Genomic DNA, 287,086 nt, shown 5'->3' with positions numbered 1-287,086 from the left:
TACCTTCTCTTTCCCTCTGAACTTGCTGATATTACATCCATCTCACTATTTCCAGCAGAAACAAATTCCCTGCTGTGTCAAAAAAGCACTTTCTAGTATCCTTTTTAAATAGATCCCTCTGGTTTTCATGTACCTTCCCTCATTCCAGAACGGTGAGAATTTTCAAACCTCAAAGCCACTCAAAGAATCATAGAACAGTTAAAGCTGGAAAAGACCTCTAAGCTGAAGTCCAACTCAACCCAAGCACCATCTTGTTCACCACTAAATTAAGTCCCCAAGTGCCACTTTTTTTTCAGCACTTCCAGGGATGGTGACTCCACCACTTCCTTGGGATGCTTGTTCCAGTGCCTGAACATCCTTTCAGTGTTTTCTCCTAATATCTAATCCAAACTTCCCCTGGTGCAACTTGAGGCCATTTCCTCATGTCCTATTGCATGTTAATTGGGAGATCAACCCCACCTGGCTCTACCCTGTTTTCAGGAAGTTGTAGAGGGTGATAAGATCTCCCCTAAGCCTCCTTTTCTCCAGGCTGAGGCTCCCAGCCCCCTCAACCACTTCTCTCAAGACTTCTGCTCTAGACCAGTCTTTTCATCCATTCCATTGCCCTTCTCTGGATATGCTCCAGCATCAATTGTTTCTCACCACAGTTCTCCATCTGTAATGTTAAACTGAGAAAGGTTCAGTTTTCTGTATTAGCAGCTCAGTCATATTTATTTTTGTTGGCTACTCCAAAGGTACATACTCTGAAGTTAGCTATTAAAAATGTATTTAGCTGTTTCTGCTTCCTCAAAAATGTCCTTGTTCCCTCTTGTAAGAAGAACCATGTGCCCAGTGTGGTGAGTCGCCTGCCAAGTGGCCACCACTGCTCATCAAAGCCTTTGCTGCCCTTTGTGTCAGGAAGGGGTGCAGGTCCCCCAGGGATGGCTTTGTTGGCTGCCACCTGAGGAGTGCCTGACCTTCCTCTGAGCCAACAAACAGATCTGCGATTACTGAAGGCAGAGGACTGTTGTGGAAAATCTGTTTTCAGTGCTTATCCAGCATGAACCCCAGGCCATGAGAAAAGTACAACACTTGGGAGGGATGGACAGATTCCTGCTGAAGCTCCAGGACCAGGAAAGCTACAGAGGGCTGGGACCTAGAGGCTCTCTGCAAGCAGGGGCTGTGTTGTGGAAGGCCAAACCCAGACCTGGGGAATGGAAGCTCATCTCTTGTCCCCAGTTCCTACAGGACTTGGTCAGATGGTTTTTCTGGAAGAAATGAGACAGAGTCCCTGGGAGGACTCCACTTAGTCCAGTCTAACTTACTGAGCGAGGTGTTAGGTTGAAACACCTCCTCTTCCCACCTCTTCCAGAAATGCAGATGAACCAGGATCAGACCACTCTATTGACGGGACTCTCCACTCCTCCTTTCCCTCAAAGCCAGCTGTCTGAGCCCTTGCTCCACAGACACATTGGATTTCTCACGGCAAGCAGGAGGTCCACAGCAGGGGCCCCACGCAGTTGGGACGTCTGGGCACCAGGCCAGAGCCTCTCCCTGACCCCACACACACCAGACACAGCTTGGTTCTTTATTTGCTGACCCACAGCTGGTGGCTGGGGTGAGGGAACAGAGGATAGACCCAGAAAGCCTGCTGGAAGGCAGACAGCCCTGTGACACACTCATCCCCTCAGAGTGTGGTGCTGATTCCCTCAGTGGGAGTGATGGTATTCCAGAGGTGTGCAGAAACACTGCATTATCTGAACCACAAGGAATCCAGCTCCAAGGACTCTGCTCATGTTCCTTTATGCTCCTGTACTTTCCTGCACATAAGGAATGTAGGGATACCTAATCCCAAAACTCCCCTCTACCACCTACCCCCACCTTGAAACAGCTCCCAGTGCAATGAAATGTTCCTGCTTCAGGCTTCCAAAAACAACCATAAACACTGGGGATAATTAAAAAGTGAACATCATGAAAAATACACTGGCAAGCTCTGAAGCTGGAAAGCCAGGTAGCTTAAAGAAGTGCCAGATATTCAACTGGTCTCCAAGACCAGCAGATGTTTTTCAACCTAATGTTGCAAAAACTTACTAACTCAGATGTGTTTCCTAAATCAGAACCAGAGATGAGAATGTGTGTTGTGTATTGGGACCATATCAAGTACTTTTCCAGCACTGTTAAGATCTGTTATTAAAAAAAAAAGAAAAAAAAAAAAGGAAAAATGAGGGGGTTGGGTGTTGATAGAAAAAACTAGGCCTGGATAAAGGATTCTGGATGCTTACCTAAATCACGTAAAAAAAGGAAAATTCCTTCCCCAAACTGAAAAGACCCAGCTGCAATTAAGAGGGAGATACCATCAGTCCATTTCCAAGTCTGGTATTAAGCTATTCAACAAGAGAACTGCAGAATACAGTGGCTGCAGCTGATACAGCCTCAATGTTATTCAGGCAGTTATTTTATTTTCTTTTTTTACGCAATTATCTGAAAAGAAACCATTCAGCAGCTCACTTTTGAAAGGCAGCCTCCCTCACTCAGTACAAGGCAATCTGCTATAGCACTGCAATTAAAAACTCATCATCCCAATGCCACTTGGTGTTGGTTTGTTTTTCCACCAGCAGCTCCTTTACAGCCAGAGAGTGCACAGCTGAGGATCCTCTCTGCTCCTCTTCCACACCTTTGAGGAGATTTACAGGGATTTGCTCATGTTTTTCTCGCTCAAAGAGAGATTATATAGCATGATTAAGAGCTATTCTAGGAAAAAAACTACCAGCTTCCATAAGACATTCCCTTTGTTTGATATAACACCCATCAGTTATTAATGGGATGGCTTTAAGCTGTTGCTTAGCCTTAGTACTGCCATATTTTACAACAAACATTAGTTCTCTCCCCTCTCTGTAGTGGCAGCCTTTGTCCAGCAATTTCTGGATGAATTCTTCTAAACCAATATATAATATTTTTTATACATACATACACACACACACACACACACACACACACACACATATATATATATATATACAGGCTGCCTTTCCATGTATAAGGTAATAGGAGAGTTATGAGCAGATAAGGGGAGTTACAGCTTTTGCTGTTTCACGGGAGGTGGAAGTGCAAGAACTTTCTGGGTCACTGAATCCACAGCCTGGTGATGTACTGCAAAACCCTTACAGAAACTGATTTTCTACTCCTTATAAAAACAAACAAACAAAAAAACAAACAAACCACAAATAGGAAAATAATAATATGCAACATTATAAATAGTGATTTACTACACTGCAGATTAAAAAATAAAATGTGCCTCTCAGGAAAAGTGTTCTCACTGTCTCAGAAGCTGCTCCCTGAGATGTTTAATTCTGAGTGGATCCTTCCTTCCCACATTTGTGATGCAGAAAAACCTGGGAAAAAAACCTGTTCTGCCTTTCAGGTGGGTGACAGCAGGAAGGACACAGAGGAACCACAAAGGAAAGCTCTGCTCAGACCTTGCTATGGAATGGACAGGCTGCACACATATCCCTGAAATCCACACCAGCCACAGCACCCACTCCAGTTGTTTGTCTATTTGTGGATGCCAAAGCAGAAGCTGAACCTGCAGCAACCAGCTCAACCTGCCCAAAACCTCCAACCTTCCCACCAGGCAGCTCCAAAGGTTTTGTTGTGAATAGAAGCAGTGCTGCCTATGCAGGGCTCCTTTCTCCTTTGCTGACAGACTCCCCTCCAGTCCCATGGGAAGAACCTGAGACAGAGACCAGTGGGTGACCCAGTTGTCACCTTCCATGACCCTGCTAGGGCTGTAACAGAGCCAACAGCCAAAGTTACAGAGGGCACCATGGACAGGCAGCCTGTGCTCTCCTCCACCCAGCCCAGCTCCCAGAGCACACAGCTCTTGGGGATTCACTTACTGGACATTCCATGGGGACACCTGTTGTGTCCCACAGATCGATTTGGTTACAGAAACCAACCATCTGCCCCTGTGTTGTACCAACCAAAGTCTGCAAGCACCCAGACAGACAGCAGGATTAATGTTATACTTCCATCTGCTCTGAAACATGAGCTGCCCATCAGCAACAACCTGAAGATGCCTCTGAGCTCCTAAATCCCACCTTGCCCTTGGAAAAATGCAAGCTATGAGAAGAACAAGAGAAGCCATGACAAGCCAATTCCCTCAAAGCACAAGTCACATCCACAGCAGCATTTTAAACTTGCCCCTTTTCCCGCACGGCTAAATGCAAGGAACATTATCAGGTCACATAAGGAGACATCTAAGAGGTGACAACACCAATATAAAAGCACTGACTGGGTCTGCACCAACGTAACAAACTTTAAAAAGTATTAAAACAGACTGTTTATTACAGCATATGATGTGTTATATTAATTTACACAATGATATATATATATATATAAAAACAGCCATTGATGATGTACAGCAAATTGGACATCAACAGGAATATTAAAACTACTGATACTCATGCACGTGACATGCATATGGTTTTTTTTTTTCTTTTTCAAAAGCAGTTTTACACAATATAATGAAGTTACTAAGCCTTGGTCAGCTGCTCCAGCTGCAGTTTACTCTGGACACCACTGGCATCCGCAGTGGGACTCCCAGGAGATCAGAGTAGAGTGCACTCCAGGGAAGGCGACTTAACCTTGGAGACAGATTGAACAGGAGCCCTTTCCTGGTGGGGGATGGCTGGGGGAGGACAGGAGTGAGTTGCAAGAAGAGAATCAACAAGAAAAGAAAAAAAAAACAGACCAGAGTACCAGAAGGAAAAAGTTCAAGATGTGGCAACAGCAGCAGCAGAAAGGGAAAAGCAAAAACATTAAGAAACACCCTCACTCCCTCCCCTTTATTCCCTAAAAACTTATGACCTTAAGCTGTCGATATCCTGTATAAGACCCAGAACTGGAAAAACTAGGCAAGGAAGATCCATTCCCAGAAACATTTTAGCCTTTTCTCAAAGCCTTCTGACACACCATGCGCTGGAGGCTGTTCACCACTGAAATGGCAGTGTTGTGTTGTTGGGTTTTTTTAAACAAGTGTAACGGTCTTTTATTTCCACATAAAAGGCACTAGTATCCACCCAAGTTCTGAAGACAAGTGACATAATTTACCTTAAGTTTTAAATATTTGTATTTAAAAAAAAAAAAAAATCTGTGGAAATATGTACAAAAAAAAGCACCTTGCTTCCAAAAGCAGAAGCAGATACATTCCACCAAGTCACCTCACTAGACGGTCGTCATGAGCTTCAGGGAGCCTGACCGAAAGCGGAGGATCTTCTTCTTGAGGTTATGGGAGGCTTTGATTTTGACAAAGGCCTTGGCTGCATTTTCATGCAGCTCCGGCGCCGTGACTGTTTGGATGGGGAGCGTCTGGACAAACTGGGACCAAATCAGGCCCCCGCTCTCATCAGAGTCGCTGGTGGTCGTGCTCTCCCCTACAAACTCCACCTCACTCAGGCTTGACTCGCTGTCTCCAAAGCAGTTCGTGGTGTAGTTGCTCTGCTCGTCCTCGCTCGTGTCCACCACGGTGGAGTGGAACAAGGACTCGCACTCGGCTGAGTACTCCGAGTCGCTGGCCACGTAGGCGTAGGGGCTGACATAGGGCAGGGGCACCTGTGAGTAGACCCCCACGCCCTCCCGCCGGTTCCTCCTCGCCCTCCGCAGGGCCTCCTCGTAGGAGATCTCCGCCGAGGACTTCCAGCGGCGGTAGTCGGCACGCTTGTGTTTGGGCTTGGCCACCACGACCTCCCGGCCATGCCCATGGGAGCGGAGGGCGGATCTGTGCAGGCCGGCCTGCCGGCCCGGGAGGCTCGGCTCCAGCGGCAGGCCGCTGCCTCTCTTCCCCCGCGACGAGGGCTTTTTCAGTTTCTTATTTGTATCCAACTCCTCAGGAAAGCGGCACTTCTTGCCGACCAGTTTGGCTTTCTCCCTCAAGGTCTGTGAGCTGTTTTCCACCCCGTTGGCAAGGTGGGACCTGTGTTTCAACGCAGAGCTTTTCAAAATCTTGACATTCCGGGTGCCTTTGTGGAGCTTCATGCTTTGCTGCTGGGCCGGGATGTACTGGGCGTTCACCAGCAGCCCATCATCCAGGCTCTGCGAGGAAGAGCCCTCGCTTTTGAAATCCAGCGCGGGCCTCTCCTCGACAGCCGGTGATGAGGAGCGAGCAGCCTGCAAGCTGCTCTTCAACAGGATCTTTTTGGGAGGCTGGCTGACCCTGTTCTCTGGCTGCAGCACCACTGGCTTCCCTGGGGTCTCTTTGGGAGACGCAGCAAAGAGCTGGCCGTTCTCCTTGGGGACGTCCCCGGCTGTGGCCGCGGTGTTGCGGCCCAGCTCCGACGGTGCTGGTTTGACTCCCCGTGGCAGGTGCTTGCTCTGGAGTTCTGTTGTTGTGCCGGGTGGGAAAGCTGCTGGCAAAGGGGCCTTCCTACTCTCCAGCTGCTCCCCAGCCGGCTCCCTTGGCCTCTGCTTTAACGGGGAGGGAGCCGTGTGGTCCGGAGCGGGAGCCCCACCGGGAGGCAAACACACCGGCTTGGAGCTCTTCAGGTTCACTACGTTGCCGTGGGCCACCATTGCTGCCGGCTGCCGGACGCACATGCTCCCATGCCTCAAGATCCCTTTGGTGGCATCGGCGTTGAGACTCGTCCGGGGTTTGTTAGTCCTTACTGCGTGAGTCTTTTTCTGAACCAGGCTTAAGATGTAGCTGTCTATCCTCTTGCTGGTGGAAGGGCACGGAGCCGGCCAGGAGCTCTGTGGGGGGAAGGCGTTGGCGGATTGTCCCGAGTCCGTTTCGGATGGGGTGCAAACGTCGCTGATATCGCAAGCGAGCCTCTCCTCTTCTCGCTGGAGGTTCTCAGTCACGGGGAGGAGGAACATGGGGCTCTGCACAGCCACGGCGTGGAGCGGGCTGGGGTAGCGGTAGATGTCGTTCCCGTTTTTAGACACCAGATCGCACTGGTACTTGGGATGTACATCTGCAACGACATCGAGGGAATTTGAGTGCGGTGTGGATAAAGAGCGACAGACAGAGCCTGCGGTCTGGTCCTCATGCTGGCCTTCCTTATTATAGTCCATCCAGCCTATGAGATCTGAAAGGCATTTTAGGAGAGTTTAGAGAGCCTGCCAGGGACAGCTGTGCTACGTTTTTAATCTGCTGCCAAGGACGCCGGTCCATCTAGGCACACAATGCAAAGCTCTAACTACAGCAGCAGCAATTTTGCAACCAGTGGTGCTGTTCAAGCAATACAAAAAGCAGCACTATCCTTCCGTGGGTCTCCCTGTCACTGCATCTATGCTGGATTTACCCCACTAGGACCACATGGTTAAAACAATAAAAATCACAGCCCTAATGAGAACATGTGCATTGGTTTCAAACCTGTGCCCAGGTTGTTAAGATCTTCCTATCTTCCTTTCAAGCCACCCAGAAGTCTGCAAGGGTCTCTTATTTGTTACACAGTCACCTGTGAAACTCTCTGCAGGCCTCAGCACACATGAATTTTAAATCCAAAGAGAAACATAAAAAATACAGACAAGAGAACAATTAATTCTTGTAGCTTACTGACAAATTCTACTTCTGGATTCTTTCAAGCATGTCTCAGGTTAGGAAAAAAAATCCAGACTTAATTTATGGTTATTTTTATTATTGTTACTACTATTATTATGATAATATTTATAGCAATGTTAATAGTAATAACAGGTGCTCCTTTTGAGTGATAAGGGGTTATGGAATGGGAAACAGGCTCATGTTTTCACACAAGTACAAGAAGTGCAGGTCAATCCAGCTGACATCCTAGCCTTGGCTCTGCAAAGAGAGTTCTGCCAGAGAAATCCAGTGCATTTCACGATGCATGAGTCAGATTTAATGGCTAAGGTTACTAGAAAGGTATGCAACCTTAAGAGCTGGGCTTCCACCCAAGCACCTAAGATTACTATTATTTTTTAAGCTTAAGTTGCCCTTGTCTTCTTGGGTAGGGGTACAATCTAAATGATCCTCTGCCAGTCCTGTTTTCTGCCCTTGGGCTGGAAACTTCAGCCAGGGTACTCTGATTGGAATGCTCAGTGCTCATCACTTATCTAAGGCTTATTTCAAAGAGGTCTCATGGGCATTGATGAAATTTGCTGATAGAGATGATGTTTCTGTGTAAGCAGGAAAGGAAGAACAGGGAAGTTAAGACCATAAACTTCCTCCAGATCACTTCTCAGTTTTCCTACATTTCCTAAATTCTATGTTGGCTTCAAGGAATGTTGACAAAAAGATATTTTTGAAATTTGTCAGTTTGTGAAATTTCATCCGTGAAAGTGAGACTGTATGAATCATGAAAGGTATAGGTTTTTGTGGTGTATACAGAAAAAACCAGCAATGCAATCAGCTGGAATTCCTTGTGTGTGTGGTTTTTTTTTTCTTGTTTTAATGTATGGCCCATGAAGATCACATATACCTTACAACAGGGAGCATTAAATTACCTCGAGCTGCTCACAGGAAAACTTAGAGGACTTGTCAGCATCTCAGAATGAATGTATTCCAGGCTGCACTTTCCCAGTTCAGAAACAGAAGAGCATGAATTATTCTGTCCTTGATTCACAACAAATCACTATAAGCTAAACTTAAAGAGCAGAATGCAAAGTGGAAATACTGTGGTTGGAATCATCCTCCCCAACCAAGAACGAGCTAAAGCTTTTGAAAATGTCTGCAGTCAGTAACACTGGATCACAACAGCCCTACTGAAGAGTCTCTTCTGGAGAGCAGAGGAGGCCTTCCTATTGAACCATCCCAAAAATCTAGGCTTGCATCTTCAGACTGGTGTCCAAGGAAAGTTCACAGCTCTCTGCCAAAGAGGCAAAATGTACCTGGCATGTTCATGATGTCTACCTGTCTATACCATATAAATGCAGGACACACTTCACCATGCTCACTCGGGGTCAAGGCAAGCAATCAGAATTGACAAAATTACTCTAAAAACATGTGCCCTGACCCCCTAAAACCTGTAGCCAGCTCCTTACTCTGTGACTGTAATGCTGACATGGCTAAGAGCTATCATTAATTATTGCTATTCACTAAAAATGCTTTTCTAAAGAAAGAGAAATCAGCTGACTGATGTGTTTCTGTGTACAGGTACCACTGCCCTCTGCTGGGTAGAGCAGCTGCCAGATCTTCACAAGCCATTTTTGTGTGTTTAGAGTGACATATTCATGTGCAAAGCTGGACCAGTGGAGGGCAAACAACCCTGCCTCATGACCCATGTACGTGAGAGGCACTGGGATCTTTTCAGAGCATAATATGGCACATGAAAGGAAGAAGGGTTAATCCAACCCAGGTACTCCTGAGGCAGTATTTCCAAAGCCAAAGCCACCTCCTGGAGTATGATGTATTCGACCTGCTTTTACTATACCTGCAGATTTAGGGCGTCCATCTGAGATATTCAGTGTTGCCTCCAAAGGGCTGCAAAAGCAAGTGCTAGAATGGCAACTGGATAAACACTCACTGAAGACAGAGTTAGATGAATTGGAAAGCGATCCAGAAGCTCCATCACTCAGCTCATAAAACCCTATAAAAATAAGAGTTTGGATTTATATTAGTTATGTCTACACAAAGTTACTATTTGTGTCCCTAGAAAGGCAGTCAAGCTGGTGTTTGAGTTGGCTTACTCTAACACAAGCAGTTATGGGACTTCATTCAGTCACCCCAAAACCAGCCAACAATTTAGTAATATCCTTATTGCCATGAATTTACTTTGTTTAAAAGTAAAGCACTTAAAACAGCAGAACTTATCTTAGCATGTGGATTTTTTTTTTAACTTTACAAGGGTTGGGGTTCTAACCCTTTCAGGGATTTTCAGATTTTAGCAACAAGGATCCAGGCTATGTTTGGCAGCTCACCCATTTAATAGAGTGTTATACTTCCAAGACAGACTCTCCAACTATTACTTAACTATAAAAGTGTTGGGCCCAATGCTATCCATTACTTTCCTCAAAGTTCTGGAGATAAACACTATATTTGTGGATTACAAAAAGAAGAAAAATGGTAAATAATGTGCAGATGCAGCAAATTTAATTTCCTGGTAAACTGGGACTACTCAAGGAAAAATTACATACCACAACCAAAATTTAAATAGTTTATTTAGGAGTAAGGAATGCAGAGCATGCCTACAGAATGGGGATGCATCCTGGAAAACAATAATCCTGGAAAGGGCTTAGTCAGCGTGGAAAAGCAGCTCAATCAAGCTTAATGATATGGCAAAAAAAAAAAAAAAGAAAAAAAAGCTAATGAGATTGTTGGATGTACAAAGAGGCTAATGAATAGCAGCAGGGAAATGACTTCAGCAGTCTACACAGCCCTGGTAAGAAACACTGGAATGGTGAGCCCAGTCCTTGAATCCAGCATGCTTAAAAGAAAGCTAAAAAATTGGAAAGAGGCCACCAAGCTATTTAGGAGCTTGGAAAAATGCCTTAAAATGAATGACTTCAAGAACTTGACCTGTTTAGCTCATCAAATAAAAGCCAGGAATTATAATGTATAGCACCTTCAAGAGGAGGAAACGCTGGGTATTAGAAAAGACCTTTCTTTAGGGGAGAAAAGGATATAAAAATATCAGTGCTGGAACAAGTCAGATTCAGACTAGAAATTAGCAATTAGCTTTAACAATTGCTAGTTGGAGGATTCACCATTTTGTAGTGTGTTCAGCACAAGTCTAGGGGCCTCTAGGAAAGGTTCCCCATAGTTAAATACCACTTACTGGCTTCAACACAGTTAGAATGAGATGAAATTCAATATATGGAGGATTGAATTGTTTGATTCCATCCTCCTTTCTGGCTGTATGACCACTTTTGATATCTTCCTCCAGACAGTGGTGCTTCTTTTCACCATTTTTCCTTCAACCTCCTCCCTAATACACAGGACAATTAGAACTTCTCGAACTAATGTGAGGGTGGCCTTGAAAAAACAAATGCCCCAAACACTGAAAATCTAATTAAGCTTGAAATGCTCCTCTGAAAGAAGCAAATAGCAGCCTTTCCAGTGGTCAGTGAACTCTGATAGTAGGGATTAATTATCAGAGTGTGAGCGAGATGTAGACATTTACTGCTGCAGTACTGAAAACTGCAGCACTAAAATCTACAGGCAGTTTAATTCCAGGTGCCAAGGGAGGCTGGATTTTGCTGAGCACTGCCCTTACCTGAACTTGGACGACTGTCTGTCTCCAGGTGTTCATCTGTCGTTTTCTCCACGTCCAGGCGGAGATCACTTATTTGCTTATCCAGCTCTTGCAGCTGATTTAATAACCCAGCATCCCTCCTCCTCAAGCAGTTCTGCAAAAGAAGAGGACAAAGAACATAAGCTCCTTCAGCAGGGCAGATGTGAAGGGGTCCCAAGGACCAACAAATTTCTCCATCTAAGCCTTGTGAAACACCTCGTCTATATTCTTTTACATAAAAACCAAACAAAGCCCTGACATTTTAGATGGATGCTCTGGATAAATACTTCAGTGAAAAATTCCGCAGGCATTTCATCCCAGCCTATTCCAGCCAGTTCTGCATGAGAGCATGCTCCACAATTCAGGAAGACCAGCGGGCTGTGCTGACCACAGCTGGAAGAACAAAGCTGGATTGTGTGATATGGCCCAACCAGACCTGTGCACATGGAACGGGCAAGGACGGCCGTGCCAGCCTAGCAGGGCACGTTCCCCACCACACTGGTGTTACTCAAAGATCACATCTGCTCACACAATGGCACCAAACAGCTCTGCCAACAAGTGCCTGTGGTGTGGGAACCGCCTTGTTCTGCTGCACATTGTGAGCTTAGAGTCCACCATCCAGAGAGCAAGATTCCCAGGGCTGGGATCACAACCCTTTTATTAGTTTTGCAGTGCAGCAGGAAGGAAGAGTAATTCTTCCTCTTCTCCCTTTATAATTGTATGAAATTGCTGCGAGATGAATTTTAAGGCTATTTATGAAGGTAATTTGATGGCATAAAATAAGCAATATGAAATTATTTTGCAAGGCACTCATTAACCCACGGTCAACACAATCAGTTTCCCCCTGTGTATTATAATGTTGCTTATCCATCATCTGTTCAGCTTCATACCCTTTAATTGCTCTAGCTTTGGGGAGAGGGGAGGAGGCAGGAGAAAGGTTCATCTACTTTTGTTTCTTCAAGTGCATCATTTGACTGGCACCCAGGGGTGCTCTGACACATTCATTGCAATGAGTTTTGATGCTCATAGCCGGACTAAATCTGAACCCATTAAATCCAGGATAATCTTTCCCATGGAGTGGACCAGTCATAGAATCATAGATTCATAGAAGGGTTTGGGTTGGAAGGAACCCTAAAGATCACCTCGTTCCAGCCTCCTTGCCATGGGCAGGGACACCCTCCACTAAACCAGTTGCTCAGATCCCTGTCCAGCCTGGCCTTGGGCAAAGGGAGAATAAATGCTAAAAGCACTGGCAAGCACTAGTTGAAGATGTGCTGGCGTTTAAGGCCATCCTTTGGAGAACCAAAGGGGTGATCCCAAGCCTTCTCCCCGATTCCTGGGGGAGCCAGGGCTGGCTGGCAGCCAGGCTGGAGGAGGTGATGGGTTCAAGGGATGACTTCGCTGCGCCACCTACTGCCACCAGCGCCCCCTCCCCCAGTCAGCACCGCATCTGGTTCCAATCTGCAATGTCAAGTGCACAAATTAAAGTGCTACCACAAATCCCCGACTTTTTTTTTTTTTTTTTTTTTTTTTGAGTAATGATTCCGTGGTCCTTCACTACGGCTCTCGGCCGCCAGCCAGCCCCTTCTCAGCAGAAAAAAAATAATTTATTTTGATATTTTTAAAAGGCAAATAACCCTAACCTAACTAAATCAAAAGGGCAATAAGAAAAAAAAAAAAAAAAAAAAAAAAAAAAAAAAAAAAGGAGGAAAAACGGGGGGTGAGGAAAGGAAAAAAATCAGGAAATAAGGAAATAAATCACGCAATCTAACTTCTCCTTGGGTGAAAGCAAATGCTGAGCGGCGCACAAAGAGCGCCAGGCACAGCTGTACGCTATTTTCACTGAAAAATGATCTGCCGCTTCATGCCGCCCTCCATCTCTTCCCACACCAGCTCCAAAGCGCGTCCTCCAACAAAAGCATCCCTTCTTCCCGGGCCCGATCCTGCCGGTGCCCGAGCGCCCGCTGCCTCCTCTCGGGGCTGGACCCGGGAGCTGGCTCCCAACTTCCATTCATGGCAACGGCGGCGCCTCTCTTGCCATGAATGGAAGTGGGACCGCCGGCCTGGCTCCGGGACCCGAAGGGAACCGTGCGGCCACCGGCACAACGCGGGCACGACCCGTCCACCTCCGAGCTGTCACCGGCCCGCCGCCTCACCTGCGCGCCGTGCCGGGTGACAGCGGGGCGGGGGTGCCGCCGGCGGGGGTTCCCAGCTCCCTTCTCGCCTCTCCGCGGGCAGGACCCGCGGGTCACACCGACACGGGGGCACCGAGCGGGCGCGCATCCCCTGCGCTCCCCGCCCGCATCCCCGGCGCTCCCCGCCCGCATCCCGCGGCGCTCGCCACTCGCATCCCGCGGCGCCCCCCGCCCCCGCTCACCAGCTGCCTCCGCAGGAGGAGGATGTTCTCCTCCAGGAACTTCTCCTCCAGGCTGCGCGGCGGCGGTCCCTCTCCCGGCGGCTCCCCGCGGCCGCCCTGCGCCCCGGGCCCCGCTCCCGCCGGCCGCCGCAGCAGGAGGCTCTTCACCAGCAGCTCCTGCCGCTGCCGCAGGTACTCCAGCTCGCCCAGCCCGGCCAGCGTGGCCTCCAGCCGCTCCCGGGTGCGCTGCCGCTCCGCCTCCGCTTCGCCCTTCTCCCGCCAGCGCGCATCGGGCTCCCGCGGCGCCCCCGCGGGTCCCCCCGCCGCCTGCCCCGGCCCCGCCGCCGCCGCGGCCCCGCCTCCATCCCTCCTCCATCCCTCCTCCATCCCTCCTTCATCCCTCCTTCCCGCCCGCCTTCCTCCCCGCCCGGCCGCGGATCCACGCCCGTGGTCGCTTCGCTCCTCATCATCTTCCTCCCTCCCCTCCTCCTCTCACCTCCGTCGTCCGCTCGCCGCGGGGTGCGGGAAGGTGGGAGATGCGGGAGTGCAAACCGCTGACCTTCCCAAAAACTCCATCCGTGACCTCTGGAGCCCTGCACGGTGTAGTCGCGGACCATCACAGAGTGATGACAGAATTATTATTATTATAGAATCGCAGAACGGTTTGAGTTGGGATATTAAAAACCACCTCGTTCCAACGCACGGACGCCTCCACTAGACCTGGCTGCTCCAAACTCTGTCCAGTCTGGCCTGGAGCACTGCCAGGGATGGAGCATCCACAGCTTCTCTGGGCAAGCTGTGCCTCACACCCTCACAGGGAAGAATTTCTTCCTAATTCCTAATCTAAACCTGCCCTCTATCAGTTTAAAGCCAAACGCTGCTTATACAGACCGGCACATCCAAACCAGGAACAAAAATTATGCATCTGGGGGAAAAAAAATAAAAATCTAGGCATGAAGAGGTGAGGGTGTAAGGAGAGGGAAAAGTGGAAAGCAGAGGAGAACATGGAAGTCCTTGCATTGGGGTGCTGACCAGGGCATGGGCAGTGGGATCAAAGCACTGGTGAGCAGCAGTTGCTGCAAAGCCTGTGTGAGTAAACCAGTCCAAAAAAGCCATAATGAAGTGAACTTTGCAGCAGCACGCAGACTAATTGCAGCAAAGGATCTGCAATTAGGTTTTCAATGGGCATGTGGTGGAAAGAGGCGGAGAGTGGAATGCAGATGCTGAAGGGAAGAAAAAGAAAATGTTAGTTTCAAAATAGAGCAAAAATTGAGCTGCAGGCATGTACTAAGGGGAGAAAATGGAAGAGGAAGAAACAGGCATTGAGGGAGTCCTCCACAATATGGGGTTTGTTTGGGAAGATGTGAGCCCACTGTACAGCAGCTCTCATGGACATTATTAACATAATGAAATGCTCTTTCTCACTATCCCTCAAAAGATTATGAGTGTTTGTGGTAGTGGTAGGTTTCAGATGGAATTTGTCTTCTCATTCCCATTCTGTTTGCAGAACACAACACATAGTGGTGTGCCATACCCCTGCTTTACCTCGTGGATCCTTGTCCTGAGAGCCCACAGCTGGCAAAATCCTTACTTCACAGTCTTCTTAAACCACTGTAAAGTGGTTTCAAAATAGGACATCCACTTCCTCTTGCAGCTTAAAACCAGCCCTCCCAAATCCTGGCCCAGATGCAGGTGAGGGCACATGTTCAGAGGATGGTTGAAGCCAAATCCAACTCGGTTTCTTTTTGCAGCTTCAGCCCACGGCTGTGGCAGTGCAGGGCATCTTTTAGTTTGAATTGGGAGTGACTTTTCAAAGGCTCCCTCCATATCATCCCAGCTCACCTGAGATTGCTAAGAAAAACTGGAAATAAAAAGAAGCCACATGCTGGACCACTGTCTCTACTCCTTTTGTGTACCTGGCCCATAAAAGGCCCAGAAGTAGGTTCAACCCCTGCCCCACAGCATTTAGACCACCCCTGCTGACTTAAAAATCCTCTCCATGGCTTTCCTTCTTGCGTGGATCTTGGCTCACAGCATCCCTGAGCATGTTGATGATGAAACTTGTATTGTAATGCAGATTTACTTTTCCAAGGGCACCAGAAGCTCTCCAGGTATGGAAGCAAAAGCTTCCACATTTTCCTTCACCCTTTGTAGCCAGGTTTTGCATATAGCTCTGTGCCTCATATGTGTTTGCACACAAAGCTTCATGCAATATTTATGCAAAGCTATTTCAGCTCCTTCTGAGCTGTTGTGCACTGTACAATGTGTACATTGCTTCCAAAATAAAATACAGCTGAATAAAATCTGTCTTAATGATTTTTTTTTATTTTGCCACTTATCACCTTGTAGATTTCAGCCCGATTCCTCCCTCCCAAGTCACCTCTTCCACTCTGAGGAGCATAAGGTGCTGTCTCCAGGACTCTACTGACATTTCTGTGTTCATCCTTCACAGTGCATTAGTTCCAGGAAGGAAAAGAAACAGAGGAACTGCCAGAACAGTGAACTCCCTACATCACACAGAGAGGAGAATGGAGCTTTGAGTGAACCAGACTGGCTATAGGATCAGCAAAGAGGAAGGGAAGGAGAGAATGAATGGAGAGAAACTGAGCTTTTTCCCCAAAGAGGAAGGAATGTGATGCCTGGGAAGCAGTGGGACTGGGGAGGCTGGACAGCATGGGAGGAGGAGATGTGCAATTGAGCAGCCAGCAAGAAATGACAATTTATGTGAATAAAGAAGGAAAACAAGGCATCACTTAAGACAAAACAAGGGAGGGGAAGGCCACAGAGACAATTTGAGAGCTAGGATGCAGCTCAGCAGAGTGCAGGTCTTGGAGACAAGGGAGGAGAGAGCCTGGAAAGGCAGGGTATGAAGGCAGCATGAAGAGTAAAGAGAATGAGCATAAAATACAGGCCTTTTAATTTACTGAGGAAGCCACTCAGAAAACAGCAAAATGAAGGGCCCATAAGCAGCAAGAAGGGACAATAAGGTGAGAAGATGGAGAAAGGGGTAGGTGTCACTCTTTAGTAAAATGGGGATTTTAAGCACATGAGGAACAAGAGAGTGAGATTGGTTTCTCCCCTCTCAGTTACACTGCAGTTGATCATCCCAATGAAAAACCAATCTGAGAGAAGAGAGAGACCCCAGTTCCCATATTAGCTCTGCCTAGACCTTTGGAGGCCTCTGTCTCAGCAAACCAAACATCTCATAACTTAGCAAGGGCTGAATCATAGGATTCTCATATGAAAAAAAAATTGAGTCCAAAATTGTCCACCATTCATCTCCTGGCTTATGGCAACAGCTGAAAGACTTGCTCTTACACTCTTTTGGAAAGTTGCTGTCCCTTCACTGGCGTATTCAGATTAAATTCTCCACAAATAATCCCAGATTCGCCACTGAACGTGGAAACAGCAAAGAGTGAGGCAGTGAGATGTCTGCAGGTAAGGAGAAGAGCTGATGATTGAGGAGCTCTGTTGCTAGGATGTTATGAGAGATGTAACTCTGTCTGCTACAGAGGCGGTTATGAAATGGCTCATCCCATGATTATCCTGCCTCAACTCCTGTGCTTGTATTATTAAGTGGCAGAAATGCTGTGTTCCTTCAGCATTCATAGATGGGGAATGAAGAGATGATCTCTGCCCCACAGAACTTCCAAGACAAGAAAGAGCTGCCTCTGGTAATCTAAAAGGAGTCCTGGGAAAGTAGTGGTTGGCACAGTGAATTCCCAACACGCAGGCAAGGGGCGAGAGATTCTGACCCCCATCTCCCGGTCATTTCCTTCCCACTGGGAGCAAACCCCTACATCCCAAACCACACATTCGTCTTTCACCCTGCTGATCATCAAATTCAATTTAGATTGAATGAGGCCAATTAACACTTGTTGCTTTTCCTAGGTTCATTTCTGACCTGTCACACTAAAATGAGTGTAGGGAATTGGAAAAAATGAGGAACATGACAATTCCCTGTTGGTGACATGAAAGCAAATGCTTTCCTTGCTCATTGAAACACAGCAGGGTGACACAAACACTTGGAGACTATGCCTGAGACCCACAGCTGTCTGATCCTTTATTTTAAACTATTCTAATGTTAATTGTCCGTGTATTTCTTAATTGCATTGGATAATATAATAGGGCATAAATCTTATCAGCAAATCAGCCTGGCATCAGCCTGTGTTATCATATTACCATGGTTACATTATTATTACAAGTGAACCTTGTGCTCATTACTAACCACAAACAATTCTAGCAAACAAGCTAAACTGGAGCAAAATATCCTGGCGGTGTTTCCATTTTTTGTCAAACAAAACTAATTTCTCTGGGTGCTAGGTAACGACAGCATACCTAGGATGCATTTTCAACCTTCTGCATTTATTTACTTGCATTTGTACAGCAATGAAACATTTCCCTGCTGTCAACGAGGTGCAGAGGCCACATTCTTGGAAAGTGGAATAGAATCTTTAACACAAACTCATGGTATTCAGATGACAAGCACTGCCCCAGCCTGTCAAAACACTGCCACGTTTGTCCTGTTGTGACAAAAACTGCTGCATTGGGAACCCCTGCCAGCTTGATTAGATCCCTCAAGGGCCCAGTTGCTCAAGGGCTGGCTCTCATCTGCTGTGGCTGTGGTCCCCCAACAAAAGACTTTTCCCAGGGGGTCCCTGTGAGGGTCCAATTCCCCTCAGCTGATGCAGGAGAGGAGGAGATGTGATAGATCCAGAGAGGGCAGCCCTTCCCTGCTCCAGACTGTTCATTTGGGCATTTTCTGCTGTTTCTCTGCTGCAGAGCATTATTCCACCAGCTGTGCTGGGACTGTGGCTGGAAAACAGATCTCTATTCTGGTCTGGGTTAAAAAAACCAAAATAACTTCCTTCGTTTTTTGCTGATATTTCAGTGATCCACTTTTAAGGGTGAGCAGTTGCACTGGCATGACTGAGAAAGCAGAGCTGTGCAGGAATGGGGAGACAAGAGCAGGAAACCCTCCAGCAAAAACCTCCATCCAGACGGAATGTGGAAGGAAGGATGGACTGTTTTCAAAATAAGAAGTCACCCAGGAGGCCATGGAAGAGGATGCAGACAACAGCTGCTTGTGGGGAAGCAACATTAGAGCTTCTCCAGACATTCCTGTCAGACTACAAGCCATGCAATGACATTCATTTCCTTTTCACAGCAGCAGCCCATCTGTTGTGTCAGGAAAAGGGCTGATTTTGGATCACCCACTGCTGCCTCTGGCACTGTCGTGCTCCCCAAGGCCATGAGAGACCCACTTCGTGCAGAACTTGTGGAAGAGTGGTGAGCCCCTGTGGAAACCCAGGGACCAGGAATATTTCTCTGTCTGCTCTGTCCTGGCCCCCAGGGGAGAGCTGACTTTGACCCTCATTCATGGAGAAAGTTTCCTAGACTTCAAGATAGACTGGAATCCACAAAAGTGTGAAACAGGTTATAGAGAGTAGTGTAGGTGTATCACTTGGTGAGAAATTGAGGTTTTGGGATTTTTAGTATGTTGTGGATGGAAGCAAGATGGAGGGCACAGGGTGTCATCCTGGGTCTCTTCTTCATGCTTCTTCTTCCTTCTTCTTCCTGGGTTTGGGTAGCATTTTGTAATTGGGCAGAAAAGTCTGCATGGGGGCTCTGTGGGATCAGTTATTGGGTTAAAAGGGAAAATAATCCAGGTGTCAGTTCTTAATTGGATAGTTTAGTCTTAAAAGACCTTGTGACAAGAGATTGTTAGCCGTTTTGTGCCTTCTAATGAAAAGCTGCAGAACTCGTGGTTGTGAGACTGTTTTACTGATAAGAAATAATAAACACCTGAGTCTGAACATGAATTACTGTCTGGAGTGCCTTCAGCCCAGACCCAGAGAAACCAACAACTGGGACTGCCACCAGCCCCAAGCCCAGCGAGGTGTCACTGCTGCTCAGCAATGCCCAGTGCCTGTCAGGTGTCACACTGGCAAAGGTGATGCAAAACTTGCTTCTAATCCCTTGATTACGGAAGATCTGTGAGGAAATTTGATGGAAAGGTGGAAAAGACTCAAGGGGGACCTTCTCATTCTCTACAACCACCTTAAAGGAGGCTGTAGCGAGGCAGGACCACAGGAAATGGCCTCAGGTTGCATCAGGGTAGGTTTAGATTGGATATTAGGAAAGATTTCTTCACTGACAGGGTGGCCAGGCATTGGAACAGGGTGCCCAGAGCAGCATGGGGTGCTGGAAGTGTTCAAAAGGCATTGTGGACGTGGCACTTGGGGACATGGATTGGTGGTGAACACAGTGGTGCTGTGTACGTGGTTGGACTCAAAGATTTTACAGATCTTTTCCAACCTTAACTATTCTGTGATTCTATGAAAGCCAGGCAAGATCAGCTCTATTTTAACCTGTTTTCTAAGCATAAGAGAAGGTCTGATAAGGACAGCACAGGGAGGGAGAAATTTGAGTTCAACAAACCAGTGTCACCTATGATGTTCACAGCTGACAAGAACCAGAGCTTGAAGCTACCACCCTCATAGTTCACCATAAAGAAACTTCACAGCATTTCAGCAAATCACCTAATTCATCATGCCCTGATGCTAACTGATGGACTGCATTCCCTCCTCAGGCTCATGGACACTTTAAATAAGTCAGAGCTGGACTATTCCAAGTGACACTTCCTTTCTCACTTTTTTCCCCCCCCTCATCACCAAGCAGACGATGTCAGTTGAGTTCTGCTCCAGTTACTTTCAATTCATCCTTACAATATCATGTCTGATGTTCCTGTGTTCTGACTCCTTTTCTTGTCCTGGACTGGGTTTCATATGTATGTTTTAAAGTGCCTAAATTCAGATGCATGGACTTCTGCTTAGTTTAATGCCTTCTTACACCCATGCTGCCAGTGTTCATTGAGCACATTGGGCTGGGGACAGCCCTCAGCAGCATGGACTTTGTGAAAGAATACCTATTAAACTGTGAACAATCAGCCACTGGGACTTAAATTACAGCTTGAGATTTAGACAGCCTGGGAGAAATTCCCAACAGAAGGAACTTTTCCAGGGAAAAAAGGATGGAACCTGCAGTACAATTTGCATTCAAACTGCCCTTGATGAAGGCAGAGGTGGCTGCAGTTGTGCTCTTTGGATGGCCTTGGGACCCCTCATCTGAAACTGGCACATGATGGGAGCCTGGAGCTGGGCAAAATACTGAGAGGAGTTAACAGCAGGTCAAGGAACCACTAAAAAACCCAAAACCATAAATAATTTTGCCTGAAAAAGTTCCTTTTCCACTGCTCTGAGGAGAACAAACACAGAGCTCTTGCCTGGGGAAGGAAGGTGTCACTGGCCCCAGGCTTTGCATCAGTGAGTCCCATAAAGCTGGGCAGGTCAGGTGTGCAGCCACAGAGCCCAGGGCACAAAACCAGCAGGGTCTGAAAGGGCTCTGGAGGTTCTTGCTGCCAGACTCTGAGCCTTACCTTAAAATCTGAGCTGAAGAGCTGCAGGTTTTACAGAATGACCCACAAGTCAGCTCCATTCTCCTTTGGGAAACCTGTGCAACTCTTTTTCCACCTTGCAGGATGGGAGCAGCTCTGGTCCCTGCCATGGGAACAGTTATTCCTGCAGTTCTTCCCTGTATGTTGTATCACTCCATCCTCAGGTTTGCCTGACTCTTTAAAAGTCTTTTCCAACCTAAATAATTCTGTGGTTCTGTGAAAGGCTGGGTTTCAAGTCAGGTGCAAACTGACACACAGAGGTACCTGAATTTCTGCTGGTTTATGGGTTTTTTTCACTATTGACCCTCTTATCAATCTTGGCATAAGAGGGAATAACACTTTTAAATCTATTCTAATGAAAGCTTTTGTCCTGGAAGAATGCATTTTCTATCAACCCAGGCACCTGCAAACCTGCAAGAGGCAAGAATGGCATTTCAATTTCCAGAAATTAGTGGCCCAAAAACTTTGATCGGATTCTCACAGCTGAACTGTTCATTCAGGGCACGCTGCATCTCTACATTACCATTTGCTCCACTGCCATCAGATGTGCAGACAGGACTGTTTCTTCGTAGAAAAATAGCCTGGAACACAGCAAGGCAGCACCGGGGGTGTTGCTCCATTTCAAAATTGCCAATCAAAGCCTCTCTCATATGGCACTGCTTGTCACGGGACAGCACTGCCTGCCCTGTCCTGGACTGAGCCAGGAGCCCCCCAGAGCTGGGAGAGGACATGGGGGAAGGAGGGTCTGGTTTGTCCAAAGACCACTCCACCCCTGCAATTTCAGCTCCTTCCAAAGGCAAATTCTGGGAACCTTTTGGGTGCCCCTGCAATAGGTTGGTATTGTTGCCCAGAACTGTTCCCACTTTTCAGATGATTACCTCCCAGTGCTTCTCAGATTCCAACTGTTAGTCTCATGCATAATGGATTTCATTTCAAGCCTTTCATCTGTGCATAAGTTTTCCATCTATTTCCATCCTGGTCTCAGATACTCTTCTACCTGTAAAGCAGGAAAAGTTCTATTTTTTCCCACTTATTTTCTGGAGTCTCATTCCTCTCAAGCACAGCTCCAGCTTTATTGCCACCAAAAGGCTGTTTCAGGGGATGAGGTTCACATCCTCTTGCTGCAGATTTTTGGGGACACTTTCTTTCCAGCAGCATCTCTGCTGGCTGCAAAGCCCACTGCCTGCAGCTACTCTCAGTTCCCTGCTGTCGGTGGGGGATCAATTGCATTCCTGGGATCATTCCCTCAGCCACAGCAAGCCAGCTTAGCTCATGTCACCCACTCCTTGTAGCCACCCTGCCTTCAGGGGCTCTCACAGCAAGGGGAAGCTGGTTACAAGCACCAAAAGAGGCCATCAGGAGGCCTGCAGTGTCTCTTCAGCTGGGCCAGCACAGCAGCATCACAGAATCACAGCATCACAGAATGGCTTGGGTTGGAAGGGACCTTAAAAATCATCTAGTTCCAAACCCTCAGCCATGAGCAGGGACACCTTTCACTAAACCAGGAGACACTACAGAGTTGTTTTGATTTTAGTTTTGCTTTTTTTTTTTTTTTTTTTTAAACATTTTTATTTACAAATTTAAGCCTTCATCTTCAGGCAGATGCCTTAAAAACAGACACGGCTCACACAGCAAGTAGATGTTTGATGAAGGAATCCTAGGTGAGTTTTTTCTTGGTCTGAGCTACAGGGAAAGTTAAAGTGAATCCTAACAGTCCCTGCTGGGATTGAAGAGGGTCCTGGAGACAAGCAAACCCCTCAGGCAGCAACCCTGGTGTTACCAGGCTGCCTTGGGATCACTGATGGAAACTGCAGGACATCCAAACTTCTCCAGGAGCTGTGCCAGGGCCTGTGTTAAATGTCCATAACCCTCCGTGCTCTCTCTTTAGGCACCTGATGGCAAGGACAAGCCGTGGAGATGGTTTGGAATAGCAATGAGAGCAGATTCACAGGAACCAGCCTTCAAAGCAGGAATGCAGAGCTCAGCAGTCAAACACCCAGCAGTATCTGGATGCCACTTCTTTTCCAAATCCTTTCAGATGCAGCCTAAGGGTTTAGAATTGACTTTAAAAGCTGGGGAGGGGGGCTCTGATTCAACAGAAACAGTTAAGCACTTAATAACATTAAGCACGTGCTCAAGTCTCTTCCTATTCAACAAAGCACTTAAACACATACTTCACCTCTCTTAGATGGCCCAGAACCAAAACACTGAGTTCTCAGAATTTCTTCAGTCTTTAATTTTAGAGGGACAGGAATTCAAACCTTGATCCATGTTTTAGAGGGTCCCTATTTGCAAATGAGTCAGACTCCAGCTCCAGAACTGCACACCCAAGTGCTGGCACATTCATATTTTGGGCTGGGACCTGAATTTTTCAGCTTGTGCCTCACTCTGATCGATGCTTGTGCTGATGATAAAGTTTGAAGTGCAGGCAGGGAGCTGTTAAACCCTGTTTCTATGCAAGGTTGGAGTTGATGATGCTTCCCCCAGCTCCACCTCAAAGCTGAGGCACCACCTCAGCGTTCAGTGGGTGGATGCTCAGCCCAGGGAGCTTGCAAAGCTCCTCCAGTTTGGCTGCTCCTCCAAAAATGTCAAACCTCTGCAGCACAGCTCCCAGAACTGAGTGAAATCCTCAGGTTTGGTTATTATCCAGCACCCACTTAGTGGCTGCAGGGGGAAAGAGCAAAGGGAGTGAGCTCAGCCCACCGGGGGATGCAGCAGAGGAAAGGGATGGCAGCCAAGAGGGAGATCCTCCATCTTCCTCCAAGCTGTTGTCTCAAGCTTTCAGCAGACTGAAGCAAACATCACCACGTTGCCTTGTGTACATTTCCAAATGTCACTGCTTCCTCCAACACTTTCTGTTCTTCTTTTTTTCCCCACTGTTGTTTTGTTTTTCTTTTATTATTCATTTTAATTTGCTTCTAACAAAAGCTGAGATCCTCCAGAGCAGAGCAGCAGGCATCAAGAAAAGCAACAAACAAATAAATCAAACCCAAAACATCTGGGCCACATGGCCAAATCCAGGCCTGCTTCCCATCTCACACCAGTGCCAGCCACATCTCAGTGTGTGGAGCAAAACTCTTCTCTCTTTCTTTGACAAGGGAGCTTCAGGGCTGCTGGCAGGGCAGAAGAGAGCAAGGGAATAAAAGACCAGGCTTGTTCCAGGGGGACTGAAAACAAATGGACTGCCAGTTGTCTGGGTGAGCAGGGCAAGCGGCAGTCAGAAGTCTGAGGCAGCAGGAGGAGTCAGGAGCCCCTCCAAGGGAATTACCAATGGCCTGGAGGGGAAGAAAATGAACCTGGTTAAAAACAAAAGGCAGAATTCCAATGGCTGCATCTTGGGCCTGCCAGTAAGAGATCACTGAAGGATTTGCTGATGAAGTGGTTGCCAGAAGATGAGAGCAGGAAGGAGCATCCAAGGGCTACAGGGCCCAGGAGGAGCCATCACTTGGAACAAAAAGAGGCCCAGGGAACCCGAAGGCCTTTCCTTGCTGGTCATGAAATTGGCTAGAAACCAAACTTTCTAATACAATTTGAAGACTTAGAAAGCAGGCTTTCTCTATTTTCAGCATGCTGGACATCCAGGGGATATTTCCTCTAATCAGGTGTGTCATGAAATTTACAACAGGGTGTTTATTCCCTCATGATCCCACATACTCATTACAGCACACTCCCTAGCTAATCTATAATAGCACTTTCCTAGAACTTATTTGCATGCTCTGTGCCTTACTGGAAGCCCTTTTATGGTCTTGGAGGGTTATTTAAAGGGGCTTCTGGTGCTGGTACTCACTGAGTGTCCCTGATGTGACAGATGACTCTGCCTTGAACATCCCTTAGGGCATGTGCTGTTGCTGTTACATGGCTTTGCCACAAAAGCCACAATATTCCTCATCTATCCATGCTCTGTCCTTCCCAGGCAGCCAGAGGCAAAGGGAGTCTGGGACAGGGACTGACCAGGAGTCCAGTGACGAGGAGAGGCAGGAATGACAACTGCCTTGGGCAACACCTGCCTCAAACTTGCCCTGTGAATGTGCTTTCCACTGTATCTGCTCTGCACCAAAGCATGTGGGCTGGAGACACCAAGAATCCTTCATTCCAGAGGCAGATGAAGAGTGAATGTCCCATCTAACCAAGTGGGAAACAGGGATGGGGAGACCTGCCTGAGCTGAGGCACAGAGATGAGAGCAGAGCTGGCATCTGTGCACAAATCTGACCAGCCACCATCTGGCACTACTGACACAAAATCAGCCTCCTTCACACCCCTGGATGTGGAACAAGGATTACTCCTGGGAAGGAGCAGGTAATAAATAATTAAAATAAGTCAAACAGCAGCTCCTGGCAGCCCAGCAGAGCTGTGAGAGCTGTCAGGCTGGGCTGGGCACTGTGGGGCTCTCAGACTCTGCCTCTCTGCCTTTGAGGTGGTGACGCTGTGGCCTGCTGGTCCCACAGATGTTTTCCCAGCTTTGCAAATGTGCGACATCCTGGAGCAAGAAGCTCTCAAAATAACCTGACTGCACTGCAAGAGACAGCAGGCACTGCTGTGATGAGCCAAGAGCTTCGCCTTGCATGGACAGGCCCATGGAGGCACCAACCCCAGAGGGCTGCAGTGCTGGGAAGGACTGGGTGGCAAGTGTTGGTACAATAACAAGGGTTTGGCTCCTGGGTGTCACTCTGTGCCCTACAGGCTGTTCCCTGTCCTCTCTCAGCCTCCCTGAAGCTGGAGCAAGATAAAAGGAACAGGCTCCCCAGGAAAGTGGTCAGAGCAGCAAGCCTGCCAGAGTTCAAGGAGTGTTTGGACAACACTCTCAGGCACAGGGTGGATTCTTGGGGGTGTCCTGTGCAAGGCCAGGGCTTGATGGTGCTTATGGGTCCCTTTCAAATTAGGATGTTCTATGAAAAGATGAGGAGAGGCTGGAGCCAGCCCAAGAGCAACATCCAGGCTGCAGGGTGCTGGCTGGATCGTGCTGATCCCTCGGACCCTCCCCAGCTGTCCCCAGACCCAAGGTCATGTCCAAGGGAGTGTCCCAAGCCCCGGTGTGGGTGTAACCCTGGGTTTACCACAGCAGGGGTTTTGCCAGCACTTCCAGCTTAATGCACAAAGCCCTGGTGACCCAGGCTGGATTAACCAAGAAGGAGGGGAAAGCTCCAAAGGCTGCTACCCTCTGCTGCCCTTCCCAGCAGCTTATCCAGGCAACCTTTTAACTAAAGTGACCAAAACCATCTTTCCTTCTTTTCCTTAGTGCATACAGTGGCTTATTTTCTATCCACAGCTACACTGGGAACCTACAGCTCTCAGAGAGAACTGCAGCAGCCACCCTGGCAGATTTATTGGGGCAGCCAGCTCTTGGTTTCCCTGGTCACCCTCCAAGGATTTACAGCCCCTGTGCACTGAGAGCGAACAAAGCCCTGCTGTTCCTCATCAGAGACCTTATGATTGTGTCCATGGGGAGGAGGCTCCAAACCTAGATAACCTTTGGGAGGAGAAATGGCCATTCCTGGATGTAACAGGAGAGACAGGCAGGAAGAAAAGAATCCGCAGTGCTCTGGGAAATCTCAGAAAATGAAGCTGGGAGTTTGCAATATTTGTAAGGGTGGAGAGGAAAGGTTAGTCATGGGGCAGCAGGAGCAGGTTGGTAGCAGTTTTTTTATGTAAATTTGGCTTCTGGGCTGATTTTCTCTTGGTTGTGACACAATTAAAAATGCTTCTGCACAGGATCCAAGCTCCAGCTCCTTCTATCTACAGAGCCTGGGGTGCCTGAGACCTCCACCAGCAGCTCCAGTTTTGAGTGGGCTGCACTCTGTGACACACAGCTATGAGGCACCTACAGGCATCTTTTGGAGCAGAAGCGCTGATAAACTTTCAAAGGATTCTCTGGAGCCTGTGCACTTTGCCCTTCCATCTGTGCTGGGGCTCTGATCTCCCTGTAACCAAGAGCTCTACCAGCAACACTTCTAACAGACTCTGTCATCTCTGTGGTTTTCCTCTCAGCTTGCCCTGAACGACTGGCATGAGACTTGCACTCTGCAACTGCTGCATCCTGCTAATGGGTCTGGCCATGAATGCCACACAGCTGTTTACTGTACCCTTGGTGTTGGAGTCATCAGCCATGGAGAAAGGAGGGTAAACACTCATTACTATGCAGATTTCAAAGAGAGCTGCATCTGTGCCTGGCTTTCTGCTTTGTTTGGTGACATCTTCACAGGACAAAGTGGAGTTTTTTTCCTTAACTCTTACATTAGCAGGGGACGTATGAATTTGTTGTGATGGTAGCTCTCATGTGCACAAACAACAACAACAAAATAAAAATAAAAAGAAACAAAAAGCTCCCAAACAAACAGTAACACAATTTCCTGGGACTGAAGATTCTGCATCTCAGCAAGTGGCTTCCTGGAGGAATATATCCACAAAGGATTAAACTCCCATCCTAATTAGAAGGGAATCTCTGAGACAACCTTTTCCACAAAGGAAACAAAAAGTCAGTGCTGACACGTCTAATGCATATATTAACACTAAAGACATGGAAATTAATTGGATTTATTACTCTCACAGCTGCGAAGATGGCTCATTTCTAAGTTTATTTTACAGAAAGTGGCGGGAGGAGTGGGATTTAATAGTCAGCTCAGTTAAGCTAATGAGCCAAAACTAATGGTCTCTTCTTGTTTAGAGAGGCCCCAGCTCAGTGGAGCACCTGAGGTTGTGTGTGGCTCTGAGCATGGTGAGAGTCCAAGGGATGCTTGGCATCTGCTGGAATGTTTGCTGATGAGTAGGACATGCACAGATGCTTAAAGTCTGGGAGGAAGAGGCAGCATCTTTCTCAATGGCAGCCAAAATCAATGGGATGATCTGTGGGGATCAATCTATGCTATCACTTCTGTCCTGAAGAAATGGAAGAGGCAGCATCTTTCTCAATGGCAGCCAAAATCAATGGGATGACCGTGGGGATCAATCCATGCTATCACTTCTGCCCTGAAGAAACGCTCCAGCGACAAAAAGACAATGAGAAACTCTGTCCATTTCCAAACAGGTTAGTTTTCTGCTAATTTACCAAGCACAACCATCTTTCCAAGAGGTTGCATCCATTCCAAAAGAAAGCCACAGCTCCCTTGTGCTGGCTCCAGCAGGTAAGGACACTGAGACAGGGAGGCAGGAGCTCAGCTGCAGCTCAGTACTGGCACCAGCATCCCTAAATCTCAGCCTCTCTCATGTTTTCTAGGCTGCATCACTTAAAAGAATGTTAAAAAGTTTCTAAAGGAGCTCTTTCTCAGCCTCTCTCATGTTTTCTAGGCTGCATCACTTGAAAGGATGTTAAAAAGGTTTCTAAAGGAGCTCTCAGAGATCTGTCCTCTCCTGTAGATGAAGAAAAACAAAAGGTTTTTGATGGGAAAACTGAGCATGGAAATGGGAAGATGAGTTGTTTACAGAGCACTTACCTCAACCCTCCATGAGAGGATTTGGAGGATTTTGGTTGCTTCCTTCCCGAATTAGAGACCAATTTTCTGAGGCAAAGGCAGGCTGCCTTGGGCAGGGAGGTGTTAAACTAACAACAAAAGGGAAAGGTGCAAAGAGGGAACAAATGGAAACTCATTTAACACATAATGAAGGTGCTGAGAACAAAATTAATCAAAGCAAAGAAGGAAGTGGAGAAAACCGCTTTCATCACCTATTCACCAAAGGTAGGTCCTGGCTAATAAACAGGAATCTCTGTTGTACAGCAAAAATTTGGCCTAGCTGGAAAGATGAAAACCTGGTGGGAAGCTCATTGGAGTGTTAAAACCATGGCTTTTAGGGAGGCTGAAGTGAGGATAAGATAGGGACCTGTTAGAAACGGGATCATGAGCATCCAGGTCAGTGGACTCAGTAGTAAATGAATCTGAAAATTGATGGCTCAATCATCTAAAATAGAAAGTACAAAATAGACCAGCCAGTGTCTGCAGTGGAGCACAAAATCAAGCCTGTGAACCATCTGAACATCCCCCCGAGCAGCTGCCAAAGGCAAGGAGGGGAAAACGGCCAGATTGTCACAGGGAAACTTCAAATGGAGCAAATCTGCAGGAAAGCTGCCTCCAGCACCGAGACAGGCGCCGTGCTTGTGAGGGATGATGGTGATTATTTGCTATCTCAAAAGAACTCACACATCCAACAGGGAGAACTGTGGATCAGACCTTTTTTCTTGGCAGATACAGAGAATTTGATCACAGCACTGAAAACACACAGTAGCTTAGGTGGGAAGTGATTGCCACTCAAAAACATTTGTTATGTGCAGATGGAATAAAATCAAACCCAGTCAGACATTGCCTTGCTGCTCTCTCAGGCTGCTGTTACCAACCTGAAAACAATCATGGGCTAACTGAGTTCAGAGTAAGAATTTAAACAGAAAAAAAAAAGCCCAAAACAGCAACAAAACAAAACAAAACAAAACAAACAAACAAACAAACAAAAAAAAAAAACCAAACAAAAAAAATCCCAATAATGATAATAGGGAATATTAAAGAACATTTCTTTATTCTGACAAAAGCCACAATCTGACAAGTGAGGGACTGTTCTAGTGGTTAAAACAATACCTCTTCATCAAGAGGAGAACAGAGATATCCTTTATAAAAAATGGGGAACAGAGATGCTGAAGGCAGTGAGTACAAATCCAAAGGTAGGATCTACAGATCATCCATATGGGAAACAAAAGGGGAGGAGACAGCCAAGAGAATTAGGGCAATTGCAGCAAATTTTTTTTAAAGTACAGGGAAACTTCTTGTTTTCCATGTGGGGGGCAATAGCCCTGCAGAAAAGGCAGCAGCAGAAAAGCACCAATTTTTGTGTGTGCCCTTTGAGAACAGCCAGAGGATGAAGTGACATCACCCAGGGCTGATGACAGAGCTTTCCCCCCAGTGGACAGCAGGGTGATCATTAGGCAGAGATCAGGTATTTTTAAATAAAGGGGTTTGTCCAACCTGCAGCAAGGCAGAACTGTCTGTGCTGGGCTTTTGCCTCCCAATTTCCCGTTGATGCTTTGCTAACAGAAGCAGCTCTGGGAATTCCCATGCAGAGGAGAGGCCAGAACGTGTGTGAGGTAACACTGGGTAACAACAACATGGGTGCAACACCTAAAACACTGGGAGTAGCCTTCCAGTAAATCTCTCCCCCATCTCCACTGGGAGTTATGAGCCAGTTGTGCCATTGGCAAACAGATCTTTCCTGTCCTCCTAACGAGCAGCAGGATTGGCCTCCAGGATCCTGGAGATTAAATCTCAGGAGGAGCCTGTGCTGTTGTTGCTGGATACTGCCCTTGGAGCAGCAAGAAGGACCAGGGCATTGGGTGGGACAGGATCTTGCAGACACTCCCCTACAGCTCCTGGGCTTGAGACTCACTGTGGGATCAAGAGTTTGCCTTTCCAGCTGGACACTCCCAAACCCACCTCATCTGGGTTTGTTAACAGATTGTTTATTGCCAATCCGGTTTAGAAACTCCATAGAAATCCTGCTCAGCCCCTTCCCTGCTCTTTAGCAGAGCTGCAGCCCTTCAGGGAGCTCCCAAAGCATCCTCAGAGTTACCAGAAAGGCAGAGTTAGTCATGAAACCTTTTACTGATGGAGACAGATGCAGAGCACGGGTGAGCCCAGGGCAGCTCAGTGAGCACATGGCCAGGCTCACTCCCAGGACAAGGCACCACTGTGGTCCCTGCCTGGAGCCACCTTGCCAAGAGGGAATGGCAGATCCTCTTTTCACAGTGGGGGATTGATGTCTCATGTCACCTTTGTGGAGGATAGTGGCCATCCTGCTATTGACTCACGAAGCTGTTCCCATTTCCACTGCAGCTGCATGGAAATCAGCTCATCTAAACACATCCCATGGGCAGTGTTGGCTCAGCTGTCAGTAGCTGAGCTGCCCCACTCGTGGCAGATGTGGAGAGGCATCACCAGTTGGTATCTTCACCTTCCAGTGCCTTAAAAAAAATGGAAATCTACAGAGAGAGGCACAGTTCTGCTGTATTTGTGGTGAGACAAGGCCCTAAGCAGTGTCCACACACACCCACCTCCGCTTTCCCAGAAAATGCCTGTTACACCACTACAAAAAACCTCATTTATTGACTATTAATGAAAGCATTCTTCCAAGAGGTGGGAAGGAGCAGGGAAGCTGAGGAGCCCAGCCCAGCTCACCAGAGCCAGGGACATGGGATGTGCAGTGCCAAGCAGAGATTGTTGCAACGTGAGCAGCTCTGAGCCAGCGCACTCAGGGGATGGGGAAAGAGGAGTGTAAATCCCTGCAGTGCATAGCCAGGGCCTGGGGAAAAAAAAAAGGACAAAAAGCGAAGGGCAAAGCTTGAGTTACAGAATTTACAGAATCACAGAATCACTGGGTACCAGCCTTAAGTCCACCCTGAACCCACATAAAGAGTCCACCCTGAAGCCACCACACCCCTAATGCTGCTGGCCCTGGTGTATCAGCCCTTTTTACCCCAGACTGTCATCTAGCAAGGAAACAAGTCAATGGAATAACCTACTCCCGATTCATTACTGTCAGCTCGCTCAGAATTATGTGTATTAATGACCAAATTATATCTGTTTATATAATACAAATTACCATAGAGTGACTGCAGGCATTGAAACGCTCCTTGTGTGTTTGACACACATAAATAATGGAGGAGCTCACGCTGCATTTGGTACACATGACTAACCTTTTATCCCTGGCACCCCAGTGCAGGCTGCAGAGACGACTCGGGTTTCAAATTCCTCGCTCCAGCTGTCATTAGCCTCTCTGAGTGTTGGCGAATTGGCAGCTAATTGATGTCCTTGTTGGACATTATTTTATTAGTCAGGCCTGGTGAGCATCAAGTGGCATTTTAATGCCCTTCTATCCTTGGCTCCACGTGGCCCTAAGTGTAAAGGCTTGTAAATAATTAACTGCACTCCAAGAGTTTTAGGAAAGGGTGAATAAGTTGTGCTGGGGGTTCAGGCTGCTCCAACCCTCGCTGATGTTGTGACCAGTGTGGGTTCCTGGGAGGACCATGGGCTATGAGGAACCACCCAGACCTCAGTCCCTCAGTGATGGCTCACACCATCCTTGGGTGTGGATGGACCTTTGGGAATTGCCATGGGGAAAAGGGAGAACAGGAGTTTGCAGACAGCCTTGGGGGAAGGTTCAAAGGAGGGTTCAGCCATAAAGCTGTGCCAGGCTGCACCAAAAATCCATCACTGCATCGAGCTGTCCCCGACATGTGGTGAGGAATAAAGGATTTCCACAACCTGCTGTGAGCTTCTGGCTTGTCTGAAACCCCACGTGCCGGGTCACCCAGGGGTTGGGGCTCAGTGGCACGTCACTGCTGGGCCAGGGCACTGAGCAGCATCCCCAGCTGGGGACCCAGGGCACAGTCAGGCCCCTCTGGGACTGTGGGCAGGGAGGTTCTGCTGTTGCATGTTGTCTCAAAAATACTGGCCTTTTTTCTTCTGCTTTTTGCTTTAAAACTGGCTAAATAACCTGACATTTGAGACTTGCAAATCAAGGGCAAAAATAAATATTTTAAGTGAAACATTGGGAATTACTTACTTTTAAAAATTTCATCAATTTTTTTTTTCTTTATGATTTTTAGCAGCACTGGGAAGTCCACCCTAAGCTCAGACCTCCTGAGCTCACTGCTGGCAGACCATTCCCTGTTGATCTCTTGGGATTTCTCCCCTTCTTTTCCCTCCTCTACCCATCACTCTGTAACCCCTCTGGGACAGGAATTGTCTGTTCATACATGAGTACTCTGCATTTGTCCTCAGAGCCCTTGGGGCAACAGCATGATGCAAAAAATAAATAATTTAAAATCAAACCTTGATCAATCTCATGAGATCCCTTCTCCAGCCCTGCTTAGGTACTGCCTGGGCTTTTCCAGGAGCTGAGTAAAAATGAACAGGCAACTTGAGCACACCAGGCTATTCATACATTAGGCAATAATTATAATGTATATTAACTGCCTGGGTGTTGAAAGAGTCCCAGCATGAGATTGCTTCCCTAATAGGAGACAGGAGTGATAAAAGACAGTAATAGATTGCCTTTCAGATGTGGAATTAAAAGCAGCAGCTCATTAGATTATTTTTTTTTCACAGCCTCTAATCGCAAGTAGTTTCTTTTCAAGTCAGATTTCCATTTCCAAGGCTAAGCTCAGCAGCACAAACAGAAATTAAAGAGGATGGGGGGTCCTATTCTGACCTCTCCAGGATCACAGGAAGGGAGAGTAACTGAGCTCAGCTCGGCAGTGCTGCCCAGCCCACCTAGGCAGCCTTCTGAAGAGACTGTCATCAAAAGATCAGGATTTGGCAGCTTTTTTTTTTTTTATTTTTTCTCCTTTTGAAAGGTAGGTGCAGCCCCTAAATTTCCTTTTTTTTTTTTTTTTTTTTTTGAGATAGCCTAGAAGATAAAGCTTTTGAATTAGAACAATCAAACAAAAAAATTAAGTTACTTCAAAGCAGTGGTGGAGATTCTTAAAAAACTGACATTTCCACTTACTGATCCAGTTTGTCTCTAGCAAGGAATGGTTTTCCAGACAACTTTGGCTGCTGTTTTTAAAAGTAAAGTATAGAAAGCAAGAGAAGAAAGAGCTGGATTTGTGCTGAGCTGGGAAGCACAGTAAATAACATTCATTAGGTTCTCCCAGACAGTTTTAATGACTCAGAGTTTTAAACTGTTCATTCAACATCTTTACAGGACAAAATACAGTAAGGTTTCAAACTCAAATCCTTTGGCAGGAGCTGCATAATCCATAAAACATTTTAAGGGCAGGAATATAGGGGAGAGTCAAAAAGGTATAAAATTAGGCTGGGAATGGTGTTGCTGGTCAAATTTCATCTAAATCAGCAGCGAAATCTGATTTTATCTGTACTGATGGCACCTAAAAATAAAGTCTGGAGCACCTCTGTCTTCCCACCCCCAGGGCCAGGACAGGCACAGCCACATGCAGATTTTGGCAGCCAGGCATGGGTTAACCAGGTTTCCCCATCCCTGGTTTTAGTAGCCAAGCTCTTAAACACAGATAGAGACTTGGATCCAGCAGCACAAAAGCTGCATTTTTTTTTCCACTCTTCTGTCCACTTCAGCCTGGATGGGAAATGAGCTCTTCAGCAGAGGAGGGTTTACACAAGATTCATGCAGGAATAATCCAGGCCTGGGGTTTAGGGCTGGCTTAAGGCTCCAAAAGTGGCACGATCCACGTCCCTTGGGAGCAGTCCTGCTGTGTCCTTCCAAGTGGGGTGCCAGTGCTGCTGGTCCTGGCAAGCAGGGGAGCCTGGGCAGCTGAAATTGGTCTGTGGAAAGTGAAGGCAAAACCCTTGAGCCTGGTCACAGCTCTCCTTGAGGAGCATGAGGATGCAGGGAATGCCTGGGAGCTTCTCTGGATCCAAGGGCTGGCTCTGGGGGCATCCCTATGGGGTATGGTCACTGCAAGTCCATCCCCCTTGCCCAGCTCACCAGCTTGAGGTTGGTTATGGTGTTTTTTCCTGCCTCAGCACACTGTGGTGCCAGTTAAAGAGAGTTTTCAGGGTGGTTTAGCACCTGAACGGGGAGAAAAGTGAAGCCCAGAGCCCAGCAGGGCCATCACCCACAGGAGCCCCTGTGGGAGACGTGAGCTCAGACCCTGCAGCAGCAGCAAGAGGTGCCATGGACCAGGTGACACCAGCTCTGCCACAAGCCACAGTGCCCCGGGGTGTCCCACCAAGCTGCAGCCATGCCTGATCCCAGCTGTGCCACTGCTGGGGGACACAGAGACCAGCTGGGCTGAGCTGGGCTGCTCCCAGAGGAGGATTTGCTCCCCCAAACCCCACTGCAGCACCCGGCAGGGAGGGAGCAGGGTCTGGCCTCGGAGGGATGGAGCAATGGTGCCGGGGCATTAAAGGCTGGCCCAGGAGCTGCTGACAGGGACACACACACTGAGCAGGGCCCCTGGGGAAAAGCAGCCTGTGCGGGGGGATTTTAAGGAAAGCTTTCAGCATTTTGGGGACTGGAGAGGCCAGGGGTGCTGCAGAGCACCAGCTCATCTGGGGATGGCTGAAGCTGAGCTGACTTTTGTCATTTTGGTGTGAAATTGCTTGGGGCGAGCACGGTGAGGGCCCAGGCCTCACCTCCAGGGGTGTAAATCAGGAGTGCACTCAGAGCCTCCATCTGCAGGGCAGGGCTTGCCCAGAGGGGATGGGAAGCAGGGAAGGTGCTTTTCTGTGTGCTGGTTTGACAAACACGGTGTTGTGGTTGAGGAGACATCCAGGAGGGGAAGGAAGGGAACCCGCAGGATTTCCCGTTTATCAGCCACAACCACCTCCTCCATCTCTGCTGTCAGACAAGAAAGGGTTAGCAGGAAGGCCCTGTGGTCTGGGCAGGAAGGGGATTTCGTCCCTATCACCCCACACCACGGCACATGTGATGGTTTCCCAGGATCAGAGGTGCTCTCCCCAGATCAGGTTTGCAGCTGTGTGCATTTATCCAGTGCTCACCAGCTGCAGATCAAAGCTGGGGTCAAAACCAAAAGCCCACAAACCCAGAGCCACACTCCAGCCTGGCTCTGCTTCCCAGCTCTCTTTGCTCCTCCAGAGGCAAAGGGCTCAAGCCCTTTGCCCATTTACTTCCCAGAAATAGGATCAGGACCTAAAAGTAGCTATTAACCCCCCTCCAAAATGTCCCCATGGATTACTTTTTGATGCTAAATATCCTCTCCCTGCTCCCCCTTCCTCCTGGTATCCTGTTGCATGGAGAGTTTGAGCACAAAAAAATGCACAGCTGAAAATGAAGCAAACCCCTGAGAAAACCAGGAAACCAACCCAGGAGTGAGCCCTTCCCTTCACTGCTCCCTGTGCTAAATCCATTGGAGGTGAGCAGCTCAGACCCAGAAACCCCAGGACTTCCCATTCCCTCTCTCATTTATGATTACCCAACCCCACTACAAGCAGGCAATAAAATCCTGCAGCCACATCAACAAAATTAGATCAATTCCATGGTTTCACTTCCTCTTTAAACCTTATCAAATTACTCCTCATCCTAAGGATCCTGGGGAATAGCTCTTTACAGGGAGAGCACAAAAATCAAATTAAAGATTCATTCAAATTAAAAGGTTCAATTTTGAAAGAGGCAGGGCCAGGCCAGAAGGAGCTGAGGAAAGTATTTTTTAATGAGCTCAGTGGCAGGAGTATCTTTAATAATAGATCTGATGGGGGGACCCTGGAACCTGGCAGCACATGAGGCCTTTCCCTCCACACTGGGATAAATCAAAGACACAGGTGTCCCCACACACTGGTGTTAATGGTTCCTCTGAGCTCCAGATTAAATTTTGGTGACCTGAAGAAAAATGTGGCATCGGTCTTATGGACTGGCTGAGCCAACAGCACAAGGGAGAAAGCATCTAAGAGAAAAAAGGCAAAGTAAGAGTTATGAAAGAAAATTAATTCTCTGGCGGGATGAGACCTCTGGTAACTTGGCTGTGATCCTTCCTGGTTCTGGTTTGAAAACAAATTCAGCAAGAGAATCAGAGAATCACAGGATGGTTGGGGTTGGAAGGGACCCTAAAGCCCATCTAGTTTCAACCCCCCTGCCACGGGCGGGGACACCTTCCACCATCCCAGGTTGTTCCAAGCCCTGTCCAGCCTGGCCTGGAACACTTCCAGGGATCCAGGGGCAGCCCCAGCTTCTCTGGGCACCCTGTGCCAGGGCCTGCCCACCCTCACAGTCAAGAATTTCTTTCTAATATCCAATCTAAACCTAGACTCTGTGAGTTTAAAGTAATTTCTACTTGTCCAGGCACTCCATGCCCTTGTCCAAAGTCCCTCTCCAGCTCTCCTGGAGCCCCTTTAAGCACTGCAAGAGGCTCTGAGGTCTCCCCAGAGCCTTCTCCAGGCTGAACAACCCCAACCCTCAGCCTGTCTCCAAAGCAGAGGCTCCCCAGCCCTCTGGCCACATCTTTGCTCCATCAGGTCCATGTGCTTCTGATGTTGGGGACCCCAGAGTTGCAGCACTCAAAGCATTTTCTTATCTCAAATCACCCATCCACATCCATGGCAGAGCTTTCCCATTCCCAGGACAGAGATGGGCTTCAATTTTCCTGCTGTTCAAAAGGTAATGTTGAAACTCCACTGCTGCAGGTCAGGGCTCTTCCCAAATCCTGCCTGTCCATCCATGGGCTGTATATTTTTCACTGTAATTCTTGTACCAGGATCTGGGTCAGGCTGAGCAGAGCTTGTGAATGCCAGGACTGCAGTGCTGGAATATCAATGGAGATAATAATCAATGGAGATGCTGATTCCAGCAGCAGGGAAGTTTTCCAAGGCAGTGCAGAAATTAAAGACCTTCAACCTGGCTTTGAAACACTTTCCAGTTTGGGGTAAGGGAGGGAGAAGTTTGGGGGGGGTTGTTGATGTGTGACTGTGCCCTTGGATAGTCTCAGAGAGTGTCAGGGCAGCACCTATATATAGATGTGCATATAAATACACCTATACATATGCATGTGTGACACACTGCAATCAGACTGTCTGCAGCTGCTGGCAGGGGCAGTCCAATCCTCCTCCAGGAGGGAAAAAATCAGCTGGACTCTGCTGAGAAAAGGGAGGAGGATGCAGAAGTCATCTCAGAAAATTAAAGTGAAAAAAAAAAAGGACTGATCTGCAGCCTGAGGTTTTGAGGCACGGTTTGCTTTTCTCTTTTTTTTTTTTTTTTTCCTCTTTCCCCACTTGCTCTGTGCCTGGCTGAGCTCTTGCCCCTTCCTGCTGCCAGTTTGCTTTCCTGCAGCCCTTTGCAATTGGCAGAGGCTCCTGGAAAGCCTCTGCATGGCTGGGGCAGGAGGTGATGAGTTTGATGGTGCTGCCCACAAAGCAGCACCACCAGAGAGGGAGCCAGGGATGGAAGAAAAACCATTTGCAGATTTTTCTTAAGCCTCAAAGCCCTCCCTCTCTTCCCTCCCACAAGAGTTCCTGGCTCACAGAGAGTGCCTGTCTCCTCTGGCTGCCCCCTCCTCACTCCCCCACCAGCCCAGGAAGATGGGATGAAGCTTTCCCTCTGCCAGGATGGAATACTGGATGGTAAATTTTGATGCAATTGACTGAAAACAGCCTGTAGAGCTGGGAATCATTTTCTGGGCAGGCTTGAGGCCACAGAGAAAAGCTCCAAAGTGCTTCAAAACCCTGCTCCCTGCATGGGTTAGAAACAGGTGGTTTGATCATTTTCTTTTCCTCAGGGGCTGTTTCCTTGCCTTGCCTTGCAAGGGGTGAGGAGTGGCTGCTCTCAGGGCTGGGCAAGGAGGGGTTTGAGGGGTGTGGGGGCTCCCAGCTGGCAGAGGGGCTGTGAGGCTGCTGGGCTGTTCACTCCTGACATGGGGCAGGGAGAGGAGTCACTTCCCAGCCCTGGCTGTCAGCTCAGAGCCCCCTCAGCAGGAATTTAAATTAAATTCTTTATTCAAAACTTGTGTCTTGCTTTCTGTAGAAGCATTTCTGCTTTAAAGAGAGAAAAGAAAAAAAAAAGGATAGAAGGGCATGTAGTGATGGGACAAGGGGCAATGGCTCTAAACTAATCCAGAACCCCTTGGGATGGCTGAGTCTCAGAAGTGCCAACATCTGACCAGAGCATCAAGGGAACAACTTTCCCTGCTGATGCTTCAGTTTTCCAGCATGGCCATCCACTAAATCCTTGAGCTAAAGGGGATTTTTGTACTTGCTTAAGACATTTTTGTCCTCAGCAAAGCACTGCTCAGGGCCCCCAAATGGGGAATAGTCAAATCCCCTGAGCTGGAATAGCCTGTTCCCTTGTGCTGAAATTGCTGCACTCTAAAAACACATTCTTAAATGTTTCTGCTGGTGCATGGCAAATGCCCTCAATCCCCACTTGGAGTAGGTCCCTTGGAAAGCAATTTATGATGAGTTTTGTTTCTTAATTAGAATGTGGCTGCATGAGAAGTTATAAAGAGGCCACTGAGGTTTTTTGTTTTTTTTTTTTTACTTTTTACAGCAGCTCCTTGGGGGAAAAGGCTTACTTTAAACCATGAGAAGGAATCCAGAGGGCTCTGGCACTCTCCTGATGAACTCAGGGAAGCTGATCCTGGGGGAATTGGCCAAACAGGTAGCTCAGGTCCATCACTCTTGCCTTCACCCACCCCAAAATCCTCACCATCCCCCCTGCAAAGGACCTGCTGCAGGCTGTCTTCCACTCGAGGATGGTTTCAAAAGGTTCAATTTAGCAACAGATGCAGGAACACCATCAGTGGTGGCATCACCTCCAGTCACACTCCCAGCACTTCCCCTCTCTCTTTCCAGCTGCGTTGGCCAAGAGTAAATTGAAGAATTGCAATGAAAAAAAAGAAAAAAAAATGTTTCCATTTTGCATGGCATCTGGAGGGGCTCAGGGACTTCCATGATGGTGCAACACTGCCATTGAGACCAGGCTGATTGAAGACAGACTTTGCTAGGAGTCAAAAAAAGCTCCAGGAGAGCAGCCCAGGTGCATCTTTCCATTGCTGCTCACAGAAGTGTCATTGAAGGGTCTGCAAAATTTCTCCCAGCATTTTGATTTTCTCTTTTTATAGCCTCATAACCACTTAAAAGCACTTCTTCTGGAGGAGCAGGGGGCCTCCAAAACAGGGAAGATAATAGTTATGAAAGGAAATAATTCTACAGTAGGATGAGACCCCCAGTACTCGGCTGTGCTCCTGCCTAGTCTGGATCTGAAAACAATCTCAGAAGGAGATTCATGGAATCACAGAATGGTTTGGATTGGAAGGGACCTTCAAGGACATCCAGTTCCACCCCCTGCCATCGGCAGGGACAGCTTCCACTATCCCAGGCTATCCCAGGCTGCTCCAAGGTCCATCCAACCTGGCCTGGAACACTGCCAGGGATGGGGCAGCCACAGCTTCTCTGGGCACCCTGTGCCAGGGCCTCTCTACCCTCAGGTAGGGAAGGATTTCTTCCTTAATCTAATCTGATTCTCCCCTGTTCCATCTTAAGGCCATTCCCCCTTGTGAAAATGCCTGGCTCTGCAGATGATGGAGGCAGAAGTCTTTCCTTGCTGGCTCCCTTTGCAGAAATACACACAGCAAATATGATCTACACAGCAGCTCCCATGCTAAACAAAAGGCAGGCAACAAGTTCAGCAGCTTCCCTGCTCCTGAAGGTGGAAAATCTGTTTGGCTACACTCACCCACTCCTCGAGTTGTTGGCATATCCCAAAGAGAGCGTGATATTCCCGTGTTTCGTAGGAGCAGCACAACAAACCAGACAGAGCGAGAAATCCAGGAGCAGCACAAAAGCCATAAATACCAACCACAGTGCTGAGCCAATTAGTGAAACAAGAGAAATCCAATTCAGCCTTGGGTTTTCACTCAGAGGCAGGAATGTCTCTGCTGCAGCCTGGGAAGTTCGCCGGCGCTGGCAGCTCTGAGAATTCACCTCGTGTAAACTCAGCAGAGATGAAAAATACTCTCCTGCTCCAGGCAAAGCTGCTGAGGAGCTGCAAAGTGGCTGAAAGAAAGTGGAAAGATTAAATTGGGGATCAGTGGAGTAGGCAGAACAGCCAAAGGAGCACAGCTCAGTGAGTGGGTCAGTGGGGCTGTCAGTGAGAGCCATGGGCTGCCTGGGTCACAACCAGCACCTGGGAAATGAGGCTGGAATAAAGGCTGATCTCATCTCCTCGCTGGGTGAGGAGTAACCCCACACAAAATTTACAGCAACCACACTGCTGAGGTAGTTGGAAGGTCCTTGAATGGCAGAAAGCACAGGGAGCACCAAAATATCCTGGAAAAGACACACACAAAAGCAGGGACAGAGTGATTTGTGGCAGTAGCTCTCACCCCTGATGGAGAGATGTCTTCCAAGCTGGGATTTAAATTCAGTTCCTGAGCTCCTACTGGTTTAAAGTCAATGACTGAAGCCCCAAGCAACAGAGCTTTTTTGCCTTTATTAACCTGTAACAAAATAAAAGGTTCAAATCAGCTCTTCCACAAAGTTCCTGCATCACTGTCACTGCTTTTTGGCTGCAGGAACCATGGCTTTCTGAAATTCTCGTTACAAACAGAAGGCACCAGGAACAGGCCTTCTGTTGAAGGCCTTCTATGAACTATTTTAGTTCATACAGACATTTTGGCATTGCAGCCAGTCCTCATCAGCAAGAGCAAGTGTAACACTGGTGACTTCAACGCTGAAGAGCAAGCTTTGAAACTCCTCACAGTGCTGCTGTTTGAACACTCATCACCCTCAAAAATGGGGATATTTGGGATTGAAAGGAGGTGATGCTGCACCAGTGAACTGCAGTGCCAGTCCACAGAGGACAGAGCAGCCCAGCTGAGCTCAGCCCAGCCCAGCCCAGCTCAGCTGACGGGATGCAGGAGCACAAAGCTGAGGCAGGGTGAGGTCTGAGCACCCCACCATGGCAGGGGCCTTTTACATCCCTCCAGGGATGGTGATTCCCCCACATTCCTGGGCAGGCTGTTGCAGTGCTTGACAAGCCATTCCATGAAGCAATTTCCAATCTAAATTTCCCCAGATACAACTTGAGGTTGTTTCCTCTGGTCCTTCACCTGTTACCTGGGAGAGGAGACCGATCCCACATCACTCCAGCCTCCTTTCAGGGAGCTGTAGATGGATGGTTTGCTCCCTCCTCTAGCACAAATCCATGGATTTTCAGTCATTTCCTGCTACCTGTGGTGATGCCTGAAGGATGCAGGGAAGGGTTAGGTGATGTTGGCAAGGAGACAGGAGCAGGAGATCCTTCTGCAGCCCCATCTCAGCTCATCTGGAGCAGAGGGTGGTGGGGTTTGGCACGTTCATCCTTTGGACATCAGAGCCTGTTCAGTGCCCAATCACCCTCTGAGTGAGAAACTTTTTCCTCATATTCAAGTCCATACCTTTTCCTAATATCCAAAATCCTTTATCCTAATATCCAGATGTTTCATTTGCCATGTGAAAATTAATTATCACAGTTCAATTCCCCTTACATCAAACACCTTTTGGAAAAAAACCATAATCTAGGATGGTCTTTTTCTTAACAAAGACACCTGGCAGGATGCAGAAATAACTGTAAAAATAACAGAAGCAGCACAACAACTGTCCTGCATCCATCCAAGTTCCTGCCATGTTTATGGTGATGGCCACAGCACAGGGAAAATCCAACCTGTGACAACTGTCTTGCATTGCTTGAAAACCACATGAATTCCTAGCTAATTTCTTCATGTGAGCACGCCTTTCCAAGCCATCTCAGAGCTTCCAAAATGCTGTCACAAAGAGGAACGTGCAAGGAACTTTTTGAAGGCTTTGCAAGAGGACCAGCCCTGGAAACCCAGGTCGGTTCTTCTCTGCTTCTGTTTAGGAGCAGCATTCCCAGGCTGCATTTCCAAGAGGTTTTTGGTTTTACAGCTGTCATGACAGCAATTTTCTCAGCTTTGCAAGGTTCCCTCATATCCTGTTTGAGCTGGCTTATCTCTGTTTAGAAGCCATGTTCCTACATGGCGTTTTTCAGGAACAGATGTTCCAGCTGATCCCGCATTGCAGCACTCAACGTATTTCACAGCCCCATTTTGAAACAATTAGCCTGTCACTGCTGAAAGAAACCTAATGCTTGGCTACTTATTCACTTTGGAAATTAAAAAAAAAAATAAAAGAAAAAAAAAAAGAAATCAGGAGTAACCTATGATTTATGCTTTTCCCAAATATGCCAAGATGCTCTAAATTTACAGCTCGTTAAAATGGCAGCATGTCGTGGTTCAGCTGCTGGTCCCAAGATTTGTTATCTGGAGAAAAAGATCTGTGGGCAGAGCAGCTGGCAAAGAGCTCTCCCAGCCTCAAAAGTGACAAAAAATAAAAAAGAAAAAGAAAAAAGAAGTAAGGAGAATCTGTATTTACACAAATTAAAAGCTAATGGGTTAGTGAGGAATGTTCAGAGCAGTGGCATCTGTAGCTTTTGGACCACGGGCTGCTGTCAACACACCCAATCTACTGTGCAATACAAGGCAGCCTAATTAATAAGTCCTTAATGGAATAATAGAATCCTAGCATGACTGGGTTGGAAGAGACCTTAAAGCTCATCCAGTTCCACCCCTCTGCCATGGCAGGGACACCTTCCACTATCCCAGGGTGCTCCAAGCCTGGCCACCCTGGCCTTGGACACTTCCAGGGATCCAAGGGCAGCCACACTTCCCTGGGCAGATGCTCTGGATTGCAAACACCCAGCAGAGCACCTTGGACCCATGGCTGGGATTCCAGTCATCTGCAGGCTTGGGAACCACCCAGGCACAGACCCAGTGAATAACAAGGTGCAGAAAATGGCTTTGGCGCCATAAAAGCCAAAGGAGCCACAGGCAGATTTATATCAGGGAAGAATTTGATCCCCAACATTAAGCAGAAGTAATACCCACAAAAAAGGAACTTGCAGCCTGCTGTAATAAAATTATTTCTTTTCATCTCGTCGAGATACCTCCAGCCTATTTCTACTTGGAGGAAGAGATCTCATGGTCATAGAGACCCAGACCCAAAGGAGTGAGCACCCAGCACAGAGCCCATCTGCCACCAACACACACCCCCTGCTTGTCCCTACCTGCTTGGCACCTTCCAGTGCCATTTGTAACCTTGTGTACCTTTGTGACCTGCTCCTGGTCAACTTCTTTTTTTCCCTTGGAGCAACCTGGTCTAGTGGAATGTGTCCCTGCCCCTGGCAGGGGGTTGGAATGAGATGATCTTTAAGGTTCCTTCCAACCCAACCCATTCCATGATTCCCTATGTCTCCCTTTCCCTTCAGAGGGATGAGGGGGATGAGCCAAGCCCGAGCTGGCAGCCCATGGCTGACATTTCCTGGACAGCACAGGGTGCAGTAACAAGGAAAACGACAGCAACCGAGCTTCCAGCATGGAGCAGCTGCCAGGCCACGTGTCCCTGCTGACACACAGCCTGGCAAGGACAGGTCCAGTCTGCCAGGACCAGGCTGAGCAGGAAGAGCATCTCCAGGAGCAGGCTGAGAGCCCAGGCAGGAAGAGCATCTCCGGTGACAGCTCACTAGCGGCAGGCAGAGATAGGAGACCAGACAAGGGTCAGGAGAGGCACTGCTACAACCACGAGCTTCAATTAACTGAAAACAGCAGAGGCTGCCTGAAATAAAGCTCTTTCTCATATCAGCTGACACTCAAGGCAACTGCATTTTTGATCATCAAAGCAAAACCAAACAGCTTTTGCTCTCTGCGATTGCTCACAGACCTTCTCTGGGAAGGCATCCTGTCACTCACAAGTTTAGGGAGAGAAATGCTTTCTCAGGCTCCTGCAAGGATCACACAGCCCAAACATGCCAGAGCCATTCCCTGGTATTATTTATGTGTATCAGATGCAAAACTCATTTCATAAGTGTATTTTACTCTCAAGCAAGGAGTAGCTGAACTAAGGACTAGAGTGGAGCAGTAATTCTTGCATGGAGCCCTCTGGGCCACTGCTAATTTCAAATACAGATTTGGCAGCCAACACTCCTCAAAGAAAGGTTGGAAGATGAGGTTTGCTCACGTAGAGGCTCTCAGAACAATGGTCCTAGTGGAAAATGACCATTGGGGTGGGCTTATCTCTACCAACCCTGATCTCAACCATCCAGGGATGTGGGGAATGAACAGAAAAATCCACCTTACCCCAAAGGAGGAGTCTCCAAGAGCAGAGGTGGCTCACATCCTGGACTGCCTGTTCCAAAATCCATTAGGAGGTGCAGAGGGGTAGCAGAGGTGTGGACACCTTCACTGCCCACCAAACAGAATCCCACTCTCAGCAGAGTCACAGCAGCAGGACCCCTGTCTGGACTTACCTGTTACACGCAGAAAAACAGTGGTTCTGCACTGAAAGGCACAGCATGGATCCAGCACTTATTCCCCAAGGAATATTTCTACAACATTCATCACTGATTAAAGTGAATTTGGGTGCCACCACCCCCCCAGACTGGCCTTTCTGCCTCTGGGTTCTTGCACATGGCTGGGGGTGCAGCAGGCAGGAACTGAATTACCAGGGTTATAATTCTTGGCTGGGTACTTCTGACTCTGGTGAGGCACTGGCAGAGCTCAGCTCACTAATTCACCTCCATGTAAACATGATTATTTTAAATGAACTCCAGACGAGGCTTAACTGTAAAAACATCTCCAGTTTTTGTAGCATTTTTAAGTGTTCAGCTCCGAGTTGTTTTCGTTACGGCAAGAACTTACCCTTTCTTCATCTTACAAAGAATATTTTCAGAATTAATGATGCCCAACACCCCCCAACTATAACACCAAAAGTCACAAGTCTGCAAATTAAGCTGCAGCGGGATTTCACGGTCAGGATTTTCCCTTTCTTAGCCAACCATTCCTTTCCTCACAAACAGGAATGCTTTCAGCTTTCAGAGCCAAGCTGAAGAGAAGTGAAAACAGTAAGAGGTATTCACTTGGCTGCATTTCTTTGAGTGTTTCTGGTGCAGGGTTCCCATTACAGCTTGTGAGGAGAAGTGGCAGAAAAACACTGTGTGTACATGGGAAGGGTTGTACTTTCTCTGAACAGACACGTTTCCAGGAGGCGGCAGATGAAAGAGCTGGTGGTACTTCAGACAGGGGAAAATAACATCTTGCCAGTTGTGTTTATTTGTAGGGCCCTGTGATTTATGCCTTCCCATTTGTAGAGGGCTTGAGAGAGACGGATCACGTGGGCTCTGTTTAGATAATCCCCCAGGAAATTCGGAGTACATCAAGCGGGGAGAGATGGGGTTTGTTCTCCTAGATGAGAGGGGCTGGGAAATGGCAGGGAGAGGTGAGATTTCCTCAAGATCCTGGAATGAAGTTCAAGGCTCTGATTTTCTGAGAAGATTGAGTGTGGGTTGTGAGAACGAAGCAATTAAGATAAGAACACAAGTAGTTCAGGGTAGGCAGGGATGAACAGTTCTTTGCTGTTATTTACTGGCCCAGTGCAGAGAAAAACAAGGATTTACTCTCTCAAAGAGCTTTACCTGTCAAACAGTACAAGGAGAAGATGCAGAACAGTTGCTACAAGCATGAAAGCAGAACCTGTCACCCTCTGACTCACACTCCTGCTCTTTTTATTTTCCATAAGAATGCCTCTTCGTGGTATGCTCCCCATCTCAACCCTTTGGAGCCTCCTGGATTTAGCAGGACTTGCAGAAATCAGCCACTATTGTCCATATAAAGAACCTACACTGGCATTTCACAGCCTGGAAAACATCCTTACCACAGTCTGAGGAGACAAGAATGCAACTGCTTTTAAAAGAAAACACTTATGGCAAAGATGAGTTTAGTTAATTGTTCTGGGGAAACAAAACAAAGCCAAAGGCCAGGCTGGATGGGGCTGGCAGCAACCTGGGCTAGTGGAAGGTGTCCCTAGATTGGAAATGGATGGTCTTTAAGGTCCCTTTGAATTCTTTAACTCAAAATCAAGAGGCAACATCTCAGCAGCCCAGCACAGGAAATCCCCCTCAGCCTTGAGCTGCAGAGCTTAAGGGCCAGAGGAATCCCTGAGTGTCCAGCAGCTGGCACGGTGCTGCTGGAAAGCTGCTTTAAACACCAGGCATGAGCAGCCCTGGGTGCTCCTGAAGCAGTTCCTGGGTGTCACAGTGTGCCTGCTGCTGTGCCAGAGGTGCTGATGAAGAGGGAGGATGTGATTCTGGTGTTTGTGTGACATGCAGGATGCTGAATGCCCTTGGCCAAGGGCACTTTGCACTGGAGCAGAGATTTCCCAGACTGTCAGGAATAAAGGAAGGGAGGGAAAAAAAATGACAGGATGCCACTCACCCAGCCAAATCCCCCATCACTGCAAGAAGCAGCTCCCAGAACCCATTAAAAATAAGCTCTAAGTCCTCATTTCAGTGGCAAGACTTTTCCATGGTGATCAAACACTCAGCTCTCTGGGTGATAACAGGCTGCAGGGAAGCACAACTGCACCTGCTTCAAGGAACAGGCACCGACCAGGGGGGACTTTTCATCTGCCAGTAACAAATTGGAGTGCTGAGACCACTAGAAGACCCCACTGCATCCCTGCCTGCAGCCAGGTCAAGGCAATAGGAAGTGTTAGCAACCTTAATTTGCAGGGCTGGGCACCCCTGCCAGGAGAGAACAGAGCTGAGAGTGTCTGAAGAGTCCAAGCTGCCCAGGGCAGGCAGGATGAAGACTGGCACTGCTGGGAGTTCACTGCCTTCCTCCCAAACCTCCCTCCTGGAAGCTGGTTGGGCTTCCAGCTCATCAGCAGAGTAGCAGGATTGCTGCTTCCCAGCTGGTTTCAGGTTTTTTTGGGTTTTAGTAAAGTTCTTTGCCCAGCACCTGCTGAGCTCTTCATGTGAGTGTTTTTTGTATCTCTTCTTCTCAACTGTTTTTTTGGGAGCTGCCCTAGATCTGCAGAAGCCTTTCCAGGGGCAAGAGCCCCACTGGCTTTTAGGTCAAGAAATTTCAGGGGCTTCACATCCCCCTTCAAGGTCCTCAACAACTTTGGTGCAGGATCTGCCAGCCTGGCAGCCTGGGGCCTTTGGGATGAAGTCTGACCAGAAGGACAATAATTCTCTGCCCCAAGTAAACCCTGCAGAGGGGGTGAAAAAGCACCTCTTCCCAAAATGGCCCTTTTTTGCACAGGAAATATATGAGAATTACCTCCCCCATGATCAAGGCACCTCACAGGCTTCTGATTCCACTTCTTGACTTTTCTCTCCTTTCTCTATTTTAATCTAAATATGAAGTAATGTATAAAGAACAAAATAACCCCTGAACTATAAGAATCCCCTTTCTGTACTCATCTCTCAAGGCAGAGAACGAGAGCAAAAGACAAAACCAGGCCTCCCCTTCTACCCAAAATACAACAAAAGCTGCAGACATGGATAGCGGACTGTGGGTTTGTGTTGTTGCCATCACAGGAACAAAGCCCAGGCCTTATTCTGGCCTCTGCTCAGCTGGCCACACCACCACACTGAGATTTCCATAATTTTATTTGGGATTTCTGGAAAAATCTTTTGTTGCAGCTCCCTGACCGGGCTCAAGGAAGCCACAACATTGAGATTTGGATAAGGGATCCGGCCACACTCACAAGAGCAAAAAACCAAAATCCCATCCAAGTCCTGGAGGGCTGGGGGAGGCATCAACACACAATCAAAAAATGAATATTTTGAGGTAACTTATGAAAGATATGCGTCTAAATCAGGAGTGCAGCAGAAAAAGGGGAATAAAAAAGAGATCTCCATAGGAACAGTCCTGCCAGGCAGGCAAATCTCTCAGTGCTTATACAGAAGCTTTCAGTTCCACACACAAAACACCACTGGGACACCTCTGGGAAGGATGGATTTCCCATGTTGTAACAATCCCAAAGGATGCAATCCTGCCCCCAGTGCTCGTGCCAGGTGTTCACAGTGAGCTGTTAAACAGTTGCAGGGTTCCAGCTCTTCTGTGGCTGCATTTCAGACTGGAATCCAACAGAATTTTTGCAAATGTGTCATTTTACACATCTGAGTGCTTAATCCACTGGGAGGAGGTTGGCACACACATCTTTCCTCCATCAGGACAGAAATCTTATCCTGCAGCAAATCAGAAAGCACCTGGGAAGGTCAGCTCATGTTTTTAGCAGCTAATTTTGACAACTTCCATCTCTGAGCCATGAACAGGAGTAACAAAAACTTCACTTTTATCCAGTTTCCCACAATTCAGATAAGATGGAAGTGTGCTCATGACATTTTCTGCTTCTGATATTGAAAACCCAGATGAGCTGAGCAGGGAAGGGTGACACCAGCTGGAGTCCTGCCCCAGAGCCAGGGCTGGCCTGGGAGCTGGGATCTCCCCCTATGCCAGGGAATCTCATGTCCTACCACTCTCACTATACAGCAGCTCTCATTTATCTTCAGGAAGGGGAGAAAAAGGGGAAAAAAGCCATGGATTCTCGAGCACCTCACTTCCAAAATGCCAGATTTTCCTCATCAAAGTCAGAAAAAGATTCTCTGCAAATATAAAAGCTTCTGACATTTCAGTTTCGTGCTTTCCTAGCACTGCCAGTCCAATCCATGAACAAACAGCCTCGTTCCAGAGCTTTCCCAATTTAAGACACGAGCAAACTTCACCAGGAATTAATTCAAACCAAAATATAAAGCCAGGGGTTTGGTTTCCACGCTACAACCCTGAAATCCAATAACACCCTTCCTACCCCCTCACCTCTCTGCTGCTGAGATTTAACTGAAAAATAGAGCTGTACAGAGGTGGTTTTTTAATACTTTTCCTGGATGGAATTCTATTTGATGCTGTTAAAGCTTTGATGACATACCCCAATGACTGGCTTGGAAGAAATCCATTTAGCAAGCTTGCAAATCACGCTGTTTCAGTTCCGTGAGTGCCCATGAGAAATGTGCATTTTCAATCATAAAAGCTGTAGAAACAAAATGGAACTTGGAGATGCAGACAGAAAAATTCCTTATCAAGGCTTGGCTGTGCTCACAGAACATGTGCTTACCATTTCCAACTCCGGAAAACTACTTACAGGAACCTGAAATACAAGACTGAATCCAAAAGTAAGAAACAGATAAATTTCTAGAAGATATGTTTATGGTTTTGGTTTTTTTTCCCCATTTCAAAGTCAAAATGGAGACACCCCAATGACTGGCTTGGAAGAAATCCATTTAGCAAGCTTGCAAATCACGCTGTTTCAGTTCCGTGAGTGCCCATGAGAAATGTGCATTTTCAATCATAAAAGCTGTAGAAACAAAATGGAACTTGGAGATGCAGACAGAAAAATTCCTTATCAAGGCTTGGCTGTGCTCACAGAACATGTGCTTACCATTTCCAACTCCGGAAAACTACTTACAGGAACCTGAAATACAAGACTGAATCCAAAAGTAAGAAACAGATAAATTTCTAGAAGATATGTTTATGGTTTTGGTTTTTTTTTTTTTTTCCCATTTCAAAGTCAAAATGGAGACTCAGATAAAAACTAAAGCAGCCCTCCCTTCTCCCCCTGGCTTCTCCTAGGAATACAAAGAATTGTAATATGATCCATGCATGGAGTGCCAGATTTACAGAGGTTCCCTTATGTTTATGTGGCAGGACATGTTGTTTTGGGGAAGCCTGGAGGAAGGAAAAGCCAAGAGTTTGCACTTTTTTCACCTCTCCCAAATGCTCTTTGAATAGGAACAGCAGAGGTTGCAGTGGGGATGAAGGATTAGCAGATCCCACTGCCATCCATGGTGTAATCCCCACCAGCAGCACATCTTTGAAGCTCAGTGCCAGGAACCCAGAAGCTTCCAAAAAGATCAGTCAGTCATGACAAGCTGGGAGAGAACACAGCCCTGTGGGGAATTTTAAAAAACTGACTGAAAGTGGTATTCACTGGGCATTTCCTGACATATTTTCCTCAAAATTTTTCCACAATTCTGTCAATGACAATGACAACACCTTTGATTAATTGCAAGAGAAGATAATTGGAACAAAATGTGAGATGCTCAGCATTGCTGACAATAAAACCCCATGCAGTAATTTTCCTGGGATTATGAGTTGATGGCCTCTCCCACTGGTTGGGCTGCCTCATCCTTTCCTAAACAGTCTCCTTGCCTGTGTATCCATCTGCTGCCTCCCATCCCATCCCCATCCCTCATCTGTCAGCTCTCTGCATGTTCTCAATTCAATTACTGCACTTTGTTTGGCAAAGCACAGTCCTGACCCAGCCTTGCAGCCCTGGGCACAGGAACAGCTCAACTGCTCTTTACACTGCAACAAAGGGGACCTAAATTATACATCAGCACCCTCAGCCCTACAGGAGACTGACAGAGCCCTTGGAACACAGCTCCAGGAAGGATTGCTCTTGTAGGAAAGCTTTAAGTTTAAGAAGCTCTTGCCCTCTCCACTGCATTTCCTTATCCTCTCACTTGTTTTAGTGCAATCACTTGTCGTAGCAACTTTTACTGCAGAGTAGAAGAACGTCTCCATCCTCCCCAGAGAAGCTGTTGTTTACAGAAAGCATTGATTGGGTCAATAGTGGGATTTAAAGTGCAGTTCCACAGAGAGCAGCAATGAGCAGCACTGTGCAGATCCTCATCACAGCACCAGGACGTTGAGAAGCAGCTCCCTGCTGCTGCCAGGGGTTGTGGCATCACGTGCTGGAAGCCAGCTCCCAGAGATGCCATCCCATAGACTGCATCTTAGGAACAAATTCTGGATTGTGAGAGTGGTGAGGACCTGGCACAGGGTGCTCAGAGAATCTGTGCCTTCCCCTGGATCCCTGGGAAGTGTCCAAAGCCAGGTTGGATGGGCTTGGAGCACCCTGGGAGAGTGGAAGGTGTCCCTGCCATGGCAGGGGTTGGAACTGGATGGTCTTTAAGGTTCCTTCCAACCTAAACCATTCCATGGTTCTGTAATTCTCACTTGTGCTTTTCCTTTTTAAGTGCTGATGCATTTTGCACAAAGCCTGACACTCTTTTACCCCCACCCAAATCTGCTATTTATGTGTCTGTCACAACAGACAGGCACAACTCTGCAAGGTGCTTAAGGGACACCCTTGAAAGCTGAATCCTGGGGATATCACTCACCTTGGAGGCTGAAGCTCTCTCTCTTTTTCCATTTACCCTTGCAGATGCTGCAGCAAATTAACTGAACCTTGTGGTCAATGAGATCAACATAAAGCCAAAAGGAACTTCTAATATTTCTCTGTTAAGGAGAGACGAAATCAGTGCAGCCTCCAGAAAATAAGAGTAATGGGAACTGCTCATAGTTATGAGTATCTGCAATAAACAAATGCCTCTCATAAGTGATGAGGAACAGAGCAAAAGCTTTGTTTGCCTTGCTTAGGAACCAGCTTCTTTCCCAGTTTTTCTACTGGAACATATCTGAATTCCTGTTTTTCATTTTGCTTGGATGCTGTTTGGGACAGGTGGTCCCACCTTCCTGCTGGATTAACCACCTTGTCCTGGCAGAGGCTCCACAAAGGTGGAGCAGGCTCTGGGAGAGTGGCACTGTGTCCATACACTCTTGCTGTTAACCATTACTGTGGCATTCCCAGCTGAGATTGTCAGGATTCTGAAGGGCTGAGACTGAAGGAATTAATTCTATCTCATGAGAAAGGAAAAAAAGTTACATTAGAAGTGTAAAGAAATAGCCTTACTTACACAGTCTCTCATTCACATGCTTCAAGATGTGGAAAAAATCTTTAAGGAAACAAACATGAAATGCTGAGAAATTCTTTTAAGTCTAAAGAAATTAATTCTTCATAATAACAATACAAATTCTAGAGGTCTTTTTCACACACAGTTTTGAATTACTGGCTTGTTCATAGTGATCTTCTAAGGATGAACAACCTCTGATGATACCTAGAAAGAGAAATTTCTCTTGCAGACTTTGACTCCAAATGCATTTCCCTTTGGCTCAAGATTTTCACAGTACTGATGTGATACTGAGCCAAGAGGTTTTTCATAAGTGAGACACACTTCTGCAGTGGATTTTAATACCAACCACTTCCACATTCTCTTATAATAATAAATATTTAAAAGGTCTTTATTGATTTCAACTCACGACAATTCTGGAAAAAAAAATTTTATTTGCTCAAAAATAATTGATATATTCACAGACAAAATCATTTAAAATAATAACAAAATTGTAAGAAAAAATAGTAGAAAATAAACAGTACTGAAAGACTGTTATTTTGATGGAACAGCCAGACTATCACACTAGACAGACAAACGTACCAGTGACAACATCTTCAGACAGAGACTGCCATAAACAGCCCTAAGCTTTAAAATGTGTCTGTCCCTGAAGAATCTGACTCTCCACGTGCACTGCTCAGACTCTGTGTTTCATTATCTGTGCTCGTGGCAGGCAGCTGCACTGACACCCCTGCTGCAGAAAGATGTGGATTCAGATGAGGGGCACCATCCTCTCCTAAAAAAAAAAAAAAAAAGAAAGAAAGAAAAAGAGAAAAAGTAATAAGGAAAACTGAAGTAATTATTTGCTGTCTGTGACAAATGACTGAACTCTGAAATCATCTCCATTTTTCCATTTTCCATGGAAATGCAGGTACAGACACCCCTGCTGCCCACAGTTCTGAGGCACTTCAGAGGGTGCTGCTTTAGCCAGCAGAACTCTCCTTACCCGGCAACAAAGGGATGAATTTCTGCACATACAGAATCACAGAAGGGTTTGGGTTGGAAGGGACCTTCAACACCATCTCATTCCAAGCCCTTGCCATGGCAGGGACACCTTCCACTATCCCAGGTTGCTCCAAGCCCCATCCAGCCTGGCTGGAAACACTTCCAGGGATGGGGCAGCCCCAGTTTCACTGTGCCAGGGCCTCACTATCCTCATAGGGAAGAATTTCTTCCTAATCTCCAATTTAACCTTACTCTCTGTTAGTTTCAAGCCATTCCCCTTTGTCCTGTCAGTCCCTGCCCTTGTATAAAGTCCCTTTCCAGGTTTTTGGATGCCCTTTAAGTACTGGAAGGACTTGAGTTCTATAGATACACTGGGCTGTATTTACATACAGCTACACCACACCCACACATGGATCTATAATCTTCAGCAGGCCCAGAATAATTTCAAATACATGTACTGGTGTTTCTGGTGTTTTCCACAGCATTGGAATGGGATCCATAGAAAAGCCATGGGCAAAAATTAATGTATTTAGCCAAAGGAAGGAGACCAGATGAATCAATTCATGGAGCAAGGAGAGGAAGTCACGGATCAGGGTATAGACAATGAAGGAACTCAGGAGAAATGGCACTGGCACTCAACTACAAAAAGCATTTTGAGATTTCAGTTGTCCTGGGGGCATTTAAGTGCAGCAGCTACAAGCAAAAGAAACATATCTGAGTCCATGTACAACAGCAAAGTCTTAGAGCTTGTTCTTATTCCAATAAGCTGTAACAATTCTCCCTTCCTCTGTGATAGACTAGGTAATTAAAACACTATTTTCCCAATAAAACAAAAAAGTCAGGCTTTCTTTCAGCCCAGTTAATTATCTACTATGTCACTGAAGCAGTCATCTGCATTCATCTGACTGGCAGCAAAGCACGCTTCGAATGGCTAATTAAAACAAAACCCCACTGCTAAAATAAAATTCCATTGGTGATTTTCCTGCTAGAACAGCAGCCAACAGCCTGGGAAATCAAACAGGAGTGAGACCCAAGACAGTAAAGGCAGGACAGGCAGTGACCTGTGCCAGCACAGCCTCTTGCTGTTCAGGAAGGCAGCAGGAGCTCAAGAGCATTTTTTGTGTCCCAAGGGAATCAGCACATCACCCGGAGAGGAAAAAGATATGGGGAGATCTTAGAGCAGCCTTCCAGTAGCTAAGTGGAAGAGAGCTGGAAAGGGATTTTCCACAAGGGCATGGAGTGATGGAACAAGGGGGAGTGGCTTTAAACTAACAAAAGAGCAGAGTTAGATGGGATATTGGGAAGAAGGGTGGTGAGGTGATGAGGGTGTGAGGCCCTGGCACAGGGTGCCCAGAGAAGCTGTGGCTGCCCCTGGATCCCTGGAAGTGTCCAAGGCCAGCTTGGATAGGGCTTGGGGTACCCTGGGACAGTGGAAGGTGCCCTGCCCATGGCAGGGGGGTTGGAATGAGATGAGCTTTAAAGTCCCTTCCAACCCAAAACATTCTGGGATTTTGGGATTCCAGTCTGTAGGTGTGTTTGTGTGATACAAAAAGGCTGCTGAGAAGAAAAGCCAAGGGTTTGTTTGGTCAGACATGGAAATGACACAGTGAGGATGTGACTGTGCAATGCCCAAGGAAACCTGGCAAATCATCCTCCACTAAACCCCTCTCCAACCCTAGATGTAGTTTGATGCTTTCAAAGCTTGACTTTCTTAATAATTTCCACAGTCATATCACATTCCATGATGTCATTGTTTCAACAGCTGTTTTCAGGTTTGTTAAAAAAAGGAAAAAAAAGAAAAAAAGAAAAAATGAAAGGAAAAAAGAAAGTAATATTCCCTTATCCCAAGGCTCTGTCGGAACTTCTCAAGTCTTTGATTCTGGGAGTGCTAAAAGAAAGTATCATATTAGTCTGCATTCCTCTAACACACACTCTAATATATTTTACAGATATACTACAGACCAATTTTACAATACTTATAAAGTGCTAAAAGACAGAAAAAATAAAAATAGTAATTCCATCTACTTGCTCAACAGAAGATTTCCTGAGCTATCAAAATATCTTTAACTTAAAAATACCCAAAGTCAACACTACTGCCCTTTTTTAAAGGCAGAAATCTGAAGTCTCTGACTTTGTTAAATTCACACAGAAAATACAGAACATGGATTTTCAGCATTTTAACTGTGAAAAAACTGTGGATATCATATTTCAGCTAAATGGGAGATTCTGCTCCGTGACTGTAACTTCCCAGGATAGAAAGCTGCTAGTCCTGAAACTCTGCATTGGCCCCAAAAATACAACTACCAAGTTACTCTCACATGTGTTGTACCATTATTACCTTTTGCTGAGTGTAACCTCGTGCACACCCAGTGCATAAAACACTTTATATACACATCCAGGGAGGGGTTTGGGAATAAAGACAAAAATAGAGGCAGACTGGTTTAAATCCTTGTATAGCCCCTGGTCTGCTCCTTCTTTAATAATGTGATATTCCATTTTATGTCTTCCCCTCATCAGAGAGCAGCTCATAACCAATATTAAGATGGTTTCCTCTTCAACACTGAGTTCCTTACCAGAATGGTTAAAATCTTTTGATACACCATAAAAATGGAAATTATTTTTTTTTTCCTTTAGAAAGCACAAAAGGGCAAGCAGGCAGGTAATCTTCATGGCTTTCCCCCCCTTTTTTTTAGAGGCTCTGGGAGTACTCAGTACAATTTTGTAATCATGTAGTTAGGTGTATTTATAAAAATTTTTCTTGTTAAAATCCAATAAATGGAGCATGTGACCTTAGGTGACCTCCAGTTTTCCAAATTCATGGTCACCATCTAATAGAATAAATTCCTATGAACTGTGAAAACTGACACTCTTGGTAAGAGAGTCCTTGGCTGGAAGAAACTCATCAGTGACTGAAAACATCTTGGTGACCTGCTGATGGAAAAGGTCACATTTCAGATCAGAGATTTTTCCTGTTCTTGGCACTCTGTAACAAATTCATGTACAGTCCTTAATTTCCAGACCTTTGTTTAACAGAAGCATAAAAATTAATGGTGTGTCAACCATCCAGTGACCTGTGAAGGGAGTTTTTCTCTAAGAGGTACTGTCACACTCAGAATATGCCATATACAAAGGGTGTCATGAATGTGTGCCAAAGGAAAAAGGAATTAACCACACTAAAGGGAGGTTTGGTTACTTACACCATATAGCAACAGAAAGAACAAAGAAAAATGTTTAAAATCTTTCTTTTTGAATTTTTCTATTTGGCAAAATAAAAAGACTAAACAAGTCTGACTTTTAAGCCAAATGAAAACCATGTGCTTTAACTCCTCTGACTGGGTGTCCATATATGAAATAAAACTATTTTAAATCTATCTGGGGATGAAAGAGAGCCATATCTTGTAAGTGAAATTGTGATCATGGAATCACAAAATGGTTTGGGTTGGAAGGGACCTTAAAGATCACCCAGTTCCAAACCCTGCCAAGGGCAGGGACACCTTCCACTACCCCAGCTTCTTCCAAGCCCAATCCAACCTGGCCTGGAACACTGCCAGGGATGGAGCAGCCACAGCTCCTCTGGGCACTCTGTGCCAATGTCCCACCACCCTCACAGTCCAGAATTTTTTTCCAGTATCTAATCTAAACCTACTCTCTTGCATTTTGAAGCCATTCCCCCTTGCCCTGTCAGTCCATGCCCTTGTAAATCATCTCTCTCCATCAAGACAATAAATAGGTAGGGTGTGAAGGATCAGGACCCAGGTTATTTTTCAGTATAAAACCAGAACCATAATTACTGTAATTACCTACCTGTTGCTTCCTAAAATTTCAAAACAATCCTCCCTCTCTTCCCCAACTGAAGCAGCTCTCTTCAAGAGCAAGAATAAACTCCCAAGATTGTAAAAACAACTCCAGTGCAATGGTCTCATTCCTTTAATACCAGAGGCTGATAGGAATGGCTTGTTTCTTCTTCTGCCAGATTCCAGCTGCTTTTTCTTTGTTTATTCCTGACTTCAAAGTTTCAAACACTGTCCTGTCCCAACAAATAACTTCCTCCAGATGGCATTAGCTCAAGTGCTCTGAGCACTGGGATAGCACAGCACCTGCAGATCTAACTCAGCATCTTAAAATCTTCATTCAAGTTGCCTTTTTTTTCTGTCATTCCCCCATCTTGCTTTTTCCCTACATAAAAAGGTTTACATCTGGCATACAGTTACAAAGACCATTAGAAGGGAAAGAGAGTTGTCAGAAATTCTTTACACTAATGGCTAAAGCACAGTAGAAGAATTAATGTCTACAGGCTCAAAGGTAACAGAACCACTGGCAGTAGGAACATTTTACTGATCACAGAATGGTTTGGGTTGGAAGGGACCTTCAAGACCATCTCATTCCAAGCCCCTGCCATGGGGAGGGAACTTTCCACCATCCCAGGTTGCTCCAAGCTCCATTCAGCTGTCCTGGAACATTTGCATGGATGGGGCAGCCACAGCTTCTCTGGGTACCCTGTGCCAGGGCCTCACCACCCTCACAGGGAAGAATATTTTTCTAAGATCTCACCTAACCCTGCCCTCTGTCAGTTTGAAGCCATTGTCCCCTGTCCTGTCACTCCATCCCTTGTCCAAAGTCCCTCTCTAGCTCTCCTGGAGCCCCTTCAGACACTGGCTGAACCTTTAAGGTCTCTCTGGAATCTTTTCCAGGCTGAACATCCCCAGCCCTCAGCCTGTCAGCCTCTCTTATCTGTTCCTCTCTTTTCTCCTCCCAGCCTCTCCTCCTTTTACCTTCAAGCAAACCTGTGAGGTCCATTTTGGGCCAAAATGTGTCCTGGCCATGTCCCCATGGGTTTGTGTGGTACCACACTGAAATTCACTCACTTTCATGTGTGGTGAGTTACCAAGCACAGCAACCCAACAAAGTGGCATTTTTGGCAAAATCAAAATTATTCCAGGCTTGCTGGGATAACACATACTGATAAGAAACATCCATATTTTGATGTAACTAATTCTGAAGGCTGAGCTGAAAAAAGAAATTACACTGCAATGTCAATCATGCTACTAATTATAATGATATTTAGCTGTATTGTGCATACTGGCTATTGAATGTTTCTGGATTCAATGGCTTATAAAGTTGAAAGTGGGCAGGTTATAGAACTAAATGAATACAATCTTTTCAGGAATAAGCAGGAGCATCAACAGGTACTAAAATAATTCAAATTTTGGGGCAAATTATTCTCCATTTATCAGAAATGAGAGTTCCTCCTCCAGAGCTTTTCTTGCTCTTGTCACCTTGAATCCATGGGCTTGTTTAGGTTATTGTGGAGAAGCTGGCCTTTCTCAGCTCTGCCAAAATGTGCTTTTTGGGCAGGGGCTCCCTTGTTGTTGTGTGAATGCTTTGCCAAATATTTACCTGGCTGCAGGTGAGAGCTCTGCCCTCACTGGGACAGAAGCACAGAAAACAAGAACAAGATGTCCTGCAAATGTTGCAGTTCTCTTTTTTAACCCCAACCCAGACTGCCCCAGCTTAGCTGTTTCATGACAAACAGAAAAGACTCCAGGCAAAACAAGGCCAAATTTCTAGGGCTGAGTTACATGAAACGGGTACATTTACAATTAAAACACTTGAGCTGCTTTACAGAAATGGACAGACATCTGGGGGACTTGAGCCAAAAATGTCTGGATTTAAAAGCACGAGTCTACTGCTGGAGCTGAAAAAACATGGTTTCATTCTCAAAGGCTGCAGCCAACTCATAAACTTCCATAAGTGGGCCACAGACACCAGTGGAGACAGAAAACTATATAATATGAGTTCAGTTCAAGTTCTGACCTAAACTTGGCAAATTCCACCTTCCCCTTGGTGTCATGTACTTACAAAAACCCTGCACACAAGCACACAGAAAATAAACACGTGTATACACACACTGTGCCTTTGCTGTTTGTTTGTGTAACCCCAATGTATAGCCCAGCTGTAAATATTTCCAAAAAGAAAATAAATGCAGATTCCCCAGCCAGTAAAGGAGGGTGGGGCCAGGCTCAGCAGCTAACAAATATTTCAAAGCAGAATATTTGAAAATGGTTTTCTCCTCCTCTCAAGCTGGAGTTCAAGGTTCAGTGGTTTTTCCAAAACACTCTATACTCCCACCAACAGCAACACCAAACAGAACAAAAACTAGAAATACATTAAATAAACTAGAACCAGATTTTTCAAAATCCTAACACAGAGACCAGCAAGGAAGGGCAGACAGAAAGCAGCTCCAAAAACATCTAGAAATGAGATTGCAGAGTTTACTAAATAAATATTTCCTTTTGGTGCCTAAAATCTACTCTGCTCCTTTAGATCTGGCATCGTTTGCTCTGCAGAACCTCTCACTGCTTAACAAATTCACTCCCTGGCCACATCTCTTGCTGCTGTTTCCCACCAAATCCCTTCCAAAACACATGTAATGATATTTCCAAATAACTACAGTAATTATTAATACTAAGAAGAAGTGAATTTGATTTTTCCATACAGATGGCTGTGATTTTTGGATGTGCAATTGGCTCAGAACAAATAGTTTAACATTTAAGCACTGCTTTCTCTAGGCTGCAACCACTTTCCTGAGGAAAACTCATATGAGGCTCTGTGGCATGCAGCTTTTATTTCAAAATAAAAAAATGAGAAAGAGTTGGTTCCTTACTGGTCCAGAGTCTTTGAAAAACCACCAGGAAAAGGTGTATAATGTGCAAGGACCAGGGGGAGGGGTAATCCCTAAATCCACAAGAGATAACCTAGGTAAACAACTGGTGGAATCAGGAGAATCTGAGAAGTGATAATTAAAAATCTGCAGATCTAATGGTGTAATTAATATTTACTCAGTTAAAGAAAATATCAACATACCTTTTTTTTTTTTCTAATTTTATTCAAAATCTAACCAGCAAGTGGACAGGAAGGTAATTTCAAAAGCATATTTCTATAATATATTTGGCTCTGTTATTCACACCTTCATGTTTGGGGCTCCAAAAGACATTTTAATGCCTGTATCTGAAACAAAATAAAGAAGTTAAAAAAAAAAAAAGGAGCTTGAATGATCAATCGTGGGAATTCACACTTAATTCTAAGATAAAGTTCTGCTGAATTCCCTTAGGATGCAGAGTCAGTCAGGGCAAAGCCAGCAGTAGGACTGGCTCCACTGAGACCTCGTATCTTAATGATATTAATTGCAGCAATACTGCCTGCAGCTTATCTGCATCGTGCCACAGTGCCAGACATAACAGCATTCACAGCCTTCTTGGGGAGTGGCAAGGAAAAGAAATAAAAATCAAAGCATCTTTTTAATTCTTAGAAGTTACATGGCCTCCTTTTATTGAAAAACAATTTAAAAATATTTTTACATTCATAATTAAAGTTGAGCGACCAAAGTCAAGTGATGTTTCACCATCAATTATGATCTGAAAATTAACATCTTCCCAGTTCCCAGCTAAAATTAGCTGTGGGGTATCCCTGTGAAGCTGTGGATGCTCCATCCTTTGAAGTGCCCAAGGCCAGGCTGGATGGTGGAAGGTGTCCCTGCCCATGACAGGGGGATGGAATTGGACAATTCCAAACTGTCCAGCCCTGCCAGATCCCCAGATACCAAATATCCAGAAAAATCCCGAGGAATCTCAGAGGACAAGCTTCAGTGAACCCCTGTAAGAAGTCACAAGGTACTTTTAGCCACTAATAAATTCAGTGAGAGACCTCGATGAGCTCTCCCTCAAACAGACAAGAGGTTTTATCCCATGGCTGCAATCTGCACCCAGATTTGACTGAAAGTCAGGGAATGGGTATCAGAAAGAAAAGAGAAAGCTTTCTGCCTGAAGAGCAGTGCTGCAGGGCAGAATTTTCTCATTGCAAGTCCCTCCTCACATATAATGCAGTCACTTAATTTCATTATTATAATAAAAAATTAAATAAGGTATACTCGGTATAAAGAACTTCAAATAAAAAGTGTTTTTCTAGATGACCACAAGCAAAATGGCTTTATTTCTCTACTCTGAATACTTTATTTCTCTGCTCTGAATACTCAAATATTCACATGATCCTGTGATTTGTTTTGATGATTTTCACTAACAAAGTCATGGGATTCCCCATCTGGAAACAGTTTGCCAAGACTCCCTTTACTGCACTACCATTACCATGATCTGGCATATTAAAAATGCTTGTACCTACAGCACAATTACCCAAAATTTTTGTAATTACACCTTTTCAAAAGAAAATTATGAACATTTTCCCCAGGAACAAAACAAAACAAGACAGAACAAAAGCCAGCCCTACAGTTTGCATTTTCCAATGGTCAGTCTAATAAATTCCAGAACATCTCCATGCACATTTCTAGTACATGGACAAGTAAACTTATTAAAAATACATCTTTTCCAGCCTTTTGTTTAGCTGCAGAGGGTGGCCACTACAGATCTTACCATTTGTGGGTACCAATGACCTTTGAAAATGGGTAGGAATAAGCATTTCTAGGAAGCTTAGAGAGGCAAAAAACTTTTCTGTTAGCTCAGAAAGAGGACTGAATAAGTAAGCACATGTTCAAACAAGGAAAACATTAAGTGTCTTTACTGGAAGATCTGGGAGCTCACTGTTATAGAAGCATAAAATCATTTAGGTTAGAAAACTCTTCTAATATCATCAAGTCCAACCATTAACCCACCATGTTCATCCCTAAACCATGTTCCCAAGTACCACATCCAACACGTATTTTCAACTTTTTCAGGGATGGTGATTCCAACCTTCCCCTGGGCAGCCTGCTCCAATGTCTGACCATCCTTTCAGTGCAGAAATTTTTCTTAATATCCTATCTGAACCTCCCTTGGCGCAACCTGAGACCATTTCCTCTGGTCCTGTCTGTGTCCAGACCCTGTTTGACCTGCTCTTGAAGTGAGCACACAGTGTGATGACAAGTCACTCTGCCTTCACAATCTAATGCCTGAGACCAGAAACTTGGAAAGGTCTGGGAGTAAATATATGATTTTATCTTGTGCTATTTTAAAGTTTGTTAAAATCTAAAATGACTATATTTTGTGCAATAGAGATAAGCATTCCTCCTTATAAAAAAATGAAACAAAACAAAACCAAAACAAAATAAAACCCCAAAAAACCCACCAAAATTCAGCCCAGACCCAGAGAAACCAACAGGCCATGAGCAGGATTAACAGAGCTTGCTGGCATCTGAGGGAAAATCATTTATCAGTTCTCTGGGTTTAAATATCCCTGGCCAAAATACAGGGAGATCTGCACTGCAGAGGAGCATGCATGGAAATCCAGCCTGTGTCTGTGGGAGCAGAGTGTGGGCTCTGCCTGGTGATGGACACAACTTGGAATTTCCAACCACTGAGGCTGGAAAAGTCCTCTAAAGGACACAGACACCTGGCTGTGTGCATCATTAGAGAGCACACACCTGACTTCAGGAATTGCTGTTATAGGAACAGCAATTACACAAAGCTCTTCAGGAAAGTGGTTTTTGCAAACCCTCCACGCACCTGACAATGGCACAGACTCAATTACTCAGCACAATCCTGATGTGACATGATGACACCCAGCGTGTGCCAGCAGGAAAAGCACAATGGCAAAGGAAGTCTTATCTCGTGTGCCTCATGGAATTTAATGGCTCCCAATATGTTACCTGAAGCAAATTCATTCACATTATACACACACAACACACTCCCAAGTTCAGGAACACTTCCTCTGCAAGTATCAGATAAAGCAATCTGTTTTCTGGCAATTTCCCTCACATGCTACAATAAGACCAGAATTTTAAGAAACATTATCCATTATTTTCTTTCTTTCTGCCTCTTAAATATCAGGGAAGAACTCAATCTAGAATATACTTAAAATTCAATACATCTCCAAGTTGGGGAATATGTTTTCCCTCATCATTACTCTGTCACTGAGCATTATGCTGCCTACACAAGAGCAGGAGAGAACAAAGGCTTAAAGATCATCTTTCTTTAAACACAACATTTAAGTGTCACTGTTATTTAATGCAATATTGGGGTTTTTTTAAACCTTGGAGGCAGAGAAGACACGTGTTGCAAAATCTCTTGCAACAGGACTGTCTCCTACATTGCTGGAAGCCTGGAAAGGGTCTGGATCATGCCTGGGGCCTCTCTCACTAATTCTGCAATGCAAACTGCAATGTAGTTTTAACTCTACCTTTACAGAGTTCTCCAATCATTCCCTAGTCCTTCAGATGAGAAGTAAACAGGTTAATGCAGACTCACTGTGCATTGCTCTGCATTTTTAGAGAGCTACTTGGAAAGGGAGTAGTGGAGTATCCAAGGTGTAGCTTTATTCACACAACCTACATTTATCATGCACAGAAAGTTTCCTGGAAACCTATTCTAAATCTGATAAGAAAAATCCTCATTAAGAATCATTTGCTTGTTTAATTTTCCCTTATTGAGCTTTAATGTACCATAAAAGTAATAACAACAGTGCCTTAACTAAATACTGTTTGTCTTGTGTTCATTAATTTCAGAATTACACAAAACTGCCTGTAGATACAGGAAGCTGCTGGAAAATGAAAAGGAGCCAATTGCATAAACTCAAACGAGAAATTTTTCTTTTTTTTCTAGAACACAGAGTTCAACAAAAATGTATTCTGTTCACTGTACACACGACACCAATGGGAATAAGAGCCAGTTCAAGTTCTAAGTTACCATTACTTGGGTAATGGCTTCAAGCTGCAAGGCACAGCTGTATGGGCCAGCCAGACAGGCTATCACAGCAATGCTTTGATAGCATGGGGCCCTTAAGTGTCAGGATATAGAAAAGGCAGCAGTTGTTGGCTGTGAAAACAGTCTGATACAAACCAGATGGGGACTCACTTCATGGGCAACACAAAGGAAAACAATTGGCTCATTCAACAAAGTCAGGCCACTGCCCCAGAGAATTAACAGAAGACAATAACAGTCAACCAGAGTTGATGCAAACAAGAAACAGCCATGTGGTTAGGGTTTAAGGAATTGTTTCTCCTCAGACTAAACATAAAGTTTTGATTTCTAATTCTCATATTCATTAATTTCAGTCTCGTTTACAAGCCCCTTCTTCCTCCAAAGTCTTCCGTGTAATTCATTTATGTAGCACCAGCCTTCACACACCTACTTAAACAAGAAAAAAAAATCTATGACAAAGGCAGCTATATTAATCTAATGTTTCCTGAGGAATGCCAAGACCACAGACAACTTTCTGAACCGTGGCAGAACAACATTACAGATACACAGAGGGTTATTAGACATATTTGCATGCATATGGCAATATATTTACTGATTCTTTTGATTTGAAATGCATAAAGCCCAAGAGGTCACATGCTGGGTTACTAGAGTACAGATGTCCTCCAGTTTTGTGAAGAGTACTTCTGGTTTCTTACTTAGGTTTTTTTTTAAGCAAACTTCAGATCAATTATGTTGCCACATAAGAGTTCTGTCAGGCTACAGTTAAAAAATCTATTAAAATAGCTATTACCAAACCTTTTTTGAAGCAATCAAAAATTTAAAAACTGCCTATTTCAGCCATAACTCAAAAAATCCCCAGCCCACTCGTTTTTAGAAGCTTGTAGAAGATTATGGTCCAAAATCTTAATTGCTCTTGCTGTTTTATTACAGGAAATATGAAAGTGACATGTGCAAAGGTATTTTGATTACAAATTACTTACAGAGATTGCACAATAACTCAGACCTCTAAGGGCCTTCTGCAATTTCACTCTCAGACTGAAAACATCTGAACTTTCTTTTCATATACTTCAGACTATTCTCTCTGGCAGACCCTGTACTCTGGAGCTCCACACGAGTGTGAGAGCTTGGATGGCACCAAGGAAGCCACACCTGGAAACCCAAGCAAGGACCTGGACATGGAGATGTCTTGGACATGGAGATGTCCTGGATACCTTGTGAAATCAGTGTCCCACACATCATGAAACCACAGAATGGTTTGGGGTGGAAGAAACCTAAAAAAACCATCTTGTTCCAACCTCCTGCCATGGGCAGGGACACCTTCCACCATCCCAGGTTGCTCCAAGCCCCAGTGTCCAACCTGGCCTGGGATACTGCCAGGGATGGGGCAGCCACAGCTTCTCTGAGCACCCTGGGCCAGGGTCTCAGCACCCTTACAGGGAAGACTTTTTTCCCTAATATGTGATCTAAACCCACTCTGAATGTATGGCTCTCATTTAACAGGCTGACTCTGGAATGACAGAGGGAATTTGTCCTTTAAGAAAGTGAAAAAAACCCTCTCTGAATTAATGAATCAGAGATTCAGAGGCCCTAATCATCCCCTTAAGTGGTTCTAGCCTTTGGCTGCTGTGGCTCTCCAGCCTTTGAGCATGGCTTCACTTCAAAAAAAGGCCAAAAAAACCAAACCACCACGTACTGCAGGTAGAAAAAACAGGTTTTACTTCAGTGTCCTGCCATAAGCACTGAGCCAACAAAGCCATTGTGTGCTGTGTGCTCTCTCTGAGCTAAAACATCTCCCCAGCAGAACCACAGGGCTGATTTCCAAAAGTGCAGCCAAATTCTTGAACCCTCCGCTGCAGGGCTGGGCTGTCACATTATAGCAAGAGAAGACTTTGCCTGCAGTGCTGCTGTTATTCATTTTTCACATCATATATATCGAGGTCAGACCACATTTTCTACGTGCAGCTGAAATTTTGGGTCGAGTCCCTCTGTTAGGTCGTTACCAGAAAATGATGAACCTCAGGAACAGAACAGCCTTTATTTATCAAGCCTTAAAACCTCAGAGATACTGGCACTCGTAGTCCTGCATTAAAAGCAGATGAGAGAGGAGCAAAAACCTCTTTAAACCCCAGGTCTGCCTGCAGAGACAAACCCCAATTGCTGCCATAAAAAGGGTTTTGGACATGGTCTGTCAGAGAGCTCCTGCACACAAAGGGCAGCTGGAGCAGGGGGAGGCACGGCTGCCCAGGTTCCCTCAAAGTGAGGATTCCAACAGGAAACTGCTCCCCCCTTTCTCTTTTTTTTTTTTTTTGCTTTTTAATCAGGAAGGAAGCTTCATCTTCAGCAACAAGCATTCCCTGTGTAATCTCCCTGCCTGGCTGGGTCTAGGAGTGGGTCCAATTACTGAAATAAGCAACAAGCGCTTCTGAGAAGTCACTCGTGCATTTCCACTGAACTCAAACTAGTAAATATTCCCCATTTATAACTCTGATTTATGTAACAGAGCACAGTGGCGACCGTTAAGTAAATTAAACAATTTTCTCAAGATCTGTAATTAATGGTTTCAGGATAATAAAAACACACTAAAAAAAAAATAAAGTCAGAAATTAAGCAATTTGCAACAAATTTCGTGTTTTTTATTTATCCTGAAGATACAACAGCCTGACAAGGACAGACACTGCAGCTGTTTTAATGTCTTTAAACAAACACAGCTCTGACTAACTCCTGCAATATGCACAGTGCCTAAAACAAGGTCGTGATATGCAACCCTGACATTATTACTTTACTTTAACTACTTGAGTTATGGATGGAGAGCAGCAGATAACCCCATAAGTCTAAGCCACCTTGACTGGCTAATTTTGAGCCAAAATATAAACATAATTCTACCACATCCAGAAAAGGTGAAATACATTTTCATTGTTCACATCTGGTTGATGATTTATTAATTTGTATGAAAAATACATGCCTATATGAAATTAAAAAAGAAAGAGTTAACTGGAAGGTAAAGTCATGCTGTACACAAAGAGAAACAGTTACTTCCCTATAGCCAAAGCACTGGGGGAAAAAAATGCATTTCACAGACCTGCTCCGTATTTTGTGTCACACTCAACAACTTTCCCTTAGGTTGTTTAGAACTGTGCTTAAAACCAGCTCTTCCTTCTTTAAAAGCAAAACATAAGTTTTAGATTAGAGCAGAATGAAAGGACATACAAAGGTTCTAAATTTAAATTAAGTTTTTCTAGGTGTAGGGGTTTTTTTTCTCTCCTGAATGACAGCACTATGATAAAAACCAGAGCACAGTAGTCCACAGACAAAGTTTAACCCATCTCCATCATTTACTACTGTTCCTTGCAAAGGCAGTCACCAAAAGCACATTTGCAAGTGGTATTTCAGAGATGAGGATTTGCTGTACTTCACTTACAGAATCAGTTCCAATCACGGAAGATGAAGAGGGTTTTACTCCAGCTTTATGTTAGGAAATGTTATTCCACAGAGTTACAAAACACAGCCCCATGTGCAGCCTCAGCACTGAGCAACAGGTCATGCATGACAACTTTAATCTTCACTCACCAGTCCTTACCCCATTTTTTAACAAGAATGCTACTTTGGCAGCCTGCATTTCTCAAAATCAGCATGTTATCAAAGAGGAGCATTACCAGTATTTACATAGTGTTCTTCATTTGGAAGACATCCTAGATAACATTTACTCCATGCTGTTGCATTATTTGAAAATTTCATGGGCTCCTATTCTTAAGAAATTAATCCTGTGGGCTTGGGAACCCTATATTTATATTTAATTTTAAGCAGCCTTTGTATCACTGTGAGAAGGTGGAGCTGGACAAATCTGGCTTCTCTTTGGTGCATGAAGTCGAGGGTCTGTTTACTCCCAAGCATGTAGAAAAACAAGAAATAAAGTACCTAGTAACAACACTGGTCACCAGCATGAAAACTGCCTGTAAGTCAAGCCCTTTCACAATCTAATAAGCAATAGAATTTTTAAAATACAAGTTGACTGTGGACACAAATTGTCTAAATACCCATCTTTATTGGCCACTTTGGTTCTCATCATAACTTTACAGCTGCGCCTTGCCTCTCATTAGCAGTGCCAAAAATTTACACAGCATTAAAAAAAGAAAAAGAAGTTTATTGTCTGAGAATGACAGCTTCTGTCTGCTTTGTAGAAAGGTCTGGGGGCAGACAGTCAGAATCTGTGAGTTATTCATCACTCACCTCATACACACTCATGTCCCAGGGATTTCTCTCCTACCCACCCCCCACACTAACAGCTGGCTCCTTCCAGCTTTTATGTAGTGCTTAAAAAAGCTGAATTGAGAGCAGTTTAAGAACAGGTAAAGCTGAAGGGAGTCCAGCTGCCTCTGCCCAGGGCTCAGCAAAGCCAGCACAGTGGGGAGAGCAGAAGCTGCTCCTTCTGTTGTGCTGCTCTCAGACTTGCACGAGCCACTGAATTATAAAAGACAACATCTGCCTTCCCTACCAAGCAGAAAAATGTAACCAACTCAGCACATGCTGAAGACATAAAGCCTGCATTTCTCCTATCACAGTGCTATATATGTTTCTCCAAGTTGAAATATGTGTTTGTAATACTCCTTGTCTTCACCTGTCACCAAACAGTATCCAGGCAATGTGTTGCCAGCACCCAAAAGCATCAAGACTTCCTGCTCTGATACTGATGCCTTTTATAAAAAAAATAAAAAGAAAAAAAGGGAGATAAGAGACCTACTTAAATAACTGTTAATTCAAGTAGGGATGGTCATCCTAGGAGATCCTGTGGGGTGTGTGCCAACTGAACTAAGCCAGCCAGCAGCAGGTCTGCCTGGGACCTGGAATGGTTCCTGACTCAGCTCAGCTGGTATGGATGCATCAGGCTGCACACAGAGACTGACTGAGAAGTGGAAATGTATCTTATTCAGAAAACTGCTTTTGTAGGCTGGAATCTGTGTGAGAAGCTGCAGCATAATTCTGGACACAGGAACCAAATGCCCTGCTGGAAAGGGAATGCTGTTTCTCTGAATCGTGGAATCACAAAATGGTTTGGGTTGGAAGGGACCTTTAAAGATCATCCAATTCCAAACCCCTGCCATGGGCAGGGACACCTTCCACTACCCCAGGTTGGTCCAAGGCCCATCCAGCCTGGTCTGGAGCAGTTCCAGGGATCCAGGGGCAGCCACAGCTGCTCTGGGCACCCTGTGCCAGGGCCTCACCACCCTCACAGCAAAAAATTTATTCTTCATGTCGAATCTAAACCTGACCTTTTTCAGTTTTAAACCACTGCCCCATGTCCTGTCACTCTCTATCTATAAAAAGTCCATCTCCCTCTTCTTTATGACCCCTTTAAGGGACTGGAAGGCCACAGTGAGGTGTCCCTGGAGCCTCCTCTTCTCCAGGCTGAGCAATGCCAGCTCTCCCAGCCTGTCTCCACAGCAGAGGTGCTGCAGCCCTCTGGTCACATCTTGTTGCAGTGACACACTGAGGCTCATCCTTTAGAGCAACCAGGAATCCCAATTTACATTCTTTTGCCATCACTGCTAACAAATAGGCATGTGAATTGAACTAGTACAAGACCACAAAAATCAAATGCCTCTTCACAACACTATGACAGCAGATGATGTGCAGAGGGACTTCAAACTCAACTATTTGTCTACAAATGAGCAACAGGTTCAGGAGAGACTGTTCTTATTCTCTTCCACGACCCACCACAACACACAGGCCACAGAACAGCTAAACATGCTTACTTTCTAGTTGCACATCACTTATTTCTTGTTAAACCATGGGCTCAGAGCTGTGGAACCACTAATTTGTGAGAAACTTCTCCCTCCAGAGAAGAACTAGCTGGAAACAGCCTGGGGCTGATGTAAGCATTAAGTACATGGGGAGTCTCTGTCCTTAGGTGGCTTGCCCAAGCCCATTAATTTTTTTGTGTGTGTCCCCCATTTATATAAGCAATGTTTGCATGAAAGGGGAAAGCAGGTCAGCCTAGCCAGCCTGCCACCATCTGCTTTTATTCAGAGTTGCTCAAGATCAGTGCCAGTGGGATCAGTGCCCATTAAAGGGGTTTATTGTGTGTGTTTATTTTTTGCTCTTTACAATGAAGGCAACAGCAATTACTGTAAGTTTGTAAAAGTGCATACAAATCATAATCCTCAATACAAAGCTGCTTCAGTCAGATCCCAGCATGTTTACAAACCCCAGACAGGCTGTGAGAAAAGCTGTCCTGGCACAACCATTTCCACAGACTGGGGAGGAGTGTGGTAGTGTCCAGGAGATCAGAGACTTGTATTTAATAGTTGTTATCAATTCCATCCCCTGTCTGCAATCCACAGCAACTCCAGTTGATTCACCACCACATGAGAATCTTCAACAAAAGGAAAAGCCTCACATTGGAGCTTCACCCCCAGACAGGCTGACAATAGATGGATTTATACAACTAAAACTGGAACTGGTGAGAGATCAAAGGTAGGCTGCCAAAGTGGAAATAGCAATTTAGAGCTTTCAGCCAGTACATTCCTGAGAGTGGATATGCAGCAGCAAGAGGTACACTTTCTTTAAGGAGAATTCTACCTAGGATATGCCTGGTCACTAGAGACACAAGCTACCAAAACCTCTGAAATTAAACAAAATATCAAAATCCCCCAAACAATTAAACAATTGTAAAAAAAAAACCCCACCCTGACTGGCAAAAAGATGGGGAAAAAAAGGGAAAATACAGAGACTTGCAGTGGTAGAACTGTGCTGCTTTGGCTCCAGGTCATCACAAGTGTTTGAAAAGTAAATGCAATTATTAATTTTTTTTTTAAATACATTCCAATTAATTTGGACGTGAAATCCTTTACATTTTTATTATATACTTCAAAACAGAAAATCCTCTGAACCTTCTGGTGTCTGGCTGATGTGATGTAGGAAGCCCAGCAGGCACCTGGACCAGGCACCACATAACATTTTGAGGTAAAAAGGGTATAAAAAACTGATAGGAAAAGGGGGAATGGCCTTAAGTTGAAGGAGGGTAGATTTAACTTAGATATTGGGATGAAACTCTTTTTATTATATGGCTGTAAGGCCCTGGCACAGATTTCCCAGAGGAGCTGTAGCTGCTCCTGGATCCCTGGAAGCGTCCAAGGCCAGGTTGGACAGGGCTTGGAGCAGCCTGGGATAGTGGAAGGTGACCCTGCCATGGCAGGGGTGGCACTGGATGATCTTTAAGGTCCTTTCCAACCCAGACCTGTCTGTGATTCTGTGATTCTATGAAAAAGTTGAAACCCCAAATGTACATTGGGTGCTTTGTGCAGCTGTGCCACAGGTTTTCAGCTTATCTGCATGAAAAAGGGACTGGTCCCTCAATATTTTCACATTACAGCCCCCATTTATGACTGAAATACCAGTTTAACTGAAGTTTAACTTGTGATCTATAAAACACACTTAGAGGGATGCCACAGGTCACTGGATAAGATCACCTGGAATCCTTTAAAATCTAGGCTTGAAGAGGGAATCAGATGAGATTTTGCCATATTTACTTTTGAACCCCAGGAAATCTGAATAAAGACAAGCAAAAAATCTAAACATTTGACAGTCTCCATTGGAAATAATGCTTTCAGTAGTGATCACATAACTTTGAAGACGTTTTTCTTTCCCTTTCTGCACAAAAAACCCATCTGCTGCTGGAATTTCACTGAAAATCCCTGCTGCTGTGTCCAGACCAAAGGAGGGGCTTGATACAGGAACACACCCTGAAATTCAGCAAAATAAATGTATTTAAACACAAAGATCTTCTCAAAAGGAAGGCTTTATTCTTTTTACTGTGTGAGAAGTCCAAAAATGGTTCTGTCCAGAGATCACCCAAACACACACCCAGCAGGGTGGGATGGATGAGGGAGGTGTGAGGATACAGAAAACAGTGCAGATTTTGTGATGGGTGTAAAGCACCATCACACAGGCGCCAAGGGAAGGTAAAAAGGGAAATTTTCTGCCTTTGCACATGGCAAAAGCCTCAGCACAAGGTCACAGCAATGTCACTGCAGCAGGGAGAGCTGTGACACTGAAGGAGGGCTGCAGGAAGAGAAGAAACTCTCAGCTTCTTAGAAGTAGAAGGAAATTGCAAGTAGGGAAAGATTGGCAATACATGGTGTGGACCTGGCCTCCAGAGGAGAATCCCTTCTCCCTGAGCACAGCCCTCAGCAGCAAACCCTCAGACTGCAGGGCAGTGTGACACTGCTTGGTACAGTTTGCTTCAGGTATAAACTGTTTTTTTAAAACTGAATTTTTAAATTCTCCATCTGATTACTTGTATTTCAATTCAGTTAGGCACCTCAAAAAATCAAATTACATTCTAAGAATCCAAAAAACAAACTAGAGCTGTGCTTCAGCTGCGTGTAGTTACTATTCTGCACACCTTTATGGCAAGTAAGTGAAGAGAAAAAATGACAACTGTATGAGAGCAGAGGAGCATTTCCCTGGAAGAGATTTTTTGGGAATGGCTACAAAGATGTGCACAGTCCCATGAAATTCCAGCAATTCCTACTGTTTGGTTCCTCATGACTCAAACCTGAAGCAGCAGAACACACCCACAGCAGCACATCATCATCCACAGTGACAAATTCACACAAGATTTTGCCTTAAGCTATGGAAAGTCCAACTTCTGCTTTAACATTTTGTCTGAAAAATAACTGAAGTAACTCAGTGGGAAAAGAAGCAGCCGCAGATATAAATGACACTTGTTAATAGATAAATAGTATTTACAAAAGCCAAGAAATTAAAAGCTCCTGTTCCAAATGTACTGTAACACAGCTAAATATTTACTTAGAGGAATTCACAGTAGAAACTCTCAAGTGTGGCTACTGAGGATTTTATGTGGGATATTATTCAGAATGCACACTTTATCACTAACATGTTTTCTACTGCATGGGCTATTGTGTAGCTCCTATGGACACATGCAGAATAAACAAAATAAACAAAACCTCCCTGAGATGGCATTCTAAACAACTTGGAGCACCTAAAAGCTAATGACTACTTAGAGAAAAACCAGAGCCTCTGTGGGAAATGCAGTCTTGCCTTTCCTGACTTGCCCAAATGTAAAATACATTAACTGAGTGATGTCAGTGAGCCACCTGATAGCACAGAGAGGTAACTGGATGGGAAAACCAGAGGAAAAATAGATCAGAAACATCCCTGGAAGAGTTCAAGGCCAGGCTGGAGCAAGTTGGTCTAGTGGAAGTGTCCCTGCCCATGGCAGGGGATGGAACTAAATGATCCTGGAGGTCCTTTACAACCCACACCATCCTGTGAGTCTGTGACAAGAATTCTGAAGAAGGCCTGAAAAAAAACTTACATGAAACAGTTGCCTGAAAAATGCCTTAATTACAGCCAAGTGCCTTCATTCCTCTAGTTTCCAAGATCTTCTCTCAGAAATTAGGCAAATTCAAGGAGCAATACAGGCTACACAAACTATTTCAGTTGTGGTGGTTCTCCCTACTCTGTGGAGGAAGAGCTCTGCTTTGCTTCACTGGCTGCTATATCCAGGGTGCCGTGGAGAGTCTTTAAAAAAACCTTCAGTGAAATTCAGGCCAAAAAAAGAAACAGCAGGATATTAAAGGAAAAGTAAGTTTTCAGTAGAATATTGACTGAGTTTGACCAAAACAGTTCCAGTTCTAAGAAAAAAAGAAAGACCTTTAGCCTTATCCTAATCTTCTTCCTTCCTTGAAGCATCTGTTACAGATTTGCCTCACTCCACAATAGTTTTAAGAAAAAATAACCCAAAACCTAACTCAGAGCAATTCCTGGCTGAAGAAGAAAGACAAAGAAGTATTTAGTTATAGCCATATTTTCAGCATTACAGCTTTCAATACAGCCTAATGTCAATGTTAACACAGAAGCAGCCCATTTTCAATACTGAATAAGGACTATGGAATTTTTGTTTTTATACAGATTGTTTTAAGGGCTTCTTGTCATCTTATTCATTTATTGCACAGATCATCTCCTCCCACAAGCAGTTGTGCAATCTCTCCGTGGCAACAAAGCCAATTGCTTAGTGTCCCAATATTCCTTTCCCATGTATTTACACTGCCTGAACATAATTCACTAGCTGGAGATAAAAAGGAATTACTATCATCAAGTTGTGCTCTCTAGGTCACATTTTGAGAGTCTGTGCTGTAGGAAAATAATTAAGTGAAGATACATCTACCTCTGAGCTGCTCATATTAAAGTTTAAAATTGCTCTGCACTCAAGCATTGCCACCTGTTCTTGCATTTTAATTTTAAAAATTCTGAATCCCTTTAATGTAAGCCTGAAAATGCTTAAATCCTGGAAATATGAGCATTCACCCACCACAACAATTACTCTCCTATTAAATTCATGAAGATATATGAAAGAATGGTACAAAGATTAAAGGGTATTATAAAGCCAAAAATATATATGCATGTATATTATGTACTACAACTCTGTGTTTTCAAACCACTGTCTCCACTGTGTCTAGAGAAGGCACACATTTCAATTAATAATACATCCAGGCTTGATTTTCAGTTGTAACTTTTCAGGAGACTTTACCCTTTCAGGCATGATATTGTAACAGTCCTGAACTTCACTTTTCATTAGAAGACATCAATCAACTTTCTTTCAGTAAAAACACATGTTCACTGCAGACCACAGAAATTTTTAAACAACAAGAGAAAGCTCTAATGTGTATATAGGTTTATGGCCACCAAAAGATGAATCAAATCTTGTCATGTACTTATCAATTATACAAAAATGGCTTTTCAACATCCAGCTTGAAGTCCAAAACAATTTTCCTTTTCTCCCAACACTGTGAATTCACACTTCATCTCAGGGCTTTGGATTTCCTAAGCTCTAATACCAACCCAACCACTTACCCTTTAAACTCTGAAAAAGTACCTAAATGGTCCTGCCTCCAGAATGCTTCTCCATTTCCAGGCAAGCATTCCTTGTCCCCTGCTCTCCCAGGGAAGGAACCATCTGACATGAAGCTTTTATAAACAAGGTGCTTTGAACTTACAGTAACAGATGTGCTTAATTTTAAAATGTTGTATTTACTTAAACCCACGTACACTTATCATGTTGCAAGCTTTCCTTTTTCTTTCAAATGCTTCTTATTAATTTTTACCCTCAACTTTTGGCCTGATTAAGGTCTCTGTAGTGAAGCTTAGAGAGAGGAGACATTCTGGTTAAAAGTGACAGACAGTTGTTTCCATTCTCTAATCCCTGAGATTTTTATTGGCTTATTAAATATGTATACTTCGAATGAGATTTCAATTATCCTGGTATATAAATTATCCTTTTTTTCTTTTTTCTTTTTTTTTTCTCTCAAAGAAAATTGACTAGTGCCATCTCCTGGTCACATGTTTTCAGCTCACAGACACAGCTGGACCATGCCCAAATTCCTTGTCTTACAGTACAGATAAATGCAGAGGTAAAAACAGGTAAACACAGACCTGCTCTAAGTTGTGCCACTTCAGCTCTGGAAGCTTTTCCACTAATTATCTGTAGATAATTTTTACATTATTCATAACTTTCTTCATATGCAAACCACGGTTTTGAAATCAGGTTCCAAGTCCCACGACCAATAACATTGGCCTGGGGCTTTTCTTTCCACTTATAAATATTTGAAGCAGAATAATTCCCTCAGAATTCGATGAGATGTTTTTAAAAAATTAAATGGAAGAAGTTCAAAGAATTATTTTTAAAAGGGCTTGAAGGAAGAATTTCTCAGTGCTAGGGTGGAGCAATTATAATTGCATATATTGTAGACAGGCAGGTTTTTAGATTCTTTTTCTTAGAATGTAAGATTAAAACTGCTACACATCTCACTGAAGCACCTCCACAAACTTCTTATCTGCTAAAACAATTACCTATGGCAGTCATGTGCACAGTCTATGCTATTCCCACACTGACTTGAACTACAATAAACAAAAGATATTCTCCCTCTCTTTCATCATCCTGAACACCTTTACAAACACTGTTAAGCAACCTCCAAAAATAGCAGAGATAATACTTAGTGTCCTTCAGAACAGAAAATCTTCATCTGTTACACACCAGCTTGAAGCCCATCTCAAACCAGGTCATTTTAACATTGAAAATATCTTTTTTTTCCACATTTGCATGATCTTAACTTCACATTATCCTTCAGTTCTCCTGCAGCACTCCTGTGTTTTATCAAGCATATGAGCCACTCCCTTCATCACAACATTATGAACATCTCCTTTGCTGAACAGCACTCTATAAAGCAATTAAGATTCAGTTGACTACAGAAAATGAACATTGCAATGCTCTTGGCAAATCCAAATTTAAATAAATACTTAATTCCCAAGATTCTCATGACTTCCATACAGATACATTTCATAGAATCACAGAATGCATTGGGTTGGAAGGGAACTTAAAGCTCATCCAGTTCCACCCCTTGCCATGGGCAGGAGGGACACTTTCAACCATCCCAGGTTGCTCCAAGCCCCATCCAACCTGGCCTTGGACCCTTCCAGGGATGGGGAAACCACAGCTTCTCTGGGCATCCTGTGCCAGGGCCCCAGCAGCCTCACAGGGGAGAATTTCTTCCCAATATTTCATCTAACTCTGCCCTCTGTCAGTGTGAAGGCACTGCCCACTGCTCTGCCACTCCATCCCTTGCCCAAAGTCCCTCTCCAGATCTCCTGGAGCCCATTTAAGCACTGGAAGGGACTCTAAGGTCTCCCTGGAGCCTTCTCTTCTCCAGGATGTATTTTCAATCCTTTCAGTGCACCCCAACAGTAACATAACTGTGTACACACAGAGCCATAACTCCGTGCATGTGTATGAACTCTGCATACAGAAATGTCTGGAAATGTTGTAGCGCAATGAAAACCAAATTTTAAAAAGATCAGCACTGTTATGTCAGTATACAACAATATTCAGAGGTGATGTGCTTTACTGAGAGAACTCTGTATATTGACATTGATTTACCTTCTCCTTGCATGTCCTCAGATTTCCTCCTCACAAAGATAACTCGGGGTCTCACAGCCTGAACGTGTGCAGCTCCTTGGCTTTCCTCCTAGGTATCATGCATTAAAATCACATTACAAATCTCACTTTTGATGTCAAAGCACAGCAAGATTACATTCAGCTTCAAGAACCATCCAAAGAAGTTTTTAAAGATTCATTAAACATGTGCACTTGTTCTCCCTACATCTGACTTCAAGAGAATTCAGCTCTGAATTAGCCTATTACAGCTATTCCCTCTGGACAAACATCCTGGGAGGAGCAGGAATGGATGGAAAAGTGCCACTTTAGACCTGAAGACACAGGAGACTTTCAATTTTTACTCAAAGCATGTAGTGGAAAGAACATAAAATTTCCCTGGCTTTCTTCAATACCCAGGCTATCTCCCTAGGTATCACCCTCCTGACTAGTAAGGGAAAGATGAAAGAGAAAAGAAATATAAAAATTTCAACACACAGGTTGGAAAACCCAAGCCAAATATAAAATTTATTTCCTTGGCCATGTTTTTAGAACTGGTTGCTCCAAGCCCCATCCAGTCCAAGGCTGGTCTTGGACTCTTCCAGAGATGGGGCAGCCACAGCTTCTGTGGGCACCATGTGCCAGGGCCTCACACCCTCACAGGGAAGAATTCCTTCACTATCTCTAATCTAACCCTGCCCTCTGGCAGTTTAAGATCACTGCCCCTTGTCCTGTCACTATGTGCCTATCTGGAAGACTTAAGCTTTCTCTTAAGACAGACAAATTTAAAGCAGACAAGATGAGAAAGAGTTGAGATTAGTTTCTGAGAGCATGAAGTTCTCATGGACACATGACTGAAGGACATCAATATATGATATGAATATTAAAAGTCAGCATAAGAGTTTTCATGGATCCATCTGAAGTGATTTTTTTTCTACTGGATTTGTAATATAGCAAAACTCAGTTTAAACTGAACCAAGCTACAAACAGAAGTTTAGAGATAACACAGATTCATAACCTACAATTCTGCATTCCTGAAGATTAAAAACCATGTTCTTTGAAATACTAAAAATGAAAGCTAATGAGAATACCAAAGTGACAATCCCACTTGAAAAATGCAGGTTGTATAAAAACACCCATACTTACAAAGGAATATTATGAAAATATTTTGCAACCAAGTGATTTTCTAAGATTTTAACAATGCATTTGGGACTTCAAATTATTTAGATTTACCATCTCTGGAATGTGTAGCCATGCAAATATGACCTCAATGTTCCTGTCCCTCCCATGATCAAAATGATTTATTTAGAATAGGAAGAGCTCAGCTTCCTCCAAGTCATTCTCTTGCTTCTTAGAGCTAAGACCATGGGGGCAAAATGGCCACAAATAACAGTCAATTCCTGTATTGTTGCACAAGAATGGACAGGAGGGGTCAAAGTAAAGATGTATTTAGTCTGGCTTTCTGTCTAACAGTGGCTAAAAGCATATATAAATCTCAAAAAAAAAAAAAAATCTAATGCCAGAAATGGAGGAGCAGCCAAGGAATTTGGATAGATAAGAAAATTCCTGTATTACTTAAGCCATTTGTTTTGGACTGAGTGACCACACAGGCTTCACTCTTCATGACTAAAAGGCATTTGCTCATGCCCAGGGTGAAAACTCAGTGCTCTTTCTGCTGGTGAAAACCTGACCTACACACCAGTGCCAAGGACAAACAAATCTGGCAGCTCCACATCCCTGCCAAACCTCCCTGGCACGAGGATCCTGCTCACTCAGGCTGCAGGAACCACCCAGGCTGTGCCATCACCTCCCAAGGCCAAGGCCCAGCAGGACAGCATCTGAAATCCTGCATTTGTCAGGTCTCTGAGCAAACTTTGCTCCTGAATAGATTTGTCTTCTGCCTTTGTGCGTAGGTGATACAGTTTGATTTCAGTCAAGGCAAACACTGTCTGCAGATGAAGAACAAGATGTGAGAGTCAGTGACTAACTTGTGAGGAAATCCTTCAAGAAGTCTGAAGTGATTGCTGCCTTAAACATTGCATAGAATGAATGAATCACCCTGAAAGCCTCAGTAACTCCTGCTCTCTTAGCTGGTGTAATGTTACCAGAAAATCTGTTCCTGCAGGCAGGTGACAAGGCAGATCCAATGGCAGAGCTGAACACAGATGCCATCCTTAATTAAAGCAGGGGAAAGCTCATCCTTGTCACAGGGTAGATAACTGCTGTCACAACAAGCTTTCAAATCACCTGGTACAGGGAAGGATGTAAAGATCTAGTAGAGGATCTTACAGAATATGGCTTAACCACAGTGATCATCTCTCCTGGATGGGGCAATCACTTAAAAGTATGATCACTTCAGAAAAAGTTATCCTGTGAGAAAGTGATGTAGAGTTAAATCAGGAATAACCACATTCAGGAAAAAACCAAACCCAACCAAAACACATGAAGTTCTGGGGTTTGGTTGTGTGGTTTGAAGGGAGGTTGAGTTTTACATGTCAGCAGAAAAAAAAGAAGCCACACTAAGGGTTCAGATGCAAGAAGAAGTTTCTAAAGATAAGATAATGTATAACTACCTACAGATAAAAGATAAGATAATATATAATTATCTGTATATCTTCTGTGAAAGGCACATGTGTTACCCTCTCTGTCCTTATTACTTTTGGCTAGAATCCACTTTTGCCTGTGAACAGTAATTCCAAGAAAGTCTGTTGTGGTGAGCTCAAAGTAAAAGAGGTATAACATTAAAAATCTTCTCTGAAGATGCAACACATCACTTCAGGTGACAAATTTAAGAACTGCTCAGACACCAATGGCACAATACACATCAAGTCTCAAAAACATAGACCCAAAGGCAGTTTACTGCAAGATACTTTAGATTATTTTTAATACAAATAAAACATCAAATACAAAAAAACTTCAGGGAAGGACAGAATTTATCCATGAATACAGCAACCATGGTAAGTATCTAATGCTTTCAAACACACTGTGAAGCCTCACATATTAGAGAGCAGTCTGCCACCTCGTTTTTAGCTTTTGCTACTTGTTATTTGAATTAGTTAGCAAGTAAACCATCATCTCTAGGTAACAGCACATACTAATAAAGTAGCAAAAAATGAACTGTCTAGGCTTGAAGCAGAGATCAATAGGATGTTTCTCTACCTTTAAGTGCTCTGAGGTTCATCATCCTCACTGCCTTTCCAGCCCTGCCCCTACTAGGACAAAGGAAGCTCCTGGAATGCTGAGTGGGTTACAGCTCATGAGGCCAAATTTCTGTATTTCTATTTTCACCTCCTCAGCCATATATCCAGGATGTCATCCCGCATTTGAAGGACTGTGCCCCTAAAACATGGGAATGCCCCAATGAATGTTGTATAGGACTGGAGTCTGTGAGACCACTGAAGCTGTGTGGAAGAGCAGAAAAGCTAAAAAAGAAGGTCAGAGCTTTAAAGAAGGGATTTTGTAAGGATTTGTCACAGGAAACACAGTCACCTTTACTGCACACATGCACTTTGACCCTTCTCAGCTGAATGCACTTTAATGCACCAGTTCTGTGATGTCAGGCATGACAGTGAAACAGGAAAGTTTATTTTCCCAGGTTTCAGTTTGCTCTCTCTGACTAGGCACAGGAAAGATCCTTTCAGCTCACCTGGGACAGATCCTCTGGGAGTGGTGTCATTCTGCAGCCTGGCTGGGCTGCTGGCAGAGCAGGATTTGAACCTGGCTGTGACTCCAGTTCAGCCAAAAGCATTGGACTAGGACTTGTATCTGCATCTCCAAAAATTTCTGCTGAGAGAAAAAAATTCCTTCATGAGCTGGAGCCATAATCTCCTGGTCAGCTCACATGGCAGAATGTGCAGCCTTTCAAACTTCCAACAAGGGGACATGCAATGTTAAAGAGAATGATTTCCTCCTTACATGGCTCATTGTATACCCCTTAAATTGTTCTTGTGGGGATAAAAATGAAATAAGAAATACATGTCTGTGGAAATTGAAAGAATAAATCAGCTTTATAATCTGTAGATTTGTAATGTGGCAGCATCTGAGAAAGCTTCAGAGCTGTACAGTTCATCATACCATTATATGCTTAATGAGCTTTATCACACTTACTGCAAAGAAATTGGAAAAGCTTCTTCATTAAATGTTTCACTCCTATATGAACTAAAAGAAACCTGTATATAGTCTCTTTTAAAGGGATAATTTGCTCTCTAATCCAACATTTATCATGGTTTTGCAGCCTGCAAGTGTGTAAAACATCTTTATGAAAAATGAACTGACAGCTCATGAACTAACTTTAGCCTTCTGCTATCATACAGAGCCAAAGAATGAATTTTAAGCCTAATTAACTATAATCATTGCTTAATTAACTGTAATTATTGTTCACTTTAAGACTGCATGTGCCACATTTCATTTGCATGTTGGTTTTTATACCCCTGACTTTTAGCATTGAAAACAAGGATTTATAAATGACTGATCATCAAGATGCTGTTATGTACCCACATGAGCAACACCTGCTCCATCCTACAAATGGACACCGTGTTCCCATAATACCAATAAAAACTGGTCACAAAACTGAAAACAACCCACAGACACACAATCCCCAAAATTCCCACAGACACCTCTGTGGGTGACTCATTCTGCCAGAGGAACTGAGTATCCACTGCAAGGTTTCATGTGCAGAGATGCACACCCTGAAATATGTGAGCTCCACCACCCATGGTATTATTATTATTTAGTATTAGCCCTGAAAATAATTTCCAAATAAAATGATGGCCCTGCATTGTAGCTGTTGTGGCTGTCAGGAAATAGTTGACTTGCACTGAAGGACAGGCAATCACATCCCAGTGCAGAGAGAAAAAAGGTTTGGAAGGAAAGTGGAAACAATCACAGATCATCCCTTCCACCCTTCACCCGACCCTCCCTGCAAAACCAGATTGTTTTCTTTCAGTGTTGACTTCAGTAACAAAAGGACTTAGAAACAAGGATTTCTGTTCCTTCTTGGTATGAAAACAACTCCTGTCTGGAAAGCAGATCCAAGCTTTTATACAATGTTGTTTCCTTAGCAATGCAACAAATTACTGTGCTGTGTTCAGAGGTGGGGAGGGAGGGAAGCTAAATTAAAAATCATCAGAATGCAACAGAAATCAGTCTGGGATTATAAAAATTATGTAAAAGAACAGGGCATTGCCCTGTGGTAGTTAGTCTATGTCCTCTCAAAAATATGCTGCAATAAAGACTAAAAACAGCACTACAAGATTTAGAGATGACCTTAAAAATCAGTAGAGAAACACACTGCTGGTGGATTATCATCACATGCAGGAGGTGCTTTGAAAAGTGTTAAGATATTTACAGGACAGTTAAAGGGCATAGTGAATTGAATTAAATAATTTTTCAAAATTATTTTTAAAGATACAAGGAGATACAACCCTGTTGTGCCAGGTACAGCCATGGACAGTGTGGATAAGGAGGGCAGAAGGACAGACAGACATAGGGACAGGTTCTGCCACTAACAGGCATCTTCCAACTCCATGCTCCTGAGCACCATTACAGACTTACAGAACCAGAGAAATCCCAGAATCCCAGAATGGTTTGTGCTGGAAGGGACCTTAAACCTCATCCTGTTCACCCCCCTGCCATGGGCAGGGACACCTTCCACCATCCCAGGCTGCTCCAAGCCCTGTCCATCCTGGCCTGGAGCACTTCCAGGGATCCAGGGGCAGCCCCAGCTTCTCTGTGCCAGGGCCTCCCCACCCTCACAGGGAAGAATTTCTTCACCACATTTAATCTAAATGTCTCCTCTTTAGTTAAAACCATTCCCCCTTGTCCTGCACTATCTGCAGATGATCTGATCACTGATTTATTGCTCCATCAGTGTCCTTAGTGCTGACTGACCTCTACCAACACAGTCAGACAAGTGACTCACAGAAATCCCTTATCTCAGGAAATCTCATGCAACCTATTTTCAAACAACCTTCAACAAACTACTTTAAAGGAAAAGTTTGATAATGTATAAAGTACCAGAATATATTTTCAAGGCTGACACTGGTGTAGTTGTCCAAAATGTTAGGTCACAGCTGGTTTAAAAGGTTACTCTCTGTGTGACCAGTTCAAATGTTAATCACTTTAAAACCAAGCAAATATTTTATTTTCTCCAAGATTGTTTTTGCCATGTGTTAAACACATTTAATTTCAATGCACTTCCTACTGGTCAAGGGTTAATAATGTGAGATAAGCGTCTCTTGTCAAATTCATAAATGTGAAAATTAAAAGGACAGAAAAGCAGCTGTTTGATCACTTTAATTTACACAACTTTTGATGAATCAGTGCAACCACGTTTGTGTTGCAACAGCTCAGTAATTATTTCAGTTTAGTTTAAACATATTTAAAACCACAGTCAACAAAATAAAGACTTTTAACATGCTTGCAGCAGCTACATTAAACAATTATAGAATCACATTTTCAGATAACAACAGAGAACCAGGGATAAAAAATAAGGAGGAGAAAGGATGGACCACTGCTTTCAGCACTACTTTCAACTGAAATAAAATAAATTTCCCTGCTTTACCAACAGTAACTCCCTGCTTTGTACAAGATGTGTGTGCTATCCATCTGTGAAAAAAATCAATTTCAATATCATTAGAGGAATATATAAAGCTAAAATATACTGCCATTTATGAGGCACTGCAGAATCACCACGATGGAGTGATAACAGCAAAGAGGAGCAGTGCTGAGCAAGGGGACACAGAGAAGCAGCTTGAAGTGCTGGTGCTAACACCTGTGCAATGGAAACTGCCTCCATCTGTTACTCAGAACTGAATTTGACTTAAAAGAATAAGATACACACTTTACAAGTTAACTTTTGTATAGGCAAATGGTATTTGCCATGATTTTTATTCCAATTGTAGGAAATTGCTAAGAGGAGTGAAGACAAGGCTTGAATTAAATCCAGTTCTTGAAACAGGAACACTAATAATTTCTTTGTAGGAATTGCCTGTAAATATTGGATTTTGAATGTATGGACTGAAATTATTTCAGATTCTGTTATGGAAAATCCTCAGAATGCACATGAATATCATAGAGAAGAAATAAGAATCTAACTGTACCTCCAATTTGGGCAAGCTGCCCTGGAGATGCAGAACGGAGCCCCTGGCGTGGTCTGTTCCCAAAGCTCTGAGCAGCTGGATGCTCCATAAAAATGGAATTTCCCATCAGGATTCTCTCCTGTACTCTGGACAGCCTTGGCCTCTGACCTTCACTGAGCTCCCCAATGCTGCCATCAGAATCCTGCAGAGAACACCAAAACCACAGCACATATAAAAACCCAGTGTAAGTCTTCCAAACCCAGATATTTTTTTCTAATTACATTAACCCTGAAAGCTTTTCTAAACTTAAGTTTATTCTATTTGCATTGGATGAAGAAAACAAGCCATGGAGATATCATCTGGGTTTGAAATGAAGATCTACATTTATCAGAAGGACAGAAAAGAAACACTTGCAGCCAAACATCATTTATTCTGTTAGTGGTATCTCTACATGATCAGAACTCAAGCTACATTTTTAGCACATGAAGCCTTTGATATTATAGATTTGGCCACTGTTGACTGCCTGACCTTGAAACATTGGCAGCATCTAAAAGCTATTGACTCTCTGCACCGCATGTCAGATAAAAGCTTCAGTTTTCAAGTGGGTTTGGAGGGCACTAAAAATAGGGATGGTCCCCTGGATCCTGACTTTTAAAGCTGTAAGTTAAACCCAGCTTGCTTCCATGTCAGAAAACAGGTGGAATACACACAAACACACACACACACATACATGTGTGCACAGTATCACTCTAAGGCCATACAGGGAACATCCAGGAGAATGTTGATTCTCCTCTGAAGGAGAAGGGGAGTTTATGAATGCCCTGGATGGACAGACTGAGTGGTCTGTCACTGTGAGAAAAGGAAAAAGCAAAGCAGAGCTGCATTTGTAACTGGCAGTGCTGATGAGAAAATGGCACTGCAATTACAGGCAGACTTGGGAGTTAACACTGGAGAAAGCTTTTCACCAAGTCCAGCCACCAGAGCTCATTAGCAAAATAAAGAAAGACAAAGGAACAGCCAAGGAGGTGACTCAAGTTGGTAATTATTTAGACTAAACTGACCAAGACAGAAGGAAGAAACTGCATATGCATCAGTAGCATCACAAAAAAGCAAGATCTGCTGTAAATAAATGTGTTCATGAACCATTGCTGCAGCATTCAAAGTTCATTTCCCTCAAGCATTCCTCCAGCTATGTCAGTTAGAATGAACACCCAGGCCAAACTGCTATTTTCCAACACAGAAATAACTCAGATGTGTGACAAAAAAAACTGTGATGCAGATAATTTCATTTTTCTCTGAGTCTCTTTTTTTTCTGCCAACTGAATAGGAATTTTTGAGGTTTTGTTCCAAGATCAGTATCAACAGCATGTGCAAAGTACATGTAAACACTTGCTGAGTTGCTCTTCATAGCTCCCTAAAACTCCTGTGGCTGTTAAATGCAGTGTATTTGTATTGTTGAGCATTCCACCTGTATTGCTGAAATGACAGAAAATTCCCTGGTACTCCCAGTGACAGGACAAACCTGGGACATGGGGACAGTCACACACCTGGAAAACGAGGTACATATGATATACTGTTTGTTTATTAACACTGAGACTTCAGTGTTTCTTGAGAGTTTTACACAAGAATGAAACCAACAGAAGTGGGATCACTTGCAGCAGGGAATGAAGTGTATGAAGCTGTACTACAGCCAACAGGAAGGATAAATTTGGGATATTTTATGAGCAGGAAAGAATTACTTCAAAACTACTGTACTGGAAAGCTAAGGACTGTGAGTTACCTCCAAGTGCTCTATTCTTTCTTGTACAAAAACAGGTGCTTGATTTAATTTGGTTAAAAGAGCCAGGACAGGATCCCTGTGACAGCCTTTACCCATTCTCCTCACCACCTGCCCTTCACTTGGAGGATCATAATCCTAGAACAAAGAAACAAACACAAAAATCCACATATTACATGCTCCAAAACTGGTTTTTGGTATGAATTTGAATCATTCTTGCTTTAGTTCACAACTAAGCTTTTTTTAACAGTAAGTTTCCACACTGAAAAATTATGTAATGAAAATTCAAGCATTTAAAAATAAGCAAACAGATGACACACTGTTTTCTTTTACCCACAGACATGCACATTCCTTATTTGATACAAAAGACTGCAATACTTAAAGAGGAACAAGGCCCTTCAGGCCTCCAAAGATCAGGCAAACAGTTAAATCCTCACACATCCTTTGCTAGCAACAATCTGGCTGCAGAGCTGCTCTCACCAGCAAGGAATTGCCTTCCTCAACCAAACAGCCTGGATTGAGGATGGAGAAATACTAGAAGGAGGAGAAATACTAGAAAGAGTTCCAATCCAGCTGACAAAGAGAGGGAAGAACATCTCAGCAGGCAAGTGTTCCTTTGATGAAGAGAACTTTAATTTAGGTTCATCTGTTATCAGAGTTTTAAGCCCAGAGTTTAGGGGAGAAGTGTGGCTGACAGAGGAGGCACCTGAAGTTCTGAGTCCAGGGCAGTCTCACAACTGTGGGGGATGCTTTGCTTTGGGGGGGTTCTGTGCAGAGCCAGGAGCTGGAACTTGGTCATTCCTGTGGGTCCCTTCCAGCTGAGGATGTTCTCTGATGCTATGACTGGAATGGAATCATGGATGCTCATGGGCAGCTCTGGGTAGGAAGGACAGGCCAGGAGAAGGGGACTCCTGCTCCAGAACATTAAACTTGCCTTGTGGAGCTTGGAAGTGACCTCTGGAGGATGTCTAGCCCAGCCCAGCTGCCCAAGGCAGCCCTTGGGCCACTCCACAGTAAAAACATCTTTAATGTTTAAACCAAATTTCCTGAATTCAATCCTGTGTCCACTGCCTCTTGTTTCTCACTGGCTCATTCCTCATTACTTCTTTTCACCACGTATTTATACATTGGTAAGGTCCCTTCAGAGCTTTCTCTTCTCCATCATGTCTCCTATAATTTATGTCACAGCTACATCTTACCAAGAGGTTTTACACAAAGTCAGAGAGGGAAAGTCCAGGCATTTGAGGAATAGCAAAAGAGAAAGGGAATGGAGAATATCTTGACTTGGGAGGCTTCCAGAACCATGGACTACAGCAGACATTGGATAAGAAACTATTCTGATTTTTTAAGCAGCTTTAACTAACTCCAGCCTCAGCTAACCCACTTTAATAATTTAATCATGCAAGCAATTAAAAGATGGCTCAAAGCTGCAACAGCTCAGAGCACAGCAATGTTCTATTCTGTTTAAAATGCCTTAAAACTAGAAACAATAAAGAAATGAAAGTGCATAATATCTATCTTTCACCTACAGAAGTGTATAAATTATCCAACTTTTAAAAATCATGAATTAGTTTGTACACGGTGGGTTTTTTTTTTCCTTTGGTGTTCTGAAATTCTAACACTCCTTGTGAGTATGCATTTTAAAAGTGTGAATTAAAAAAGCTGATGAGTGAAAATGTTTAAAGCAGATCCAATTCAGCAGGATGCCCAAGGTGGAACCCACATTATCTGTGATTCTTTATGAAAGAGCTCCTTACCATTTCATTGGCATCTCGGAGAGTACTGGATAAGCTCTCAGCAAGGTTTGGAAAAGATAATCCTCCTTCTGCTAAGGCTGAAAAATATTTTATGTTACAACTATTAAAAACATTCAAGTTACATGACAGGAAACCCAAGCCACATTCTTTAAGTGCAACAACATTCTTTAAGTGCAACACTGTGCTTTAGTAGATTTGGAAATTCCTACTGCTGGATGTCTATTATGAAGACATATTTTCATATTTCTTTTCCTATTTCTTACACTTTCACAATAAATAAAACATGTAGTAGTACCACATGGTACTTAAGCAAGAACAAGTCCCAATTATTTTCCAAGTTGATCTCATGACAAAAGAGCAGATTGAATCTTTTTTCTTTAATAAACAGCAGCATTTTGTTCAGCGACGGGAAAAAGAACAACAAGGCCTTGTTAATCTTCACAAACCACAAGTTAATGCTTGCAGCTTTATAAGAATAAGAAGTAATTCAAATTCTGATTTCCACAGTTGGTTACCTGCTGCAGGCAGTGGCTGTCCATAGGGGAAGAGCACCTCTCCTTCTGAGAGGGGTCTGTCCGTGGTCTCAGTGCCTGTGGGGGTGAGGCTGCTCTCCTGGGTGGACACCCCCGAGCTCACCGTGGGCACAGGTGATGGCACCTGGGCAGGGCAGGGCAGGGGCTCACAGAGCCTCCCTGGCAGCTGCTGAGATGGGAAAACCAAGGCCTCTGGCTCCTCATCGTTGGCCACTGACATCTCCCTGCAATGACAGAACGCGCACTGTGAATACAACAAGACACACTCAGTGCAGACCAACACCTGAATTCTATACTGAAAAGAATTAATTCTAGTTCTTTACTGAAAAGAACTAATTCTGAAAAGAAACTGATTTTGAACTATTTTTTCTAACGTGAGAGCAAAGCATTTTACAGGATAGTTCAACAGTTAACATGGTTAAATAATGTTATCTGTGAGTTTCTGGTTGTAACTAAAAATTACCATGTGTATTCCCAAGGAGGTAACACAAAAATTTAAATGCTAATAACACAATATTTCATTTTCACTCTATGTGTTACTGGCAGGTGTAGCAATACGAGTTTACTAAGTACAGTGTTCAGCAGGGTAATGAATAAGGGCTGATAAATCCTGAGAAAGGCCCTGATTTCGTATTTTTCTCTAAACTGCCCTTCAAGCAATGAAAAAAATGAAAACCCAATCCTGCCTTATCTCAAATGCCTCCTGACGTATACATTAAGCATTTCTTTCTGACTTTTTGAGCATATCTGTAGAAAGAATATACATATTTCAGTTTTTAAGAAACAAGAAAATTGTGCAGCCTGTTGAACTCACACAGTCTTAGGACAGAATGGTTCTTCAGGGACAGGACTGGGGTTCTCTTCTTCCAGAGGAAGTTCTGCACCATCCCACGGGTTTGGAAGCTTTGGACTTTCCCTTTTTTCAGCCTGGGAATCCCATTCTGAGACAGGAGGGCTCGGTGTGGCTACTGGGGGAGGTGTGGTGACAGGGGTGACCACAGGGGTGACCACAGGGGTGACAACACGGCCCAGGACAGCTGCAATCTCAACTCCTGCACGTGGGAAGCCAAATTTCAGATCAGAAAGGAAAGCAGGAAGTGTATCTCAGACAGAGAGAGTCAGTTCTACCAAGCACTTGCAGTTTTTGTGATACCTTTTGATAGTTATAAAGACTAGATTAAGAATTGCTTCTTTTAAGTACAGTGCTGGCACCTGAAGAAGACAGAATAAAACCTCAATTTCTTCCTCAAGGGAGACTGCTCTGCATTTTAAAAAATCAAGTTGCTTTACTTGAAGAGTGTACATTTGATTAAATTAACATTACAAGCACAGGAAGGAGCAAAAGACAGCTATTTTTCTGATGTGAGAAATTGTGGAGGGGTTGGGAGGGGTGGAAATCACACAGACCATAGAAATGTGCATTAATTTTGAAAATAGAACTGTTACCAAATAAAAGATGTTTGCTTTCTATATAAATTAGCCCATAAATTTTTGTAGAACATGAGTTGCCACTTGAATTATAGCCTCAAGAATATTTATCTTGAGAGATAACATTTCTTTGAAGAAGAAAATTAAAGGCAGTAGATTAAAGCATATTTGCTACTTCTAAACTTCAATTATTATTTTCAATACCTGTTTCTTTAATTTTTTCATGTCCATGAACATCCTCACTCATCTCTGGAGGAGATGGAGATGAATCTGGAGTTTTCACCTGAGGCAGTTCTTTTTCTGAAGGTGGTGTTGGTGGTGGTGTGGCCTGGGGTGTTGGCACTGGAGTAGGCACAGGAGCCTCCTGAGGGGAAGAAAAATCATAACCACAGTTATAATCTCTGTGCAGAATTCCTGCCTTCCCAGGAGCCCCAGAGAGAGCTGAGGAAGAGAGGGAAAGGCAGCTCATCACACAACAGCAACAGCTGCTGCTTCCATGGATCGAACTCCTCTAGGAAGCTGCACCAGGACAAAATTAATTAAAAGCAGTGAATTAAGCATTAAAATTATTAAATTGGGAAATCATTATGTATAGAACAGAACAGACTATTTCAGCTGGAAGGGAACTACAGTCATCATCCAGTCCAACTGCCTGACCAATTCAGGGCTGATCAAAAACTGGAATTTGTTGTTAAAGGCATTGTCCAAATGCCCCTGAAATACTGACAGGTTTGGGATACCAACTGTTAGAACCCTGGATGCTGAGAATTTTAAACTTCCTGTGCTAAAAGGCACAGACCCACAAGAGAATACTGTATTTGACCTGAAGCCATGGAGAAAGCTTCCAAAATTGATTGATAGCACTGGGATTATGGGTGTGTAGTTTGAATAAAAGTGTGTAATATCACAAGGTAGAAAACTTAAAGTTTTAGAATATAGCAATACATAAAAAGCAAGATAGAAGTTTTAAGACAGTGGCTAGTTGTTCTTCTCCACCTTCTTCATGGGTTTGGGTACTATTTTGTAATTAGTTAGAAAAGCCTGCATTGCAGACTCCAGGTGGTAAGTTATTGAGTTAAAGGTGAAAATAATTTAGGTGTCATTTCTTAATTAGATAGTTTAGCCTTAAAAGACCTTATAAAAAAAGATAGTTAGCCATTTTGTAGCTTGTTAGTAGAATGCTGTAGAACTCACAACTTGTAAGACTGATATAGATAAGAAATAATAAATACTTGAGTCTGAGCACAAAATATCATCTTGAGCGCTTTCAATCCCAACCTTAACAGAGGTAAAAAAACCCCAAAAACCAACATTTAATGGTACCAACCACCTCTCCAGGAAGGCTATCCCATGTTTAACCACTCTCTTGGTAAATAAATGCTTCCTAATCTCCAGTCTAAATATGAATTCCATTATTATATGTATTTTAATAAAGCATTTGAGATAATGTTAAGGAAGAAAATATTTCATTACATGGATAAAACTGAGTCAGTATGATGATTTTATGGTAAGATGAATCAGCTGAAAGAAAATCACAAACAAAGCAATAATCAAGACAGCAAAGCACTAAAAGAAGCACGAACAGAATTAGGGTGTTCCTTAAAAAGATGACAGCAATGGACATAAATCTGACAAGCAAATATGATGGCTGTTGTTTGGCCTGCTGTGGGGGAATATGCTGGACCTTTGTAGGTTTTTCCCAGACATGTTTTATGACATTTCATGAAGAAAGCAAGGCAGTGAGGCTATAGGAAGACTTCCAGGCTAGTTTCTGAAGAGTATGTCCTCAGGCTGATGATTTTTATTAAAATTTCTCATGGGAGGTGGAACCTAGAGGAACATCTGGCAGCTCACACCCAACTGTGTGACATCCTGAACACCAAAGAACTCAGTAACAGCTGAAATTCAGTTCTAGATAGGAAAATTCACAGTGGGAAGGGAGAAATCAAGAATGGATAAACTAATCAAGAATGCACAAACTACATATTCAAGAACTTCTGCCATAAGCTGAGTACAAATAGAAAAAGAAGAATTCAAAAATTTTTCTAGCTATCCTTTAACTTGTGCTATCATGCTAAAAAATGTGGAAAGACTTTAAAAAACATAATTAGCTACCTAGGATTCCAATAAAGGCAGGAGAGAATCACTACTACAGCTCAGGGCATTGAGGAAACCCCATCTTGGAGACCACATTATTATTAAAAATGTTTATTAGCATTTTAGTATTAGCTGTGCTTGAAACCAATCTAAACTGGAAAACATCAAAGTGCTGCCCAACAGCAAGAGTAAAAAAATTGATGCTTTCTTTAGGCTAATCAAAAAAGGCCAAAGAGGAGAGAACTCATCTCTTCAAGTGCACAAACATATATAGCAAGGAAAACCCAACCACTTCAGCTAAAGGATATTTCAGTTTAAGCTGACAGAGAAACAAAAGGGAGATCAGGAAATGTAGAATGGACAACAGAAGAGGTTTCTGAGCATCAGAAGAACAAGCTGAGATGAACATCAGGCCCTTCTCAAGCTCTAATGGAGTGGAAAAGATGCTGGGGGCTGAGCTTGAGCCCTCAGCAGCGAAACCTTTACTTTTGCCTATAGAATCACCTCTGTCCCTTGCAGCAGGCAGGAGGAGATGTTTCAGGCTAACTGCACTGCAGCAGAACAGAATGACTGATCCCACTTTCAACAAAGCCTTCCATAGCTGGATTTCCAAGCACAGCAATTTCCAAAAGCATCCCAAAGACATTACACAGCACCAGATTGCAGCACAGTCATGTTGTTATCAAAGTAAGAGCCAGCTGTCATTTGATTATCAAAGGGAACACAGGAAATTATCCTGTATTACAGGAAGCTCTACTCATCAATTAAGCATTTATTCAAAACTACTGAAGTCAAAACTTAGAAAGAATTAACAGTCATTTTAACAGATCTTAAAGAATGGCTGCAAGCTCATAAGACCAAAAATAATATTGCTCTCAGCTTCCATTCCTTATTAGATGAGGAAATTAATTTTTTCATCTCACATTTGTTTGCAAGAAAGCAGAATAACTATTTTTGGTTGAAAATAACACTATCTTTCAACAATATGAAATTAGGCAGCAAGTCCAGCAGAACTTCAGCAGAAAAACTTGAATAAAACAGACTTACCATCACTGAGGTGGTGCTGGGAGGAGGAGGAGGATCAGGAACTGCTCTCTGAGCCTGGCTGTTACCCAGCATGGTTGCAATGGTTTCACTGAGAGCTTCCTTCACAAAATGATTTATCATTTCTGAGTCCACAGGGACACCAGCATTGACAAAGAGCTGGAATCCTCCACCACCTGCAACTTCAACTGAAAATGAAGGGATGTGAAGCACACAGCCAGGTCTCACTTCCTAAAATCCTTGTACTGTACTGCAGCCACTCTCTATGGAATTTTACACATTCCTTTGCAAAAAGTCTTTTTTTTTTAACCTTCCAGATAAACAACAGCAGAGAAACAAATCAGGAGCATAAAAGAAGGCAATAGCAAAGGGCAGTGACATCACAGGAGAAATGCTTTTCTCTCCATTGCCACACATTCATTCACACATTCAAAGAGAAGTAACTTTTGACACATCTATTAAAAAAAGGCAAACAAACATTACAGGCTCAGCAAATTGCCAAATGTGATTTAGGTGGCCAGTAACAGAAGGTGATTTGTACAGTGCTGTTATTCTGAGTCTGCTTTTTATTTTAGATAATTTCTTTCAATGGCCTTGTTACACTGGCTCTGCCTCCACATAAATTCAAGTGTGCACTGCAGCTTTTCAGTTTCACTGGTTCAGGATTATCCACCTTTAGGCTGAGGCAACAGCTACCTGCACAGCTTGTTAAAATTAGTCAAAAATTGAGATAATCCATCTGCAGAGAACAATAATTCCTACTTACCAATGCCAGGGGTTCCAACCTCACTGTCTTCACTCTTCATGGAGCTGCTAGTGCTGGGCACTGTTTCTGTCTGAGCTGGGCACATCTCACTGATAATTTTTGCCATTATTTCTTGTTCCACCCTGGCAGAATAAAACCCATTTAAGTATCAGCAAACACCAAGACACCTAAAAGCTCACAAAAGAGCACTCTTGACATAAAATGCAAGGCAGCTCAAAGGAAAATGGATAAGGGAATGGAGGTGAGAAAAAGGGGAAGGTTAATTAGGGAATCATTCCTTCTTCCATATGTATTCTTTGCCACTTTGTTAAACTGCAACTCACCAATTTACCAACTTGTCTTCTATAGTTTCTCTCTTTTGAATCAGTTCATCCAAAATATCAGCAGGCTGCTGAGGAGCAGAAGCCACTGGAGGAAACAAAGGACCATTGTGCTGTGGTGAGGCAACTTTAAACTGGCCATTAAGTTCCAGAACAGGCTCAAGGAATTCTGGAATTTCATCCTTCTCCTCTTCCTGATCCTAATAAATAAGCAGTAAATTAAGTTATGGTACATTTCTGGAAGGCAATGTCATTGAGGTAGCTGTCAGGTTTTTTTCTTTAAGAAACATTTGTGGATGTGGGACAGCACACAAACCACATTCTCCTTCCTCAGTGTGTTGTAGTTAATTGATACAACTCTAAGCTTAGCAAATCATAAATCTGTAGAGGTATAAAGCCATAGGAACTGCTCAGTAAAACATGATTTGGCTCATATTTCCTGCCTGTGCTGCACAGGGCAGGGAGCCAGTGGCAATGCTAATACTTGAAAAATTTACTTGTGACCTACGTCAGGTTTCTTTAATGTCACCCCAGAAACGTTCCTCCTCTAAACAAAAATCTTTAGGAAACATTCTGCAGATACGTGTTAGGTTAGGGGTTTGTTTGTTTGGGTTGGGTTTTGGTGTTTTGGTTGTTTTTCTTAAAATAAATCAAACTTGTTCTTTAAAGTCTCCAGTCTGAAAAGACAAATTCACAAAAGTTAACGAGCATGCAGTCAATCAAAACTCTAATGAACTTGCCAGCACTGAAAACCAGACATTAATAGTTTACACATATGTCACACGTGTGTTTACACTCCCATTAACTTCAGCTGCTGAAAGCTGGAAGGTATTTCTGGGCAGTACAGACAACCCTCACAGATGTCTTGATTTTAATGTTAAAGTTCCATTCCCAAAAAGTTAGAGAAGTGACTTGGTGAGTTAAAATATTTGGATTTTCCCAAAGATGCCTCCCTCCTTTTCCCCTGGAGTACAAACACAAGCCCCAAAAAGCAGCCACTAAGCCATCATACTGTAATGCCTCCTGATGAATGAGAACCTGCAACCTCCACTTCTAATATTAAAAACAAATGTCTCTAATAGTAATATGACTCTCTAAGAAGAAAATTTGGCATGCCAAATGAAAGAGATGAGGAGCTGAGCCCTGATTTACCAGTGACAAATATGTGATGGTGCATAAAAGCTCACTGTAAATCCATATTTACTAAGATTAATCTCAACACAGTGAAAGGAGGAAAAAAGTCTCCTTTTCCCTTATATAAATTACACTTACTTTCAACCCATAAAATAAGAAGATCCCATGCAATATATTATTTATGAAAAAAAAGTGAAAAATGAAAAGAAAAAAGTGAAAAGAGAAAGAACAGAGAAAGGGGGGGGGGAAAGTAATTCTCCTGTCTCCTTCCTCACCTCAGCATTAACACTTCTCCTGCCTTAACACATTTTAAAACTGCAGAGTCAGAGAGGTCCCTGATGGGTATTACACAAAGAACTACTGGGTCTTCCTGGATCTTTAAATAGTGATAATCTTCAAAGCAGGGAGAAAACCAGAATATGTGTATTTGGGTGATAAACCAAGATTTTTAAAGCATTCTAGGCATAGAAATGAGCAGAGAAGTTGAAGTCAGAAGGCCCTGGGTGCCTTGCAAGCTGCTCAGCAGTTCATGCTGTTGGGATATGTGTATTGAGAACAGTAATTCATTCTGACAGCAAATGTAAAGATGTCTTTGTCCAGCATTTCATTATGTATTTCCCTCTGCCTGCATACTCCATAAATTTTCTTTGATGTTGCCTATTTAATACCTCTGAAAGTATGCAAAATACAAACATCTGGATTAAATAAAGCAAGTACATACAATACATCTTACATCTATTTAGTTACTCTGACAAACTTTTGCAGCTCTCCTGCATTTCTAAAATATTTTATATTTTATAGCACACAAATCCATAATAATGCACAAAATCATATTCATTTGGGGGTTATATATTATCTCTGCTGAAACAAAAAAATAATGTATTAGTCAGTATTTAATTATACAGATTGAACTTGAACATATATCAATTTGTAGACCAATCTTGAATACTCTGCACTCAATTCTGCATTTTGCTTCCCTGGGGACTGCTGAAAATATCTATCACAACCCCCAATCAAAATATGGCATAAATTAGAAAGTCTTTCAGATATGATTGGAATATTAATCACTGTATTTTATTATAAAGTATCACGCCAAAATTCTATTTCCCAAATTACATTCAGATAATTAAAAAAAAAGTTTGAAATTATTAGATGTTACAGATTAGTTTTGTTCCATTACCAAACATGTACATTCAGAGTCTTGTTAAAGACTCCTGAAACTTAAGCCATGGATTTTTTCTTGAAGGATTTCTAAAGCAATTCTCAGGAGCAAGGTCAGGCTGCATTGCAGGTGTCACCTGTGAGCTTTTGTCTGAAGAGTGAAATGTAAAAATATCAATGCCCTGCCCAAGAGCATCAATGGGAAATGAGAGTTGAAGAAAATACATTTACATTTATAATACCTGAGCTCTGCAGGTTCCATATTTTGCTGTGGCATTCAAAGTGGAAGCAAAAATTCTAACAAAAAATCCCCTACCTTGCAATTAGAGCATATTCAGAGAGAGCAGAAAGTGCATTTACTCTGAAATCCCAGGGAGTTTGCTGAAGGAACTGCAGGATGTGGCTGCTTGTAAGAATTTGAGAGCAGACTCAATAAATCTGAGAGTCAGTCGTGTGAGCTGAGCAAGTTTCTCACTCTGAAATAATCCCAGAATGGTTTGGGTGGGAAAGGACCTTTTGGGACAAGACCATTTTGTCCCAAACCCCTGCCATGGGCAGGGACACTTCCACCAGACCAGGCTGCCCCAAGCCCTGTCCAACCTGGCCTGGAGCACTGCCAGGGAAAACAAACACAGAAAAAGGAAACAGAAACAAACAAAAAAGGAAGATATTTCACACAAATACTTATCCTACTCAGTCCTAACAGAATTAAGCTTTCATAATAAAAAGGGAGTGGGGGGAAGACAATAAAAGCTATTTTTTTGTATAGCATTTTATGCACATACTTTCATGAATCTGAAGACTTTTATAACAATAACTTTGCTTTCTTTTGATGTCTTAAATACCCCTGCCACTCCAGAGACTGATTTTATGCTCCCCCATTGTGTTTGCCTTGCACATTTTTAAGAACATTGTCTGTGTGGTCATAGGCCAAACATATGTTTCACTTGGAACATTTTTGGTATTGTGGTTAAAATATAGCCCATTGCCAAAACTAAAAGATAAAAGCAATCCAGGGAAAAAAAAAAAAAAAAGAAAAAGAAAAAATAGAAGATGAGTAACTATTATTCACATAATAAAAATTTAACATTGCAGCATTTTTTGATAGTTCCTAAAATGATTTTTTAAAGTTTTTTTCTGGTGCTAACAAAAGAACAATGTCCACAGAGATTTAACTCCTCCCCTCCAGTAACATAAGGTATTTTTGAAACTATAAATGAATAAAGGATTTACACACTTTTGATAGACAAACCATCAAATTAGGGCTGTTTTAATGAACTGATAATGTTAAATGATTAACTCATTCTAAAAATACATCTATCTGTAAGCACTTGGGCTAATATTTGATTTACACTCTAATCCTGGGATCAGGAGCACATAGAAGTAAAAAGAATAAATTTTGGGGTAAATTTTGATTACACACAGGGAGTTTTGTTCAGTAAAGTGAAATACAGGCTGGTTTACCAACCTTGTGTTTCTCAGGACCCCCCAGACAAGAGGTCAACTAATCAGAGAAAGGATTTGCTACTTAAAAAAACCTGTGAAAGAGGATCTCAAATAAACTTGTGTTACCATAAACCAGAAACAACAACATTGTCAGGAATTTCTTCTTAAGATCTAATTCTAACCCTGCTCTCTGTGAGTTTGAAGCCATTCCCCCTTGTCCTCTTACTCCAGGCCCTTGTCCCAAGTCCCTCTCCAGCTCTCCTGGAGCCCCTTTGGGTGCTCCAAGGTCTCTCCAGAACCTTCTCTTCTCCAGGATGAAGAACCCCAGCTCTCTCAGCCTGTCACTATATTTATCACATGCAGAGTTTTAAATTGTAAAGGCTAAGTGCTATAATCACTGCTGATTTTGGAGAAATACTTGTATTTCTAGTGGATTCTAACATATCCAAATAAAAGCTAATTTTAGCTTTTTACTCTAATTTTTCAAAAGCTTGTCTACTCACCAACACACAGTAATTTCTAATTTCCTCTATAACACTTTAAACAGTTCAGTATTGGTCACAAAGTGCATTTTTAAAGCTGCTAGGAAAGCAAACTAGTTTCTTTACACTGTGTTTCCAGTTTTGACAGAATAATATAAAACAAATATAAAAATTATTGAAAGGAAAAGACACCTTTGCAATGGGATTACCTGTGTGACATCAGTAACATCAATGAAGTTAGCTCCTGGAAGCTTTGTGTCTTCCTCTTCACTGTGTATTTCTTCTGGATTCTTAAAACACAGATTGCAGTTGTTAGCTATTTCATCTTGGGGGGTGGAAATACATTACCAGGAAACCTTCATGACAAGAATCAACTAAATCACACCTTCCACTATGCCAGGGTGCTCCAAGCCCTGTCCAACCCGGCCTGGAATACTTCCAGGGATGGGGCAGCCACAGCTTCTCTGGGCACCCTGTGCCAGGGCCTCACCACCCTCACAACCAAAGATTTCTTCCCAATATCCCATTTAAACCTACTCTCTGTCAGTCTGATACCATTCCTCCTTGTCCTTACTCCTGTAAATAGTCTCTCTCTTTCTTGTAGGGTCCCTTCAGGGGAATCCCAATTCTCTCAGCCTTTTCTCACAGAAGAGGAGCTCCATCTCTCTCATCAACTTGCTGGGATGGAGTGATAGAATTTTAAATACAAATCACTATTTTTGTCCACAATCTCTGTCTGATTCAGTGAATACCTGGATCACACGACTCTGGAGGACCTAACTCTTGGAGTCAGGAAAATGGAATGCACAATAACCACACAAAAATCATAATTGCCTCACCAAGCCTTCACACACTCTGTCCTTAGCACTCAGCACACAGCAGTTACCCCTAGGGCTGCACAAAACCTTCCTTGCTGCTCAGATCGAGATTAAAAACACTTCTGAAAAGTTGCAGGGAAAGAGAATAGAGTGGCCACTGCAAGACCACAGGCTCCTGGCTCAGTGCCCACACCATGGACCACTCCAGAAGAGCCAAGCAGCAGAGGGAGGGATGAGGAACATCCTCAGAGCACTGAAGCCAGTGAAAACAAGCCAGGCATGGGCCAGCAGGGATTATAATTCTTTACAGGACACAGGAACACTGTTTTTCTTAGAGTTTTACCACGGTGATCATTTAATCTTGGCAGAAGAGCTTCTTTCTACAATTTTTCATTTTCTTAAACAAATACCTTGTACTAGAAATTCTTTAGAGTAATTACTCCATTTTTCCTAGAACTGTCTCATTTCTCTAACTAAAGAAAGACAATGAGAACTTTGCAGCAATTTAACATATTTTCCTTTTGAGTAATTTTGAATTCCCAGACAATCAGTACCTGTATTACAGCATTGACAGGAGAGAACAGAGGCTCAGAGCTTGGAGGAACAGGACTTACAGTCCCACTGGCACTTGAAACACTGTCAATATCAACACTTGGTAACACCTAGGGCAGAAAAAAAAGCATCAATATAAAAATCTATATATTAGCTTGGCAATTATCATTGAACTTTTTAGATTTTTTTTCTTCCACCTGCTTCTGAGCCACTAAAATTCAATGATCTCCTTTTCTCATGCCTGTATCTGATATCAGCTTGGTTCTGAAAATCAAATTATTGTAATACAAACTAACACCAAAAATAGTCACCTCTTCTCTTGCAGTACCTGATTTCTCCTGTTCTCTAATTCCCTGACACTTTGTCTTGCATGGAACAGAAGGGGAGTGTATGTGCACTAATTACCTAAAACAGTCAGAGCAGAGGTGTGTTGGACCTGCAAGTAGTTTAGAAGATTAAAATATAGTTTCTAATCAAGGCATGTTAATTACAGCATTAAAATCTGTTGTATTTCTGTTAAGAACAAAGATTTCAATGCTTCATTCCTTTGGGAAAAGAAAAATCACCTTAAATATTTAAGAACTGGGTGAAATAACAGCAAAATGCAGGTGGGTGGGATGAAGTGACACAGCAAGGGAACAAAGCACAGAACACCCTCCCTGTGTTTAACTCTGAGTTCCATGAATCATTTGTCTGAAAGGTGTGGGGGGGAGTGGGTGCAGTCTCAACAATTGGAATCCAAAACAATGAACATGTAAGAAACATTTTCTTCCTTGACAGCAGACTCATGTGAAAAATGAAAACAACAAACCCCAACCCACAAGGTAAGGACTGCAAGGGTTGATTAATCAGGAGTGAAACCCTTGGGTTGACAATCATGCTTGAAACAGAAATCTTAAAGGCCAAAGCAATCATCCAAGAAAACTGACATTTATATTTATACTTCTTTTATTCCAAGTTTGTTCTGGCTCAAAAATGTCACTAAAAAAATAAAATGTGACACAAATTTTACAAACACCCTGCACAGGTGACTTAGGAAAGAAACAGTTTTCTATTTTGGCCAAATAATAAAGATAATTGTTAAAATATGAATAAATATATTACTATAGCATGAGAACTGCTTGGTCCCTCCATTCCATATTTTTCTAATTCTTATTGGAAACCATCTACTGATGTCCAAGTGTGTTCCTGATGGATCAGGCTGCCTGTGGTTAGCACTCATTAAAACAAACAAACAAATCATCATCACTCTTGACATGTACCTGCACAGAGAGCTGAGGTGGCTCCTTTTTCTCTGATCTCATCTCTATCACAGCTATATTTGGTTTTTTAACCTCGACTGGAGATTTTGGGGGCACTTGAGGAAGAGAGGTTGTAACTGTGACAGGGTGTGGTTTGTCTATGATTACTCCAGCAGGCTGCAATGATGTGTTGCTGCTTTGGGTTTGACCTAAAGACAGTTGAAAAACAATTAAAACTTCATATATCCATCTCCAAAGGCAGTAAATTAATAAATTAATCAAAATTAAATTCTGCGTGTTTCAAGATTCTGTGTGCAATTACAGACCAATTAAAAAGCCCCTTATTAACATTAGCTAAACTACAGTAATTCACCAGCTAATCTTAAGCTTTCCCAGCAGAAATTGTCAACTCAACACTACCTGTTTTTTAAATTATTCACTTTTCTGGACTCTGGTGACACCTACTGCTGAAAACAAGAATTGTGTTTGCCATTCAAAAACTATAGACCATCACACCCAAAGTATTATTACACTTGGTATAACAACCCACAAATTTTTGACTGAGACAGGCTTTTTAAAAAATAATTACCTTATTTCAATGCCTATATAATACTAACCTTCTCAAAACAAGCCCTATATAAAGGTTCTATTGAAAGTCCAAAAATCCTGAAGTCATGACAAGGAATTTACTGTGCTTGGCACAGTCCTACTGAAATTGTTGGGCTGAAGTCATTGCAAAAGTTGAATCCAAGGGTGAGTGATTCAGTTCCTGCTTTGGATACAAGACTGAAAGCAAAAACATGAAGCCTAAAACCAAAATGAACCAAATCAGGTACAGCTAAGCAGGTAATTGCTCTGTCAGGGTGTCACCAGACATCCAGCATGAAGGGTGAGGAAAACCAGAACATTTTCAACTGATCCCCCAGATTTCCTATGAGAAGGGCAGGTGCAAATCTCATGGAATGGTTTGGGTTGGAAGAGACCTTAGAGATCATCTAACCCCAACCCCCAAACCACTTCTTTTATCAAGAAGATAAAAGTTATATTTCCATATAACAGTGGATTAACCTGCTATTTCCATATAGCAGTGATTAACCTGCACACCATCTGCTCCAGGTTATTTGCTCCTACCTAGTGGAATAGCCATGGGCATGAGGTGGCCTTCCAGAGGACCAGAGGCAGCAGGGACATCCTGGCTGGGGCTGAAGAGGTACTGGCTCTGCTGGGCAGGGGCACACACAGGATTATTCTTCTTCTTCTTGGGGCTGCTGATGACCTTCTGCATGTGAGAGCAGGTCTGGGTCCTTGCTGACTTCACCTTTGTGCCTGAAACAAGAGCACACAAACTGTCAGGGTCACAAAGCATGCACAAACCCAGTGACAACACTCTACTGAGCCAAGCCTTCCTACTGAACTCACTGCACATTTTTGCTGTGGGATTGAGGGAAAGAGGGAGGGAGTCCCAAAGGGCAAAACCTGAAAGATGTCTCGTAATTGGCAGCAAGGAAGGAGTTAAAATTGCAATTTTTAAGTTGAATCCAGCAGATAAGGGCACAGAAACATGAAAAGGACCAAAGAACAGCAGTAAGTTGGAATGAAATGTGTGACTTAGCAGCTAAGAAGAAATCCATGACTTAGGTTTGAAATTTGGAACTGAATGTGTGATTTAGCAGCTAAAAAGAAATCCAGAATTTAGGTTTGAAATGCAGCCACAAAACTGACAGGTACTCAGAGGAACAGGTATAATCTGTAAATTCCTGCTTTAACTACTCAGTGCTACTGCAAAATCAAACCATAGCTAAAACTCAAAAGTCCTGACTTCTGTCATCAAGGAAATGCTGATTTTTTGGCCCAGCTTTTCAAGTGTACTGTAAATAGTCAGCCAGAAGTGTTTGGTATGTAAAAATGTCTTAAGCAAAGAGCAGAGGAGAGCATTTATTGCAATGTGCATTTCTTACCATACAGTCATGCAAGGTCTTACTCAACTTACAGCAAACAATGGATATTATTATAATAACTTTAATATAAATGGATAAAACTGCCTGAAAATTCTCCCCAAAAAGGTGTCAACAACTGTCGATCAGGCAGAAGTGCTTCTACTGTTATTTTGTAGGTGTAAGGGTAATGAATTTGGAAAGAAACATGCTGATAACCAACTCCATGCCTTTATTACAGCCAAAAAAATGTCATTTTACTCCTCTGTTGTTTCTAATAACCACCTCCCTGTACCTGCAGCCAGTTAACACGTGGCAACAAGCACTTTTAACTCTGTTCACATTTAAGAGCCTCCTAATTAATTGAAAAATGAAAGTCAATGATTATAAAATATAGGGATAATAAAGATTGATAACGTGACTTTTGTTAGATGCAGACAAGCAGATAAGGCAGTTCACTTATAAAGTGCTATTTTTGTACAGACAAATTATTGGTTGTAAGCCTGGAAACAAGAAGAAATCATAACTCCTCAGTGAGAAAACACAGGCCAGAGAGAAGCACCTCTAGAAAAGGGTTTGTGGTCATGCTGGGTAAGCAGTGGAATGAGAAATCACAACACAATGCTCTGGTCAACAGGATAAATGTAACCCACAGATGCCTCAGCAGAATGTCTGGGATGGAGCAGGAGAAGACTTCCAGAGATGATAACACTGCATTCAGCACTAATTCTGTATCTCTGCAAATACTAAAATAGATTAGACATTAATAGGCACTCTTCACTTTTCAAGGAAAAATCACCTGGAGAGTGAAGTAGCTGCAAACCAAAGCCAAACCTCACTACAAGTCAGATAATAAATCTCAAGTGTTCTATTTGCTTTTGAAGCACAAGGTATTTTGCTATGGGAAGAAGCAGAATTTCTTCCGTCTTTAAGTGATGAGCTTATGCCTTGCTGCAAAGCACAGGTTAGCCAAAAAAACTGCTCTGCAGTCAGACAAATGACTGGACTCTGTAACACAAATAGATACAGTTCAGAGGCTTGTGATTTAGAAGAGGTCATACTACATGATCTAACAGTCCCCCTTGGCCTTGAACTTTTGAGTAAAAGCAGAAATTGGCAGCATATCTGTAATGCTGCCAACTTGTAAAAACAAGGTTTTCTCGGTGAGAATGATTAAGTACTGTATACACACAGCACCTCATTTTAATTGCTTGCAACTTTTCATTTTTCCCTGCAAAGTTTATTTGCACTGGGCAGAAACTAGACATTTAATTAAACTTAGCTTTAAAAAAACAGTGTTTTACATGTATTTATCAGTTCATATTATGCAAGAAAATAATTCCAGTTTTTTTTTTAGAAATGATCTCTTACTCATAAAAGTGCTAGATGAATTTTTTTCCTAACTTCCCATAAGAAACTAAGCATTAGTCACCATAGTTTATTTGCAAAGAAAATGGTTGAGAGCTATAAAATGACTGAAAAGAGACTCTCCAGATGGCCATTTCAGTCTTAAATAAACATCCTTATTCTAACACTAATTTAAAACAAGCTCAGTGGACTGCTCTAACAAAATAGAGTCATTTAACGAGTCTGGATTTTTCAGCCAATCAAACCCAAGGCCAAAGATTTCCAATCATTTTGAAGCCTTTATCACCTGGTACATCAAGGCCAGGAAGGGAATCTGTGGGTGCAGATCTGTAAAGGAAAAAACTCACCATGCCTAACATGGAAGAGATTTGTTTATTTCCTTCTTTGTTTTTTTAAGAACCTGGTGCTTTGAAGTGGTCATTCAACCTTGGTGCATTCTATCTACACTCCTCCTATAGAGGAGCACAGAACTGTTCCTGATTTTATTATTTATATTTTGCTTTGCCATAACAGCTCTTCCAGAGCAGCAGCCCCCAAAATAATTGAACTGTTTGGTCTTCATGAGACCCACGTGAAACACCAGGGATTATTTTTCCATTTTATTGGCAAGGTAAGGAAAGGACAAAAATGAAGCAGTTTGACCAATAGTCTTACCAAGAGGCAAAGATAAATAATGCCAGTATCAAACAAACCTCATTCTCAGTTAAAATCAGAAAGTTTGGGAATGGGATACACCCACTGGAGTGCTGCTCCTTTACACAACATGCAAAGAATTCCATTTTTCCTTCAGATAAGAACACAAGGAGGTGTCTTATTTTATTTACTGTCAGGATAGAGACAAAACCATAACTTCCCATAACTCCAGCATGATATTAAATAGAGAAACAAATTTTATGGTGGCTTTACTGTTGCAAACACACGTTCTTCTCTGCAGCATGACTTCATGGCTTGGAAGGGAACCACTCTGGGAAAAGGCTATCCAGAGTTCACTCTGTTTTCCAGCAAAGAGCTTTGAAGCTCTTTGTCACTCACAGGAGTTCTGCAAGATTGAAGGCAGCATTGATCCAGTGCAGTTTTCCCTTTCATTTCTATTTGCACCCAACAGAAAAAAGCTGAAGCACAGGAGCAGCTCATTCCAGCTGCACAGAACCTTTCATTTCACTGACACCACTGAATTTCAACTGATCAAATGATCTATTTGTTATAAGTAGACTGGGGGGGGGGCACTCTTTTTTGCCACTTTACAAGACATTGGTTCTGGAATGATGAAATTGGCCTTCCAGGAAAGGTTATGACCTTCTGTAAAGGACATGAGCCCAATAAATAGAGAAGAAAATTCATTTAGGACTCAGCAAAAGCAGAACTGCTGATTAAATATTTTTAAAGAAGTGCCTGTTCCCAATCCAAATCTTAGTGGTCACTGTGTCACTGTTATTACCACCCTAAGTGCTTACTAGCACACATTTCTTCCAAAAATATCTATACAGAATAAATTAAATTATGGGTGTACAGCACAGCCAATAGTCAAAACCAGTGTTATATCATGCTTCAAGTGAGTACAGCAGAGGATACACCTTTTTTCACCAAAGAAAAGACATCCAAGAGAGGGCAAACAAAATACCTAAGTCACAAGGCTGTCAGTTTTCATGTAACAAGGTCTCACTTTTTAAAAGATGGTGAGCTTTGAAAAGTTTTCTAGGTTTTTGCCAGGACTATAAGCCCCATTTTCCAGGAGGGTGCTGAGAATTGTGAATATTTTCTACCAGTAACACTTTTTCTTCACAGATCACAACTGCGTCCAGAGCACAAGTAAGGAAAAGTGCCATAAAGATCAGGTCAGGCCAAACAAGAGATTCTTGCACAATTTGAGGACTTGCCACTGTGGATGTACATCATAACCACAGAATCACAGAAGGGTTTGGGTTGAAGGAACCTTCAGGATTAAGGCAGTTCCAACCCCCTGCCATGGCCAACGACACCTTCCACTAAACCAGGTTGTTATTTAAATAGTATTTAAACAAACAAACAAATAAATTTAAAATACTAATACAAATATAATAATAATAATAATAATGATGAGGATGATGATGATGTTTAAAAATCCCCAGCCTCAAACCCCAGCACTGCCTGTCTTCAGAAACACAGATATGTTTTACACCATCCATTTCAATGGCCTAAAAATATGATTTCATCAAGTGACTGGCTGCCTTCTGATGTTAATCTCTCATATTTCACACAGAATGTAATGTTTTAACAGCTGTAATAAAAACCCAGGCAGCATTTTTAAACATGACATTTAAGACTGCATCAAGTATATTTTCCCTGCATGGGTAACAACAGTCTAAGTGCAAGAAGCATGCAGGGAGCCAGTTAATATTTTTCCATGGGTGCACATCTTATTAACTCCATTGTGCCCACCACACCTTATCCCCCTCTTCCTCTTAAGCCTCTCTCCCATCTCCACACTTTCCCTTCATCATTATCCTCTTTCATGTCATTTCTCCCCAGTAAAATGATCCACACTGTTTTTTTTTTAATACCAGTTCAAGATTGTTCTTAGTTTTTGCATTAAGAATCAGGTAAGTTTTGAAAAGGTAATTAAGAAATAAAACAGATCAGATTAATTACTAACTCTAGATGAAGTTTATCTACACTGACCTGTGTCAGATATCATATAGTCTCTCTTTGTAATTATTCTTACACATTTTTAATAGGTTAGAAAATTAGGACCCTCTTATCCTAACACTTTGCCAACAAAACTAAGGAACAGAATTAACTATTAATCAACTAATAACCTTTATCAATTAAATAACCTTAACAAGCTATCACAGAAAGGATTTCTGCTCTGCTTATAACTCTTAACTGGATGAAGAAAAAGGAATTACTTGCACTTAGTGAACTTAACCAATGATTCTGATTACATCTTTCACTATTTTTATCTTCCATATATTTAAATTTTCATCTTTCAATTGATGCATTTGAAACAAGAAATTCAGTATCAGACTTTCTTCAGTTTTGAAGTCTCAGTACATTTCTGAACTCTGAATGAGTTAAATATTTAAATAAAAAATCACTGGATAAACATGACACAAAAAATACATCTCATTTATCAAAAACTGAGTTCATTTATCAACACACTCACTTGTGATTAATTTTAGCAATTCATCTCATTAAATCTTGGACAACATTAAACATAAATACATTAATCAAATTTAGGAATAAGTACTTATTTGACAATCTAAAATAAATGAGAGACACATTAAGCAAAGTTAAAAAACTTCTGATATTTTTTAGTTTTGAAAAGAGGATCTTAAATAGAAATAAACTATTTCACATGGACAGGACTTACAACAACAATCTAGTCCAACTGCCTGACCACTTCAGGGCTGACCAAAAGTTAAATTAAAGGCATTTTCCAAATGCCTCTTAAGCCCTGACCAACCTGAGGCAGTGACCACCTCTCTGAAAAGCCACTGCAGTTGCTTAAGCTTTATATTAAAGAGCAGATAAACCAAAATTAACAGATTCATTTCCACAAGGAATTCCTGATAGAAAAACAGGGAAGGAACACCTTGTTCCCATTAAAGAATCACTTACCTCTAACAGTTTCTATCAGCTTGGGTCTGGGAAGTTTAGATTTGGGAGAGGGAGAGTTGAATCTCAGGTAGGGTCCTTTTTTAAGCGTGCTCCGGTGGCCATGGTAAATGGGTTTCCCATAAACTCGAGACAGATAATCTTCACTTTGGACCAGTGCATTTCCACCTACAGCTCCCTCCTGGACACCAAAAAGGATAAAAAAAAGTAGTTTACAATTCTTCATTTATGTAAATTGGAGCAGGACAGAGCTATCTCTTTCATTTGGAATTAGTACACCTGCACACACCATTTTTCATGTCAATACTGAACAGTTTTTTCCCAGAAAAGGAACCAACTACTTGGCAACTCACATCTGCCTTTCCTTCTTTGCTCTGCACATTTTCAGAAAGGAAAGTTCTAAACTTCTGTTTCTTTGTGTTATCTTCCACCTGCTTCTGCAATGGCTGAGCTGGAGGTGAAGGCTTTTTTGTCAAGCCTCCTTGGATGTTTTGGGTTTTCTCTTTAGTTTCTTTCTTGGTCTTCACAGCCCTGAGGTTTTGGGCTCTCTTGTTCCATGGGGCTTTTTGATCACATTTCCCTTGTTCTGAATCACTTGTCATTTCAGCCTAAATAGAAAGCATAAATATAATAAATGGAGATTTTTGTCTTCAAGGCTATCAGCAGAGTGTGTGGATAACTTTGAAGCTCTGAGAAAGGGCCTGTTTTTCATGTTAGCCATCAAGTGAGACCAGGGATTTTCATTACACAACCACAGTTTTAAAACAGAGGTAAATATTTTATTTATTATGTATTTATTCATTATTTTTATTTATTTATTTATTTGTTATATTTATTTTACTATAGTTTACTGCATGCCAGCAACAATAGGCAGCTTTCTCATGTTTTCAAGAGATGAGTAAATCACTTTACTGTGGACATGAAAGAACAAGGTAAGGTGGAAAAACCAAGCACAAAAATCTGAACTCATTTTCCCAGCCCTACCTGGATTTCCTCACTGATTGTCTTGATCCAGTCATCCACAGTCCTTCGGATACGAATCTCTTCCAGGACATCTCTGAAACAGAAAAAAGAACCATTTTCAGTCAATGCTTCTCAAATTGCACAGATTTGTTCCTGGGAAAGCAGTCACCTTTAAATGCTCTAAAAGCAGAAGTTCAGAACACAGACAGGGAGATTCTGCACCTCTACACTCCCCAAAAGGCACCAGCCCCAACCCCAAATCTCTTCTTGCATGGTGCCACCTGCAAACCCCACTCCCTGCTGGTAAATACTGACATTATTATAAATTTTCTAGGAATAAGAGGCAGCCATGTGTCACTTTCTACTTTGATCACAACTGAAAGAACCATAAAACAAAAAAGCAGGTGACAAATTACTACATCCTCTAAAAGATAATGAGGGCAGGTAACATGACTCAAAAAAAAAACCCTTACACATAGAGAATATTTACCTTCCTCAGGAAAATGCAAGTTTAGATTGTATTTTAATAGAAAATTTCCATTATGATTCAAGCAGGAGTATTTAACACAACTAACAAAGCAAAAGTTTAAAAGCCAAAGATCTGTTGTGAGGTGATTAAATTCTGTAAATTTACAGGCTTATGAAGCCTCTTCTGCTCTGAATAATTAAATTAGGCTTCAATTTTCTTTTTAATGCAGGCTGGTAAGAAAACAGTTAAATGTCCTGGCAGCAGAGCAGTTTGTCCAGCTGATAAAGCCTCAGAAATCAGATTTAGACACTTGATAAAAATCAGTTCACACCACAAGGGCTGAAAAACATCTGAATTTCAAGAATCAAACAATGAATGCTAGAAAAAGTCAATAAATCCTCTTTGCAGGGAAGAACACGAGTTCTTCAATGCCCAGATTTGGAAACATCAATCTCACAAAGCACTGAACTGCAGGGTCTGACCTGTTTGCAGTCGAGGAGTTACTGAAAGCATACATGGCATCTCCATCTTTTGCTTGAGTAACAGCTTCCAGATTCTCCTCAAGGACTTTTTTATTGTTTTGCACTCCTCTCAACATCCTTTCAGCATCTGTCAGTATAGACCTTGGCACTTGGACATTTTGAAGGATGGATGGTTTGCTGACTAGATGATGTCCAGGAGGATGAGGTGCAACAGGAGGATTTTTTGTCTAAAATTGAAACAGAACCTCTAGCTTTTAATCAGAGATTGTAATTTCCTATTAATCTGTTATCACATCAATGCCATCATATGAAATCCTGCCCACGTGCACTACCAGCAACTTCAATTACTCAAGAATGTTCATTATGTTGCAAATATATTTAGAGAAGTGAAAGACATCCAAAAGATCTCAAATGGAAAATGATGGGAAGTAAGAGAAGCAATGCTAATGAGGCTAATAAGCATGTGAAAAGATGACAATTAGAAACATGAAGTATCACAAGCAAATCTCTCCACGTAACAGTAATTAAATATAATTAAGAGCCTAATAAAAGCCCAAGTCCTCTAAATATATGCACTTGTTTGGCATCAATCTACCCCCAAGAAACACCGAGCAATACTTGTAAGTTTTAACAAGATAAATCCCTCAGCAGCCCCTTGATCCTCTTTCACTTTTACTCGTTTTCACTTTTCAGAAGGAACAATGAAACCTCTCACTTTGCAGAACCCTTTTACAGAGATAAAAATCGAGCATAAATTAGCCGCTAAGTACAAAAGAAAGGGACACAAACACAGGAAACAAGTTCTCACATTCATTCTCACACTCCTGATGAAAAACCCAGGGGCCCATGAAAACTTCATCAAACAGTAAAAATATTTCAAAGTGATAAATGTACATTAAATAAACACTTCAAACCAAAACCAAAATGCCCAGACTGTGAAAACATCAACTGAATGCACAGAAAAAAGAAAATATCACAGATCACAACTTAGTTTTGGCTTTAAAGTTACTCTTTCTTCAAATCAGAATTAAACAAAAGTTTATGTTCAAGCAGATGTACTGCCACAATGCCATAACAAAACAGGAATCAACACTCTCATCCCATGACCTTGGTTTTGGCCTGGTGTAAAAGACAATATACCAAATTATTTATCAAGGTTATATAGGCTTTCATTTTAAAATTAAACTTTTTGACAAATACTAACTCAGTAAGACAGGTAAAATCTGTGAGAAAAGGTAAGAGATACAAATACATGATAAATTGTAAAATGATGTAGACTTACTGAGACCCAGATCATGAAATGGTAACTGGATCTGTTAAATATGTAAAAAATGCTGGTAGCAGCAGCCCACACTGTGCCAGTCTGCCATTATCCCCTCAAGGGATTTCCTAGGACTGAGCCAGCCAGGAGGAATGTGATCTGCACAAGGGCAATCCTTTAACAAACATCCAGGTGTGCCACAGGCAGGCAGTGACATTTCATTGCAAACACACTCAAAACTGCTTCAGCATTAGAGCATTTCATAGAAAGCCCAAAAAACCACAAAATAAACACACATAAAAAGGTCAAGGTATACCTTAATAATATCAGTCATGTCAGATTTCCATGAACTTGCTTCCTGAAAAGACAGAAGAAGAGCTGTTGAAACTTTAAGGTAAAATCCATAGGAGACATTGGATCAGTTTCTCTGGCCACAATGAATTCCTTGGGTTAGAGCACCACCTTCTGTCCTCAGCTAACCCACACCTTTGCTTTATGACAGAGCTGGTTTACCATTTACTCAAAAATTTATCATTTTATCACTCTAGAAACCTCTCAGTGATGAGGAGTCAGTAGCTAAGTGTTTAACTGACCCAGCTCTCCATTTGCTAAGTCATCACATCTCTGTCTTTCTATTGACCTTTTCATAAGAGAGATTTAAAATCATTTCTGTCTTTCTCCCATTCCTTATCCCATCTCATCTTGTTCTGTTGTAACAAGGTATACTACTTATTTAACTTTTTAGCAACAATGGTAAGAAAATACTTGCAACCTCAGTGGCACCCATTTCCACTCCTAGTAAGAATAGTTAAATGTAAAATCCTCAAAGTGTTACAAAATCTGTAAAAAATACATCAGCTATGCTATAAGATACCACAGATGAAGCTGCATTTTCTACAGATATAGCAATAAAAAACAGACAGGTAATGTAAAATATTTTTAGGGGAATATGCAAGTTGAAACTTCCAATCATAGCAGAATCAAAGCTATTACATTCCAAGCCAATTCACAGAGGTGAATTTTCACTTTTTTTTTCTCCTTTCTCACTGTGTATATTGACAAGGACAGAAAGGACCACAAAATGACAGGTGGAGCCAGGAATGGCACCAGGATAAGAGATAAAAGCCTCAGTTGTCAAAAGCTCCATGTTGCCAGCACAGAAGCAGATCTTGCACCCCCAAAGGTACAAAATCACTAGCACAAGAAACAGCACAAGGATTCTGTGCCAGGCAATTCCTTGGAAACAGCACTCAATAAAAAAATAAAGTGGCAAAATGAGAAAGGAAATGCTTAAATCAGCCCTAAAGCTGACTGGAGATGCATGGAACACTGTTCTTTCCCAAATGGGAAAATTACATCAGATCTGTAGCTCTGCAGAGAACAGGCAATGAAAATATCCAGAGCCTTTAAACAAACAAATAAACTAACTTATTTTTTTCTCTTTCTGTCCTTCCCTCTCTCTCACCTATTTTATGTCTGGGACAATAGCAGGCAGAGTCCATTGCACACCCAGAGCATTATTCAGGCTCAAAGCTCTTCCACACACAGAGACTCCAATATTTCAATTAATTGTAAACAGATGTGGATCTTTTTACAAGTGTAGAAGAGCAACACTTTTACTGATATCAGTCCTCTATGTTTTTCTCCACATTTTTATTCCCCTTCTACAAAGCCCTGCTCATTGTGATTAAATTTACTTTACCTGCAGAATGTTGTGCATTTCTCTTCTCAGCTTGCCAAGATCTTGAAGTAAATCATCTGCTTTTTGCACTGTTTTCTGAATTGAATTGTAGCTTTCAAAAGAGGGAAATAAGTCTGCAGGCAAAGCATTGTGTCTGAGGGGAGAAACACTCCTGGTTACACCTCTCATGGCTCCTGAGGTGGCCCAAGAAAGGATTCAACTGCGAAACCAAGCAGGAATTTACAGTGCAAGTACCAAACTTTCAGATAAACTGGAACTTGCTTTGGCACCTGAAGTTACAGAGAGGGTATTGGGTTTTCTCTGTTTACCACTTAACAACTTGAGCCCAATCCTTTTATTTTCAATAGTGAAATTACATCTAATAGACCAACACTTAAACTTTGCATATCTTTCCATTTGAAGCAATTAACATTTTTGTGCACATTGTTCTAAATTAGACAGCATATATGAGAAGTTTCTCACTGGATTAGTGAAATTATAACTTTACATTATTGCCTGGGGATATTATGCTTCAGACTGCATTGCTAAGAACATTTTTTTCACCCATTTTAAATCTTAGGAATTGTTAGGTGGATGCTGCTCCTGTAAAACATTCCAAGTACAACCTGCTGACCCCTGAGAAAGGTGTAAGAGCTGTCCTTAGCAGCAAGCTTTCATCTGCCTGCAGTTCAACAGGAACCACAGAATCCTGGAATATTAGAGCTGGAAGAGATCCAGAAGGATCAGAGTGCAACTCCAGGCCCTGCACAGACACCCCAACAATCCCACCCTGTCCCTGAGAGCATTGTCCAAACTCTGAACTCTGTCAAGCCTGGGGCTGTGCCCATTCCCTGGGGAGCCTGGGCAGTGCCCAGCACCCTCTGGGGGAAGAACCTTTCCTGATCTGCAACCTAAACCTGCCCTGGCACAGCCCCAGCCATTCCCTCAGTAAAAGGTAATACCAAAACAGAAATACTCCAGCACAGCTGTGCCAGACTGCAGGACCACACAGTGACTCTGTTACACCAGCAGTGTCCAATGCACCTCTCTCAATTTCACTGAAACAGAAACTCCTCCTCAGTTTTGGATTATTGTGTTTATCCACCTGTCTCTCTCAGCATGCCAGCTCCTTTCATTGTTGTTTAATGCTGTCTTCTTGGAATATTCAATTTGCTTTAGTGGTGTTTCTTGAGAATTCAAAACATGCTCCAGACCTTTCCCTTCACCTACAATGAAGTGAAATGAAGCAGAAAAAGAGAAAGTTAAGTTATTTCAGTATATTTAGCATTTTCTTTTCCTTTCCAGGTATTTCACTGTACTCACCAAGGAGAGTAAAATATTTTTAAATTTAAATATACAGATCTATTTCAGATAAGGTAAGTCACTTAGAACCACTCACATTAATCTGTCTTTTTGAGGTTGCTTTAAATTAGCAAAGCTAGATGGAATTGGGATGGCAATGAACTGAGTCATTGAGAACAAATCTGTGACATTATGGAGAGCATGCTTCTTCTTTTGTCTTGTTTCATTTATTCCTGGACCCACTGAACAACAGGAATACCTGACAGCTTTGTAACAGAGACAGAACCTGATCAAAAGCAGTAAAAGAAAATTGCATTTGCTTACATCTGCTGCTCTCAATATAATAATCCAGAGACCTTGTGGACCCATGAAAAAATGCTATAAAAATCAATTTAACCAATAATAATGACAAGGTTATTGAGTAGCTCTCAAGTTTTACATTATTGTCTTATCTTCCTGAAACTTGACTTTGAAAAAATATTTCAGTGAGCAGTCCTGCTGAAACTCTATAGATTAAATCAGCACTGTCTTTAAGTCTTTAGATACTTATGAGTAAGTGACTTATACACACAACTTCCAAATGTAGATTCCAAATAATCTCAATATATGCATTTAAATGCCAGCAACCCAAGGGAAAAGGTCAGAAAAGATGAGGAATACACAAAGTAACCACCAGGCCATACTAGTTAGGCCAGTGAAGGACAATACCTTCTCTTTCAGGTTTGGGAGTATTTTCTTTTTCTACTACAGGGTTTTCTGAGATCTTCCCATTTTTTGGTACAGGTTCTGGAGCATATCTTCGAGGAACTGGTGTCTTTAGAGGAGATTTTTGTGTATGACCCCCATGACTTGGAAAATTGCTTGAATATGCTTCAGGGAACACTAAAAAAAAGTTATTTAAATGTTGACAATTTTCTTCAAAGGAAATTATATCATAGAATCACAGAGTGGTTTGGGTTGGAAGGGACTTTAAAGATCATCCAGTTCCACCCCCTGCCATGGGCAGGGACACCTTCCACTGTCCCAGGTTGCTCCAAGCCCTGTCCAGCCTGGCCTGGAGCACTTCCAGGGATCCAGGGGCAGCCACAGCTTCTCTGGGCACCCTGTGCCAGGGCCTCACCACCCTCACAAGAATTTCTTCCTGGCATCTAATCTAAACCTACATTCCTTCTGTTTGGAGCCATTCCCCCTTGTCTTTCCTTGCAGACTCCAGGAAAAAAAAATCTAGGAAAAAACCCATGGCAGGTCTATAAATTCTGCACAAAAATGCAAAGAGTTAGTGCACTAGTTAAGTAAACAGGAAGAAAATTTCATACTTCTGACTGCTACCATAAGGGGATTAAAAAAAAACCCAAAACCCCACTGTAGTTCATCACAGGCTTCCACACAGGTTATGTCTCAATAAGATTAAGTCCAGGCCCCTCCTGGTACAGACTTCAGTAAATCAAAAGCCTCACTTTAATTTAAAGTGGAAGATACTGGAACATCTTCAGAATGTCACGAAAATTATAAAGAGCATTGGGCAATAAAACAAATTACACAAGAAATATTTACTGCTCATTACTGCTGTGATACACAATACAATATTAATGGACACCAAATTAATGCAAAACTAACAGTGAAAATAAGAATTTGTCTCCACCTTGGGCAGGTGCAGCACTGGCAGGGAATAAACTCCTGTGAGATGAAGGTGCTTCATTAGTGAGTGATCTCTGCTCTGGCTTCTCCCAGTGCCCTGCCAGGGGCCCAGAGGCAGGCACAGGAGCCTGCTGCAGGCCACGGGTGTTCACTGCAGAGCTGATGAGATGGGACTGGGAGACAAAAGGACAGAGGATTTCTGGTCATTGAATCACAGAATTGTTAAAGTTAAAAAGACCTTTAAGATTACCAAGTCCAACTCTTCTCCCAGCACCACCATGTTCCCCACCAAACCAAGTCCTCCAGGACCACATCCATGATTTCTGAATACATCCAGGGCTGGTGACTCCACCACTGCCCTGTGCATGTTCCAGTGGCTGACCACCCTTCAGTGAAGAATTTCCCCTAATACCCAACCAAAACCTACCCTGGTGCAGCTTGAGGCCATTTCCCCTTGTCCTGTCCCTTGCTCCCTGGGAGCAGAGCCTGATCTGCACCAGCCCCACCCTCCTGTCAGGAGTTGTGCAGAGCCAGAAGGTCCCTCCTGAGCCTCCTTTTCTCCAGGCTGAGCTTCCCCAGCTCCCTCAGTCATTCCTGAGGCTCCAGACCCTTCCCCAGCTCCATTCCCTTCTCTGGACATGTTCCAGCCCCTCAGTGTCTTTCTCATTGTTGAGTGTTCTCACTTTGATCCACTTCCACTGAAATTTCTTTCTTTTTAATACTAAGAAACAATCCAAATTATTATAACATCAATACTGAGATACAGAAGAAATTATTAACCTGAATATTCATTTGTTGCTCCTGTAGCTTTTCCAGGTGCTGAATCCTTTGCACCATGAAGGCATTCATTTGCTTTTCAAGCTCACTGACTCTCTGCTGGTAGTGGGGCTCCTCATGTTGAGCCTTCATATGTTTTTGCTGTTCAGACACTCGTTGCACCTGCCTGTCTGTATCCTGCAGTTTCTGAAGCAGTTCTGAAACTGAGTTCACTTTTGCTTCCAAAAAAAAACACTTCTTCCTTACCAGGTATGCATTTTTGGCAAAAAACTGAAGTGCTGCAGTTGTACAGAAACAGAACAGCTCAACAATTCACACTCACTTTTGCATTAATACTGCTCTCAGAGCCTCCTTCTGGCCAGTAGCATACTGGGAAATAAAAACATCATCTGTGGGGAAGGACAAACATCCTTTGTTGAGATAATTGGCACAACATGTCTATTTCACAGGTAGAGACAAAGTACAATACATTTGATTTTGCAGTGAAGAATCTGTTGCCTGCAGGAACCACATCATCTATTGCAATAACAAATTGTTTCCTTTCAGTAAGTAGACAATTTAAATAATGGTAAGAGTAAGAGCAGGCTTCATTTAACACAATTTTTATAGCACTGAATGCTGGTATCAATAAAGTCCAATCATGGTGAGTAAAGTCTCAATGGCAACTCAAGCTAAGACAACCCAATCAATAAAATGCTGCAAATTCTGACTTCAAAACAATTTAATTAAGAAAACCCCAGAAAGAGTATTTCCCTACCATCATCATAAATTACAACAAATTTTCTTAATAGGTGCAAATCATGCTAAAAGCATTGCAGGCTCTCCCTCACCCACTGTTTGCTGGGCAGAAGAAGAAAATGCTGGTGAGTCAAATAGCTGCTGCCTGTGAGTGTAAAAGTACTGATTTTTGGTCTTAACTAGGGTATTGATTTGTATTTTTTCTCCTTTACACAGCTCCAGATATCCAAGAAACCTGCATAAGTGTGTTTTCCTCAAAAAGCCTTCACTTCCCTAAATCTGATTGAAATCAGCAGATTCAGAAATTAAAGACACTGACATTGTGATTTCTAGGATTCTTGAGGATTAGAAATACACTTTTTTGGTACAGGCTGCTTGAAGAAAAATATGCCTTTGCAGCACAATAATTCACAAGAGGAAAATTAATCAAAACAAGCCCCTTCCCCAAACTGTCTGTTCAGAGACATGAATATTTGGTTAACAAAAGGAATCTCAACACAAGCACACTGGCAGAAGTCCCACTGAGTTAATTTAAAAAATGTAATGCCAGCAAGAATAAGATAAGATTTGCAAAATTAAAGAATGTTTATTGCTATTATCATTTTTTTATCAAAGCAACCTTTGAATATTTTCACTCAGAAGTTTCTATAATGGAAAAAAAAAAAACCAAACCTAAAAGCTCCCTTTTCCTTTAATTAATCAGTCTCCTAACAAAAAAAAAAAAAAAGGTGATTGGTGTGTTTTACCTTCAGGTCCTCTGCTATTTTCCAGCAGCACCAAACGATCATCTTGTGCTGCAGCTTCTTTAGGATGATCCTTCAGAACAAGAGCAGAAAAAGCAGAGATCAAAGCCTCTGTAGCCAAAATTTTAGAGGCAGATGGAATTGCTGAGCACACAAAAGGAACCATTTGTACACAGCAACACAAAGATCTTGGCACAAAACATGACAAGACCTCCGCCACATAAGGGTCTGGACACTGCTGGCAAGAACTCCCATGGCATTTTAGGGACTAAAACTCCACAAACACAATTCAAATCAAAACCACACATTCTAAGTGCTAAGTAAGATTATTCTCCTCATTTGTGGCCAAAGAAGCAGTAGTGAAACTGTACCTGCTGAAGTTTAGAGAAGTTGCTAATCTTGGACAGTTCAGGATTGCTCACACACAGAGAATGAAGCACTCAGTGTTAAATAAAGCCCCTCCAAAAGCACCAGCAATAACACCACACTGGCAGCAACTCAAAGAAAAAAAGCAGCTGCACAGTTGTGGTGCAGAGGCTGAGCCAAAATCTTGTGCTGCTTTTAGAGGAGCTACAGCTTTTTGAGGAAAGTAGTGTTCTCTTAGCTCAGGACTGCAGGAAGGAGCAGCAGCTTTTCTTACCATTTGGGATAAAAACACGGGCTCTGAATTTTCAACTGGAAGGAGACATTCTGGATATGCTTTGGTGCTTAGGACTCCTAAAATAAAAGCAGTTTTGCTGTGGTCAGAATCATTTGTGGTGCACTTTCTGCACAGCTCCACATTTCCCTTATTCTGAATAACTAAACGTCACGACCCCCATAACACAAATGAGCAGAGATTGAGCCAAAGCTTAACAACATCAATGAATTCTGTGAATCTGAATGAGAAATTCAATTTACAACATGGGGAAACCTCTGAAAAACAGAACATTACTGAACAGCTGATGCCTTGTGAAGGCTGACTTAGAACAGAGACTAGATGGAGCTAAAGTAGGAATTTATTAGGAGGCCTCAGTGGATCCACCTTGGGCAGCACAAGAGCCCAGCCAGGGCTACACCCAAGATGAACCAAAATGGTCACAAAATGGACCATAGGTCACAGGGTCTCTCATTTATATAAGTTCTGCTCCATTTGCATATTGGAGTTAATTGTCCAGTTACAGCCAGCCCATGCAGTTCCATCCTTCTTGTTTTTCTCTCTGCAGCCCACAGTGTTTGTGCTTTTGTGCCTGAGATTTGGATCATTTATCTTTGGTCCCCAGCTAGAGCAGGAATTATTTTGTCTCCCTGCTCTGTGCAGAGAGCTCAGCATCCCCTGATACGAAGCTCAGAGCTGCACACTAAAGCAGCACAGAATCTGAAAAATAGAAAAGCCAAACCCTGAGGCATCACATCCTTTACCCGGGGATGTTTAGCAGGGATTAAGCATCCCTGCCTCATTGGAGAGGGACACCTTCCACTGCCCCAGGCTGCTCCAAGCCCTGTCCAGCCTGGCCTGGAGCGCTGCCAGGGATGCCGGGGCAGCCACAGCTGCTCTGGGCACGCTGTGCCAGGGCCACAGCGCGCACAACTCGCACCCCACGTACAGAACAGCTCGGGAAAACACAGCGCTGACAACTGCGGTAGAGAGTCCTTAACCACACAACTCCTCCGCGGCTGAAATCGCCTCAGCTGCGCTTTGTGCCGGACCCTCACGGACGCACCTGCAGCGGCGCCGGGCGGGTCGCGGGCGGTGCCGGTGCCTCCCGGAGCCCGGGCGGGCCCCGCGGCCGGGCTGGCCCGCACAGCTCCGTCCGCAGCCGCAGCCGCATCCGCGGGGCAGGGCGAGCCCCCGGCACGGAGCTTCTGCACGGCCACGGGCACCGGCACCTTCCTGCCGCGGCCGCCGGCCGGGGGCTGCTCCCTGCGGGCCGCCGTGGAGCGGACCAGCACCTCGCCCGCCGTCAGGCTGCCCAGCGAGTCCCGGCTGCCGCCCGAGCCGCTCTCCGCCTCCATGAGGGAGCCTCAGGGCAGCGCCGGGCGGGCCGGCCACGGCGGCGGCAGCGCCGCGGGGCTCCGCTCCCCTCCCGCGCCGCGGGCACGGCTGCCGTGCTTGAGAGCACCGCTCCCGCTGGCCCGGCCCCTATCCCGGCCCCGTTCCTGCTGTACCGATCCCGTTCCTACTGTCCCAGCCCCGTTCCCGCTATCCCAGCCCAGTTCCTGCTGTCCCGGTCCTGTTCCCGCTGTCCCGGCCCCGTTCCCGCTGTCCCGGCCCCGTTCCCGCTGTCCCAGCCCCGATCTCGCTATCCCAGCCCAGTTCCTATTGTCCCGGCCCCGTTCCCGCTGTCCCGTTCCCGTTCCCGCTGTCCCGGCCCCGTTCCCGCTGTCCCGGCCCGGCCGGCGGCACCGGAAGCGCGCGGTGCCATGGCCACGGCGTCCCCTTAACCGGCGTCCGGCGGGAAACGCGCGGGTCCTCCCCTCAACGGCGTCCGGCGGGAAACGCGCGGCCCGGCAGGGTAAATCGGGCGGCGGCTCCGCGCGCGGCCGATTCGCCGGCCCGTGGCGAATCTGCGGGGCCGGGGCCGGGCCGGGCCCTCCTCGTGCGCGCGCGCGTGGCGAATCTGCGGGGCCGGCGCGCGGGCGGTGAGTGCGCGCGGGCCCGGAGCGCGTGAGGGAACGGGCGGGGGAGCGGGCGCGCGCTCGTGGGGGACCGGGAGCGTCCCTGAGGGACCGGGAGGGACCGGCAGCCTTTCCGTGGCCCGGGAGAGCCTGGGAGACACCAGGAGCCTCCCCTTGAGGGCCCAGGAGAGCCCGGGAGACGCCGGGAGCGTCCCCGTGAGGGCCCAGGAGACACCGGGAGCCTCCCCGTGGCCCGTGAGGGTCCGGGCGCGCTCCCGAGGGCCCTCAGTGGGGAGATCCCCGCTCTGTGCCCGGTGTTGGGCCCGGCTTGGCTGAGCGAGTGATTCCCGAGGGAGAGGAACTCAGTGTGCCCTTGGAGGGGAGAACTGAGGGATGGAGTAGAAGGAAAAGAGCAAAAAAGAAAATAAAGCTCGACCTATTAGCCTCAGGTTTTGGTTTTGTCGGGTGAGAAGCGTCAGCCAGGTGTGCTCTCACTCAGAGGGGAGTGCTGGGGGGAAATGTGTATTTTCCCTCAGGCCTGACGCCCGAACACGTGAGGCTCTCGTGGTGCTGAGGTCAGGCTGACCCTGGTAACTCTCCTTTGCTGCTCCATTTCTACCTCTGATCCCTTCTCCTTCAGAGCAGGGTCCAGGCCAAATGCAGGAGGCAGTGACTGATAACAAGCTGAGCATGAGCTGCACCTGATTATCCAGCTCCTGACTGGCCCCTCTCATCTCACCCTGTCCTTCTCACTTCCATAAATGACTCTGAAAATTAATTTGTTTGGGCTTCTTTTAAGTCTGAAGGCAATCCAGTTGTAGCTTAGTAATCCCCCATGATAAAAGAACTTTCTCTACAAGCTGTGAGGAGTTTACCTTGACACAATTCTTTGACTCAAGATTTTATTCTTTGAGACCTTTCTTTGACTTGATGCTTTTACCCTTCTTTTTCCTTTTCAGAAACACTTGCATGGTGTTCTCTGTGTGCAGCTGGAGGCAAAGGTTGAAAGACACATTGCAGCTTTCTTTTTATGGAGTAGGTAGTGGTTACAGCTGATTCGGATGGTTAGTGGGGATTACAAGTGTGAGGGATTTACAGTGTCTCTCCATCACTCTTCTTCCCAGAAAAATGCAGCTCTTCTCAAAAAGATGGGGATGGGGGGAATCCCAAACACAGGGTTTGTTTATTTTGATCAGAGGGACTTCTCTTAATGAAACTTATATATTTGTAAGAGCCCGAGGGCCTTTCAAGAAGGGAGATTTCCCAGTTCTTGTTCCTTTCTGGTGACCCAGCACACCCAGACTGTGTGTCCCTTGCAGCAGAGGTTTATTCAGAGACCTGTGCTTCCTGCAGTGTGAATATCCTTGCTTAGAGAGGCAGTGCTGAATTTTTTAATCGTGTTCAGCCCACGGGATTAAACCTGAGCCTGCAGGAGAGGTGTGAACAGCTCTGCAGGGAGCTCTGGGTTGGCTGAGGTGCTGAGCACTCTTTCATCACTCTTTAAAAGCTTTTTGCAGAGTTGGAGGGAAAGGGGAGAAGCAGCAGGAAATCTTGAAAGAATACATTTAGCATACTTTGGAACAAAGCAGGTTTGCACATTCCTGGGAATGTTCAGTAGCTGGTTTTTACATGTAAGGCTGATTTATTGCTGAAGGTGCAGCAGAGCCTTGTAATTCCCCCGTGGAATGTGTGAAATACCTGTACAGGGACAAGAGCTTCAGGCACTTCAGATCAGGTTGTGCTGATGTGAATCAGAGCCTTTCCCAGGTGTCAAAGCTCTGTGAAACTCCAGCTTCAATCTGCCATTTCCAGTCTTGCCAAGTCAGTCACAGAAGGACAGGGATCAGGTTTGCTATAAACACGGATCATGAGGCAACCCTGAGTGTGGGAAAATGGCACCGACAGCTGAAACTTTGAGATTCCTGCCTTTGGCAGAGGACAGAAGTGCTCCCTGCAGTTTCTGTTTAATTATCCACATACCCTGCCCCGGGAGAACTGTCACTGCTCTTGTTTTCTCACAGGCTGAGAAAGTGAGAGTGGAGTTGCCATCGCTTCTCACAGGTTACTCCAGTGATGGGCATGTCCATTCTCCTGAAACAAATTAGGGGTTTAGGAGAGAGGCTGGAGAGGGACTTTGGACAAGGGCATGGGGTGACAGGACAAGGGGTGGTGGCTTTGCCCTGCCACAGGGCAGGGTTAGGTACTGGAAAGAAGTCCTTGACTGAGCGTGGTGAGGCCCTGGCCTCAGGGTGAGGCCCAGGGTGCCCAGAGATGCTGTGGGTACCCCATCCTGGCAGTGTTCCAGGCCAGGCTGGAGGGGGCTTGGAGCAGCCTGGGATAGTGGAAGGTGTCCCTGCCATGGCAGGAGGGTGGAATGAGATGATCTTGAAGGTTCCTTCCATCCCAAACCAGTTTGTGATTCAGTGACCACCTGAATAAAACCTGGTTCCTTGTTGCCACCATAACCTGTGTGACCTGCCTGCCCATGGGGAGTTCTTGCATCCCAGATTCATCTGTGCCCTTGGCCTCCAGGCTCTGAACTGGCTCCCTGTGCAGGGATAAAGTGTGGTGACATCAGGAGGCAGATGTCACCATCCCTGTGCTGTAGGGACAGCTCACTCTTGTGAGAGCTCCCTGATGCTATTTTTAGTTGCTTCATTTTCTTTCTGTTGTTGAAATAATTGTTGCTGTCTCTTTGTTTGTGTTCAGGTGGCTTGTGTACCCCTTCCTTTCCCCCTGCTGAGAGACTGCAATAGCTAAAGCCCTCTAAAACATTAATGTCTTGCCCAAAAATTGGCAACGCATAATAGAAGATTAATTTTAAGTAGCCCTTGCTAAAGGACTAAAATTATTTTTTTTCCCAAGTGACTGCACTTCAGTGCTCATTTTTCTTCCACAAGTTGAATTAAACCAAGGAGCTTGTTCTTGCCAACACGTGATCTTCGTTTGCATTATCACCTGTGACAACAGGTCTTAGATAACATGGAAATTAGGGGAAAAGGAAGACCAGGCTTCAGTCTTCTAGGAAACCTGCAGGGATGCTTTCAAGCCTTAACTTGTTCACTGTGTTGGGTTAGGAATGTGAGTCTTCCTTGAGGATGCTTGCTTAAATTCTTAGATCCATGGCTGTTTACTTCTTCCCTTTTTGTCTGTTTCATTCCATTTTCATTGCTCTCTGTTTTTCTTGCATTTAATTCACTACAATAACCACAACATTTGCTGTAGTTCAGGTGTCTGGTGCAGCTACACAGAAACCAGGCCTGCACTTTGTGCTGCATCTGTTCAGTGACTGCCAGTTTATATTTGCCTTTTTTCCTTACTTTTTCCAGATCACATCTAAAGTCACTGAAACTCCAAGGCTAGAAAGTGTTATGACTTTGCTTCTTCCCCAGCTCCTGCCCTAGCTTATCTAGCAAGTTTGACAGCACTTACAAAAACAAATAAGGTATTCTAGAAGTCACTATGGCTGTGTGAAATGCCCTAAAAGTCTTTAAAGGACAGCAGTTAGCAGGTGGATCTGGTAAGGTTTCATACCTGGGATTATCTTGGATGGTTTTTTTAACTGAATGCATTCCCAACAGATAACTTCCCTTCAAGTGAATGGCTTGGAAGTTTGCTAGCAAAGTTGCATTTAAACAGACTTCAAGGATGCACAAAATTCCATTCTGATGTAAAATTTTGCAGTTCCTATTTATGTTTTTTATTTAAAACTCGACTTTTATCCTCACCTTTAGGTGACTGAGCCACAGGAGGTGGAACATGGCTGGACAAATATCAGAGTCTGATCAGATCAAGCAGGTGAGATGCTGCATTTGGGAGGGGTGGCTTTGAAAGCCTTGTGCTGCTCTGTCACAGGGAGTGGAAGGTATAGTACACAGGGAAGGACAAAAACTCTGAGTTATCATCTGAGTTAACACAACCAAAATTTCAGTAGGTGACCTTTGACAAACAGCATGTTTTGTGCACGAGCAGCTTTTGGTGCTGAAACCTTCTGACTGAGAGTAAATTTTTCTAGGGACTTGTCCTTCAGATTGTCTTACACTATGCAGCTGTATGTAAGAAAAATAAACACTGACTTTTAATTTTTTTTTTATTATTCATTGTCCAATTTTTATTTACAGTTCAAGGAGTTTCTTGGCACATACAATAAACTTACAGAAAACTGCTTTGTGGATTGCATAAAGGATTTCACTAGCAGAGATGTGAAACCAGAAGAGGTAGGTGATGGCTTCTAATGACCCTTTGGTAGAATTGCTGTGCAGCATTCCAATTTCAGAAGCAACTGAGAAAGTTTTGATCTTTAAACTAAGATAGAAAGCAGCAGCCTTCAGTGGAGTGTGGGTGTCTGGCGTGTTGCTTCCAAGTGAGTGTCCCATCCCAGACCAGCTTGGAGCAGCCTGGGACAGTGGAATGTGTCCCTGCCCATGGCAGGGAGTGGAACTGGATGCTCTTTAGGATTCCTTCCACCAAAACCATTCTAGAAGTGGTTGTCACACACAGAATCTGCCCAGTCCCCACTGCATATTGGCTGCTCATTGCAATTCTGTGTGTTTCATTCCCTGAGCTGTCAGTGGAGGTTCTTGTGCCTTAACTTCTCATGGATGGTGACTCCATGGACATGGAAGCTGCCCACCTACAGCCTGCATCTCATTCTTTGAGGAATCCTGCTGAAATATTTGTTCACCTGCCCATGTTCCTGCTTTGTAGTGAGTCATGGGAACACAGCTCTGGCTGTTCAATCCACTTCCCTGCACTGCAGGGAGCTCCCTCTCGTCGTCATCTGCAGAAAGATTAATCTCTCCATAAGATTAGTTGCGTGGTTTTGCTTCTCCTCTCCTGTTGAGAGGCTGTTTCAGAGCCTAATCATTTTGTTGGTTAAAAATCTAATAACCTTTGCTTGACTGCTGGCAGAAAAGAAAAAAAAAGCCTAAAATTTTAAACTAACCATTGTTTTTGAGCCTTTTCTGCCTCCTTGAGTTCAACTCCTCGCTGCAGGCAAAACTCATGTCTCCTTTCAGCTTTGGTTCTACTGCCCTGAACAGAGCTCTCTTAGCTTCCCAATACAGATGTCTTCTTTCCCTAATCTCTGCATCTGCTTTAGTGGAATTCTATTACAGGTCATAATTATTCTGGATTAAAGATTACTTAAATCCAAAATATATTCTTAGATTCTTGGAGCAACCTGGACTACGGGAGGTGTCCCTGCCGTGGCAGGGGGCTGGAATGAGATGATATTTAAGGTCCATCCCAAGCCAAACCATTTTCTGATTGTGACCTGCCTTTTTTTGCTTCTGTGGATTGCAGAGGATTCATGTCTGGCAGCACAGGAGCCATCTGTTCACAGAGGAACTAGGAAGAAACTTTCTTATGGGAAGTTCTGTCCAGATTGTCCACTATGGGATTTCCTGTTTCTGGAAACAGCACACTTGTCTAGATGGACATTGCTGTGAAAATTCCCATGTTTCTCTTGAGAGTTGTAGTTCCTTATTAAATAGTTGAGGTTTATACCTCCACACATCCCCTTTGGGATCCTACACTAGAAAAAACCCAACTTCTGAGCTCTTTCCTAATCCAGGTGCCAGTGCAAGTCTGGACTCCCCAGCAGCATCACACACGCCGCTCCCTCTGGCAGCAGAGGCCTGGGGCAGTTCCAGAAGTTGTTTCCTAGGGAGACTCCACTCCTGCTCAGCAGGTTTGGCTGTAGCTGGTGCCAGGCTGAGGACAGAGAAGGGCAGGGGCTGGGTGGTGTGTGGAGTTGCTGGGGTTCTGTCTAGTTCATTTCATCCCTTCTGCTTTTCACATCCTCTGTACTGAGCAGAACCAAAGCAGTGCCTGTGTTCCCAGGTAAAAGGTTTGGCTTTCCTTTCTACCCAAATCTGTTAACCTTTGTAGTGATAGCAAGGCTTTGAGCCATGGAACAGAATATCCAATTAGTAGGACTGTAGCTCAGAAATCATCTCACAACTCTCTCTACACTTTAAATTTGAAAAATACTGTGGATGGGATAGGCTCTGGTCTTTATTTCCCAGTCCAGCTGACTGATGTACTCTGGTGGCAAGGCAGGTACCAGGCAGCTGACAGAGCCAATGGGAACAAGGGTAAAAAAGGGTTAACCTGAGTTAGCAGAGAGCAGATCATATTTGGGTGTCAAAGCCAGTGTGTCTTTGTAAACAGAATTAAAACAAAATTTACTAATTTATTATTAATTTCAAAATATGTAGTTCAATTCCACAAGAGGAGCCCAAGGACAAAAGGATGGTATCTCCCAGGTCCAGGGTGTTTTCCATGGAGACTTTAATATGAGAATGAATATTAGTAAATGTTTCAGGCATACCAGAAAAACTCAGCTTTACATTTTCTGCTGCCCTCATCTTGACAGTATGGGATGTACTCACCTAATTGTTTATCCCTGTCTGTGGTGATATTTTGGGTCCTGGTTGGGGACATGTTTGACTTACTGTCTGAAGCCCTGTGTTTCCCTCTTGCTGCAGATAACTTGCTCAGAAAACTGCCTGCAGAAGTATCTAAAGATGACACAGAGGATCTCCATGAGATTCCAGGAGTACCACATCCAGCAGAACGAGGCTCTGGCAGCCAAGGCAGGACTGCTCAGCCAACCTCGTTAGAGCAGAGCACTGTGCTCAGACTTAAGCTGTGCCAAGAACACATTGGGGGACTCCTGCTGTCAGGATATGTGTCCAGCAGCTCAGAGCAGAGCTGTGGGTGCTGCTCAGGCAGTGGGAGCAGAAGGGTTAAACAGGAGCTCAGTCCTGATGGCCTTGCAGTGGAGTTTGTTTCCACAAGGGAATGATGCAGATACATTTCCCAGGGCCTGCAGACTGGTGTCTGAATTTCAGGGGTGGTGGGAGGGCTCACCTGCCTTTTGCTGAAACTGGTTGAGATGAATCAATGTAATGTGGGGAATACACTTTTTTATTTAATTCCAATAAAATCAGCTGGAGCCATATACAGCTGTGTGTTCTTTCCAAAGAGTCATTTTTGGGACATTTGAAAGGAGCATTTTGTTTGCTGGGGACTCTTTGCTCAGCTGCTCCAGAGTTCTGTTCATTCACTGCTGCTTTAGGAGCTGACAGATGCCAGAGGGAGCTCAGGCAGGAGTGCCCCAGGTTACCTTTGGGTCATTTACAGGGGACAGAGGGAGCCCACGGCGTCCTCCCAGCCCAGCTTCCTGGCCTGACACATTCCAAGCACTGAGCTTGCTGCAGATTTCTCCTTTCTCCTGTGAATGCCAGCAGGAAATACAGGCTCTGCACGGCACAGGGTCTGTCCTGCTGCTGCATGAGCCCAGAGAGAGGTTTGGAAGGCAGCTGGATTGGGTTAGCAAACACAGCAGTGCTTTGGAAGGATCCTGACAGCTGAACTCCTGCAGTCAGGGCGTTAGTGCAGTGGAATGACAGTCAACAGGCACCCTGTGCTTCAGTTCTCACTCATAAAATACAGGAACAATGGGAACAACATCAGGAGCACCAATTTTTAGACTCAGGTGATGAGGAGTGAGCCAAAACTATTTCATGTCAGCTGCCAGGTTCTGTTATTGACAGAGAGGCAACAGGAAGGGCAGGAGGACTTTTTTGTTGTTACCTTCTCTACCTTTCTATTTCCAGCAGCAGCCTGAATGAATAGCTCAGCTGTGCAGGCTGTGGATTCCTGGCCCCTGAGGGCAGCACAGTGCCCCTGCCCCCTGCAGCAGACTGCTCTCTGTGCTGCAGCTCTCCCTGGAACGCTGCTCCTGTGCTTGCAAAGGTGGAAGGAGCCAGTGTGAGCCTCCAGTCTCACAGCCCTGTGTTTGTGTCACAGCCCCTTCTCCCTTGCCTGTGCCTTGTTACCCTGGAGATGGATGAGAGCTCGCTCTGAAATAGTGAAGGCTAAAAACCAGCCCAAGTAAGGCAGCAAGTCTGCAGTGCCCTGTGTTTGCAGAGTATCAGGCTAAAACTGTCCAGATTGTTTGCTACAATCAGGCCACAATTGCTGCAGCCAAATTAGAATCAATATGTGCACAGTAAAGACTGAAGGCTTTCCTTGAAGCAGTCTCTTTTTGTTAAACATTCGAAAGTAATCCATGATTGAGATTTTCCACTGGATCTTCATGTGCAAAGAGGTGCTCAGAAAAGTGTCTGAAGAGTCTGACTGATGGAAGTGGAGGATTTTCACATCTTCTGAACAAAGCACCTGGGGGCTGAAGTGAGTGGGGTTAAAAAATTAATGGTTCTCTCTCATTTTAGTATTTGGAGTTAGGAAAATATTTAAATATTTATTAGGACAGATTTCCTGAAAAAATGGTTAAGCAAGTTTTAGAGAGACTTAGTTAATAAATTTCCCACTTTCAGATTTGGATAACCAGTTTTGTCAAAGCTCTGTTTCTCTACAAAAATCTTGTTGTCTTTCACATCCAGGTGACAGGTTGCTTACAGACAATACAAATAAAATTGAGCTTGGAAATAAAATGCATGTAAGTAAAGCATCCAGGTGGATAAAAATAAATAATATAAAATAGGATAGAAATGGTTTTACTCTGGATCCTAACAGACAACAGCATTTTCTTAAGTGCCATTAAGGGGTGTCAAGAGGAGGTGAATCACCTTGCTGAGGCACAATAGGTGCAGGAATGGATCCCACTGATGGAAGGAGCAAAGGGTGAAAAATGGGAAGCTGCTGAGGGAGGAGTACTCAGAAAGCTGTGGAAAAAGTGAGCCAAAGTGGAGGTGGGAGGGGAGGGAGCAGGAGGGCAGCCTGCCAAAACCCAGCTCAAGGAAACTGAGCTGGTAAACAGACACTCATTTGGGGGAGATGCTCACTGCAGCAGCAGTGGGGGAACACGGATCCTTCCTGCTGCAAAGACAATTCCTCCTCAGCCCACAGAAAGCAGAACCTTTTCAGCAGCAAGGGTCAGATGAGAGCCTTGCTCCAGAGTGCCCTGGACAGCACAGTGCTGGCACAGCCACCAGATCAATCAGCTGGAAGATTATAATAGAGGCTCCTTGAATTCTCTCCAGGATAAAAGCAAAGCCCCAATTTATGTAATCCCCTGCTGAGAGCTTCAACTGCTGAGCTCTGTTGGAAGGCAAGAAAAGGAGTGACTGCAGAGCTGTCAGGGAGTGTGGGTGAAACACTCAGTGTGGCTGTGGCTTCAGAGCGAGGCAAATCCTGTGAATCCTGTGTGCTCTGGCATTCCCCACTCTGGGAACTGGAGCTTAGCAACAGCTCTTGGTTCAGCATCTTCTCTTAGCTAGTTGGGAAGTCAGCACATGGCATTTGAGGAATCCAGTTCAAACCTTAGGAAGTCCATTAAGCTCAGCTCCAAAATTCCTTGAATGAGTCTGGCCCAAACTCTAAAAGCTGAAAAAGCAATTAAAGCCTCTGACATCATGCCTTTACCTTGGATTTCCAGAGGACAGCATTAAAGGAACTCAAAAAGTTACAATTCTGCTTCATATTGGAGGGTTTTAAAAATTATGTTTTACCTTAACTTCACACTCTTTTGTGTTTTGGTGTCAGGGAGCAGCAGGTTCTTCACAATAAATGTCAGGTAAAATGCACGTGTTACAATGTTTTACAGCAACAACTGGAATTAGATCAGGGGAAGTACATTAATGACTGTTCCTGTAGATTAATCTGTTGTTGAATTACTGGCCATATTGCACGAAAAGGCACAGGGAGGAGGCTGGGTCACACCAGAAGGCACTTGGAGGATGGATCCTGGGGCACCAGGAGAGGGGCAGGGTCACCCTTGGAGCACTCAGAGACCACAGAGACTGCTGGGGCACAAGCAGATACTCCTGGGGGGGTTGGAAGTAGTTGATCTGTGAGAGTCCTTTCCAATCCAAACTGGTTTTTAATTCTCGAGAGACATAAGGAAATGTCTTATGGAAGATCTGGAAGAAGAAACAACACATTTCTCTGCTTGCCTGCACATCCCCAGCTCCAGCAAAGCTCTGGGACAGGCAGGACATTGGAGGGGATGCACTGAGCAGTGACATCCCTGGGCACTGGGACAGCCAAACAGTGAAAGTTTTATTAAAAAGCAGCTCTGGGCTGAATGTAACATCAGCTGATCGTGCAGAGGCACAGAGAGGTGTTACCCTGCACGGGGATGCTGCCCAGTGCCTCTGAGCCAAACAGAAATCACGTTCTCATCAATTGTTCAGAGCTCTCCAAAGGAAAAGCAGGAAACAAGAACAGCAGCAGCCAAACCAAAGCCAGAGATCAGCTCCCTCTTGCACTGCCTGTGGATAACATTATTCCATAATTATTCCCACAGGATTAAGTGGGGCTGCTCTCACATTCTGAGTTAATCACATTCAAATACCTGCACAGACCAACATAAAATTTTACCTCTCTGGTTCCACTGCCAAAACACTTTCTTATCAGAGAGGGATTCTCCTGTCCACCTGAGGGAGCCACTGCCCCCGAGCCTGTCCCCATCCGTGCCACTGGGATGGCACACAGGGGTCACCCGCAGGGTGCAAAGCAGAGCACCTGCAGAAGGAATCAAGGGTTGGGGCTTTCCTTTTAAAATAGCTTTATTTATTCATAAGGGAAATAAAGGAGCACCAAGAGAGATGCTTCAATAGAACATAAACAGTTCCTTGTTAAAGCAGAAAGAAAACACACTCTTGTGCAATATAGCCAAGTATTTCATACAAATTCCACATCTTACTCCTCCTTATGAAACTGGCATAGCTGGCAGGAGCACGGTAAATTAGGTCAAGCTGTACCCAGATGAGGGATTAGAGGAGGAGTTTAGGAACAGCTGAAGACACCAACAGTGCTGGAATGGAAATGCTGTTGGGTTACTCTGAACAGCAGGAAAAGAAACACCACCAAACCCACAGCACCAACCCAGGGCAGTGCGTCCCCCAGCAGGAGGCTCAGGGTTACACACAGAGTGACAGCCCCTGCAGGCTGTCACAGCTGTAGCACAGCTCCAGGGCAGCTTTTCTTTGCTGGCAAACACTGACAGAGGGAAAGTGAAGCAAAGTTTCCATGGTTAGAGCAGTGAGTGAGCCGTGCTGGTGCACTGAGGCCAAGTGGCATCAAACAAAGCCACTTCTCATGTCTGAAGACTCTTGGTGAGGGATAAGCAGCAGCACAAGGGTGTTAACCAATGTAAAGAGCTGCAGAGCTGAAGCAGAACCAACCTGCTCTGAGCCAGAAGTTAGGGTTCCTCTGCAATGGGAAGGAGCAGGAATAACAACATAAATAGCAAGGATAATTCAAAACAAAGATGACACCAGACAAGTCCTATTCTTAGAAAAACTGCTTTCACAATCAACAGTTTGATCCTCCCAGTTTTCTTTAAATGACAGCATGGTGAGGATTTGTCATTGGGCTGTGACTAATCATAAAATCCACCACTCACTGGCATTAAACACACCATCACACAAAAAAATGAATTTACATATCCATAAAAAGCAATGGATGGGACTAACAATTAAATACTTGTGTAATCTGGGGAACTCACAGATCTCCAGAGCAAACAAAAGACCCCAAATAAATCCCAGCTACTCAGTGGGAACTGATAAAGGTGAGTAATTTTAAACACTGAGACCTCTTAAAATCCCATCCTATTTGGTGTGAGGTAATGGGAGAATGACAGATTTTCTCAAAATCTGAGAGCAATACCTTAATAGTGTGAGCTAATTACAAAATGTCATTTTCTTAGCTCTGGAATTACAGTGAGTCAGCCTCTGGCAACATCCCCTTTGGTTCCAATGTTTTGTTATGTCCCCCACATCTCCAGAGTCTCACACTGTAGCAAATAATAAAATCCCAAGACCAGAGAAGGAAAAATAACCAAGATTTCAGTGCACAATTTTTGCAAAGGGCAGGGGCACAGTGAAGTAAACAGCTCGACATACTTTTGTGAACACATTAATCTTTTATTTCAGCTGGTAAATCTGGCTCATGTCAGATTTCTTTCAAGCCATCAAGCCAAACCTGCTCTTTTCTTAAAAAGAAGACTACAGCATTTCTTAGACTTACTGCTGGTTTAGGAATTCCAGTAAATGCTGCCCAGAAAATCCATTTGGCTGCCTCAGCTATCCAAGAATATTTTTAATGGGGAAAAAAAGAACATGTTATAAAAGTATTAATTTTTAATGTAATATTCCATCTGGTTGACAAACCTGTCTGCAGAGAGAAGGCTCTCTCAGCAGTGGATTTTCTGACTGAGACACAGGAGTTGACAATCCTTAGATTCAGATTCTCTTCCCAGCTCCACATCAAAGCCATCCTGAGTAATTTTGGTAGCCATTTCTGCATGGCTCCCCCTACAAAAAAAATGAGAATATGTAACCATTTTTTAAAAAAAAAAAATCTGTCTGTTCTAATACTGCACCTTCTAAAAAATTAGATTGAAGCATGCACAAAAGCACAAACAGTGATTTAATCACCTTTTCTGCTGCTCCCTGTGAAGGTCACATACATCATCCTTCATGAAGACAAACATTTCTTTGCCCTTGTTATGCTTTTCATTCACTGATAATTGCTACTGAAAATCTGTTTAACCTCTGTCAAAACAATGACTTGTTATTATTGTTCTGACAACTCTGCTTCTCTTGCCTGATCTGTTCAAGCTGATTAAACAGGAGAAACTTTCCCAGCCACCAGCAACCTCATGGAGGAGCCAAATCCAAGCAGGGATTTAAGTGGGTGTTGCTAAACTTTCACGTTAAAAAATAAAAATTCATTAGTACAAATGTAGCTGATGGAAAGAAAGTGAAAACTAAAACAAGTAAGGAAATTAATCTTACCTTATGTCCTTGCATGGAAACATTCTGAGTTTTTCCATCTTTTAGATTTTTGCTAATACAAAAATAAGTTATCTGCCAGCAATCTGACAGTTCTTTGTATCAATTGCAGAAAATGAAGGAAGAGTCTGATTCTCTCACAACCTTGTTCCTTTTAACAGTGTTGGATTCCTAAATACTTGTGTAATCTGGGGAACTCACAGATCTCCAGAGCAAACAAAAGACCCCAAATAAATCCCAGCTACTCAGTGGGAACTGATAAAGGTGAGTAATTTTAAACACTGAGACCTCTTAAAATCCCATCCTATTTGGTGTGAGGTAATATGGGAGAATGACAGATTTTCTCAAAATCTGAGAGCAATACCTTAATAGTGTGAGCTAATTACAAAATGTCATTTTCTTAGCTCTGGAATTACAGTGAGTCAGCCTCTGGCAACATCCCCTTTGGTTCCAATGTTTTGTTATGTCCCCCACATCTCCAGAGTCTCACACTGTAGCAAATAATAAAATCCCAAGACCAGAGAAGGAAAAATAACCAAGATTTCAGTGCACAATTTTTGCAAAGGGCAGGGGCACAGTGAAGTAAACAGCTCGACATACTTTTGTGAACACATTAATCTTTTATTTCAGCTGGTAAATCTGGCTCATGTCAGATTTCTTTCAAGCCATCAAGCCAAACCTGCTCTTTTCTTAAAAAGAAGACTACAGCATTTCTTAGACTTACTGCTGGTTTAGGAATTCCAGTAAATGCTGCCCAGAAAATCCATTTGGCTGCCTCAGCTATCCAAGAATATTTTTAATGGGGAAAAAAAGAACATGTTATAAAAGTATTAATTTTTAATGTAATATTCCATCTGGTTGACAAACCTGTCTGCAGAGAGAAGGCTCTCTCAGCAGTGGATTTTCTGACTGAGACACAGGAGTTGACAATCCTTAGATTCAGATTCTCTTCCCAGCTCCACATCAAAGCCATCCTGAGTAATTTTGGTAGCCATTTCTACAGGGCGCCCCCTACAAAAAAAATGAGAATATGTAACCATTTTTTAAAAAAAAAAAATCTGTCTGTTCTAATACTGCACCTTCTAAAAAATTAGATTGAAGCATGCACAAAAGCACAAACAGTGATTTAATCACCTTTTCTGCTGCTCCCTGTGAAGGTCACATACATCATCCTTCATGAAGACAAACATTTCTTTGCCCTTGTTATGCTTTTCATTCACTGATAATTGCTACTGAAAATCTGTTTAACCTCTGTCAAAACAATGACTTGTTATTATTGTTCTGACAACTCTGCTTCTCTTGCCTGATCTGTTCAAGCTGATTAAACAGGAGAAACTTTCCCAGCCACCAGCAACCTCATGGAGGAGCCAAATCCAAGCAGGGATTTAAGTGGGTGTTGCTAAACTTTCACGTTAAAAAATAAAAACTCATTAGTACAAATGTAGCTGATACACTTGATGGAAAGAAAGTGAAAACTAAAACAAGTAAGGAAATTAATCTTACCTTATGTCCTTGCATGGAAACATTCTGAGTTTTTCCATCTTTTAGATTTTTGCTAATACAAAAATAAGTTATCTGCCAGCAATCTGACAGTTCTTTGTATCAATTGCAGAAAATGAAGGAAGAGTCTGATTCTCTCACAACCTTGTTCCTTTTAACAGTGTTGGATTCCATATATATATATAATTTTTTTACCTCCTAAGGAAGATTGAAATAGCAAATATAACTTTGAGGAAAACCTGGGAAATCGGAAGGAATGAGAACAGCACAAAGGCTGCCAAAAGGATGCTTTATTTCTGCTTGGTTTCAAAAACACAATCTAATTTCTTATTTAAAAAAATCTCAATTCTGTATAATCACAATTACTGTGTCTTCAACAGGACACACTTTGAGCCAGTAAAAGACACTTTGGAATTTATATCAACAAGGCTTCAATAAGGGGATTATTGTAGAGTTAGAAATCATATTTTATTGGGGTTTCATTTTGATTTCACCTTTAACCAGGACAGCCCAATGAATCCAGCTAATTTTCTTTTCCCTGTGAAATTTTTAAACATCACAGGAAACTACTGCAACTTCTACTGAATAATCTGATGTGCTCCTTCCCAGGAAGATAAAAACCAGGAAATCAGTGACATGCTGGAGGCTTTGCCAGTGGCTTGGCAGAAAGTGCATCTTTTCCTGCAGGTTAAGTGCTCTGCCAGAGTAACACCAGCCAGTTTTGGGGCGAGCACTGCGAGGGAAGCAGGTGGGAGAGGAAGCAGGGGAGGAAGCTCTCCCTGCCAGTGGGCTGGAAGGAGTTTCCATGATCCATGGCAGCATACCTGGAGCCTTCCAAGCAGGGTTTTAAACATTCCTAAGAGACAGGAGCAGCAGCCAGCTGAGAACACACGAGGGGAACATCCAGGCCAGGGCAGCAGCTCCTCCATCCTCTGTGCCTGTTTAAGATCTCACAGTGTGCACACAGGTTAGATATCAGAGATCTGCACATGATGTCATTAATCCTGTTATTTCCCTGGATTTTAGACTGCTTCTGTAAATATTAAACATTTGACCCATGTTACTTCCTTTTAAATGAGTATTGCTTTTTATTCGTAGCTATTAGAAGATTAACAAGTAAAAGTTAGCTCTGAAAAAAGTCTTTACAGGAATTTATGGAGATTAACTTTCCTATTTAGGGTAAAGTCCAGACATTTACAAGAACAATCACTTAAATAAAAATAGAATATAAAGCCTATGTTTAAAACATGGCCTTTATTAGCGCTGTCTAGTGAGCTCCATATTTATCTTACATTGAAATAGTTCTGCTTTGCTTAAGAAAAGACAGAAAAAGTGCATTTACAAGAGTACTTTTTCTTTAATTTTCTGCGAAAATGGAAGGAATTGGAATCACAAGTTGACAAATGCTGTAAAATGAAATTTCAAGAAACATCAATTTTAGTAATGCTACGCCATCACTAGTGTTTCCTCCTGACCTTCTGCTGTGTGGAACCAGAATATCCTGATATACAGTCTAGAGCATCTATGTTATTACTCTACAGCATATTAAACACAGAAAAAGGGGCTCAGACCCCCTTTCAATGTACAAACATGAATAAAAAAATTGTTTAAAAAAATCACTTTTTATACATAATGTATATGCAAACTGCTTTAAATACATGGGTTTGGAAGAGTTATTTACAAGCTGCATCTGCCCGTGGGACAATCCACAGGCAGAGCACACACAGTTGCTTTTACTTTATTGGTGCATCTCAACTTTGGGAGATATAAATTTATTCGGCAGTACAGCAAACACAAGAACTTGTGACAAAGCATCTTAAGGGCAACCCAATAAATTTTGTTCCTCCAAACAAGGTTAAGTACTAGGACTGCCAAAGTTTCCAAATCAAGTTTTATTTTAACCCAGATGCCTGCTGGCAGATCTGTGTGGTGGAGGATGTGTAGACAGACCCACTGGAAGTACAGGTTTGGCTACTGGATAACTCCTCCTGAAGAGCCAGAACTGATAAGGATGTTTTGTCCAAAGAGTGAACTAACCTAGTTTTTTTTTCCAATTTTATTAATATTTTAAAAAATACATAAAAATACAACATCCAATGTCTGAATAAATATATTTAACAAGTTGCAAGATACCTTATTTTACACAAAAATTTCAGCTTTAGAAATCTTGTTAAATAACTTCATTGCTGTTATATATTTCATTTTTCGTCTTTTTGTAACAAAATAAAAACTCTGAAATTACATAGAAAAAAGACAAAATATTTTTGTCAAGGGATAAGATAGTCCACTGAAAACCTATTCACAATTCCACTGTAAACATTAATAAACATTAAAACATTTGCATAATTGTGTGCTCAAAAATCCTATAAAAAGTGGAAGACTTATTACAACTGTAGTTTTCAGTCAACTACACTTCCTTTCACAATTTATTTTGTCCCATTTACAGCTTTAAAACTGGGCACATTGCTGAACACATACTTTGGCAGTTCTGTATAGCAAGTGCTTCCACAAAGAGGAACTACTCACCAAGAGTTACCCACAGCTCGGTGAAAGTGCAGCAGTTACTCAGTTCTTTTGGATAATACTCTGATGTCTGCTTGGTGCACTTGCTTTTTTTTTTTTTTTAAGATCACCCTAGAACACCTGAATGCTTCATTGGACATAACTTTGCAAATTTGATAAGTGCCCTTCCTCTGTGTTAGGAAAAAAAAAAAACAACAAAACAAAACAAAAAGAAACAAACAAGAAACAAAAACAAACACAATGACAAGGATGTCACGTTGTGCCTACAAACCTTCAGTTACCAATGAGCTTAAGTTCTCTGAACAGTAAATTAAACAAAAGAAGAGGGTAGGAGGGGGGAACAGGTACAGTCCAGCAGTGGAAGTGTGTACAGGATATACTTGGCAATGTCCAACCAGTTGAGTGCTTTCTGTGGCTGAATTTCAGGGTTTATGTCCATGGCAGCGAGCTGCTGGCAAGGCAGAGAAATGTTTATCACCTGCACTCCACAGCCAGCACGTTCTGGGGAGGAGAGGATGATGAGGGGCTCATTCCAGTGTCTGAGGAAGCAGATGACATGGATGCTCCTGTATGGGACACTGAACAGACAGAACAACAGATCAGCATCAGGTTATCAAAGTACAGCCCACAAGGAAGGTTTCCTTGGTTCTCAGGTTGTGTAAAAGACATCAAAGCAGCAGCACGGGCATAAAAAACTAACAGAGATTTTTCCAATTGCTTTCCCTGATGTATTCACAGACACAGGATTAGTCTCACCCAGTTATTGAAAAGGTAACTCAGATGAGTCTAATGGAAACACTTGCACTAGGAAGTCCAAGTTTCTACCACACAGTTATAAAAGAGCCAGCAAACGTTTCTGTCAGGTTCAAATTCCAAAAAGCCACAAATATTCTTTCTAAATACATACACAAACAGATGGTAACACTTTCTTTTCTTCTAAAATACCATCAATTCAACTCAAATTGCTGTGAGTTATGCATTTCCAAACAATTTACCTCCTTGTGGGAATCATAAAACAAATCTCAACCTCACCTTCTCTGTCTTTCTTTTTCAATCGTTTCCTTCTCCTGTCTATGGTTGCTACTTCTGACTTCAAGGACATGTAGTATTTCCGTATCTCCTGGAGCTTTTCTTGTAGGAAGGAGATCCTTTCAGTGCTGCTCATATTGTCCAGTTCATCTGCAAGTGGAAAGAAAAGAAAAAATAGCTTTGTCAAGGTGATTTTAAACAAATTAATGCAGTTCTTACGAGGATGTAAGACACAGCATGGAAGATAACACATTGCTGTAACTATGCCAGAAAGGCCTACACCTAATTTAGAATCCCAAAATTTCCATGTTTTTCTTTCAGAACAAATATTCTCACCAATTCCCTGTAATCAAGTAATTTCTAGAATCCTTACTGAGCTGGAAGCTCCATTTGTACACTCTGGGTGAAGCATTCTGGTGGTGGTGCTTGTCCCTGTGCTTGTCCTTCTCTCCATCCTTGATGTGAGGAGAAACCACCCTGGCAGGGGAGCGGGAAATCTTCTGGGGTTTGGATGCATTGATGTGTTTGACAGGAGTACATTTACTGGAACTGTCCAGGACAGGGAGATCTTCACTGTCACTGCTTTGTCCTGCAGGAAAAAGAATTAATTTGGACTTAAAATCTCCACCTTGACATTTAAAAAATTGTGGTTATAGTAAAGAAAACAATTAAAAAAACCCTGCTGCTTCTTGCTTAGAAGATCACAAAACACACCCAAGGAATAATGATCTCAGATTCCATGGATAACCTCATCAGACACAACATGCACTGAACTCTCAAGTGTAATAATCATAATTGATGCAGGAGAATTCAAGGGCTGACTAGTTCTAGAGAAAAATTAATAGCCGAACTTCTGTACAGAAATAATAAACAAACATACCAAAACTAGAATATTAAAGCACTGATAAACTGTCTTACATCACCTATTTTAGCTTTCTAATATAAAGCAGACACTAAAACCCCTTTCTTGAAGATTAACCCTGTAGTACTGTGGGTAGGTAGCACATGATTGTATTTAGTTATCAAACTGCTTTACGCATCTAAAGGAACAGTTCTGAAAAATTACTAAAACAACAGAAGTTCAACATGTAACAGAAAATTTTTAGCTCATATATTCAAATATTTTAGATTCCCACAATAACTGCCAAGTTCTCCACAGGCATGTTAAAAATATCTGAATAGTGTATGTCAGATAATTAGTATTTTAGTTGATATTTAAAAATGTAACAGTGTTGCCACAAAGCCAAAACCACTGATTCAATCATACAATGATTGTCAAAAATTCTGTGACAAGACAAGAGGGAATGTCCTTGAGCTGAAGGAGGGCAGGGATAGATGGGATATTAGACAGAAATTCTTTATTATAAAGATGGTGAGGCTCTGGCACAGGGTGCCCACAGAAGCTGTGGCTGCCCCTGGATCCCTGGCAGTGTTCCAGGCCAGGCTGGATGGGGCTTGGAGCAATCTGGGACAGTGGAAGGTGTCCCTGCCCATGGCAGGGGTTTGGAACAAGATGATTTTTTAAGGTCTTTTCCAACCCAAACCACTCTGTGATTCTCTGAAAAATGAGCTACAGAAACACAAAAATTCAGATTTCCATAGCAAGTTATAAAATAGTCAGATGCTTGAGAGAAAAACTAGACAAGATTCCTTTGGATGAAAAGCTTTTCTTTAGCATCCAACATTTTTCTGTATTTCAAAAATACTTTTTTTTTTTCCCCCAGGAGAAACACCTGTTTTAAGACTTTAAATGTGCCCTCTGCCAAATTCATAACCAATCCAATATTTAAAAATCAGCATAATGGTAAATACATACTAGCTGCTAATATGAATAATAATTTAGACATTTTTCCTAAGTAAGTAATACAAAACAGGCAAGAGATTTCCCAGTTGCACTACAAAGCTCAAAACTCCTCCCCAGCTTATCACCAATAATATCACAATGAATAAAAATGAAAAACCTTGAGAGGGAAGCCTCATCCACTGGAAACTGTTTGTAACATGAGAACAGTAGGTTTTTACACATATTTACAGACCAGGATAACCTTCCCCCTCCTCTCCCTGCAGGAATATACCTGTTCCATTCTTTTCATTTTTGGCTGCAGCACTGGTTCGCTTTGGAGTTCGCTTTTGCTTTTTTGCCAGCGTTCCACTATTGCTGTCACTGGGTCTTTTTTGACCTATGAGGGAAGGGGAAAAAAAAAATCAAAACTAAAATATAAGACACCTCATATACTTTTGCTACTAAAAAGCTCTTTTTAAAAGCAACAAAGAAATTAAAAACCAGACAGGCTGAGAGAGTTCACAGCCTGGAGAATGGGAAGCTCTGTGGAGAACTTAGAGACCCTTCCAGGGTCTAAAGGGGCTCCAGGAGAGCTGGAGGGGGAATTGGCACAATGGCCTGGAGTGACAGGACAAGGGGGAATGGCTTCCCACTGCAAGAGGGCAGGGTTAGATGGGATATTGGGATGGAATTCTTCCCTGTGAGGGTGCTGAGGCCCTGGCACAGGGTGCCCAGAGATGCTGTGGCTGCCCTTCCCTAGAAGTGCTCAAGGACAGGCTGTATGGAGCTTGGAGCAACCTGGGATAGTGGAAGGTGTCCCTGCCCATGGAAGGGGACTGGAACAAGATGGGCTTTGAGGTTCCCTCTAACCCAAACCACTCTATGAATCTATAACCAGCAGACAAAACAGAGCAGCAACTTTTAGCCAAGTGACACCAGCCTCAAGCCGCCTTCAGCAAGGATCAGAGCTGGAGTGACTCCTCCAGGACACACTCACCTTTCTCTCCCGTCTCCCTCTCCTGCCCGGCCATGCTGCAATTGCTCGACGTGGTGCTGGCTTCGAATCCATTGGCAGACTCACTCTCACAGAGCCCTTCCTGAGACTCTTCTGCCACACTGTCCACCTCGATGGTCATGTCACTCTCGCTCTTGATGCTGCGGGACTCGTCCTGGCTGAGGGCCAGAGGAGAGGCCACCGGGAAGCTCGAGGGGACGCCGGGAGCTAAGGCAGAGGGGGCAGAGTTGGAAGCATTGGGGTCTGGCTTTTCTGCTATTGTGTCTTCAGTGCTGCTCTTCTCCTTCTCATCCAAGTCATCCAGGTCTACTTCATGGCACAGCAAGGTTTCAGGGCCAATCTGAGGCATTGTGTCATCCTCATCTTTCAAGGGAACGCTCTCGTTGGCTTCAGCCGGCCGTTGGAAGCTGTCATTCCTCAGCTCCGGACCGTGCGGAACCGACTCTGCCACCAGGGACGGCATCTCCTCGTTTTCAGTTCTGAGGGACTCCTCAGCATTCAGCCCTCTACATTCCTCTGCTCCACTACATTCATTGGTCCTCTCTTCAGATACAATATTTGGCACTTCCATCTCGCTCTCCCGCCGATTTCTCTTCTCAGGTGATGCCTGATCCAAAGTTTTCCTTTTCAAAAGTTTCTTATCTTTTGTGGAGGGCTCTGTTTCACTTTCAGTAGTGCTGGAAATGTCTTTACAGTCCAAGGAAGACACATCTAACCTTTCAGGTTCTGTAAGAGATTCATTTGTCACCTCTTCCTGGCTTCCTGGTGCAATCTTTGCATTCTCCAACGAGGGATCTTTTGTCTTGCTCCTTCTCCCTTTTCCCTTAGGTGATTTTTCAACCTCTCTTTTGATTTCTTCCATTTGATCCGTTTTATTTCCAAAAATTTGAACAATTTGTTCACTTTCCTCAACTTCCAGTTTCAGTGTTTCTAGTGGCTGTACTTGAGTCCTGTCGTTTTCCTTCAGCACATGAGAAATCTTTGGGTTTTCCTCATCCAGCTTCTCATCACGGAGTTTTTCATTTTTTTCCAGTTCTGAAGTTTCTGGAGAAAATTCTTCATTCAAATTCTTTTCAGATGACTCATCTGCTTCACTGTCAGATGTGCCAGAGTCTAAAAAAATTTTAAAAAGAAGCAAATAGCACCCTAAATAATTAATTGCACCATGACTTTTTATTTGAACCTCACAAAAACCCTGCTTTCAGTAATCTATGGTGTAAACATCAGTTTACAGTAATAAACTTTAAAAACCCTGCATTACTCAACACACTTGCTATATTTCTTATTTTTACCTAAAATTTCTATGAAACTGCAATAGTGATGGTGCTGTCAGGGTTCAGGAAGCATCTGGATGATGCTCTTAACTCAGGTGATTTAGTTGAAGTCCATGATTCTTCTACTATTTCCCAAATAAGCCAATACAAATGAATTACACTTTATTGCAGCAAAAATAGATTTATCGATTCCCCTGATCCCATGGATATTGCATCTCCCATGTGATACTGCAAAACCAAAAAAACATTTCTCCCCTCCATGCAGAGAAGAAAAAACAACCCAAACCCAAAAATAAAAACCTTCTAAATCCCAATATGGACATTTCATTGCTGAACTACTGTACAAATGATGCACCACATAAAGGGCAAGCATTAGTACATTACCAGGAGATTACTCAGGGATCTGTACTAAAAGGAGACAGTGATTTCACTTCAGTTCTTGTTCAGAGAGGCTTAGAAACACCAAAGATGTGCTGCCATTTGTGTATAATTAACAGCTCTGCTGGATGATGGAGTATTGAGGTTGAGGACTTAATTAGCACAATAAAGACTATCATTATAGCACTGGATTTGGTCTGCTCAGGACTGAAAGGCTCTGGCTGAAGAACACGGGATGACTTGCACAGTCACTGCTCTTCTGTGAGCAAGCTGTGCTCCTCAGCAGTGTCAGCTCAACTGCTTACTCAACAAAATTTACAAGGAGAAAGGAAAAAAAAAAAAAAAAAAAAAACCAACCAAAAAAAGGTTAATAAAAACCCAAAAAAACCCCAAACTTGTTTTCAAAAAGGTACTGAAAAAGCCTCCAAAGCATACACAGGGCTGAGATCACTCACCGTTTGATCCTCTATCAGAATCAAACATTCCTGAGCTACGTCTGGTCTGCCTGCGAGGTGTTGCTAAAATTAAAATCGAAAGAATTAATTGGCGCGGAGCAGAAGGAGCGCCCGGCCGGGCGGTGCCGCCCCGGGGGCGGAGCGGGAGCTCCGGGCTCGCTCGCAGCCCGGGCTCCAGCGGGGTGCAGTGAGCACGGCTGCCCCTGCACCTCCGGAGCCGCATTTACCTTCGCTGCTCGGCGTTTTGGGGAGGCTGCAGGACGTGTTGGATGGGAGAGTGGATTTCAGAGGGGGCCGCCCACGCTTGGATTTTTGTTTCTCCTCATCCTTCTTCTCATCCTTCTCACCATCTTCTTTATTCTGCAGGGGAAACAGTGCATTTTTATTAATGTTTCACTACTGATTATCAAATCTTTTGCTCTATTAAAAACTAAACTGTGGCCTGAATAACTTTTTTTTTTTTTTTAAATACAGTACTACAACAAACTTATTGAAATCATTACTTTAGTTTTTTTCTTCTGTTTTCTCTTTGGTCCTCCTTTTTCCACTGGCCAGATAATCCGATCAGCTTTCACCCATTCATCATACCTGAAAGGGAAGGAAATCATGCTGTTATCACTACACATAAAAATATTGTTTGAATATGAGGAGTAAAATACTTTAATTACACAAAATATTTATTAATGAAGTAGGAAAAGGCCAACACCAGGTTGGATGGGGCTCAGAGCACCGTGGGATGGTGGAAGGTGTCCCTGCCTATGGCAGGAGGGTGGAATGAGAAAGGGTTTCCTTTCCAGCCCAAACCATTCCATGACAGCAGAGCATGTATTTACAACTCATGCAGTATTCTGGCCTTAGAAAGTTGAATGACATTTCTAGTCCATAAAAAAACCTCATGGAATGAAGAGAATGAAGGTACAAACTTCCCTGTGTCTCACTGGAACACTCAGGGGACTGAGTCAGCTCTAAAGTGTCAGTTATTCCACATCAGACAGTTTTCACCACACCATACCTCAGCAGCAAAATGTACCTTTTTTTTTTTTTAAATTATGGCAACAAACTGGGTGAGATTCTGAGAAGCACAAACACACTGATGCTCCTCAAAATCTCCTAAAGGTATTAATAGGGTAAAGGGAACCTGTAAATATTTGGAGAATATTGCCACACTCAAACTTCATGTTGCCACATAAAGCAATTTGCTTATGGATTTGGAATACCACATGTTATATACCAGAAGTATATAAAGTACTATAAAGACTGGCTGCCAGAGAAGCATTTTTACAATCCCAGTTAACACTCAATACAAGAATATATTTTATTGCCAAAATTCCAGTGCTTAATACACTTAGTTGTAAATATCTTCACCATTATCAATGGCTCCCTTAAAGGAAAGTTTGCTAGTGCTAACACTGACAGACACAATAAGTATCAGGGATACTCCTAGAAGGGGTGAGGATCACTAAGGCAGATGGACACTTGGAAAAATACAAGTATATTCTGACATTTCACTGCAACACCATGAACAAAATCACCAACACTGAAAAGTGAAGAAGTCAGAGTCTGTTATGTTGATAATTCAACATGCAGCCACGTCACTGACCATCTCTCACTTGATTTCCTTAAAAACAAAAATTTCTTGTGCAAATAAGCCTTTGAACATAGAAATGAAAGGCAATTTGTTATCCTCACCTTACATTCCAACCATAGTAATGAACTAAGTATAAAACCTCTCCATCATCAATCTCTGTGCTTTTAATACTGGCTTCATAAATTTTTTGAGTCTTTCCACGTCCATATTTTACTTTCACTTTGGTTCCAGTCAGGCAGGGTTCTGTGTCCTCCTCATCCTCTTCACCTTCTGATTCTCCTTTGTTCTCAATTTCTTCCCTGCAGTAAAATGTATTTAAAATGCTCACCAATTAGTCACAATCACATTATAAAATTTAGAGAGTAGTCAAGGTAGAAAAAGGCTGCAACAAAAAAAGAAATTAATTTTCTGCACCCTGTCCTGTCTCTGAAGCTTGCTCAGCAACAGATTTTTTAAATCAAGAACAGAACTTAGGGAGAATAGGGCTAAGTGCCAAAAACATCTAGAAAGTTTTATTAAAATTTAAACACAATTTATAAAGCATACAACTACCTTAAAGCTTAAAGATTATTTTTGAAATTAATATTTTGATAATACAAAGAGGAATAAAAGTTAACTCAGTGTGTGTCTCCCAAACAACATAGGAAGAAAACTTCAGTTTCTGAAATATTTAATTTTGACACATTATTTATTAAAAAAAAGGTATTTTTACAATTGGCTTAACATGCTACAGTTTATTAACTGCACATGAGTTTGAATTGCCATCACAGTGATCCTCTCATGGACACAAACACCATTCCACTGGAAAAAAACCTGATCACAAAAGTGTTCAGCCAAGCTTAAAAGAGTCTGCACAGCTCTTTATTAGATACATCCACCTCTCATTACACCTTTAGCTGCTCTTTAAATATTATACTCAAACACATTTTGAAGAACTACAATCAAACCTATTTTTAGCTATAATTCCTTCCCTATTTAAGGGACAATTTAGCATAATTTAGAAGTTACTCTGCAAAAAAGTCAGCAAGTAATAAAATACTAAAAAGGACTATGGGTTTGCTTTTAATGAAATAGATTTGTTGGCCTTCAGTGAAAGATCAATTATATTGTGGCAAGCAACTCAGAGGACAAGTAACACCCACACAGCTTAAAGAAAACTTTGCTGCTTTGATCATCTGACACACAGTAAAAAAAAGGAGCCTGCAGCTTCACCAGCCATCAGCAAACCCTTAAAGCACAGGAGAAGAGGGATTTGCCATTTCTGTTTCAACTGCCCAGGGAAGTGTCCCCAAGCTGTTCCCACCCTCACAGCACCTGGCAGACTCACAGCCTGGTCAGCTTGGTGTCTGGAGGTATTGGTGTGATAAAACACCAACACAGCCTTGGCAAGTAAAGTGACAGTGAAAAATACAGCCTGGCATCGAGCACAAAAAGATGCTTCTAGAAAGTACAGCAGGCTCTACAAGCCTGAAATAAAATGTTCCATTCCCTGCCTGAGTGAATAAGGCTTCTGATTTTCACACTCCAGTAAGATCAAGTCTGTGTCCTCCTGCCTGGAAAACAGCTCAATCATGGCACAGAGAAACTCAAAGAAGGTGATACAAGTTAGTGCTTACCTCTCCCTCTGCCTCTCTTCCTCTTCATCTGACTCTTTATCAGAATCCTCCTGTTTTTTAATTTTCTTCTCTTTTTGCTTTGGTGTGATTTTCTTCCCTAGAGGAGTTTCATTTTCTTTCTTTTCTGCATTCTCAGGTGTTTCCTCTACATCTTTGTTTTCTTTGTTACTGTCTTTTAATTTGTCTTGGGTTTTATCCTCTTCACCATCTTTTTTAGCAGGGGCTGCATCACGGGCAAGTCTTCTTCGTCCCTGGAACAGAAATAAAATCAGTGTAAGGACTCCTGTCCCCTGCTTTCTTATAAGCTCTCCAAACCCTAGCAAAAAGTGAGACATGCAACTCCTGTACAGAAGAAAGGCTGGAGATGACAAAATTGTGCAAAATATTCTAAAATAGTAAAATTAAAACTAAGTTTTTATATCTGCTTCATTTGGAATAATAAGGATGAGTTTCTGATTAACTGATGGAAGATTTCAGGACATTTGTTTGGACCTGTAGTGTTTATTACTCTGACAGAAAGGGCCAAAATGTCTTGTTCACCTACAGCAGTATCATTATTTGGAGTGCTTGTATAGGAATATTGAGGGGAGGCTCCTTCAGTCCTGTCCACAGTCACCTGTGGACATCAAGGGCAAAAATTTGTCAGCTTTCAAAAAACTCTGAATATCCCATTTTTAAAAGGCACCTTGAGTACTCAAGGCAGTTGCTGCCTGGGACTATCTGCAACTGATTCTTAGAGATCTAGCACAGGATTATAATTTGATTTATTAGAAGTCTCTTGATAGGATCGTTGCTTTTTATTCAGAACAAAGAGCCAATTATTAAAAAGACAATTCTTACATTTCTTTATCCTTCTTTTGAGTGTTCTCAAAAAGAAAAACAAACTTAAATGAACAAACTAAGAACAAAGCTAATGTCATGTCAGGAAGTTCACTGAGGCTGATGCAGCTTGGAACAACCACTTTCATTTAAACAGAAATATAATACATAATAGAAGTCTCAACCTGTGTTTACACCATGTCCTTTCATCTATTAATCCATAAGGCCATATGTTTGCTTGAAAAGCTGCTTTGCAAGAAGGACTCCAACAGAATGACATTTCAGTCAAACAGAATCTTTAGAACTTGAACAATTTAAAAGCAGCAATTGTTGTCCTTCAGTAATCATACTCTATTGAAGAACACAAAATGTTCTTTTAATGTAATTAAATGAGTGCTACACTCATATTCCAACACCTTTAAAGTACTGTCTGTATTCCTCATGGTGTTCAGTATCCTCCAGCTGATGTGGCACTGATCTGATCTATGCAGCTACTAACACAACGCTCACCTCTACAGCATTTATAGACAAATGAAGGCTAAACTTAATTGTTCCTCCCTCTACTTTTGTCTATATACTCTTAATATTTGAGTGTTTCTTCTATCAGAAGAGAAACTGTGGTAAAAACCAGCTCAGAGAAATGGGTCTTCCTTTGATTCTTGATGCATAGCAGGTTTTTGATATTCCTGTTTCTTGCCAGAAGGCTCCAGTTCCATGTGCCTGTGGAAACCCTCCCCCACAACCAAGACTGTCCTGCTGTGTTTCACTGTTCTGATGAGAACAGCTCCAAGCCATCCCTGAACCAGAGCACATCCAACTGAGCCTGAGCAAATCCCATGCAAGGTGTGGAATACGAAGGAATAATCAAACCTGACTCTGTGTCCAGGTAGAACATAATTAACAATTAACACTCACAGAACTCCACACTTGTGCAAGTGCAACAATTCTAATGTGCAGCTGCTCCACAGGGAAAACTCATGATGGAAACTGTTCACTACACAAAGGGGCTTTGTTAAGGACCAAACACAAATCAGCTCAATCCACTCACCCTTGGGGATCTTAGTTCAATTTCTTCTTTCTCACTTTCACTGCTGGAATAATTTTCTTCTGCTTCTTTTTTAACTTCTGTTGGGGGCATTTTTTGTTCCTCTTTCACACTTTCCTCCATTGGTTCCACGTGTTTCTGTGTCTCTTCTACCACTTTTGGTTCATTGTGATGGATGGTCCTAAACTGAATGTTTGCAGAACGGCAGTACTCTTCAAAACCATAAAGATACCTACAGACACAAGGAAGGTCCCATTTATATTCCATGGTTTATTTTCCATTTATTGAAGTGCATAAAATCTACTTTCCTGCTCAGTAACTTCAGGAAAATAATAATAAAGGAAAAAAAAACAACAACCAAATAAAAGCAAATACAAATATAAAAGCTAGAGAAGATTTTGAAGTGAAACAATTTCAAGACAAATGCTGAAAAAGAATACACAGAGGTGCTTCCCATGTATTTAACTTCATCCCCATCCAGTTAAGAATTTGTGACAGTAATGCCATGCATGAGCTTGTTCTCTGGAAACTGCCTGTGCACACTCTAATCCAGTTATAGGTGAGAGAGGTATGAATTAGCTTATTCCTCAAAGAATTAATATGCAAGTTACAACACACTATGACTGTCACAACACATTTTCATGTGTCCAAACAGCATCATTATTTCCACTGTAAAAGCAACCCAGTACACATTTACCAATTACTCTTCCAGGATAAACACTCTTCTCTATAAAATACAGACTTTAAACATGTGCCCAGTTCAAATCCCACTGAAGAGAGTCTCAACATGGTCATCTTCATTGACATTAACATGAGTTCAGTCATTAGTCATCCCTATTTCCAAATTTCCTTAGGTTTGAGTCAAGACGATCTCATTCTTCCCTTTTACTCAAAAAGCCCAATTGTTTCTTGTTAAACTTCAAGGAGGATAAACAATAAAAACAGTTTTTATTTAGAAAAAGAGCTTGGAAAATGTCATTCCTGAAAGGTTTCCAATTCAAAAGTTACAATACAGCTGAGAAGTGAGGGTCAGAAGAAAAAGATTTATGCATTTGGTCAATGTAAGTAATAATTTTACTATTTAGTAACTCTCACATTTACCACAGCAATGCACACAGTTAAGCCCTAATGCCATTATTCCACAAATTCTGCAAAGATTATATGTAAATGCACAATCTGAAACATGTCTTTTTTCAGTCAACACCTTTCATGAAGTAAAAGCAACTGGTATAAAATTCTCCTCAATGCATAGAATATCTATAGATTAAGGAGTCTGTTACTGTTAATTGCCTTAACTTGCAAAACTCAATCTGCCAAAGCTTATTTTATAAATTTCAGTGTGTACTCTGAAATACCATCAGCACAGGAGGAAAGTGAAAGTTTCCTGGTAAAAAATGAGCAGAATTCTGATGTATTGGAGCAACAGGAACTTCCAGCCCTGACTCCTCCCTCCCTTCCTCCACATCAGCGCTGGAAAATGCTCAGAACTGTTCGTTAATTGAAGAATATCAACTGCTCTCTCTAGCTGCCAAAAACCTCTTGAATATTGTACAAGCTACAACTAGGAAAAAGAAAGGAAAAGTGTTTTCACCATTACCTAATATAAGAACTTACTTTCTATAAGCAGTTTTTACGTTGTAGGAAGCAGCTGAGTTCAAAATAGGAATGCCAAGGTCCATATAAATTTGCTTCCATACAGCACCACTTTCAATCTTTGAGGGAAAAAAAGAGAAAAAAGGAAGTTTACAGGTTTTATTAAGTAAGAACATTAAGGAATAATATCTAACAGAGCTAAAAGCCAAAGCCTTTTATAACAAATGAACAGTTTGGGTTGGAAGGGACCTTAAAAATCATCCAGTTCCAACCCCTTGCCATGGGCAGGGACACCTCCCACTATCCCAGGTTGTTCCAAGCCCTGTCCAGCCTGGCCTGAACACTGCCAGGGATGGACTATCCACAGCTTCCCTGGACAACTATTTATAGATATGAATGAACAGACATATTTAGTTCAGGGAACATCCAGCACTTACATTGTCACACCCACCCTGCTGATAAACCAGCCTAAAAAGTTTGAAGAGGTTAAGGTCCTTGTAGCCCAGAACTGGTGGTTTATTGATAGGAGTACCTGAATAAAATAAAACAGAAACAAGTTATCCCAAACAACAGCAAGATGTCTCTTCCATGGCTTTAGCACACATTTCACTACAAGTATTCTTCTGCACTTTAAAATCTGTATTAAATGGATTGAGGTATGTTCCCAGTCAGTAAATTGCAATGACCAGTTATGGCTTCACCGTTTTGAATGCATCATTATCTCTGGGTGGTTTATCAGCCTCCCAGGTTCATTAACAACCCCCATCCACCTGGCTGCATCCCACTGCTCCTCTCGTGAGCAGGGAGGACAGCCAGAACTGCAGGAAGCTCCAGAGAACACCTGAGGAATGCTGGAATAGAGCAGTGTGTGAAGAGATTAACTAAAAACACCGTGGGCTGAAAGGAACGAGGAACAAGCAGAGACGTTGGATTAGGAAGAGACACTCAGGAAAATTGTCAGAATGTGGAAAAGCACAAGGACCTGACAGGACATGAATATCTGGGACAGTTCCAGGGAAAAGAAAGAACTCAGATCAGCTGAGTGGCAGTGACATAAAGAACAGTAATTATCTGCAGAGGGAGAAACCAAAAGTGACTTAGGGCAAGTGGCTGCATACGTAGACAATAATCCTCCCAGCAAGGAAGAATACCAAACCTCCTCCCTGCTGCTTTGTATCTTCCCTCATCTTCATGCAATTATATTTGGAATCATTGAAATAATTTTATAGGACTTTGGGAATACTGTAATGATTCCATGAATCAAAACATTCATACTGAGAGAACAGAATGTAGAACAAATCTGGTGGGAACAGAAATCTAGCTATAAGGATGGAGAAGGAAAATAAAAAGCAAACAGGCAAGGGGAAAGTCCCATTCCTGAAGAAGTCCTGCACATTGCTCAGTCCACATGCTGGCTTAAAGAATATTTCATGGACTGAGTCTTCAAATTCAGCAAACAAATGCTTTCTTCTTCTGCTTTCACAAGGTCCTGACATCCCTACTGGTTTTGTAGTCTGTGAGTGCTTAAGAAAGAGAATGAGAAAGCAAGAAAACAGAAAGTGGGAACAATCAAGCTACATGAAAGGAAAACTCTGGATTAGCCCAGCAGCAGAATAATTTATTTTTTTTCTCCCCAACTTAGCCTTTTATTCCCCTAAGGCAGCTTATTCTCCAGAAACACTGGTTATATACACAGGAGGCCTTCAAAATTATATTGGATGAGCTCCAGAGCACTTTGCCATAATACATGCTCAATTTCCAAACCTATGATAAGAACTGGCAATACTGAACAGCTTTTGGATTGTTCTTTTATGATTCTGTGGTCTAGAACACACCTCCTCAGAAGCCATACAGACCCTCTTCTACAAAGGCAGCTTGATTTCCCCATTAATTTTAACAACCTCCCCCCTCAAAAAAAGAAAGGGCAAATATTCAGACGCTGCAAGTACTTCATGTTTTACCCTTAGCTCTGGTCATTTCAAATTCAAATACATCAACATTTGCTGCACTCTGTGCTGCTATGGAAATATCATTCAGGTAGCTGCTGTCAAGAGAAAAGAAAGATGAAAAGAAAAGGGAAAAGGGCAGTAGTTACACCTATAATCTACCTCCACACCAAGACTAATGCAGGATGAAAATGTTATTTGAGATACAGGATTGAAGTGGTGACCTCATGAGTAAAATTTATCAAACCAATATACTCCAAAAGACAAAACTCTGCAGGCTTGAATATAGATTTTTTAAAAGGAGCATAAAAGCTTCCATTTTCATGTCAGTCTCATCACAAATGCCTTATGCAACAGCAGCTCTCCCAAGTCAGCAGGTACATCCTGCTCCCTGTGCAGAGCACATGCCCTTCTGATACAGCTCTGAAACCAAGACCTCAACTATTCTAATTTATTAAGTCTCACTTAATTCTGTAAACACAGATGTTTAAAACACACTATTTTCTTGTTGTAACTACAGGATAAAATAGAATCTTTTAAGTTGTCTCTTCAGGTATCACTGCTCCATTTGTGCACAGAGACTAGAGGATGGCACGTCTCCATTCTCTGCTGGTTGGATTTCTCCATCCATGGACAGACTCCACAGCTTCCAGCCTGGGATTAACAGCAGCAGAGCTCTCAGCCATGGCTGTCACAACCAGAAATCAACCAAGGGCTTATTTAACAGGCGTTGTGAACATAAAAAAGGCTTTGTGAAAGCAAAACAAAACCAAAACACCTCAGGGAGGATTTGAGTTCCCTTTGAGTGCTGTGCCATTAAAGTGGACTGGAGATAAAAAAAAAGGAAGAAAATTCAGTGGTACCTCTGTCTTCCATAAACTTGTAAAGCTGTTGGAGGAAGTTGTCCCTCTCTTCAGGATCAAGCTCTTCCTCAGGCTGTGAAAATAAATGCAGTCACAAATGAAAACAGCTAATATGCAAAGTAACCATTTATTTGTACAAAAGCCTACGAGCAAGAACTAAACCCAAACCACTTCCCATTTGGCCCTGAACCCATGTAATGGTGAAATATGCAGAAAACAAAATTTACTCAGGAAGACTGAAGTGGTACCTCAGGAGAAAAAGAAGAAAATGCAGGTCAGGGAAAGCATCAGTCCAGGACAGAATGAATGAGTGACCCTCAAAAAGAAAACATCAATACATGTAGCACACTTGCCTAACACAGAAGAGGTCTGATATTTACAAGACTGAAAGAATTCACAGAAATTCCAGGGTTTTTTTTCATTAGGTTCTTTCTGTTTGTTTGGGGCTTTTTTGTTTAACTCATTTTCCTTATCCCAGCTTTAGCTCAGGTTGCACAACAACTCTTTCTCCAACAGTACCTGTTGGAGATGCTCCAGACAGTATTTGTTTTATAATTAAGCTCCAATGCTCAATTTCAGTTTATATTTGGAAACACCTTTAATGTCACTTCTGTAATTTATTATTACTATAAATTCCTTAGTTTCACCTTTACAATTTAAAGCCTGAAAGAGATAAACACTATGAGATAAACTTATGGCAAGTAATCCACAGCGTGAAATAAAGATATTCCTTTTCTTCCAGTTAAATTTTTTTTAAAATAAAGTAAATTTACTGGGGGCGGGGGGGGGAGGTGGAAGGGACAGGCAGAGGAAATAATGTCTACATATCTTCATGGAATTTTGAGATTCTAGCAGAGACCATAAAAAAAAAAACCCAAACCATTTTCCCTGCACTGCTTTCTGCATGCCACTTTCTTCCTGCCAGCCTGGCAGTTTGCACAAGGCAGGCTGCAGCTGTCTTGAAGGAAAGACGTACAGTACGTGTCAAAAAATCTTATCATTACATTATTAAAAATAACAGGAAAGTGACAAGCAGTTCCAGAAGGAAACCAGAACAACAATTTACATTTCAGTCATCTCTGCATTCTGTAAACTTTAAGCTTCAAGGCAAGGAGATAGGCAGGGAAATGGGGATGTACATGCTAGTGCCTTGCTAAACCAGCAATCTGCCCAGCATCAGAATGAATCCCAGCCCTGCCTGCTTCACTGAATTCTGAGCTTCTAAACCCAACAGGGCTCAGCTACAATCAGGCAGAGACAATATCTGTCTTACTTCACTAATTTTATTTCTGGAATAATTAGAGGAAATTAAATGTGTAATCATAACGCTGTACAGCATCAGTTACCATTTGCTCAGCACATCACAGGGATTATATAAAGAGAAACAGTTATCTATAGAATTAGCATGCTCTTCCAGGTTATCAAGTGAAGTATTGCTATAGAAACCACAGCTTTCTTCTCTCCATCCAGACTGCAAAATAACTTCAAGATCGAGAAATTTCTACCATCTACTGTAATGTTTACTGGTTGAAGGCAATACAGCTCAAACTGTGCAAACTAAATACATCTAATAACAGTAAACATCCAGAAATACTTCTGAATAGTTGAATTAAAGCCATTTCTTCTGTGTGGGCACAAAGCCAAACCAGAACTGTGGGTCAGAACAGCAGAAATGCATGTTAAAACAGCTGTCTTGCAGCCAGAATTTAGCCCTTCCACTGAGACTAAGTACTTTCAGCTGAAGAAAAGCAAAAAGGAAAGATGAAAAATGTTATAGGGTGAGGGCATAAAACCTGGCTGCAATAAGCATCCACCTGTGTGAGACATCCCAGAGTCTGCACCTGCTTCTCTCTGATGGTGTATGAGCCCCTGGACAGAGGGAGTCTGAACTGTGCCTGGTACTGATGCCAGAAGAGGCAGCAGATCCTTCTGAGAAGTCACTTGAGTAAGGCCTGAGTGACTGCCACCACAGAATAAATCCTGGATCAGCTGTTCTTTTGCTTCTGGCCAAAATGAGAAAGACCAACCCTTCCTGGATATGCTTACTGCAACATGAGGATAAGATGTCATTTTTTTACCAGGGTTATCTGTTTGGAATTGGACACTAAAGAATTCCAAAGAGTGTCTGCTGTTCTGAGCAAGTTTTACTTTAAATACATCAGCTGTCATAAAATTACAGAATGGGTTTGGTGGAATGGACCTTAAAGACCTCCTAGTCCCAAGGCCCCTGCCATGGGGTTCAGTCTAAGCTGCTGTAAATCTGCACCCAAATCAAGGAAACACCTGAGAAATGTTGATGCCACAACCAGTGATCACCATCAGAGAGCAAATGGAGAGCTGAAATTCCCAGCACTGCTTTCCAGCAGGAACCAGGATGGCAGTGCTGCTCTCCAAAACTCACTGCTACTATCCAGACATTTGTGCCCATTTTAGCCTGGGCATAAATAAGTTCACAATGATAACTGTTTAAAAACAGTTACTGAAGAGACTTCTGTCTCTTCATTTCATATTTTTCTTATACAGATGTTGCAAAAAGGGGGAGACTATAGCCAAAGGTAAATCCAAGTGAGAGGCAAAACAACATGAAAATTTTAAGCTGCAAGAGTTCAAAACTGAGACCTTTCATTCAACACCCACAGCTAAATGCAACATGAGAAAAACATTTTAGTTTCAGGATGAGAGGCTGAATTTAATTTGAATGAAAAGAAATAAAAATCTCTAAGATGCCTCTTTTCTAATTAAAAGATTGAAATTTTATGGGTTTGAGATTTTCTTCCAGCTTTCTGACAAGCAGGCCACATCTGTCAGGGAACACTGGAAACAGTAAAACAATAAAATTGACCATGAACATTATCTTTTTATCTTTGTATAATGGAGATGTTCCTTTCCCATCTCCATTTCTTATGGTCTTCCAAACAACATTATCATCATTCATGTATTTTTTAAAACTATCACCAGCAACACAAAGCACACAGAAACGTGTACAACACTTGTAATTGGTTTTGCTTCATTTGGTTTCGAGCCACCTAATTCACCATGAGCTCTGCCTCTGTCCTTAGCATGATTTTGAACAAGAATGTGGCTCTGCTATGCTGACTCATCATTTACTCTACAGAAAGATGTTAAAGCTTCTGTGGGTGCCAACCTTTAGAGCTGAGTGGGAGCACAGAGGATGAAATAGTTTCTTCTACAAAAGAAAGAATGAATCTCTACCTCCAAGCACGTACACCCTGAACTCAGGCAATCTGAGGTGGAGCTACCAGGGACAGATCTTTCTTTTATGTTATAAATAGACTGACAAGACCATAAATGCTTCTGTGAAAGAAATGCAGGTGAAGAGGAAGAGCAGCATACACAGGATTTGGAGTTCAGAGGAAGACATCATCAAGACAAGCTGCCAGAATTACAGTAAATGTAATTTTGTTGCTTCATAGTACTTCAATGAGATTTCATCACTTGCACATTTGCTTTCTAATGCCAAGCTTGAAAACTAATTAAGGAAATGACAAGAATTAAACTGATTGCAACAAGTTAACAGCTTTAAACCACGTGGAGATGAGCATGGTCTTAAAATGTTAATTTGTACCAACAAGAAACCAGAAATTCCACAAACCAACAATGACTCACTCCAAAGCTGTGCCTCAGTTTGCAACTTCTCTTGGAGTGACATTCTGAGAATGCCTCTTTGCATAAAACTGTGAGCAAGGAAGTCTTTAAAGAACATTTGTGCATGGCATGATGCAGGCTGTGCTTCACAGCAGCCAGAACTCCTACAAATGCACACGTGCATGACAAGGAGGATTAGCTAATCAATGTTTAGCTATTTTTAAAGGCTATTCTGTGCATTACACATCACAGCTGCTTGGGGGGTTTTATATATATAAATCACAGAATCTTAGAATGGTTTGGATTGGAAGGGACCTAAAAAAGCATCTTCCATCTTCTGCCATGGACAGGGACATCTTCCACTGGACCAGGCTGCTCCAAGCCTCATCCAACCTGGCCTTGGACAGTCCCAGGGATGGGGAAGCCACAGCCAGGGCCTCACCATCCTCACAGGAAATAATTTTTTCTTAGTATCTAAAGAAATCGCTTCTTTCTGGATATCACCCTTCATTAACTTTGAAATGACTCTTTTCCTGTATTGAACTTTCAGAGTCAGCTATTTCAATGTTATTTTAAAATACAAATAGGTTGCAACAGACATGGCAATTTGGGTATGATTTTATGTGATCTCCCACAGTTACTCAGAGCGAAGCCTACACAGGGAACAAGAATTATTTTGAAGCAAAATGTAAATATTTTAATAGTTGAGTACTGATTATTTGTAGGAATTTGAAGCCTCCTAGAACACATCATGGATTTCTCATCCTTCCTTTATGGACGTAATGCTAATAAAATATATGGAAATAACTTATCATGAGAACTGAAATCCTTGCTTATTTGCAGAATAGGAACATTGGAAAATGCCTTTGGCATCTTCCCTTTTCAAAAATGTAAAGCAACTGTGACTGATTTTTTTGATGCTGTTGTGATGCAAGAACCTTAAAAAGGTTAAATGAATGCACCCCATTAAACATGCTACACATACATCCTCCAGGTGACTGTCAGAAACAAGCCTTGAAGGAAAATCCCTCTTAGCAAACACCTGGAGGTGCCACAACTCCTCCCACAATGAGCCATGGAGACCAGCTAGCTGGAATTTTTCTCTGAAGAAATTCCTTGCCTTTACTCTGGTTTTAAATGAATGTGTCTGTTAAGAAGGGGTACTGAGAAGATATTTGAAATAACTGCACATTCAGATCTTCATTCTAATGGAATCAGAATGGCTCGCAGGGAGACAGAGCCAAATCCAAAGCAAATATTGCTTACACATCCCCTTGTAAAACAGGGAGTATTTCAGTATTTAAGCTTGAGAATCAAATGTGATGGATCACACTGGATTCCACAGCTTCTCCTACCAGCATATTTACCTGTCTGGAATCCTTTGCCTCACTACTTTATGTTTACATTAGATTCTTCTTCCCTGACAGAATAACTTCAAGACAAGCAAATACAGCAGTAGATACAACTTGTTTTGAATAAAATTCAGGTAATGTTCAATATTCCAAAAGCTTTTGTTTCCATGTGGAGATACTGGAGTTAAGATTTTCTCTTTCCTTTTAGCTGCAGTGCATAGACTGCCAAATGTACCCTCCAAACACAGTTGACTATCTTCTTCTGACATGTTGAAAAATGGGTAAGAAGCAAAAGCAATATTCAGATTTTTATCTGGATTCAAATTAATTGAATGATTCTTTTAATTTTCATTCAATAAATAATTTATTTTATAATACCTCTGCATTTTTTTTCACTTTCTATGAAATGTGTTATTAAAACCTTAATTGCTAATGGAAAATAATCCTGAGTTGCACCATGTATCACCAAAATTTCAGCAATTTGAACATGCTGAGTAGCTCTGTGTAATGCAATCCCTGTTAAGAGTCCATGACAAGACATTGTCCTCCTTCCCAGTCAACTCTGGACCACACAAGTCACTCACCACGGGTGAGGAGGAGGAGCACCAAACCAACCCCATGCTTGTTCCCCCTCTTTAGCTTACAAAAGCCATGTAAAGCCTGGAAACCTGGTGGTACCAATTCTACCACCTCCTGAAGGTGTCACAAAAGGCAACACACTTAGAAAGACAGTTTCTGTCAAAATAAAGTTGCAGATTTTTAAGCCAGCTACTGGAAAAATGGCAGGATCTAATGACACCAGCTACAGCAGATCTCTCTGCTCCATTATCATTATAAAAGATCCTACTTCAGAAAAACAGGATCTTTCCCATTCCAGAATTTGACTTTTCTGACTGACTTTATCCTGTGATTATATATTAAGTAGGTCTGTGTCCATTTGATTATTTAATGATGGCCTATCATGGCTGGGCAGCAGCTGGACAGGCCTTGTTAGCAAAGCTGCTGTGCAAACCAAAAGATGGGAATGGGGGGGAAATAAAAAGGTATTTTTAATAATCTCAATCCCATCTCTAATAATATAACCAATTACAGTTCTAAAACAAAAAGCCCACTGACAATGTTCTGGGAGAGGATGGACAGAAGCAATTTTTGACCTTGATTAATAAAAGGAAGCACTATATAAAATGTAAAATTTCAGTAATTCAACATCTGTATTCAAATACCCCCCAAAAAAACCCCAATCACTCACTTGTCGAATCCCTCTGCAGCTAGTATTACTGCCTTTCTAAGGGAAAAAAACAGAAATTCCTTAAATTCCCTGAATGTTGTCTGTTGCAATATCTAGCACGGCCCACAATTAAAAATATGTATTTTAACAGCTGAACCAGGAATTTGACTTAATGGCTCATCATGTCAGCTCTGCTCTGACATTATCTAAAAAGATTCATATCTACCCTCTGCTACACAGCTTCAGCATGAAGATGCTCACCTTACATTCCTACTCGTCACCTGGAAATAATGGATTCCACAGCTTCTCCTATCAGCACATCCACCTGTCTGGAATCCTTTGCTTCACTATTTTACATTAACATCTTTCTTTAAAAATAATCTATATTTCTTTTACAGGAATGCCTTTTTTTTTTTTTTAAATCACCAAGCTTCCCCCTCCCCCTTCTTTGTTTGAAACACACAGCATTTTATGCAATAGCCATGAAAAATGATAATAAAAATGGATACTAGAAAACTAGTACAGCAATCCTTGATTTTCAGTGACTGATACTCTGAAATTTTAACCAGTGTTAATACAGACAGAGCAATACAGCCTGCAACAGTTCACACCCTGCAAAATGTGGCCTATTCAGTCTTTTTCACTGCAAACAGAGGGGAAAAAACCCAGAGGATTTTACATTTCTGCACACATTTATCTCAGGTTTATCTTATCATACCATTATTCTTACACAGACATCTACTCCATTTTCCAAAACACTGATATCTGAGCATAAAACTGCTACCTAAAACCAGATTTTTGTGGTTTTTTTTATTTATTTTTACCTGGAAAGATCTCCTCTGGCTGCAAGCTCCACCAGACAGTTCCCAGATCAGAAACCCAAGTGAAACCCCCATCCCCAAGCACCACGCTCACATCACGGATTCAAGCACACGATCCTTACCTAGCAGCTGCATTCTTTCAAACGTAAAATGGTTTTACTTCCTTTCTATCTAATCTGCCCACTGCCTGGACATATTTTCAGCCTGACTTCCAAATACTCGCTCGCGTTCGCTCTCTCTCCCCGCGCGGCGGCCGCGGTTAACCGGCATTACTTACATTCTCTTCCGCACGGAAAAAAAAAAAAAAAAAAAAAAAATTAAGGAAAAAAAACCCCAAAAAAACTAATACAACGAACTAGTAAGACTAAGGAGAACGCGAGGCATTAGATGAAAGGCAGAGGAAGGGCCAGCCCATCTCCGAGCCCCCGGCCAGCCCCGGCTCCCGCGGCCGCTCCCCGCGCCTGCGCCGCGCCCGCTCCGGTTGCCCTGGGAACGCCGAGGCCGCCGCCAAGCGCCATCGGCCATTCCGTGTGGGAAGGGAAGGCATGGGGAAAGGGAAGCGGCCTTTGACCTTCCTGCCGACACACACAGGCCGCACCGGGGGTTAGCGGTTCATGTTTTTGGGGTGTATTGTGAGAACGGCGCGGTGGGGAAACAAATAAATCCCGCAGTGCCTCCTCTCCCCGCCCCCCACCTCCGCCCATGCTTCTAAATCCAACATCCAGGTTACACGCAGGGAGCAGAAATAGAAGAATTCTCTAAAAGCAGTTCTGATGACATGAGGAAACTGGCTAACTTCGTGGAAAAGGAGCCACTTGAAATACTCGAATGTAGAAAAAACTGTTATTATGAGAATCATGGAATCGCATTCCATGATCTGGGTTGGAAGGGACCTTAAAGGTTGGAAGGGACCTTAAAGATCATCCAGCTCTAATTCCCTGCATGGGGACACCTTCCACCAAAACAGGTTCTTCCAAGCCCTGTCCAACCTGGCCTGGAACAATTCCAGGGATGGGGCAGCCACATCTTCTGTGGGCAACCTGTGCCAGGGCCTCACCAGCCTCACAGCCAAGAATTTCTTCCTGATGTCTAACCTAAACCTCTCAGTCAGTTTAAAGCCATTCCCCCTTGTCCTGTCACTCATGCCCTTATCCAAAGTCCCTCTCCAGCTCTCCTGGGGCTGGAGAAGGTCCAGAAGGGGCTCTCAGGTCTCTCCCAGAGGCTCCTCCAGGTGAGGAGCCCCTGCTCTCCAGCCCTTGGAGCAGTTTCCCGGCAGGTCCCCGCTGTGCTGAGACCCTGGGGCTGCACAAAGGGCTCCGGCGGGGTCTCAGCGGAGCAGAGCAAAGGGGACAATCCCTTGTGAGGCAGCCCAGGACACGCTCAGTTTCTGAGCCACGAGCGCTCACTGCTGGCTCATATCCAGCCCCAAGCCCTTCTCCACAGGGCTGCTCTCCATGAATTCCTCTCCCAGTCCGGACAAGCCACAGCACGTCAGACAGAAAGTCCATCCACCACATCATTCTGTGATTCCCAACCTAACAGGCACCAAGGTCTGTCCTGTACTGCTCCTAAGCAGCATTTATTGCCCTGTGAATCAGCTCATAGTTTCAGTCAACCTCCTGCTTTTGCTTGAAAGTTTTGTCTCTTTTTAAAATCACACTACTGTTTTCTGAAACAATTTACTTCCATATAACCTACGCACATGTGAGTTCTATAGTATTTTATTAATAAGTTATAAAACTATTATTTTTATGAGTTTATTATTTTAAGGTTAAATTATTTAACTAAGAAATTATATTTACATTATTTTTTTAGTTTAATAATTAGTTATTTGAAGTCCACAATGAGAACTTTTTTGCTTAATTATAAAATGCTAGTTAAATTTATGAAGAAGGATTAGTTTTTAATTTTTTTTGTTTTATATATATTACTATATTTTAAAACTTGAAATTCTAAGGTTTTCATTTTTTGATATTACAAGTATTTATTTAAATTATATACTCATAATTTTAGTGTTATTAATTAATTTTGGACTATTTCTCTGTGGCTTCAGGTCAAATGTAGTGTTCTCTTGAGGGTTTGTTTTTTAGTATAGAAAGTTTAAAATTCTTAATATCTAGATTTCTGACACATACAAAGAAAAATACAAAAGGAAATTACAAAAGAAAAAAACAAAGATACTATATTTAAGGTGGAATTACTATTATTAGGCTCAACAGAAGTTTTTTGGTTTTTCATTTTCTTTTGACCCAGAACCTTTCCCTCTTCTCTGCCTTGAATTTATTTTCTGAGATTTGTCTCCAGTTTCCTCAACGGTAACAGGAGACAACTTGCCACTGCTCACAAATCCCAGCAGAGACAACTGTAGCAGAGAGAAAATGAGCAGGACTGAAAAGACACTGAAGTGAGCTGAGTCTGAGAACAGTATGTTGGAAAGTGCAGGATTTTCAGGCAAGCAAGTCATTAAATTATTCCTGAAAAATGACTGAGATTGTCCAAAAATGGCTGAAATTGTCCAGACTCACCGCTACTTCTTCTGTTTTCTCTTCTCTTTTTGGCTCCTCTTCATCAGTTTCTGCAGCAGCTCCATCCTCCTCATCACTGCTGGAGGACTCCAGGATTTCACTGATGTCCATTTTCCAGTTCCGAGGAACTCCCTTGGTGCTGAGAAAGGTGCTTGCCTCCTGTAGCCCTAGAGAGGAAAGGGCCCTGGCTTTACCTCCTCTGCAGCATTCACAGCCACAAAGCATTTCTTGTTTCCTTTTCACCTCCTTGTAAATCACAACACCAACTTAAACGCAATGAATCCATCACAAATCAAGCACCATGGCTTACCCTGCTCTTTCCAAAATACAATACAAAAAAAAAAGGAAAATCAAAGAAAAAAGAGCACTGCCCAAAGAGATTTGTCATTAATGTTTGGAACAGAGGGAAAACACGTTAGTGAGCAAAGTGATGGGACAGGCACAAGTTACATTTGTAAAATGGAAATACCTCAAATTCTTTATCTTTAAGAGGTGCTCCAAGGGTGGAAAACAACAAAGCAAAACAAACCCAGATAACCCCAAAATCTGCCCCTCAGTCACAATGAAAGACTTTAATAAAGGAGCCAGAGAAACACCCAAAAGAAGAACATACTGCAATGAACTGTTCAGTGTTACCAGAGAAGAAAAGGCACCAGTTTTTAACACTGCTGACAGAAAAACCTCCAGACATAGGTCTCAACTCCCTTTTTTTTTTTTTTTGAAACCATAAACCATTAGTACCTTTGGTTCCAAAATATTCTCTTGCAGTAAGGAATGTCACAACCCAATTATGTTCTGCACAGGAAAAAAAAGTCCCTTTCTTCAATTTATCTCAAACCTGGCATCTGCTATTTTTTTTTGGCTGTTCTAAAGTTCTTGTACTGTGAAACAGCTATTAAGAACAAAGTAGAAGAGAAATCATGTAATATTAGACAAATCAATCAAAACCACCTCAACCTTTCCTTTGAAGCATTTTAAATCTTCATTTGTTAAGGAGCTGCTGCACACCTTTACTCAAACCAGATACTGTTGTTGAGTGGTGATTTCTTTGTTGTTGGGTGGAATTTTTAATCCTAATTTTTAATAAATACAATCAAAATATTTCTCCTTAACACATTTCATGTTTTGATGGATTCTGGTATCCATGTCATCTATCCATTCATTCATTCATCCATCCATCCAATTCTGTAATTATATTTTTAAATTAAATATTAATCACACACTGTTGTTGTTATGATATTTACACTCTGCTGTCTGGGTATCTTTAAAGTAAACAGAGTGTTTTGAGGAATAGCACAAAATTTTAGCATTAGGAGACGTAACTATATATTCCACTGTTCAATGACATGTCAAACAGACTACACTGAAAATATTCATTTTCCACAAATTTGGACTGGATCAAAGTAATGAAACAAAAATCAAATAAAGAAGACTTCTACTAGACAAAGCCATATCCAAAGCTTCTCTAACGTCTCCCATTTTAAATTGTTTACAAAATATCCAAGAGCAATTATCAGAAATCAACAGGTCATCATTTATCAGCAAATGTTAAAAGAACCTTTGTATGAAATTACTTATTATCCAAAGCTTCTCTAACGTCTCCCATTTTAAATTGTTTACAAAATATCCAAGAGCAATTATCAGAAATCAACAGGTCATCATTTATCAGCAAATGTTAAAAGAACCTTTGTATGCAATTACTTAAACACCCAGAATTTATTCTAAATTACCTTTTTTAGGAGAGGACTCTGATTTTGGTAAGTTTTGAAGATCTAGTTCCTTAATGTCTTTTCTTGCTATTGAGTAACTGTAAAAGAGTAAGGTTTTGTGATTACATCACAGAAAAGCAAGCATTTGACTTCGAAAAACAGCAATTTCTAAAATTTTCAAGAGTTATCATTCACTTGCAAGGTCCTTGCTAACAACTGCCTAAGGCACTTGTTACTGTATGGTCCAAATACAAGAGTAAGTTACTCAGGGTAAGTTTCCAAGCTTTGACATCCAGGCATTAGAGTATCCTTAAGTAACTAAGAAAACTTTGTAATGTCCTTTATTTTAATTGCTTAACCTGCATAAATTTGCAAAGGTTAAACATGCAGACAAAAAAAGAGTATTTCTGAACTGATAATATGCACAAGAATCAACAGCTGCTCTCCAAAACAAGGATCTAGCTAAGAGGACAGAAAAGTCCTCTATTTTCAAAATGCCTTTTTACTAGCACAGAACAACAGTGAAGCCAATTCACAGATTTGCATTGATAGACAGTTGATTTTAATTTTTAAATTACAAGAGTGTTCTCACAGCAAAACATATGGAGGTTGCTCTGTTCCAAAGTCATACTGGATATCCAGTCACTGAGTTACGAGAGAAATCCTAACCAAAATGCAGGGAGAGCCTTACAAGTGAGTTAGTCTAACACATTTTTTTTCCTTCTTTCATTATTTCAGAAAATCTGGAGTAAAACTCCACAAAACAGAGGCTGCCATTTTCTGAAGTTAAATCTATTAGGCTATGGGGAGGGAACAAAAAAAAAAATCAGACAGAGCAGATCTAGATGTTTTAGCAGTAACATTCAACCTTCAGCACAGAGCCAGGCTTATCCAGAATGCTGATGATGTATCCACATGAAGAGGCCAAAATGAACCAAGTCTTCAGGTACTTGAAATACATTTCAGTAATCAACTGAAATAACCTACTCAAAATCATGGCTATCAAAAATCAAAAACTGCTCACTTTGAAAGGAAGAGGGTGACAGGTGGCATTTGGCAAGGACTTTTTTAATTACAATATGTTACCACAGATGCAATGCAGTAACAATGAAGAGAAATAAAGGGGAGCAGCCTGTAAAAAAAACCCAAAAGCAGTCCTCATGCTCTTATGAACACATTATTCATTATGTAAGACCACCTCTGTCTGTCTCTCCTCCCTCTTCCCTTTGGAGTGGAGGATGGACTAACAGGACTTTTCCTTCTTTTTGAAGGAATCTGATTCAGGTTCTGTAAACATTTTCATTAACAATTCTATTTGAATTCTCTTTTCTATTAAAAAAAAAAGTAGATTGAACCCTTATAAACTGTCTAAACAGCTATGGATATCTGGGCACTGGAGGTAATGAGGCAGATACCAAACTACAACTGACACCCATACAGAGGGTAATTTAAGGCAGTAAGGGAAATAATTAAAACCAAAACTCACTTTAAAGGATAGAAATTACGTTAAAAAAAAAGGAAAAACATCCAGGTGTTTACACTTTAAGTTGTTGATATTTTTACATGAAGATGCACCAGAAACTTTCTTGAGTCAATGAATTCTTATTGCTACACACAGTGGAAAGAAGGGTGAGGAAGCACAGAAGGAGTCAGCTGGAAATAGATTGTGAATGCCAAATGTGTCCATCCAGCACTACAGAAAACTGTACCCTCTCCTTTTGGAAGAAATAACATCTTCAGGAGCAATATGTGCTGAGTTTCCCAGTTTCCTCCCACAGATATCTAACCAAAGTGAGCTATCACTTACAATTTGGAATCTGCAAAGGATCGAACTAAACACTGGTCCTTTTTCACGGTGACATCGTCATTGCAGCTCGGTGACACAACCTGAGGAGTCAAATAAAACATTCCTTTATCCACAAAAACCCAAACCACACACCAAAGAACAAACAAACAGCAAGCTGATCTTGAAAGGAAAGAAAGATAGACTGCAGGAGAACTGCTGTTTTCTGTTTCTTCTATTATATTTCCAGTATTGGGTAAACAAACCTACTTCAATTTATACTACTAAGGCCAACAACAACATATTTCAAGAAGCAATTTACCCCAAACTATTGACTTGTTATGTACAAGCCAAAAAATCTAAAATTTCATTTGAAAACTAATCCGCTGAGGTCACATCACAGGATCCTGTTCATTCACTCTGCTTTTTTAGCTCTTGTTCACACAAAATTTTTTAAAGCATCTATTTAAAAAGTCACAAACCCACTTATTTTATGCTAGCTTCTGATTTTTGGCATTTAAACTGAGACTTCAGTTTGGTTTTTGGTTTGTTTTGTTTACTGAGGTGTGGATAGTATAAACCACTATGAAATCCACCACATCCTTCCACAGCAGTATCATCTCTAGGTCTAAAGCAAGTGATAAAAATGCATGTGCAGTATTTGTATTACCACAAACAGAACAAGTTTATGTTTTTCTCTAGAATATATACAAGCAGAAAAAGTTAAATGCAAATATATAACCTCCAAGTACTTAACCTACCAGCTCAGAACCATGTTAAATAAAAAACTGTCATTACTAAAGGAAGCTACAACCAGAACATGAAAAATACCACATTTTAAATTGAGGTACATACAGGTGGATAAGGCAGTGTCAACTGTTTACCCTACATTACACCATGTCTGAAAATACCATAGTTTTCTACAGAAACTAACTTTTAATATGCACATGTAAACTTTTTGTGTGTATCAATAAGATGCAAAGTGTCTGCCTTTACAATACAGGTCTACTTGAACTTGGATTTATTTAATGTATATTTATTATCAGCAGTGGCAATGAACAGCTGTATCATTTATTGACAGTCAAATAAAAATAAGCACCAGCATCTGCTCCTGGAGTAACTGACCACTGGTACAAAGCAAGCATCAAAAAAATCAGTATTTCATAAAACTGCAAGTCTAGGGAAAAAGACAATTACATTTTAAAAAAATTCAAATCCCACTGCAATTAAAATTCATAAATCTACTTCCTCTTAAATTGCCTAGGAGTGCAAGTCTTAACATACTTTATTTTTAGAAGAAAAGTATCATTACACACTGATCATTTTGTATGCAGTTCTAAAACACTTTAATGCCATGAAACTAACTTACACATAAATGTTAATCTCTGCTTTCCTACTCTTCAGAGATACTGCAAAACACTTGTATTTTTAGCCAACATGAGAGTAGAGCTTAGCCTGACTACATTCACAGCTTTGCTGCAAAAGGAACTCACCAAAGCTGGGTACCAGTCTGCCTTCTCTGAATTACAAGTCACACTCACAACCTTGCCAAGCAATTCATCGTTGAGGCGCCTCTTATCTTCATCCTCTTCTTCACTACTTTCTTCCTCCTTTTCATCTTCAGTACTGAATTATCAAAATGTATAATATTTTAAAGTTTGTCTGAAGTTACTACTTGAAAACCAAAAAGAGCTTACAACAAGATTTTTCTTCCTATTTTGCAAAGCTTCAAAAACAGTTATAATTTTAAGAGCTGAAACTGCTTGAAATACACTTAAATATTAAGTGCATTTACTCAGTAAGAGGAGTTTTGTAGGAATTCTTTCCAAGTAGCAGTATTTTACAACAGCATCATATTAGAAATGGAGACATGACTCAGGTTTTGATCATGCACAGACATGAAACAGAGAAAAATGCTCTCTACCCCAAAACAGTAAAAAGCACCTGTTGTTTTTTTTTTTGACTGTATTCAATATCAAGAAGGTTAAAAAACCCAACATATCAAGAAGGTTAAAAATCCTACATTTACTATTAGATGAAAGAAGCATAAGTGTTCTTAAGGATATTACAGGAAAAAAACCCTTCAATTTCACAGTATTGCCAGCATATGACCATGTCTATCAGCTCTGCACAAAATTCAGGTGACAGAGCATTCATTCAATGAGACTGCTTCAGTTTTAGCAAAGAACACTAAAGGAAAAGCAGAACACTCCCAACACTCACACAGGAAGAGAAGATCTTCTCCCTCTATTAGATTTCTTCCCAATAACTGGAGTTCCAAAGTGCTCTGGATTGGTTAGTGGCAGTTGATCAAGTGTCTGCATGAAAAAGGGGGAAACAACAATGGTTTGCAATATCTTGTTATTAAAAAAAATATGAATTAACTATTTGTTTTTAATTCCATGTCCACCATTGTCTTACCTCACTTTCTGCAAAGTGCCTTTCTCCCTTCAAGCATAATGAAGTTCGTCTCAAGGTCCTTTCATCACCATCATCAAAAACTAGGGTGAAGTCAAGAAAACACAGCAGCACAAGCTGATCAGATCTCAATCCCAAGTCTACTGCTTATCTCACAATCAAGAACATTCTATAACATCACTTTCAAGCCTAATTTACTCACTCTTCAGTCCACAAGCAAAAGGAAAGTCAGTATTCAGGATTCAGTCTTGGAATAGATTTTCACAGAGAGAGTCAAGCCAGTACAATGTAAGGCTTTGGATGCAAGTCTGAGTGTAATTTAGACATTCTTCTTATCATTACAACTGCACATTTCAAACCACAAGCCTGGCTGCACACCAGTTACTATTATCTAGCAATCTCTGGGGTTTGTTTGGTTTTGTGGAGGTTTTTTCCCACCCTATACATTTCTTCCTTACTTATCATTTAATAAATATGGTACCTTTTACTTCTCCTCTTGCTATGAGCAATCCCACAAAAAGATCAATGGAAAGAAAAACAAGTTTCTGCTACACTTTCAATGCCATCTTACAAACAGATCAAGATACTGGAAACCGGCAATTCCAGGTCTGACACTTCATAAGGAATATTTAGTACACATCCTGTTGTGTTACAGCTCATTAATTGGAAGTTCCATGAATTTCCATCAATACACAGCAGAAGAAGGCTAGAACACTATGAGGCTACTGCAAGCTTTGCCTGAGAATAATCCATTCTTCAGTTTAGATAAAACCTCTTCAGGAAAATTCCCTTGAAGAGAAGGAGAGCAAAGTTACCAATTCTCCCTGACTGGAAAGAGCAGAGCCCAGGTGGCTGCAGGCTGGAATCCCAGCCAGGTACAAGTTTATTTGTATGGGGTCAAAGTGCAGAACAGAACACTTCTCTATATTTAAACTACTTGAAACAGGCTTTGTGCACTAGAGAAAGAAAGTTTCAAGTGCTGTGCATAGCAGTATGGTAATTTTGGCATACTTATAAAATTAATTAAGCTGGATAAGATAAGCTTTAAGGTTCCTCCATCTTCAAAGTAAATACTGCTGTGGTATGCTCCATATGCTCCACTACCAAATTATTTTAATGGCTTAGAACACTTGTACACACAAAACAATTAACTTTCCCCCCTCTAAAAATCTCAAACTACTAAATTTTCAAGAATAATAATTTTAGGGGACAAATGGCTGGTGACTGGCAACAGGAGGCAATTGGATTAAAAAAACCTAATACTTGACAATAGAACTAAACTGCTTTTTTTATTTATTATCTCCACAATTGGAAGCTCTATCTCTATCAGTTTATTTGCTTTATCCCTCTACTGGACTAGCTTTAAAGCTAGTCCAGTAGAGGGATAAAGCAAATAAATTGTTCATAAAGCAGATGACATATACCAGTTTTTCATCCTTAAAAGATTAAATGTTATAAATACTGAAGGTTAAGTAAAATGCCCTCAGTAAAATACACTTAAATTAAGACACATAAGGAAATTATGACAATCAAGAGTAACAATTTATGCTGTGGACACGTACAAAGCACCTGCAACTGCCAGCGTGGCTGCAGAACTTGGAGCAAAACATCCTTGCAGAACAACAAAGTGTAAAAGAACAGCATAATCAGAAAGATTTCCATATCTACGTAAGTGATCACTTTAATAAATTTCAATAGAGAAAGGAAGCACCATTTGCCATACAAAAATATCAATTATTTGAGTTACTAAGGTGGAGCCAAGTAAGGAGTCTCTCCAATTAATCATGATGCTTGAAGTATTTCATAATTGTAGCTACTTCAAACTTGCTTATCCTCTAGGGAAAACACTCGACTGTGCCTTACTGAAAGGGCAATCAGAAACTCACACTGATAAACTCAGCACCTTTAAAAATACAAGCATTTCTTAAACTAAATAGGCCCTGTGGTTTCCATCTCACTCTTCAGAAAAATCTGCTACACAAAGTACTGCTCATATTCATGCCACCCTGCGAGTGACTCTTTAATGCTAGTCCTAGAGGATTTAAGGGAATGTCTGTCCAAGGCACAGTATCAAATATTAAGGATTCTGTAAATACAAGCAGTAAGGCAGATGGCACAGTTTTTGGCTATGAGATATTTTGAAGCTGTGATAACAGTCGTGTCAGAAGAACTTAATACACTCTAAGCTGAGAATTCATTTCTCTTTTTAATCTCATCCAGAAGAAAGGTTGTTTAGCTAAAATGCCTACAACTAACAATCAAACTAAAAACTTTTAAATTAATGTTGAATAACTTGTATCAATTAGTTCATTCCTTCAACAGGTTATTGCTACAACTCCAAATTTTTCAAAAGCAAAAATCCTAAAGGTTGTGTTTTATAAGGAAGATCCATTGGGCAGGGAGAGGGCAGGAAACAGGAACAGAAGACATCTCCCCATCCACACACACACAGTGAAGTCATCAAAGGATGTGTTTACAGTGTCACCATCCTCATCTCTGAAGAGGAAATTACAGTCCTGTCTTTCCAAAAAAACAAGGGTGAAAAAGCAGAAGCCCTTGAGGTCCTCCCGTTGCCTCATCGGGCAGTGGGCAGGGGCTTGCAGAGGGCAGGAAACAGGAACAGAAGACATCTCCCCATCCACACACACACAGTGAAGTCATCAAAGGATGTGTTTACAGTGTCACCATCCTCATCTCTGAAGAGGAAATTACAGTGGGCAGGTGGGGAAACAAGGTGCAGCAGCTGATTTCTGGGAAGGGAAGGATACAAACTAGCCAGGGAACTGCTCACTGCTGCCGAACAGTCAAGGGAACATCACGGGAAGGAAGGCAAGAAAAGCGACATTTCTGCCGGGCAGAGCCCCTTCTTCCAAACATGTTCCTTAATGAGGAACACTGACAGAAGGGGAAAAGGGATGAGTAAGCAGCACAACCTGGAGGAACAGTCTCTGCCATAATGCTTGGTCTAGTCCCAAGAACTGAGCCCAATATGTTCCATACAGAGCATACTGAAACAGTGACAAGAAAATGGAAATTTTCAGAATTTTGCTGCATCTAGACCTTGTCTATGACAATAGGAAAGAAACAGAATTGGTTTTTTTGTGTTTGTGGAAATCTACACAACCCTAATCTAGGACAGAAAAATAAAAACAACCTTCCCAGCAGTGATCAATACAACACTTTGCAAGAACGAAAAAAAAAAATAATTCCTATAAGTTAGTAAATATATAATATATAAAAATAATTATAATAATATATAAAAGTCATATATAAAATTATATAAATATACAATATATAATTTATTGTAAGTTAGTAAAGTTAGTAAAATTTAGGTTTACTTAAAGTTGCAAAAATACAACTTTAAGCTCACTATTGATTAGCTGGTATTCTTCCATTTCTTGTCCATAGCAGACTTGTACACACCATCAGCAAAAATCCACTGATCCTATCTTTACAATAAGGCTGTCTCAAGTTTGGTTTTCATGTATTTAAATACATAATATTAACCAGTCAACTGATCAAAATCATTTTTAGGAACTGTGAAGAAGCCTGTCACAAAATACTACAGATTAGTTTGACTACATCTTGTTTAGAAATATATATATAGCTGTATGATAAATAGATTTAAGACAGAAAAAAACAACAAACAACAAGACAGAAAAAGGAGAAGAGAGCAGAACTCTAGAGAGAACATCCTCATGGCAGTTACGAGATGACTTCCACAGAGCCACCAGTGTTAGCAGGACAAGGCAGTTCTGTGACACACAAGTGCACAGGGAAAACAACCCTCAAGGCTGCATCCTGCAAACTTCAAATCCAACAAGCTGTGTTACTGCTGCTGCCCAAACCAAGAGAGATCAGATTCTACACTTCAAGGAAACAATTTTGTCTCGTTTCCCAACCCACTGAGAAACTTTTAAGTCACCAAGACAATGAAATGAAAGTACATACCACAAATTAAAGCTGTTCCAGTGTCACTGTGCACACTGAATTATTCTCTCTGGCTGCCTGGCAGCAGCAATTCATGAACTACAAGAGATGCTGTCTAGGAATATCTTGACTAATGTGTGCAGATTTTGCAGATATTTGGGGTTCAGCTGTGGAAACAATATAGGAAGTACCAGGAGCTGTGCAGTGCTTGTTGAATGGCCTTGTAGACAAGGGCTGTACTACTGATTCATCACTGTAAAAGGACTTAAGAGCAAGTACTGCGCTGTACTGTGCTACTGAGAAAAAACTCAAATTTACTATTTTTTAAATGATTTTAAGTGAGCCCAAGTTCCTCTTACAAAAATATATTTGAAATATCCCAGAAAACAAGGAAGTTTGGGCGACCTTTGAGGCTACTCATAGAAAACTATCACCTCAGACAAAAGCCTACTGCCTGAAACTGCTTTTTCTGAAATGTTAATCTTACTATTGTTACACATAAAGAGATTAAGAGAAAAAAAAATCTACCTCCTTGCTTTCCCTAGAGTATTGTTTGTACACAATTTTAAGATATTTTTAACACTCTGTTCACATAGTAACAAAGGTGGTTTCAAAAGCAAAGGTTAGATCCAGTTGATTTGTAACAAGGTTCTACTGTTAAAATACTATTTTTCACGACAAACTCTTGCTCCTCCTTGAACCTGTTCCCTAAACATGTGTAAACACAACACATAGTGCTGTTCTTTTTTATTTTTTCTAGATTCTCCAGAGAGCAACCAACAGGTTTTATGTGGTTTTATGTGTCACAGGTGTACTTACACAACACATCCCATAGAAGGGCTCTGGACAAATCCAAAAAAACCTCACAAGCAAATTTTAAAAGAACAAATTTATGGTGGATGATGGTGGTGGAGAACACCAGCCAAGTGGAGGCAAACACCTGTGGTTCTGGATTCCTGGGTGACACATGCACTGCACAGAGATGATGCTGCTGCCACGTGGAGCTCAGCAGGATGCTGGGAACTGGTCAAACCAGCCCTGCAGACATGGCCAGTGCCTGGCACTCAGCAGGACGGGTGCTGGTCAAGCTTTGAAGGGACAGACCAACAGCTCTCTGGCATGGATGGACTAGCTGGCTGTGGGGGCAGTAAGAGCTTACAGCTGTAGTGGACCCAAGACCAAGTGGACCCAAGACCAATATCTCCAAAAAGCATCAGAAGAAAACTTGCTTTAAAATAGGAAAATGTGACTATAAATAGCTCCTGTTAGCAACCCTGCTCCTGAAGTCCCAGGATATCAATGTTGGTTCATTTGCTGATAAATATTCTCAACATTATGAACTGAAATTTTCAACATCCATGGAACATGCAAGATGACTAAAACCAAATCCTCGGTATCTTTAATTTCTGTGACCTCACCACCACACTTCACCACCAACGTGAAGTGATGCAGCTGGTGGCTGAGACTACATTTCATACCTAGAACCAGCACCAGGTCTCTAACTCATCTCAGCACACACTTAACTCAGCATTTCCTGGAAACTGCCACCATGACTGCATGAGAGGAAGAAGCCACCAGCAGAGCTGTGGGGCTCACTGAGGCGCCTCACGAGTGTCTGAAAGCCAAAAGTCTCAAGTAAGGGATAAAATCCTAATAACTGACAGCAAGGTCTGCTAAAAACTGCAATTAGCTCTCACTGTTTCCCTCTCCTACTTCCTACTCATTTCAGAGGAAACATTACTGAAAGTTAATACATGTTTCTTACTTCTTTCTTTAGAAACACTTTTCCATTAGTCTGCCTAGCAAAATACAAGCCTCAATGTATTTGATCTGTTTTTGTTTAAACTTGTTTAAAGTTCTAGAAATTATATTACATAATAAAAATTATTATTATTATTATACCTAAGCATACACAGATCACTGACCTGAGCTTTTTCAAAGGAGAGATGACATGGGGCAAACCAGGCCATTCTAACAGCAACTCCTGGATGCTTGCTCAAATGAAATCCTGTTTCTCACTTTTATATATATATTACATTACTTCTAGTTCTGTGCAGAGGTGACACAAAAGTGCTTCCTCAAAGAACATCTGCATAAGGATTTATGTTTTCTGAAATTCTGGTAATGCTTGTAAGACTCCAGGCAGAGTGTGAGAGAAGGAAAATACAACTATGCACTTTGTAAGGTGTGGTCTGGGTTGTGGTTTCTTTGTTTGTCAGTCATTTCAGACATTATTTCAGTATTTACCTGAAGCATTTTACAAGTTAACAGAGAATCAGGTGGATAGTATACTCAGTAAACTGCAGTTCAAACCTTGTTCAGCTAAAGCAGATGTGACAGACCATTTTAGATCTATGCAATTGTCACCTAACAATATATTCAGCACTTCAAGAGCATCAATGCAGTATTTTGTAATTGGTAAATTAAAGAAGTTCAGTTTAGATAACTGCATTCTAAAGAAAAACATCATCAAATCATTGAATCACCTAGTAAAATCATCAGGTCCAACGGAACCATTTGTTAACCAAAGAACTTAAACTCCTGTTAGTGTCACATCACTTTGGATTTGAGGAGTGCCATGTCCAGTGACATTTCCCAGACAGTTTTAAACTTCCACTCCAAACACCTTTTGCCTCTTTACCTGCCCATATTGAAAAGCTGAATTTCAAAGGTAATTTCAGAAGTATTTCCAAATCACAGCTGAAATGTTCAACAGGACTACATGGCTAGATTAGCATCACTGTCATATAAAAAGAGGTCAAAAAGTGATTCTGTTGAAGCTACAATAAAAATAAAGCCTTGTTTATTCTGGGTACATGAACACCATTAATAGACAGGAGATACTGTTGAAATACACAAACTCATCATCACTGTGGCTCTTGCATTATAGTGGTGGCAAAGTAGCCTATTATAGCAAGCTCAGCACTTCCACTGATTCAATTTATTGACAAAAGCAAAGTTGTTTCAGGTGACTTTTCTCCTTGACAGCCCTACATGAAACAGAGAAACTGATATGCAAAAGTGAACATCATCACTTCTTGCTAGATATTCAGGCAGTTTGTTTTGGCATTTTTTACACATCTGTACTTAATACTCTGAAAATGTTTGCCTGTACATATTCCTGGTTTCACTAGCCAGAGATCAGTTTGCTTTTAGATCACTGAGAAAGAGATGTTAGATAAGAGAGAATAAATAGGGAAATGCACCAACCACTGAAATACAAGCTTTCCCTTGTGCTTTTCATCCCAAAATGTTCAGGAAGGCATCCTGTAAACCTGGAGTCTGGTTAATCCATCTCCTTCTCAGCTCTTCAGCTGTGACTGCATCAGTCAGGGAGGCTGTGGAGCAGCACACCCACCAGCTACTAAAAAGCAACCAATTCAAATGTTTGCTTTACCAGCAACATAAATACACACCTCATATCTATCCAAAACTTTCTGCAAAGACACAAGGGAAGCAGCAGGCTAAAGATAAAGCTTATTTTTCACATGTCAATATTCCTGTATTCAAGCTAGAACACTTTCCCAGTTTTAACTGCAGAAGAACCACGATGCAAACTTGATGATCTGCTTACTCTGGTCAATGTTACCTGTGTTTCCAACTCCAACAAGCAACCCTCCACACAGAACTAACAAAAATATTCCTAAGATCTAAATCCAACAATTACAAATGTATTCTCATAGTTAAAACACCATGTAACAGCTCTGCATGTTCATTTACCATAAAATTACTTAAATCCCCCCCGAGCTCCAAACTTTTACAAAATCCTAGCAGTCATAACACATTTGCATGTGGAAAACATTTTTCTTTTCTCCATTCTCCCTGTCAAAAAATATTATTTGGGGAAAGAAAATTTCAATAGTTAATTAATCCACTGGTTCAAGTTTCTGAGGAACAGCACTTAAATAAATGTGTGAAGTAAAAATCATGACATGCATGATTTCTCTCTTACATAACTGGGGAGAGTTCAACAAGTTGTTAAATATAAACAACAATCCATTAATACAGGGCAGAGCATTTATTCACTGTTCAAATTTCCTGCTCATCAAGTAAAGATTTTTTGGCAGAAATGCACTGCTCAAAAGAAAATGGAAAAAAAAAAAGAAAGTAAAAAAGAAAAAAAAAAAAGAAAACACAGACAAAACTCATCCCCCAAACAAAGGATTTAAAGTTCACATGTCAAATGTAAGAAGACAAATGTCTTCTGGCTGAAATTCAAACAGAATTAGCTGAAAATGCTACTTGAAAACTGAAATCAGTTGGGAGTTCTACAATTAAAATGTTAACTCATAAACCATGAAATTGTGCAAGACTGTGTTTCTTATCACTTCTGTAATAGAATGGTGAACCTCTGAAAATCTATAAAGAGAAGTTAAAGGTCCTGTGTTCTACCTCGAGTATGTCACATCACAGTACTAAACTAAGCAGATTTTAAATCTTCTGCACTCCAAAATAATCCTGCCTTTCCTCCCTGACCTGACAACCACTACAATTTTACAGCAATGTTATAATCCTGAAGAAAAAGGCACAGAACAGTGAGCTTTGTCAACCAGCTTAAAGCACTCACTAACAATAATAATCATAAAGCGATAAATCCTTCCAAATTATCTGCAGAGCTTTGTCCTGATCCCAGCAAAGACAACAGAACCTCACCTTCTGCGAAAGAAATGCTGAATTACTGAAAACAGCTTATTTAAATCTTAAAAAGGGGTTAATGAACCAAAATGATTAAGAGTTCATGGGACAGAGGACTCCTCAAGAGAGGATGGAAGAATATGAAGTAAAACTGAATAGATTTGGTACCCAAGGCAGCTAATGAGAAACACAGAGTTTAAATTTACAAGTCCTGATCTCCAAAGCAATGCCCAAGAGCTGCATGTACAGGACAATTAACAAGAGCATGTTCCTTCTAAGCAACTATTAGGGAATAGAAGGCTCCACTGCAGTAAGAAAGTTGTGCAAAAAAAGGATGGACACTTGCAAAGCCTTCAAATACTGTCTTTTTATATTTGCTTCTGTACTATTACTTGAATGTTCCTGAGTTCTGTTATTCTGTTCTTAAAGCTGTTTCAGAAAAACCTGGAGATCAGAATTATTGAAAATAAGGAAACTTGTCTTACAATGAATTCTTGTTCAACACTGACATTTCGCTGACCCTGCATTCTGAACTTTCTATTTCAACCACTTAACACCACATGAGCCTCCAACATGAGGAGAAAAGTAGTTTTCTATTTTACTTTAAATCATTATTTGAAAAATTTATTGAAGGAAACAGCTATTCACATTATAAATGAATGTCTCCTCTTTTCTTTTTATTGTGTGGTATGTAATTCTCTCTTAAAAAGAAATAGATTCTGTCTTCTATCCATGTTTTCCTTGTGTACAAGCTTGCACACAGTGCAAGGAGGCTCATATATTTCAGTCATTCATTTCATGCCACAGATTTTCAGCTGGAAGAATGATTTTACAAAGTTTATGTCTTAAAATCTGCAAAAATTATTCTGAATTTCACTGAGTGCAACCACTATCATTACAGGTACATTGTGTCAAATAAAACTTGACTATTCAGCCTTGCAATTACCTGTGCAAAAGCCTCCCTGAACAACAATTAATTATTATCCTGCTTAAAATGGAAAAGGAATCAAGATGTGGACAAGCTAAAAAAAGTCCCCTCCAAAAACTATCTTAGATTGTCCAAAACAAGACGTAATTACTGACATTGTTACCTATAATTAGAAATATATTGTTCAAAGATTACAGCCCATAAATGAAATGTGGCCACTCACCTACAGTGTACCAACTGGCATCTGTCAGCTTGCTGATAACTGCTTCCTGAAAAGATCCATCGGGCATTTTGGTTTCAACCATTGCTCCAACCTGCAACAAGGAGCAGCTCAAGGTTACCTGGAAGCCCACACTCAGAAAATTGATGAAAACACATTGATCCTCCCAGCAAGCCAGATTTACTAAAAAGGACTCCATTTAGCTAAATGATGCTTTGAAAGTTTAGTTACTGTAAGACCCTGTTTGGTTACAGGTAAGAACAAAGGTCCTTCAGCAGGAAGGCTGAACTACAAGTAGACACAAAAGCACTGAGAAACTCAGAACATCTAAATTCAGCATGACTTCATCATCTCAAGAAATAAAAAGCCAACAGAAAACAAATATCCAAAGACATTAATTCATTAGTGATAATCATTCAATTACTAGTATTTCTAATACTTTAAACACAGTTCTACTGTCAGAACTTCAGTAGCAGCCTTGGTGCTCCTGCAGGAGCAACACAGAAAAGACAAACACAAGCAAGATGACCTTCTCTGGAGAACTCTATTTGCATTCAGTGCTTATAACACAGCTCTGCATTTTAGCATACAACTGTTACACAGAATGAAAATACAAACACCTTTTTATATAAAATACATCAACTATTCTAAAACACTGAGTAATTGTATTTACTCTTGTCTAATGGGCTTGAACATGGATTGGCACTCAAGTTGTTAATTACTTCTGAGAAGTTTCAACATTTCATTATTTATAAGAAGTTTTGCATTTTATGAGAAGATACAAAAATCCCTGAGCAGGCAAAACTGTGTATCAAGTACACAACACAGAGAAGCATAAACAGCTACAAAAATTAAGACTAACTTTTGCCTCAGATTTGATTCCATCAAATCTGTGTGATGAGCCTCCTTCTGTTGATTTCAATCGTGAAGAACAGGTACCCACCCAAATAACTTCAACATTTAAGAGTTTTAGGACATTTATGTGATTACCAGAAGAAGACATGCAATATACATACTCTTAGAGGTCCTTTCACTTGGTCATCCTGCACTAACTGAGTTGAGTTATCCCCCTTCAAGACCACCTGAAAGATATTCATGAATGTTTTAATAGGCAGCTGATTTCTTAATAGCACACAAAAAACACAAGAAAATGCGTGTGTGTGTATATATATATATACACATAAAGATCTTATTATCCACATTAAGATTATCAATTAAACTCAAATGTTCACCTGGCATGGCCAATTTTACTGACAGGAAGCCCCAAGTACCACATTTAATTTTTAATCTGAAGCATCATAATTAAAGAACAAGGCAAATCAAACACCAGTCATTCCAAAGCAAAGAAAATACATTTTTAGGTGAGTTTAGAATTTGACACAATCCAGGGCAAACCTGGAACAGGGCTTCCAGATGAGAAGAGTAAGCAGTGGTTTTTTTTTTTCCTCACTGATTCAACTGTAGCATTTCACTGACAACACTTTCAATACTAAACTACAACAAAAATAAGAACCTCTCTTTATTAAAAATGTATCAAAAAAATCACCAAACTGGCTGTGATAACAGCACTTCTGCCACCTTGAGCAAGTTCATATGGCAAAGATGTGGAACACCATCCATGTGATGAAAACAGGGATTAGTTACAGTGTAAGTAAACTCTGCTTCTCCCTTTAAAAACCTACATTCTAGAAGGGAACAGTGAGGAAACTGTGTGCACATCAGCCTATGCAGTTTCATTTTAAAAAACCCAAAATTTCTATTTGTTTTCTGGAATCAAAAGCTCCAGAAGCTTGCTTTGATAATGATGTCCACTTTTCTGGCTCCCCCAATTATTCTCCAAGCTACAGACTGTAGCTTTACAAACACAACACCAGCGGAATGCCGAAACAGCAGCGGTATTAACACACATCCAGGTTAAAAATGCACTTTATGCTGATACAAAATTTAAAATAAAAATTGCAGAGGGATGAATACAGGTTATCCTGCTGCTCAGGAAAAGGCTACCGGACGTTTTGGACTTTTTGCACTCTTGGCAAGCGTGCCAGGGTGTGCCTACACACTCTTAATTACAGTATCAGGCTTAGCTTGTTAAAACTTCTATTGTTATAATATAATTGAGAGCCAGCGACAGGAATTTCCACCAAGTCACAGCAGCCTCATGTAATTCCACATCTTATCGTGGAGTAATAAAGCATCTGATTCTAATGAGAAAACGAAACTCCTACCTATTAACAGGCTAAATACTCTACCAGACCAAAGATGCAGACAAAATCAAGCTTGTCAGACCTGCACGCTGCTTCCTACAGAGCTTCTCATTAACACACATTTCAAAGAACACCACAAGTTTCCCTAAGTACTTATTAAGAACAAGCAAAAGACTCCAGTATCTGAATTAGATTTTTTTCTATTGATGAAAAGCACTCTGATAAAGTGATATGATCTATATATGTAACTGAAGAGGCTGAGGGCTGTTCTACTTGATCTAAGCATTAAAGCACACAAAAGCTTGGATGTATAGTTACAAAAAGCAGCTTTCACCTCAATTTGTTGGGGATTTTGGGTCACTAATGACTTATTTACATATCTTGGACAGCAGGCACTAAAGTAGGAAGTAGGAAGACTTTAACAAGACAAAGAAGAACAACAACTTCTGTATTTACTTTCAGTTTTAACTTGCATTTAACAATGTTTTATTCTTATTCTCAAATAGTGGCATTTACAACAGTATTGCAACATCAAAATGACAACTTTGTCTTTTGGTTGTTTTTCCAAAAGCCCTGCAAATGTGAATGAATACTATGTGCCAATGCTATCCATGCACAGAAATTCAGCTACAGCCAGGGCGTGCTGCTTTAGAGCTGCATCAAGATACTCAAAACTTAAATATTACCCTAGGCATTGCTAAAACCTGGCCTAAGAAACAAATTATTGCCATCTCTCTTGCTGTTGGACTTATTTTTGCATTGCCTTTTCAGTTCCAAACTGTAAAAGTGAGAGTGTCAGTTGGTATGAAATGGAACTTTTGCTTCTGAAGAGGTTGCTCTTATTCCTTATTATTCATGAAAAGCCATAATCCTGTATTTGTGACATCAAAACTTATTGTTGGGAAACTGATGCATTCAAAAACAGAAGACAAATGCAGTCAGGAAAAAAGAAGCAAGAAAGCTCATTTTTGTTCCAGCATCCCACTAAAAAATGTAATAAAAAAACATTTTCCCCCAAAATAAAGAAAAAAAAAAACCCCAAAAAACAACTCGTCCCAAACCAAACAAAATATGAAAAAAACCACGTTTAAGTGTTGTTTAAAATTCATACAGTGAAGTGATGAACATTTTCTAATCTTCAGGAGCAGGATGTCCTGTGAGAGCCCTTTCAGCACAATGCTTTACCAAAACCAGCAGCAGCCTCAGCCACTCACCTTGACTTTCACAAGCCTCTTCACCGTCTTGATCTTTGCCTCGCAGAAGGCACCACGGTACTTGGCACTGACATCAGTCCCCACTGTCAGGTAGGCAGGCTCATCTGCTGCCTGCAGGGGAACAAAAACACAAAAACAAACTTTAGCTCTTACTTACAGTTACAGCTGCATCACTGTGTATTTCATTTTGCACCTAGGCTTTTAGACCTGTTGGCTTTTTAATTGAGAAATTGTCTGTCCTTGAGATTGCCATCGCAGAGGTCTTCAAAAGGGGAAAAAAAAAAAAACCCAACAAACAAGTTACAGGAAGTTTTGGTTTGTCACTGATGTTGACACACACCTCCTGTCAAATCATTGTCAGCCTCTCCCAGAAATGTTTTTGAGGGTATTCATTGATACATAGGATATCTGCTTATAAAAAGGGCAACAAAGTAGAGGAGCAACTATCAATTCAAGTAGGTTCTACACAAAAAGACAACAGACAGCTGTTATTTTTCCAGCTATAAGCAATCCAATGACACTGATTATTTAAAACGTTTGAGATTGGTGTCATCCCGACACTTACAATTAAGTCTATAACATTCTACATATAGGATTTCTTTCCTGGTGACTAAAAGGAGACCTCTAGAGAAATCTGTTGCAATCTTTCAAACAGCTCTTAACAATTATTTTTCTTTCCTGGAATGCCTTTATTAAAACTTAATTGCCAGTGCATTTTTAAAGAGAAATACTCATCACGTTTTCCTTAACCTGGACTTTAATACTCAACATTTCACTTCACTGTGCTCATTGCAACTGATAAACAAGGACAAAATAACCACATTGAAAAGACAGGAAATGGGTGCAGAATCTAAAATAGAATAGGATATCTAGGGTTTTTTTTTTAATAACTTGATATTTCATTCAACTCTGAAGGGAAAAGGAAAAGTTTTGTAAATTATACTGCAATTGTTGAGCCTTTGTACTGAGCAAACCGGCAACAGCAAAGGCGGGACAAAAGCTGTGGTTTTGCAAACTTGCCATAGCAGCTGCTGATACAGGAAGCGTTTAAAGACGGGAGCCCGAAGGACAACAACAACTCAGAGGCGATGAGGATGTTCCGAGCGCTCCTGCACGGCGGTGAGAGCTTTAAATCACCTGCACCTCGCCGGGGAGCAGGAACAGCACTCACAGCACGCACCGAGCCCCGCGTTCTCCCACTGCTGCCGTGCCCAGACGGAGAGCGATTAAAAATGAAATCTCCAGAGCGGCGGGCGAACAGGGCGGCGATCCCCGCTCCCGCCGGAGCCGCCTACCTTCATCTTTAAGGGTTATGTGAGCGATTCCAGCTCCAGGACGTCTCCTCGCACGGGCAACACTGCAAAACAAGAGCGGGGGAGGCTGAGGGCTGAGCGCGGGGCTCCCCGCGAGGGGCGGCGGGGGGAGCCCGGGGAAGGCGGAGGGAGGGACGCAGGGAAGGAGCCGCCGCCCGTCCCGGCCGCGCCGAGGGAGCGCGGCCGGCGCTTCCCGCCGGGCGGCCCCGCGCTCGGTGTGTGTCACGTCGCCATTTGCTCCGCGGGGCTCAGGGGCCGCCGCCCCCCACCCGCCCCGGCCCCCTCTCAACTTTCCGCGGCCCCGCCGGGCCCCTTCTTCCTCCCGGACTTGTGCCTCCCGGGCCCCGGGGCAGCGCCGCAGCCCCCCGGCCCAGGGAGCGCGGGGGCCGATCCCAGGGATACCGGGACAGAGTTGGGGGGTCCCGGTCCCGGGGGTCCCGGTCCGTGAGGGGGGCGGCGCGCGCGCCCGTGCGCTCCCACAGGGCGGGGGGGGGAGGGGGTGCGGGGGGGGGTTTAAAGCGCAGCTCCCGGAGCCGCTTCGCGTCCCCTCCCCCGGGACGGCGGCGCGGCAGCCGCAACTCCGCCACCACCGCCAGCTCCTCTTCCTCCTTCTCTCCTTCCTCCTCCTCCTCTCTCCCCTCCTCCTCCTCCTCGCGCGTCCCTTCCTACCTGCGAACTCCTCGTTCCGCAGCCCCCGCGCCGCCCGGGCCCCTCCGCAGACGGCGGCGGCCCCGGCTGAGCGCGGCCCCCGCTCCGCTCCGCCCCCGGGGCGGGGGCGGGACGGCGGCGGTAGGGGCGGAGCCGGCGCGAGCGGCGCGCAGGCGCTGCGGCCGCGGCGTCGCAGGCGCCATTTTGTGCGCGGCTCTTTCCCATTTTAGGCCGCGGGGAGAGGGAGGAGCGGGATCGTCTGTGGGATCGGCGGAGGGAACGGCCGGGAGGCTCATCCCGATGTCCGCTGAGGCGGCACCGCGTCTCTTCCCGGCGGTATGAGCCCGTCGCTGCGTCTTGATGGCGGCCCCGCTTGTGGCGGCGATGGCGCAGAGCGGGCCCGGCCGGACCCGGAAGTGGAGCGGCCGCCATGGAGGCGCCGGGACCGCCCGCCGTGAGGGCGCGGAGCCGCCGGGGCGGCCCGAGCGCCCCGCAGAGACACACCCGGGGTGCAGGTAGGGGCTGCCGGCCCGCGCCGCCTTCCCGCGGGGGAGGGCGCAGCTCCGCCGCCCTTCATCGTCCCCGTGACGCGGGTGGGGAGGGAACGCGCCCGGCTCTTGCCGCTCGAGCGCTTCCCCACGGTTCCCTCTGCAGGAAGGCGCAGCAGGGACTGGCATGAGCAGTGTGGAGGGCTGGGGGCTTCTTCTGGGAGGCGTGTGGCGGTGTTGTAGTGTCTGGTCCTGGAGGTGCGGCCCGACGAGGCGGGATAACCCGCACCTGTCGGAGTCCTTTGAGAGAGTCTGGTCTTAGAGACGAGCTTTAACTTTGTTAAGTAGGAATTACAGGCCGAAGCCTATGATAAAACCAAATGTTTGAAATTGAGTTTCACATTATGACGTATTATATGGAATTTGTTCTGTGGCTTATGGCAATACAGATGCATAATTTTTATTCTGAAGTAGCAGATCCATAATTTTTATTCCAGAGTGACGAACATCTATTTGACAGCGCTCACTGTGAGCGGAAAGACATCTCTCAGGAATACCTAAAGCAACAGTGGTTGACCACTGTGTTAATTTGACAGAAATATATGGTTAATTCAGGTATGGTTCCCTTGTAAGTTCTGCTTGGAAGATGGCTTTGTGTTTTTATTTTTTTTTATTAAATCTGATGCTTTGGAAAGGGGCAAGTAATGGGAGAGTTCTCTAGAGAGCTCCGTGAGCAGAGGTGTGTGGTGCAGGTAAGCTCTGAAGGTTTAATAATGCACAAAGTACTCAGTACTTGTTTGGAATTGACTGCAGGCAAGGCCTGACTTGGAGGAAAGGTCTGGAATTTTGGTGCTTGGATTGAGGTTGTAAATGTAAAGGTGGTTGAAGATCTCTACAAAATGCCTAAAGATTGAGGCATTTAGCATTGAGGGAGTTTTGATTCTGTGCTGTAGTTTGCTTTATGCAGGGGATAAACTGGAGAGTATCAGAGGAGAACCTGCAGGAGACCTGGAGAGGGACTTTGGACAAGGGCATGGAGTGACAGGACAGGGGGAAATGGCTTTGCACTGCCTGAGAGCAGGTTCACCTTCCATATGAGGAAGGAATTCCTGCCTGTGAGGGTGGGCAGGCCCTGGCACAGGGTGCCCAGAGAAGCTGTGGCTGCCCCTGGATCCCTGGAAGTGTCCAAGGCCAGCTTGGATAGGGCTTGGGGTACCCTGGGACAGTGGAAGGTGCCCTGCCCATGGCAGGGGGGTTGGAATTGGATGATGTTTTTAAGGTTCCTTCCAACCCAAACCATTCTCTGATTCTATGACTTAGGATGTATTGTGTCTAACCCAAATGTTAACAAAACTTCCAAAATTCCATTTGAATGTGAACTTCTGATCTCTCTGTGGAATGTGTTGGGCAAATCCTGGCCTGGATTGTGAGCTGTCCTGAGTCATGGTTTGTATCTGTGTACTGAGTGTAGAACCATACAATAAATAAATAACAGTTTGTGATTGAACTAACCAGTCTTGTTTCTGATTTCTAGCATAAAAATCCTGCCCCTGTGGATGTATCAGTTGCAGCCAGCACAATTAGGAGGCTCGTGGCACATCACCCACCAAGCTGCTGTGAGCAAAAGGACTTTATTTCTGTATAGCCAGTGAGCAGGAGAGGTGACTTGTTCTTTTATGGTATTTTAAGCACCTAAGAATGCCCAGTGGGCAGCTCAGCACAGCACAAATGTTCTCACACAGCTTAGGGATGATGTCTGGTGTCATGGAATGAGAACACTGTGCTTTTGGCAGGGCAGGAAAAAATCTAGTTTTGATTTAAATATCTTTTCATTGGAATAAGATATCCAGGACTCAAGAGTTACTCCATGGTACTGAAATTTTTCATCCTAAATGTCATTGTTAAGCAGCTCTGAAACTTGAAGCCATCCTGGCTGTGCTGGATCTTTGCACTGTGCCCCATCCCCCTGTGCAAACCCTTGCAGGGAAGCTGTGGGAATGAGTGGAAGAAATGAGCAGAGGAGGTCACTTTGCTGAGCCTTTTTATCATGGCCTGGTGTGTTCACTGCACAGTGAACAGCTGAGAGGCTCTGGAGTGGGACAATCACAGTAAGTCCTTTTAGGATCTAATCTCTCTGTAAACAGACACACTGTGAGGTAGAAACATTTCATTTTTTAGGTCAGTGTTCAAAGCAGCAGTGCTTGGTTATCTGTACTTTGCTAGTACCAAAGGCCTTGTAGATGCAGCACAGGAGATTTGCCTGGGGAAATGCATTTGAGTTTAGCTTGAACAAATTAAAGGCTTCTTAATTTAAAAACAATTAAAAGCTTTAAGGCACTCTAAGCACGGCACTGGCCATTGGTCACATGGAATTCTAAGTGATGGCTGTAAGTAAATTAGTACAAATAATAGACTGAAGCACTTGAAAATGTGATTGATGTATTAGTTGCAGAATACACTTCTCCCAGAAATCTTGCCCAAAGTCTTCTATACATGTGGCACTTGATAAGAAAAAGTAAATTCAGGAATGTCTGTATCTTACAGTTCTCTTTAAGAACAGCAGAACAAGTAACTGTTGAATGCATCACGTGGCTTCCTTCAGATCACAGATGAAGTAAGAAGATTTCTGGGATAAGTAAGATGGTTTTATTCTGTTCACTAATCACATACTCTTGACACACTGGATTTTTTGTAAAAGAACTCAGAATACACGTACAATTGCAGCCAAAATACTGTAGAAACATTAAAAATATTGGATCTTATTTTAACACTGAGCTTCTTTCTGTGTAGTGAAGTACAGTGCTACTCTGTCAGACCTTTTATTTCTCTTTCCATTGTTCTTTTTTTAATGCTCTTTCCCTTGGTGTTTTTGTAGTTAAATAGGCAACACTTCTGCAGATCCTCTGTCTATGTGGAACTGCAGTATTTCTGTACAAACTAAGGTCACATGCTTCCCACAAAGCTTTATTATCTAAATGATTGCAGACTGCTCAGAGGAGGACGGTAAGAAGTTGTGAAGTGCATGTATAAAGAGAAAAATCCCAATAAATTTGAAGTTGACAGCAAAAAGTTCAGCCAGTAATAGCTGGATTATAAAAACGGAAGATCAAACCTTTCCTGGTCACGATCCCAATAAATTTGAAGTTGACAGCAAAAAAGTTCAGCCAGTAATAGCTAGATTATAAAAATGGAAGATCAAACCTTTCCTGGTCACAGAGAAAAATGTGCTGCACTGTTAAACTATTAAGTTCCTTCATTTTTATAATCATGTGTGTGAGAAAGGGGGAAAAAACCAAATCAACTTGAATGAAACCTGTTAAATACTTACTTATATTTTCCCCAGCTCTGGGGCATTCATGTCCTCAAGTTCAGAAAAATGGACATTTAATTATTCGGACATTTAATTATTTAAACATAACTTCATGCTGATTTTAATCATTGTCTTGGGAGGGTTCCCAGTGGAGAAGACACAAAGCCTGGCAGCCCTCAGGAAGCCTGAATTGATGCATTCTCTCCACTGAAGTTCAGTGCTGATTCTTGGATCTGCTCTGGGGATGTTCTGCAGCAGTGCAGTATCTTGTGGACATGAGTAATGATGAAAATATTTGTGATGTAGAGCACTGTCAGAAATACTTGTGTGAGAAAAATCTCAGAGCTGGGATTTCTATCAGCTCTGCACAAATAATACTCACTTTGTAGTTGCTTTTCCCAGTAACACCAGTAAAGTGATCCATGCTCAGCTGGCCAAGTTCACTGATCTCCAGGGAGGAGCAGCCCCATTTTCCTGAATAAACCACATCCAGACTTTGTTGTGCTTTGTGGCTGCAGGTGTGAGCTGGCACCCCCGAGTTGCAGTGAGGGCAGGATCAGTGCAGGGTTCACCGAGGGTGCTCTTGGCAGCCCAGCAGCAGCAGAGCCCTTGCAGTTCTCAGCTCATGGAGCTGCTGCTTCCCCCAGCCCGTGAGCTGTGGCATCTGTCAGGCAATCTTTTAATGCCAGACAGAAAATATTCCTTGTTTTAAGACTGATTTGGTAATCTTGTGTTTGGACAGAACAAGAGCTGTGTTGCAAGAGGCTATTTTTATTCTTTCTGGTATGGAATTTTATGATAGCTGACATATTTTTATCAAATGTTAATGTTGGCTAATTTAGGACCTACATGCTTATTGCCAGGGTTTACTTAAGCATGGATTCTAAAGCCAGTTTCTGCATGTTTTGTCACGTGGTATTAAGTTAATCTGAATAGAGATGTTTAATTTCTGTTTTGTCTAATAAAGCGATGCAGGATACAGAATTTGATTACAAATACACTGAATTTCTTGTATTATTTCTCAGGACTGCAAGTTCACGTTGGTGAGGATAGTTACAGCTATCCTGGGGAAGTCGTGCAGTGTTGCAAAACAACTACACAGCACTGCAGGGAAGCTGAAGATTTGTGCAGCAGCTTTAATTTAGATGTGGCAAAGGATTCTGTCATCACCTGCAATCAAGTGATCAGCCTGTCTTTCAAAACTTGAAGTAGGTGCTTGAAGTCAAATGAGAATTCAGTTACTGTTCTGGGTAGCACTGCTCACAGGGCTGCTGAAGGAGAATGTTCTTACATATTTTTCAAAAGAACACTTTGGATGCCAGCAGGGAAGGTGAAGGATCAGATCTTTACATCTGCCTGTCATTAGTTGTCTTTCAGGCTTTCTGGATAACATTTTTCATGGCAGGCACAAGACAGTGGTTAGTACCAGAAATGTATTTTGTGCATGAACAGGCTGCATCAGTGCATCAACCATTCCAGGGCTGTAAACTTCATTTTTTTAACTCTCCATGCTTTTTAACTGGCTTCCAAATTATCTCTGCAGCATCCAGCCTTTTTTCTTGGCTTCTGAGGTGGAAACCTTTATTCCTGATGTAAATTCTTTATCTGTGAAAGTTTTTATCTTTCAAGGGGAGAAAATACGGGGTTTTTTTTTACAGGAATGAAGGGAAAGTTTTGTTGGTAAATACAGACAGTTACCCATCTACAGGTTGAATTTATTTTATATTCTTGAAATAAACTTAAATGGAAAACATTTAAACTTATACCTGAATCTCTAAATAGTCTGTATTCTTCCTAACAAAGTCAAATCTCTAGGTTATAATTACTGCTGCTTTAGTAAACTCCCATCTAAATCGAATGTACAGGGTAAAACTTGAAAGCAAAACCCCATGTGGGTTTGGGAGTGGCAATTGCTTATTTCATTGCTATGAAAACCAGCAGGAGAAAAAGTCTTTGAAGTTCTGCATGTTGTATTTGAAGAACCTTACTGCAGTCTTCTGAGTAAATTAAGATGCTGAAATAGAAGCTACTCCTCCATAAGTGTTTAACTTCTAAGATCTACTTTGTAGCAAACAGTGTGGTCGCTTTTTCAGCCTTTTGTGATACCACACTGGGAGGAAATGTTTATTGAAGAGGTTTCTGATGCTGCCCATAGCTAAGATGTGACTTGCTGCTGACACTGGAGAGCTGAAATGGGTGTTTCACTTTGGTGTAGAGGACTAACTCTGGCTGGATTAATTTCTTTACCTCTGTTAGATCTTCTTTGGTCTTCTTCTTTGTCAGTAGTTTGAGTGATGTGTCACGGGCAATCTGAAGTCAGAATCTTCCCTACTTATCCTTTTATCCTGCCTGTTGCTAGTTTATATCTTAGACTGATTTTTTTTTTTCCCCCACTGCTTCCTGGGAAGACTTTTTGCTGCAACAGTAGCCATGTAAAAAAGGTACAAGAAGGAAATAAAGTCATGTTCTCATATAGCAGTGTCTGAAAAAGCTTGTGCAAGTGGCTTGCAGAGTTCAGATTTTTACTGAAATGCATCTTTCCATACTTGTGGAGATAAAGAACAGGGTTCTAACACTGATGGTGAGTCCTTGGACATGGTCCACCTGCCAGAACAGGGGTGTCTCAGGCTTGTCAGCACTGATAAGCTGGTGATTAAAATACTTTATTGTTACAGATGCAGAGTGTAGAGCAACGTGATCCAGCAGGATCAGGACTGTGGATTCCCAGTCCTTCCTTGTTACCCTCCAGAAGCACTGTGTGTGTCCCTGAAGTGTGTGTGACACTGCAGTCTGTGTGTCACTGCCTGCAGCCTGGCACAAAGAGGGAAGCAGCAGCACTGCTGTTCAGCATGGCTGCTCAGCAAAAGAAAGCTGGTGAGGCAATGGTTACATGGCCTTTCTTCCAGGGCTTTTGCTTGTCCAAATTATTTCAATCACTGCAGGTTAATTTACTTTTCAGCCGCAGCTAATAAGACTGCAGTTGGTCAGTATTGATTCTTAGTTAAAAGTATTAATGCCTTCAGTCTTTTGAATTAAGTGTTTTGAGCTGTAAGTAGCTGTTGGTGAGAATCTACAGTTCAGCCAGTGATTAAATTCTGATTTTTTTTTTTCCTGCTCAGCCATCTTTTCCAAAGCTATTATTCATTTGTCTCTTGTCTTTTGGAGGATATTATTCCAGGTAGCTCATTTCCAGGTGGCCAGGGAGTTGGCTGCCCCATCAACACTTAAGCTGTTAATTAATTGCCAGACTGTGCTGTTTGCTGGAGTTGGTACCTTCAGGGATGTGCTTCCCCTGCAGTGCTCCTGTGTAGTGTCACCTCATTAGCTACAGCTATAAACAGAGCTGTGTTGTGTTACATTCAGAACTCTGACAGAACAAAATACATGGCTTTTTAGAGGGTTTTGTTATTCTGGATCAATGGAAGATGTATTTGTGGGAGTGATCTGTCGTGTCCTTGCAAGCAGCACAACAGGATACACTGGTGTGAGGGTAGACATTCAAGCACTTGGCTGGGGGAAGCAGCTCCTGTTAAACCAACTGATGGAAAACACATTTAGCTACATTTTGGTTCAGCCTCAAACAGCATTTCAGATTTGTTTCTGTTCCTGATGTACATAGAAGTGTTTGGGGGAAATGGGCTCTCACTTGGTGGGCTTTGTTGGCTGTGGGAGCACCTGGGGTTGGAATTGAAACTGAGCTTTGAACATTCTGCTAAATTAGCTGGTGCTTCCTGTGCTGCTCTTGTCACCTGTTAATGCAGTCTCATGTAAGAGCTCGCTGTTCTTTCTGGATGTAATGAAAGGAGCAGATTTCCTGCTTCTCTAAAATCCCATCAAACAAGATAAATTTTAACTTACAAATATTTAGGCATCACTTGGGTGGGTTTTAGGGGTGTGTGGGTGGTTGGAACGCATCAGTTTTTGGGTGAATTCACTATAATTGAACCTACTCTTAATCTGGTGAAATTGGAGTCCTAATGACTGATTTTGGATATGCAGACAGTATGTGCACCACATTTTATCTAATTTTATGCAGCAGTAAAGCACACCATGTTCTTTCTGAACCCTTGATTGGCTTGTTTTATCACATTGCCTAAAATGGTATTGTCAGTGGGCAGTTCCTACACTGTTTTTAGGGGAGACTTGAGGGGATTTCAGTTTTTTCCTGTATCTGAAGATATGCATGTGTTTGGACTACAAATTGTGTGATGCTGCTGCCTGCTTCATTCTAGTTGTCCATTTTTGGTTGGCACAGCAACTCGTAAGAACCATTTTTAAACAACTGTTTCAGAGTCCTTTAATAGCAATGTACTGAAGATGAAAGAGCACTGTGTGGGGGTGGCTGCATCCATCTGGAAAAAGGAAACTTGGTTTGAGCTTGGTAGTAGAGCCTGTGTTCTAAAATACTAGAATGTATTTACAGTAAGGCAAGGCTTAACTCTGCTACCACTTGTTTTCTGCAACTCTGGGTAATTAGACATAATAGGCAGTGAGATGCTCCATAAAGGAAAGTTACAAACAGTTGGTATCTCAAAATAGCTCTCAGTTCTTAAGTAGAAGTAACTTCCTTGCTGCATGCAACTTGAAAAACTGGTGGGCAGAGGAAAAGCTGGTCCTTGTCTTACAGACATGCAACTGAAAGAAGAAAATGAGGGGGAGAGAACAGACTCTCTGCTGTATTTTTGGTGCAATTACAGCATCAGAATTGTCATGACAATCAAAACTATTTTTCTCTTTGTAATCTTTCAACTGTGTACTTCATTTTAAGGTCATGCTGAGATGTGTTACTGAATTTGCTGTTTTGCCTTCCCTTCTATGGCTGTGGTTTTATCTTCAGGAAGAGACTTGCAAAACAGCCCTGGAATTGTTCCAAATCTCCTTCCTTAAGGGTGCCTGGGACTGCACAGGCAGGAGCATCCCAAGCAGTGCTGCATCCACATGGACATCACACTCTCAGCATGTGGGGCTTTAACCTCAGGCCATGGAGCTATTTTTGGTGATGAGAAGTTACAAATGAATGACCCAATGCTTGGCATACTTCAGATCTGCATGAGACACGTTCTGCTTGGAATGTTTCCTTTCTGAGAGTCAGCACCAAATACAGATGAGTAGTATTTCTTTTGGAGATGGCCTCGTGGATGTCTGCCACACAGGAAATTTCATGTATGGGTTACTTCTAACAATCTTGCCATCATTTATTTCATCAGCAGTACTAGCAGTTGTAAAGAGGCTATTATCCAAGGCAGTAACTTTTATGGCCTTATTAAAGTAACATAAAATTAATAATCTTGATGCAATAGCCTAAACTTGCTTTTTGAACTCTGCAAGTGCACTTTCATATTCTAAAATCTGCCCTGGTGCAATCATGGAGATGGATAAAGTAAACCAGATACTGGAGCCTATTGTTTTGTAGTTTGTCACCTGCAGTTCACCTAATCCCCTTCTTAATTTTCTTGAGCAAAGCTGCTGTATGTGGACCTGCTGACTAAATAATTGTAACGAGGAATGTGACATATCCAGCCTCAATAAACAGCAGAGTAGTGATTCATGAGGCGCTGAGTAACAGCCAGTGGATGTGTGAGACTTAAAGAGGAAGCATCTTACTGAACAGGCTACTCTTGTGTCATTGTTGGATCTGTACTTCTTAAACACTCCTTGGGTGGAGGGATGACTTTGAGCTAAGAGATGACTTGGTCTGTAGACTCTTCCTTCCTGCTGTTCTGTGTAAGCCTTGTGCTTTGGGTCTTGAGCAAGAACACACCATCGAAACCCTGAGCACGAGGTGTTTCAGCATGGCAAGGACTGGAGTTACGCATTCCAAGTGGGTATTTAACTTTCTGCTCTATTATGTGTTCCCATAAATGGCCATAGTAGCACAAAGTAGGTTACTTGTGGAGCCTGAAGCAAGCAGTGCTGCTTTTCTGCTATCTTTAGATCTGAAACTTCCCAGTGCTTTGGGCAGAAATAACCCAAGCGAGACTCTTAGAATCACCTCGTGCTCAAATCTCTAATTCAGAACATTTCACCCTGCCATTTGTTTGCCTTGCAAAGCATTTCCACATTTTAGTTACATTAAATGGTTAAAATTGACTATTTTCAATCCAGCTGGAAAAGCTAATTTTAATTTTAGGGAAGGGGATCCAAGCCTTACTTCTGTAGGAATGCATGGTGCCTTTCAAACCTTCGTGTTGGCTGCCTGATCAGGTGTCAAACTCCTGTCTTTAGATGTTTAAGCCTGCAGGATATGGGAGTATCTCTAACAGAGCCTGATTTTTTTCCCCCTAGTCCTGTAATTAAAAGAGAGCCTCTGCAAAATACAAGCTTTTTGGTTGTTTGCAATTTAATATTATTTTGTCTTGTTCTGGAACAGATCTAGTTGTCATCTAAATCATCTCAGATCCAGCTTGAGCCCTTCTGGAGCTTGTTCACCAAGTGATTTCCCTCAGACAGTATCGTATGTTTAGAAGAAAATGGTCTTCAGCATTTAAAGTTTAATCATTCTTTGCTGTCCCACTGCATTTTTAGTTCATTTGGTCAGTGTGGCCATAAGCAGCCATTTCCTTCTTTTTTAAAGATTTCTTCCCCTTCTCAACTCCACTGTTTGACATAGCAACAAGTAAATACTTCTCAGTAGCAAAACTCATTGAAGTTTCTGTTTAGCCTATCAACTGTGGACTAATTTAGTGAAATATTATGATGACTAAAGCACTGCTGTATAATTAGTTAATTTTTAAGTAACTAAAATTAGTAAGTTACTTGTTAAATACAGTGTGGTTGCCTCATGGAACTGCATGGTTACAAAAATAGCTGTCACAGGGGAGTTGCAGTAATTTTTCTGCTGGAATGAGTCTCTGGGCTAGAAATCTAATGTTCCTGGACCTTGTTGACCAGAGGAAGCAATGCTGAAACTATGATCAAAAAGAATTCTGCTGGTTTTCTGTTTCTAAAGGGCAATGTCAGTATTAGAGGAGCTTGTTTAGAATTCTCCTTTTTCCTGTTTGACCCCTCCCTCCACTCCCAAAAAAAAAAAAAGGCAAATTTCTTTTCTCACCTTGTAATGCTCTATTTTTTTTTTCTTTCCCCATCTGCAGTCAGTGGAAATGAAAGTAGGTTTTTTCCCTTACCATAAAATTTTCGTCAACAGGCTGAATCTATACTCTGATAAATTAAGGATTAAATTTGGAAAATAACCTGACAGTAATAATAATCTTGGTATTATTGAACTAAATTTTGCCATGACAGGCAAGCCACTGGGCAGCACTTTGCATGTACTGCTATCTACAGCCTCTTGAAATTGCTTTCCGTGGAACTTCTTGCTTGTTGTGAAAAAGTATAAAAAAGTTGTTTATCCTCAAAGGAGCTTTATAGATTGCCATGTTCTCCAAGAAACATTGGAGTTATTTGGAAATTTTGGATAAGCAAGTAGGTGGCTGTGCACCTCTTATCTCTTCATATTCCTTCAATTTTGTCTTTTAAATATACACAGCTGGTCCTGCTCTTCTCACTGTACCCTGAAATGTGGCAGTGAGTGTTGTTACAGCTCCTGTCCCCAGTTGTGAGTGGCTGTCACTGACAGGATTAGAGGGGAGGATTGGTGGTGTAGCCACATGAGGTTTACTTCAGTTTCCCTTTACCAGTTCACAGCATGTGCTACAAACACTGAGCTCATGGGTCTGATCCTGGACCTGATGATTTTTGTGGCTCCCTTCCAACTCAGAAAATTCTGTGATTTTAGGAATAGAATCAAGACACAATTAAGAGAATCAGGTACTTCCCTGCTGTCATTGCCAGGGAGTGGCAGATCAGCCTCAGCTGATGCTTTAAGGTGCTGCTGAGGCGTTTCCTGACTGGCACTGGCCTGTGACTCCAGGAGCTGAGTCAGCAGGAAGCTGCAGTAGTAAATTCAGTCTGGAGCCCTGGAATTCCAGGCTGACTCAGTGCAGCAGCTGTTACTGTGCCTCAGGAGGAGGCACTGAAGGAGGCTGCCTGTCCTGGCCATGACTAAGGCTGGCTCAGGCTGGTCCCATCTGTCCCAGCAGGAGCTCAGGTGGCCTGAACTGACACAGCCAGAGCCACCTCCCTCTGCCGACCTTCCCGTGTCACAAAAAGGAAGCAGAACCTGTGCTTTGTAATCCTGGTACAAAGCAGACTGGAGAAGGCCAGGTATTTTCCAAACTACCTCTATAAAAATAAACCTGTAAGGGAAAGCTGCTGTTTTAAGGGTTGGTGAACAAGAGTGTGTAGTCCTAAAGCTGAGGAGTTTGATTCATTACACAAGTATGCATTTTAGATTAGCAGGGCCATTAGAATTTTAACTGCATGTACAAACAAGACTTCAAAATTTAACTGAGTTTTAAGGTGGTAAACAGAACAGTTTATTACCTTATAGAACCATGTGGGTTAGAATGGACCTGAAAGATCATCTCATTGCTCTCCCTTGCCATGAGCAGGGTCACCTTCCACCAGACCAGGCTGTTCCCAGCCCCATCCAACCTGCTGTTTCAAAACTTGGAAGTGACTAGAATAGGCAGTCTGTTTTCCTAGGAAGTGGGGAATGACAGCAGCAAAGCTTGTTTTTCTCTTCTGGAAAGGTCAACAATTGATGAAGCTGATTCAGAAGTGTGTTAAGATTAACTACAGCTGAATAAAAGAGTTTAAAAATAGTTTGCCTCTTCAAGCATTAATTCCAATTACATTGCTTAATAGATCTCACAGCTTTAGAACTTAACACAAGCACTGTTTTAAATTGAATTAGTTCTTAATTCCTCCTACTCCTCCACTAAGCCTAGGCTGAGTACTTCAGATTAACATTCCTTTTGCTGCACTCCTGGTTGTTACATGGGCTGTTAGGAATTGTCAGCTGTGCACATCACCTTAAACTATAACCTGCTGCTAGAGCTGGCCACGTTCTCATCTCTTCTGCAAAGAGCAGTCACAGACTGTGGCTGTGAACAAACTGCAAACTGTGCTACTGGTTAATCAAGGAAGAACAGAGTACTAGTTTTTAATATTAAACTATGCAGCATTAGCAAGAGACTTGTCTAAACAGATTGTTTTTCTGTGCATAGCCTGGCTCAAATGGAGTGTTTTAGGAAGCAACAGCAGCCTGATAATGTCTTTCCTTCTCAATGTCTCTGATACAGTTGCTGGCCTATACATTTTGAAATAAAAGCTAACAGACAGTAAAATGGAAAATTTATTAGTGCAAGTTGGTCAGTTGGTTTCTTCCAACAAGTACACAACAGCATCCCATGCATAATGCATTATAAACAAACCTGGTCTAAGATAAGAAAAGTTGGACTTGTTTTGGAGTAACCATGTGTTACATATTGTCATCATCTGACTCATCTTCCTCTTTCAAAGATTCCTGTTTAAAAAAAGAAAGTGTAATTAAAGAACAGTCTAACAGCTGTTTTATAATTCAGCCTGCAATAAACACAATGAGGTTTGCTGCAGCTTCATCCCCCCTCTCAGTGTCCAAGCCCTTGTGGTGAGCAGGACAGTTCCCATCAGTGCATTTACCTTTGAAGGAGAAAGACCCCACTTGTGGCAGGCAGTGAATTGACAATTTCTGAGAGCAAGAACTATCCCTGGGTTACACTGTAGCCTTCCCTACTGTCCCTTCCCAGCCACACCAGCTCACCCTGAGGGGATGTGTGTTGGGATGATACATTTTCCTGGCAGCTCAGCAGTTTGTCAAGTGGAGCACTGCAACAACACCCAAGTCATAACTTACCTTGGCATATTTTTCTGCTTCTTCTCTGATGTCTTTGGGAACAATTTCATGTTTTCCATTGGTTACTGCCAATAAAAAGAATATATCTTAATTACAATTCACACAAGGACCCTGACATACAGAGTGAATTTAAGAAGCAATGTTTTGCTTTAGTTACAAAAAGTCATAAATTTTCTGGAGTGTTTATAGAAATTACAGAAATGCATTACTTTCTCCAACCCAGCTGAGTTCCAGCTCAAAAGCTTTATCCTTTACTTCATCGTGAACTATGTAGATTCTGAAAGGAACAGACAAAGAACAGATTAGAACAGACTGACCAACAGGCTAAATATACTTTGTTCCTGTCACAGATTTCTTCTGTTAAAGTATTCTCATGATTAATAGAAGCTTTTCCTGTGCCTTCTCCTCACCAAAAACCATCAGAGAATTTTCCAAACTTAAATCTGCTAATCTAACAGCACCTTAAATCATTACAGCAAGATGCAGGTTGAGTTGCCCTAACTGGAACAAACATTGAGATTTAAATACTGCAGGACCAAGGCTGCATCATCACTGCCTGCTTCTGCTAGACCAGTTATAATACAGCTTGGAGTGTCCTGCATTTCCCCTGTAAACCTTACTGCAGTTTACACTTAACACTAAATCCCAAATTAGACAAAGTATTTTGTGTCTAATCAGAAGTCTGTACATAAGATTTCCAATGTGGTGCTTATGGCAAACATGGAAATGGGAATTCAAACTCCAAGTGGTATCACAGCATACACAGTGCCACCCAGACCAGTAAAATCACTGCTTAGCCTGTGGGATAGAAATGTTAACACTGCAATAACAAAACTGATTTGATTCATCCTGTGGCAGAACATGCAAACAAAGTGGAACAATCCTGGGCTGAGACACTCAAACCAGCAGAACTCACAGTAACCTGTGACTTCACTGTTTAAGAAGCCTGTATTTTGTATTTCTTAGTTAGCTTCAGAAAGCACTAATAAGTCAGAAGTTGAAAAATTCCAGCAATTTCTACCCAGTGTAGATACCCTGGAGATAGTGGAGGAAGGCAGGATACCTTCAGCAGCACACCTCCAGTGGAAGTATTGTGAAACAAATCCAAAGACTGAAGTGAACATTGGTGTCCAGGGAAACGCCCCTCTGTGCTTACAGAGCCTCCTGTCTGCTAGCTGAGGTGATCTCTAGGCCTTTCTCGTGGTTCAGCTGGTTACAAGCCTTTAGCAACAAAGTGTACACCTTCACAAGCTCCTGAAGAAATCACTGCTCTGGACTGTGCCTAGTATTTTAGGTTTAAAAATGTTAAAATCTTTGCTACCTCACTCAGTGCTACTAAGGAGATGAATTTGAGCTGAAAAACAGAGCCCTGTCTAGAGCTGCTGCTGAGTTTGAGCTGAAGCAGAACTAGAACAGAAGTATTTTCATTATTATAAATTATTTTAAAATGTCTAATAATAATACAGCTATACTGAATGTATTCCTTTAAAGAAGTACTATTTTGCTTCTTTCCCAAGCATTTGAGGTTTTTTTAGGCTGGGTCCAAGATTTCAGCATCATTTGTGGGCAGCTTCTCTCTGAAACATCAGGTCATTGTTCAAACAACTCCTACGTCAGAAGCAGCACACCAAGTTTCCCTTCATCTGTCACCTGGTTTAAATATTTTAAAACCAGGGATTAGAGTCAGACAGTTTAACACACAACACCCAGTTTAAAAGGAACAGCCTCAGTGTGAAACCAAAGCAAGCTCACCAGGCTGGATTTTTGTCAAGTTGGAAAAACGGGTTGGAGACTTACATTTTTGCAACTTCTTTAACAACATCACGGCAGGTCATTTCCTTCATCTGCAGGCAAAATACACACAGATATAAGATTTCTATTAAGAAAATATAAATCTTCCACAGGGTCAGAACAGGAGAAGCTGTGCATGTGCCTGATGAGCTTCATGTTCAGGAGTCAAAGGAACAGAAAAGGCCAAAACCACATTTCTTCTCTACAATGCATCTTCTAGCCTGCTCTATGCAAGTCATTCTTCCAGGGAAGAATCTTTTAACTGAAAGATTCTAGGAAAAAAAAATACTACTTGGAAATTTCCCAGTTTAAAGCACTCATCAGCTGAAATCTTAGAAGCTACACTGGTGATGTTGGCATCCTAAAAGCTTGACTTGTTCCTAGATGCTTTATGCTCAACTGATATAAAATAACCACATGGGAGAGGCACCATATATTCACATGTAATATTGCTATTCCCTCTAGGCAGCATAGGAATACTTTTGGTCTTACCAACATTTTATGCAAGTAATTTTGGGTTTTAAGTAATGCCCCAAGAGGAGAATATCATTTAACAACCAACTGCCTGCCTGAGCAAGGCATCAGCATCTCATTTCACATTTTCTCAGTTAAATCACAGTGTTTTGGCAGCTTCACAGTTAATCAGAACAAAGACTGGTGCAAAATTCCAGGACATAATAAACTTGTGTTTTATAGATCAACTTTTCTGGCCTATGAAGCAGTAATATATTTTCCTGTATTTCTATAATGCAATTTACCATCTCTTCTAATTCTCAAAACGTTTTCAAACTCTCAGTATGGCAGGTAGTTGTAAGGCACTGGTGAAGGGATTAAGGTGACAAGAGTTCATGTGGAATGCCACAGCCCTTTCTGGGGTGAAGCAACAGGCCACAGAAGAGATGCCCATGCCTGCTTGGACAAATGTGCCATCACAATCCCATCTGGAGAAGTTCCCTAAACAGAGACCCATTGCCTTTGTGACACTCAGTCCAGAACAGAAATGTAGCTTGTGTCACACAAACATTTAAATGTGTATTCATGCATTTTATAAAGTCAGCAGTCAAACAGGAAACCCTAAAGCTCTACTACTGTCATGCATATTTACAAAAAAGAAAACTGAAGTCAATTTCATTTCTGCCATTATCCTTTTCCCATCCCAGGTATGTAAATTCTGCAGACAATGAAAGTAAACACTGTGAACAGTTTTATCCCAGGAGTTAATCATGATCATGTCCACATATCAAAAAGCTGTAATAGTATCAGAGCTGCAGGAGATGAAGAGATTAAAGCAGTCTCCACACAACTACAAGTTTTCCCACAGCTGAGTTTACAGACATAAAATGCAAAGGATGTGATCAATGCAGGGTTTTCCTCTTTCCCCCTCAGCTACAGCAGTTTCACACACTGTACCCTCCCCAGCCAGGAGCTGCTCTGCAGCTCCCCAAGGCAGGGTTAAAGTCCTGACTCCCTGCTTGCCTCTCCCTTTGCACCTGCACTTCTCTCTTCCAACAAACAAATCTTAGCTGACCATCAGCTGGATCATCCCACAAAACCTTTTGTACTTCTGGTTTTTCCCATCTTAGCTTTGACAAATTCACATTGTCAAAATCAGCTGTGACCTGGAAAGCAGCCCAGTCCACAGTGAACAAAAGCCATGGGCACAAGGGGCTGGACTCACTCCATTACTGGGGACACTGCACGCCCCCCTAAACGAACACCTCAGCTGGGCCCTGTGCCACACCTCTGCTCCAGGTGTGCATTCTACAGCTCTCCTGTCCAGTTCCAGGAGCTCACATCAGTAACTGCAGAAGTTTTGGAAAATTTCAGCATTGCACAGAAAATTAACTATTTGGAATAAATTGTGTGTTACCCAACACAGCACTGTCTTTAGCCAATGTGCACACACAGGAATTGAAATTATGATTCCCCAGGTGCCACAATTCCATTATAAAGATCAAATGATCATGCAGGCTTCTTACCTTTCATTTGGTATTCAAGTATCTGAACCAGATTCAAAACTGAGTAAATCAAGTCTAGAACATTCTCATTTTTCCTGTAATTTTTCAGTCATTTTGCTACAGCACCATAAACAGGATATTCTTAAAAATATAACAATCATATAAACTCTGACCCTTTGCATGAACAGCTGTGACATCCCTCTGCAGACCAAAATAAGATATATTTATAACAGAGAATCACATAAGGACATGAGACAGACCAGGAGAAGGATTTGGTTCCATGTTGTCTCCACCTCCACATATGAGGAAGGTGGAAATCTTTCAAGATTCTACCATAACTTCAATCAGCTAAAGGGACATTTCAATACTTTTTGGTTTTGGTCTTCTCTCCACAGACCAGTTTTTCCTTAGCAAGAGCAGCCTTTCTGAACTTGCTAAACAAAAGAATCATCTAAAACCTTTGTGGAAAAGATAGATACAACATCCTGCACAATGCTGCCCTATGGTTTTCATTCAGAATTAAAAACACATTTATACTTTTATATTCACTCACTTACTTGGCTCACTGGCAAATGTACAAGGAAATATTTCACCTGCTTCTCCTGCATTTTATGTATTTCAGGCACCCAACAGGTAACATGATAAGGCAGGAATATTTGTCTTGAGACAGCACAACACTGTTACACATACCTGAAGTTTTTCTATCTCTGTTTTTGCAGCCTGCCTGGCTTTACCAATGGCACAACCCCAATAACCCTAAAAAAAAAACCAAACAATATGCAAATGTAATTATATACTAGACCCTCTACACCTCTTGTTGTCACTTTGCACATGACAACCCCACCTTATTCATAATAAGAGGCCAGAAAACCTTGGTATTGTTCTCTCTTGGGACACATCCCCAAATTGTTGAATGGAGCCCAATTACTACATCAGTACCACCAGTACTGATAGAAATTGTTCAGTAATTCCTGGACAGAAATTTATCAGCTCAAAGTGTTGTAATAGATTTTTTAATTGCTATTACAAAAAATGGAAGACTAAACTAAAATTAGTTTGAAGAGAGAAATTCTACATGAACTACAGAAGTTCTACAGGATCCAAGCAAATCCCAAGCTAAACCTACCTACTGTGCAAATGTATTTGAAGTGTAAACACACAAAAATTAAGCATTTCTATTTCTCTCAACAGCCATGGTACTGGATATACTGCAAGAAAATTTTAAGAAATGCAGCAGTATGAGTGTGCATCGACCTGTGTGTAACACAGAGCTGAAAATGCAGCACTAACAACAATTAACAACAATTCTATTTTGATTTGGTTTGCTGCTGGCAGGCAGTGTCAGAGGAACAGCCCTCTCTTACCTGAAGTTTTTAGAGAAGGGGGTATCACTACAATCCTTGCCTTTTTGGAGCAGTGCATGGGAGTTTTCACTGGACACAGCCAAGTGGATGAACTCCCAATTTCTGACAGACAAGCTTTAAACTCGTTTCTCAGACTGCACTTCTAAGAAATACACAATGTTTGTTTAACAAGGATGTGCAAAGGAGCAGCAGTGATTCAGCAGAGATCTTCCCAGGCAAAAGGAGAAAACAACAGCAGCTCTTTTGGACCAACACTTACTATTTTCCCAACTAGAAATTTTTAAAAGAGGAACTTATGCTAAAATATTTTTGATACACTCACGTATGAAACTCCTGATGGATCAATCATGTACAGCTGTGCACCATCATCACTATCATAGGACCCCAACATGAAACTGGAGGAGAAAAGAGAAATTAAAACTCTTCCTTGTACCAACACACACAGAACTAGAGAGGCTACACCAGCTCAGGTTTCCTACACCCTTCCTGGAGCAGAACAACTCCTGTCCTGCTACACTCTGTTGAGCAATTTGCCTCACAACAGCACCTGCACATTGCCAGAAACCTTTTACTGGTCAGTAACCTGGCAGCAGATCTCTGTTTATCAGTCCCTTTGTACCACAATCACACAGGAGCTGCGACCTGCTCTTTGGGTGTCAGGGCAAGCAGGGTGACTGCAGAGGGAAGTTCTGCTTTCACCACCAGCACAGACTGACTGGCACAAACCCTCAAACTTTAAAAACCAGGGACAAATTAACCAGCTCTGCAAAAGCCTGGCAGAGCCTTATGGGAATATAAATTCCTCACCTGAGGTGTTAGACATACAGAAGAAGAAAGGGGAAGGGATTCTTTAGGACATGAACTGTGGGTTGCTAATTCCAGGTTCCAAAAAAGAACTCAGACAACTGAAGCAGTTCTAGCAACTGTGAACCAAAAGATATTTACAAATAGTGTGTCTGCAAGACTCACCTGCAGCCAAAAGGCCTGACAGCACTGTACAGGGTGTAGGCATGCACATACATGGCCACTCTGTCTGCAAGATGCTGCGTGCAAAAAGGAAAAATAAAACACTGGAAACCCTTATTTACAGAAACGAGGAATCAAATTTCATTCTCATGTCAAGAATAAAAGCCAAAAGCCCTGAGAGCTGCTCTGCCCTCTTACCTTCAGGGGGATGTCATAGCCATAGTTAGACCTGAAGTTGGAGGCCTCTTCGCGGGCGATGTCTGCCAAGGAGCGCGCATCTGCCAGGAGCCCCGCGACCGCCTGCAGGGACAGCAGCACAGCTGCTCACACACAGAGCACACACAGAGAGCACACACACACAGCACACACACACAGCACACACACACAGCACACACACACAGCACAAGCGCACACACCCAGAGCACACACACCCAGCGCACACACACAGCGCACACACACCCAGCGCACACCCAGCACACACACACAGCACACACACCCAGCACACACACCCAGCACACACACACGCAGCACACACACACCCAGCACACACACACCGCACACACCCAGCACACACACCCAGCACACACACACGCAGCACACACACACCCAGCACACACACACCGCACACACCCAGCACACACACCCAGCACACACACACGCAGCACACACACACCCAGCACACACACACCGCACACACCCAGCACACACACCCAGCACACACACACGCAGCACACACACACCCAGCACACACACACCGCACACACCCAGCACACACACCCAGCACACACACACGCAGCACACACACACCCAGCACACACACACCGCACACACCCAGCACACACACCCAGCACACACACACGCAGCACACACACACCCAGCACACACACACCGCACACACCCAGCACACACACCCAGCACACACACACGCAGCACACACACACCCAGCACACACACACCGCACACACCCAGCACACACACCCAGCACACACACACGCAGCACACACACACCCAGCACACACACAGAACACACACAGAACACACACACACAGCACACACCCAGCATCCCTGCCACGGAGCAATCCACACTGCCCAACTGCCTCCAGCCTCTGAAGGTGCCAATGGCATCATGCATTAATAGAGCTTTCCTCTAGGAACATCAATAATCGAAGCTGTCCTCATTCATTATCCTCTCATGCTTTACCATACTGCACCAAGCCAAGCAATGCTTCGTGTCCCGTGCATTCACAGGCTTCTCTCACACTGCAACCACTCCCTGGCACCTTCTCACACCTGTTATGGACAGGCCTGTGCTCCACACACCAATCTTTAAGGAATTCAGGTGATTTCCACATTGCTGAGAAGAAAACCTCGTATGCAGCATGTTTTCCCTAAACATACCTTATTTGGTAACTGTGTAAAAAAGTACCATTTTAACACTTGTGTTTATATTTACAGACAAGTCTGAACAACTGGAAAAGCATTCCTAAAAATTTAAAACAGCCTCAATCTTCTACTTTAAGTCTGGATTTTACTCATGTATGTTTTAATGCAAAGAACAAATTACAGAACAGAGTAAAAAAACCACTGGCATTTCTGACTTTGCACACAGACACATTAACATTACTTTCTTAATCTACTTATTTTTGATTCTCTGACTGATAAATTTATCCTTTTGAGGGGGTTCCCTTACAATTCATGCAGACCTAAAGGAGTGGCACCTTACCATCCCAACGTGTCGGTCGACATTGAAGAGGCGTTTGTTGGACCCTTCCTCGTAAAGCTTGGACAGCACTAACTTTTCTACTCCAAACACAACACCATCTTTGCATCTTATCCCAATTGCTGTACTGGAAGACAAGAAAAATGTCAGTTCCTCACAATGTAAAATACTTCACAGACAATTACCAAGACAGAAGAAACAGGGACATGATTTCTCCCAAGGTAGGTTGGTCACAACTCCAGCAATGAAGAAAACAAGGGGGTGGAACTAAATGGTCTTTCAGGTCCTTTTCAACCCAAAAATCATCCTGGGGTTCTGTGATTCCAATCCTTATGTGGAGCAGAGAGACCCCTGGGTGCCCCAGGGTGACCCTGCCAATCCGTCCTGCTGCCCCTAAAGCACAGCTGGGATTTCCAGCTCCCAGCATTCCTTCACACACACTCCAGGGAGCAGAGCAGCTTCCAGAGCAGCTGCAGCAGCACCTGGATGTCCTCCATGACTTAAGGAATCCCTGGGAAGCTGATACACATTTACAAGGAAGGTTCTGAGCATGCCTCAATCCACATCCCTAAAATGGGCTTTTAGATCAGAGCTCATTTTACCACCACAATTTGACCCTCCTGTTTCTCTAGTCCAACAGCTCTGCTTCAAAAAGAGCAGATATTTGATGCAGATATTTGTATCTTACCTGCTATTCTCCACAGCTTTCATAGCATATTCCACTTGGAACACTCTGCCATCTGGAGAAAACGTGGAAGCTGACAGGTCATACTGAAGAAAAAGACACAATTCTCAGGAAGAAAAACCCACATAGTATCACAGCATTTTCAGATCAAGGCTATTCATTTAAAAAATTCAAGACTGTCACTGCTAGAGATGGCGTGAAGTCCCCAAAACAGGCTGACCCTTTACATAAGATGTAGAAACAGAAGAAAAAAGAGACTAAAAACCAGGAGAGGCCACTTCATCAGTGCTGGATGTACCCACACTGCAAATCCTGGATGTGAAATCACTGAGCGTTACACAACACTCCAAACCTATGGGAGCTTTTGTCTGCCTTCACATTTCACAGAATCCCAGGGTGGTTTGGGTTGGAAGGAACCCTAGGGATTATCCACTTCCAGCCCCCTGCCATGGCAGGGACACCTCCACCATCCCAGGCTGCTCCAAGCCCTGCCAGCCTGCCTTGGGCACTGCCAGGCACCCAGGGGCAGCCCCAGCTTCTGGGGGCACCCTGTGCCAGGGCCCCAGACCCTCACGGGGTGAATTCCTTCCCAATATCCTCACTTTCCCCTCTGTCTCTCTGTCCCCGCATTACTCTTTGCCATATCCCTACAGCTCCCGACCGAGAGTCCCTCCCCTGCTTCCCCGCAAGCCCCCACTTAAATTAAACGTACGGATCACAGGAATAGATTTGAAATGCATAACGTATATTATATAGAGGAGCACAAGCAGTGCATTATCCCGGCGCCCGCCCCGCCCCGCCGCCGGTTCCCCGGGCCTGCCGGGCCGCAGTGACTCAGCCGCTGGCCGCCGCGCCGCGCTCCCGGGATGACGTAACCATGAGCTACGTTAAATTGTATGTAATTGGCAGCACCACCAGAGCGCCCGGCTAGCTCAGTCGGTAGAGCATGGGACTCTTAATCCCAGGGTCGTGGGTTCGAGCCCCACGTTGGGCGCATTAGTTTTGAACCCTCGAAGGGTTCCTGGCAGTAAAACGCCGATTCCTGAGGAGGTGAATAAGTGAGAAAATCAGTTTTTGTAAGTGACCTGCGTGCAGGAGTAACATGTGCAGAGCAAAGTTGGAGCTGTGAGGAGCTGGGCAGTGGCCACTAAACACCAGCTGCTAGGAAATTTTATTTTTTTAATGAACAATGCAGGAAACAGATGTTAATCAAGTAGGAGCTCTGGGCTCCCTCGCAGACAGAGAGGAATTACAGAGACACCTGGATGAAGCAGAGAGCTGGGCAAGAACCTGCCATAGGAAATGTAACAAGAGGCAGGGTGGGATTCTCCATCTAGAATGGGACACCCTGGTTAAACACAGGAACTACAGGAGAGCAGCCTCACAGGAAGGGACCTGGGGGGTTTTAGGGCAGCAGGAAATTCATCCCTGTGAGGGCTCTGAGGCCCTGGCACAGGGTGCCCAGAGAAGCTGGGGCTGCCCCTGCATCCCTGGAAGTGTTCCAGGCCAGGCTGGACAGGACTTGGAGCAACCTGGGACAGTGGAAGGTGTCCCTGCTATGGCAGTGGTGGAACTGGATAAGGTTTAAGGTCCCCTCCAACCCAAACCATTCCGGGATTCTGTGGTTTGTGTTGGTCCATCACTGAACAGGCTCTCCAGGGAAGTGCTCACAGCCAGCCAGAGCTCAAGGAGCATCTGGATAATGCTCTCAGCCACAGGATTTACTTCATGTAGTCCTGCAAGGAGCAGGGAGCTGCACTCCATGAGCCTCAGGGGTCCCTTCTGAATTGAGACAATGTGATTCCATGAAAAGGGAGATGAGGGAATGAAACAAAGCCACTTCTCCCGGGGAGCAGCTCCTGCTGCTGCAGCAGGACACAGGCAGAGCACAAGGGGCTCGTGCATATTCCAAAATCCTCCTCCAGTCAGCAGGACTCACCTGGAGCTGTCTGCAATTGGCCAACACCAGCCTGCTGGAATGGCATCCAGTCCTGAATGAGGAACCTCAGAGGGAAATCCTCTCATTACTGCAGGGGTTGGTGTCTGCCCCTGTCCTTCCTGCTAAATCAGGCAGACACTGCCAACTTGTCTGCTGGGAGGATCCATGGATCCCACAGCTGTGCCAGGGACAGAAGAACTACAACAGTCAGGGTGAAAACCCAGCCATTTCTCCACCATCACACATTCAGGGTGTGATCTCTGAGGGCTTTCCAGGCACACCATTAAGCGTGTTTCTCACTCCTTCAATGAAATAAAAATCTGCCTTAGCAGGTCCTGGGACTCTGCACTTAACCCAGCAGTAAATGGGAGTTAGGAATTCTGTCCCTGCCGTGTGAAACAGAAGCAGCTGAGGCTGTTCAGTGATGCAGAAACCCCACAGGAGGCGATCTGAGTGGGCAGAAGGAAGATGAGATGGCAGAACACGCCGGGAGAGGTCCCAGGGTACGTGCACAGAGCAGCACAGAAATACCCCTGAAAAGGAAGGGCTAAGAATATCCTGAATTTCCTCAGCTGCAGTCTGCTGCAGTTCAGGAAAATGACATCATTGCACCACCACAGGCTCTGTAGGAGTTCCAGCTCCTGACTCCTTCCCACTGAGCAGGGAAGGAGCTCCCAGCTCCATGGGACTCGTGCTGATGGTAAATTCCTCTCTCAGGAAGCTCTGGTCCAGCTCTTACTGAGGTAAAACATAACCTGCACCCCAAATTACCCAGACTGTGACTGAAAATGAGCAGCACAGCTCAGGCTGCATGCTCTGTACACCTGAGCCTGGCTCTCTGTGCCTGGCAATGAGACTCTCTCTGTTTATCCAGCCTGGAACAGCACCGGGAGATGATCCCTGAAACACCAACCTCATGCCACAACTATAAAAACTAACAGCACCTGTTAAGGTAAAACACACTGACAAAAAATGAGTAACTCCATGCAGGAGTTACTCAAGTGCTGTAGCACACTGCCTGTGCCAGGGTTCACCAGAAGAGGATTTCTTTAAATATCTGTTTGACTTGCAGAGTCGTGCTTCAGGCACACAGCAGGTGGGCAGCAGGCAGCACAGGGAGATCTGTCACAAAAAGCACGTTTGTGCCAATAAAAGACTTCACCACCCCAAAAAATGTTATATTTATCTTCCCAAATTTGAGACAAAAAATTGTTCCTCAGGGTAGGATTTACAGCTCAGTAACCAGCAGATACCAGCAGTTACCATGTAGCCACTGAGTCAAGTTTGACCTCAAACCTGTTCATAATTAATTTATAATTATTTATAATCTTACACCGTTGAAATCTTTCTTGGAGGAGACATAGGGAGAGGTTTTAGCTCAGCATGATAAGAGGATTACAGGCAGAAGAGCTCTCTGCTAAAACTCTTACAACACGGGAAATAATGTTCCACTACCTTTGCTAAACAGCCCCAAACCATTTCTTCACATGTGACTCAAAGGTGGAATATTTTAATACAGAATTTGGCACTAAAAACTCCCACAGATGTTTCCCTAGTGCTGTTCATTCTTCTCAACATGCTTAAAATGAAAATATCTTAAACCAAAGTCTCTCAGCAATGCCATTTACTATACAGATAAATAATAAACAACTCAGTAGGGGACAGCTCGTGAGGGAACAGAATTTCTCCAAAACAAGACAAAAGAGCAGAGGAGCTGCCAGAGTTAAGTTTGTAAACTATAACTGGACAGGGTTTTAAATAGTGTTAGTGCCTACACCCTGACAACATCCACACTGTTCATATTTAATAGTGTTACACGCAAATTAATGAACAAAGACCAAACCCCAAAGCACATGGATGCAGTTGAAATGGGGCAGAATCCTTTGTGGCATTTAAGTGCTTATTTCTCTGTGGAAAAAGCCCTTTTCATCAATGGTGGGGGTGCTTTTCCAACATCAAACATCATTTCCAGAGGGGGGTTGTTGAGGCAGCACCAGTCTGGAATGCGGCCAGTCTGGCTGTAATATTCCTTGGACACAGAGCGGCTCCCAAGGATGTCCTGGAGTGCTCCAAAAATTGCTCCTGCCAAAGAAAAAAAATCTGCAATTAATTCCACATAGAATTTCTCTTTCTACTTCTTCCCACTGAGAGTCTCAACTGGGATCTTTTAGCTCTGCCCCTAAATTTAAAGGGATGAGTGGACATTGCTGCTTTCCTTGTCAGTAGCCCAGCTAGTCCCAAACTGCTTCCATTTACATCCCTGGAAAGTAACTGAAAACAAGGAATCATCTGCTCTCTGCAAACCTGGCCTGGTTGACCCACTTCTTACAACAAAGTTTTTATTTGAAGCACTTCAATCAAACCTCATTGTGTTCTATGCAATTTCTCTCCACCAAAAAAAGCTGCACCACAAATTCACTCCAGCTGTAAACCCCATTGTGTTCTATGCAATTTCTCTCCACCAAATTCACTCCAGCTGTGAGAAGATTCAGCCCACAGCAGCTGGCCAGTGAATAAAAGCATCACAGAATTTGGTGCACAGAAATTGTTCTGGTTTGCTAACCCTAAGAATAAAAGGTTTTATTCACCACAAATCCCACTTGGAAGGTTTTTTTTTACCCCTGCTTCCCAGTAGTTCCCATTCTTACCTCCCAGCCAGGCCACGCAGTTGGATTTGGCAGGGGGAGTGTGAATCCTGAAGGTTTTAGTGGCAAGAGCTTCCTTGTACTTGGGTTTCTCCACCAGGTGTCTGATCTCAGCCATGAGCCTGTGCAGGAAGCCCGGCAGCATGGCAGTGCCCCCGATCACCACCAGGTTCTCTGCCAGCTGCTTCCTGGTGTCTATGGGGCACTAATGCAAACAGGGACACCAAAAAACCCAAAATAAATCAATGCCTGAGCTTGAAGCCATTCAAAGGTCTCTTAGAAAGTCAGTCCATTTCTATGCCCTTCAATTGCTTCTCATATTTAGCTGGAAAATAACCAACATAACGAGAGAAATGCAAGGGAAATGCCTGGAGGTGCAAAGGTGAAGGCTCCAGGCACAGAACTTCTTGAACAATTTGTTTTCATAAAGAATTCTAATTGAAATGTTTGTCATATCAGCCAAGTCCATGGCTCTCCAATAAATTGCATCTCAGCAAACTTATTTAAATGTCATCAATAGCTACAGGGAGCCAACTTTAATTAACATATATACACCACCACATAATGAAAATTTCCATTTATAGTGGTTTTCTAATGCATTTTTTTTCCTAAATATAATAAGAAGTGAAGCATTTGTATACGCCTAGAAAAAATTCTGCAATAAATTTAATATACTGCCTGCAATAAAGATGTCCAAATTAATTTTATTCTAGCACAGGTAAACCAGCAGCCTGCAGGACTCAAAGTCTTGAGTCATTTTTAACTACAGGTTGTCTAAGGCTGGAGGCTTTCCCTAAACTGTTTCTAATATAAAAATACCTGAACCAGTGAATCCAAGATCAAAGTGGCAACAGATGTCTCCTCATTATCCTGCTCAAAGAGGATTTCCACCACGGAGTCTCTGTGGCACACAGAGGAAGTGAGTGTTAATGAGCAGAACACACTGAGCTGAACTCAGGCACAGCAGAGCTGGAGATAACTCCAGCCCTCTGCTGCCAACACTTTGTCACTCCTGTCACATAGCCCATGCACCCAGCAGGGCCAGCAGGGAGGGGACAATCATGGACTCCTTGGGACAGTCATGGAATCCTTGGAAAAGACCCTTAAGGTCATCACATTCAGCTCTCAAGCCAGCATCAGCACCTTGTTCACCCCTAAACCACATCCCCAAGTGCCACATCCACACGTGTTTTCAACACTTCCAGGGATGGTGACTCCACCACTGCCCTGGGCAGTCTGTTCCAGTGCTTTACAAACCTGTCAGTGAAGACATTCTCCCTAAAACCCCATCTAAAGCTCCCCAAGTCAACCTGAGGCCCTTTACTTGTGTCCTGTCTCTTGTTCCCTGGGAGCAGAGCCCAATCCCCACCTGGCTGCATCCTCCTGGCAGAGCTGCAGAGTGAGGTCTCCTCTGAGCCTCCTTTTGTCCAGGTTCAAATGCCCTGTTCACATCACTAAACCTGTCCTATTATCAGGCTTTGACACTCATTTCTCTTCCCCCATCCCTCCAACCTCTCTGCTCTCGTCTTCCTCTTGGGGCTGTGGAGAAGCCACCCCCTTCCACGATGGATTTGCACTGTGCCCAGCACACAGCTTTCATTTTAGAAGCATTAAAAGCATATGCAAGTGTCTCATTAAAATCCAATTTTATGAAAATTTATGTGCTTTTAGAGTTGAAATATATCACTGTAATGACAAATACTTTGCCATGGCATTTCTCACCTGATGGGGCCAACTACATGGAGAATCTTTTCTCCATCCAAGGGATAGTCCACGTCTGGAGGCGGTGAGGGACGCTGGAAACAAAAGCAGACTTGTATCATTACTTAGAGCCCAGAAAGGCTGCAGCCACCTCAAAAGAGCAGGAAGAGCTGCATCCTCCACTCACCTCAGCACTGCCATCAATGTTGAACTTGGCTGCCTGGATTTTCAGCCCCCGCTGGAGATCACTCACAAAGCAAGTGCGGACTGTGCAGAGGGGAAGGAACAGAGGGGCACAGGTGAGGCCTGGGTGGATCCTTTCATCACCACCAAAAACAGTCATTTTCTTAATTTAGAGATGAACACACACTCCAGGCACTTGCTGGTCCAAGGTATTATCAAATAAATGCAAAGAGAAGCAGTCTCCACTCTCCAGCAGAGTTCAGATGCTCTCTAAATCACAAGTTAAACAAAGCTGACCCTAAAATTATGTTGGAAATCCTGCCTGTCCCTTCTCACACAAACCACACAAGATTTAAAGCCAGAATCCTCCTAATGGTGCCTCAAGGTGCCAGGGGTTGTATCCTGCCTTCACTGCAGGCTTTGCACCACAGCTTCAAATGAGGCACTGCTCATTTCCTAAGCAAGCTCCTACCATGCAACATTTTCCTTACTTCAACTCTTCAACACCCTGAGAATTCCAGAGGGTTTTTCTGACAAAGGCACAGTCCCATTTGTATCCCAGCTGCTACTGTTCTTATACACTTAATTATTTGTATTTGGCACAGGTGAGCATCTTCCCCATAAACTGCTGTCACAAAGAAACAGCCCTTCAACACACAGACAGCAACAATTTCATCCCTAGCCTGGGGTCCCTGGTTCCAAAAGACTGCATAGAAAACACAACTCATCAGAAAAGGTGGGAAAGCCCAGGAATCAGAAAAGCAACTTTCATTTCATAAAGCACCAGCTGCACTTATTTTGCATTTGACTGAAGGGTTTCTTCCTAATTTGACCCAAAGGATACATACTAGTTACTGTTTCCTAGGAAAACACCTTTTTCTATCTGTTGTACATGTAACAGTCACATAGGAATTCAACCAAGTTCTGCCCAAAGAAAGACTCTTGCTTTTTCTGGGGTAGTAAATGTAGTTCTTGTCTCCTCTTGCCTACCTTAACATACTAAAATATCTTTCATAAACACTTTTTTTTTTAATTGACTTAAAGCAAACTGAGCCTTTCTAGTTAATCTATAGACTACACAACAGTGCAATCCTCTTTCTCTGCCCACCTACTAAATACATCTAAAAGTTGCAACTCAGCAACACAGGGGTTAAAGTGAAAGAGGAATTCAAAACCTGGTTTTGGTTTTGCTTTCAAAGAGGAACAACAAGCTCATCCAAGAGGTAATAAATACATCAGAGAAGAGAAATAAATTCCTAAATGTAAAATATTTTTAATTCCTAAATGTAAAATATTGCACACTTGTTATTATCACACTCCACTTCACAATTTCATACACTGGAGTTACACAAAGCAAACAAATTTACCTTTTATATCCTCTACTATGTCTTCTGGGACTGAGCCTGAAATAAAAAAAAAAACCAAAAAACAACTTAGTTTTATTCTTAAATTATCTTCCTACTTAAAAATAACTTTTGCTCTAAATTTGAATTAAATTTAATATATTAGACTTTCACTCTGACAGCAGCTTTCAAAGATTTTCAAAGCAGAAAAGATATTAAGAACAGAAATAAGTGTCTTTGCTCAAAACAGACTGAAAAATTACTATAGAACTTTTATCTCAGCCTTTACTGAAAACTGCTATGAGAAGAGGCTTATCATAAAAATAATACACTTGTGAAATTACAGAATCACTGGGCTGGAAGAGACCTTCAGGATCATCGAGTCCAACCCAGCCCCAACAGCTCAACTCAGCCCTGGCCCCCAGTGCCACATCCAGGCTTTGTTAAACAGACCCAGGGATGGTGACTGCACCACCTCCCCAGGCAGCCATTCCAGAACTTTATCACCCTTTCTGTAAAAAACCTTTTCCTGATATCCAACCTGTATTTCCCTTGGTGCAGCTGGAGGCTGTGTCCTCTGGTTCTGTCAGTGCTGCCTGGAGACAGAGCCCAGCCCCAGCTGAGCACAGGCACCTCTCAGGAGCTGTGCAGAGTGATGAGGGCACCCCTGAGTCTCCTTTTCTCCAGGCTGAGCACCCCCAGCTCCCTCAGGGGTTCCTCTCAGGGTTTGTGTTCCCAGCCCCTCTCCAGCCTTGCTGCCTCCTCTGGACATGCTGCAGTGTCCCAATGTCCTTCCCAAACTGAGGCCCAGAGCTGGGCACAGCACTCGAGGTGTGGGCACAGCAGTGCTGAGCACAGGGGAACAATGACCTCCTGCTCCTGCTGGCCACACTGCTCCTGATCCAGGCCAGGATGCCAAGAAAGAATTGATGCAGGCAGGCCACACCAGACACAGTGAATCCTGAAGCCATTTTATTCTCTGTTAGGATGAACACCCTTTCCCCAGAGCAGTTCCCAGCACAGATGCCCCATCCCAGTCCTCACCCATCACGGAGGGAAGGCTTTGTCCTTTGGCCAGTCCTGTATCCACCGTGCACTGCTCCAAGAGCTGATACTCCAGCTCCCTAAAACAGAGCACAGGAGGGTGGGGAAAGATGTCATGAGCCCAGCCTGCCTCTCTGGACTATACTCCAGGAACAGGATTAATTCCTTGCAGTTACATCCTTCTAAATATAAACCTAAGGAGACCCCATTCCCACAGTTTTTACCACATCAGCAACAGCTGCAGAGTTTTAACTCTAAAAATTGGATGATGCTACAGCAAGTTAAGATTTAGAAGAGGAATTTTTGCTCATGGTCAAAGAGGAACTTTCACAAATAAATCATTTGTAACCTGGAATGGATAACTATGAACTTACTTGTGGATGGCCTTTCCTCCCAGGGGAAGGGAACCCCAGCAACTCAGGATTGGAATTCCCTCATAGATCTACAGGAAGATCAGGAAATTCTCCTCTTTTTCATTAGTTTTCAGTCTGCTGGAATTAAATGCCTTTTCCCTTCTACAATCCCTTGCATCAGCCACCTTCTAACTGCTTTTGTCCAAAATTAATTTCTAGTAAAAAAACCCAAACCTTATTTTTCATGACAGCCCCCACTGAAAATGGAAGGATACAGGCAGCACCAAGCTTTCTGCATATCCACAGTCCAGCACCATGGCAGAGTTGATCCCCAGTGTCAGGAGAGACATCAGGTGACTTGGAGCAAACAAAACAGAAGGTACCTACACAGAAACCAAAAGCAAAGTTGGCAGAAGGGGAAAAAAACAAAAAAAACCCAAAAAAGAAACAAAGCACTGATGCCTTCCCTGAATGGCATTTTAAAAGCAAAACCCAAACAACTGTATCTTGAATTATTCCAGTACTAATCTAATGAACAAAATAAAACAGGATTCCAAATTCTGTGTCCATCTTCTTTGTGGTGCACACCAGGTACTTCAGTAATGATGGATGTTGGAATGGGTTTGTAAGAAAATCAAGTGTTGTGAGCTATAAAACTCAGGTCCAGTTTCTTATTGTTATTGAAAAAAATGAAAGAAGCTGAAGTAAAGCTACTTCAAAAGCTGTAAAAACTTGAAGATGTGAATAAAAGAGCTAGAAAATCCATAAAAGTGTGCTTATGACAAACACTGCTGCACCCAAACAGAAGAGGCTGTTTGAAACACTCTCACAAAAACAATGTGGAAACTCAAGTTGAAATTACATGAGAATGACTTTCTTCTCCCAGAATTCCATAAATCAAGTTTCCTAGAAAGCAACAGTTCCATTAAAAGAACACTTTGAAGTGTGAATTAAATGAGAAACTTCAATAAATCCTGCACTTACAGGAATCATACTGACCCTTAACCCAAAGCCAGAAGGTAAAACATTTACCCTGTATTAATAAACCACTCTTTGCACCAAGTAGAAAAATAGAAACCAGAGAGAATTAAATTTCTATCAGTACTAACTGGCTTCTTAACATGTTACAAAGTCTCTCCATCAAAATATGACTGCATACATGAGCCATTTTCAAACCCTTTTGCATGGGATGTGCTTTAGCTGAGACACTTTATTGCAGCAAAAGTGATTAGGAAAAAAACTTCAAAAAACCAGCTCAAATCTTTCAGCAAACTGAAGTCATCAGAAATTTTTACCAATAGTAAGAAAGAATTATGCAGGAGTTTGAGCTTAGTTGGTCAACTGTGCTGTGGAAGGACAGTGAAGAAGTACTGCAGTCAAACTGGTTTCACTAGTTTTTATAGAAAAACCTTAAACTTTCTTCTGGCTGAACTGAAGAAGCATGGAGTCACCTTCTAAAACGTTCATGTTACAACTGAGCAAGAATTAGGTTCAGACTTTTCACAGAATCCTTGACTGGTTGGAGGGGATGGAACCTTAAGGATCATCCAGTTCCAACTCCATGCCATGGGCAGGGACACCTTCCACCATCCCAGACTGTTCAAAGCCCCATCCAGCCTGGCCTTGGACACTTCCAGGGATGGGGTAGCCACAGGGTTTTTTTCTCCACAACTTTTCTTCAAAAGGACTGATTAGGCAGAGCAGATATTTGATTTCAGGTAAGTTCTTCTCTAACTGAGCACAGCTGTGTGCTAGGCAGATATTGACTGTGGCAGAAATCAGGAGACTTGCTGACAGGGCACTAAGAAGTGTTTAAATATAAATCCTGGCTCCAGGCAGTGCTCAGTGGGGATTATTGGATCTGTCTGGGACAGTGCACTGTGAGCTGTATTATCTACAAGCCACGGAAACCTTGCAGATCCTTGTTAACTGCTGCTGCTTTGTGGCCTCATGAAGAGTCAGAATGCAACAAAAATGGTCTTTCATCCAACTTTCATGTCCTACTTCCCCACACCACCATCAGATTTTCCTTCTTTATGCCTCTCTCTCTTTTGCCACTACTTCTAATTTTTTTTCCCCCATATCTGGTACTGACTGTAAGCAAAATTCTTCCTGGCAAGTGGAGCAAACATACACGTTTCTGTCAAACACTTACCTCAAAATGCTTGAAAAGGACCCTGGTGAGGGTGTCCCTGAAGTGTGAGGGGCACAGGACTGACTCTATGATCACAACACGCCGGTCCCTGGGATTCACCAGCAGATGCCTAAAAAAAGACAAGAAGTGCAAAATAAAACTGGCAAGTTTAAGCAGATATTATGAGAACTATCCTACAATCATATTCCATTTTCCTCAAAAATCCTGAAGATTTGCATTTAGATAGCATTTGCTACAGCAGACCCCAAAGATTTTCACAAATTTAAAAACCCCAATGCTTTCCTAAAAGTCAGGAAATTCATTATACATTTCTAAATTAATATAAAGTAATACAAAAACAAGTAACCAATGACTTGTCCAGTGTCACAAAGCACATAAGAATGATGATACTCTGATACTCAGATGCTCTGATTTCAGTGGAAAAGGATGAAATTGTCCTGATTTCAATTGCAAAGTGGTGGCCCAGGACAGGAGAAGAAAACAACCCAGCCCACAGCAGATCTGAGGCAGATCTGAGAAATCCTGGTTTCCTGTGATGGCTTTCACTGTGTAAAAATACGGATTGGAAGCAAAGAGAAAAGACCAAGCCCAATTTCATTATTCTCTAAGGGTAATAAAAACAGAATAAAGGGATATACTGCTGAGGTAAAAACATTCCACAGGTAAAGATTCCTCCTTCCAAGCCACTGTGGAGGGAGTTCTGCACTGCAGGAGCTTCAGCCCCACCAAAATCAATGCATCTCCTGAGGTAATGCCTTCCCCTTCTCAGGCCCTTTAGAAATCCCTCAGCTGAAAGGAAATTCATCAAACACCTTCTGCTTTTACAGAGCAACTGCTGCTGCAGGACAGGAACTCTCTGTAAGATAAGCTGGATCTCAGCACCACCAGCAACAACCCCCCCAAGCTGCCCCTTGCAAAGCCTTATCTCAGTTTTCTTATCTAACCAGGCAGTGTCCATGCCCTGCTCACAGCCCTGGAAGTGCTCAGGGAAGGCCTGGATACCTGAGAGGAGTCTCTTACCTGAAATACAGCATGTGGATAAATTCCTTCAGGTAGGAATACAGCTCCTCTGTATTGATGTTGTACTGAACCACCTTGACAGGCTGGGAAGGGAAAATACCCACAGTCAGCTCAAATGCTGGGCAGTGATTATTTATATATGTATATATATATACATATGATATATAAAGAAATATATAAATACATACATAATATATATTTAATCTGACATTATATATAAACACTCACTCCTGTCTGATTTGCTCTTTGTCCTTAAAACACCACATAAACCCACCCTCTAGCTGAATTCCACACTTAATTAATGCTAATTTTTCATACAGGCAACTTAGAATTAGCTTTCCAACCTCTACTAAATGAAAAGAAAAAAGCATAACTAGGCAAAGCAATTTCTCACTAAATGCCTCAAAACACAAGCTCCATGGGGGCTGAGCATTGGCATCACACTTACCTGCACCTACCCACAGTTTTTAATAGCAGCAGTTAAAATAATGAAAAATATAATAGTATTTCAGAATATTTTATTCAGGCAGTGAAAAATGGCTTGTGATGGACAGAAAAAGCAAATTCTTTCCATGCCATAACACACCAAACAGCATAAAAACAGCTCACCTTTGAGACATCAGGTTTCTTGATCTCACTGGGGATGATGCATCTTGGTCCTGTTTCTCCTGCAAACCCACACCTGAAAGAAAATGTTACAAACCTGATTATTTGAAGTCACCACTTGAGCCCCTGGGCCCAGGGACCATCACAGAGTAATGAATTAGGGAATTCTCTTACTGCAGAGAGGCATTTTGCATGCAGTTTTCCTATCCAGCCACTTGGAGATAAATTTAAAGATGGACTAAAAGATAAAGGTTTTGTGTATTTTTTTATTGACTCCCTCAACAAAAGGATAAAAAACAGCAGCAACCCCAAACCAAACTTTTCAGAAACCCACCTGGCCTTCCTCAAACACACAAGAACCATGGACTGAAGAAAGGAAATGAAAAGCAAAATGAATTCAAGGTTTATTTTAGTCTCAGTGCCTGATATTTGTTTTACCCATCACTCCCAGAAACTACAAATCTCTGAGGAAAACTACAGTTTTCTGTAAAGCTGCTGGACTTAGAGCACTTTTAATGCAAAAAGTCAATTAATGCTTGATTCTGATACTTGGCAACTGTCAACATGTTGCATCATTTCAGAAAAAAAAATCTTGAAACAGCCACAATTCAGAATTTTCTTCTTTTGTCTCAAACAGATGCTTGTGCAGTCCCAGTGTGTACAGGCAGTTTTCCTTGAACTTTCAGCTAATTTCAGCCTTATTTGGAACAGAACAAACATTTCGCATACAATTCAACTGCTATTACTTCTATCAGAATGAAGGCTGGAAACAGATCTTTAAAACACACTATTCAGGGAGAAAGCATTTCCAAAAGAGGGTTTTATTGGATAAGCAATGCCCAAGGAATAAAAGTTCACAAACACCACAAACTTGGGAAAAGCTGTCAGTGTGAATCCACAAAAGCCACCCATGAGAATCACTTGTCCCCATCCATGAAGGCTCTGTAAAATCCTCCCATTCCCAGGTAACAAAGCTTTTGGCCCACGAGGTGAAATACTAAAAAATCAGTGAGCATTCCTGCTTCAGCACTCGAGCTAAATCTTGTTTTAATCTAAACCATAAGATTAAAAACGTAGGCTGTTCATTACCAGCTCCACACCACACAACACAGAAAGGGGAAATCCTCAACACATTAAGGGGAAAACCTCACATAATTATTATTGGAATAATTGTTGGGATGGGATGGGGACTTAAAAACCACCTCATTCCACCCCCTGCCATGGGCAGGGACACCTTCCACTGTCCCAGGGTGCTCCAAGTCCTGTCCAGCCTGGTCCTGGAGCACTTCCAGGGATCCAGGGGCAGCCACAGCTTCTCTGGGCACCCTGTGCCAGGGCCTCCCACCCTCACAGGGAAGATTTTTTTTCCAATATCCCATCTAAGCTTGTCCTCTCGCAGTGTGAAGCCATTCCCCAATGTCCTGTCACTCCAGCCCCTTGTCCAAAATCCCTTCCCAGCTTTCCTGGAGCCCCTTTAAGCACTGGAAGGGGCTCTGAGGTCTCCCTGCACCTTCCCCTTCTCCAGACCGGACACCCCCAAATCCCGACCGCAGCGCGGAGCACTCACTTGGTGAAGGCCTGTCCCAGGTCGATCACCACGGCGGTTTTCTCCCCGCCGCTGCCGAGCCCTTCGTACAGCGGCATCGCGGCCTCCCTTCCTCCCCCTCTCCCTTCTCCTTTCTCCCGTTCCCTTCCCCGTTTCCCTCCCGCTCCACCTCCCTCAGCCGCCGCTACGCGGGCCTTTCCTGCTGCCCGCGCGCCGGGCTGCTCGCCGCGCCTGTCCGCCCCGGGAGGTCCCTCAGCAATGGCAGCACAGAGGGACGGGCACTGCCCTGGTCCTGCTGCCATTGCTGACACAGAAACAGCCACATTTAATGCAAAAAGCCACTTCTATGAGGTTAAATGCACAATACCCTCAGGGTACAGCATCCTTCCTCTTGAGCAGAAATAAAACAACTCAGGGACGAAAAAAGCCACATCACTCCGCTGCTCCAGGAGTGTGGAGGTTGGGAGTGAAGATGGGAGCTGTGGAAAATGTGTATTTTATGACTGGCTTTTTGCAAATATTAAAATGAATATTATATGTGTTATGTTAGAAAGTTATGCTGTATTAATTATCTTAAGTAGTGAGTTAAATATAGTTTTAGGTTATAACATAATGTTAAAATAGAAACTATGTATGTGGGATATTTTTTTAAAGAAAGGACCAGATAGCAGCCACAGGACACCTAAATCTTTCAAAGAAAGAGAATTTATTGCTTCATTATCAGAAGAAACAAACTTCTTCCCGCCTCACTCAGCCCTGAAGACCCCGCTAGGATTCAGAGGAAGAAACTGACACTGACCAGACAGAATCCTTTGTTTGAATGGAATTTATGAATCATGTATGAGATGGGTGAATATGCAACAGGTGATCATTTTTTAAGGGTTGATCCTCTGTTAACGTGTGTCCTTTTTCGGGCTTATTTTGTCCAGAAAGAGGAACCTGGACTGTCTGTAACTCTTTTATTGTCTCGTATTGTCCTAATCCTAATTGTCCAAATTTTTATTACTCTTTTATTAATTATATTGCTATTTTTATAACCATGTTATTACTATTAAACTTTTAAAATTTTAAAAACAAGTGGTTGGCGTTTTTCACAGAACTCAAAATACTGTGAGGATAGAAATTATAAACCCATGGTGGTAACAACCCGTGCAGGGCCAGGGGTTGGACACAGTGATCCTTGTGGATCCCTTTCAGCTCAGGACCTTCTAGGAATCCATACTTTCAAGACTGGGTGGCCTGAGAATGGTGATCAGAGAGGCAGAAGATCAGCTGTGCTTAGTAGAAAGAACCTAATCAATAAAAGGTGTTCTGATGAATATTGTTTGTGGTATGTGTCTCCCCCTGACTGGATCCCCTGGCTGGGAAAAGGGAATTTCTAACAGGTCTTGGTCAGTGTAATGCAAATTTGGGATTACTTGTGGAAGATTCCAAACGCAGCATTTGCCCCACTCCCAACAACCGTCTTCTTTTCCCTGCCTGTGAATCCTCCCTGTGAAAAACTCCAATCACTTGTTTTTAAAATTTTAAAAGTTTAATAGTAATAAAGTGGTTATAAAAATAGCAATATAATTAGAGTAATAAAAAGTTGGACAATTGGATAAGGACAATATGAGACAAAAAAACCAAAGAGTTATGGACAGTGCGGGTACGTCTTTCTGAACAAAACAAGCCCGAACAAGGACACCCGTTAACAGAGGATCAACCCTTAAAAACAATAGCCTGTTGCATATTCATCCATCTCATACATGATGCATAAATTCCATTCCAACAAAGGATTCTGTCTGGTCAGTGTCAACTTCTTCCTCTGAATCCTAACGGGGTCTTCAGGGCTGAGCGAGGTGGGAAGAAGTTTGTTTCTTCTGATAATGGGGCAATAAATTCTCTTTCTCTGAAAGATTTAGGTGTCCTGTGGCTGCTATCTCGGTGCGAGTCCTTTCTTTAAAAAAAGTCTCCTACATAGCATAGTTTCTATTTGAACATTATGTTATAACCTAAAACTATATTTAACACAATACTTAAGAAAATTAATACAGCATAACTTTGTAACATAACACACATCATATTCATTTTAATATTTGCAAAAAGCCAATCATAAAATACGCATTTTTCACACTCCCCTTCCCCACAGTAAGCACACCTGTAAAACCTGCTGCTCTTCATGCAGTTGTGATGTCCAGGAGTGTGACTGTGGCCCTGCTCACACCCCCAAAAGATGAGCCCTGGGTATTTATTTCAGCCAAGTGCACAAGACCCATTTCTTCTTCACAGAAGCAAAATAAGCATTGAAAAAGCAATTAACTGGGGAGTTGGGTCTAGACATTTGCTCATTGCCAGCCAGGCCAGGCTGAGAGCCTGAGGGTTTGTGCAGAGGAGGACAAGGGTGCTAATGAAGGCAGAGGATTTCAGGGAAGGCTGAGGTGACACTGCTGTGCTCTGTTGTCACTGAACCCAGCCCCCCTGACCTGTGAGCTGCTGCAGCAGCTTGTGGAGCTGTGCTTTTCGCCGTGTCCCACACCCACACTTCCTTCCTATTTGCAGTCCCTGAAGGTGGAGGTGTGGGAGTCGGGTGATGAGTGGGAGTGATGTGAGACGCTGAAAGCTGTCACTGCCACCATCTGCTGTGTCGCCTGGGCCAGCCCCCTCACTAGCCCATGGGCTAGCAGCTCTGCACAAATGCTTTCTTTGCTGCTCCTGTCACAGCCTTGTCGTGTTCCCCCCTTCTGGTCACCCTAAAGTCACCAAGGTGACAAAGCAGGGTCAAGTGAAGAGAAGATCCCGGTGTGCGTGGAGCAGAAGTGCAGACTGGGGGGCTGAAGCAGCTGGGGCATCCTGGAAGGGCTCTTGGAGGACACACGGGGAATGCAGGCAATGCAGAGGGAATGCAGGAAGGGTGTGAAGAAGGGGAACTTTGCAGTGACAAATTCAGGGGAGACTCCTCTCAAAGCAAGGAGATCATAATAAATCACAACCCCTCAGAAATCCCTGCTATCTCTCCTTCAGGCACCGTCCCACAGCTCCATACGAGCCCAGGCACTCTTAAACAACTCATCAGCAGCTTTCCATCCTCTCCTAGGAGAGGAAAACTGAGGAGCAAGGACAAGGCTGTAGTGGTGATGTGAGACACAGAAACACTGATGGGACCAGCACACACCCAGTGAATTCTGGAGGAGGAGGGATCATTGCCAAGGCAGCAGTGGAGGATGCTGACACATGAAAAAATAAGCAAACAAAACCCTGCAGTGATTAAACATTGTGACACCGACTTCAACTTGCCTTATGATTTCGTGTGGTTTTATGTTTTTAATGGCTTTTAAAATTATTTTTTATGGTTAGCATTTTATGGCCTTCCAGAACATGGAAATGCAGCTGAACTTTAAAGGATATGCAAACAACGAGACATGAAAATATGTTCAAATGTCATTTCCACAACAGAACCTTAACTCTGCCATGTTTGAGCAATTCCCCAGTGCACCAAGAACATGCACGCAGTGGTAATTACACCCAACTGAGATGGGAATTATATTCAAGAAACTTTCCTGTATTTGGTTTTTCTGTCAGGGAAACAATCCCAGAATTTCCAAAGTGCTCCTGGAGAGTTTCTGTTCAGACACAAGGTAAATTTTTCACCATGAGAACAATCAGCCATTGGAATAATCTCCGCAGGGAAGTGTTGGACCCCTCAGCATTGGACACTTTAAGATTCAGCTGCATGGGGTGCTGGACCATCTTATTTCAACCGTGATTTTGCCAAGAAAAGTTGTGTCAGATAATCCTTGAGATCCTTTCCAACCTGGTACTCCATGATTCTGGGATAAGTTACTACCTGGAATGCTGTCTGCCCTTGCTGTTCAAGGACAGCACAGGGAAGGTGTGCAGTCGCTGCCTGGTGAGAATGCTTTCACTGGAGTGTGAATATTCTTCCTCTCAAATTCTGTAAAATCCTCCTGAGTATCTCTGTGATAGGGGTCCTACAAAGACATAATGTGCTATACTGAATGTTGTTGCTCTTGAAATACTTTAGGTCTAAAAATTGGGGTAATTTAGATAATATATGACTAAAATCTAAGCGTGATGTTTGCATGATCTGTTTTCATGCCCATATCCCACCCATTTATGATATCTTTCCATGCTGTGATTACATATTTACAGCACTATGCTTATGTTTTTAATAAATGTTTTATGTGACATGACTGCTTAGATATGTTCTGCAAAAATCAGGGGCTCTACTTGAAATCCACAGCCCATGGCTTCCTCCTGAACATCCTGGGTTAGGATGATCAGAGTTTCCTGCTAATCACATCACCGTCTTTATAGTCCATTGGAAATCTCCTCTTAAATTACGTTAATCAATCACCGTTAACACGAGTTCTGAAATGCGAGCTGCAGCTTAAAAGTGGCTTAATTTAATGGATGGGCTTTTCAGAGTTATTGATAATAGGGGCCTGAGAGTTAGAGATGTGCCAGGGTTTCATAACAAAATCCATCCACGCCGGGCTGGTTTAATCAAGAAAGCTGCTTGCATAATGTGAAGAGCACTCGCTCTCCCCCGAATATGTGACTGTTGAGGAAACAGATGGTGATGCTAACCCAAAAGAATCAGGCTATAAATACATTCAGGATAACAATATAAATGGAGATAATTATTCACAGTCTAAGGAGACAGTGGGACAATTAAGCCAGCTCGTAAGCAGAATGTCCAGCAGAGTGAAAAGCAGGATTTCCATAACATAATAAGAAATTATTCTCTGAGTGCAGCCAGTTCATGCAACTCTTGGGAGCGGTGCTACCTCTGACAGGCAAGGAAGAGGTCGCATAAGGACATAAAAATACAAGAAATTAACAGTAGCCCATTGAAATCAGTGAAAACTCTTATATCATAAAATCATAGACTGGTCTGGGTTGGAAGGGAGCTTAAAACTCATTTAGTTCCACTCCCTGCCATGGGCAGGGACGCCTTCCACTATCCCAGGTTGCTCCAAGCTCCATCCAGCCTGGCCTGGAACACTTCCAGGGAGGCAGGAGGAGCCACAGCTCCTCTGGTTAACCTGTGCCAGGGCCTCACCACCCTCGTGGCCAGGAATTTCTTCCTAATAACCAACCTAAACCTACTCTCTTTCAGACTGAAGCCATTCCTCCTTGTCCCATCACTCCATGCCCTGGTAAAAAGTCCCTCTCCGACTTTCTCTCAGCCACCTTGAAGCAGTGGAAGGCCACAAGTAGGTCACCCCAAAGCCTTCTCCTTTCTTTTCTGGCCGAGCAATCCCAATTATCTCAGCCCTTCCTCACAGCAGAGCTGCTCCATCCCTCTGCTCATCTCAGTGGCCTCCTCTAGACTCGCTCCAACAACACAAAATTTATAGGGCAGTTCCTTTTGCCTAACGCAGTCCTTTTTCTCTCTCCTTTTTCGGGATTCTGCTGGTATTCAGGCCGCCGGCTGGCAGAAGAAAGCCCCTCTCGGATGTCCTGCGGACACCGCATTGTCACAGCGCAGCGCTGCGCTCTCCTCCGCGCTGCCGCCTCGAGGTGGCAGCTGCACAACCCGCCCGGAGGGTTATTAAAAGGGAATATTTCTCATAAAGAAAATCACTTTCCTCTCCTCGCCCCGAAACAGGCAGCTCTCAGCTGAATTAATCCCCGCGGAGCACTTGCGAACATTGCGAACATAAAGGAATGTGTCCTGCAGCACAAACACTGCGCGGCTCCGGCACGGAGCAGCACGCCCAGCTAATGCTCTGCCCCCTGAAAGCCAAAATGCCTGCCTGCACCCCTGCAGGGACTCGGATTTCAGCTGGACCCAGGCAGATTTCAGCAGCAGAGCATTATTATTATTTTTAATTGGTCATAAAATAAGCACTCTTTTGTGTCCCCGAGTTGGCTGGCTTAGTCTGTGTACTTGCTTTTAGGTCTCCCTGGTCTCTGCAGGCTAACTGAGGCACGGACCCATCCCTTCCTCACAAAATCAGGGAATGGCATACTTAGGGCCGGCTTTAGACCTTCTGGAGATCACAGAGTGCTTCCTCACCCCTTTCCATCTCATGGATTCAAGGGGATCCACATATCTCAGCTCTCTGAAGGGAGAAAAAGGATGAAACCCCCCTGCGTGGGGTTCTGGTAACAGCTAGATTTGGTTCCTGCTGTAGGATTTTGGCTTAATTAATTTGAATGTTTCCAAAACAAAAATGTGTATTTCTCTGCTCTTAACCATCCTCAAGGAGAAAAATGAAAACACTGGTGGTGCCTGGAGCATGGCTGTTTCATTCTAAAACACAGGGCTCCTCTCACACAGGCATCCCAGTTCCATGTGTTATCCATGGTAAAGACACCAAAAGTCTCTGTGGTGGGAGCTTTCAGCCCCTCTTGGCTATTTTAGAATCGGCTGTACAGGGAGGGAGGGACTGGCAGTACTGACACTGCACTTCTTTAAAACCTGTGGATTTGGGGGTTTAGTTTAACGTCAAGTTTTGAAAAGCAAAAGAAAGCTGCAGTTTCTGAAGTCACTTTGGGCATTATCTGTGTGAACAACCGTATTTTTTTGTGTGTGTGAGCAACCATATTTCAGATGATGGAGGCTGGACTCCGTGATCTTGGAGATCTGTGTTTGATTCTCTGTTTCTGTGAATGTGTGAAGCTGAGGGTTAAATGTCAGAGCAGGGCTTAGGGTCAGCCTGCTTTGAAGTGGTGGGTCCAGTGCTTTTTTTTATTGTCAGCCTAATTTTGTAGTGGAGTTTGTAGGATGGGGGGCGGGGGGGGGGGAAATATCCAAGGGAACTGACAGATGGTTCATGTTTTAGCTGAGACTCCAATATGCACGTGGAGGCTTCCTCAGCACTTTATCTCTGGGGAAGTTGTGATATGTGGTGCACCTTGGCATTAACTGCATGGATTTTTTTGAAGGATGTGAAGGGCTGTGCCGTGATTCCGTTATGGATGTGAGCCCTGGTCCTCCTGGGCTCTATTCCCAGAGCAACTGCAATGGATTCCAGCGACCTTGGGCCAGTCAGCAGAAGCCTGGTTCTACTCTGAAGAGTGAGTGTGTAAAAATGGCATTTCCTACTCAGCAGATCTGGGCTCTGTGTGCTCTCCAAGTCACATCTGCTGACTTTGGTGACAAAAATAAGTTCTTATGGCTTTCCTGCTCTGTGAACACTTCAGGAACACGAGGGCTGGGAAGCAGAAGCTGGATCCCGTGCCTCCTTGTAGGACTGATTACTGTAAATCCCAGCCGGCAGTGGGGCTGCACTGGCACCACCTGGCCTTGCCCAGTTTTCCTGTTAGTGCCAGCAGTGAGACACATGGAAGAAAGGAATCCAAGTAGATTCTCCTGATTGAGTTTCAATTGCAGTTGACATTTATCAGGTTTGCAGTTGGAGGAAGAAGAAATCTGTTAATCCATAACAAGGTTACATTCAAAATAATTCATTGGTCACAAACTTTTTCAAAGTGGAGTTGTTTAAAACAAACTTCCCTCTCTGTGGCAGGGGATGCTGTTCTCACTCTCCCTGAATTACTCATGGCTACTCCATTCCAGTGACTGCTGTTTAGTAGGAAGAGAGGGCCCCCTTGAAACAGATGGTGTAAAGGTGAGTCTTGTGATGGAGATGTGCACTGAATTGTGTGCTGGGTGTCCCCAATATTCAATTTGGGAAAGTCATTCAGCAGCAAAATTAACGGCAACTATTTTAAAATTGCCTTTACCTTCTGTGGCATGTCCTGACATACTTAGGAGAGCTGATACATCTCCTCACAGGTGCCAGGAGTAGCAGCATAAGGTGCAGAATTCTGCTGTCAGGAAAATGATTTTTTAGTTCATTTTATATAGGCAAAATATATCTTCATATAAATTTTTATGTGACCTAGTCTCTTAATTAGGACATGCTGTTGGTACTTTTTGGGTTCTGCAATAAGGCAGTGACAGGAATATCACCTGTGAAAGAAATCTGATGTATCATTACTTTGTACAACAGAGCCAGCTGCTATAATAATACACAGATTTTATAAGAGGCTCTTACAAAAATTAGGTATTGTTATTTTACAGAAGAAGTGGAGGCTGAGAGCAGTGAAATTCGGTTTGAAAATCCTCTAAAAAGGCAGAGCTGGGAATGGGACATGAGTCCCACTCTTTCCCAGCTACGCTACCTGCATGGAAGAATAAACCTGCTTACATCCAAATTTAGTCTCTGACTTCACCTCAGGTGAGAAGTTCTGAAGGACAAGACCAACAGAAGATTGTACTGAAATGTCTCAACCCAGAGCAAGGGTGGGAGGGGAGAGGAAGGGATGTTTCACTTGCTGTGGAAGTGGGGCCTGTTTTGTTTGGTTACAGGTATGCTCCATGGCATACTGATCTGAGTTAAAAAACAGTATTTCCAACTAACAAACCACAGAAAGGAATAACAAAAGAGCGCTCTCTGATGATTTCTGATTTCTGCCTCTTTCATCATGCCTTTTCTTTCAGTCTGCAGATATTTTTGTTGATAACGCAGAAGCCTCTGATTTTGGCAGGTTATGCGGGGAAGAGAAACTTGCAGCATACAGGGAATGTGCAATTTTAGGCAGGGAAAAAACCACAGATAACCAGCTATTTTGGTTCCAGTGCTTAGAAGTGAAATATGTAACCTTGAGGGGACACAGTGCCAGTCTGGGTTGAGAGTCGATGGCAAGGGGGAAGTGAAAACCTCTCCAGTCTATTAAGTGCTCTGCATCCTTGGAGAACACTAAATCATCCCTTACACATGCTTTACATTTTAAGTAACTTTCCCATTAATTGTAAAGGTTAGATAGAAATGGGACTGAAAACAGTCATAGAATCACAGAGTGGTTTGTGTTGGAAGGAACCTTAAAAATCTTCTCGTTCCAACCCCCTGCCACGGGCAGGGACACCTTCCACTGGAAGATCCCTTGTTCTGAATCCCAGGCCAGCTCTTAGGGGGAACTGTGCAGCTGCTGAAGCCCAGCCCCTGGACTCATCCCTGAGGGCTCTGATTTCTGCCGGAGTGGTCCCTGTTTTCCTGCCCCTTTCCCCACACACAAATGACTGAACAGCTTGGGAATAAATCCCAGAGCCACCACGAGGTGCAGTGCTGCTCTTGAGAATTGATTTTGATCTCCTGGAAAATCTGGCTGCCCCATTAACTCGGGAGGTGGCACCTCCTGCATGGCTGAGCCACCTCCTCTTCTCAGCCAGAGCCCTTGGCCAAAATGAATTGGCCAGGACAGAAGCTGAACCTATGAAAAGTTTTGAGTCCCTAATCCAGGAGTTAATGGTGTTTAAAACACATAAAAAATGCAGCTCTTACAGCTTCCTTCCCTCCCACCCCATCTCCCCTAGAGGAGAGAGGAAACATCCTTTCTTTTCACATATTTGTATTTTATTTATGAAGATGCCACAGCACTAGAAATATTGATTAATGAATAATTTCCCTGGATTTTACAGTTCAGAGAGGCAAAGCCAAAAGGGACTTTCGCCATGGTTTTAAGTGACAATTTCCTCCCCCAAGCCTAACTCTGAAGTACTTTCTGATGCCTTTTGTCACTGGCTGTCTTTATTGCTGACACAGGCACTTTGACACTTTATTTTCAACTCATGCAGGGGTTAGCAATATTTCCCTGAAAAAAAACTGCCCTAACTTGCAACAAATCTGTCTTTTGAAAGTTTTAATATTGGATGCACAGTGCTACGACCAAATGAATTGGGTTGGATCCAGTTTGGTTGGAATCCAGTAGAAAATACGCTGTTTCTCTAAAATTAAACAGGTAAAACTTTGGGGTGTGTTTAGAGACACTAATATAAATGTTATTACCAGTAGCACAGTGAACAGAAAAAATAATGACCAATTTGTTGATAAGGAATATCTCATTTTCTTCCACCAGTTCTGTTGTTTATTTAAAGAGCTGAGTGACCCCTGTCAGCAGGTTACATCTCCCTCTGTGTGAAAAAAAAAAAAAAAAAAGTTTATTTTGCAGTTTGCTATCATAACTGGAAGATTCCCTGATTAGCTTTGTGTGGTAGAGCATGTTCATTAGGAAGTCAAGATTTTAACTCACCTCTCCTACACCTTTCTTCTAGTCCTTTGTAGCAATTCCACCCCCCAAAATCCCCCACCCCAGTCATTGCCTCCTGTGAGAGATCATTATTTTTGGTCTCTCCTCACCTGTCTCTGCCCAGCTCAAACTCCTTGCACCTGCTGCAGCCCTGCCTGAGAGGAGTATAAAACCCTCTGTGTGCAGCAGGGAGCCTGTGCTGCCCCTGGAACCGGGGTTAGGGGAGCAAGAGGAGGCTGAACGCACTCTCGTCTTTGGGGTTTGGAGTCAAGGTATGGGCTTCTGAGCTGCTCTTTGGCAAAGTGATTTGATGTGTGAGCCAGGACCTGATGGTCTAAAGGTTTTCTTCTCTTGTTAGTTATGGGGGTTTTATTGGAAAAAAAACAGGTGGGAGGAGGAAAGCACAAGTAAAGCTGTTTGCCCTTCTCTGTACTGGCCTAATAGGTGCTTGAAACAAAGTATCAAAAAAGGGAAATTGAATAAAGCTCTTCTAATTCGGATGTTGTTATTTAAGAAGTTGTTCCCCTTTGCAGAGGGTGTATTAGGGGAAGGTGACCTCTGCAGCTGAAAACACTGGAGGACAACCTGTAATAGATGGAAAACTACTAAAGGGTGCCTTAGGCCTTGCTTTTACAGCTCCTTGTAAGCAAAGAGCGGCATCTCCTCGGGTCAGGCACTGAGGCAGAGTTGGGCGCGGGGACCCAGCGCTTGGATGCTCAAACTTCCCTTTGGAGAAGCAGCAAACGCCAAACGCGGCTGCGGGCGGCCCCTCCCGGGGGCTGCGGGTGTCGGGGAGCACGAAGCCCACCGGAGGCAGGCGGGGGCCGGCGGTCGGGCGGAGCGGGCCGGCCCCCGACACCGCCCGCCGGTGGGCGGCCCGCTCCGCTCCGCCCGTGCGGCCGCGGGGCTGGGGGAGCGCGGCGCCGAGGCACCGGGCGGCGGCGGCGGCAGCCAGGTGAGGCCGGGACACACACGCACACAGCCGGCATCGCACCCCCGTGCCGCGTTTGCCCCGGGGTTATGCTTTTTTTTTTTTTTTTTTTTAATTGATTTGCGGCTTTTTCCGACGATGCTCGGCTGCCCGCGGGGCAGCGCATCCTCGGCGCGGCTCTTTGTTCCCGGCGAGCGGCTGGTCCCTGCAGCCCCGGGGGATGGGGAAGGGGTAGCAGGGGCTGCCGTGCTGCTGGGGTGGGGGTCCCGGTGGGCTCCCTCGGGAAGTCTTTGGGGGCGGGTGTGTGTTTGTCGCGGCGGTGGTTCGGGGGTGACCGCCACTGTCCCTGTGTCCTGCTGCGGGCCTGGGCAGGAGGAATTCCCGGGTGGTTGCTCGCACTTGATCCCCTGCCCGGTGGGGAAAGAATGCAGTTCTGGGGTGTAAAGTCACCTGGAAATATGACTAAGGAGGACGGGGAGATGGAGATGTGCCCAGGCGTGCTGGGTGTCATCAAGCCCTGAGCCAGCCCTAATTCCCTTCTCTGGACCCCGCGCAGGTTCTGCCCAAGCCGAAGGGAAGGTGCATTTAATCTGCTCTTAAACCTTCACCGGCAGAGACTCGCGGTCCTCCAGCTCTCCTGTGCGGTGTTTCTGTCAGCGTTAGGTGAGGCGCTGAAATTGTGGAGCGTTTCTTGCTGGTTGGAATCCGAGTGCTGTCCCCGTGCTGGGGAGCGGCGTTTCTGTCCTTCTGCTGCTTGGAAACTGCTGCACCCTTTGGCCTCATTCTTCAACACCCCCTCTTCCCTGTCTTAATCCCTCAGGAATTCGGCAGACCTTAGACTTTTGTGGTGCCGGGGACCTGGCACGGGTCAGAAGCCACGGAGAACTATGCAGCTTTTACTGGCAAATGCGAGTAGGGATTTCCATAGGTGGTCCGTGTGCCATTCCGAACAAAGCGAGTGATCGCTTGGTGGTTGGGGGGATAATGCCTAAAACATGTCATGTTTCTGGCTCCTCAAAGGACTCCAGCTGGAATGCTGAGGCTGGAAGTGGAGGTGATGTATTATGTATTAAGGTACCTCACTGGGACTGGTGGGAAGCTGGCCATACAGAATATTAAAATCTCATTTGTTTGCCTTTAAGGATGCGTCCTCAAGGGTAGGCGAGGATGTGCCCCTCTGGTGTGTGCTTGTCTCGACGTAATTTTTCTCACCTGACTTTGTGTTGGTGGCTGGCGTAGAGTTGTGCCACTGCTGGGATTTCTCTGAGCTGTTGGAGGTGGTCGAACTGGTCGAGGTCTGTTTACCTGAAGTGTGTGCTGGAAGGGCATCAGCTCCCCAGTTCACTCGGCAAGGACATAAAGTGAGATGACAGGATGGCATTTTTTCTCGGCTTGTGCACAAAAGTAGGAGCTCTGCAGTGTATTATCTGCTGCCTTTTGTATTCAGCGCAAGTAATGAGGCTTGGATGGCATACATTAGCACCCTCTAACAGAGCACTTCACGGCTGGCAGTAGTTTGACTTGTATGTTTTGGCTAAATCTTCACATTAAAAGATTTGCAGCTTTTTTTGTCCGGTTGCCTTACGAATTGTCAGTGAATTTCGGAGCTGAGCACACCCAGGACTGTTCGGGCAGCCCGGGCTGGCACCACGCTTGTGCTTGGAGGTGTGAGAAGCTCTTTTCAAAGGCAAGGCAGATTTGGCTGGGGCTGACCTGTTCGTCTCCTGCTCTCTGCTTTATGATGCATGCAGAGTGTCCTCCCTGTGTCAGAGGAATTCCAGAGGAATTGTTAGAGCAGAGTTATTAATTCAAGAGAGTTTAAAACTTGGTACTTGTTTTTTCCATACTGTTTCAACAATTTGAGTAGAAACATAGCCATAACGTGTCAAAGACAGAAAATAACAGCTAATTTGTTTTAATTTTCTTTTGGGGGGAGGCGGGAAGGGGGTTGTTATCTCCAAGTAAGCTGGCTGGGTGAAGCTGTTAAAAAGCTCTCGGAGGGGGTAACTGCACGCAGCTGGGACAGAGGGGGAGCTTAATCCTTTGCAGCGTGTCTCCACACACCACTGGTCCATGCAAGGAGCAGCTATTGAAGGAGAGACATCTGCTCTGCTCTGTGCTGGTCCCCTGCAAGCCTGCCCTGCTGGAGTGACCATAACAGGCTGGGGCTCCTTCTGAGCTGGCTTTTGTTGGGCCCCCCCAAGAGCTGATCTCAAAGAAATCTCCAGAATTCAGAGGGGTTAATGGTTTAATAACTACTGCAAGTGCTAATTGTATGGAGCAGGCAAGCAGCCTGGCTCAGAAAGATCCAACTGAGTCTGAGACTGCCTCAGCTGGTGACCAATTTATATTTATTGTCCCTCAGCTTCCTGACTTTCCCACTGAGATAGATGGTTCTTATTCTTGTGGGTAGCTCCTGGAGATGTCCAGTTTTGGCCTGTTTTCAGCCTAGCAGTTCTTTGTGTGTTTTCTTCCAGCCTCCCAGGTGTTAAAAGAAAAGTTATTATTTTCCATGCTGAAGATAAAGCTCCCTGGCTGCCTGCAGTTGCGCTGCCTTTGCGGCTGGAGGAACTGCCTCTCCTGGGATTTGTTGTTATCGAGTGCAGGGGAAGTAGCTGGCACTGTCTCTTGCCCTCAGTGTGTGCTTCCTATTGGAAGCAAGGATTAGTTTTCCACTGAGAGCTTGGCCGGTGCTTGGCAGCTGCCTCCAGGGCTTCAGCTCTGAGGATGCCAGGTGAAATCTGGGGACAGGGAGTCCCTGCGGTATGAAATACTGAGTTACTACCTTCAAGCTGCTCACAGGAAAGCTCAGGCTTACTACAGAGGAGGTGCTTGGTCAGGGCAGTGTGTTCCAGCCTGGCTGGGGCTGGAGAGCAGGCTGGCTATAAAAATAGCCAGATGGGAGGATAAATGTAGCTCGGTGCAGCTTGAGGAACAGTCTGCTCTGCAGCCAGGTACCTGCAGCTTCTGCATTCAGTGGGAGTGCTTCAGCAAGGTGTCAAACTCTGCTTAAGGAGCTAGCCAGGTCACTGCTGTTCATACACTCTCTAATCCAGCCTCTTCCTAAAGCTAAGTAGATCTTAAGCCCTGACTAATCTTCTCTGAAGTGTGAACCTGTGCCATTATCCTGCAGCAAGCTCTGTGCCGCTATCTCCTGCTTTCACTGGGTCTGAAGGTCTAGGTTAGCTTACATCTGCCTGTTGTGGATTTCCTGAGCAAATAACTCTCCAATATGATTTTTGCCCTATAGAAATATAGGATTATGACCAGCAGGACCTTTCAGATTGGTAGAAACAATATGAAGCTGCCCTGAAAGACCCCAGGAACTCTTTTATCAGGCTGGTATTGAGTGCCTGTGTTATCTATCCCCAGAAGGAGAAGTTCTGGTAAATATGGAGTAAGCTTTTTGGGAGGAGATGAGCATTTTGGTTCTTTGGCTAACTACGTCTTGAATATCATGGGCTGTTTGAGAGCCTAGAGCTAGAAAGCTACAAAATATCTGTACAGATGTGTATATACATATGTATAATGTATATGACTGCAAGAGAAATGCTTCTCAAGTGCAGCTGGAGTTCTGTTTATGTTTAAGCACTGCTGAAAGCATTTGTGCCACCTAAATGCTCCTGACTTCTTCAGAAGCTGTATTTAAAGCCAAACTATTTTTGAAATAGAGAAAACCCAACTTCTTGATGTTTCAATATGCCTGCTCTTAACAGGCACTTGCTAAAGGGGTATTGAGGTGAACATGATTTATATTCATCTGCATGGTGAGGCAGATGCATGTAGTTAGGCACTAACAATTTAACTTGCATAATATATTCTTAGTGCTTTTTAATTACAAAAGTGCATAAAGAATTAGCCTGGGAAAAGAGCTAAATACTGTCAGTTTTCAGCTATTTTTTTAGGAAGGGGATATAGAAAATAGATGGGTGGCCACCCATCCTTCAGAGAAGGAAGATGCTAAAAATAAAGTGGAAGGTGTCCAGACTGGTGAAGAGCTTTTTGGTGGCTTCTGCTTGTCCCTGAGCACCTGGTGTATGTGTGTGGCCTGTGATGGGGAATTATTCCAGCAGCTCAAACTGCTGGGATGAGGCTTCAGGGAGAATGGAAAAAGTGACTCAGTGTGCCCTGAAGGCTCAGCCAGATGCTGGAGCCTGCAGTGGTTAATTCTGAACTGTGTTGCTGCACTCTGTGGGTACAAATGTGAATGATACTTCTGGATGTGGAGTCTGGGTGGGGAAATGAGGAGTGTGGCAAGTTCAGGGGTTTATCCTGGTGCCCATGAGCTGTGAGACTGCACAGGGTGACCATTGCTGTTCTTTGGAAGACTGAGGGGTGGTTCTGACTACCCCAACCTCTTTCCTTGCTGATATTTGTTATTCCTGCAGCCCGAAGGGAAGAGCAGTTCCCTTGGGAATGGTAAAGTCTCATTCCACCTCCTGTCATTGACAGGGACACCTTCCACTATCCCAGGCTGCTCCCAGCCCCATCCAGCCTGGCCTTGGACACTTCCAGGGATCTAGAGGCAGCCACAGCTTCTCTGGGTAACCTGTGCCAGGGCCTCATCACCCTCAGTCAATAATTTATTCCTAATATCTAATCTAAACCTACTTTTTGTCAAGTGAAAGCCAATCCTCCTTGCTCTGTCACTCCATGCCCTTGTCCAAAGTCTCTCTCCAGCTCTCTTGGAACTACTTTAGGCACTGGAAGGGGTCCCTGGAGCCTTCTCTTTTCCACTTTCCAGCTCTCTCAGCCTGTGTCTGTAACAGAGGTGCTCCAGCCCTGTGATCTACTTGGTGTCTTTTCTTTGGACTTATCCTAACAGGTCAAGTTCTTATGTTGGGGGTCCCAGAACTGGAGGAACACATGAGAGAAAGAACTTGAAGCTGCTGGTGGCTGGAGGCCCTTGCAGAAGGGCTTGACTGTGCCCCTGAGCAGCTGCCAGCTCTGCTGTGACAGAGGGATGTTTGTTGTGTGCATGGCACTGGTGTGACCACTGAGAGGGGCCTTGGATGGGATGGTCCTCTGCTGTGGAGTGATGGAATTGGAGAAGCAAGCCCAGGACTGAGGCACATGCCCAAGGGAGGTGGCTGGGAGCTGGAGCTGTGTGCCTGGAGGCAGCAGAGCGTGCCAAGGGCAGGCTGTCAGCTGGCTGCATCACTGCTGGCCTCCAGGTTCAGGGCTCTCTTGGAAACCCTCAGCTCACACGGTGATTCTGGACATGAAGCTCTCTGGAAGTGCCTCCGTGGTGCAGTGCAGCATGGGCACTGTGCTAGTGCTGCAGTGCTGCTCTCTGGGCTGGAGCTTCCTCTGTGAGGCCAAGGACCTCAGCCAGGGCTTGATGCAGCCCTGAAGCCTCCTGGTGTGGCTCTGGTGCTGTGTTGTCCCCCACAGACCCATCTTGTTCCTTGGTCTCCTCGTGTGCCAGTGCACACAACTGGCCAGGACAAACCTGAGCCTTCACTTCGTGGCCCTGAAGAGCATCATTTTTGGACTTGGTTCAGGACAAACAGGATGATCCACACCATTGCTTGCAGTTCTGATGCCTGCTGGGTGGAGCATAGCACTCTGCTGCTGGGGTGGGAGCTGGGCAAGGTCTGTCCTGGGCTTCAGATCAACATTTGGTTTCTGTCTGGCATCTTCAGGTAGGGTAGGCTGAGAAGAGTAAAACAGATGGGGGAATTAATTGTTTGGAATGTGTGGGTCTGCTCACAGCTGGCCATAGAGTTGGTCTCTTATTATTTAAGGCCCTGGGTCTGTGGTTGGTTATGGGTATGTGTAATCTTGGTTCCTTTTTCCTCTTCTAGGTCTCTGGATTTGTCAGCCTTGCAGGCTTCTGGACACATCTCCTCTCAGCCATGAGGAGATCAAAAGGATTTAATATCAGTGTGCTCACCTGCAGCATCCTGCTCTTGTCCTCCAGCCTGCCATGCCTTGCTCAGCCTCTGGAGGAGGGGGACGTGACAAAGGTCCAGCATGGCCCCTGGGCAGGGAATGGGCTGGAAGATGAAAGGACAGCCATGGTGGACTTGAAAAACAATCTGGGCCCTTCTGAGCAGACAGTTTCTGAAGAGCCATGTGCAGTGTCAGCACAGCCATCTGGGACACCCTTGGATGAAGCTGTCACTGCAGAAGGAGAAGCACTCCCTGCCAGCCCGAGCCGTGTTGTGCCCAGCAGCCAGGGGGGTCACCCCTCTGCTGGGGCACTGCCTGCTGGCCATGAGCAGGAGCTGGCTCCCACTGAGCCACAGCTGGATGAGGATGAAGCCCTCAGGGCCATGTTGACCACAGCTGTGACCACGCTGAGCCCTCCAGTCCAGGAGGAGTCTGGTGGCCCCGTTGGTGAGGCCACAACCGAGGGTGGTGTGGCAGTGGAGCCCAGCTCTGCTGGCCCCTCAGCAAACCCCCTGTCTGGGACTGCTGTGGAGGAGGAGGAGGAAGCAGAGAGCAGCTCACACCCCTCAGCTGTGCCCCAGCCCACACTGAGCCCCAGCTCTCCCAGCTGGGAAGCGGCAGGTGACCACCCTGCCACCCCAAGTGCCCAGGCTGCAGGTGTGACCTCTGGGCTGGAAATGCTGAGAGCCCGCACAGGGAGCCCTCTGAAATCCCTGGCTCCACCAACATCTGTGGCTGCCAAACATCCCCTTGTGGCAACTGAGGCCTTCCTTCACCCTTCACCTTCAGAAGCAGGGACAGGTGTCACACAACAGGAGCTGCCCACTACGGCTGGCACTGTCACCATCCCCCCTGTGGACACTGTGCCACCGGACTGGGATGACACAAAACTGGGGGACATCACTCAAGGGGGAAGCACCTCTCATGAGGAGGTGACAGAGGAGCTGGGGACAACAGAACCATCCCAGACCACCCAGGAAGGTGTGGGGGAGGAAGAGGATGCCACAAGAGCAGTGCCCTCCCCAGTGTCCCCTCCACCAGCGCCTGAGCTTGCCAAGGAGAGCAACTGCACAGTGCCAGTGCAAGGGGAGGAGCTGCCAGCAACTACCCCGGGCAGCAGCACTGCTTTCCACCCTGGGAACCTGTCAGATGCAGGCACAGCTGATCTTGGCTTGCTGGAGAACATAAGTGCAGTCACAGCAGAGGAGGAGAAGAGCGTCCCCCCGTCACAGCCGGAGGCTGCTGTGGTGACAGATACCCAGCCTGAGCTCTCTCCTACTCTGGAGAGTTCATGGAAAGGTAAAACTTGCCTGTTACAGACACTTGCCTCTCATTTCTGGGATTTAAAGTGAGCTGTGCCAGCAGCCTGTGAGCCACTGATGTCTTAAACGCCTTGACAAGGGTGCTCAGGTCTAGGGCTCTGTGCGAGAGCTGCTGGCCCTTGTGACAAACTCCTGAGCTTGTCTTCTCACCCCGTGGTGAAACTGTGGCTGCCCAGTGCTTGTCCCCACTCTTACCTGCAGGCAGAGCTCCTGGACAGCCTGCCACAGGCTGAGGGTGTCACCTTGCCCTGCACATACCTCCAGAGATGGCACCTTCAGCCTCATGACAGTATTCCTACTTGGTGTTAAAAATGTAAAGGAAATGCTAAAAAAAAAAAGTCAGGTCAGGTGTTGGGCATGTTTCTAGGTTGATGAGGACTTTTTAATTGCTGGGCATCTTTATTCTTCCCTCTTTGGCTGCAGATGCAAAAGGATGATTTCCTTTCACTGCATCCAAAAGACCTAATTTTTGCTGTAAAAGAAAGGAAGCTAATTGCAGGCTGGTGCTGCAACCTGACTGATTAATTTCTAGATTAATTTATAAGCACTTGACTTGTCAGCAGGCTGCCTCTCTGCTGTTTCCCAGATGTTGGGGAAACAACACTGTCTATTAAGGCTTGTGCCTTCAGAAATAAACCCTTCTGCATAGCTGGGGCTTCACTGGGAGCTTGACCTGCTGCTGGCCCTGTGGCTCTGGAGTTGTTAAATCATGGAGTTCTGTTCCTTTCGTATTGCTTCATTCGTGTGCTCTGCTGCTGTCACCTGTCCTGTGAGCCTGCCCTGACCAGTGTTCTTGCTGCAGGTGCTGCTGAGGAGGTGACAACAGCTGCCCAGGAGGCTGTGACAGAGGCTGCTGCTGTGCCAGAGGTGCCTGGTGCCAGCCAGGGAGCAGGGGCTGCCAGCTTTCCTCAGGAGAACAGCGGGGAGGACACCCAGATGCTGACAGCTCCCAGTGCCACCCAGGTGCTGCTGGCAACTGGTGCTTCCTCCACAGGGAGCCCTGTGGATGCAGAAGGTAGGATTCTGCTTCAAGGACTCACTTCCACATGAGATGGGATGGTTCTGAAACCAGTGTCACACTTCAGTCTCAATGCAGCATCCTTATTTATGTGACATTTTTTGCTAACCTTTTGCCCTCTGCCTCTAAACCTGGGCTGCCACTGCTTTCTGCCCACGCCATGAGATCCACCACACTGGAATTTGCCAGCATATGGATTTTTTTTGCCCCAAATAAGTGGAGTAGAGGTTAAAAAAATGCCCCAAACCAAACAAACCCCCTACCTGTCCTTGCTAGCAATCTGCCTTTAGCTTTAGACACTTGAACAATTTTTGATTTATGAAGGGGGAATTCTTACTTCTGGACCCCAAGGCAGTCACAGATTGCTGATGCTCAGTCCAGAGGATGAAAATGTTGCATCAGGGTTCCATGGGAGCCAGTGGTGGGGGAAGGACCCTCCTGCCAGAGCCTTGCAACCCTTGGGTGTGGAAGCCTGCAGTGATATTCACCTCCCCTGAGGAGTGGGGGATGTTTTCAGGTTGCTGTAGCTCATACAAAAGTGCTTTAAGCAGTCATGTTGGTGTAGCTGCTGCCTGCTGGTTGGTGTCACCTTGGCATGTCCATGTTGGAGGCTGTTTTCCTGACAGGAGTGTAGCAAGGGCTCCCTCAGCATGAGCTGGAGTGTGTTTCTGTATTAGTGGGGACTATTGCAGTGAAAATGCTGCTGGGCAGCTTTTCTGACAATTCTTGTGTTGCAGGGCATCAAAAGAAAAAAGCTGTTTGCATTGTGTCTCTGAATTTAGGGTCTGTTTGTATGGGGGAGAAGGTTCTTCTGGCAGTTTGCACTAATTGAATTTACTTCTGGGATTTAATTATAAATTCAACCAACTTTTATCTTTGTAATGAACTGTTAGATCTGTCACTTGGCTCAGTTTTCAACTAGTGGCTTGGTGCTCTGATCTTGCAGGGGTGTGGTGATGAGTAGTCCTTAAAGCAGAGGAATTAAAACCTTGAAGGGTTCTCCCCTCATTAAGGGGAACCTCCTTTGCTGGCTGCCCTTGAGGAGAAAGTTTCATTACAGCAGAGTCACAGCTCAAAGGAAGCAAAAGCTTAGTGACTTCATTTGAGTTAAATTTTCATTAAGGAGTTTTTTGGGGTTTTATGAGATTCTGTAATGCTGAATGGTTGCTGTCTCCTGTAGATCTCACAGATGGGTTCCTGGTCACCAGTGAGAAAGCTGTCCCAGCCCCTGGTGGGATGTCCTCTACCCCAGCTGGACAGACAGAGGAGCCAGCCAGCAGAACTGTGGTCCTGGTGACTCCAGCACCGGTGGCCTCCTCAGCCAGGAGAACATCTGTCCCCTCTGCCAGGAGGACCAGCACAGCTGGGACCTATGGGCTGGACCGCCTGGAGTCTGAAGGTACCCCTGGGCCCCAGGGGGCTTCCTGTGGAGTGCCCCCCCTGCCCTGACAGCCCCCAGCTTGTCTGTTTGCCTCACACCCATGTGCACATCGTACTGTTCCCAATAAAGGTGTTGGACAGCCTGTGCTCTCTCAGGAGGCACAGGAAGCAAGCAGTGAGCTGTGTCCTGGAGGATTTCTGAAATTCTCGTGCCTGTGGTGGGTGGGGGTGGGTTTTCTCTTGGCTAGAGAGCAGCAGTGGTGTTGTGTAGCAGCAGGGTCTGGCTCTGCACACCTGTAATCCTCTGTGGCAGGGAACACCCACCAAGGGGTGCTGAGGCAAAGCAGATCCTGCCCTGGAGCTGGGCTGCAGCTCTGATCTGCCTCCTGTTCACCTCACCCACAATTTTCCTGCAGAGAACTGTTCCTTGCTCCTTTTCCTACTTGAGCTCCTCTCTGCTTGCTCATCCATCCAGTTCTGTGCTCCAGTCTCTGGGCTGATACCACCTGGCAGGAATTAATCTTTCTGCCTGTTTTTGCTCTCCTTCCTTTATCTTGACCTTCTCTTGCCTTAGTATTTTACTGCAAAGGTTGGCAGTTCTCCAGGGGTGGCATTGCCAGATGGTATTTCTCCTCTGAGTAGAGGTGGGGTGCTCTAGACTACAGCTCATCAGCATCTTTTCTCTGCAGGAAGCAATAACTCACTCCTGTGGAGTTTAGAGGGCAGCAGAAGCTGGGAGTCTTCCCCACTGCATGTGCCTGGCTTGCTGCTGGCTTTGAAGCCTTCCCTGAGCTCTCTGGGACTCCAACTGCAGCATTCTGCCCTTGCCAGGATGAATCTTGGATGTCTCTAGCAAGGCAGGGATGTGGGGCTAATGGGAGAGTGGCAGCAGGGGAAGGAAAGGTTGTGTGTGTAGGGAAAAATCTGATCCTTCAGGCTGGGAAATAAGGTCTCTGCTTAGCAAGGGCAGTGTGATGCAGGAGGCTAAAGTGTTTTATAGCCCTCTGGGATCTCCTTTAGAAGCCTGGGTTTCTGCATGGCAAGATAAGAGGGATTTCAGTTTCAGCTGAGCATTGGTCTCTCTCAATTTAATGAGACCTTCTGCACAGGCATTAAAAAAAAAAAATCTTCCTGCTCCGATACAGGATTGATGCAAGTTTCTTGGATTCCTTCTGCACTCTGTTTTCTCTGTTCTGGGCTCCTCTGAAGGCAAGTGTGGGCTGTAGCTGGGGCCAGGTGCCCTCGATGATGAGGACTCAAGTGGAAATCTGGGTTTCTTGGCTCTGCAGGTGCCTGTTCTCCAGGGGACATGGGGCTCTTTGTGCTGTGTGAATTTGATAACTGGCACAGCTTTTGTGGTCTAAATCTCTTCTGCTCAGCCTAGACCTTTGTGCAGGGAGCCAGAAGGTTCCCTGGTGCTGGGGGGTCATGAATCCCCATCTTGTAAAATGGGACAATTACAATTATCATTTGGGGAAAGGCTTTCTGCCTGGGGATGGTGCTGCCCCAGTTAAGCACAAAGGAAGGTCTTTGAGCTACAATTCTGCTCTCTCAACATCTTTTTTGTTTTTGCTTAATGGCAATTGGGAGGTATCACATGCTCATGGTGGAGTGGCATTTGGAAGCTCAGCTCCCAAAATTACAGTTCCTGGTGTTTGCTCTCAGAATGTTTAGATGCTGCCAGATCCAAGATGTTTGGGGGTGCTTTCTTTTAAAGCTACATGGAGCTCCAGCCCAGGACACTCTGGTTTTTGGGGGATGCTGTTGCAGGCACATGATTGGGTCCCTAATGAGGGGTCTTGGCCCTTTGGGGAGGGGCTCACTGTTGGAAGAAGTGCAAGGAATGAGTGAGCTCTGCTGCCTTCAGTGGGGTCCTGCTGACTTGCCTCACTGAAGGCCTGGCTCATCATTAAATATCAACCCCTGCTGCTCAGGGTTTATATTTTATGTTTCTTGGGGACCATCTGTGCCAAACTGTCTGTGGTTAATTGCATCTGTGTATTCACCTGCCTGGCTTGGATGCAAAACTGTTTTTAAAAATCAAATTGCACAAGCAAAATGAAAATGTCTAGATGAGCTTATCCTCCTCTCTGGTGGACTCTGGAGGGATGAGTTGGGTAACAAATTTCCTCCTGCCTTGACTCCTTGGTGAGCTTGGTTCTACTTGCCCTTCCTAGTCAGAGAAATCCTATAAAGGGATTATAGGATATGGGGACAGGACACAGCAGAGGATAAGGCTTGCTTTTCTGGGGGAATTGATTATGTATTTTGTCTCTGTGCCTAGAATTTGTATGTCTCTCCAGCAAGCTGAGCACTGCAGCTTTCTCTGTAGGGCTTCTGGGTACAAAGAGCTACTGGCTCAGCTGGCTTAGGACCACTGTGGGAGCCTCCCAACACCCTTCAAAAGGTGACTCTTTGGAAAGAAACCACATTGTTTTCAACTTGATTCCTGTGCTGTAACATCTGTCACGGTATTGGCAGAGGTGGCTGCACATCCCCAGCCTGGCTGTGTTTGGCAGGTGGGACTTTGTGAGGTGGCAGGACATGTGCCATGCTCCATCTTCTGCAAAATCTGTGCAGCTTCCAGCTGGAACCTGCTGACAGAGCACACCAGACTGGTGCTGTGGGTGAGGGCGAGTCTGTATCTGGCCCTGCAGACTCCAGATTTGGCTCTCTTGAGTGCCACCAGCCTGCCTGGACAGCAGAGAATTGTGGCACCACAGAATGGGTTGGGATGGAAGTGACCTCAAAGACCTTCTCATCCCACCCTGTGCCATGGCAGGGACAGCTCCCACCATCCCAGGCTGCTCCAAGCCCTGTCCAGCCTTGCCTTGGGCACTTCCAGGGATCCAGGGGCAGCCACAGATGCTCTGGGCACCTTGTGCCAGGGCCTCACCACCCTCCCAGGGAACAATTCCCTCTGATCTCCTGCTGGGAGCGAGCTGCTCACACAGTTCAGGGGTCAGGAGGGCTGCTGGCTGTGCAGGGTGCTCAGAGCTCTGATTAAAGCAGGAGCTGCTGTGCCTGTTGTGTGGTGTCAGGAGCAGCCAAGCTCTGAAAATGGCAACTTAAAATCAGTGGCTCCAGAGGAGGAGGCCTTAACCAAGTGGCTCTTGAGTGTGGAGTGTTCCCAATTAATTAGGATGGCTCTCAGCTGGCTGAATTTGGAGTTTCATGTGCATTTTCAGCCTGCTGTGAACTATTTTGTGTACCACAGAACAACTTGTGTTGGAAAAAACCTTCAGGTCTGAGTCCAGCTTTTGACCAAACACCTCTGTGTCAACCAGACCACATCCAGTCTTTTCTTAAACACCTCCAGCCATGGTGACTCTACCACCTCCCTGGGCAGCCCCTTCCAATGTTTAATCACCCTTTCTGTGAAGAAATTCCTCCTGAATACTTCAGAACTTGTAGCCACTTACATCAATTTATAAAAGATGCTTCAGTTCCCCATTCTTCTTCTGATCTGTGGCACAGTATAAGGAACTTTTTTTTTTTTTGGATGTGAAGGGTGTTTTTCTCAGAAATTAAGACTCTGAAGGGGATTGTTATTTAGACCTTGACTGTATGGATTAAGATCTGCCTCATTAAATCTCTACAACCCTGTTAAAAATTTAAATTAGGATGCAGAGGTGTAAATAAAACAGGCACTTAACCCAGCATGGTTAACTAGCCTGATATTATAGTTCCTCACCAGCTCTTTGGATAGCAACTAAATTGGCAAGGAACAGAAGCCTTAAAGCACGTGCAGAATGAATTATTAAATGGTTTTGGTACACACTTTCCTCTTGCCTCTTGTTTATTGCTCCCACTGAAATGGGAACTGCTCTGTGTTGACCTCTATCTTCTTCACAGCAGGTGCTGGCTCATCCCTCCTTTTTCTTGGTAGCAGAAAATGGTGAAAAAGTCACAATTTTTTGGATCAAACCCAACTTTTTTCTTTTCCCCTTTCTCTTCTGAAAGTGTTTGATACAGACATCCACATTTTTGTGTACACCCTCAGCCAGGGCCTCACTCCACTCATGGGCAAAAATTCCTTCCTAATCTCCAATCTAACCCTGCCCTCTGTCAGGTTGAAGCCATCCCTCTTGTCCTGTCATGCCCTGGTCCAAAATCCTTTTCCAGCTCTCTGGGACCCCCTTTAAGCACTGGAAGGGTCCCTGAGGTCTCCCTGGAGCCTTCCCTTCTCCAGGCTCTCTGTTCTTTGTGATGTTCTCCTCCAGCAGGTATTTCTCAGCCTGACCCACCTTGGTTCCTGTTCTGACCAGGCTTTGTTTGAATTTTGAACTGTATTAGATGTTTCTAATACAGAACTGTATTAGATCTTTAGATTTGTCCCAAAAAAAAAAAAGAGTTCACTTAAACATCACTTCAATGTTGTAGCTTTCCCATGCTTATCTCCAAGCTTGAAGGAAAACAACAGATAAACCCCCACAGCTGCTATTATTGAAATGTAATTGGGCTGTGTGAGTGAAAGTTTTTAATGAGTTTCTGTTTGTTTTAATCTGAGGATTAAGCAGTTTGCCCTCGTGGCTCCAGATAAGCAGGGCAAGGAACATTTTCTGCTGGAGTTGCTCATGGCTGGGGTCCTTTAGCAGGTGGGAGAGTGTTGCCCATGGGGCTTTTTTGGGAGCTTTTGGGGTGCTGCAGGAGGAGGAACAGGATGGGGAAGAAGGAGCTCAGGCTACAATGAACTGAGTGGATTCAGTTGTGTTCCCTCTAGCTGCTCGTAGTCCTCACAGGATCTGAGCTGAAACCTGGAGACTGTAGCACATAAAACCAGACCTGCTCCCCAATATACATCATTTGTGATGGTCCAGGCTGGCTTTGTCTAGAAAATAAAGCTGAAATTAAATGTTTTCTTAACTCTTGGCCTGTTGGTTGTTCTATTCCCAGGCAGTGGGGTTGAATTGACTGCTTCTGGAAGAAAACACCAACAGCTTTTTCCAATGAAAATGGAATTAGTGTCTCTGCTGGTGGTTATTATTTTTTTTGGTTGTTTGGAGACTTTTTTGTGGTTTGGAAAAAAAGTCCTATGCCCACAGCCCTTTTCCTGGGGGAGCATTTTGTTAAGAGGTGTTGTAAACTCTTTATCTGCCTTCATCTGTCTTGTCCTGCCCTGTCCTCTCACAGGTCATGGCCATTAAATCTGGGCTGATTTGACTGCCCTCACTTGATAAATCCCCACTTTCTAGTCTTGATTTTTATACTGGTTGGTTCAACACCTGTACAGCCAGGGGCAGAAGAGCTGTGTGCAGCAAGCCAGGGAGCAAACCTGTTATAGCACATGCAGTGTGTTCTGCAGCATTTTGGTTTTTTTTTTCCCCTTTAAAATAGTCTTGTGTTTCTAAACTGAGTCTCCAGCCTGGCTCAGTGTGAGAGCAATTTTGAGGTGAGTGCTGCTGGAGGTACAGTTTGTTTTTGTTTTAGGAGGTAATACTTGAATTTGGGTAAGAGAAAACAACCTTAAGTTCCACCAGGGGAGATTTAGATTGGATAATAGAGCAAAAATTATTATCTGAATGGGTGGTGGAGTCATCAGCCCTGGAGGGATTTAAGAAATGTGTGGATGTGGCACTTGGGGACATGGGTTAGGGGTAGCCTTGGCAGTGCTGGGGGAATGTTGGACTCGATGATTTGAGAGCTTTTCCAGCTTTAATGATTCTGTGATGTGTAAATCTCTTCTATGGCTAGGGTTATGTCATGCTGCTTTGTGTGTAGGATCTGACCCACCAAGGTTTCCTCCCAGCATCCTTTCCCTGTCTCTGTGCAATTGTCCAGATGCTGAAACTTCCCAAAAGATTGAATTTTCCAGAGCACAGACAACACCACATCCTGCAAATCCCTTGGATGGCTTTGCAGTGCAGGTGCCTGGGCTTGCAGAGCTCATCCCAGGGAGGTTTTACTCTGATTTTTGGCAGAGTTTCTGTGCCTGGGTTGTTGCCCTGCCATGGCCCAGCACAGGAGCAGTGCTTGGTGAGAGCCTGTCCACCTTCCCTGCAGCTCTCCTTCCAGGCTGGCAAAGGCTCTTGCAGAATTTTGGAGCTGTTGGATGGTGACATTGACTGATCACGTGAAGGCAACACATTAATAATAAAGGATTTGTCCTAGAAAGGCCTCCCTGCCTTGACAATCAGCTGGGATCACAAAAGCAGTGCAGAAAGTGAACCTCAGGGGCAAAAAACCCTTGGCAGAGGCTCCTCAGTGCCTCTCCCTCCTGCTCTGGCAAGAGATGGGAGCCACAGACCCCCCCATCCCTAATCCTGTTGTGGTTTACACAGCATTATTTACATATTTACACGGTGGTATTAGCACATAGGGGTCACCCTGCAGCACTGAACACCACGTAAAACCACAGCTTAAACTGGCAAGGATCACAGCAATCCTCTGTGGTACCATTGAGACATCTTCATCCACTGAGTTTGGTGTGAGGGAGGCTGGGAAGGCAAAGGACAGAGCAAATGACAGCTCCAGGTTTTGTCCTGCAGCTTCTTTCCTTTTTGGTTTGGAGTTTTTTTGGTTTTGTTTGTTTGGGTTTTGTTGGTTTTTTTTTTTTTTGTTTGGGTTTCTTTGTTTGTTTTAAATTTATTTGGGGTTTTTAATAGGCTTTTTGGTTTGTTTTGTGGGGTGTTTTTTGTGTGTTTTTTTTTAATGTGGTTTTTTGCTTGTTTTGGTGATATTTTTTTTTGTTTGTTTTGGTTTTTTTTTGTTTGGTTTTTTGTTTTTTTTTTTTTTGTTTTTTTTGGTTTTTTTTTTTTTTTTTTGTTTTTTGTTTTTTTTTTGGTTTTTTTTTGGTTGCACTTTGAATTCACTTTGTGCCTCTGAGTGAATCTGTCACCTTCCACTGAGAGCCTCTCACTGCTCAGGGCACAGCAAGATCTTTCTGCTGTGTGTTCAGCCTGACAGAATGATGCTTTCCTGGCTCTCCTGAGCAATCCAAGTGTTTGCAAACATTAATGGAAAACATCTAAATATAGAAACATCCTTCTTCAGTGAAGGTTTCTTCAGCTGAAAACCTGCTGTAGCTCCATTGCCTTCAGCAAGGTTATGAGCACAGTGGCTTCAACTCCAGCTTCTTCCAAATCATCACATCCCCAAAAATTGATTTTTAGGCTTTTACCTGCTGGCTGCTGCTGGTTTGCTTCAGATTCCACAGGTTGTGTGTTCCTGCTGGGCCAGGGAAGTGCCTCACAAGGGAGGTGTGAGGTGGTCTCGGTTCTCCTGCCTCAGCCACAGAAATCATCGTGGATGTGTAGTTTGGTGGTGAAAAGCCTCACTTTTGGAGCAAGCACAAGGTGCTTTTGCCCCTCTGAAAAAGCAAATCCTCTGGATCTCACCTGTGTCACTAATGGATCCATTCAGAGTCTCATGATGAAGGACACTGGTGGCTCTTTCTGTTAATAAAACTGGAAAACCCCCAAAAACTGCTTAAAATGTGTTATTTCATCTCAGACTTCTTTCCTTGGGGCTCCCCTGCAGCTTCCCCAGGTAACAAATGATAGGACAAGGAGAAACAGCCTCAAGCTGCACCAGGGGAGGTTTAGGTTGGATATTAGGGAAAATTTCTTTAATAAAAGGATGGTCAGGCATTGTGCCAGGCTGCCCAGTCCCCATCCCTGGAGAGGTTTCAAAGATGTGAGGATGTGGCACTTGGGGCTTAGTACAGGATTAACAGTTTGGCTCAGTAGTCTCAGAGGGCTTTTCAATCCTAAACCATTCCCTGTCACACAGAAATAGTTCACACTGAGCTGCAAATGCACATGAAACTCCGGATTACTTCTCAATCTGCTGGGCTTTGCACTTTCACTCCTTGCTGCATTCACTCTTCCCCAACAGTTTTCTTTCAAGCTGCTGCTGAGGCCTTTTGAAGGCCAAAATGTGTCAGTTTAGGAGGAAAAATGACTTTTTAGAAGGCTCTTGTGTGAAGCACAGACCTCCAGCTTGAGCTTCAGCTGTGTGCTGCTCACTTCCATTTCCCATCTTCTGGGAGTGCCCAGCCTGCCCACGCTGCCTGCTGAGCCCCCTCTGCTGAAATCCCACACTTGGGAAGTTTGTGGGGGTGTTTTTGGAAGTGCAGTTTCCTCCTTGTGACCACCAAGTGGTGCTCTGCACTGCACCTTGCAGCTAGGCAAGCTGTTGGCATTTCGGGATGGGGCTTAAAAAGCTGATTTCGGATGCAGGAATGAGCCAGAGAGGAGAAGGGAACAAGCTCAGAGCTTTTTCCTTCCCCCTTGCAGGGGCTGTGCTACAAGGATCTCATTATTCACAGCTCTCTGCTGTGCCTGCCTGGTGATTGATGAAGCTGGGTGATCATCACATTTGATAAGCAGTCTCAGCACTTTCAATTTGGGTGTTCAGCTTGGCTGCCTGTGAGGTTTTGGAGACAGGGAGATGGCTATCTGTGCCTTCAGCCCTCCATCCTGGCAGGTGTGTGTCACTTGGATTGCTGAAAATCACAAGAAGCTTCTAAAACCCTTGTCCCAGAGTAGTTTTTCAGAGATAAAAATCCAATGCCTGTTCTCTCTTGGCTGGTTTTCCCACCCAGTGTAGGGAAAAGCTCTGTTCGTGTCCCTCTCCTCTGGTTCTGGCTGTTCAGAGTGTCTGCTGGTAACTTTTGGGATTGTTGATAGCTGTGTTGCTCTCAGCAGAGGGACAAGACCTACATTCACTTGTCTTTGCAGTGAGCACTCTCCAGGTGCCACTCTCAGCTTCACAGCTGTGTGTTTTGCATGAAAACGTGCATTTTGACAGAGAAAATTCTTGTCTTGATTCTAAATGCCAGGCACATTATAATACAGAAACTGCCTGTGAAATGCAGTGGGGATTTCAGGGGCCAGCTACATCCTTGGGAGCTCCATTAGATGCTCTGTGTGGTAGGAATGATATTTCCAGGTACCAAAAGCCAGGCTCTAGCAGGGTGATGCAGCTAAATCCCAGCAGCAGCTCATTTGTATGGAATACAGGAGCAGGACTGAAAGGAAGCACTGGGATTGTCTTGTCTGGTGAGCTGAGGAAAACATGCAGTGGTTGGAAGCAAATCCTTGAATTACAGGGGAGGGAGATGCCATGGCACAGCACAGTGGATGCACTGATTTCTCATATTCCCATCTCTCATGTGATATCCCAATCTTTGGAGGCCATTTAATCCGGGCTGGATTGCCACCAAACCTGTATGAGGTACAACTACAGCAGAATTAAAGTGATATTTAGGTAACAAATATAATGAATAAAGGATTTGGGTAACAAAGGATGGTTTGGCTGGAGTGTTAGTTTTTAATGCCTGGATGCAGGTGATGGGCTCTCCCAGGCTGACTGCACCAGGAGGGAATTTTTCTGCAGGGCTGGGCAGAGTTCGTGTAAATTAGCTAAAAGTGCATAAATACTATATTTCAACTCTCAGCCTTGAAAAAGGAACAGTGAGAAATTCAAAGCATGCTATTGTTCCAGATATTATCTTTCCCTGGTGGGTGGCTCCATCAGTAGCTATTTAATAGCTCCAATGCAAATTCTGGATAGGGTGTCCCTGAGACTTTGGTAACTAAAACTTGGGAAAAGAAAAACTGTGGGAAGACTGGCTCTGTATTTGCCCTGCTCTGGACTTCCTTCAGCATCTGCAGCCAGTTGTGGTTGGAAATAGGAAAAGATAGAAAAAACCCCTTTGGTCTGATCCAGTACAGTGGTTCCTGTGTTGCCATTTTAGATTCCAGTGATGAAATATGGCTTAAATATTTATTTTTCCATATGTTAACAGTACAGACAGTTTTGGAATAAATGGGTATCTGCTGTAGCAGAGAATTCATGGAATGACAGAATGGTTTTGGTTGAAAGGGACCTTAAAGATCATCTTGTTTCAATCCCCCCTTCCATGGGCAGGGAGACCTTGCACTGAATTCACAGGAATTTCCTCAGGGTCACATTTTTCAGCTCTCCTGTGAACTGTTGGCTATGCTGCTTTCTTTCCAGCACTTTCCAAGGCCAGGTGGGATGGGGCCTGGAGCAACCTGGTCTTGAAAGCAGTGCCCTTTCCAGAGCTGGGAAAGACTCCATCAGAGTTAAGGATTGAACCAGCCCATTGCTGCCTCCAAGACTGGAGATCAGGGGAAGAGCTCTCCCTTGAGCTGTGGTGGGTTGAGCAGGGAGCTCTGTAGCTGCAGGTGCCCAGGTGTTGGTACACATGCACATCCTTTTTTGCACCCTGCTGCTGGGAAGCAAAAAATTACTGTATTTCCCACTAATTTGAGAGTTTGACATCTCCTTGTTCCCCAGCAAGTTCCAGTGGTGATGAGCTCCTCCAGATGAAGCCCTGTGGGTGTTTTTCCTGCCAGAGAGCAGGCACAAGTTCCTGCAGCTGCTCTGCCTCTGGAGGAGCTCAGCCTGGTGCTCACCTAGAGAGATCTGTCAACCTTCTGCCTGCTGAGATATTCCCTGACATTTCTTTTCTGTCTCCCTGACCAGAGGGTGAGGAAGAGGAAGAGGATGAAGAGGAGGAGGAGGAAGAAGAAGAGGAGGAAGAGGAAGATGAGGAGGACAAAGACATGGACCTGATGGATGAAAGCATGGAGGGTGACACGGATCTGCCGGGCTTCACACTTCCAGGAGAGACCTCCCAGGAGCCCCTGGCTGGGCTGGAGAACCCTGTGGCCCAGCTGGCTGGGGTGTCCTACCAGGTTCCTGACACCATTGAGTGGGAGCAGCAGAACCAGGGTCTGGGTAAGAGAAAAGCCCCTTCTTCCTTCACCCTTCACCTCTCCTGCTCTTCACTCTGCACGAGGCAGTCCCTCCTGCCAGCCACGGGTTGGCTCTCAAGCTAAACACAGAGCAGGGTCATTCTTGAGGAATCCCAGCTCACCAGTGACAGCTGGTGAAACTGGGGTGTGTCCCAGACAGCGTGACCTGATTTGTCATTTTGGGGAAAATACGGATATTCCGATCCTGCTCGTTCATTCCCAGAGCTTAGTGTTGTCTTGCTCCAAGACTGGACAAAACAAAAAAAAAAAACAAACCAAACCAGCTTCTCAGGTGAGGAATCCCAGCTCACCAGTGACAGCTGGTGAAACTGGGGTGTGTCCCAGACAGCGTGACCTGATTTGTCATTTTGGGGAAAATACGGATATTCCGATCCTGCTCGTTCATTCCCAGAGCTTAGTGTTGTCTTGCTCCAAGGCTGGACAAAAAAAAACCAAAAAAACAAACCAGCTTCTCAGGTGGTATTCCTGGGCAAATCTCAGTTTCCTTTGCCCAAGATGGGTTGGTGCAGGGATATTTGTCCTGTGGGGACAAAGGAGTTGGGTATTTCCTCTTCAGCCTGTTTGCTACTTCAGCAGCATTTGTCTGAGTTCCACTTTTCTGACATTTTAAGAGGTGCATGGTCCAGTCTTGGGAAGCTGTGCTGGCAGGGTGAAGACAAACCTGCAAAGCCTCTATAAAGCTTTATACAATTTATTCCTGCTGTACATACAGGCCCTGTGTTCAATGTCTGGACTGACTTCCTCCACCTAGGAGTCAGTGTTTGTATGTGTGAAGTCCTTGTGATGCAGGTCAGAGCTGGTGTGGGACAAGGGAGGTCTGAGAAAGGAACTTGTCCAGCTTGGCAAAGGCTCTGGAATTATTTCCCAGCACACTCAATTCCCAAGCCAAGCCCTGTCAAACGCAGTGGGAACATTGCAGTGAATTTGTGGGAGCTGAAACACATCTAGACAGAAGGTCTTTATGTGTGACTGTTAGAGTTAGCTGTTCTGAGAAGCCCATCAAATAAAGAAACCTCAAAGTCTTTTTATATGTTGTCCATCACATATACCTATGTGATTTCTATCACTTCCCCTGAAAGCATAATTCTGATTTAACCTAGAGGTTCTCCTCTGTGATGCAGTTTCCAGCCTGCTTTAGTGATGTTGGCTTCCTTAATTGAATCAAAGATTGTCTTTCAAGAACTGTGTGGGAGGCTTCATTTCCAGACCTCTGTGGGAGGGTTGGCCTTTGAAGGAGAGATTGAGTTTACAGCAGGACTGATCCCTCCCTGTCACACTAAATCCTGCTTGAAAAGCACTCTGCTGGGTGGTGGCAGTGTCAGGGCTGTCTCACATGTCCTGCTGTCCCCCCAGGAGTTGTGTGAGAGGAATAATTTTGAGTCCTTAAGGGTTTCTGGTTGTCTTTGGCAAGCTGGGTGAAAGAGGTGTGGTGCTGTTGTGTGTGACAGTGTTTGCCATGACCTTTGGGGTTACAGAGGAGGTTCTGTGTCAGACACAGCTCATGGTTTGTGCAGGTCTGGACTGGAGTCTCTGCTGCATTTCCAGCTGCTGGAGGAAGAGGCTCAGGGCAGGAGTTGCATGTCTGGTACAGCAGGCAGGTGAGAAAGCAGTGACCAGGGGCTGGTGCTGTTCCTCAGTCCCCTGAAAGGGCATCTTTGCAGAAGTTTCAGACAAGGCATAAGCAGACTAGATGGTAAAAGGCAGGATTCTTCTCCCCACCTTATGTTTTATTGACTTCCATGCACATTGGAGGAGCCCCTGTGAAGTGTGAGCTGGGTCAGCATCAGAGTGATGGCTCTGAGCACCTGGAGGACTGGGCAGATGAGGATTTTGGTGTTCTCTGGAAGTCACTAGATCCAATAGTTGGGATTGCTTTTTGTTTTTAGGCTGCTGCAGCCAGTGCAAACACCCATGAGAGAGAGGATGAGGCTGTGGCTGAGCTGAGTTCATTTTTAGGAATTAGGTGGGACTTTTGTGCAGTGCTGTGCTGGCAAAAAAAGAGGGGGTGCAATGGGATCAGCCTCTGTGCTTGTGAGTCACCCCTCTGACTCCAGCAGGCAGACACTTATGGAAAGAGCCATTTATTCCTTTCCTGTCTGGATGACCTCAGTGGCTCTGTGACACTGCTCCTTCCCCATCTGCAGTGTGCTGCTGCTCAACAGTACTCCTAAGAGAAAGGGAAATTATTTATGTTTTAGAGGCATGAAGGAAATGGAAAACTAGATGAGGAGATTTCTGACTCCAGCAGGCAGACACTTATGGAAAGAGCCATTTATTCCTTTCCTGTCTGGATGACCTCAGTGGCTCTGTGACACTGCTCCTTCCCCATCTGCAGTGTGCTGCTGCTCAACAGTACTCCTAAGAGAAAGGGAAATTATTTATGTTTAGAGGCACGAAGGAAATGGAAAACTAGATGAGGAAATTGGAGCTAAATGATCTTCAAGATCCCCTCCAACCCAAGCCATTGCATGATTCTGTGGAAACCAAGGGCTTGCATGAGCTCACACTGATAACCTAAGGCCATGGAAGGAGATGAACCCAGGGGTGAGAGCTGATTTCCTGGGAGTGAGTGAGGAGTGGGAGATGCTTCTGCAGGAGTGTAGCCCTTGCCCTCTCCACTTTGTGCCAGGTGAGAATTTCTGCCCTGCTTCCAGCTCTGGACTCATGGCACACATCAGGCTACCTCTGTGTCCATGCTGGTCCTGGCTGTGTGCTTCTTGGTGGAGTGGGCTTGGGAGAACAGGAAAGGTGGGAAAAAGCACACAGCTTGTGTCAGCAAGAAGTGGGTTGTTAAGAACAGCAGAAATCCCCCCAAACCTGGCAGGAAGCTGGAGGAGCTGCTCCCATTGCTCTGCTGGAGCACCTGGAGAGACCAGAGTCACGGTAAAAGACTTGTTAAGCTTTAGATCTGCTGGCTGGGCTATTTTTTCTTTGAAACCCCTTTTCTCCAGGTGATTAAGATCTAGTTCTTTTAATGTGGGGACTGCTTTGTAACTGCTGGACATCCCCAGAAGAGCTCTGTGTCTCTTCCTTCCCTAAATAGCACTGAGATGTGAAGAATTTCCCTTATTGTGTAAATTAAGCAGGGTTTGGAAGGGGAAGTTGTTCTATTTCACCTGGGATACAGCATTGGAAAGGGAGACCTGAAGGAAGGTGACAGCACCCAACAGAGAACAGGGTGAGGGGACAACATCCAAGCACCAAACTTTTGCAGTTGGCATTTTCCATTTTTAAAACACTTTGCACACGTGTCTTCCTCCTGGGGATGCTTCTGTCCTCTAGCCTTCAGAAATTTGACATTTAATGCTAAAATCTGTGGTGCAGAAGAGCCCAGAAGTGTTGGAATAGCTGTTCTCAGGCCAGTTATTATTGAGTCTGCTTGCTCTGATGGCTGACACAACTGCAGATCCTTGGAGAACAAGGAACTTGATCCACAAAACAACTTGGCAGAGCAAGAGACAGTTTGGATTTTTGTAGTGGTCAATGAGAAGGCACTGGAGGAACAGAATCATTAAAAATGTCAGTTCTGGGCAGTCAGATGGTCCCACATTAACTCCAACTGAGCAAAAGCCATTTATTAGTGCCAGTAACGAGGCTGACAGTTTTACAGCCCATCAACTGGCTCTAACCAGCAATATATAGACAAAGAGTAAAGCAGAAAATGAGAAAATCTGTGCATTTATAAAATAGAATTTGACCCTCCAAAAGCCATCCTGGTGCCCTGCAGCTCTGGGGAAGCAAGGTCTGAATATGATTTGGGATCTGGTTTGGTGTCCTCTTCAAGTGCTTTGCTTCCACAGGTTGCCAGTGAAGGACAGAGCAGCACTTTTGGACCTGTCTGCAGTCTCTGTGACAGAGGTGGCTTTGGTGTCTCTGTACTTGTTTCTTGATTTGTGTGTAGGTGGTGTGTGGTAGGCAAACACTGAACACCTGGAGAGTGCCAGAGGAGCACAAAGACCAGGTGGATAACTTGAATTTTCAGGGAATAAATAGAAATACCTGATCTTCCCCTGTTCCCTCTTTTGTGATGCATTACCAGGAGAGCTGCAGTTGGTTGAGGTGGGTTCAAACCTGGTGGACAGTTTATGGTTCTTTAGTTTAGTATAGTTTATGGTCCTCATGCATCTTAGAGCAGGTAGACTTTGCTGTGCAACTCCAAGGAGATCAAACCCCTCTGCTTCTGTTGGTGGTGCCTTCTTCTCCCAGTTCTCAAGAGTGTTTATTCTCTCATTTCTGTGAGATTTCTTAATTTAACAAGAATGAGCCAAGAGGAAAATGGCCTCAGACTTCCAAGCCATTTCTGGTGCCTTAGTGCTTGCCTGTCCTCCACATCCCAAGGTGAATAACTCCTGCTCTCCACAGCAGGTAACAGCAGGAGATAAAGGGCAATTTCCCAAGCCTTTAATTTTACCCCATTGGGGCATGCAGCCGTTTGCTTTGTGCATTTAAGATGTATGGATTTGGTGTTCCTTTCTCCATTTAGGGTCCACTTGATGTAATTTTTCTATGTTTGCTAACTTGGCATTGCACCCTTTTCTTCATCTGCAGTTCCATATTACATCTGAATTTACTCTCTGTGGTAGCTTGTGTGTATGCTAGGTGCTATTTTTTATTCTCTGTTTTAACCTAAATCCATTTTTGTCCAGATTTGCCTCTCTTTAGCTGACCCATTGTGGTGTTCTTTGCATCCACCTGTTCATGGCAAAGCCACACTACAGGGTTGGAGCTTGTGAGAAGTTGCCTGGTTCCACAGCATTTGTTTTTGATTTCCATCTGCCCATGGAGGAATTGTACACAGGGGAGTTTGGACCATCCCTGTGGATAGGATTTAGAGATTAAACAAAAAAACCAATCAAACAAACAGCAATTTAGGAAGAAGTTATGAAGTGTGACAATATAATTCTCAACATGTAGTTTCCAAAATAGAAACCATGTCTGTGTTTCCTGTGCTTCTGTGGGTAGGACATTAGTTCTTATTATAATGGAAGGTTGTATAACTCTCTCAGGTAATGACAAGGCACTTGCATAATAAACACACTTCTGGAATGCGATTTTTTAAAAAAATATATATAATGGATAAAAAATATTTGCAGCTCTGACAGCTACTTACAGAGAAAATAGCTCTCGTTTTATTGCAGATCTGTGGTCACAAATGACACTGCATAAACCATATAACAGATGCCTCTGGTTAATGATGGTGAGGCAGAGGAGCAGAAGGACACTAGTGGAAGATGATGAATGTTTGAAATGTCATTTTTTACAGGAAGATAGGATTAATGCTTTTATGGGCAAAAATAACCAGCATTAGGAAGGCAGGAGCTGAGACTCAGAAATTAGTAATATGTTCTTTAATTGCTGCCCCAAATGGATCTATTTTAAGTACTCTTACAGCTCGTGGCATTGGAACATCGGAGTGCTTTTAATCTTTAATGCATTTATCTCCTTAATCACCCTGGGAAGGCTCATCTGTGTTTTAAAGGTGGTGAGAAAACCACAGAGAGGCCCGGTGACCCCACGAGTGAGCCTTTGCAGAGTGGGGGTTTGAAGGAGGGGAATTAAATTAGTGCTTTGCCTTTCCCTTCTGGAGGGAGGTTGTGCACACCTGCATTTCCCCCTGGAATGGACCCTCAGAGTCACCATCCTGACAGTCCATAGGGATCCCAGGTGGGAGAGGCTGGCAGGAGCCAGGATCAGGAGTGTAACCAGCAAATTTTCCTTCCCCACATGTTCCAAGTGCAGCTGCCTGCAGCAGTCCTGCCCTCGGTGGCCTTGCCCCATCACAGGTATTTAGGGGAGTTCTGTGGCCATGCAGGGTCTGGGTTCCAGATGGCTGCAGACAGAAATGAGCAGTCTCAGGAACAGAGATGATTATTCTTCCTGTCTTTCTGGGTGCTCCAAGTAATTTGTACAGTTCCATATGTTCCTTGCTAGCTCCCCTTCCCTCTCCCAAGCAGCAATGAAGCTCCCACCATCAATCTGTGCCTAACTCATGTTTCTGTCCCTCGTGAGGGATGTGCATTCCCTTTGGAATTCCTTCTTTTTTGCTTAAGAGATTGTTCATGGTTGCATCTTAATCCTGGAGCAGACTCATAGTTAATCAGGTTTGCCTTGTCCAAGGGAATTCTGCATGCTGTCTGTGAGCAGTGATGATCCTCTGAGCCAGCTCAGGGTGACATTCACTGCTACAAGAACAGAGCAGCTCCCAGGAGGGGACAATTCACATCTGAGATGGCTTTTGCTCCTCGTCAGATCTAATTCCAAGGTGGTTTGTTGAGTGTGTCTCTCTAATATTCCTTATTTCTTGAACCTGCACGGCCCTGTGCTGGGATCTTGGTCAGTGGGACCTTCCAGGAGACACAAAACTTGGACAGTTCTGAGCCCTGTGGTCCTGACCTTCCACCCTTTGGTGCTCTTCCCTTTTTCCATCCAGCACAAGACTGCTGTGCCCTTGGGAATGAGGCCAGTGTCTTCAAAGGGAAGACAGGAGCAGTGTGTCTGCTCTGTGAGCTGGGATGAGGAGATTCCAACCATGGAGCATGAACCCCTGATGAGCTGGAGCCACGTCCTTCCTCTTGGAAACACCTCAGCTCTTGTCCTCAAGGCAGAAATCAAGGCAAAGGGAAGGGATAGAGATGAGGGAAGTGGTTGAGTCTCCATCCCTGGAGGGATCTAAAAGCTGTGTGGATGTGGCACTTGGGGACTTGGGTTAGTGGTGGCTTGGCACTGCTCAGGAAATGGTTGGTCTTGGTCTTTGAGGGGCTTTTCAAACTAAACAGTGCTGTGATCCTAAGAGTAAATCAGAAGATTGGAGGGTGTCTTGGTGATTCCCAGCTCAGCTATCAGAAACAGGTGACACAAAGCTGTGGCTCACAATAATCAGGCTGATATTTTACCCTGACGTTTTTGTTGGAGTGTATCAGGAAACAGCAGCACTGAAACATCCTTGGATATATTACTTTGAAACACCAGCCCTTCCACAATGTTTATGCATCCAGTAAAACCCATGTCAGAGGGAGACTGAGCCCATTTGTTACCAGCCTTTAAGTGCTGCCTCCAGGGGCTGGGGGAAGATTTAGAGGCATTTTCTCATTTTTGGCTCTTCCTGCCCACAGAGGAGATGGAACCCCATCAGACAGTGTATTAAACTGAAGTTACTGGCTATAGCAGAGAGGAGTGAAGAGATCCTGCCCATCCACAGCATTTCTGCTTCTTTTCCTTCAGTTTGAAGTGAATTGGAATCTGAAATGCAGGGAACTCTCAGAACTTTGGGCCTGTAAGCCAAAGCTTAAACACAGAATTTGATTTGAGACCTTGGAAGAGGCTTCCAAACTTAGGGCTAGAAGTGAGAATGTGGATTTATAGCTTAAAGCAGAGACATGTTAAGTGGAAGAAAGTTTAGAGTTTAAGATGTAGGAAAAAATAAAAGTAGTTCCAAAGGTAAACAAGAAGTTTAGAATACAGCTCTGTAGGTTTGTGTGTCATAACAGGATTGGCTAAGAAAGCTTACACTGTAGCATGAGTCCATAAGTCAAAATACTTAAGGATTGGATCAAAAACATAAATATCCTTGTGGGGAGTGTTTCATTGGGGAATAAAAAAGCCTTAAAAAGTCTTGTAACTAAAAATCTTGTGACCTTCTAAACCATGCAGTGAAGATGTGAGCCAAGCTCACCCTTCATGCCTTTGTGGAAGATAACAAAAATAAATCACATCATCTGAAAAACTCAGAGGTCCCGTCTCTAAATCATTCAAAATTCCTTCAAAAATCCCCTCAGAGAGAGTTGGCATGAAGGCATGGAGAAATCATCTGCCAGGCTGTGGGAGGAGAGAGGGAATTTTGGTCACTGTGGTTGGTGTGAGAGGTCCCAGTGACTGGGGAAAGTTTCTGATGGATGAATCCAAGTCTGAGGGCTGCTGCCAGTCCTGCCTGCCCTAATCCCCACTACCCTGCTAGACACAAATTCCCTGAAATACCTGCAAGGAGGGTTCAGCAGCTGCTCTGGTGGAAACATCTGTGTAACACTGTTGGAACCCAGGTTATTGAGAATTTCAGACTCTGTGCTGGCAGGCACTGACCTCCAAGAGAGCACTGCATTGACCTGAGGCTGTGGAGAAGACTTCCAAAATGGAATGTAGAACAGGGATTGTGGATGTGGAGTTTGAATAGAAGTGTGTCATATCACAGGGTGGAAAACGCAGAGTTTAAGGTTTTAAAATATAGTAATATATATAAACAAGATGGAGGTTTTAGGGCAGATGCTGGTCCTTCTTCTTCACTTCTTCTCCATGGGTTTGGCTGCTTTTGTGTAATTGGATTAAAAAGTCCCCATTGTGAGCCACAAGTAATTAGTTATTGAGTTAAAAGTAAAAATAATTTAAGTGTCTTTTCTTATTTAAGTTTATCCTTAAAAATCCTTTTAAAGAGAAAGATACAGCTCCATTTTTAGTTTGTCAGAGGGAAGTGCTGTAGGACTCACAGTTTGTGAAACTGTGATATAGATAAGAACTAATAAACATCTAAATCCAAACAAGAAATACCATCTCACACATTTAATCCCAACCCTAACAAAAAACCCCAAAAACTCAACAGAAGACTCCCCTGCACAGCTCAGGTAGGGGAGTCTCGGATGATAACTGTGTACAGTGTTAGGGAAGCTTTACTAAGGGTTAAAAAAAAGGGTCACCAAAAGTTGTTAAGCTTTGGAACAGGCTGCCCAGAGAAACTATTGTGTTCAAAAAACTCATGGAAGTGTTCAAAAAACTCGTGGATATGGTTTAGTGGTGGAAATGGTGGTTGGTGCTGGGTTGGTGGTTGGATTTGGTGATCTTTGTCATCTTTTCCGGCGTTAATGATTCTATGAAATTCTCCCTCCTTGGCTTGCTGGATAGCACAGAAGGGCAGCTGTAGCAGCACCAGGCTTCTGGAATTCCCCAGCACAGGAAGACTCCTAAAAGGCTTTTTGCTGCACCTCCAGTTGCTCTTGTCCAAGAAAGCAAAGTTGGAAAACTCAGGCACATGTCTGAGCGTTTCTGACCTTCCCCAGCTGTCTGCCTCTATCCATCAGTTTGACACATGCTTTCAAGTTAGGATGTGTCAAAGTTAGTGCCTTGGAGCATGACTTTGCATTTGCTGCTCCAGGTAATTTATCTTGGGGGATATTTTTGTGCCTGGAATCAGGGATAAGGTCCATTAGCCAGCAGAGCTCTGTGCTCCAAAGGCTGGGCTGCATCTGCTGCCCAAGCACCATCTGGGTTCCTGCACAGCACGGGGAGGCAGGAATCCTTCTGGGCTGTCAGCTGCCTTGGAATGCCTGTCAGCCCCACTGGAATGTAAAATCATGGTGTCTTTGCTCTCTCTTTAGTCTGCACTTGTGGCAGTCATATTTTCTGGAAAAATCCCTTCTCCAGGATTTCTCTCCTGGGAAGCTGAGAAGCCTCAGAGAAAAAGGAAAACAATATTATCTCATTTGCTTCTCCTGTGTTTTGCTGCTTTGGAATGTGTTTGTACATTATTTACCCACAGGTTATTGTTTCATTGGTTTCATGTGAATTGTTTTGACTCAATGGTCAATCAGGGCCAAGCTGTCGAGGCTCTGGAGAGAGTCAGGAGGTTTTCATTAATATCTTTTAGACTTCTGTCTGTGTCCTTTCTGTATTCTTTAGTATAGTTTAGATTAGTATTCCTTAATATAATATAGATCATAAAATAATAAATTAGCCTTCTGGGAACATAGAGTCAGATTATTCATTCCTTACTTCATTTGGGCCCCCCGCAAATACAAGGTGCAGTAATCCTGTCCTTTCCCATCCTCACACGTGTCACTTCTCAGTGCTCTTCTGCTACCCTTCAGTCTCTACATGTCAGAAAACTTGGCTCCATTTAGGCAGAGGAGCTGGTTTTGAGCCCCTCTCTCTCTTTAGATTTCAGCAGTCACTTAGCTTGATTGAAGAACACAGGCAGGGCTGTGCCTTCCCTGGGTGAGAGTTACTCATTTTTCCTTTGTGTGCCTGTCTGGGTGGCCTTTGCTGTGTAAAAAGAGGCTTGTCCTTACATTGGAGAAATCACATTTGTTTTCTAATAGTGATCTATACTGCAGTGCAAAAATCTGTTTTTATGTCATGCAGAAAACAGAGAGAGGGGAATGTGAAGGTTCATCAGCCTTGAATTGCCTCTGTCCTTCTGGGGATTTACGTCAGAGGCTGATCTTTGGGGTTAAAATGTTGGCCCCATGGCACAGCTGGTGAGAGAAAAATGGAGGAAAAGAGCTTTTTGCAACAAGTAGCAGGGAGAGAGAGAGTAATTTATTGAGAGGGTAATTTTACAATGTTCCTTCCTGTTGAGAATGTAGATGCACTTTCTGCTTGGACAGTGCAAACCACAAATGACTGATGCTAAACCTGTCTCCCCTCTGGTGTTCACTCTGATTAAGACCCCTTAAGAATCAAAGGAGATCCAAGTTATTTCCTGGAAATAACTCTAAATATACACACACACACACACACATATACCTATGTATATATTAATATATAAAAATTATATCTATTTTATATATAAATATATAAAAGATATATAAATATATAAAATATTATATAATATATATTATATAATATATATATATGTGTAGAAGTTCTGCTCTACCTGAAGAGTGAGTTAGGGACATATATTGGAAACAAGCAAATTGCTCACATTTTTGTCTGACAATAAAATAATTACCTCAAACCTCCAGCAGTTGTTGCCTTGCAAAGATGCTAAGCATCAACATGAATCACAGACAGGGGTCGATATGGTGAGAATTACTGGAGGCTTTTGCTTTCTTTTTTCTTTTTTATTTCCCCCCCCACCTTGTTTTTGAGTAATTCTAATCACAGCCCCATCCGAGCCTGGGCTGTAATAAAGAGTTTCAGCCAGGCTGAAACTGATAGCCTGTCATTTATTTTAATATATCAGCAGCACCATCTGTGCTGAGGCTTTATCAGTGTGAGTGATGCCAAGGTGATCCAGAGGCTGCTCCAGGGTCCCTGCCAGGAGCACAGCCCAGGAAGCCACCCCTGGCACATGTGGCATCCTGGTGACCCTCCTGCCTTTGTGTGTGTGCCAGTTCTTGCAGCATTTCCTTCTGCACACTTTGGGACAAGTCTGACACCAGCAGAGGATTTCCAAGACCCCTCAATGGCTTTGGTGTGTGCTCTGGTTCAGGAGTGAGGAGAGCTCTCAGTGTCTGCCCTTCCAGTCCCACCAGAAGCTGTTTCTTCCTGGGAGTGAGGGAGTTACTTTGCCCTGCTCAATCCTGGCTTTCCTTACAACTACCCATAAGAAAATTCAGGAAAATTATAATATAGGGTTCAGTATAAATATTCTGTCAGGAAAATAACTTCCTTGTGGGTTTTGTAATTTTCTGTTAAATACAATTTAATTTTCTGGTTAAATACAGTCTCTTTTGATTTTTTGGTTTTAGAGAGTGTTGGGTAGAGGGTCAAGTATCATGTTAGACCTGAGGGAAGCAGTGCTTTCTGGTTTTATCTGCTCTCCCATAGCCATGTTCCTGTGTGCTGTGTGTGCTGTTTCACCTCTCCAGTCACAGTTTGCAGTGACTCTGTGGTGAGTCCACCCTGCTCCAGTACAGTTGGATGGACTTTTCCAGCCTAAACAATCCTGTGATTCTTTCATTGCAGTCTGGAGCAGGAGAGGCAGGGCGTTAATTTAACTTTTGGTAGACAGAGGCAGCCAGGGGCATGTTTTGCTAAGGTCTTAATGGAGCAGACAAAGTCAGAATCAGCTGACAAAACTCAGCATTGCTCTGGTGAATGCTCTGATCCCACAGCCTTGGAGCTGCAGAGGGATCTGTGACCTTCTCTGGGACCATCAGTGGCTCCTTGTGTCTGATTTCAGCCTTTGCCTCCTGGCAGGCTCAGAGCAAGAGCCACAGTGGTTGTTTGGGCCAGGCTGGATGTCTCAAACCCTACCAGATTACCCCTGGCAGCACCAAGCAGACAGAAATGCCTTTGGGACAGTGCAAGCCTTGGGATGCAGCTCCAGGAGTCCTTCCCAAGGCACTGCAGGGGATTCTGGCCCCAGGGATGTCCCTGGAGCTGTGGCTGCAGGTGGGAGCTCCTGTGGCAGTGCATGGACATGGCTTGGCACAGACAGTGGGACTTGATGGTCTTGGAGCTCTTTCCCAACCCTGCTGGTTCTGTGAGATGGCTGCAGCACCATCCCTCCAAACCAGAGCAGGCAGCCCCAAACTGGAGTCACCTGCAGGAGGAAAAGCACATTCAGTGCCACTAATTAACAGCAGCAGTGATTAATTATTAAGCTGTGGTTAGTCACTTCTGTGTGGGCTCTGAAGATGAATATGATGGTTTAAAGAACAGTGGGATTTTCCATTTTTTAAAAATATAATCTGAATGTTCTTCAAACTCCTGTCAGCAGTTCCCCTGGATATATTACACAGTGTGGGTGGGCAGGAGAGTTCCCCTGTCCTCATCTCCCTGGGATGAGCCAGGAGAGGTCTGCAGCCACCTGGATTGCTCCTGGGGATGCTGGAGTCCCCTCTGATGGCCTGGCAGCTCAGGTGTTTCCCTCCTCTGCTCTCTACTGCTCAGAAGTTAGATTGGATATTATGAAAATATTCATTAACCATGGTATTGTCCAGCACAGGCACAGCTGCCCAGGGAAAGGGTGATGTCCCCATCCCTGGAGGGATTTAAAAGATGTGGATGTGGCACTTGGGGACATGGGTTAGGGGTGGCCTTGGCAGTGCTGGTTGAACTTGATGATCTTAAATGGCTTTTCCAACCTAAACAATTCTATAGTTCCATGGTTCTAAAAGCAGATTTCACTACAGGGCTCCCAGGTGATGAGTGCTGGACCCATCCTGCCCTGTCCCCAGCCCTGAGCAGGGATGCAGAGATGTTCCCCACCTAAGATGTTCCCTCAGTCCCTCTGAGCTTGGGATGGATGGGTGTTAATGCTCAGGGTAAGTACATGGGGAAAATAGGGCTTATTTATGCCTGGGTGAGTAGGAAAGCCTTGATACCATTTCTGAAATCCTGGAGAAAATCCAAGGGACAGTCAAGTTCCAGGGGGAAATTTAGGCTGAGATTTGTTTTTGTTGCTAGTCCTGTAACCACAAGAGAGTGAATTTGAATGGCAAACTAGGGACTTGTGGCAAAAAGGAGAAATTAAAGCAAAGCCTTTGCTCCAAATCCTTATGAGAGAAAAGGGAGGGTGATACATTAGGAGCACTGGCCTGGAGGAATAAAGAACAGAGAAAAATAACACCCAGCATTTTAAAATCTCTGAATACTCTTTTCCAATTCTGCCCCTCTGTGCATCTGGAAAGGGACACAGCAGAGATGGGAAGGGTATGAGGAAGAAGGAGGATAACCAAGAGGATAAATGAACATGGATAACCAGAGGAGAAATGGGATTCTGTGCAAGGAGTGGCTGCAGAGATCTTGTCCAGAGCCCCAGAGTGCCAGGAGGGTGTGCAAGGGGAGCCTTGCTGTGTGCTGGCCTGTGACATTCACATTCTCTGAAAAATCCCTTCTCCCAGGATTTTTCTCCTGGGAAGCTGAGAAGCCTCAGAGAAAAGGAAAACAATTTTTATCTCATTTGCTTCTCCTGTGTTGTGCTCCTTTGGAATGTGTTTGGAGATTGTTTACCCACAGGTGATTGTTTCATTGGGTTCTGCTGTGAGTTGTTTTGACTCTTTGGCCAGTCAGTACCAAGCTGTGTCCAGACTCTGGAAAGAGTCATGAGTTTCATTATTATCTTTTTAGCATTCTGTAAGTATCCTTTCTGTATTCTTTATTATAGTTTAGTATTCTCTAATATAACATAGTATCATAAAATAACAAATTAGCCTTCTGAGAACATGGAGTCAGATTCATCATTCCTCCCTGCCACGAGGACCCCTGCAAACACAATGCTGTCCCCATCCATAAACTTTTCCTGGAAAAATGTTCTTGGTCCCTGCCAGTCTCACTGAGCCAGCCTGACCTTTGCTCTGGCCCAAGCTGCCTCATCTCATCACAGCCAGTGCTGCTTTTTCATCTGGGTCCTGGAGGGAATCACTTCCCCACCCTGTGCCTGAGTCCTGGTGTTCACAGATGGGACAGTGCAGTGCTCTGGGGGGCTCATTCTTTCGGCTGCTTTTGGGCAGACACTGACTCTGTGTGTTTGTAGAGCATTTATCACATGTGTGTGATCTCAGGTGGCTTTTCAGCTCTGACAACAATAGAAATTAGTAACAAGAAATTCAGTCTCTTCCTGCTGCATTACATTTTGCTCATTAAATGTTCACAGTTGCTGGGACAAAAATCTGCATTGAAGCCTGCAGAAGTGGAAGGCTGTGAGCCCTGGGTCTGCAGTGAACTGGGGCAGGCAGGAGAGTGAGGAAGGGCAGTGTCAGCCCTGTTTGCCTTTCTCTGGGAGCGTCTGCCTTCAGAGATGGGATGTGGGGCTCAGCTGATCCAGTGCATCCTTAACTTCCCTTCCTTTGGCACGAGGTTCCCCCTGCAGCCCCTAACCACGTGCTGGGGACAGAAAACCCAAAAACTGTCTGGTTTTGCAGACTGGCAGGGAGCTGTGACTCAGGAAGGGAAGGGACTTTCCAAAGCACTTTCAAATTCACCAGGTGAATTCACCAGCTTTCATGTCTTTATACAATTTTACAACACAAAACTAATCAATATTTTGTTCCTCACACAAAACACCAATTTTGTCAGATTATGCCTTTTTCTCACCCAAAGATGGAGCAACTGAGAGGCATTTAAAAAACTTTTATTCCATTTTCAGTCTCATGTGAAGGGTGAGACAATACAGGTGTTATAAATCACGCTATTGAAAACAGAAGCTACCTATTTCCTAATTACAATACATTATAAGTGTTTCTTGGCCTATCAGCTTTAGCCACACCATGCTGTAAATGCTTTAAAGCCAACCATCTGAAATTACCCCTCCTGGGTCCTACAACATTGCATCTTTCATAGTTCTATTTCTCTAAGGTATCCAGTCTTATTTGCAAGGCCATCCTTTGAAACTTGTTTCTAGTTCCATTTCTCTCCCAACAATATCTGTCCTATTCCATTTCTAAGTCAGCATTTCTTATCTCAAAGGTTACATACAAACACATACTATGTAAGCCTTCTGTCATACTTGAAGAATTCTCTACAAATCCATTTCCCACAACCAGGCTCCACATAGAAAGCACTTTCATACTGAAATCAGAGATGTGATCTTGTCAATAATTTAAATGAGGGACCAAAGACAGGCAGCTGAGTGCAGATTTCAGTGTAAGTCTGTGTCATCCCCTTCCCTGGATGAGGACTTTGCCTGTTTTCTTTTGTGGTCAGGCTGCCCTGCTGTTGCTGTTGGGCTGAGTTAATTTCCCTCCTGCATGATTTTATCTCAGGGCTGCAAGGCAGAAAAGCTGGTGCAATAGCACAGAAAGTCATTGCGTTTCCAGCAAGGCACCAGATTTGCTCTGCTCAGCTTCCCAGGGTCTTGTTTGCTGTTCCCAGATACCAAATGGAATTTTTCCTGAATGCTTAAATTACTTGTGGGTTCCCAAAGTTGGTTATGGGTCCAACAGCTCACATGGAAATGTGTGGGTTGTTGCTCCTTTGGTTTTGGCGGATCTGTTTATCTCTTTGAAGTGGACTTTAAAAATGAGACTTCAGCTCCTGTATCCCTTTGGGTTCAAGTGGACAAATAGCATTTCTCAGTCTGGGGAGATTGATAAAGCAGGATGTTGTGATGAACTGGCTTGAGTCAACAGTTCTTTGGGTCTGTCAGTCAAATCTGTAACTAGGTTATTCAGTTATTGCCCAAATCTGTCAACTGATTCAGGGTATTATATTACAGGGTAAGGCCAGTAAACTGCTTCTCATCTTTAGGACTAAATTTCAGACGTGCTCTGCAGTTTCATTGTTTTCTGTACCTACAAAGAATTTCAGATATTTCAGGGCCCATAGAGGTTTTGTTTGTGCTGTGGAAAAGGCAGCTTTCCCCCTGGGAATTTCCTGTGCAGAATATTTGAGTGTTAAAAACAAAAAAAATTGCAGTTATTTCTTTAGAAGACTAAGGAGAGATTTTGACAACCCCAACCTCTTTCCTTGCTAATATTTGTTAGTCTTGCAGCTAAAATAAGAGCAGTTCACTTGTGAATCATAGACTCCCATCTTGTTTCACCCCCTACCATGGGCAGGGACATATTCCATTAGAGCAGGTTACTCCAAGCCCCATCCAAGCTGGATTTAACATTGCAGGAGTGGGGCAGCCACAGCTGCTCTGGGCAAGCTCTACCAGTGCCTCACCACCCTCAGCATCATTAATTTCTTCCTGACATCTAATCTAAATATCTTCTTTCAAACCACAGTGCAATCAGGCCAGTACAAAAAATGAGTTTAGAAAGTGTCCTCTGCTTATTTCCTCCTTGTGGTTTCTCAGTGATTTCTTTCTGTGTCTCTCTCTGCAGAGTTTGCCTTCCTAGAGGGCTGACCACCCTTGCCAAGCCAACAGAAACTTTTCTGGCCCATTTGGTGGTCTTTGGAAAGCAAGCAGTACCAAGTGGTCCTCAGCACTTAGATCATAAACATTTGCTGCTGCTTTGAAAGCAGATTGGCCTCTGAGGCTTTATCCAGATAATGTTGTGAAGGTTCTCTTGCATCAAATTGTTTCTTCATTATTTGGACAGATGATGGCAGCAAAATCAGGAGTTCACTCAGAGATACTCAAAATATCTTCTTAGAGCCACATCATGTCACTGTCCTAATCAGAGAGTGGGCTCTGACCTGTTCCAGTCAGGGTAATGCCCTTTCAGGGTAAGCAAATTGTTACTGATTGTCTTAATCTGCTTGGAGAAACTCCAGATTTATTCATTTCTGAGTGGAAGGAGTGGGATGGGAGGATGCCACAGCTCTGGGTGTGTGTTTGGGAGGTATTGCAGTACACAGACTGGAGCCACACAGGAGCAGTGCTCTGTGCCATGTGTGGAATAAATGGGAAGTGTGGAGAGCAGAGGCTCTGAGGATAAATCAGCCCTTCACTGCAGGGCTGTGCAGAGCTTGTCTGGGAGGTGATGGTGATTTTATAAAGTTCAGTGGGTGGCAGCAAACATCCCCAAGATTTTGGGATATTAATTTGTCTGCAAATCCTCACCCGTAACTGTTGATAGGTGCTGCAGAGAAAAGAGAGGTTTTGCTTCACAGCAGCCCCTGGAACAGCCTCTCTACTGCAATCAAACTTCATTTATGAGGACCCAGGTTGGAGGTACAAGACCAGAGGGATGTGGAGATAGAGCTAGTGCTTAGTTATGGGGTTTTTTGAAGGAATTTTGAATGACTTAGAGAAGAGACTGTTGAGTTTTTTAGATGATGTGATTTATTTTTCTTATCTTCTACACAGGCAGGGAGGGTGAGCTCAGCTCACATCTTCACTGCACGGCTCAGAAGGTCACAAGACCCTTAGTTACAATCCTTTTCAGGATTTATTGACCAATAAAACACTGCCAACAAAGATATTTATGTTTTTGACCCAATCTTTAAGTATTTTGTCTTATGGACTCATGCTACAGTGTAAGCTTTTTTAGCCAATCATGTAATGGCACACAAACCCACAGTGCTGCATTCTAAACTTCTTGTTTACCTTTGGAACTGCTTTTATTTTTTTTATGTCCTAAACTCTAAAACTCTAAACTTTCTTCCACTTAACATGTCTCTGCTTTAAACTATAAATCCACATTCTCACTTCTAGCCCTAAGTTTGGAAGCCTCTTCTAAGGTCTCAAATCAAATCCTGTGTTTAAGTCTAAGCTTTGGCTTCCAGGCCCAAAGTTCTGAGAATTCCCTGCATTTCAGATTCCAGCACTTAGTTTGGTGTTTACCCTCCCAAGCCAGGGCACCTCTCTCAGGGGTGGATAAAATCTGAAGGGGAAGCAGGAGCTGCAGCCTCCAAGTGATGCCCAGGCACTGCTCCAGTTTGCTGCTGAGCCCTGACAGCACAGTTTGGCACCATCAGCCCCATGAAACCAGCTTTGCTTGTCTGGGGCTGAATTTGGCCTTGTGCTCTTTGGAAAAGCAGGTCAAAAGAGGTCCTGCCATAACCCACACCTTGAAGCTGCCCATCTAGCCAGTAATCAAAATTGCTCCTCTTCTTTAAAGCACTTCCCTTCTGAGTTTTTTTTGAAGTGTTTGAAATCAGCCACTTATCCCCATGTAGTCTAAAAATGGAGCTGCCTTGTCTACCTTTTGTCTGCTCCTTGTATTTGTAGCTCCTTCATTGGGATATAGCAGCATAAGTCACATTCTGCCTCCTGCAAGGATTTTTGTCTGTCAGACTTGCTTTCTCCTCAGCCAGCACAGGCTCAGTAAAACCATTTTGTTTGATTGCCATCATCAGGTGTCTGGGTCATTATTACTGAGAAATACCCATGGAGTTTTAGCTGTGCTGAAGATATTTGCAGGTTTTCCCTCTGTTTTCTTTGCTGGCTTTGGGTCTCCATTTGGCTGTGAATAGAATCAGAGAATCACAGAATGGTTTTGGTGGGAAGGGACCCTAAAGAGCATCAGTTTCATCCCCCTGCAGTGGGGCAGGGACACCTTCCACCATCCCAGGCTGCTCCAAGCCCCATCCAGCCTGGCCTGGGGCACTGCCAGGGATCCAGGGGCAGCCACAGCTTCTCTGGGCACCCTGTGCCAGGGCCTCACCACCCTCACAGGGAGGAATTTCTTCCTAATATCTAATTTAGCCCTGCTCTCAGTTAGTTTGAAGCCATTCCCCCCTGTCCTGTCCCTCCAGGCCCTTGTGAAAAGTCTCTCTCCTCCTCTGCTCTCAGCTCCCTTCAGGCACTGGAAGGACACAGTGAGGTGACCCCAAAGCTTCTCCAGGCTGAGCCCCCCAGCTCTCCCAGCCTTTCCTCTCAGCAGAGGGGCTCCATCCCTCTGATCATCCTGGTGGTCTCCTCTGGGCCCCCTCCAGCAGGTCAGTGTCCCTCCTGTGTTGGACACCCTGGGGGTCAGGACACCCCAGAGCAGAGAAATATTCGCAATGCTCTGGGTTTCCACATCCTGTCAGTGCTGTCAGCTCTGGATTCCCAGCCAGCAGATGAAGATGCTTGTTTATATTAGAGAACTGTTGTGAGTGCAATTAATAAAGCTGCGAAGCTGAAAAGTAGTTGAAGAGCTAAATATCATTATATAATGAGACTTCCTTCCCAGTAAATGATGTGAAAAATGATTTCTTGCAAAGAATAACAAATTGCTGTGGCTTTTTATCCTAATTGTAGATGCTTGATTCTAATTTGTTGTTTGTCATTTCCATGTAAATGAAGAGTTTTAGCTATAATTACTGCATTTATGGCAAACAAGACACTATCATTTTCCAATGCTCATGAGGCACTGGCATGTTTAGAAATAGAAGAAATGAATAATTATCCCCCTTGTGCAGCTCCAGGGAGGGGTCTACAAGTCATAGTATCCAAACAAGTCTTGCACAAAGGCAGCTGATGCCATTGACCCTCTTCTGCCTTTGGGGAGCCAACTCAGAGACATGAAGTGACTTTCCCAGAGCATTCAGCAGTGATCCAGGTGCCCAGATCCCTGTGGACAGCATCTTCTTGTCACCACTCTCACAACACAAAAGATAGCAGAGCCATTGTTTTGGCTGGCACTGAATTTCCTGGTGTGTCCCAGTTATCCCAGGTCAGAGAAGCTGTGGCTGCCCCATCCCTGGCAGTGTCCAAGGGCAGGTTGGATGGAGCTTGGAGCAACCTGGGAGAGTGGAAGTTCCTGGGGTGGAACAGGGTGCTTAAAATAATGACGTCCTAAAGAACATTTGTTTCCAAAAAATCCCATTTTACTGTGATTTAGTATTTGTACTGTCTGTCTTAGCTCCCAGAACATCCCACCCAGATGGAGATGTTACAGTAGGGGCTCTTAAACTATGAAGGAAGAGGCTCTGACACAAGGGAAGGAAACACAAGTGACCTGCTAGATATGATCTATTGTATCTTAAATATTCCCACAGCAAGGATGGAAAATGGAATGAGAGATCAATTTGCTTGCCCACAGTTACACAAGAAGTCAGGGGCAGGTGTCAGGAACTTTAAGGCTCCATTTGGTATTTGATCACAAGAGAATCACAGTGGGAATTGTTGCTCAGTTCTGGATGCAGGAGGAATGTGGGATGAGACTTGTCCTGTTAGCAGACATAAGCAAGTTTGTTTTCCTTTTGTGACTGACACTGGACAATGCTGCTCTTCCCAAGGATTTGCAGGAAAATTAATCTCTGTGATAATCAGATCTTATTTTTAGCATCTAATCGATGCTCAGGGCTTTGTGGTTTAATTAGTGGAATAATTGTTGGCTGAAAACACAGTCTAATACCTGTTTCTTCCTTCAAAGGTCAACTCTATCATTTTTGTTTCCAACCATTTAGTCCTTTATTGATCTTTATGTCATTTCATGGGGAGTGCTGCCTCTTGACAGATGAAATAAAGGCCAAAACTTGAAATAAGAAAAATATATCCTTTTTCTTAAACACAAAAATGGAAAATCCCCTATTTCAGCCCTTGCTGCTGGCAAATCCTTCATACAGTGTCCCCAGCAAATAGGATTCTGAAAATTACTTTTGTTCTTTATGGAAGGAAAAAAGCAAACCAAGAATCTTTTCCGAGCCTGATTAATATCAGACATAAACTGAAGCACAAAAATAAATTTTGCAGTGTAGCTGCTGATCCTTTAAAGTAGGTAAGGCCATGAGCTCTGCCAGGAGGGCAGGAAGATCTCTGTGGTTTGCATTTAGAGAGGGCTCAATGAGAAATGCCCTCTCCTCTCAGTATAGAGGAGTATCACGTGGCTTCAGCTGAAGATTTGGAAGGTATTTAATCAAATAACTGATGCCTTAAGTTTTGGCTTTCATATATTTCAGATTCTGTACTGCCTTAGTGTGTGACTCTGAACTTCATATGGAGTGTTAGCAAGTTCTCCTGACAGTTCAGTCACACAAAACAATCCTTTTCCAGCCCAGAACCAAGGACACCGCTGCAGCTTCAGCCCCAAAAAGTGCAAACAACAGGGAACTGAGGAGAGCAGCCTGGGAGGATGGGACTGCACAACCTGGAGCTGTAATTGGACAATTAACCCCAATATGGAAATGGACCAAAACTTATAAAAGTGTGAAAACTCATGACTTGGGGTCCATCTTGGTCAGAGCCACAGCTGGGCTCTTGCACTGCCCAAGGTGAATCCTTTGAGAGCCTTTAATAAATACCTCCTGTATTCCTTTATTCCTCTGCCCAGCCTCTGTTCCAGGTAGCCTCTCAGGGCATCACCATTTTGCTGCTGAACTGAGGTGCTCTTGGAGCAGAGGGAGGTATGAGGTGCTCTCCACCTGCAGCTTCTCCACCTTTTCCACTCCTCCCCTCACTGCAACCTATCATTGAGTTTTAATTTGCAAAAAGTCTATCCTGTCTTTGCCAGAATCTGTTCAGTCTTATACCAGATTGTGGGAGAGGCTGCTGGGTTATGGAGCAGAAAACAGGCTTGGAGAAAAATGGGCATTAAAAGACAGCACAGGACCAAATTCCATCTTGGGCTTTTTTCCTGTAAATTTACAGGGTCAAACCCTCCAGCCATTCCTCAAAACCAGCAGTGATTTTAGGGGGACTTAGTGCCAGAAAGAGCTAAAATACAGGGGCAGAGATGCCCACAGTGTCTGTGCAGCTCAGCTCTGGTGGCTGGGATGGGATGGTGCAGATTTCCCCGCGGATACCGAGCGGCTCCGTGCGTGTTTCACCTGCTGGTTCCCTCTGATCCCCAGGGGATGTGAGCAGACTGACAGCACAACACAGAGCCTGCTGGCAGGAGGATTTATCTTCCAGGGCCACATGCTCAGCTGCTGTAGTGTCATTTCCTGTACCAATCAGGAAATTAAGGATCTGAGGATCTGCAGACTGAGGATCGCAGTGCACCTCGAAGCTTCTCCAAAATCAGCCAGTAGGGTTGAGATTGTGGAATCTCGGAATGGTTGGGACTGGAAGGGACCTCGAAGACCCTCTCTGTTCACAGCCTTCTGCAGGCTGGTGGCCAGGGACACCTTCCACCAGCCCAGATGCCCCAAGCCCTGCCCAACCTGGCCTTGACTGCACTGGCTGGGGAAGGGTAATATTTCTCCTCAAGGCATTGCCCTGTAACTCTGCACAAGCCATGGCAATCATTAAATTTGTTGGATTTATATTCTGTTGTATTCTAGTTCTTGATAACTTTACCAAATTTTAACTGTTTGGACCAAGATTCTTCCATGGTGCTTGTCCCAGACTTTTTAAGAAAAGTGATTGAAGTTCACCTGCTGCAGTGGATGAATCATGGGAAGAATAAACCATTAATTAATTTTTTTACTGGAGACCTCTGAAAAAAAAATAATTGTACAGCAAAGTTTTAGAACTGAGAGTGCAGGGATCAGAAGAACTCTGGAAGAGGTGTATCAGTGCTCTGGAAAAGCCTGGAAGCATTCTTTCATACAAACTGCCTCTGCAGCTGCTGCTTCTAAGTAGTTCCATTTGGGTAAATAAACAGCACACAAATGCCACCTTAAAAAAGGTTGTTAAAGCTGCAAAGTCAAGGCCCGTGAGTAAAGAAAGATTTTTCATCTTCAGCAGGATACAGCTTTGATGAGGAGCCTGCAGGGAGAGCTCAGAGCCCCCTCCAGGGCTTCAGGGGGCTCCAGGAGAGATGGAGAGGGACTTCAGACATGGGCATGAGGTGACAGGACACAGGGAAGAGCTTCAGACTGCCAGAGGGCTGGGTTAGATGGGGTGTTGGGAAGGAATTCTTGACTGTGAGGGTGGGGGTGATCTGGCACAGGTTCTCCTCCCAGAGAAGCTGTGGCTGCCCCATCCTTGGAGGTGTCCAAGGCCAGGTTGGAGGGGGTTTGGAGCAATCTGGGATGGTGGAAGGTGTGGGGGTGGAACAAGCCTGTCTTTAAGGTCCCTTTAACCCAGACCAGTCTGGGTTTCTCTGAAAGCTGGTGAATATGAACATTTTCAGCACACAGGAAGCCCATGAGCTGAGGCAGGGTGGGTTCTCACTGCTGGCAACTCCCTGTGCCACTCCAGGAGCTGTGCCAGGGCAGAAGCTGATCCCACGTGTGCTCCAGCAGAGGTGTTGCCATCTCCATAAACAAAGTTTGCATTTCCTCTCCCAGAGCAGACACAGCTTTTGAACACAGTGTGATCAGTAAATATTTAATCATACAACAAATTGTGACAGCCAGTTCACAGCAGCGTCCTGCTGATGCCTTTTTGGATAACGGGAGGTTTTGTACCTTGGCTTGCTTTTAACATCTTGTGCCTGCCTGGGGCCACTGAAGGAGAAACAAATAGTGTGTAGATGTCAAAATGTGTTTTGAAGACCCCACAGAAGAACTGAGTTCACAGAGAAATGCCAAGGCACCTTTGCCAGCCTCAGCGAGGGGCTACGCACTGTGGGCAGATAAAGTGGAAAATAGCTTAAAACGTGCAAGGGAAAAGGAAAAGGAGGAACCAGACCTAATGTCGTAGGGAAAGGAGTGTCAAAAGGTCAGGAAGGGAGCTGGGAAGCCAAATTTAGTTCCTGCTTTCTGGATGAGTGTGCTGAGTTGTCTCCCCATGTCCATTTCTTTTCCAAGAGATTTGGGCAGGTTGAGGCAGGCTTGGGCTGCAGCCAGACTTGGGTTGCAGCTGGCCAGGCAGGGAAAAGGGGGTAGATGGTGCAGGTCAGGGAGCAGACAGTGCCATGGTGGCTGTTAAAGTTCACTGGGTTAATTCAAAGTTCACCCAAGCAAAATTTTTCTCTGAGAACATAAATGGTGATTGTCAGTTTGACGTTTGTTTGATTATCCAGCTGTTCAAGTCTTCTCCAGTTGGGCAATTCATGCATCAACATTCCCATCAGGTAGGTGTAGTTGTTCTGGAATTAAAAATATGCTGCCTTCCAGGCAGATGCCATTTTCTTTATTATTTATTTGTGCTAGTAAGTAAATTGAAAATTGTGCTTTTTTAAGGGAAAGGAGCAGATGCACCCTTGTGCCATTAAGTTGTCAGAGCTGAGCAGATGAAGCACGAAGCATTTCTGCAAAATTGTTCTCACAAGTCTCATTTGGGGAAAAAAAGTTTAACCTGCAAGAGAAAGGGATGAAATCTGTAATGGAACAGGACAGGTTGCTTGGTAGATACAGACTGACTGAAAATAATTAATCTTTTCCTTATGTTCTGCACTTTAACCAGCTCTCCTTTGCTGAAAGAGTGCAGATTTGAAGTAGATATTAGGAAAATATTCTTGACTGTGAGGGTGGTGAGGCCCTGGCACAGGGGGCCCAGAGAAGCTGAGGATCCCCCATCCCTGGCAGAGCCACATTTTCACCATCTGGGGGTCGTGGTGGAGATTTATTAAAAGGAAAGGTGATGGATGAAGCTTCATCAGCAGCAGGATGGAGCTCTGGAATGAAGCTGTAATGCTGGATTTGGAAACCAGGCAACATCTGCAGGGATGAGTGATAATGTGCCATGGAAAAACAGAATTGCTTTAACCGATGATTAAAAAAGAGGATATGATTAAAACAAGCTGATTAGATGAAACCAAAGTGACAAGACAAAGCAGCAGGGCATCCAAGAGGGGAGGGGGGAGACACAGCTGATGGCACTGGGGCATGAATTATTGATTGAAATCTCCACCAGAAGTCTTTGCATTTTCTTATCTGGGAAGGGAGAGAATGAATGAGAAGCGAACAGAATTATTAAGCAGCTTTATCATTGCATTGGAGTGGATAATTAGGCAATTAGGATTACTAAAAGTTGGCAAAGCAAGAGGCCCTGAGGACTTGTGCTCCTGATTTCAGAGGAGGGTGGAGAGGAAAGCAGGGAAAAGCCTTTGGAGGGAGATTTGTGGTGCCTTGTGGTGAGGCTGAAAGGCAGAGCCAGGCTCTGGCACCCAGCCCCTGCAGCTGCCAGGACAGAGGGGGGCACAGGAGACCTGGAAAATGAAAAAGAACTTGTCTGAGGATGGACAGTCCTTGGAACAGCAGCAGGGAGGGACATCAGGAGTGAGGGCTTCAACATAAAAGGGATGTGGACCCAAGCGAGCCCAGAGGAGACCACAGAGATGCTCTGAGGCTGGAGACAGGCTGGGAGAGGTGGGGGTGTTCAGCCTGGAGAGGAGAAGGCTCTGGGGAGACCTCAGAGCACTTTTCTGATGTTGGGCATCCAGTGCCATATTCCCTCAGGTGTCACCTGCTGTCCCCTCCTGAGCCTGCATCTGCCAGGACCTGAGCTTCCACAAGGGTTTTGCTCACAGGGGATTGTGACTGTCCCTTTGGGCCAGGTCCCTCCCAAAAGGGCCAGGCAGACACCACAGGCTGCTGCTTACCTCTGCAAATGAACCCCACTTTCTTCTCTTCTTTGAGAGCTTCTGAATAGCTGCTGCACATTTGGGAGGGGAAAGCTGGGTGAAACTGCCTAAAAATAGCACATTGCATCTGTCTGAACTCATCCTGGGCTGCTCTGAGGCCAGGGCCAGACGTGTGTGCTCCTCCTCTGTGCTCCTGACTGGCTTAATCTTAAGCTATATGTTATTTAAAATTAATTTGTAGAGATGCAGACATTATATAAATCACTGAGGAAATGTCAGATTATGTATGTAATTTGCTGAAGTGCTCCACACTCATCTTACTTAGCTCCCCATGAAAGCAAGGGATCAAAATTAAGCTGAGGCAGAGAGTTTGGACCAGTCACCATCCTGAAAGCGCAGTGGAAGATGAGCCAGCACTGCAGACACTTGTTAGTAATTCACACCCAGAGACTCTTGGAATTTCTTCAGGCCATTCAGCAATCAGAGAAAGGAGGAATAAAGGGGATGGTGAAAAATACATGGACCAGAGTATTTCTTACTAATTATTTGCTTGCCCTCATTGGCAAGTCACCTGGTGTTCTTGGAGAGCGCAGCATTTTCATGGGAAGGTGCCAGCCACAACGCTCCTCTCCCAAGACCCAGCCAGAATATTAATTATGGATCCTGTTGCATAATTAGTCTGAAGCCTGGAATTAATTGATGGTAGCTGCTTAGCATAGATATCAATTCTGCCTTGGAATAACGCTCTGTCTCCTGCCCACACACAGATGGGTAAATCACCGGAGCAGCGAGTGCTCAGTTGTGGTGACACAGGGGTTTGTGATCTCCTGCCAGGTGTTGGAACAGTGCACGGGTGACATGAGAAGAGTTTGTAATTCATGGTAACCCAGTGCTCCTTGACTTGTCCTGGCCCCAGCCTGACAGGGCTGGCCCCTTGGCTGTGACAGCTCCACACTCTCTGCTCCTTCCTGGTGCAATCCTGCCAGAGCACTGAAGGGTTCCTGACCTCCTGCCTGAACCTCATTAATTTGGAGCCATTATTTTCCTCTAGCAAAGGTCAGAGGCTGTGGTTGCATTAGAACATCCCCTGGAGAGGCACCTAGCCAGGGAGAATCACCTTGGGTTGATTTCCAAAGGCACCTTCACGGCTGAAAACAAGGCTGGGTTTAATAACAAACAAATGTGTAATAGCAAATAAAAGATTTGTACTGTGGAGCTGGTGGGCCCCAGCGGGCCTGCTGCTGTTGTTTGGTGGAGCAGAGGGGAACAAAGCCAGCATCTGTGTTCATTAAAAATAGGTATAGAATATTCTTAGCTCAGCCCCTGCCTCTGCCTTGGCAGAAATACTCTGGAGTTAATTGCTGCTGTTGTTCAGTGCAGGAAAGTGGGTCGGCTGTTGGTGAGATCACTGATCCCATGGAATTGTTGGGAGAGGTGTAAAAATAGGCTTTGTGCTCAGCTGGGGTTTGGGCCAGCTGAGCACTGCAGGTGTGGATGCTGTCCCCAGCCCTGTGGGTGTGCAGCTGCGTGGCTGAGCCACTGTCACCACTCCTGGCAGTGTCACACCTGGAGACCCAGCCCAGGGCAGCCAGGGGTTTCCTTCCTCTCTGGGATTCCACTGGGAGCTCCCTCAAGCTGCACCAAGGGAAATACAGGTTGGATATTAGGAAAAAGAAATGGTGATAAAGTTCTGGAATGGCTGCCCGGGGAGGTGGTGCAGTCACCATCCCTGGGTGTGTTTAACAAAGCCTGGATGTGGCACTGGGTGCCAGGGCTGAGTTGAGCTGTTGGGGCTGGGTTGGACTCGATGATCCTGATTGTCTCTTCCAAACCAGGGATTCTGTGAATCCAGGGCATGCAAGCTTGGGCTGGCAGAGGAGGATTGTGGTGGCACCTCCCTAAACTGAGTTTTGTATGGCTTAGCCTCTGCAGGCCAGGACTGATGGTGGGAAGAGCCGATAAAACAAGACCTCTTGTCCTCTTCCAGTGCTCTGTGTGTGTCCCTCTCCTGGGTAATTAATCTTTTTTCTCAGCTCCCCATCAGAGATAAGTGCAGCTGTGCCTCTTTCACATGTGTTCACCTTTAGCTAATTTGGGATCCTTCTGTTTGGAAGGTGTTATGTTGCTAACACTTCAAAGGGAGTTTTCAGATGGCTTTGAACTTGTGCTGTGTCTGAGACATAAAGCAGCCATTTGCTGCTGGCCCTCCTGTGCCCCCTCCCCATCACAGAAAGGCTCCTTTCAGAAGGGTGCTCTGAGTGCTGCAGACACTGATATTGCTAATTCAGGCTTTGAAGGGACGTTTCATAACAAAGCAGGCTTGGAAATCAGGTCTAAATCCATAAACTTTGTGTTACATTTGGGATTTAATGTGCCCTGGAAGAAATATCCCTCAGAAGGACATTGCTGCATCCAAGAGTCCCCTGTGCCTTTAGCATTGCCCTCCTGGAGAAATGAGAATCCTTGGAAAAACAGTTGCTGAGCCTCCCAAAAAACCCAATATTTAACTTTTTATTGCCTATTACCTATGAGCAGGAATTTGGTAAAATCCTGGTGGATCCTTGTGGGCATTTTGCCGTGCAGACACAACCTGTGGTGTTAGTGACTCCTGCACCCACTGCTCAGCCCTTGCAGCTCTTTGACATCAGTGAATATTCCCTCCCAAAGCACCTGCCATTGCACAATTTTGATTCTCAGCTGTGATATTTCATATTTTATTTAACTGTCAGGAGAAGAACGTCGCAGTGCTGGCAGTATAAATTTGCTTGGGTTTGTGCTTCAGCCCCTCCAGTGCCTTCCCAGCCCTCTGGAGGTTTCCCAGAGCAGGCAGTGGCTATTCCAGAAAAGCAGGGGAATAAAAGGCAGTGAAAAATACATTTTTAGCCATTATTACAGGCTATACAAAATACAGGAAGAATATCCACACAGAGGAGGCCAGTGGAGGGGATAACTGCACTGAAAGGTTTTCTCCTGGTCAGACACCCCGGTGTTTGTAGGAGAAGTGATGGCCAAAAATCCACAACCTGAAATACTGGTTTTTATTTTCCTTTCTAAATCACTCTGAAGATGGGAATTGCTCAGCCAAAGGTGAGCTGCTTGCCTGCCAACTCACTCCAAGACTTTCTTGTGTTGATTTGCTGCATTTGCTTTTTCTCATGAATGAGAAAAGAGGTAATCTAATGCTCAGCCTTATCAGCTTATCAATTTAATTGCTGTCTGTTTTAATGTTATCACTATCACTTGTTACTAATTAACAGAAGCAACATGATTGCAGCTTTTATTTTTCCTTATTTTTCAGTGAGAAGCTGGATGGAGAAGCTGAAAGATAAGGTAGGAGGCTCAGTGTTTCAGTTCCTTTCAAAGCAAAACCACTTTTATTTGCAGGAATAAATAAATTCTTGTCAGTGCAGTTCTTTATCTCTATACAGACAGTTGAGAAAGGGCTTAAAATTTTTTCTGGGAGGCAAATGAACCAGATGCTGCTGGTATAGAGTGGTGTGAATCCACAAAACATCCCTGATGGGTTGGAGCTAAGGGCAGGAGGGACAGAAGTGTTTGATTGATTTCTCTGCACCAGAAAATGACCTTGGCACATAACCCAAGTTACTTTTTTTTTTTTATTTCCCCTTAACTTATCCTAGAATAGCTTTGGTTGGAAAGGACCTTTGGAAGTCCATCTAGTCCAGCCCCTCTGCACTGAGCAGGGGTATCTTCACCAGACCAGGTGTTTAGGACCCTGGTCCATCTAGTCCAGCCCCTCTGCACTGAGCAGGGGTATCTTCACCAGAACAGGTGTTTAGGACCCTGTCCAGCCTGACCTGGAATGTTTCCAGGGACCCCAGGACAAAGAATTATCTTCACCAGAACAGGTGTTTAGGACCCTGTCCAGCCTGACCTGGAATGTTTCCAGGGACCCCAGGATAAAGAACTTGGTTCCACCCCTTTTCTCTGCGTGCTGAGCTCAGTTCTGGATCCAAATCAAGAGGGTCTGGTGCTGCTCTCTGGTGAGAGGCTGCAAATCCCTGCAAGGAGAATGATCAAACACAGCAAAACTGATAAACCAGGTCCCAGACCCTGATCCTTCCTCCTGGCATCCCAGGGGCTGGTCCATGCAATAAGAGCTGTGCCAGCCACAGGCTGTGATGGCTTTTTGAGCTCTGCTGCCCTGGAGCAAATATTGACATTTCAGAATGGCTGTGAAGCCTTCCAAGTGTTGTGTTGCTGGCAGCAGAGCCATGAAGCTGGAAATGAGGTGACAGCAAGAACATTTTGTGACTCAGCAGGCCTTGGAAATTCTTGAGGAGGGTCAGAGTCAGTAGGAACAAAAACCATCACAAGGACTGGGAGTGATCTCTGCAAACCCATCCCTAAGCTTAGGCAGACTCACCCAGCCAGCCCAGTGCTCCACACCACATTTCAGCAGCACTTTTACCATCAGGGCAGAGCAGAGAAACAGGGCTTGGGTCTCTGTTTGCCAGCACTGGGGGTGGGAGGGTTCCAGGTGGTTCCTGCCCAGCCTTGCTGAGCTGCCTTTCTGCCTGCACTAGGAAGGAGGCAAGTCTAGAGCAAGTCTAGAGTCTCCTTGGCCTGGGACTGATCCAGAGCAGATGCTGAAAGGACAGAGAATGGTTTTCCCAGCCAAGGTAAAGAGCAGCCCCCGAGGCTGGCCGTGTGCCTGGAGGGATTGCAGCATGCACAGGTCACTGCTCGTGCCAGCACGTGGCACAGCTCCAGCTTGGGGACAGCAGTGTCTTCTCCCTGGAGCTGTAGCTTGTCTTTCCTCTTGTCACCTTGTTGGCCACCTCTGTCCTTCCCTGTTGCAGAGGGGCTGCATGCTCCTGTCTCCAGCAGAGTCTGAAGCTGGCACAGGCAGAGCCTGGGCTGTGTGGCAGAGCCTGGGCTGTGTGGCAGAGCCTGGGCTGTGTGGCAGAGCCCGGGCTGTGTGGCAGTGCCTGGGCTGTGTGGCAGTGCCCAGCACTGCTGCAGCTGAGGATCCACTCCAAAGAGAGACTCACTCCTGAGCCACCTCCCTGCTTTGGCATCTTTCACCTGGCTCACATTTTTCCATAGAAAAACCCAACAAAAAGCACTCCCCCCCCCCACTCCCAACCAGTTGCTGGTGTCACAAATCACTTCCAAACAAGCCTGTTGACCCCATTCCCTCCTCCTCCTAACTGAGTTTATCAGCACCAGTCTCTGTGCCCCTCTCCTTTGCCCCATCCTCTGTTTTATAATCCCTCCACCCAGATGAGGATTCCAGCTCATCTCGGAGAGAAATGTCCTTCCTGTTCCTCAGCAGAGGACCAGGAGCACAGGGTCAGGGACAGATTTATGTCTGGCCTCCTGCAGTCACTGTGCAAATGCTGCATTTGGTGGGACAAATAATGGACATGGAGTTCCTCTCAAGTTCTCTTGCTGTTATCTCAGAGCCCAGCAGGGCCAGGAAGGTCATGAGCTTGGATTGGGTGTATTAAAAGCATCCCTAAAGAAGCTACATTTTCCACATAAAGGGGTGAAAATGTGGCTTTGGCCTGTGAAATGGGGTTTTCTATCAAGAAAGTGCAGAAGCCTCAGAAGCTGGGCTGCAAGACACAGAAGGGCTGGATTTGAATCACATCACAGGTTTTTGGGGTATAAAACATTGATCTGGGGGCTGGGGGAAACCTGTAAAAGGCCATGGGCTGGTCAGGTGTGGTAAAGGCTCACAGACAGGCTGAGGAGTTCATTGTGATTTCTGACATGCAAACTCAGCTGGGCAGCAGCTCAAAGCCACTTGCAGCCTCCCCTCACTGCCCATGCCAGCAGCAAAGTTCCAGAAATAGAAAACCCCACGCTGCACTAATTAGGTCACCCGATTAAGGCACCTTAATTGCCTCACAGAGACAGCCTTCAGCTGTGCCCTCACTAACCTCCTTTTTTGGGAGCTGGGCTCAGGCTGCAGCCCCTTGCCAGCAGCTGAGCAGGGCTGGGTGTTCTGGGAGGGGGTTCAGGGAGCCTGAACGATGCAGCTGAAGGTCCCTCCAGCTTTGGGATCCAGACACAGAGGAGATGTTACTGTTTAAAGCACTGAGTGGGATCTGGAGGGGCTCCCCCAAGCCCTCCTTGGCATGGTGCCTGCTCCAGCTGGAAGCTGTTGTTGTCATTCTCCAGGTAGGTGTACACAGGCAGGCTAGTGCACCTGAATAGCTCTTCTTTTTTCCTTTTCCCTCCCACTCAGTGGATTATGGAAGAGAAGTAATTATGGTGTGTGTGTGCTGTGTTGTGTTTTGAGAGCACAGATGAAGACAGGTGGTTGTAAGCAATGGGCTGAGTCTCGCTAGGAGCTGTCTGACAGTCCTCAGAATTGGTGCCTGTGTCCCTTGGCAGGTGTAAAATCGATTTTTGGGGGATGTAGCAGGCAGAGGGTGAAGCTGTAGTGGCACAGCAGAGGACTGTGGCTGCAGTGTGAGGAGAGGCAGAGCTGCAGAGGGGGGAGCCAGGCTGTACCTGCCTCCCTTGGCACACCAGCCCAGATTAGGTGAGGATTCTGAGGCAATCTGGCACTTTAAAACTGAGGTTCCTTTTCGTTTAAAGCAGTGAAATATAAAATAGCAAGCAGTTGGGAATATTTTCCTAAGGATTTTGAGTGTTTAGATGTGTAATTTTAGATTAGCCATGCTGTCTGTATTTTTTGTTTTAATGGGCAGTGCAAACACACTGATCACAGCCATTGAATTGGGGCTGGTTAATTTTGCTGTGCTCCCCTTAAGGCCACCTGAGGGTGTGAGTGCCCTCCCTCTGTGTCACCATCCTGCTGCCATGCAGGGGACCCCTTCCCATGCAAATCCAAAGGATTTGGCTCAGAGATTTTGAGTACAAAGCCAAGGAGGCCTCGAGATCACCTTCCTTTGGCAGCCAAGGTTTTCCTTCAAAACAAAAAAAAACCACTCCCCCCCACTCCCAGCCAGCTGCTGGTGTCACAAATCACTTGCAAATAAACCTGCTGACCCCATTCCCTCCTCTTCCCAATTGAGTTTATCAGCACAGTCTTACATGCCCCTCTCCTTTGCCCCATCCTCTGTTTTATAATCCCTCTACCCAGATTCCAGCACACAATGGCCCATCTCTGAGAGATGACCCTCTCCCACAGGCAGGCAGTGCAGGGTCTCAGCTGTCAGCAGTAAATGTCTGTCAGGAAAAGCTGAGTTGTGCTGATGACCAGCTGGCTCCTGGAGTGGGGAATCATCCCGTGCAGGCAGGAGATGGGGGCTCAAATCCAATAAACTTTGAGGAAATTACCGTAGGGATACATTGCAGTCCTTGGCTGGTGAAAATGGCTCTGAAAGGATGGTTTTGGGAGTGTTACTCTGCTCCTCTCTCCTCCATTTAGGCAGGATACATGTCAGGGATGCTGGTTCCTGTGGGAGTTGGAATAGCTGGAGCTCTCTTCATCCTGGGAGCGCTCTACAGCATTAAGATGATGAATCGCCGGAGGAGAAACGGCTCCAAGAGGCACAAAAGGAAGGTATGGAAACTGCCAGGGGAAGGTATGGAAACTGCCAGGGGAAGGTATGGAAACTACCAGGGGAAGGTATGGAAACTGCCAGGGGAAGGTATGGAAACTCTGAACCTTCCTGGCTGGAAATCAAACTCAGCCTGGCTGGGGTCTGTCTGAGCTGGGGCACCTCAGTTACGGGATGGGGGCATCCGAATTTCCTCCATTTGGTTCCTTTTTGAACGTGCACTGTGAAAAACGCCAGTCACTTGTTTTTAAAAGTTTAAAAGTTTAGTAGTAATAAAATGGTTATAAAAATAGTAATATAATTAGAGTAATAAAAATTTGAACAATTGAGATGAGGACAATACGAGACAATAAAGACAAAGAGTTATGGACAGTGCAGGTACCTCTTTCTGGGAAAAATTAAGCCTGAAATGGACACACATTAACAGAGGATTAACCCTGAAAAACAATAGCCTGTTGCATATTCATTCAATTCATACATGATCCATAAATTCCATTCAAACAAAGGATTCTGTCTGGTCAGTGTCAACTTCTTCCTCTTAAACCTAACAGCATCTTCCTGGTTAAGCAAGGTGGGAAGAAGTTAGTTTCTTCTGATAAAAGAGCAATAAATTCTTTTTCTCTGAAAGATTTAGGTGTCCTGCTGCTGCTATCTGGTGTGAGTACCTCATTCTTAAAAAAAAAAACCCACATATATAGTTCCTATTTTAACTACAAAAGTTAGCTTTTAACTATAAAACTACATTTACCACACTGTTGAATGTCAATGCAGCACTGCTGATCAATACAACATAATACATACGGTAAATATCTGCGTAGAGCCACATAATGTGCACTTTTCACATGCAGCTCTCTGATGTTTGTTCTCCTCCCCAGCAGAGGGAATTTAACAGCATGCAGGACCGAGTGATGCTCTTGGCCGACAGCTCTGAAGACGAATTTTGAGTGGAACTGCAGTGCCCTTGGGAGAGCCCGTGACTTTTCAGAGGAGGGAGAGAGGGGGAGAGAGAGGAAGAAGAACAAGCGACTTTTCTGCTGCAGCAATGCTGCTCCCTCGGCTGCCCCGGGCAGGGGAGGTGTCCCCAGCCCAATGACAATGACAATGCTATGCTCTAAGTGTGCCACCCCTGGTGTTTGTTTTGATACAGTAGTGGAGATCTCACACTCTTGCCCCGGCGTCTCATTCAGAGCCACAGCTGGATGATTATTGTCCTCTTGCCCTGGTGTACTGTTTTGGTCCTGGCTGGCAGTAATCTAATCATAACAATAGCTCTCACCCATCCCAGGAATGGAAATCTTTACTGTGAATGACTTCTGTCCAATTCATTTTAAATGTTACATTACCTGAGCTAGAGTTCCTTAGTGCTAAGATTAGCTGCTCTGCTTAATTAATGAGTTGTAAGCCTGACCTGTGCCCCTGGCTGCCCGAGAAGTGCCCACGTACAGGGTTCTTGATACAGTTTGAAGCACATTTCTGCCCTTGGGTGCCCCCACTCTCACCCCTTTCTTCCTTCTGCTCTGCTCCACACTGCTTGGAGACACACAGGAATGGCCTCAGCATTGATTCCTCCTCAAAATTCCCTGTCCATTCCCAACTAGCACTGTCTGTTACAGCACAATAAATACCAGCACTCACCTACTGATGGCTGCTCTTGCCTGCATCTCTTGGCTTTTGCTCAGTGTGCAAGGAGGTGAGAGAAGAGGCAGGTCAGAGACTCTCCCAGCTTCTGCCTCCTCTTGGAAGGACACTAGCTCCAGGTTCTTCTCTTTCCAAGGCTGCATTCCCATAGGGATGAGAGTGGAGCCTCAGAACCCCTTTATCCCACTGGAAAATGCGTTTTCAGCCCCTGAAAGCTGCGTGAACAACAGCACCTTTGGGGAATCTGGATGGGTCTTGTCTCACAGAACCACAGAATGGTTTGGGTTGGAAGGGACGTCCAAGGCACCTGGTGCCAGCCCTGACACCTTCCACTCTCCCAGGTTGCTCCAAGCCTTGTCCAGTCTAGCCTGGAAAACTTCCAGGGATGGGCTGCCACAGCTTCTCTGGGGAACTGGAGCCCAAACCATGGAATACAGAAAGGCACTAAAGCTTGGGGAGCAGGTGCAGTCACTGTTGAGGGATTCCTGGCTAACAGTGGGAAAACAGCAAGAGCTGGAGAGATGTCAGCTGTGGTGAGGGGTGAGATGGCCCCACTGGGAACCCTTGGCTGTGGGGAGAAAGGCGAATTCATAGCACAGATGGGTGCAGGGGGTTGTGGAGGTGCCCTGTCAGTCCTGAGTACTGGCATTGAGCAGGTGCTGGAGGTGTCACAGGCATTGAGCAGTGGAGAATAATGTAGCTTTGCCCAGAAATGCTGTCAAAATAGCCAGGAAAAGGGCTGCACTATTGAGCTCTGCTTCCCACTTGGAATTACTTCGATCTGACATGCAAAACATCCGTGTTTCTGAGGTGGGAATCCATGTTTCTGAGGTGGGATTTCATATTTCTGAGGTGGGAATCAGTGTTCTGTGGAGAATCGTCCTTCCTGCAAGGAACAGTGACTGATGCCAGAGAAGTGAGCAGAATAAGGGCAGACCACACATCTGAATCTGCTGAGATTCAATCCCTCTGAGCCCTTGGAGAAGTGGGAGGGAGGGGAGGTTGAGGAGGGGCAGGAGCAGGATTTGGTTCCCTGTGGAGGTGGAAAGACCTGTCAGATGGTGGGGAAATGTCTTGTGGAAGTGTCAGAGGAATTGCAAGGCAGGGAGGACTTTCAGGAGCCCCTGCTGAGGTGAGCTCTCTCTCGAGAGGGTCAGGGCCTGCTCTGGACATTAAATCATCAGGTGTGATGGTCAGCTCTGAAAAAACAATGCTCACCAGAGCCCAGGCACTCTCCTGAGCCTGTGACCCCCACTGGGTCACCTGGATGAGGACAGGTGGGACACCCTGGTTCCAAAATGCTGCTCTAATGCTCAAGTCTTCCAGTCCAACAGCTGTGTGTGGTACCTCAGTCATTCATCCTGCTGGCTGCATGGGGAGCAGGCTGGGGAGACAACATTTTTGGGGGTGGTGGGGTCTTCACACCCCCCAGACAGGGCTCCACAGTGCACCTCTCCTCTTCTGTTCCTGAAACATCAGCCAGGAGGGTTTTGCCTTGCTAAAAGCAGCCCCACATCTTCAACAGGCAGTGACTGGCAATACACCATGAAATCCAAAATTCAGGCCTCTTTCTCACACAGTAAGTGGTCACTCCAAGTTAAGGTGAAGTTTCCCTCCAGAGTGATCTCTTCCTATTTCCTTCTGGTTCCTAAGTCTCTTGGAGCTTGGAGGTGCTTGGGAGGTGTTAACAGTCCAGTGATCATTCCTGGCTGTCTTGCACTGTTGGGGATTGGGAAATATTGTCCCTTGGGCTCTTTGATGATTTATTCCTCGTCAGGCATGGTGGGGATTGCAAGGTGGATATCTGATGAAATATCTGATAAAACACAGAGCTGCTGGGTCAGTCAGGAGGAGGAGGAGGAGGGATGGCTGAGGAAGGCTGCTGGTTTAAGTAGCCCATCTCTGGCAGCTCAGGAGGATCCTTATGGATGGTTTGTCAGTTTGATGGATTGGGAAGGCGGGTGGGGAGGTGCTGTGGCTTTTTATTGTGCTAATGAATCCCCAGTTTGGGAAACACTGCGTTTCTGCAGGGGCAATCAGTTTCCCTGGCTCTCTTCTCCCTCTCCAGCATAATGAACTTGAGGAATTAAAGGCAAGACTGCCAGTCAGAAAGATG

General features: G+C 43.8%; 7 protein-coding genes and 1 non-coding gene across 15 annotated transcripts; 3 read left to right on the top strand and 5 right to left on the bottom strand.

Annotated features, from left to right (window-relative positions):
• Positions 1-4,306: 4,306 nt before the first annotated feature.
• Positions 4,307-14,135, bottom strand: DACT1 (dishevelled binding antagonist of beta catenin 1). Its single transcript, XM_041476933.1, has 5 exons — positions 14,015-14,135; positions 13,540-13,868; positions 11,145-11,277; positions 9,456-9,518; positions 4,307-6,947 (listed from the first exon to the last, which is right to left on the bottom strand). Exons 1-5 carry the CDS (start codon positions 14,133-14,135, stop codon positions 5,203-5,205), a joined length of 2,391 nt encoding a protein of 796 aa, XP_041332867.1. The 3' UTR covers positions 4,307-5,202.
• Positions 14,136-52,447: 38,312 nt separating this feature from the next.
• On the bottom strand, positions 52,448-119,359 carry KIAA0586 (KIAA0586 ortholog). Its single transcript, XM_041476598.1, is given in 29 exon segments — positions 52,448-52,797; positions 76,647-76,734; positions 80,287-80,423; positions 83,741-83,921; positions 85,500-85,634; positions 87,254-87,330; positions 87,769-88,010; positions 88,601-88,838; positions 89,419-89,578; positions 92,359-92,543; positions 93,122-93,243; positions 93,445-93,641; positions 97,874-97,954; positions 99,037-99,144; positions 100,297-100,484; positions 101,407-101,601; positions 107,175-107,352; positions 107,525-107,779; positions 108,156-108,228; positions 109,086-109,312; positions 110,663-110,704; positions 112,049-112,181; positions 113,133-113,253; positions 114,038-114,211; positions 114,972-115,140; positions 115,748-116,133; positions 117,229-117,298; positions 117,866-117,942; positions 118,929-119,359. Coding segments are annotated over 29 exon segments (4,677 nt in total). The 5' UTR covers positions 119,221-119,359; the 3' UTR covers positions 52,448-52,651.
• Positions 119,360-119,724: 365 nt separating this feature from the next.
• Positions 119,725-126,790, top strand: TIMM9 (translocase of inner mitochondrial membrane 9). Of its 3 annotated transcripts, XM_041476620.1 has the most exons (5): positions 119,830-119,847; positions 120,783-120,858; positions 123,558-123,621; positions 123,945-124,040; positions 126,315-126,790. In XM_041476620.1, the coding sequence occupies exons 3-5, from the start codon at positions 123,583-123,585 to the stop codon at positions 126,447-126,449; spliced, it is 270 nt and encodes an 89-aa protein (XP_041332554.1). In that variant the 5' UTR covers positions 119,830-119,847; positions 120,783-120,858; positions 123,558-123,582; the 3' UTR covers positions 126,450-126,790. The 3 variants fall into 3 exon arrangements, with proteins under 3 accessions (XP_041332545.1, XP_041332554.1, XP_041332562.1); XM_041476611.1 differs by lacking the exon at positions 120,783-120,858 and having other exon boundaries at positions 119,725-119,847; XM_041476628.1 differs by lacking the exon at positions 119,830-119,847 and having other exon boundaries at positions 120,804-120,824.
• An 8,538-nt stretch (positions 126,791-135,328) lies between these two features.
• Positions 135,329-182,672, bottom strand: ARID4A (AT-rich interaction domain 4A). Of its 6 annotated transcripts, XM_041476547.1 has the most exons (26): positions 182,576-182,672; positions 181,889-181,950; positions 181,614-181,795; positions 180,594-180,704; positions 178,192-178,257; positions 177,179-177,269; positions 167,466-167,545; positions 167,268-167,362; positions 166,538-166,670; positions 165,069-165,148; positions 163,283-163,359; positions 161,553-161,719; positions 152,021-152,093; positions 149,649-149,743; positions 149,233-149,330; positions 147,622-147,850; positions 145,755-146,005; positions 144,240-144,437; positions 143,054-143,138; positions 142,778-142,910; positions 142,551-142,613; positions 140,426-141,556; positions 139,721-139,825; positions 138,019-138,234; positions 137,649-137,795; positions 135,329-137,194 (listed from the first exon to the last, which is right to left on the bottom strand). In XM_041476547.1, exons 3-26 carry the CDS (start codon positions 181,614-181,616, stop codon positions 137,091-137,093), a joined length of 3,831 nt encoding a protein of 1,276 aa, XP_041332481.1. In that variant the 5' UTR covers positions 181,617-181,795; positions 181,889-181,950; positions 182,576-182,672; the 3' UTR covers positions 135,329-137,090. The 6 variants fall into 6 exon arrangements, with proteins under 6 accessions (XP_041332481.1, XP_041332472.1, XP_041332507.1 ...); XM_041476538.1 differs by having other exon boundaries at positions 181,614-181,950; XM_041476573.1 differs by having other exon boundaries at positions 181,731-181,950.
• A 12,858-nt stretch (positions 182,673-195,530) lies between these two features.
• PSMA3 (proteasome 20S subunit alpha 3) lies at positions 195,531-204,702 on the bottom strand. Its single transcript, XM_041477111.1, has 10 exons — positions 204,576-204,702; positions 203,891-204,014; positions 202,366-202,467; positions 202,171-202,244; positions 201,524-201,596; positions 200,528-200,593; positions 197,886-197,932; positions 196,298-196,365; positions 196,089-196,153; positions 195,531-195,719 (listed from the first exon to the last, which is right to left on the bottom strand). Exons 1-10 carry the CDS (start codon positions 204,596-204,598, stop codon positions 195,675-195,677), a joined length of 687 nt encoding a protein of 228 aa, XP_041333045.1. The 5' UTR covers positions 204,599-204,702; the 3' UTR covers positions 195,531-195,674.
• Positions 204,703-205,493: 791 nt separating this feature from the next.
• Positions 205,494-205,566, top strand: TRNAK-CUU. Its single transcript has one exon. It is a non-coding gene; the product is annotated as a tRNA-Lys (tRNA).
• A 2,554-nt stretch (positions 205,567-208,120) lies between these two features.
• On the bottom strand, positions 208,121-219,297 carry ACTR10 (actin related protein 10). The gene is made up of 13 exons (XM_041476993.1): positions 219,129-219,297; positions 217,565-217,637; positions 216,956-217,038; positions 215,936-216,044; positions 214,056-214,163; positions 213,802-213,869; positions 213,428-213,507; positions 212,408-212,443; positions 211,045-211,124; positions 210,879-210,952; positions 209,976-210,057; positions 209,160-209,361; positions 208,121-208,593 (listed from the first exon to the last, which is right to left on the bottom strand). Exons 1-13 carry the CDS (start codon positions 219,203-219,205, stop codon positions 208,412-208,414), a joined length of 1,254 nt encoding a protein of 417 aa, XP_041332927.1. The 5' UTR covers positions 219,206-219,297; the 3' UTR covers positions 208,121-208,411.
• A 16,634-nt stretch (positions 219,298-235,931) lies between these two features.
• On the top strand, positions 235,932-284,970 carry ARMH4 (armadillo like helical domain containing 4). Its single transcript, XM_041476852.1, has 7 exons — positions 235,932-237,276; positions 238,102-238,314; positions 239,498-239,716; positions 250,153-250,407; positions 279,129-279,160; positions 283,200-283,334; positions 284,208-284,970. The coding sequence occupies exons 1-7, from the start codon at positions 235,941-235,943 to the stop codon at positions 284,274-284,276; spliced, it is 2,259 nt and encodes a 752-aa protein (XP_041332786.1). The 5' UTR covers positions 235,932-235,940; the 3' UTR covers positions 284,277-284,970.
• The last annotated feature ends 2,116 nt before the right edge of the window (positions 284,971-287,086 follow it).

This window comes from Pyrgilauda ruficollis, unplaced genomic scaffold (assembly GCF_017590135.1).
Source record: "Pyrgilauda ruficollis isolate IOZ18807 unplaced genomic scaffold, ASM1759013v1 scaffold110, whole genome shotgun sequence".
NCBI classification, from domain to species: Eukaryota; Metazoa; Chordata; class Aves; order Passeriformes; family Passeridae; genus Pyrgilauda; species Pyrgilauda ruficollis.
The sequence above is the reverse complement of the archived record's forward strand: the minus strand, read 5'-3'. Positions and strand labels throughout refer to the sequence as shown.

What these genes read in the sequence shown, in the direction of transcription:
- DACT1 (XM_041476933.1), bottom strand. Translation starts at nt 14,135, where the DNA reads ATGGTCCGCGACTACACCGTGCAGGGCTCCAGAGGTCACGGATGGAGT. An exon ending in GCGGCGAGCGGACGACGGAG is followed by an intron (nt 13,869 to 14,014) that starts GTGAGAGGAGGA and finishes GAGGCGGGGCCG; the next exon opens with CGGCGGCGGCGGGGCCGGGG. An exon ending in AGACAGTCGTCCAAGTTCAG is followed by an intron (nt 9,519 to 11,144) that starts GTAAGGGCAGTG and finishes TTATTTTTATAG; the next exon opens with GGTTTTATGAGCTGAGTGAT.
- TIMM9 (XM_041476611.1), top strand. Translation starts at nt 123,583, where the DNA reads ATGGCTGGACAAATATCAGAGTCTGATCAGATCAAGCAG. An exon ending in AGTCTGATCAGATCAAGCAG is followed by an intron (nt 123,622 to 123,944) that starts GTGAGATGCTGC and finishes TTTTATTTACAG; the next exon opens with TTCAAGGAGTTTCTTGGCAC. An exon ending in GAGATGTGAAACCAGAAGAG is followed by an intron (nt 124,041 to 126,314) that starts GTAGGTGATGGC and finishes CTCTTGCTGCAG; the next exon opens with ATAACTTGCTCAGAAAACTG.
- ARID4A (XM_041476529.1), bottom strand. An exon ending in TGCCAGTTGGTACACTGTAG is followed by an intron (nt 167,546 to 177,178) that starts GTGAGTGGCCAC and finishes ACTTCACCCTAG; the next exon opens with TTTTTGATGATGGTGATGAA. An exon ending in TTCTGATAGAGGATCAAACG is followed by an intron (nt 141,557 to 142,550) that starts GTGAGTGATCTC and finishes AAATTTTTTTAG; the next exon opens with ACTCTGGCACATCTGACAGT.
- PSMA3 (XM_041477111.1), bottom strand. Translation starts at nt 204,598, where the DNA reads ATGAAAGCTGTGGAGAATAGCAG. An exon ending in GCTATGACATCCCCCTGAAG is followed by an intron (nt 202,245 to 202,365) that starts GTAAGAGGGCAG and finishes TTTTGCACGCAG; the next exon opens with CATCTTGCAGACAGAGTGGC. An exon ending in CAGAGATAGAAAAACTTCAG is followed by an intron (nt 197,933 to 200,527) that starts GTATGTGTAACA and finishes TTTTGCCTGCAG; the next exon opens with ATGAAGGAAATGACCTGCCG.
- ACTR10 (XM_041476993.1), bottom strand. Translation starts at nt 219,205, where the DNA reads ATGCCGCTGTACGAAGGGCTCGGCAGCGGCGGGGAGAAAACCGCCGTG. An exon ending in CTGGGACAGGCCTTCACCAA is followed by an intron (nt 217,638 to 219,128) that starts GTGAGTGCTCCG and finishes ATTTTCTTTCAG; the next exon opens with GTGTGGGTTTGCAGGAGAAA. An exon ending in TCCTTTTCAAGCATTTTGAG is followed by an intron (nt 214,164 to 215,935) that starts GTAAGTGTTTGA and finishes GTTTCTGTGTAG; the next exon opens with GTACCTTCTGTTTTGTTTGC.
- ARMH4 (XM_041476852.1), top strand. Translation starts at nt 235,941, where the DNA reads ATGAGGAGATCAAAAGGATTTAATATCAGTGTGCTCACCTGCAGCATC. An exon ending in TCTGGAGAGTTCATGGAAAG is followed by an intron (nt 237,277 to 238,101) that starts GTAAAACTTGCC and finishes TTCTTGCTGCAG; the next exon opens with GTGCTGCTGAGGAGGTGACA. An exon ending in GCAGCAGAACCAGGGTCTGG is followed by an intron (nt 250,408 to 279,128) that starts GTAAGAGAAAAG and finishes CTTATTTTTCAG; the next exon opens with TGAGAAGCTGGATGGAGAAG.